This window comes from Syngnathus typhle, linkage group LG5 (genome assembly GCF_033458585.1).
Source record: "Syngnathus typhle isolate RoL2023-S1 ecotype Sweden linkage group LG5, RoL_Styp_1.0, whole genome shotgun sequence".
NCBI lineage: Eukaryota > Metazoa > Chordata > Actinopteri > Syngnathiformes > Syngnathidae > Syngnathus > Syngnathus typhle.
In genome coordinates, this window is record NC_083742.1 from 12,662,677 (window position 1) to 12,937,930 (window position 275,254).

The window sequence follows — 275,254 nt, forward strand, 5'->3', positions numbered from 1 at the left end:
GGCTGGTCCATGAACAGTAAGCTCTTTGCAAAGAGTGCATGTGTGTGTGCAGGTGTGTGCAAAGTAAGGACGTAGCACAGGGACGGCAGTGTTTATGCTTACGCAATGCTCCTGCGATGTGACCCACTTGGAGAGGATGCTGCCTTGTTCTCTTCTGTTATCTCTGACTCACCCAAACTACACTTTGCCCCCTTCTTTATCACTACGCCCCTCTCGCCCCATTCGCACTTCCCAGAACCAAATTAACCCTCTTTCCCCCAGAGACCGTTCTATTTCTGACAATCAGAACTTTTGGTTTTGGGATGAGTCCCTCTGGGTTGATCACCATGACAACCACTCACATGCAACAGCCACGTGTTTGAGAGGAAGACAAAGCTTGGAGAATAAGGATGGTGTGGGCGAAGAGAGGTGAAAGTATGATAGGGGGGGTTGTATACCATGGGATAAATTATGATCACATGATCAAATATTATACTCTGGATGTCCGAGTGAGCAACTTGAGTTTTTAACACAGTTTTCGAATAACTGCATGGTTGGATGGAGATATAAAAACCCAAAGCACATTGACAATAGCATCACAGAATTAAAACAATAACATTTAAAAACGTATACAAAAAAACAATAAATCTCTATATTTTATGATGGGCAAAAAAATGAATGTTGGACATTTCAATGATGGAAAATCCAATTTAACATGCTCAAACGTTTCACTGTGTAATTTGTTGCTCTAATAGGATCTCATCTACCCACATGAAAATAAACTGTCTTCTCCTTAAGCTACATCACAATTTTTCAGTTACTGATTAGGAGTGATATATGATTAGACTTTGGCAAAAGTTTGCGCCCTTCAATTTTGTTTGCTATTTTCTAATTTCTCTCGCCTTTCTTTCTGTCTGAGTCCACCCACGAGTTTTACAGCAGCGGCCCATCTGCCTGAGGTCATCAATGGCAAGTTGCATGTGTGTGTGGAATAGGGGATTACAAAATGCAAATTGTCATTTATTCTTTTCCTTCTCCTTAGTGTCTGTCTACCATCTGCCTGTCATACAGTCCCACCAACACTCATATAATCCTACACAAAGAACACTTTCCCACTCTCTTAATACTATGCAAGTGTTTAGGCATGTTGGGAACAGCCTTTGTTTACAGAGCCTGGTAAAGCTCTGTAATCGTCTATTTCCACTGAGAGTGTCTTTTTGCAAAGACACTCGTTGGCAACCGATTAAAGTTGCCACACAACGAGATTAATTGGCATTGAAGTTGACTAAATCGAGCGCCTCTGTGAATTATTGTACGAATAATATACACCTTGTCATATTGTTTCCAAACAATTCAGCAACGGTTGTGATTCATTTGAGAGAGCGTTATTCTGCGTCCGTTATTCCTATGGTTTCTTATGGTTATGGGCACACAACCTTGAATTGAAAAAGTCTCATAAAAAAAAGTCATGAAAAAATATACACAATACATATACTGAATCAATCATCTCGTCTCAATTTCCTGCACTCACCAATTTGACTTCTGAAATAACTAATTTTCATACCAAGTTAAATTTCCTGCAGCCCACCTGATAATATCTTGTGGCACATTAGTGATTGGCAATGACTCATATTGAGATCCAATAAAGTACTTTTTAAAAATATTTTTATATTCACAGTATAACTTTCGGGGCCAAGTAGGAAGAACTTTTTTAAATGTATTTTCTTATTTGGGATGCTCACATGAGTCAAGTCACCTAAGAAGCCTTGCAAGAGAAAAAAGCAAAGCATGACAAGTTAAACACTACAAACCGTGGATTTTCTTAATGGTGGAAAAAGTGATCGACCCTCCAAAGATGATTAGCGAAAAAAATCTGGAAGTCCTGAAAATATTGACACGTTTCACAGGAGACAATTTACTCGCAACGTTGACAAAAATATTTATGGAATGGCTCTAATCTTTTAAGATCCTTCCGAACGCTGGTAAATGCTTATAATTTTTTAATTTTAGGACATTCTTGTAAGATGTTGTGCCCTTGTCGTAATAACAGCTCATACAGTATCACATTATTTTTAATGGTCCACAAATAACTCTCTCAATACCGATATAAGAAGTATCTCGTAGACCTTTTTTATAGGCAGTGATGTTGATTTCAACAGCAATTTGGCAGCCGGTAAATGATTTGTTATGAAAGTGTTTGTCCTCACCAGATGTTTGATAATTATGTAGGTGAGATCATTGTACTTTTGAAGGTATATGCAGCGATAGGATAAACATACAAATCATGTTTATGATGCAAATTTGAATAGAAACTACTAAAACTCATTTCGGAATTAAAACAATTATTCTGTGAGAAGAGGATTTTTTTTATTAGCATGTTTTGGCTAATGATTTTCTATAATGATGAATATTGTTTGCATTGGGGTGTTACTATCAATTTATTTTTAAAATATACTTTGTCATGTGAAAAGTGCTTGATAAGGCTTGATGAGCAGCAGCTCTTGAGCTCTGTGTCAACTATCATGGCTAAAAAAAACATTTCTCAGCCTTATTTCTTTCTCGTCCTAAAACACAAGACAGTGTGTGAGGCAGAACAGAAAACCCTCTAACAACTGGAGGTACATGCTGCCTTTCTCTTTTCTTTTTGTTTAATTCTAAGCAGGTTTCCCCATTTGTGAAATTCCCAATGATCTGTGCTGGGAGGCACGTAAACGGACTGCAGAGTGCTGATGTGTATATAAAAAGATAGCAACAGTCTATCTACCTAAACCAGAGGTACTCCACTGTCCCATAACAAATTGCCTGTTTTAAAAGCTGACTTTTTTTTTTGTCAAATAGCCAAAACAAAATGAAACAACTGCAGCTTCTGTTGTGCTTTCATCCGACTCGATACGAGCTTGGACACAAGGGCTTTTTAAGAGCCTTTCATTTGGAAACACCTTTCACCCTGATTGCATCTATAAGCCTAAATGATAGATGATCCAGCATCAAGGTCAGGACAGAGGTTCCGTGCCCGTATTAACTGCCCTCGATAGACTCTTGGGTCTGGAGGGCTCCCATTGGCTCAGATGTAAACTCAAGCTGACTGTGACTACATGGTTGTGACGGATGAAAGGCGAGTCTCATTCCAAGCAGATGTCAAGTGGATGCATTGCGCAGTATGTACGACCCACTGAATTGCCCAATGCTCAACTATATCCATTTCAGGGAACGCAATATGCACACACTATAAGTGCATTTATAAGCACTGGGACATCAGGATAGTGATCCGCAAAAAAACAACAACGCAAATGTGTGCGCGTGTGTTGACTTTTTTATCTCAGTTCGATTCAATGCAACATTTAATTGATGCGTATTTAACAACACACAATATTGCCTTCAAACAAATGCTTGCATGATGCATTTAGGACTTCTAGATTCAGCTGGTTTGGAGTGTTTGTCCCTGGTCAGGTTTTAGGAAAAAATGAAATTGGGTCAACTCAAAAGCATTTTCGTCAGGGGAATTCCAGGACGCTGTTTGAAATAAACTTTAATGATAAACAACAAAGTCATAGTGTGAAGGAGTCAGGTTGCACTCGTGTCGCAAGAATCTCCCTTAAAATTCTTAAATGTCAAGTGTAAAAAAAAAAAAAGGTCAACCACTGTTCAAGAAGGGTAAGTTACCTAGTCAAATGGCTAAGTAGCACCAATGTAATGTCTTAATGGACGAAATGGATTTTTAATAGAAAAGGATACAAAAAAATGCTGTTTTCATTTAAACAGCTCAAATTGATTAATTTTCATAACATGGGTTTAGTGACATTTGAGGCTGTTTCTGAATGTCAACCCATATCATGTAACTGTTGTCTGTATATTATTATTATTATGTTCCTCTTCAGTTCATGATGAGCTTGCTTCTTTTAGAGCAAGTACTGTACTGAAAATACCACAAAAAAGAAAAAATGTCAATATTTGACGCTCGCTGAACTAAAACGCTTTATTACGTTGACTAGTCAACACGTCATGCGTTTTGTGCAACTTAAAGGTGCAACTTAAAGGTGCATTTTCTTTTATGAGGGTCAAATGACAAAATGTACTACATCCTTTAGGGCTGATCGACTTTAGAGAGTCCATTTTCCAGGTTGTCTTGGAGAAATAAAACTGCAGTGCACACAAAGAGGATAGGGTAGTTTGAGTGACAGAGTTCTTAGATGGGAGATCAAGTGGATTTGATGACTGGCAGATTTGTTTTTATAAAAGCTAAACAGCTCAAGGCAAATATTTGACCTACCTTTGCAGCGGGAATGTGATTTCAGGCTGTGATGCTTATTTTTCCACACAAATGATTTGCAAAAACGTGCACAAGATTTATGGAACGGAGCTTAGCTGCCAAAACGTCTCGATGCACGTCTGTAAGAAAATGCTAAGCATGAGGAAAATCGTTTTTTTTCTTGCATGTGAGAATCTTTATTGTGTCTTTAATACTACAAAGTAATTTGATCTTATTTAATGGGGAACAATTAACCTTCCAAAAATAACATTGGTGAAACATAGTTGAATATGCCCTTTTACATGCATTTCATCAGGACAAAAAAAACCTGAAAAATCACACCCGTATTCTCCAATTTTAGTCAGCTAATAAAAGACTGTTCATTCTCTTTGCCTGTAGAGCTATGCAGTCATGTTTTTACGCTTCACTGCCTGCTTTAAAAGAAGCGGAGTTGCTCTGTTCCAAACCGAGGTCTTTGGAAGGTGAACGGTAATTGCTGAGGGAGGATTTAGCCTGACGTTGGAACAAAGCAGCTCTTTTGTTTTAATGAGACGGAACTCCATTCTTTGAGAACCACACCATAGAAATTAATCTGACAGATGAATGTAACATGTAGTTTGTGTTCAGGTGTTTTTATTGAGAGACAACTGATGCAGGTATGTTCCACATTCTTCAAGTAGTTACCGCTATTCTAATAGATGCCATGTCCCAATTATTTTGCACCTTGACTTTGAGTAAAAGCCACACCTCAAACGGACTTTTTCTCTATTCCGCACGAGGATCATCTTGGCAAGACACAGGCGGTGTGGATGGTGAGAGCTGATTGGGCTCATTCAAAAATATTTCAGACTTGAAATGAAAAGAAGCAAACCTGAAATTTAATTTTTGGCAAATGCCGTTGTCACTTAAATCATGAAACTCACAAGTAAAACTCTTTTGGCTTTTTAGTTGCATAGCAGACTAACTGATCTTCTGCAAAGGATCTTTTTCTTCTTTCTCTGACTTTACTTTGTGTTGAATTTTCAGGAAATCCCATAAAGTTTTTTTGTTCTTGTTTCAGTCATTATGGTTGGGGATGGATGCTCACTGTTTTTGGCATGCTCCCAACACACACAAATTTGGAGGATTTTTTTTTTCTCCTTTGGAGACACAGAGAGGACACTGATTGGATGCGGGTGCACATGGTAAAACATCAGAAATATAAAATCTACGTTGCTTTGCTTTGGAATACGCACTATGTAATTGTGTGTGCACGGCTGATCATACTCATCACATGACCACAAAGTGAGAATTAATCAGTCCTGAGCTGACAAAGAGCTCATGTGTTGGTTGTCAAGTCTTTCAGCACTATTCTGAACCACCTCGGCCCTGACACGCATTGTTTGTGGTGGAGAAAACTATCAGAGGATCTACACAAGATTAGGGCTGGCAACTGTTCCCTTCGCGGCTTCCTGTTTTGCCACAAGAATTCCTTTTGGTGGGTGCAAAAAAGCGGCAAAACAGCACAATTGGGAATGTTAACTCTTTCCTCACTATTTTGCTTCTCAACTTGGCCAAGCGTAAAGATTGCCTGGGCAAATTGACGACTTCATAAGCAGACAACCATAACAAGTTGATTTTGATCTTGGGTTTCTGTTTAACACAAAACACGTTTCTTGTTTCCCTTCTACTTGACTTTCCCTCCACATTTTCTCCCTCATAGGCGACACAGCCTTCGTTCCCTGCATCTAAATTGCAAATGGCAGCGAAGCCGACTGGCGGCGGAGCCTCTCAATGTCATTAGAACTGACCCTGTGGATTAACTGCAGGAGAGAGACGGTGTGTAGAAACTACAGATCAATAACAGAGCTTATTCGCCTGGTTATTTTACTTCAATTTGGATTTAGATCTGCCTCGCTAAAATATCCACTCAACTGCTGTGCAGAAAAAATCATTTGAAAAAGAGCAGAATGATTCTCCTACACAAAACTTTTCAATGCATGATCCCTCTGCTTTTCAAGGTCAGAGGTGAGTTGGAGCATTTCACAGCCCACTTTGGATGAGAAGCGGGCGACACGATGGGGTGGTTGCCACTGCCAGTCAAAGACATAAAAACAGACAACCACATTCAGACCTTAGACACATTGAAGTCTCAAAATAACCTGAGCCAAAAAAAAAAGCAATTATTGGAAGAACATGTTAACTCCACAAAGAAAAGCTTAAATTGAGATTCAAACCCAGAATTTTACACTGTGAGACAGCTACACTAACTACACAGGTCTTGGAACTAATCCCAACTTCTTTTCACTGTAAACACTCCAAATAAGGTCAGTTGCATTTAAGCTTACAAGGCACCAAAGAAATGTTAAACAGATGGAGATTTGGCAAACTTTGCATTTGGAAATACTTGAACCACATGTCTTCATTCTTGCATGGATTTGTAATTCTGCCAGCGTGCTTTTTGACTGACCACCATAACGCAAGCAGGGGTCTTCATGGATCAGTGAACTAGAACCAAAAACAGAAAAACATTTCTTTACTACTCCAGTGCCAAAGGCATCACATCTGGTGATTGTTACTTTCAAATGACAAGGAAAAGTGTTCAAGGTATATCTCCTGGGTTGTCAAATTCAATGGGCTGCAAATAAGCATTTTATCTCCCAGTTGTGTAACATAACCCCATAAAAGTGTAATTTATTTGTTATAAATTCCACTGTGATGTATTTTAAAAAGGAACCTGGTAGAGTGCACCTCATACCTCAACACACACACGCGCACGCACACACATTGGTTTCATACTAAAAAGTCAACTTCATACTTTGTCAAAGATGTGTTTTAATAAAGTATATAGTGCCATCTAGTGTCTAAAGATGCCACAATTGGAGGACTCTTGCTTTCTTCTCGTGGTTTCCTAACCGAGATTTTTCCGTGGCACCAGCGGCAGGTCCCTTGTTGCCTGACTTGAAATTTGGAAAGATATATATTCAACTTATTCACAAATCAATCAAGCATCTAATATATTCTATACAGAGAAAGAAGTGCATAGAAGGTGAAGTTCAACACCCTCCTTCTCTCTCTTGGGAGATTTTTATGAACTCACTCTGGTAAAACTCAGCCAGGCTGTTGTGATGATAAAATATTGCATGTTTGTTTTTGTTTCAACTTTATTGTGAGACCTACCTGAGATTCTACTGTACAATTTATGCTCATGTGTGTGGCCTTCAAGTTTTTTCTTTGGAGTTTCATATAAGAAGAAATACTTTTTTTTCATGAAATAACACTTACCGAGTTGTATAATTTGTTGAACAGCATAAATTATGTCTATCTGTCTGTCTGCCTGCCTGTCTATACATTTTCTCTCTTTCTTGATTAAACGTGACAATTGCTCACCAAGATTCATCAGTTTGACTGAAAATGCACAGATTTTAGGTCACCAGTCGTTAAGTTTAGTTGGTGTGCCGTGAGATTTTGCACCAAATTGTTTTGTTATGGAATAAATAAATAAATAAATAAATAAATAAATAAATAAATAAATAAATAAATAAATAAATAAATAAATAAATAAATAAATAAATAAATAAATAAATAAATAAATAAATAAATAAATAAATAAATAAATAAATAGCCGGACGGTTTTGAAGTCCTGGCGAGTACAAGTGGTTTCGCCAGAAGGGGTCAGGATGCAAGGGTCCCAATCTCGTTCGTGTGCTCCGCCCACTTCATTCTGCATCTGCGCAGTAGGCGCAATTTCCGAGCGGGGTGTGGTTGAGTCCGACACCGCTCCGATTGTTTCCTTTTGTGTTTTGACAGATGCGTCCAGTCGCTATCAACAAATGACACGGATTACGCAAAATCGACACGAAGCGGTTCATTTCTTGTACAGTTGCAATTTTTGTACTGGGGTTCAACGATGTTCGAGAAAACCTTTAAGGACTTTAACATTAATTTTAACGTTCTGAATGAGAACAACACTTTTTCCAGTGGAGAGTTGGTGACGGGACAGGTTTCCTTCGAGCTCTCCAAGCCGACAAAGATCAGAGCAATCACAATATGTTTGACAGGAAAGGCAGACGTCCACTGGTCTTCCGGAAGTGGAAAAAACAAAAGGACATACTATGCAAAGATTGACTTGCTTAATCTAAAAAGCGTGATTTTGCAAGAAGGAGGTACGTACATGACTTTTCTACTCTGCACCACATTGCAAGCTACTCCACTTACGCGAAGCTAACCGCATAATGCGATCAAATACAACTGCTAGAAACAAATCTGCATTTACTCAGGCTATAATACTCTATTAACTACAGGTAATGAATGCATAAACTATGGCAAACTGCTCTGCATCAATACAGGAAATGTTTCTTATGTGCAACACCAAAATGTATGTTATGATCAAGCATCTCATTCTATGAAAACAAAAGTAGTTTCACTCATTTTGGAGCATTTCTGCTCAGTCCACTCTCAGCACCAGCCCCTCCCGCTCAAAGAAAACAACCAGGTCTTCACATTGTGACATCACAATGTGAGGACCCATTCCGTACCGCCCAGGCACGGCCAGTTTCTCAGGGCAGCTGTCCCTGCAAGTAGAGTCGACATGCGGCTGCTCTGATTTTGGTGCTTTGAATCAATTTTAAAAGGTCCTCAATACGAAGAAAGTGCCAGTGTGCCTACGATAATATCTAATCATATGCATGCCTATAATTTGCTCTGGAAAGCTTAAAATAGAGATAATGCGTTCAATGAGTGTAACGCTCCTTCCCTTTGCAGCTGTTGGGAGAGAGACCATTGTTCCTCCTGGCAGGCATGTGTATCCATTTTCATGTCAGCTGCCACACGGGTAAGAGCTTTTAAAATATGTTGTCATCATTTATGTTGTACCTACTCCTGTGACCCACTAAAATAGACCAAAGTTTTGAATTAATGATATATCGGTATATAGATATTGTAGAGGTGGCATAGAATTAGGCATACATCAATTCCACAGATTTGTGTCCTGCACACCCACAATGTAAAGAATAGCCATCTGATTAAATAATAATACCTGATAAGATGGCAGTTCAGCGGACCTGAAAATTAGGTCAAATCTAGAAAATCGGATGTCTTATGTCATGTAACATGTATTGGTCATCATTGCAGAAACTTTCCATCCAGCTTCCGTGGGCCACATGGACAAGTGCTCTACAACCTGACAGTGGGTATTGACAGACCATGGCATGTAACAAAGGATTATGTGACACAGATGAACTTTGTGCACCATGTCGATTCCAATCAGCCAGAGCTAATGGTAAGTTATTGTTTACATGGTTACCATCTGATGTTAGCAGATCGGTGTGATGACAGCCTTTGCGATTTGCTGACGTTTCTCATGTTTTTGGTGCAAACTTATTTTTCACCCAAATTTGAGCTTCTTTCTCTACTGTTGTTTTTCTCCAGGCGTCACTCTCAGGCTCGAACAGCATGAGCGTGTGCTCCCTTAGTTGTACCTCCGGTCAAATCACAATGACTGCCAGCATTGAGAAAAAAGGCTTTTTGCGAGGTAATCATCAAACCGTCCCACCGTTCATGTGTCTGAAATTTCCACTCGTTAATTTGTGTTTCCACACTTTTTGCAGGTGAAACCATCCGAATCTTTTGCGACTTTGGCAACGCTTCATCTCGTACGGTGACTCCTAAAGCCAAGCTGAAGCAAAAGCAGAAATACTTCTCGCGCGAAGGGATCCAAAGACGATTATTTGTGAAAAACTTGGACTCTGTGACTGGGCTGCCCATCAGTGCTCACTCTTCAGAAACAAACGCTGAGATGCTGCTCAACATTCCGGCCGATTCGACTCTCACCATCTCCAACTGCAGCCTCCTGCAGGTTCACTACGAAATTGAGGTAAGAACTTCCAACTGGCACAACTTCATCTCCTCTCGAATAGTCTTTTGACTATTTTGTGTCTTGCAGCTGAGCCTTTGTCTAAGAGCTTCCCCGAACCTCATCATGCTGTTTCCCATCGTCCTTTGTGACCTCCCTTTACATCCACATTATTTAGGCTAACCTTTGGAAGTGCTTTTGAGTTCATCGTAGAGTGATTTTGCGGTATAGTCACACAAAGTCTGCCTCAACGCTCTCTCTCACGAATCGATACTTCTTCTTCTTGGTTATAAACTATGCAGTTTTATTGAACGAAGGGTGCTTTGTTTTTCAATATTTTGTTTACATATATACTGTAACACTTTTCACATTTTTATTTGTACAGCCAAAATGTGAGGTATGTATCTCATAGAATGAGTCAAAGAAAGAAAAAAAAATTGTGCTTCATCTTATGTTCTTTTATTTCAATAACAATGTTAACGTGTCAAACCTTTGTATGCAATTTCGGCTGTTTGATATATAAGGCAGACCCTGCATGATTCGATTATTTAGCATAAATGAAGAAATACTATCCATCCTCAGCCTTAATATGGAGCTTATTCATGAACATGGTGCATTTAACTGTCACTTTTACAGATTTGTATCTTTATTGATTTGCATACTATTAATATGCAAATCCATACGAAGTTTTATCTTAATACTTTTGCACTCGTTACTCTCACTCGTATCGCTGCGGCAGGGATTTTTTATGTAAATGTTATATCGTTTTACCCAGGGATAACCCACAATACATGCCTTCAACTATTTATGTTTGGTTTATTTCCTAAATATCTCACAAACAATGAGGAGAGAAGATACTTCTAGTTACTTGCAAGAAGAATTAGGAGAGCTGTATGCTGGTCTCTCAACTACTCCAATCAGCTCTCCCATCAACCTCACTTTTATTTGGTTTGAGGTCCCTAAGTTACATAACTGTCTCTTTGCAAGCAGACATTAGCAGATAAGCTATTTTGCATGTAATTTCATCATATCATCTAACAGCAGAAAGGTCTTCTCCGGTGGTTTCCTCTTATCGCCGGCTTGAGATCAGCTGGGGCAACAAGTTTCGGCCATCGCAAATGTATAATACATAATTAATCGTAATAAAATATTACTCCGACAATACTGTACTGTAGGAATCTTGTACTTTGCAGTATTAAAACCATTTTATTACATCAAGTCTTGGTGTTTGTGTGTTAAATATGTGTGTTGCTAATTCTGTGATGCTTTGCAAGCCTCTCATCTGTCCACCTTTCACTTTCTGTTTGCCCAGATGAGGGATGCATCTTTAATTTTCTGAGGTGGACCTTCAACCATATTTTAAGCAAACCTCCAGAAGCCACACAAGTCAATGTGTGGCCTCTATGATTGGTTGTTTTCCCTCTGGCATGGTGGTTTTTTAAAACTCAAATAATACTCTCAAAGATCATTTCATTCCAGGATTACTGTCACACTACTATACTGACAGGCAAGAAGTGTTTTTTTTAAAGCAAACTTTCTCTTCCACATTGCCGTTCCCATCTGTGGATAGTTAGACTTTTTGGAATGTTTGGGGAAGTCAGAGTGGCTGGTGTAAACTTATTAATGGGGGGGGGGGGTGTAAATATCCAGAAGACACGCCCTCCCATTGCGGAAGAGTTCTCCATTGCTGTAGTTTGGGAGTGGGAGATAAGCGAGAGAACTTTTTTAAAATCATGCCGAGCACAGTGCAGAGCCTGATGGTGACTTATAACAACGACAGCGAAAAAAATGCGTTTACAAATGGGGACACCGTGACCGGACAAGTCACTTTGGAAGTGACCAAAGATTTCAAAGCCGAGTCGCTTTACGTAAAGTTTAAGGGAAAGGCTGAGGTGTTGTGGACCGAGAGGCACGGCCAAACTACTGTTACTTACCACTCCAAGGACAAGTATTTCAGCATCACACATTACTTTATTCGAGATGAATATGCCACCGGTAAGTATGATTTGCTATTTGTGGAGGCCAAAGTTGCATTGCTGTGCAGGTCCAAGCTTGTATCATTTGAGCAACAATTTGTACTGCACTAGCGGAAATTCTTGTTTGTTTGGTATGGAGGACCAATTCACCGTTATTTGCTTCGTTCTCATCGGAAAACAAATATGTCAGCAAAGGTCACAAAATCTGAAAATAATTTGTACTTTTATTTGTCCACATTAGTTCATATCTTGCAAAACGACATTCGAGTACGCCTTCTTTCTGCACATACGTTTTCCTTGTAGCGGTTTTGCGTACCCGAATGGGATACTTGGTTTAAGTACGTAAGTTGTGTATGTTTTAAACGTAAGCATATTAGGCACAAAAAAAAAGCTAGTATAAGTAAAGTCACATTATGATAGTGAAAAATAGATTCTATATGCAAACTACTTTTTCAGAATGTATTATATTGCATTGCAATATCCATTTTGTTTTAAACCATAAAGGCTTTTTATGTTGAAAATTTCAAATTGTGTTTTTCTTATCAGCTGACGATCAATCACTACTGACCAATCAGTATGGACAAACCTGTATGTAGCCAACACATTACTTCAGCCTTTCAGGTAGCTAGATGTTTTAATCATTTTCTGCATTGTTTTTCAGACGGTAATTTACTTGCAACAGGAACTCATGTTTTCCCATTCACCTTTCAGTTCCCTTTACAGTAAGTCATCCTTTGACCGTGTTTGATGTTTATAACCAAAATAATTGAACATGCCAAAAAATAAATACAATTCTCACAGATAAATGTAATATTACGAGACTACGCTTTAAGAGAAATTATTGGTGTCTGATATTCTGCAAAAGGGAAATGCCATCCTCCTTCACTGGTTCTGTTGGTAAAATTGTGTACCTACTGGAAACCAAGCTGAATAGGTCCATGAGGATACGTACAAAAGATACCATCAAGATTCCCTTCGTGACACAAGTAGTCCCCACCATGATGCAGGAAATCATGGTAAGTGCACCCTTGGATCACACGTCTGTGCTAATGTTTGAAGTTTTACATGCTTTGTACAAGTTGCTAAGGTTACTGACAATCCTAGGAAAAGAAAATGACTTTGCTGTTGCTTCTTTGTCATGCGCTAACAAAATTCTGATGTGTTACATCTGGTTTAAATAACCAGTTACACTCCTGCATTTTATGCAGATAGTCTTGACACTCAATTTACGTTTTCATTTAGGAAGCAAAAGACACACTTTAGTCTTTCTTGTTTATGTGCAAAATACAATTGTAGTACTTCTCGGGATTTAACAGCGTAAATATTTCAAAATTCTCAACAATGCTCTCGAAAGTTATGTATCAGACCACGCCAGTGTCCCCTAAAAATTGAGTGAACTGTCTGAGGTTTGAAACACTGCCCTCTACTGTCAACTTGAAAACCATACAGCAGGGCGCTCTGTAAGCAACGTTAAAAACAAAAGATTCCCTCGGGATGTGGGAAAAGCTCTGCCCAAGGGAGAGTGTTGAAGTTTTTTCTGACAGGGAATTCTGCTAGATGTTCCCAGCATACCCACCACCGGGTGGTGATCAGTTTCTCCCTTGTATGCGTTTTTTCCCTCAGACTCCTCAACATGATTCGAAGGATAAAAAATTGCATTTGCTTAACTCGGGAACTGTAGCGATGGATGTCAAGATTGAAAAATCAGGTTTCATCCAAGGTAAGTGTCCTCAGTGGCATGGATTAGTGTTAACCTCTGCATAAAGGCTGAATCTATGCTGCTTTGTGTTTCAGGAGAAGGCTTAAAGGTTGTAGCCACCATTCAGAACAACTCCACTCGTGAGATCAAACCCAAGTATTGCATCTACAGAAAGCACAGCTTCTTTGCAAGGGGAAAGAGGAGGCTTGATACTAAAGACCTCTTAAAGGACGTGGGAGACCCCATTCCTCCATCAGCCAGCCAAACAGTCGAAAGGGTCATCACAATCCCCCATGATTTGGAACCTTCCATCCTCAACTGTAGCATCCTCAAAGCAGAATACAGAGTTAGGGTAAGTGATTTATATAAATAAGAAATAAAGAATTAAAATATTTAACAAAACAAGGCAGCAACAACAACATGTCCAAAACCAGACTGATGGAAAAGCTAGCTAGTCCAAAGAGGCTATGTTCACATTTCTCACAGTAACTCTCTTTTCCACAGGTTTATTTGGATGTAAAGTACGCTTCAGACCCAGAGATCAAATTTCCCATTCTCATCCTTGGAGCCTTAACAGCACCCACTGTGGCAGCAAGTTTGCCTTCTACTGAATCTGACTTTGGACCATTTGGATACCAAAACCCAACAGCCTGGGGCACGTTTTCACAACCACAATCTTATGATCCCCCTCCTCCTTATGAAGCCTATGGAATGTACCCTTCCTTGATGGATAATGGTGGCAAACCCTGATAAGTAATGACATTCTCAAAATGAGTGTGCTGCACAGACCACAATACGCACTACAGCTCCTCATTGTTTACCTCAAAGGTTAACCTTCTACATTTTCTGAAAGTGATCGTCCAGTAAAAAAATTTAAAAAAAGTTTGGTCATCAATGTTTGGCAATGCGTAGGAAAAAAAAAAAAGAATTGAAATCTATTTGATTCAAACATGTACGTACATTGTTGCACAAGATTACAATGTGTTATTTTCAAGATGGGGCAGGTGGCCTCAATATACCACATTTTAATCATGTGCCACCAGTGTGCAAAATCAAATTAAATACTATAATATCATGTTTTAAATTTTTAGTACTAATCTCAAATCTTGTATTTTACTTTTAGTGTAGCTCTTTTAATCCTCTATACCCTTGAAAGCACTTATGTTCTTTCTCCCTCAAACCTAATACGTACATTTTGGTAACGGTATAATCATTTCTCCTACTATACGGGTTTATATCATGATACTAAACATTGTCAGTAAAGATTCATAAGTGAAATGCAGTTGTTAATACTGAAAGCTATTTGTCATCAAACTGATACGCTTTGACATTTTCTTTAAATTATTTGTGTTGTACGTGTATTATAAATGCATGTTTCTTCTTATACAGTAGAGTCTATATGAGAGCTGAGTCTATATACAGTCTACATTAAAGAGTATTATTATTACTATTATTGTTCTATTAATATACAATTGTGTTGGTGTTTTTTTTTTTTAACTTTTGTTTCAACCTGACCAAGCCCACATTTAGTTTAAAATGTGAAAAAACCTGACCAACCACAGCATGCCATACACCTCAGCTGATGAAGTGATAAGAAAAAAAAAACGAAACACATATATAGAGGGTGCGGTTGGCAGATGAGGCAAAGCCACAGCTTTCTTTGTAAATGCCGACATTTTGTATCTTTCTGAAAAATGCCAATTACTAATTTCGTAATTGAATATGATGCTGTCAATCAACAAAACATCTTCACCAACGGCGATACTGTCAGAGGAAGAATCATTGTGGAGGTGTTAAAAGAGACTCGAATCAAATCACTGACTTTGATAGCAAAAGGAAAAGGACAGGCCCATTCATCTAACGAAGACAGCACTTTTAGTGTTTATGACAAATACTACACCATCAAACGTCAAATCTTGGCAGAAGCAAGGCAAGACGGTAATGTATAGTTTTAATTGTTTTCCTCCGAGAGACAATGACTTCACTCCGGTATATAAACCTTAATGAAATTGACTGAATGTTATACAGGTGAAACTTTTGAGAGTACCAAAGTTATTTCTCAAGGAAGACATGTATTTCCTTTTTCCTTCAAGATTCCTGACAGGTATTTGATTATTCGTGTTTTGCCATGTCATGACGCAACTATTTTTTCAGGCACTTTTTGTGTTCTTTTATTTTCCTTCACAGAGAAATCCCCTCGTCGTTCAAATGCGCTTTATGTGAAATTGTTCATAAAATCAAGGCAGAGCTCAAACAACCAATGAAGTTACCAAGAAAGGCTGAAACCTACTTCAAATTTGTCTCCAAACCAACTATGGATATAACTGGACTGATGGTAAGGAAAAAAAAAAATGTTCATGTATGCAATAAAAGTTAACTATTTGTGATAAACACTGAAATGACCTAACAGGAAGTTGTTTTGTCAGGTACCTTGGCATGGTAGCAATAATACATGTGTCAAATTCTTTGGTTCCGGAGCAGTTACAATGGACGTTTATAGTGACAGAATAGGATGCAAGCAAGGTAGTCATTGTTACATTATCTATATAAACTCGTTTGATGCAACAGGCAATGAAAATATGCACATGGGATTGCTCTCTCTCTCTAACACACACACACACACACCAAGGAACAACTGAGATGTCACACAGAAGTTTCATTTATTACACGAGGCAATAATATGATGTAATCTTTAATAGCGTCTCCATGAAATGAAGACATCCAAAAGCCTCACCTCATTCCCACAAATATTTCTACTGAATGCAGCGGTTCCTTAAATAGATTATAATTGGGTTTGACTAAACAAACCTTGCACGCATGTAACTGTATTAACTTTGTAGCTTCCTTATAAAAGTACAACTTGTTGTGTATTTTAGCCACGTAGAATCAGATATGAAAGCTGAAGTTGTTATAGCTATGTCCCTCCCTGTAAAGCGCCGGTGGATTCAAAGGAAGCCGTCTTTTTAACCGACTAAACCTTTGCTTGGTCTCATCATAGGCGAAACTCTCCAAATCCGAGTTGAAATCCTAAACCATTCAACTCGTTCAGTGACACCAATATTAAAGTTCTACCTGAAGGAAAATTCCAATGGAAATGGCCTGCAAAGTATAGTTGTAAAAAAGGTCGTTCAGATGGAGGGCAAGGCTGTCGCGTCCAGTAGCAAAGGCACGGTGATGAAAGCAATTGCCATCCCCAGACGACTGCCACCCTCCATCTTGAACTGCAGCATCTTCAGGCTGGAGTACGAGCTGAAGGTAAATCACACAAATTCAACGACTTGCAACGGCCTTATTTCCTTCCATTGCCTTTGATATATAAGATAACATTAAAATTTTGACAGGTTTATCTGGATATCAAGTACACAGTCGATGAGGGTGTCACGATTCCAATTGTTGTCCTTCCTGACATGCGACAACACCCAAGCCCAGTAGCGTTTGACGTCACACCCCAACAACAGGCAACACTCCAACCTTTGGACTCTCCTCCTGCCTATGAAACCTTGTTCCCTTCTTAGTGTGGTTGACATACTACTATGAGGAAGTTGACACCAATTAGAACACCAATTAACAACAAACGTGTCGTGTACTTGCCGAAATGAACAATTCAAACCAAACCGAAGATGGCAGCAAATACGTGTGAGCAAAACCAAAGTAGGTTTTTTTTTTTCTATAATTTTGAGATTGTCTGCATTTATTTTGGTTTTTGCTAAGAAATAGAGCCACAGATTTATTCTTACTATTATTTATTAGTATCCTGCTTTATTGCAACTAAAATACAGACTTAGAAAATTTGTTCATTTGATTTTTTTCTTTTATTAAATACATCACACCGTTGTCAAAATGCATACATCCATACAACTGCACAAGTAAGAAACCAATCCTAGCATCTACTGGCTCCTTTCTAGTAATTGCCAGATTAAGTCTTGTTAACACTTGAAGCTTTCTGTCCAACTGGCTGACAAAGCGTTTCAGCTCAAGGCTGGTGGCTAAAACTTTGATTTAATCATTTGAGCTTTGTGATTGTAGTTTTCATCTTGTTTTCATCAACACTAAATGTGTTAATTCATATAATCTGATTATCAGAGATGGGACCAAAGTGCATGTCTCAAGTGAGTCGCAAGTCTTAACCCTCAAGTCTCAAGTAAGTCCCAAGTCATTTTTTTCTTGGGCAAGTCAAGTTCTTAAATAGGTCAAGTCAAGTCCAAGTCAAGTCCTTAAATAAGTCAAGTTAAGTCCAAGTCAAGTCACCTTATTATTGCAATTTTACCCGCAGAATCTGATTTTAGTAATGTGAAAAGACAAGATATAAGTAACTTTACGTCACCATCATTGTCCAATGTGTCTAACCTGTTTAAAAAAAATATGACAATTACTAAATTTGGATTTGCACTGTAATTATTGATATTCAGTAAACTACACCATGGAATCAAACAAAAAAGAAATTACCTCATATAATGATTGACAGCTCAATCTAAACAAATGAACGTCTGCCGACAGTGTCTGACACAAGGAATAGCCAGTCAGACACGTCAGCAGAGGCGCGGCCAGGAATTTTTCCAGTAGGGTCGCACGCCCACAGGAAAACAAATCGAACTGAAAGTGCAAAAAACAAAAAACACACGTCGACAGGTTGTGCATTTTTCCATCCCTAAGCCAGGTGGACGGGTGGATCCTCGGGTACACACCTTGTTGGCAGTGACACGCATGCCGACTGCTTTGGTATTTTAATGAATTGGCAACAATTAAGCCACGCAGCATTAGTTGCCACTCCTTTGATGGCATTTTAAGATTCTTTAAAGTGTAGTTTTGACTTTTTGTTTCGTTTATTACTTTTGGTAACTTAATAAGTTTGACATGAAAAAATAACAGGTTGGTTTTCTAGTTTTCTCGGTCTCTGTTTATTTATGAGAAGATTAGATATTTATAAACATCAGTACGGGGCGTGGATCTTTCGACCTGGAGTAGCTAGACTTAGCACAGAATTCATGGATGTTATCTATCAAGGAGATGTTACTTGAGGATAAAAGTTGTTCAATTCTATGGGCGTTCAACTCTGCATGAAGAAAAAGGTTGTGAATTGGGGTTGATAGCAGTTGACGGCCATGTTGAGGCCATGCCCGTTTATTGCCAAATCACTGGAAGAAACTTTGTGTCCACAAGGGATGGTGGTTTACTGACTCAACTGTTTATTTCAAATATATGTACATGGGGAAACTTGCAAGAAATTTCTTTTTAACCTTTTTATACCAGGAGGTTTAATCAGAGTATAAGCACGTATGAAATTATATGTTGCTGTCTGAAAACAACTTAGCACCATTTTGACAGGCCTTGTTCCCTTATTAGTGTGGTTATGACATACTACTATAAGGAAGTTGACCATTAAAACACCAATTAACAGCTGCACGTGAACTGTAACTGTAACAAATGTGTCGTGTACTTGCCGAAATAAACAATTCAAACCAAATTTTTCATGGGAAACTGTCCAAATTCCAACAGGACAAATCACCATATTTCTACAAATGAGCAGACAATAATCAGTTCCTTAGTGGTACTAACATGTGAACCACTTCTAGACACAGCCAGGCTTTATTGATGACATACATCAATGACCTCAATTCCCTATGACAAATCACACTTTGATAAGCGCTTCAAAAATTCCGTCCTGAATGACATGAATCAAATACAATCCCACACCAAAATGCTTTATTCCAGAACTGATTTGTTATCCCACTTTGCCATATATACTTGACTGACAGCAATTAATAAATGAGAAGAAGTCAATTTGAGTTGAAAAAGTAAAGAATAGTGGAATCCAAAGAAGGCATTGTTGTAGATAATATGTGACTGCTTGTAGGGTGAGTCAGTGTTGGTCGCATTTGGCAACATCTTTGGAACAAACAAATCTGTTTTCGTTCATGCAAGAGTCGTTGTCCCAGAGGTTATCTAGAAGTGAACACAAAACAGTGACAACTAAGAAAATCGAGTCAATGTTCATGATTTCACTCAATTATTCGATCAATCCAGGCAACAAGCAGTAGTAAATTTGAATCAAACATGCAGCTATTAATAAAAATTGCAAGTGGTAATACGGAATTCACCATCATCTTCGATCTCAATGCAGTCTCCGCTATCGGTGTTAGTGTTGAAGGCAGTGAAACCCACTTTTGTGCCGTCGGTCCAGACAAAACTGCCATCCTGAAAGACAAAAGGAACCCGTTTCAGCATAAGACATCATCATGTATGATTCTTAAAGTTTGACATTTTGATTATGGCCCAAAAAAAAAACGTATCTCCTGTGCTCTTGTGAGCAGGTTTATTTATATTTATTTTGTTGTATGATTCATCTGTTCTATTTGTTTAGCTTTTTAAATATACGCATCATTGCACGTATTGTATACTAAAGTAAAGGAAACGGTGTGCGTGCGTGTGTTCTTTTAAGAATCAAGATGTTTCACCCCCAATCCTTCGTGAAGTCCAATCCAGATGTCGTCATCAGGGTCAGAAGTGCTTTCCGCAATCACTTGTAGAACTACGGCATATTCCAAACTACTACGGATTGAGGCCAAATTCCCACCAAGAATGTTGCAGACACTCTGCAAGATGAAACAACTCGTCAATGGAAGTGAGAAAACGTTCCATTCAGCACAAAAAAGCTAAAGGTTTCATACTGGTCATGATAGCACAAACTGCATTCAGACGCATCCATGACATTTCATAGACAAATCGATAAATCACTGCTTTGTGATACCGTACTGCTGATTTAGTAAACCGACCCTGTGAAAGACTTTGTTATACCTCTGCGTCTGGAAACGATCTTTGGTCATCTTGGAAGAGGAAACAGCGTTTGTCCAATTGAGTCCAGCCTTTAGGGCAGTAATTGTCTGAAACACAATTGGTGTTGGGAAGAAAACGAGATATGATGTTGAATCTGGTAGCAAATGCCCAAATCAAGTAAAAAATGGTTGTTTTTAAGTATCATTGACAAGCAGCTACCAACCTTTGTCTTTTTCTTCACAATGACTTTTAGTCCACTGTGAGGAAGGAAAGCTTGTTGTTAAAGTCACACTCCAGAATATGAATACAGCTCGAAATCAAAACATCATTGTAAACATGCGTTCTGTTTTACTCACACTGACAGACACCAGTCCGCTGATGGCACAAAAGAGGAAAACTGAGCGAAGAGTAAATGCCATCTGCAATGACAGAAAAGTACCGTCGCTATTAGTTACTGTACAGTTTGCACTCCTAGTCAAATGAAAACCGCAAAAAAGGCACAAAAGTTGTCGTTGGTTTTGAAAAGCAGGACGGCGAGGTGTGCCGTGTTACCTTTGCTGCCGAGACGTTTGATGCTGAGCCTAAGACACGAAGCGCGGTGGGTGCTTTTATGTCAGCTCCAAATTGTACAGTGGTGACCAGAATAGTCACATTAACCAATCAAATAAGCAACCATGCAGTTTCAGAAAAGAGAGGTGTGACAGGGACATATCTTCGTTTTATCCTTCACTTACAGGTTTTTCTTTTGACGTCAACACACACCCAACCATACCAAGATGATCCAGACACTGCAATTACGTTTTTGGCAAGCATTACCGCAAAGGAAGATTGTTTTACCTTTAGTTTCTATTATTTTACCATCCATCCATTCTCTGAAGTGTATCATTGTCACCTAGTCTTTGGAGACTTTTTGCAGGAACCTCACAATATAAGTGAGAGTGCTCATCAACTTTTCTCGTCGAGAGCACCAGCTAGTCCTTTGGGGTTGACTCGTGTTAGAAGTTCACTAGTGATAAGTGGGGTTGCATGATTACGGCCAAAATAAAAACCACAAAAACAGTGTGATCATGATTTTTGACAGTTATTCCTCATGATGGGGAAAACATGTATTTCTATTACACTACTACTACTATACTACTACTACTGCAAACAGTTGTCAGTCCCACATGAGACTTAAAAAGAAAAACAGGAATTCTCATGTTTAAATAAATGCTATATACATATGAAAATAACCAAGAATTAAAATTTCACCAAGGGAGAACGGCATAAATATCTAATTACCGTATTTTCCTGACTATAAATCGCTCCGGAGTATAAGTCGCACCATCCATGAAATGCATAACAAAGAAGAAAGACGCATTAGAGTAGCCGTCACATTTTTGGGGGAAAATGTATTTGATCAATTCCAACACTAAGAACAGACATGTTATCTTAAAAGGCGTTTAACCAAAAAATACAAATGGGCCGCCAGTCATGATCCTGTGGACTGCTGCCAACAAGTTGTGTATTTTCAAGTCAAGTTTATTTATATAGCCCTAAATCACGGGCAAGTCTCAAAGGGCTTCACATGTACAAAAAAGTAAAGTAAATACAAGATGGAAATTGTTTTTGTCAGAAAGGCGTCCGGGATCGTGTACCCAGAATGGTTTTTTTTGGGTTTTTTTGAAGGAACAAATAAATGTGATGTGAGTCACCCCGCTCACTCTTTGTTTGATCTTCTGCCCTCTGGGAAGAGGTACAGGAGCCTGCGCTCCCGCACCACCAGACTCACCAACAGCTTCATACTCCAGGCTGTTAGGATTCTGAACTCTCTCCCCCCTTCTGCGTAGCGTCCTGTACTTTTGCGCTATATTCTGACTGTCTGCTGTATGCACACTTGCTCCGTTTTGCTCCTCTTATTTCTTGTGTTATTTGTTTATTTATTATTTATTCATCACTCTTATTATTCGTTGTTTGTGCCTTCTTGTTTTTATTTTGTGTTGTTTGCTTGTATGTATATCGTGTACTATGTCTTGTCACCGTGGTATTGTGGAAACGTAATTTCGATTATATTTGTGTGTCTTGGCATGTGAAAAGATTGACAATAAAGCAGACTTTGACTTTGATAAAGAAACAATGGGTGGATCCTTGGGACACACCTTGTTGGCAGTGACACGCATGCCGACTGCTTCGTTATTTTAATGAATTGGCAACAACCAAGCCCAGGCAGCATTAGTTGCCACTCCTTTGATGGCACTTTCAGATTCTTTCAAGTGTAGTTTTGAATTTTAGTGACTTATTAAGTTTGAAAATAATAATAATAAAGTAACAGAGGATTGCTTATCAAATTAATTCACAACTATTTAATAATCACGTAATCATTGAGCTCAATCTTTTGACAGTTTCATTAGTGGTGACATAATGAGCCCTAGCTGGGCACTGAATTATCTTAGCCAGCTTAGCACAGAATTCATGGATGTTATCTATTCAGGAGATGTTACTCGAGGATAAAACTTGTTCAATTCTACGGGAGTTCAATTATCCATGAAGAAAAAGGTTGCAAATTGGGGATGATAACAGCTGACGGCCATGTTGAGACGCTGTCCGTTTATTGGAGAATCACTGTGCAGGAAGAAACTTAGTGTCCACAAAAGTTTAATGCCTCAACTGTTTATTTAAAACGTAACATACATGGGGAAACTCGCAAGAAATGTCTTTTTAACCTTTTTATACCAGAAAGGAAGTTTAATCAGAGTAAAAGCATGCAAATGTAGCTACATAAAATAGTCACATCATGCATCAATATGAAAATCATGTGGTTTCAACGGGCGATTAAAAGCGAACAGTGAATCATAATTTTCCTGTTCGGATCAGAATGAATATTAGAGTATTGTTGTGTGCGTGTTTCACTTTAACGGAGAGCTCAATATGTGTGACAAATTGAAACACAAAAGCAAGATTTGAAGTAAAAAAAACAAATTTCTATCATTTCTCTGACAATAGAAATCTAATAATAGCATTCAGAAGACATTATGAAACTAATCGAAGTAAGATTTGAAGATGTTACAGCTGCAAGAAAAATTCCTTTGAAAGTTCTTTTGTTTAAAACATCCGAGTCACGGCCAAACTTCATTCAGTACTGCTGCTGATGTACCCTTTCAAGAAGAACGTCACCACACCCATGACTAATCCTGCCAAGATTGTGACAAAATGTTCTCAGTTGTTACTTGTACAGGTATAGGAGGAGAAATGCTGCCCCCGCGAGTAAGATCTAAGTAAATCCAAAAGCACATGGTGCAATGGCAGAGGCATATTGTCAGGGGTCAACAACGACAGGGTCAATCGTCATCAGCCATCATGTTTAGAGATTGGGTAAATCAAATCCTCCCTCGCCTCTAGAAAAAAAACTGAAGGTTGGATTTCAAAGCAAGGTATAGTTTTCTTGAAAATATTATTGAGAAGTAAAAATTGTGTCGAATTTACCTTTATCCATTAGCAAATCATTTGGACAAGCTCAAACGCTTTAATAAGGCCGTGAATAAGGAAATTGTTGTTTCTTCTAATCCACTGTGCCATTATTAATTACACGCCATTTCCTCCATGTGCCTGCTGCATTTTTCCTTGAGTCATTGTGTATCCTAAAACCGGTTGTGCCAAACAAGAAAAACAAGTTTTCTATGACCTGTATCCTCCGCCACCACCTGTCAACTCAACCACAAACTTTGTCTCTGGATTTACTTGACGCTCTCGATAATTCATGCTTGGTGTTATTTTGTCATTTGTATTTATTTCTAGAAAATGACGATTAAACATTTCTCAATTGAATATGACTCCATCAATAGTCAAAACATCTTCACAAACGGAGATACAATCAATGGAAGGATTATCGTGGAGGTCTCAAAAGAAACGCCAATCCAATCGCTAACCTTTATTGGAAAAGGAAACGCAAGGGTGTGCTGGCATGAGTACTACGGGCAATATAGCAGCTACTACTACTGGTCTGATGAAAAATACTACGAAATCAAACAACGTATCTTGCAACCTGGTAAAGCACCACTTTGTCTGTAACAACCTTATCATAAAGAACTAATTACTTACCAGACAGTTTGTGTGTCACTCCTCCAGATATTGGTTTTATTAGCAAAGGAAGACATGTGTTCCCCTTTTCCTTCAAGGTCCCTAACAGGTACCATTTATAATATATTGTTCTGTGGTTATTTCTGTTTCGATTCATATCTAGCTCATTTTCTTTCAAGCCAATTAAGTTGCCTGTAATTGTACTTTGTAGGACCATGCCATCCTCGTTCAACTCGTCTGTTGGTAAAATTGTTCATAAGCTTAAAGCTGAACTTAAACAATCAATGAAGTTGACCAAAACAGTAAAAGCCCACTTCACATTTGTCTCCAAAGCAGACATGGGTATACCTGGACTTATGGTGAGAAGTTTGGAACAGGAATTGATCACAGTTTAAAGGACTGGATTTCAAGATAATTATCCTTTTTTTTTTTTCAGGAACCTCAGTTTGGTTCCATGGATAAAAAAATAACGGTCTTTGGTTCTGGAACCATTGCAATGGATGTTTACACAAAAAGGATGGGATATCAACCTGGTAAACATTTGTGTGTGTGGTATTGTCGTTTTTGTCCAGGCCTATTTAATCTTTTTTATTTTGGGGGGGACCACAATTCAAAAGCAATATTTGATTCTCATTGGTTAATTTTCTATTTCATTTTTACTTATTTTTACAATTACTTTTTTTTTTTTAGTATTAATTTTTCTTCCATTAACAAAGGTGCTCACGTTCTATAAATAAGGGGAGGGGTGACTCGTGCTACTGGATGTTCTTAGCATTGCCCAGAAAACATCAAGTAAACGGAAATGGAGACAAACAGTTAAGAGTTTTATCTCCACAATTCATGACTACAAAATTCTCCGATTTTGCATGTTTTCATCAATTTTCTCGTCAAGCTCACATTTTCTCACCAGTGCAATTACAAACATGATTTTGTGTTCCCCTGCAGGTGAAGATCTCCAAGTCAAAGTTGAAATTCAAAACCAATCATCCCGTGACTTGAAACCGAAATTTGTATTGTACGAAAAGCTGAGTTTCTTTGCTCAAGGAAAGAGGAAACTTTGCATGCAGAACATCCTCAAGGAGAAACTCGAGCGTATCGATGCCCATAGCAAAATGGTCGTGAAGAAGGTGATCACAATCCCCAGGAACATATCTCCATCCATTTTGAATTCCTCCATCATCAAGCTGGAATACAGGCTGAAGGTAAGACGAAGGTTCAATCATACTTTTAACTTGAAATTGAAGACTGATAGCGGAAAATAACACTGTACAATTGTCACAGATCTTTCTGGATGTCAAATATGCAATAAACCCAGAAATCAAACTTCCAATAGTTGTCCTACCTGCTCTTGAAGGTCCTGCAGGACAACAACCTCCAGGTCCCGCTACATATACATTTGAGGATTTTGGGAAATCAAAAAAACAGAGCTCACGCAAAGCATCGCAGTCTTCGGATCTCCCTCCACCATATGAAGCACATGCCGACTATCCCACCTTGAGTTCTCAGAATTATCGACTATAAATTAGAACCAAAACGATAACGTTCTACTTTTCTAATTCATCATAAGCAGTTGCTAGATGGTGACTTAGTGCTCACAACATCATCAAAGACAACACACATCCCACCTCCCAGCTGTTTGAACTGCTTCCTTCTGGGAGGCGCTACAGAGCCATTTGAACAAGGGCTACCAGACTGAAAAACAGTTTCTTCCCAAGAGCCATCACCGCTCTGAACTCTGAGAGAAAACAACACCAGCTATAATACAACACCGACACTCCTTTAAAAACTACGTGCAATAACTATTTACTATTTATTATTTACTTTCTGTACAAACCTCATTCATGTTAATACATATACCCATATTGAACATACTGTAAATAAGATTGTTTAACCTTCATTCTTAGACTAATATGAACTCTAAATAAGATCTTTCACTTTTATTCTCAGACTTCCTTTTATACTTTTTTAAATTTTGTACATTTGCACTAGGAAGGGAGCAGCTATCCGAATTTCGTTGTACAACTGTAAGTTGTAAAATGACAATAAAGGGCATTATATTCTATTCTTTTTAACTACCTTCAGTTTTACATTTGGCTTTGCCTCTTCCCACCTCTTTTCACAAACATTGCACATGACAGACTGAAACATCCCAGCGATGTGGTAGACATTGGCAAATGCACAGATTCTTATCCGAGTTGCTTTTACGATTGTATGCTCTAAATCGTGAAAAAAATAACAATAAGTTCAATGAATGTCTTCATCAAAAAATTTAGACAATATGTCAAAATGTTGGTACTTATGGGGTTTTTTGGGGGGGGGGGTAATCAAGGATTTAATTAATCGTAGATCAAGAAGATAAACTCATTCACTGTCATTGACTGCTATCGATGTGAAAGACTCATTTTAATATTTAAAGACAGTTATTGACCGTCACACCGCCACAAAACCCTTTTGATACAGATAACACTGCATATATATATTTTTTTATCTTGTATGTATAGAAAAAAAAAGTGTCGATTATGAAATCAACAAGCTGCTACACAAAATGTGAAATTTTCTTTCTATATGTGAAAATATTTTGAATTCTGTAAAAAGACACTTGATTGAATCGTACTCTCGAATAAAACAGTCAATGTCCATTTGAGTCCTCCTCATATTAGTGAAACTTAATTGACCCACCTGCAGCAACTCCAAAATGCCATTCACTTGTTTTGTCATCATTTTTAATGGCGTGCAAGGGTGTGTTGATGCCCTATGCCAGCGGTGTCAAATAGGGCCTTCCTCTTGGACAAAAACGATCGTCTTCATTTGCGTACTTGGTTTTAGCAGAAGGCCACAAAAGGAGAATGATTTGGTGTTTTAGGAACCTCAGCATGATCACACCCAAAAAATGGCAAATGCTTTGGTTCTAGGATTGTAACAATGGATACTACATTTTATATTATATTATATTATATTATATTATATTATATTATATTATATTATATTATATTATATTATATTATATTATATTATATTATATTATATTATATTATATTATATTATATTATATTATATTATATTATATTATATTATATTATATTATATTATATTATATTATATTATATTATATTATATTATATTTTTTATTATGGGGGGGATGATATAAACCAGCCACCCGTGTCATTGTTAAGCATGCGAATACAGCCCTGTTTGGGTTTTAGGTGTGCCAAGCAAGAAAAACAGGTTTTCTATGAGCTGCATCCTCCCCCACCACCTGTTCATAGTAGCTCTGTTAGCGCAAGCACACACTTTGTTTCTGCTTGGCTTTACCTGAGGCTCACATAATTTGTGCTTCTATTTCTTTGTGATTTTGTAATTTGTATTTATTTCTGTGAAATGACTATCAAAAATTTCTCAATTGAATATGACTCCATCAATAGTCAAAACATCTTCACAAACGGAGATAGAATCAATGGAAGGATCATCGTGGAGGTCTCGAAAGAAACGCCAATCCAATCACTAACCTTTATTGGAAAAGGAAGTGCAAGGGTTCGCTGGCAAGAACATCACGGCCAACACACTCGTCACTACTGGTCTGATGAGAAATATTATGAGATCAAACAACATATCTTGAGAGCTGGTAACGTATCGCTTTCACCGCTATCTTAACAGACAATGTTGGGGATGAGCCTTAAAATTAAAGCACAAATTATGCTTCACTGCTCCAGGTACTGAATTTATTGCCAAAGGAAGACATGTGTTCCCCTTTTCCTTCAATGTCCCTAACAAGTAAATTAGTGTTTATTCTTTAGCTTATTTGCTTCCAGGCCAACCAATTAAGTGACCCGGAATTGTACTTTGCAGTAAAATGCCATCAACGTTCAAGTCCTCACTTGGTAGAATTGTTCATAAGCTTAAAGCGGAGCTTAAACAATCAATGAAGTTGACCAAAAAAGCAAAAGCCCACTTCACATTTGTCTCCAAAGCAGATATGGATATACCTGGACTTATGGTGAGAAGTTTGGAACAAATTCATTACAACTGTTTTTTTTGAGGGGTTTGCACATTAATCGAAGAGATGGCTCTGCTTTATCTTTTAGGAACCTCAGCATGATTGCACTGATAAAAAACTCACAGTCTTTGGTTCTGGAACCATTGCAATGGATGTTTACACCCCCAAAATGGGATACCAACCAGGTAATCAATAGAGTTACATTATTCCATTATTTGCTACCAAAAAAAGTAGATCTCAGTTTCAAAAAGGTTGGTGAGTCATGGTGTTAACTATGGACAGACAAAAGAGATTATATATCTGATGTTGGACTTCATGGGGACATGCTGGTAATTCCAGGAAGTCTACGACTGACAAAGTCTACCTACAACGGAAATGAACATCTGTACAACTAAACACGTGATTTTGTGTTTCTTTGCAGGCGAAGATGTTCACGTCAAGGTTGAAATTCACAACCAATCATCCCGGGACTTGAAGCCCAAATTTGAATTGTACAGAAAGCAGAGTTTCTTTGCTCAAGGTCACAGAAGACTTCACACACAGGAGATTGTTAAGGACAAACTTGAGAGTGTTAATGGCCGTAGCAAAGAGGTCTTGAAGAAGGTCATCACCATCCCCAGGAACATACCTCCCTCCATTTTGAATTCCTCCATCATCAAGCTGGAATACAGGCTGAAGGTAGGCTGAAGGTTCTGTTGTACTTTATTTCATTTGATACTCTAACTGGCAATGAAAATAGTCACAGAAATTTTCAAAGAATCGAGCCGGAAACACATTTCAGAAACTTACCAAGTAGTGTTTTCACAGATCTATTTGGATGTCAAGTATGCAACAGACCCGGAAATCAAACTTCCAATAGTTGTCCTACCAACATTTGAGGTTCCTTCAGCAAAACAACCTCCAGGTCCCGCTGCTTATGGATTTGAGGAATTTGGGAACTCAAACCAACAAAGCTGGAGCGTAACACCCCAATTTTCTGATGTCCCTCCGCCATATGGAGCACACACTTTGTATCCCACCATGAGTAATTCTCACGAATATGGGAATTGACTTTGTTGCCTTCATTGCTTCTTTTTTAACCATTTCTCAAAACTTTGTCCGGAACAAAAGGATAATTTTGAGGACATAGTTTTTTCAACAACTGAAAACATATTTTTGAGTTTAGTAGCATACTAATAATTGACATGAAGAAACTCCTGTTTTTTCTTAGCATGTTAGCCATTGTGTTATCCCTCTGCTAGTTCGCTGACAATTTGCTGATTCTATGATCGATTATGCCGATTAAATGCTAAATGTATGTTTTGAGTTAGTTTGTTTCCCTTGTATTATGATGTGTGAAGGTTTGTTCAATCCTAGGATTATCACTAGTGGTCAAAAGCTTTCTTTAAAAAAATAAAATAAAAAAAAGAGAAAAAGGCGGGCAGGTTCTCCCGGAGCCCAGTTGGTGAAGGTCACCTTCTGGCGGTGCGACCACACGAATCTGCCGCGATTGACCAGGTCGTTCAGTCCAGTCCGCGTGTGTCCAGGGGCTGCAGAGGACAAACGGGAACAGAGCTCTCATTTGCCTTCCAGATATGGCAGATATCGAGCAGATGCGACGCTTGGTGCGCGCGCACCAGACTTCAAGAGGTCCTGCAGCCAATCCCACTCAACCTCCCATTAAGGTCCCAAGCATCTCGGCTCTGCGCGCAAGATGGTGTCACGTGAAGAAATGCTTTCTGTTCTGGACATTCTACTCACCCATGTCAGCAAAAGTGAAAGACGGAAACGGATCCAGATTATATCTGCAGACAGTAAAGTGAGAATGAGCCGGGCATCTTTAAGTGGACTCGCCAGTGAAAGCGGAGCACGCACACTGTCGAGGTGATTCCGTTACAGGTGGAGCCTTTGTAGGCTTTCTGTGGCAGTCTCTTCAGCAAAGTCACATCTCCTCCGATCTCGTTCTCAATGACGCCCGAGTGAATAGCGGCCACGCAGATGTTTGAGTCCTGCACTCAGAGAACGTCTCAGACATAGAACAAGGACTCCGCTTGCAGGTCGTGCGGTAATTAGCATACCTGTTTGTAGAGCCGTGTTCCGTAGACCTTGTGGCCGGCTTGGGCGCAGCCCGGTGGGCACCGCATCCTGCGCAAGATGTTTGTTGAGTTAATAGGAAGCTTTTCGGCAAGAAACGTCATGTCAAGTCTGACTCACTTCATTGAACCGTCGGTGCCGAGGTCGATGGCTGTGATGCTGCATAAGATGTCTGTGGGTCAGAAGGGAAAATCATAGCCGGTTTCTTGCTAGTTTTTTACTGCACTCCAAACGTCGTACTCACTGAGAGTGGTGTCGTCAGACATGCACCCTAAGACGTCAAAGCGAAGGCCGAAAAACAACTTGCTGTCTACTGGCAGGAGGCGGACGTACTGGGCGAATACGGGCCTGGGCCTGGTTAGAATATCCGTCCCCAAGGCAGGCTGGAAACAAAACACGCGCGTTTGCAATGAATGACAACAGCCTGGACGACATATTTACTAATTGTTATTAATAATATAATTACAATATGATTGTTAATATAACATAATTATTATTATCTATATTTAGATCATAATAACCATATTGTTTTTATAACAGAGGTGCTAAGAAATATCTATTGTATAAAGAACTTTAAGAAATTATTAATAATACTGTATTAAGGACTGTAAGAAACTATTAATAATAATTCTTAATAATGATTGATTATTATTCATTATAATTAGCTCATATAAATCATGAAAAATATTCTTATAATATAATTATATATTATAATATAAAAAAAAAATCATCTCAGGCACCGTAATGTTAGGATATAAGCAGATGCAGTCATGCTAACTCACAGTACAGTACATTCCATCGTTCCTCCAGCGGTATTGTTTGAGCAATGAACTCTTTACTGTTTTTTTAATTGACTAAAGATACAAATTGCTTACCTGAAGCACATGTCCGACATATGCCAATCAGGAGAAGCATACACTCTAGTTCTTTCCACATGTTGGAGGAAAATCCCCCCTCTCACTGAGGGTCGCAACGATTGCAGTCGGGAGAAAAGAAATGATAAGTCGCCTCACTGAGAAAAGCCAGTGGATTCTAGTCAAGAGAGAAATGGACGTTTGGTGCGCCTGCTCCGAGCCAGAGGCAAACCATGCCCTACGTCAAACACATCACATTCAAAGGTAGTCATAAATCAATTGTTACTCTTCAAACTCTCGTTGCTGGACTTTTTCTTCAATGTTGTATTTCATTGTAATTAGCCGAACTAAGGCTCCAGCTAGGGTTACCTTTATGAACGTGACACCTCCAAGCTTGATCACATGACCATTTGACACAGACGGATACTGTACAGTTTTAATGGAGGTATGCTGCTTGACTGAATGCAGCATCCAAAGCTGTGACAAATGTGACTTTATCATGCCTATCAAGATTTTCTCTGTGGAATACGACCAGGTGAATGAAAGAGGAACTTTCTCTCCTGGCGATGTCCTCGCTGGAAAAGTGACTGTGGTGGCCAGCAAGGAGACCAAAGTGCAGTCTTTGACGGTCACTGCGAAAGGAAAGGCTGAGGTCAAATGGTGCGATCAAGATGGACAGACCAAAGCGCTCCACCAAGATGAGGAGAAATATTTCTTTTTGGAACACGTTATTCTTCAGGATAAAAATAAAAGAGATGGTTAGTAGTTTTAATTTCCAAATATAATTTGTAGGTAATGGCATGGTACTTATTTTTTTTATTCTATTCAACTTGCACTTTTTTCCCACAAGGAACAGAAATCATTCATCAAGGGAGGAGTGTGTATCCTTTCACCTTTGTGATTCCAAATATGTGAGTACTCCTCGTATCCACTCCCTGATTTTGGATTACATTGCTTAATACCTCCTGAAATTATAATTTTAATAAAAACAAACATCAATGATTAAAAAAACAATTCTGGGGGACTGAGATATGTGGCCAGGTGTCCCAATATTTTTGTACTTTTCCACACCAAATAAAGATCATGCCACTTATGTAGTGAACATTTCTTTGCAGAGACATGCCTTCCTCATACGAAGGAAAATGGGGCAGAATCACGTACAGTTTACAAGCTCAACTGACTAAGTCAATCTGGAGCATCCACAAAACTCGGATTGAGTTCCCATTTCTTACCAAGTCGGAGTTTCCCTTCGCCTCCAAATCAGAAATGTTGATCGTCGGATTTCAAGTATGCATTGATTGAACGAATCACCAGAATATTCCTCTTTGAGATTTGCTTTCTGACTTTGCATTGTTTTTGCATAGGAGCGGCAAAGCGCAACCAAAATTTCATTTTACGGCGCTGGAAAAGTTACCTTGAATGTGACTTCGGAGAAATTGGGACTGACACAAGGTAAATATTTTGTTAGTCATGTCTGATGTGAACATATGACGATTACAGGACATACGTTTGTTTCTTCTCACAGGTGAAACGATGGAAGTGTCTGTTGACGTAAGTAACAGCTCAAATCGTGCAGTAACGCCCAAATTCTTCCTGTGCGAGAAGCAAATGTTTGTCGCCCAATTGGAGACAATTGTACACACAAATGAGATCCTCTTTGGCACTGGAGAATCAGTTTCAGCTCGGAGCAGTCTTACCATAAAAAATGTTCTAAGTATCCCTCCACAGCTCTACCCCACATTCTTCAACTGCTCCATAATCAAGCTCGAATACACGCTCAAGGTAATCAAGTCTTTCTAAACTACATTTCATTTTTTCTAATTATTTTGGAGATTGAAAGACAAAATTTATCTTAGTTTTTAATTTCACCTCAAAACCCAAAGAAGGTTGGCGCACATTTGCAATTTCCACAATGCAATGACCAAAATTTCCCATTGCATGCTATCAACCAAAGAAAATCTAGGTCATTGGAAATTTGAGCTACTCTTCAACTAATCAGTCAGTCTCTTTCACTGTGTAAACTGATCCGGTGGCCTCAGACAAGTGTGCGGAGTGAAAAACTGCCATTTAACCAAGGAAATCGCATTGATCTGGTGTTAATCCATGCCAATATTATTGTCTTTTTAATTGAAAAAGAAATTATTATATAATTGCATAAGTGAGGCAAGAACAGAACTAACTAAAGGTATATTTTGTTGCAGGTCACCCTTGGTGACCCATTGGCAAGAGATCCAGATATCAGACTTCCTCTGGTTATTCTACGGGGTTCAACCCAACCATAGCATCGAAAATCTAAAAGATCCCGTGTAATGTAGTGCTGAAAATGCCAAAGTAGTTTCAAAGTAGTTTTGTAAAGGGAATGTGAACACGGTTTGGCCCTCCCTCTTTGTCAGGGCACCGATTTTGTGCAAAAAAATAGAAAATAGAAAAATTGTTAAGGCGCACAATGACTGACACGTTTTGGTGCAAATCTAAATAAACGTGTATTGCAGAATTAAATTTTTCTTGTTGGTTTTTAATCTCTATAAAGGAATAAAGACCATTATTTTGCCATTCCTGAGTGAGGAAAGTTACTGGCATGAAAAACATGAGGAAATTTCAGTCAAGCATTGGTAAATGCCAAACATCATTATATTTATATATTATTATATTATTATTATATATATATATATATTTTTTTTTTTTTTTTTTTTTTTTTTACGTACGTATAGGATTTTGTGAAAACATACTTATTACGTAATTAAATAAATTTTAAATATTTTTGACAGTTTTTTCCCTTCACTATAATGGATAATGTGTTCTTACTTCTGGTGCGTGCACATTGGCCACCAGAGGGCAGTATATCACAGACATGGATATGAAGTGTACATGATACCAAGTACAGCTCCTCAGCAAGCTCCAGTAATATTAGGTATTTTCCGCAGAGGATAAAGAATACATGCCAGTGAGTATTATTATATTGTATGTATTACGTGTTGCCTCACCATTTGTGTTCAGAATTGTAACACAGGAACACAGCCTATGTTAGCTCATGCATGGCTTTTTGCATTGTGTGTTAGCATTTAGCTAAGCTCCCTCCTTTCCTTGGGTTGAATTCTTAAAAAAGAATAGAAACATGTTGCACTAGTGAGAAAAAAGTTGATGCTGATGTGAATTGATGCTCATTGAGTGTGTGTGTGTGCGTGCGTGCGTGCGTGTGCGTGCGTGCGTGCATGTGTGTAGAGTAGATTATTTTACCTTTTTGTTAAAAAAAACCCACATCAAGTCCAGCAAAGAGAGTTTGAAGAGTATCAATTTATTTCAGTTTCAATTTATACAGCTGTATGTTGTACGACTCCTTTACAGTGGCCTCAACAATAAGTATACTAGTTAACAAAATCATAACATAGAGTTCAATTTTGAAAATACATTAAAAAATAAAAATACCTGAATAAAAATGTATTGAATATATACACATATAGATACACTCACACACACGAAAATGAATATAAAATATAAATATAATGTACAAAAATACATATAGCCATTAGGTTGCAATTTGTTTGCTTACACTTAATTAAATCACCTACACTTACGAGCAATTGCCATCTATGAGCATTTATCATATTACATCCTTGGATTAAATTCCCATCCAATATATGAATTTCATGCAAAAGATAAATATTGTAGAGAGCAAGTCCGCCTCACAGTTAGGAGGGTGGGGGTTCTATTCCACCGTGTGGAGTTTGCATGTTCTCCCCATGACCGTGTGGGTTTTCGTCGGGCACTCCGGTTTCCTCCCACATCCCAAAAACATGCTTGGTAGGCCGATTGAGCTCTCCAAATTGCTCCTAGGTGTGGTTGCGAGTACAGATGGTTGTTCATCTCTGTGTGCCCTGCGATTGGCTGGCAACCGGTTCAGGGTGCTCCAGCACGCCCGCAACCCCCGTGGGGAAAAGCGGTACAGAAAATGGATGGATGGATAGTTTCCCACCTTCATTAGTTTTGTAGTTAAAAATTTCAAAATCGAGGAGGCGAGTCTATAGAGTTGGCTTTTCGTGGTGGTTTTCCAGGTCTCGGCTTTTGCTGGTTTGGGATTGGATGAAGAACATCTCCCAGAGTTAAAGCATTGAGTGACTGTTGATGTCGTTTGGCGGAATGTAGACTGCTGGGGTGCACAACTATTGGCCAGCTGAGGTAAGCGGAGTTTGAGCCAGTCATATCCACACAGACCTGTAGAACATTTTTCACAATTTACTACAATGACATTGACAAAAGTGTATTCTGACATTGTCCGGTCTGGTTTACCTTCAACTCGTAGTGTAGTTCAATGGGTGAACCCATGGAGATGGTGGGAGGGCTCCCTCTCGGGATGGTGATCACATCGAGCATCATCCTTCTGCTGTAGGCCCGAACACGCTTGGCAACTTTCTCAGCGATTGGACACACGCCAGTTATCCTTTTACCCGGGGAAATCCGACTTTGCTTCCGTTGCAATATGTACTTGAGCATCAACGAGCAAGTCGACCGGTTGATGGCTTCAACAATGACTTGGATGCCTTCGCCTGCAGGATGAGAAAATGATTTGCTTAAGAGTAGAGAATGGGCCGTGGTGTCATTGAAGAACGAAAATATGCTGTGGTGACAGTTGAGGACATGGACACGACAGACAGGACAGTGTACAAGTTCACAGTGTCTACATGTATAAATACTGCACGTCACCTGGTTTGTAGGCCTTCTTTTCGGTGTAAATAACAATTGTTACTGTTCCAGAGGCGAGGCGTTTGACAAATGTCTTCATGCAAGCATGCCGGGGTTCCTGAAAGTAACAAATTCTTCTTTGAAACCACTTTTCATGGACACTTTTGTATTTGTCATTTGTCAAAGTAAAAGTAAAAAAAAAAATCACCATAACTAGAGCCACATCTATGTCACCGTCTGGATGGAATGACAATCCATTTTCAATATTTCCTTCTATATTCATTGCGTGTTTAATGTCCAAACCTATAAAAAAAAGATATCTTTATTAGTTATGCATGTAGGTGTGACCTAAAAAATCACAAGTAGGAACAATGTTAGAAAACTTTCAAATCTTAGAATAGAAAGAAATGCATTATATTTATGCAGAATATCTTCATTGGTCATCTAAAAGGTGTTCTTGGTATTTTCTCTCAAAAATGCACCATTGAGCATGTTTCCAATTGTGAGGCAAAAGCACAACGTGTCTGAAGACAGCCTGAGCAGAACCTAAACCTGTCAAACGGGAAATGACTGAAGCTTACTTTTCATGAGAGTCTATTTGGAGTTTTAGCACTCTTGTACAATTCCATGAATGTGTTTTAAAAATAGCAGCACCTATGCAAAGGATTTTGTCCCATTAAAGCTTAGAGAACATGTCCCCGAATTCTCAGGTGCATTTCCATGAACTTTGTTTATTCAAAGTAGAAACATCCAGGAATGTCATTTTGGAAATTTGGAAAACTCAACAAAACACTCATCTAAAGACTAAGGAAAAGTAAAATTGTCCAAGAATCATCAATGTAATTATCAGGATGTGATATGGGTTTCATCTGAAAAATTCCTCTGACTGTGTTTGCATCTGCAGTCATTTTTTCAATAATATCTATGATTTAAGAGAGTCTTATTAGAGCCAATGCAAATTTGTTCTTGAGGTAGTCACTGGACTGGATGCATGATCAAGTCAAATGCGAGCAATGCTCCATGTTCCCATTTGATGCAAGCAGTGTCTTCCATTTTCCTTTTAAATGCACTTGTGCCAGATGAAAATGTTCAGAACCTATTCGTAACAATTCTTTTACACACGTCACGAGGTGAGAAGGTATTATTTAAAAATGACGTTCACCTACAAGGACTTGGTTGTTTCGAAGTTATTTAAACAAGCTGTTCTGCATTTCACTCATTCTATGAGGTCAAGCAAATTACTTTGGAACCACACCCTCACAGCTAAATAAATGGGCTGGGCTGTTTTGGCTAACTTAAAGTGAAAGAAAGGCACTGGACAAACATCTAACGTCGAAGTAGACTTGCGATCATAACACAACACAAAGCCGATCTGTATTTTTTTTTTTTTTTTATTCACAGTGCCTCACATAACATGACAGACGGCTGATATTTCACAGCTAACAATTCACATTGCACTTCCATTTTATAAAGCCCACACTGCTTTGCGGCTTCAGCATCTTACGGTAACACAAAAGAAAAACTTTGGAATTTTGATTGACTCTGAGATGTTTTGTTAATTATAGCATTCAGTCCAGATGCAGTTTTTGGAAAAAATCTTAGAATAGATGAAAATGCATCACCTTTTTTTTTTTTAGTCATGTATGTCTGTGTGCCCTAAAAATCACAAGAAGAAATAATGTTGGAAAACTTTCAAATCTTAGAGTAGATGAAGATGCATTACCTTTTCTTTGCAAAATATCTTCGTTGGTCATCAAAAAACAACTCCTTAATATTTTTTCTCAAAAATGCACCGCTGAGCGTGCTTCCAATTGTGAGGCAAAAGCACAATGTGTCCCTACAGAGCTGGAGCAGAACCTAAACCTGTCGAACGGGAAATGACTGAAGCTTACTTTTCATGAGAGTCTATTTGCAGTGGAAAATTTTGTAGAGGGTGGAGTCTCCAATTCAAGTTCATAGAACAAGTCCCACAAGTCTCAGGTACATTTCCATGAACTTTTTTTTGTTCAAAGTAATAACCTCAAGGAATGTCATTTTGGCAATTTGGGAGAGTCAACAAAATACTCATTTATAAACGAAAGAAAAGTAAAACTGTTAGCGAATGAACTCTGTAATTATTTAGGATGTGATATAGGTCTTATCGGACGAATTCCACTGACCTTTCCATCATGTGTGCCATTCGCATCCAAAGTATTTCTCTACTCGGTAAACATTTTAGGAAGTTGGAAATGTCAAAATCTCCCTGGTTAGGCTTATACGTACAATACAAAAAAGAAAGAACAAATCCATACGTCAATTATCTGAATCGCTTGACCTCACGAGCGTCACGGGCATGTGGGAACCGATTGATAGAGGTTTCCTCACTCTACCTTTTCAGCAAGAACCACACGTGAGACAATTTGCCTATTTTAGGCTTGCAAGCGGAGAAAGCCATCACACAAGAGCAACTGTGCAGAGCAGTGTGACTTTTGCCTCTTGCAAGAGACTATTTATTGAGAAAAAAATAGGGTAGTGGTGAGGGTGAACAGGTTTTGGGCTCACAAACTAGTTTAGTCAATGCAGTCAATGTTTTATCTCTTTGTGTAAACAGATAATTGGTGGCGCATCTTTAGACAACGAGGCAAGCAAGAACGTTTGCACAAAGTTTTGACGACTCAAGGGAATGTGGAAAGTTTCAACGAGTCAGGGGATGGTGGAAAGTTAAATGATTCTAATATTAATAATACATTTTATTTATAAGGCGCCTTTCAAGGCACCCAAGGTCGCCGTACAAACATAAAATAGCATACACAATTATAAGAAAAACAAAAACGTGAAAAAAATGACCGGAGATTCTGATTAACATTTCAAGATAATCATGATCAAAATAAATTGTCAACCCGAACACATATCCCAACTGACTCCCTGCAGTAGGCGGGAAACCCTGAAGGAATCACCAGCCAGTTGCAGAGCACACAGACCTACAATCGTTCGCCCTCACACTCACATCTACGGACAAACACCGCCATTAATACGTATTTGCATACCTACGGATTACATTTATCATTTGTAATTGCATCTGTGTGACAGAAAGTGAATTTTTACGTTTTTACAAGTTTTACGTTGTTATATGAGTTGGTGTCCCCCCAAATAACAAATGTCGGCATAACGATTTTTTTTCCCCAACCTTTTATTGAAACACAAACACATTCGGTATAATAACACCATCAACTACAGACCAAAATCTACATAATTAAAGAACCAACATCCGTACATTCCGACCAAAACTGGGATTGAACCAAATTCCCTCCGATCAAGAGCCAGTGTCACTAACCCAGTGCTTCTCAATTATTTTCTGTTACGCCCCCCCCTAGCAAGAAGAAAACTATTCGCGCCCCCCCTCCCCACCGTGACTATCCTAACTTGTCTTGTAAGTCGTAAAATGTTGCGCTGTCGCAAACGTGACAGAAGTAACAATGAGAGCGCCACTGCCCCCTGCTGTAGTAAACGCGCAATTACACTTTATTCTGGTACTGCCAAAAAAAAAGCCTGTTCCCCAGGGTCACACGCGCCCCCCCAGGAATAGCACCGCGCCCCCCAAGGGGGGCGTGCCCCACTATTTGAGAAGCACTGGCCTAGGTGACTGATTCACAATTTGGTTTTGTCTGATATCAGAGATTAAATAAAGAAAACCAACTGGCTGATTGATTTGTTTTAATTGAGAGGGAAAAAAAACAGCAAAAGCATTTCACTAGCTGACCAGGAGATGGCGACAGCGTGGCATCTGAAGACCATGGATTGTTTGTTCTGCTATAGCCTAGGTGACTGATTCACAATTTGGTTTTGTCTGATATCAGATATTAAATATAGAAAACCAACTGGCTGATTGATTTGTTTTAATTGAGAGGGGAAAAAAACAGCAAAAGCATTTCACTAGCTGACCAGGAGATGGCGACAGCGTGGCATCTGAAGACCATGGATTGTTTGTTCTGCTATAGCCTAGGTGACTGATTCACAATTTGGTTTTGTCTGATATCAGATATTAAATAAAGAAAGCCAACTGGCTGATTGATTTGTTTTAATTGAGAGGGAAAAAAAACAGCAAAAGCATTTCACTAGCTGACCAGGAGATGGCGACAGCGTGGCATCTGAAGACCATGGATTGTTTGTTCTGCTATAGCCTAGGTGACTGATTCACAATTTGGTTTTGTCTGATAATAGATATTAAATAAAGAAAACCAACTGGCTAATTGATTTGTTTTAATTGAGAGAAAAAAAAACATCAGCAAAAGCATTTCACTAACTGACCAGGAGATGGCGAGAGCGCGGCATCTGAAGACCATGGATGTTCTGCTATGCCGGTTTAAAAAAAAAAAAAACAACTAATTAGCTAGGGGTCAAAGGTCAAAGTTTACGGTTCAAAGTTCACCCAGGGGTCAAAGGTCGGTTCAAAGTTCACGGGGTCATGTGCACATTTTCGATTTTTAACTAGAGTTGAAAGTTCAGGGTTCAAAGGTCACCCAGGGGTCACCACGGGGTCACCACGGGGTCACCGCGGGGTCACCGCGGGTTCAAAGTTCAGGGTTCACTTTTTTTTTTTTTTTTTTTTTTTTTTTTAGGTTAACCTTTATTTAACCCAGTGCTTCTCAATTATTTTCTGTTACGCCCCCCCCCTAGCAAGAAGAAAACTATTCGCGCCCCCCCTCCCCACCGTGACTATCCTAACTTGTCTTGTAAGTCGTAAAATGTTGCACTGTCGCAAACGTGACAGAAGTAACAATGAGAGCGCCACTGCCCCCTGCTGTAGTAAACGCGCAATTACACTTTATTCTAGTACTGCCAAAAAAAAAGCCTGTTCCCCAGGGTCACACGCGCCCCCCCAGGAATAGCACCGCGCCCCCCAAGGGGGGCGCGCCCCACTATTTGAGAAGCACTGCACTAACCAGTCAACTATTTCAACCTGTGATTCTCTGGCCCGTCTGCACTTATTTGTACTAGTGATGTGCATTCCAGTTTACTGAATCCTTAGAATCGGTTCACTCAAAAGATTTGTTCAAAAGAATCGTTCACCGAATTATTTATTCTTTTTTTTTTTTTTACCACGTGTAGTGTACCTATTGAAGTGTCCATGAGGTGAACCTAATCACAGGCCACTTCATTAAGGAAAAAGCTTAAGTGAAAGTGAAAAGTGCCACACCCGCCCTCACGGGATATGTGGCATCTTACTAATACTAAATCCCTAAATTCTACAAATGCATGATAACGTCTTTGGAAGTACGATGGGAAGGAGTATTGCGTGGGCAGCAGTATGTAGAGCCTGCCCGGTAACTCTGGTTCCTTCGCTCTCTTTTGCACACACGCAGGGACGCACACAGTGGCTACTTTGGGAAAATATGGAAGGCGGTGCAGCTTCTGGCACCTCCCACATCCAGAGTTAGTACCATGACAACCATGTGGGCCTGCTGGCGTCTCCCTGTCTTCACCAGCCGCCGTTGCCATGGTAACTCCCCATGGGGCTCCCGCAGATCAGCGGGATGGGCGTCCAGTTGACTAACGCGCTCCCGGCCTTATAATAGCCAAGGGAGGAAGGAGAGGGCGTCGCGTAGTCGAGGTTGTGTGCAACCTGTTGAATGCATTTCTCACAGTTAAAATTTATATTTCTGGCAACGTGGCTCAGATGCAGTAATACAAATTCTGGTCTGTTGAATGGGTATGTTTAGTTGGAAGAAAAAAAACAATGATGGAAAGAAATTGCAAAACATTGTATTAACATTGTGATATTAACATGAAATATTAGACATCTTGCTGCTTTAATTATAATTTTTTGACGAATATACCATTCACCAGGTGCAATAAATCTAACTTCTCAAAGTCTTGCACTACCAGCTACATCATCACCTCTTTAATGACATCGAGTGGCGTAAAACTGCATTACATCATCTGTTTGATTTGAATGACACTTACAATATACACATGACCCTTGTGGAATAAAACATCAAACAGCTTTCAGTATGGTGCATAGCTGTTTGAAACCAATGCAAACTACAAGCACAATAAAAATGTGTCACTCAAAAGAATCTCAACTAAATGTAAATGCTAATCTCATTCATGCCCTATTTCACACACAAACTCTCGACTTAAACTCTATTTTGTATTTGCTGTTCTCAACTTCTTACAGTCATTGCCACTAAGAAACACTTTTGGACCTTGTGTGTCAGAAATGGCCTTACTCGATCCTCTGGCAGGAGATGCTTGAGGCTTTTCTTTTCAGTCACTAATTGCTCCAAGATGTGAGTGCGACAACACATCAGCTCCATTCTGGAAAGAGCAAGGATTCATTGACTTTTTAAGCAGGCATTAAAAATGGTGGCACACAAAAGACACTAGTTCAATCAGGTGTACATCATAATGAGCATTTATTGTAAAACGAGAGTTAAGCGTTCCATGTTAACGCTCATTGAGCTAATGTAGGTGCAGAAAAAAAGTTCTACTTTTTCATATAAAATCCTTAAACATATAAAAAGGGTGACAAGGCAATTCAGTCAGTGTTACAAGAAGGCAATGCCCCCAAACATTCTACACTAATTCAAATACAGTACTTGGTTTCTTGTCTCTAGTTATGCGTGCAATAATACTTCTAACTACCTCAAAAGTGAATGACTTGTAGTGGTGGCCTTTGGAATTAAAAATGGGTTGATTATGAAAAAAATCCCTTGACATGAGATGATTATAGAGAAAAGATCTTTTCCAAAATAGTTCATTTATGAAACTCAGAGAAGCAGCCTCCTCTGCATAGATGGACATTGCATATCTTGCATCCAAACACGCTCTCGTGCCGTAGTCCCTTGTTGGTGCAGTTCCTGCAGCGCCGTGAACGTTCCGACATGCGCTCCAGGCGGTGTCCGTACTCGATGGGCGAGTCAGCGTGCCTCTTGCGGGCCGCCCGCTCCATGCCCCTCGCACCCTGGTAGTCTCCGATGAGCTGCTGGGCCAGGCGCACCCGGAAGTGGCGCTGGGTGTGCTGCTTCCCGTTGAGGCCGGCCGGCGACGCGGCCCCTCTGCTTTCTCTCAGGAGGACGTAGGCGTTGACGATGCACACGTTGACGTAGAACCACAGGAAGTAGCGCCACCACTTCCAGCACGGCCGGCCCACCTGGTAGCACTCCCTCAGCTGGTCGCACAAGTCCACTCCCCTCATGTTCTCCTGGTACAGCAACAAGGGGAGTGGCCTTGGGAGGCCGAAAGACAAACCTGAGCTCTCCATGCTGTCGCTGTCCCCCTCACCGTCCATCTCGCCGTCACGCTGCTCCCCTGGGCTGATACCCACAATCCCTGGCGAGGAGTTTGTGGACAAGCAGCTGACGACTTTGACGTCTCGTGTCACCGTCGCAACCAGGTTGCCACGCTGGCACTGATAGAACTCCCCCTGTGACAGCTTGCCCACATTTCGAGGGCGGAGGACCTCAGGGAATCCTTTGCGCTCCGAATGGGTGGGCCCGCAGGCGTACAGTCCGTCCTTCAGCAGTCTCTGGAGGAGGGGCACCGAGTTGAACAAGCTGTCCAAGAAGAGGTGGTGGTATTGACCCTCCAGACCACGCACGAGGGAGGTGACCACCCGGTAGCCCTGCAGCACCAGCGCACGGTCCTCACTGGGCCGGCCGACGTGAATCTTGGCCCGGTGGCAGTAGCCCGAGCGCGAGTCACACAGCATCCACACGCTCAAGCCTTTCCGCAAAGGCTTAGAGGGCATGGAGTGCGTGGGCGAAGAACGCCCCTTGGTGACAAGGGTGCTCTTGTCTATGGTCAGACAGCGGTTGGGCGTGTACGCATCCCACATGGTGTTGTCCAGCACATCCAGGAGAGGCCTGATTTTGAAAAGGCCGTCGTAGCCACGCTCGCCTCGCACGGGCTCGGCCTCCCTGTCGCAAAGCTGGAGGTACTGGGTGAGCTTCTCGAAGCGCCTCGCGGTCATGGTTTTTTTAAAGCCAGCGTTGCCTATGAAAATGTCACTGGCCCAGTACATGCTACTTTCTGGCAGCCAATTGATGCCCATGAGGATGTTGAGGCCCACGTAGGCTCTCATCTCCCTGGCGTGGGTCGGGTGCCAGTGTGGGTCTGTTTTGCCGCTCCTTCTTTGCCGATAGAGGGCGTAGTTGTTTGTTTGTTCCACCATGTGTTCAAAAAGCGAATCTGGGAAGAGTATCCGGAAATAGTCACGGGGCTCGGCGTCGTCCCCCAGCGAGTGCTGAGGGCCGCTGGAAGCACTGAAAGTCTCGATAGAAATCACCTGGTCCGGTTCGCCCCAGAAGTCTGGAGACGTGCACTCCTCGAACAAGTCTTCATCGTAGCCGAGAAAGCTCGCTCGCTCCTCCTCCTCTTCCTCCAAATCGGAGAAATCGAGGTCAGAGTCGTTCGAGGCGGCATCGGAGCAGTTAGTGGAGGTGGAATAGTAGCACTCCTCCGAGTTGTCCTCCTCGTCATGCTTGAGTCCATTGCTCCCAGTCACTAAAATGATGTTGCAGCCTGCCCCGGCCACAAGGCTGCTAGCCGCCGCCGCCGCATTCGCGAAGCCATTCTCCCCCACGCCGCCGCTGACACCGTCCTCCTCTTCCTCCTCGTCTTCGTCGACCTCCTCCTCCTCCTGCCGCGCTCCGTCTTCCTCGTCCGAGTCTGGCTTTTTGTACGGAATTTCAAACCACTTCACATCGGCAGAAAGATTTAGTGGGTACTCTTGCCCGTCGCTCGCCGCACTACTTTCTGTATCCGCGCTCGTTTCCAAAATGGTAAAAAGCTCCCTTCCGTTTCTTTCCGTCGCCATGTCGGGGTATTAAAGTGCCCCTGCATGAGTCCCTTTTCGGCGTGTTTTTTTCCACGCGGTAGGGAAATAGACGCACAAAGCAGTCATCCGAAGTGAGTCGATGTGCTGTGGAAAGCAGCGTCTCGGGCAAACGTTGAGCCTATGCGGCGTTTGTGGGCTCCATTCGCATTGTTTCCGCTCCCGGTTCTTTGTGGGCTTCGCAACGCAGTGTGGCCGCAGACGTCAGAAGCTGCATGCATGTCCTGCTTGCTAGGGCGTTTTGCGACTGCAGCTGGTGGGGTTGCGAGTTCGCAAGGCTGGCAGATGGCCGCTCGCTCTTCTAATGCCCGCTGGCATTCGGCGGAGCCGTCATCTCGGAGCAGTTTGCACCAAAACATTACATTCACACGGAGCAGTCTCACGGGACACACTTTTGTCATAGTCACAACAAGCGGGCTCGTCCGCAGACAGCACACAGAGATGAATAAATACTATTCAAAGATAAGGACACGTTTCCAGTTTGGGGAGATGCATCCACACACGTATGCATCCCGACAACAATGCAGTGATGCACATCAAACAGCAGCGTGGAGTGGTCGTCAATGGAGTGAGCAGAGAGGCAGCGTGTTCATTCATAAACATGTGTCTTCCCTCTGACAGGTTCCTACATGAACCTGAAGCCCTATAGGCTATTGTGGAATTAGGGACCTCCCTCGCATTTATGAATGTGGGCAGATACACTCGTGTTGAGGGTGAACAGCTCCCCCTGATGAGATTGATAGCTCCCCTCCAAGTTACTCACAAGGTACACGACACAAAATCGCACACTAGCATGTTTATACTCTGTGAAATTAGATAAGTAATAAAAGATCAATAATCACGTGACCTTTTTGCTCCGCGCCAAACATCTGGTTCTACACACACTGCAGCACTGGCTTAACAAATCTTGAAAATGTATTTTTCGGTTTTTGTCCATTGTTTACTTTAAACTCTCCACATTAGAGAATAATTGTCCCTACCTTCTAATGCATCAAAATAGAATGGATACTTTTTATAACATTTGTGGATGGCAACACTGTAAGAAAGGCAAATAAAGGTCAACCGCTTCAGATCTTTATCGATTGTGATCTTGTGGTCTCATCGGGCAGAAAAACAGGGACAATGCTGCCGCAACCTGGAGAATCATAAACCAGGGGCGCATTTACAACTATGGCGACAGATTAGGAGAAGTCAAATATTCCACATCCATGGCCTAATTTAAGAGAGTTGATTGTCAATGGTTTCATGAATGGTTCTTGGCATCCTTAATAGTACCAGTTCAAAAATGATCCATTTTCATCTGGAAAAACATTGACAGGTAGGGCGTATTTATTCACTTTTTTATTCCTTTTTTGTTTCTCACTACACCAAATTAACAAGGTTATTTATCTGCACGGCATTTACACTGGTCTGAAATGAGCAATAATATGTGAATAATACAAATATGTAATATTTATCTAGTGAACCTGAGGTGACTCTTAATCCTTGTATTGATTTAAACAAAGGGAACATCAACGTTTCTCAATCAGCACTTTATATTATAAGTTGAGCAGGGCATTTTGCTTTGAAATGACACGCCAAAAACATAACTAATAAGATATTTTAATTTGGCTTGACAACGTGCGCAAATTTGGATTCCGTCAACAATCATTGCAGGTCTTCAATCGCTTGATGTGAGAGTGTGTCACCAAATGTAGTTTATCACTTAAGTTTAACGCTGATGTACTATAAAGAATAAAAACATGCAGTGTAATGCCAAAGTGATTAAGAGTGTGTAATGTCATAGATGGGACTCACACAACTCTTCTTTTTTTTATATTAATCCTTGCCAATGTCATACAAGTGTAAGATACAGCAGCCATAACAAAAGCAAAACTAGATTATTTTCACAACAGTATTATGAGGAGCTTGAATGTCAAATGTTCCCTTCTAAGCTAATTTTGTCACGTCACTGTCTTTGGATTTGACCAAAAACAGCAAAACTCTGGATGTGGATTTCTTGCTCACTTGGGAGTTGACCAGTTAAATCATGTCTTCCTGTTTGGGGAGTGGGGGATGGGCTGCCGGAAGAGTCGGTCCAAATTCCTTTAGCCGTGGCCTGCGTCTACATGGCTGGCTAAGCACCGGGCCCAGCAGAGAAAGCAGGCAACCTTTCTGCATCCTTGCTCACTCGCTTATCACAAGATTCTTGTCGAGTATTAGGATCAAATTGCCCCTGTGACCTACAGGCCCTCATCTTCTTTGTATCTGCACACAGTGGACATGAGCGCTTCACTGCACTGTGATCCAGTGTGTTTGAAAACAGTGGGAAACGTGAGAGGCTAAAGTCCTCCAATGTTTGGGCCAAAAATAGAAATAAGGGGGAAAAGGCTCACTCCCAGCATTTCCAGGACCCTGGAGCAGAGTGCTGCAGTAGACCCCACAGAGAGTCCCACGGTGGGGTGGAGAGATGTTGACCAATTGGGGCTCAGACTTTCTCTTAGCGTGTTCATGTGTGTGTGTTGCTGCAACTAACTCTGCTCCCTCATGGATGAATTCAGTGCATGCGCGCGTGTGTGTGTGTGTGTGTGCATGCGTGTGTGTGTGTGTGTATGTGTGTGTACGGCCCACAAGATGGACCAGCCCTTCCTTCTGTCACTTCCATGAATATATTGTGTGTAGGACTTTCTTTTCTAGCTGGTCTTTTCTTCCAGCACTGATTTCCTCCCTCATGTGATTGGAACTATAGAAAGGTGAAGAAAAAACATTTATTGAATCATTTAACATTCAAGCCAAATCTTTGAATTTTCCCTTACAATAAAAGTCATCATTAAATTGAATAAATGTTACCTTAAAGGTGTGGAAAGGTCGTCTCAACGGCTGTCTATGCATTGCTATCGTTATATCCCAAAATTGCTGTCATTATATTATTTGGATTCATGCATAATTCATAAAACGGATGGATGGACGGACGGTTTGCACAATCTTTGCAGGCAGCGGCCTCTTGCGGTGCTATTGGAGAAGTGCAACATGGTCAACTTTTTGTGTCTTTGGGCACCACGATGTACTATGAATGGTTTGTTAAGGCTTTATGTGTGACGTATTTGTTGTAGATATGCCCCCAGGCAACGTTTTACGGCTATTAACATCTCCTGTTAAATTAATTGGTTCTCGGACTCATCGCAAATTTTTTGTGACTCATCGCAAATTTTTTGTCGTTGTGGTGGATTATCATTTTTCCTACATCACATGAAGGCACCGTGTGACACCTTCCTAGGTCACGGGGTTCGTTACGTCACACGCAAGACAAAAAAAATAAAAAAATCGGACCAACGTTTGACGTGAACATGTTCCGGGGTTCTCCGCACAAATCGCAGTGGTGCCGTCAGAGTGGACCTCGCTGAATTAACTAAACAGAACCGTCTTAACTAGGGGAACTCAGTGGAACTTTCGGTGGAAATTATATTTTATATTTTTCTTATTTGAGTGTTTACGCGCTAATGCTAACCACCCTAGCTAGCATAGCAGGTGAACTTGTCCCATTCGGCTTTAACCAAATTAATTCTCGCCATCTTTTGATAACAAACTACATTCGAACTCTTTTAGTGGCTATTCGCTCGACCTCGGCTAGTTATCGCCGTGTCGGGACTTCGTCTGGACTTGTACCTGGCTCGTGGCGTTCGAGGTCATCCGCGCAGTCCAGCTCTTTATCAAACCCCACGCAAGGAATGAAGAGCCTGCCGTACTTCTGCCGCGGAGAGGTCGTTCGAGGCTTCGGGAGAGGAAGCAAAGAACTGGGGATTCCGACTGGTACGCCTCCTTATCTTTTGGTTTTGACTGGCCACACTCGATTGTTATGTTTTTGTTTTGGGCTTGTATGGTTTCGCTGTCACGACTTCTGTGGCAGGGGTCAACAACCTTTATGAAACTGGCAGATACTTCTTGGGTACTGATTGATTCAAAAGTGCTGCCAGTTTGAAACACACTTCGGAAATAAGCAAATTGCTCAAATGACTATTAATCACGTTATTAATCATCAGTGTGATACTAAATAATAAACAAGCAGTCAAAGGTTTAAATAGTTTGTCTTGTTTGTGTGTCCGTACTTCCGACTGATAGTGTTGGTGAGGACACTGAACATGATCATGATTTACACAATCAGTGTGATTGATGGAAAAAAAAAAAACATGTTTATCAATGTTGGGAGGGGTTTCCATTTTCAAATCACTTTTGCAGCCTTCCTCGGAAATCACAATGTCATTATCGGTGAGCTGTTTTTGACAGGCCAGCAAGCCTTCCTGGCGACCTTTAGCCCACGAGCACCACTTTGACTGTTTGTCTGGCTTGTGTAGATATGGCTTTCATGGTTGGGCACGCTAAACGGTACTGTACGTCTTGGCTTAGATAGGTGCAGTACATCTTTGGTTTGGCTGTAGGCACTATTCCTACTGGATGCTTATCACGACTACAACTACCCACAACGTTTTCTGAGCAAAGTGGACATTTGTATGTGTTTGTCTGGCTTAGCTATCTTTATATCCATTCTGTCCTTTAATCTTTTCTGTAACGTTTTGACAGACACGTAACTCGGAGGGAACACGACAGGAATGCATTTTACAGGGCTTTTGGTACCTCATTATTCATTTATTTGAGCAATTTCTTACATTCCTATTCCATTAGGTGTGTTGCTCATATCGTTCTCAGCACATTCGATTTGTTCAATTTCCGGTTTTCTCATCGGTCTTTCTCCAATGTTAATTTTAGCTAACTTCCCCGACTGTGTGGTGGAGCATCTGCCCGCTGACATCGGCACGGGCATCTACTACGGCTGGGCCTGCGTGGGCAACGGCGACGTGCACAAGATGGTGATGAGCATCGGCTGGAACCCGTATTACAAGAACACCAAAAAGTCCATGGTGGGTACTAAATGAATGGACACTAGCTGCCCATATCGCTAGCCGAATGACCACCGTTTGTCTAATGAAGCTTAAGGACCAAGACCTGCCATGATTAGCATACATTTGCCAATAGCGGATGTCACTCCCTAAAAAAATTACCAATTGAAAAAAACAAATGCAGCAGAAGTGCCGGGACGCTAGTCTGCTTGTTGCAACTTCGCATCCGATAAAAACAATCACTGCTCTATTTTATTTTCATCCAAAATTGCACAAAAAAATACAAAATTAAGGTGTCTTATCTTAAAATTACAACCTGTTCAACTGCTTTGTGAAAATGTTTGCTTATTTTCTATTTAAGACATTCTGGGTGTAGAATAGAGCATCAACGTTAGCTGTAATTAATTTTAACGTAACGCTTGGGCTGGAGCTAAGATAGCCGATTAGCACGGCGATAGAGTGGAATGTGTTGAGAGCTGTGTGTGTGTGTGCTTCTTTTACCCCCAGGAAACTCATGTGATCCACCAGTTCAAAGAGGATTTCTACGGCGAGACTCTCAGTGTCGTCATGGTGGGTTACATCCGTCCGGAGAGAAGCTTCGACTCACTCGGTAAAGCCAGCACACACACAAAGAGCATAAACAAAAAAAGTTTTTAAAATGGTAGCTGTACAACCCATGCCTACTTGCAGATGTATGTAAACATGTCAATGTGTGCGTGTTGTCAGAGGCGCTCATCGCTGCCATTAACGGCGACATCTTGGAGGCCAAGGTCCAGCTAGAGAGGCCAGAGCACGTCAAGCTGCGGGAGGACAATTTCTTCACCAGCCATTCCACTTCCACTTCAGCAGCCTCCTCTTCCTCTTCACAGACTTTCATCAACGGACACTGACAGAGTTGGTACGACTGTTGCCGTGGTGAAACCTCATAATTTGAATTGTTTCGTATTGACTCTTGTTACTTTCTCTCTTTCTGTCTCTGACAGACAGACGGACAAACAGACACACACATGCATAAATACTGTACGTACGTACGTACGTACGTACGTACGTACGTACGTACGTACGTACGTACATACATACATGGGCACATGCTCACACACATTCAGTGAGCCAGGGTAGGGGCATTAGTGTGTGTGTCAGGTGATGCTATGCAGAATAATGAACTTAAGCCCTTGTCCCGCTGAAAGACAAACGTTTTCGAGTGCTTGCGAAGGTAACAAATGTTGATTTTTCGTCAAGAGTTTGCTTACTGTCGCAAATGTTCACCAAACATTTGAATATTTTTCTTGACAAGGAAAGCTGTTGCTTACCAATTAAAATGTCTGGTGAACATCTTTGCAAACTTGAACAAACATTGACCAAAAAAAAACAATGTCCAGTAACCTCACACACACACACACACACACACACACTACACTCCCTTACATTTGCCTCTCAGTGGGATACAGCTTAATGCAAAGACAAATGTAATTATTTTCTTTGCGTTTTTTAAAATCAGCATAAAATTATGATTATTATATATAATTATTCATTTCAACCATTTGGGGCAAAAATAAGCCCGCTCTTACCAAGATCACGATTACATAAGTTGAAGTAAAAGTGCAGAGTTCAAGGTTAGCCTATCTTTCTTTGCACATAATTGTGAAACATTGCTGGAAACTCAAAAGTTCACTTACTCAGCATTGGCACTCAACTCATTCTTGTCTCAATACTGCTCTGAAGTCAAATATATATGAAAGATCTATATGTGTAAATGACCTGTGAATGTAACGTTATTCATCTTGTGATCAGCCGCTAAAATTATCAGGTTCTGTGCTTTTGCTGTCCTGTGTTTCTGTTTTTGATTCATTTTGTATATAAAAGACAACTGAAAGGAAAAGCTGACTCTTATCCTTATGACATCCGCATTAAATGTTCAACTTAAAATGCTGTCCATTTTCTGTCAGATCATTTCATCCAATAAATCCACAGCTATACTATACTTGTGTAAAAGTGTATTCTTTGTGTTAAACTTTCTTTAGAAAGTTGAGATAAAAATCTATGTTAAAGAAAATATTTTTATCTGGCCTGTAAAGTGTAAATTCATTAAAATTATGTATATGGAATTTTAATGTCAATGACATTAAACTTTTTGTAACATTTATAAAATATATTCAAGTAACTATTCCTTTTGGGGGAAGAATATTTTCCACAAACCTTTTCTCCTTTTTTTTTGGTGAAGGCAATTTTTTTTCACAAGAAATAAATGTTCACAAAACTTATTTTTTAGAGGGGGGGGGTCAAAGGTTTTCTTCATAAACATTGCCAGTGAGTATAATAACCCCCAGTACAGTGCACATTGTTTCAAAGCTTCGAGAATACATACATGATGATTAGACATTTGCACATTGGTACCCAGTAATAAAACTGATGGTGAGATCAATTACATTTTTGATGATTGTGCCTTAAAGGTAATTGTGAGCCCAATTACATTTTTGATGATTGTGCCTTAAAGGTAATTTCATTTAGTCATAAAGATGTAACCAATTAATCATATTGATTTACATTTTCAAAAATAAATGGTAACTTCACATAAATTACTACAACAATTTATACAATACTTTCTCGTAAAATTTCATCCCCCCACACGCAGCTAAAATTTCCTTTGTGTAAGATCCGATGTGTGGTATGTCCACTGGCGTTTGCATGCTCACGTGTAGGTGTAGCTCTCATCATCATACTCCAGCTCAACGTCTTCATCTTGCTCGCCCAAAAAGCCGTACTTGAACTTCTTGTAGACGGTACCATCTTTTCCCATGTACACGATGTCGTCTTCATCATCTTCATCATCTTCCGCACTGACAATTCTGTCACTGTAATCCCCAAAGGCGGATGCAACAACTTGCGTCGTGTCTTTAGCGTCTTCGTTGGTGTCCAGCGTCTGGTAGCCGCCACTCTTAGTTTTGGGTTTGCTGGCGGCAGCCTTGGCGAGCGACTTGGAGCGAGTGCTGAGGAAGACGAAAACCCCAGCGCCGACCGACAGGATCAGGAGGGCGCAAATAGTCGTAACCAGTTTGGCCCTACCTCCGCCTTCTCTGTCCAAGTCGCCAGCATCTCTCTGCACAAAGTTGACGTCGAGGATGCACTCGACTGGAAAGAAAAGTTGCTTTACCCCGCAATGCTTAGTACAGTCATGGCGCTTCACCCTAAACAAATTCTTCCATTTTCACATGTGCACTTAATAAAAAGTCCGCTTGTCTTACCCAGTGAGGCGTGGCAGTTGCAGCACTGCCAGTCTATGGGCCGATCGGCAGGCAGCATCCGGTCGTGGCAGCAGCTCAGGCAGCGTCCGTCGTCGCTCAGGATCTGAGAGGCGGGACACTCGGTGCAGTTCCAAGCACCCGCGCCGCGACAGCCCAGGCAGGACCGGTCGCAAGGCCGGCAGTCGAGCCCATTGACGTCCGATGACCGCTCCTGGAACAGAGAATAGAGCTCAGATGAAGATGCGGGTCGCATTATATGAAGAAGACATATACCTGGGAGCCTAAATAGGAGCCAATCAGACACTGGGATTCACAAATGCTGGAGCCAATTAGCTGGTACCCATGGTAACAAGACTGGCAGGAGGTAGCGCCAGCACCTGGACACACACGCATGCACACACACACACACACACACGCACACACACATGGACTTATTACAGTATATCCCAAATATATACGTACCTCTATGATAAATGATTTACAATATCACCCAAAGTTATAAGTATGAATTATTTTGTCGTAATATACAGAACTATTAATGACTAGCTCTCTGGCAATGTCAATGAAAAGAGAGCATTATTATCTTTACAAGAGCTAAATCTAGGACAGCTTTTGCATGGAAAAGATCAAATTTGATTTTTTTGTGACGAATCAATGAGATTCATTTAATGATGGCTGTCACACTCATTTGTTGAGGTCTTTCAATCCCTATTGATAAGCATAACCGCACTGAGCTCTGGAAATACCCGCTGGGAAGGAGGGGGAAAACAACTTTTGCGATGAGTCATCGTCACAAGAGCAGATCGCAAACCTGTACACGTCTTGCACGTGGGGTGGCACTTGAGGCAGGTGTGGGTCCAGCGGTGATGATAGTAGCCCGGCGGGCAATTCTTCAGGCAGCGGCTTTGCTGCCTCATGTAGACGTAGCCGTCCCGACAGCTCAGGCAGTCGGTGTCGGCGGGCCCCCGACACCGACTGCAGGCGGGGTCACAGCGCTCGCACGCCATGCTGCTGCTGTTCCCAAAATGACTGGAAAAGGGGAAATGACATTCGTAAGTCTCAACTTTTAACTTTCAAGGTAAATCCAAAATGACTCTGGCAAGAATCAAGTGAGTTGGAGTCATCACTTGGATTAAGCAAGTAAGAAATCAAGTCATACAATCTACAGTTACATAAACATTGATAATTAGTAAGTCGACTATTCAACAGGGTCATTCAACACTATTCAAACAGACCACTCTCACATTATAACAATTACTATTAGCTAATAGCGCATTCCGACATTTAATAAGCGACAGCACCCTTTCTACATGAGAAGATTTACACGGCACGTGACCAAACCAAAATGCCAGAGAATTAATGAAAACTGAAATAATGATGATCTTGTCTATTAGTAGCTGCATTGGGAAAGAAGTAAAAACATCCTTACACTTTCACCACTCAAGGTGTTCAAGAAGTGATAACAACAACAACAACAACAGCAACAACAACAACAACAACAACAGCAACAACAACAACAACGACAGCAACAACGACGACAGCAACAACGACAACAGCAACAACGACAACAGCAACAACAACAACAACAAATAAAACACAAAAGGAAAACGCCAATGAAGTAAACCCAATCAAGATGGCACCAGTCTTTTATGCTTTGGCCTAAGTAGAAGAAGGCAACTTCCGCAAAAACAAAAAAGCGCAAAAAAGGAACGTTGATATCACAAGGGAACATTTTACTGACCTCTCCGAGCAAGTTTGCACACAGCTGCTGCCCTGCCTGAAGAAAGTCGCCCGACAAGCAAAGCACTGCACGCTGTGGCGTCCGGCACACGAGGCGCAACTCAAGTGGCAGCGCTCGCAAGTACGCTCTTCCTTGTCATCGCCATAGTAACCGGCTGGACACTCATGCACGCAGGTAGAATCTGACAAACAAAAAGAAAAAAAATCTACTCAAAAATTCTTACGAGGAGGGAGGGCGCCCGGTGCGCTCACTGAGCAGGAAATGTGGAGGCTCGCAGCCCAGGCAGCGGTCCGGGCCGGGGCCACCGGAGCAGCTGCGGCATGAGGCGTGGCACGGCCGGCACTGCCCCTTGTCGTCCTTGTAGGTGTGCGGGGAGCACTGGCTGTACCACACGCAGTGGCCTTTTGCGTCCAGGCGGTGCTCCGACCCGCAGCTGAGGCACGCCGATGGCTTGTTGCCCGAACACGTCAGACAGGAGCGGTCGCAGTCTGGACGCACACGGCAAACATAATCAACATTAAGCAGGCTTGCTCAAATGATCATTTGTGGCTCTCTAAGTACAAGATAAAAAAACAAATGCATTGTACTGATACCTCTGCACTCGCCATCAGTCGTCTCGTAGTAGGTGTCGCTGGGACATTGGGGCAGACACTCTCCATTGTAGCGGCGCGCTTTGGCGTTGCGGCACGTGTTGCAGTCGTCGTGGTCCGGCCCGTCGCACGAGGCGCAGTCAGCGTGGCAACGAACACACTCACGTTGCTGTTCGCTCGGGAAATAGCCAGAAGGACAATCGGCCGCACAGTTGTCGGCGTGGAGGAAGAAGGAATCTGCACATTCTGGGAAAGAAAACACAAATAAACACGTAAGAAGCTGAATTATCTTGGAAAATGGTTGCGACACTGTTATCACCATTGATTCATGTTGGAGTGTTGAAAAGCACTAAATGTTATTGTTTTGATGTTTGTGTGTTTTTTCATTTTTTAGTTTTCCCGCCAGATTTTATTTGTTGTGTCAAGTACAAAAAACTGATTTGGTGGGCCTCCTTTCGTCAATATTTGTATCCATTTATTGCTCTTATTTTACAAATGTCCCGGTGTGGGACAAATAAAGGCTAACTAATTTCCCTTCTTCTAAATGTTACCTCCCGCCACCAGTGTACTTACTGTGACAGAGTCCGTCCTGGTTGCAGTGTTTACAGTTGGGAGGACAGCGGAGACACTGCGCATCTTTACTGTAGTAGCCAGATGGACAGCTACGCACGCACATGTGCTCCAGCAGGAGGTGGTCGGCCTTGCAGCCAAGACAAAAGGACGTGTTGGTGTGGCAGGACGTGCACTCGGGCGCACAAGGGCGGCATGTACCACCCTCGGGGAAACCTCTGCAAATGAAAATAAGTACGAGGGGAAACGACACATACTCAAATCAGTTTTCCACAATGAAATGAATTGGAAGAAAAGTCCATTTTTATTGCATGTCACTTGAGCTCAGCTCAACTATTGGCTTGTAACACAAAGTTAAAAAGTAAAACAATATGAACTGCAGTTGATGAGCGAGCTGACCTGTCACACTGTTGCACACAGGTTCCCTGTTGCAGATAGAGTCCGGTCTGACACCGCTGGCACGCGCCGGCATCGCGACATGCGACGCAACCCTCCGCACAGGCGTCGCAGCGCCCGGACGTGACGTTGACAAATGTGGACACGGGGCAGCGAATAACACACGTCTGATCGGACGTCAGGAAGGCTCCTACAAAAAAAGAATAACAAGAACTACTTAAATGGACACCTTGGTGTTAATGCTAATCATGGAATTTTAATGACAACCATGACATGTAATGTCCTCAGTAGGATGTGTGAGAACATTTCAGCAGTATGAGAGAAATGCCATAATTGGTTTGTGTGTGCTTGGCCACACAAAAATCCACATCACACGGTACGCATCGAGTCATGCAAAACATATAGCCAGACCTTTGTGACAAGTGATGCAGTCATCTTTACGTGCACCAAAGCAGGTCTCACAAGAACGATGACAAAGCTCACACTCTCCTTGTTCTGAAACAGACACAACAAAACAAGACAATCTAAGCACCGGGTTGAAAAACCTGTTGGAGCGCACAGAAGTCAAGGTGCCAGATAACAGCGTATGTTTGTCCTACCGTTCCTAAAGCGTCCGCTAGGGCAGACGCCCAGCTGAGTTCCCTGCATACACTCGCCGTCTTTCAGTACCAGCTCATCCTGGCACGAGTCGCAGTCGTCAAACTTCGGCCCGCCGCACGTCTTGCACGCTCTGTGACACGCCTCGCACTCCTGATTCTCCACATCCACAAAGAAGCCCCCCTGGCACTTTTCCACACAGCTACCATCTATACGGACAAACATTTGTCAAACTTTTCTTTAAAAGTGGCCTCTGAAATGGTGGGGAGTGCTACCAAATAAGTAGAATCCTCGCTGGCACCAGTAGCACTGTGATTCATCGCAAATGGAACAGCGCCGGTCTTCACACGGGATGCATGTCATATTTTCGGGGACACCAATGGTGCCATCAGGGCAAGACTTGTAGCAGTCTGAAACAAGCCTGCCACACACACACGCACACAATTAAAACATATTACACCGTAACATAATCAAATGTACACAAAGCAAGTTCCTTAACTTACTGATAGAAATCGTCTTCACATTTGAGGCAGATTGTTCCCTGGACCGGGTGTCCGGAGTCCTCTGTGAGTAATGCCATGGTTAGCATGTTTGTATACAGTGGCTAGAAATAAAGTCCACCCCCTCCCTTCAGTTTTTTTGTTCCGTGAAAAAATGAGACCAAGATAAACCTTATCCAATATTGCGACCTATAAACTCTACGGAAAAAGAACTGCTAATGCTAAGTAGAAACAAACTAATTAGATAATGTGGTTGCTCATTGTGTGCACGCCACTTATGTTGGGGCTGTCATCAAGTCATATTGTCAAAAAAAAGACAATTGTTTGTCATTATATTAAAAAATGGATGGAATAAAAAAAATGCAAAACAGAAAATTGAATAAAAACATTTAAAATGAATACAAATATAAATGTAACTAATTTTAAACTAAAAGAGATCCAACAAGCCTAAAAAAAATAAATAAAATGTTCAGCATGAATTAAAAAAATAACCAAATTTAACTGGAAAATTTTGCATGCCGCAAATTTGTCACAGCAAACAGCATGTATTTTATTTTTATTTTTCCCATGCTAGATTTCTAAGCCCGGCTCACAGATTGTTATGCTGTTTGTCACCAGGTGGGGGTAGTGTAAGACAACATAAAACGGCAGTTCAAGTGACCAAAACAAAAACAACATTTCCCAAGAGACAATTTTTAAACGAATTTAAATTCATCAAATGGCGTGTCTTTAAAGGTGGTTTGGGCAATATGCAGCCCGTATAGAACGATTGTTCGATCCTACCCCCTTACACACAAAGTGAAAAATGAATGCAAAGACATGTTGCTACGTGTGCAAGCCAAACAGTCATTCACACACGTGGACGAAAAAGGAAGAGGGGCACTCACAAGCCGTAAATCCTGCCTTCAGGTTTTGTCTTGGTTCGTGTGTGTTTGCATGTGTGTGTTGTTTTTTGATGAACTCACTGTGCTCACACTGCTTGCAGCCGTCGTCGCAGGATAGACAGGCTACGCCCTCTGCAAGCTCACCTAAAGAGCACAAGATGAAAAACACTTGATACATGAAAGGATGTTTGTTGCACAGTGACTGATTTACTCATTTGATTTACATGACAACACATATAAGGCTCTAAAAATATAATCGCAGACACCATCCTTCATGAGGGGCCTAAATGTGAGATTTTAGAGTCGGACCATTCACCTGTGCTGCACTCCAGTGGAAAACATTGTCCCTGTTTTAGTTTGTGTCCTGGGCTGCAGCCGAGGCAGCGGCTGGCCGACGTGCACACAAGACAGTCGGATGCACACGGCTCGCAGCGTTTGCGCTCGGAATGGAAGAAGCCCTCGGGGCAGACGTCTCGACATTCCTTCTCAAACAGGTAGCGGGACACATCGAACATATCTGGAGGGGGTGAGACAAGGAAGCAACTAAGTTGAGGCTGCACAAATTTGTGGAAAAGCTAAGAGTGGAGCATAAAACTGCAGCATTGAACAGACAAGTGTTTCTGTGTGTTGCAAGTAAATGAGCCGGCAGGTAAACAAATTAACTAGTTTACGGTAGCTCTTTACCTGCCGGTTGAGTAGAAGCACCGCTGGTTAAAGGATTTTTACTTTCTGGACCTGGATTTGACAACTCCGGTCCAAGATGTCGTTTAGGGGCAACACGCCCACCCAAAAAATGCTTAATGAAAAGGTTTTCTACTGGCGTCACGACATGTTAAACTGAGCAGGTGTTTGAGGAATTTTCACCTCTTTGTGTGTGTTTTAAGGATTTTGTTGCAAAATGTTGACCTGAGATGTTATCAGTGTTAAGGAAGTGTGACATCTTCATTGTTTGAAGATCTCTGCGATCTTGCACAGCTAGGACTGCGACTGCCTGTCCCTAATGACCCCCGCCCCCCATTCTTATTCAAGGTCAGACAACACTTCAAAAAAAAAAAAAAAAGTGGTTTAGCACTAAATGAATGAAGGACTTTATCATACAGCTGATAAGTCATCAAACAATGTCTAAATAAGGTAATAACAGTCTTTTTGAGGGCTGAGTTTGTACCTGTGTCACAGCTGGTGCAGTTGTGAGGGCCCCCGCCAGTGCACTCGTGGCAGGTGTAGTGGCACCTGTGACACTCTCTGCCCGTAGCGTAGCGCCCCCTTTGGCAGCGGATCACACAAGCGCCCTCATCGAAAAGCCTGCGTGGAACAATGCAAATTGAAACTCAACAATGACAAGAGCATTTATTTCAATGAAGACGGACTCTAACATGGCTATGAATTAACCAATCACATTCAAACTCAAGTTCAGCTGTTCTATTGGGCTTTTTCTGACATCTCTGGTTTCCATAGTATATATAAAATCCTTTTGGAGTTCTTTTATAGGCTTCTCCTGACACCTTTGAACAATGATGCTGTGGAAGTTCTCTGCAGACTATGGCTTGGGCTGTAAGATGTGATTCCGAAAATATTGGAAAGATCCTTCAAGAAAAGCTCAAACAAATTCTTGTATTGCTTGTATCGGGGTGGTCTCTCACCGCGTGGAGGGGCAGCTGGTGCAGTCCTCCCTCTCAGGCCCCGTGCACTCCTGACAAGTGGCATCACACAGGTGACACTTGCCATGTCCGCCCATGTACTGACCTGCAACGTGAACACCACAGCGCATAAAAAGAGCCTCACAGAGATGTCATCACTCACACAGGTTTACGCCTCATTGTCCACCATAGTCAGGTCCCTCGATGCTGCGCTGTTGACATTCCTCACTAAGTCCACGGCATTATTCTCAATGACAACTGTTTCCTCCTTTTTTGCCTACCCAAAGACCTTTGCTTGAGCATTCCAAAGTACCAAAACCACACACATACACGTGAATAAAGTAATTTTTGAAATTTGGAGACAAAAAAAATTACACGCTAAAACAATTTGAGACAAAAAAAAAACGCATTTAAATGTGAGTTTAGCTCTATTAAGTAAATAAACATTTCCTCCTCGTTACATCTTATATTACAGTTGACCTATAAATGTCGTATACTTCTACAACACATTTGGTTCACTTGTGTGTTGTATATGCATGGAGTAATGTGTGCGTGCATGTGTGTGTGTGTATATATATATATATATACGTACAGACATTTTGGACCTACAGCCAGGCAGACGGAGGAAGTAAAATAAGCACAAAATAAAAAAGAGGAAACCAATTTAGGGAAGAGAAACTTTGACTGTCTTTGTCCACTTTTTTTTTTTTTTTTTAAGTCAACCCACCCAACCCTTTCCTCAAAAAACTCACATTGTTTGTGATGTGAAATGTGTACCATAAATCGGCCCACAAAAAATTCTCAAGAACTCATGGCTGGGGAAAAAGACAACAGGAAGTCTGCCATTTTAAATGTCCTTCAAAGACCTCTCATTTAGATTTGGCCAGTTTTGATGACTTATCCATGATTGACAACAAGCAAACAAAAACCGAGATAGTGAGTGGCTGTTTTTAGGAAGACCCGTACATTTGTCCTCTACTCTAGCCTTTTTAAAGCATGCAGATGTCAACTGAGTGGCTGTTTTTAGGAAGACCCGTACATTTGTCCTCTACTCTAGCCTTTTTAAAGCATGCAGATGTCAACAGTGTCTATTTACCACCAAACACAAACTAAATCAGCATAAAAATGATCAGAAAACAAAAAAATGAAGTCGAGTAAACATTTTAATAAGAACGTTTATGTATAAAAAAAAAAAAAAAAAATTCTAGGACTCTGAATACCAATAATGTATTGTTGCAGATGTCACAGGTACACAAAAGAAACAGCTTTCATACCAGGGTTGTGTGTGCGTGCATGTTTTGTGTGCCTAAAGTCATCATAAACGATGACAACTTGATGTGAAGCAGAACCAAAGGGGAATTTATCAGTCTTTATTACAAATCAACAAGTACCAGGACAACAATCTAATACTGTAAACAGACACACGCACACACACTCATACACACACACTGTTCTTTGTTAGACGCCAGCACCACAATCAGGAACGTCCGCCGGCCATTGCGCAGCAAGAAGATGGAATCTTGTGACCACTAATACAAATTGTGTGCTCATATAAAATGGGACTCTCATCTGCATTTGTGTCACTGGAGGGACACAGGTGGAAGAATCTACCACTACTTGGCAGCAGACAGAAATATTTTTCACAAACATTTTGGGGAATTGTAACAGATTCCACATCCTTTGCTGAACAGGGAAAGCAATCAATCCGCAAGACGATTGGACGAGGACTTGAATACTGCCTGGCTTGACAAAGAATATATCGCCTTTAGATCAAGTTAGGGATGGGCCTAATCAATTTGGACTGATTGTTGTGGGGGTTGTCAAATTTTCGAAGTTGTAAACTTTACATGGAAATTAACAAAAATGTATGAGGAACACAGGGAAAAAAGAAATACGAGAAATATAAATATTTTTAGGGTAAATATACGTTGGAATATGCCGTCACTTGGTGGATTTGTTTTGCATTGTGTTTTTTGGAATGTTACATAAATTTCCTAATTATTGTCTTGGAAACGACGGAGGCAAAATAGAGCACAAGTGCGTTCGGGATTAAGCTACTTTGCTCTTTGCTGTCCAAAGGACAAATGTGACAACAGACGTTGGAAGTTGAGCAACTTCCACACGCTGGCTTGGAGCCTGGACATTTTAGATTGCTTTTTTTCATTGAATGCAGTTTAATGCCCAGCCCTAGTGAAAGCAGAGCTTTGAAGTTGATTTTGCTGAAAGTAAAAAATATAATAATAATAATCACCATGTCCACTTCATTTCTTTAAGTGTGCGTGTATGTTGCTTGTATATGTTCCCTTGTGGGCCCAGACGGACAAGGTTTTCACTTTGTTATGTTATGTTTATCATTTGTTTTCTTTGATGTATTACACTGTATTTACAGAAGCTCTCCTAGTTCCATCTGTTCATTATCATTATTATTATTATTATTAACACTGGAAAAAAGGAGAGGAAACAATGCACACAGACGCATTCAGAGATTCACAGGTTTTAGCGATGTACGGTACACTGGCAACAAAAAAACTACTCCAACAAAAAAAAATGTTCAATTATTTTGGCATTGATGCTTTGGTCACAAAATACTGACACTTTTTGTTTTGTTTGCACTTTTTTGTTGTTGAGGAAATTCCCAGTCATTGTACACCCCGACCATCTGAGTACAGAGCAACAAAAAAAAAAAAGGTAGGTGTGTTGTAGTCCCGTCTTTGCACCTCCTCCCATGCAATCCCTTTAAGAGGCACAGACTCCTTTATAAATTATGTGACTGTGAATGAGTTGGGGGGGCATGAGCGAGGGGGTGTTGGCTGGTGGGCCCGTCAGCCCTTCTGAGAACATGTTCTGCAGCACAGTTGCTGCAGAACTTTCCTCTGACAGAGATTGTTCTTTTTAACCAGCACGCAGAAACTGCCTTCCGCCCAAGATTCTTCATTTGCTTTCCACAGACCAGGAAGGAAAGAGAAGAAGAAAAAATAGAAAGGACACATTTGCACACACACGCACACGTGCACAAATACACATAAATAAAACACACGCCAAGTGTGATTGGTCAGGAGATGGGAAGTTGAGGTCCAGTGGGGTGATTGGATCCATGCCAGGAGGAGGAAGAGAGAAAAAGATTTGAGAGAGGGAGAGAACAAACAAACATGACAAACAAACAAGAAAGAAAGTCACACAATTAGAAAATTGACAACTTTGGGCATCAAATACTTTAAAGATCATCAAAAGAGAAGTCACACAAAACCAGAGGCTGGATTGACACATCTTACGTTTCCATTTAAGGCTCCCGTTCAGTCAGCTTTTCACTTGTTTTATATTGAGGGCGCCAACAAGCTAAACATTTCAACAATTTTGCAGCCGAGTGTACTGTATGTAAATATACAGTAACTATTTTCCACCATAAAGTCACCCATCATCATTTATGTGACAAACCATAAGGGTGCAAATTTAGCATCCTTTAAATGAGTGTTGTGTAAAACCAGCCTTAGATTGATTTGAACTGAAAAAGAAAGAAAAAAGCAAGGGGAGAGTGTTAACACCATGCAAGAGAAAGTGAAGACATGCTTCCACCAAACGGTACAGTACAAAGTACTTTGCCTCTATTTTGTAAAGCTAACCTAGTTTTGCTTTGTGTTTCCATCCCAAAAGTGTCTTTTGATAATGACAATTTACAGAAAAACTGAACTACTTGGTGGAACTGTGAATACTAAGGAAGTCCGAAGCAGAAATAAATAGATGAAGAATATTTGAGGGATGCAAAATGAGTCTTGACACCATCACAGAGCACACCATGATGTGTTTGAAATAATAAATACACAACACGTGTCAGTGACGCAGGCTACATTGGTCAGGACGCAAGCACTGTAGGAGATGCTAGATAGCCAGCCACCGGAACTCAAGATGTTAGTATACCCCTGGCCACAGAAAATGGCTGTTAGCACTTCAACTAAATGTTAGCGTTTTGTGAGTTGAAGACCCTCGGAACTACAACTACAAAAAAGGGGGAAAAAACTCAACCTCGGCTGCTAGCAAACTGAAAAGGGAATCGCAACGATAAGATGTGCAAATTTTATCGTTTGAAATGTTTCTGTTCGCTTCATTCTAACCAAGTAAAAAGTCTCATTCATAGATTATCACTATAGCACTTACAAACCAAAGACCCTGGTCAATTAAAATATGGACACAATTTACTGAGTAAATCTGTATATTAATTATTAATAGACTTTACAAAAAGAAAAGAAAAGAATATTCATTAGTTAATCAAATAACCAATATTTTGATATGTAAAAGTGACTTTTTGTCCACTAACAATTGACAAATTTACGAAAACCGTTTGCAAACGGTCAATTTTCCAAAACGTGTCTCCAAACACCATTCAGAATTTCACCCGATAATGATCGGAACTCTGGGGGCCTAATTTACATGATGTTTGCTCCAAATGAAAAACGTAGAAACTATTTGAATTGTACAAAAAAAAATCTTAGAAATGAGTCTGGGAGTTTCAAGGGTCCACTGTTTACTGTTAGAAGCATGCACTTGAGCGACTTTGTTAAGCACCGTTGGACGGCGCAAGCAGAGGCTTTGCATAGGAAAAAGAGCTGAAAACTCACCATCTTTGCAAATGGTGCTGACCACGCAGGCTCCCACCTCCAGATTGTAACCGCTGACGCAGCTGCTGCAGTTCCTCTCACCAGGCCCCAGGCACTCGTAGCAGCTATGGTCACACCTGTCCACAGCCAACACGTGCTCATTTGACACCATAGCATCGCTCCAGGACTCCAACTCTAATTGACTTCAAAGAGTGTCATACTGCAGCATCCAGGGCAAAGTCCTATTATAGATTCCAACTCACTTCTTACAGGACCGCTGCACCTGGTTTCCGTCGGCCGTCTGCTCGGACAGGTAATAGCCGCTGCTGCACGTGGATACACAGCGCCATTCCTCCAGCAGGTAGTCGTCAGCACACTTTGTGCATGCCTCGATACCCGTGCCTGCAAAAACAAATGTTGTTGCTGTTTTTTTTTTTTACAACTTCCACTGAGGTGCACCTCTTGGAGCCTTACCTGCGCAGGTGGCACAAGCACGGTGGCAAGGCTCACAAGTCCTACGGTGGCCATTGTAGTAGGAACCCGCCTCACACGTCATCTGACATTTGTTGCCTTGTAAACTGGACAAAAAACAGAAGGAGATGCTCATTCATAATTGGGTGCGACTCTGAACTTTTTCGTTAACTGCAGTTTTTTTGGACAAAATGCATTTTAGTTAGCATTCTAACTCATGTTACGGGTATTTGCGAGGTATGAGAAAAGTTCCAGGACAGAGCCTGCTGCAAAGTGCAGAGCACCAAAAAGATCATTTTTGCTACCAAAATAAAATAAGTGCTTTTAAAAACGATACCTAACCTAAATTACATTTTATTTTTACAGAACTAACGAAAACTATAATTGTCTGTTTTTGTCTTTCTTTTCTTTTGTACATGAACTTGTGGGGATGATTTCAAATGTACTTATTTCGATACTAGCGCACAGCTGTTCCCCACAGGACGGAAGGTCGAACAATCTGGGAGCTGTGGTCCTTGAACGCGGGTGTGTCGCCTAATGTGTGTGTGTTTAGTTGTATTCAAGAGGAGACTTAGGGACACTGCAGCTATACAATATCATGAAATAGGACTCTTAACAAGTGAGTCATGAATTCTGGCCTACCCTGGATGTACTGTCTTGATATATTAATGAGAGTAATTTCATGTGGTCAATGTTATTTATCTATTTATTTTTTTGAACAAGCAGGTCATGTTGACCCACGAACATTTGCAGTGTACCAAAAAAAAAAAAAAAAAAAACCCCGGAAGGTTAAGAGAACTTGTAAAACAGCTTGTGGATCATCACGTGGGTCTGCCTTTGGAGGCAGGTCCAGCAAACGTTGCCCTGTGTGAGTTTACAGTGAGGACATCTTTCAGCGCAGTGCTGAGCTGAAAAACAGCTGCTCTGCATTAGCCGGGAATTCCAAGAAATCGTCTGGACCCCTCTTCGCCCCCTTCACCGCTACTTTCCGTCAGTGTGCATGCATGTGGACTGAACAAATGACGGATCCTGAGTCTGCGTAGTTTAACCGCTTAGATGAGAGCTTTTTCAAAAGAAGTGAGCAAAACACAAAATGCTTCAGTTTTATGTGTGGGTCCGGCCGGGGTTGTTGTGACTTTTAATACGCCCTGGGTCATAGGGTAAAAGACACCCCAGCTGCTGTTTTCTTTTTCCCAATTTTAAACAGCTCCCTGGTGTCCTAATAACACGAGGCTGGGCGACATGGCCTTCAAATGAATAAGAATACCTTTGAACAGTTTTCACAAGCATTGACCTCCACAGAGATAAGAGGAATTTTAGTTTCTTTCTTGCAAACAAAATGAAAACAAAACGCTGCTTGTCAAAACAATCGTAAAGATGATTCTTGCTAAATGAATGTCTGTTGCCAGCTTTCTCTCTTTTCGGAACGTGCAAGTTTATAATTGTATTCTCTTTATATTTATGTATTACACAATGTCCCAACTTTGCTGGAATTGTAATTTGTCGGATTGATTCCTTTATAGTTAAGCTCGTGTACTCACCTGGTTCCCTGTTTACACTCTGTGCAGAAATTGGAGGTGGTGCATTTCTTGCAGTTCTCTGGACATCTCCTGCAAATGTTGGAATCTGCAAGACACCAGATAAGAAGGTCACACAGATACACACAGACACACACACACACTCACAAATAAATAATATGACATGAGCAGAGTGAAGGAAGCAGCAAATGAGCAAAACAGCAGGAAGGGTCGGGATTTGGGGGGTGGAAACCGAAGAGACTCAACAGCTGGGGAACAAAGACGACGACTGAAGGATTGGGGAGATGGGAACGCAGCCGAGGAAAGAATAAAACGGCATGGACGTACTTTGTCATACTACACATGGACTCCCGCTCACTCTCCTCCAAGACACCTTCAGAAAACATTACAGCTGCTCTGCTAACCCAACAGTGGGGGCAAGAATATTAAACTGCCCTGAAAGTTCAGCCAAACTTTTTGAGTTATAAAATATGGCAAAAACAATTCATAGAAATGATGGAACAAGCACTTCAAATGCCTCTGAAATGCACCATAATACTATATTCAGGGATAAACAATAGATAAACTCAAGTACACTATCTATTCTACAGCCCACACTGCTCTTTTCACTAATAATGTACCATCTGTGCAATTTCCTTCAAGGTTTTAGGGCAAGTGGCACAGCCTGAACAATCATCATCATTTTAAGGAGTCCACTTGGAGGACACCGCGGAGTTTCTGCCGTATGACTTCATTGTAGATATGCTGAGCAGAAAATGATTGGCTGGCATAAGTGTCCACAAAGAAAATACAAAATAACGATTAATTTCAGCAGTGGACATTTGAAATGAAGGCCACATCTGTTTGAACAGCCTTCGTCAAGCAAGGTCTTGTCTAACTATGTGGGTCCAGTAAGATTTCTTTCAGCTTGTAGTCAGCTTGACAAAGCAACTCATTTACCGCAACACAACATAAGGCATTGCCAGCGTTTCAAAAGGAAAAATGGGGGAAAGTATTGACAACATCTTTGGCCCAAGGAAATGTTATGATTGAAGTTGGATGAGGAAATTGGCCCATCTGTTGCCAGGATGCTGGATCGGCAGCAGACCAAAAAATGGATCAAATGATTACGTGATCCTCTTTGGATCTCTATGCCCCACATTTATCTCGGCATCTCGTTTTGTCTCGATATGGGCAAATCCGGCCAATTTATACACGACAAAATTAAACCGAAGGTTACCTTGGTCGAGGTAGAAGGCGTCGCCGCAGGTAGCCACGCACGTGTGGGAGCCCTCATTGAGGTGGAATCCGGGTCTACAGGTGGTGCACTGGTCGCTGCGGCTGCCCATGCAGCTTTCACACAATGACGAACACTTCTTGCAACGCTTCCTATCATCACGAAAGAAGCCGCTAGGACACTCCGACACGCACATCCTGAAAAAAAGTCACATTACAGAAACATTTGTTCATACTAGAAGTAGTATGACAGCAGCCTTTTTCACACATTCTTCTTTTTTAAATTGTAGTTTTTCCCTAAAATGGACCACCGCTTATCTAGTCCATTATAGCGAGTAGAGATGAATTTTCCATTCAGGCGGAGAAAAAAAATACATTATACAAACTCACTCTCTGACATACACCTCGACTAATCAGCGCTCATCAAGCGCTCCCTGTGGCGGTGCAAAAGGGCAGCGCCCCCCTAGAGCAGGCTGACGACGGGGCGGCGCGCCATCCTCCTCATTCCCGCTTGGCTGTCTTTTATGAGAGCAGAGCCCAGCTGACACAATGGCAATTAGTTCACATTTTCGTCTAGACGAGATGCTTGAAAAAGCAGAAATGTGCACACTGGACAAAAGTGACACGAATGTACCCATACACTTGTAGTGGTGCCCTGACTTGACTTTGTTCTGTGACCTAGGTCGTACCTCAATTACTTTTATCAAATCAATGTTCCCATTGAAATCAACCGGAATGCCATTAATACATTCTGCCCACCAAAATGGTTTCCTAACATGATTTTAATCATGGTAAATACAATTATTATAAAAACCTAAAACAATAAAAGACAATGTAAAGAAATAAAGTTTGACTGCATCTGAAAGTGGCATTGGGTTGGCCAGTTAGTCTGATTTGCAGCCTACAGCTGCTCCTTCTGAGTGTTTTGCATTTGGGGTTGGACTCTTTGTGCAATGCAATAAACAGTTAAAAGTGCATCATCAACTGTGGCTCTCCAAACTAACTTAATTGCTCATTTTTACATAGTTTCCTGAATTATCAGGCATTCGTTGCATAGTGCCACAACATGACAGTATGCTGTTGCAGGTTGCTCTGTTATTTCCATCTTAACAAGGCAACCATTTTTGGGGGGGTAATAGTGAGGCGAGTACGTTTTCAGACCTGGTGTTGTTCTTGAATTTGAGGAAGTAGTGCAGGCAGTTGATGCAGTGATGTGGGCCAGGCCCTTCGCAGCCATGCTCATTGCATTCGGAATCACAAGGACCTGCCGAGAAACACAGCCAAGTGTAACGCGATGCAAGATGATGAATATTCACAGTTAACCTACCGCTGTACTCCTCGGTGAACTCTTCATCGGTGGGGGCCACGGCGTCGGTGGATCTGGTCTCGACAGACATGCTGCGCAGGGAGGAGTACGGGTGCACCGAGGTCCCGTACAGAACCAGGGACCACTCCTTTAGCTTGCCTGACAACACAAAAAAAATCTTCTTAATGTACACAAGTAGCTGATAAGAAAGCTAGAAAAGTCTAAAAGAATTTGGAACATGTGAGCAAGATCCACAAGCATATGCATTAAAAATATACAGTAAAATATTCTCCTGTCTCCTCTACAACGGTGTTTCCATACCAGGCACTTTTTGGCTGCGCAGCTGGGACGGCGAATCATAAATCTCCAGCACCCAGTCGCCCGCTGCCTTCTCTCCCCAGCAGTGGGTGGTCATGAACTCCCAGTTTTTAAAGCCCTCCATTGAGTGATCAAACAACCTGAATGTCAACAACACACAAAGGTAGTAAATTACTTACTTCAGTTTTGTGATTGGCTAAATTGTCCCCTATTTCATCGTGCCACATGTTGTTTTCACATGCATATGATGCGAAAAGAGCGGGGGGCATACAAATGAAAAGATTTAATTTATATAAAATGTGTTATTTGTCATTTATATACTGATACAAATAATTCTCATTTTCTTCAAAACATCCTTCTGTACCTGTTGGCCAGCAACTGAGATTTGGTCCCTGATGGTGATGTCAAGTTGATTGACAGATCTCCCCGGCGAGGGTGAGTGATGGTGATGCGTACCACCACATGCTCGAGGTAGATCACGTGATGGTTGGAGTTGTCAGTGCAGCCTGTCGCCTTGTACACCGAACGCACCACATGCTCCGGGCGGATTGTCCTGGAAGACAAGGATCATTAGCTTGTTAGATTATACTGATGTACAAAGGAAATAAATGTGGCACAGACTTCAGAAACCATAGAAATGTCATAATGAAGAATGTCAGCGCACCTCGGTAGACTCATTTCAGTCTGCAATAAAGCATTACCTCTGCTTGTGCAGAGCGACCGACTAATTTTGATCAGCATTGAGTGGGGCCTTGACATATTTATAACTAAACTTGCTTTGTTGTCATCGTTTAACACAATTTCAACACTTTAGCTCACTGTATGAAATTAATTTCATAGTTAGAATGACTAAAATTTAAATGGGGAAAAAATGGTTGAACTCAAAATTTCAAGGTGGCAACCCGATAAAATTTTAAGTTGGGCAATTCATATGCCTATCAATTTTTGCAAGTGTGTCTTGGAAGCGTGCGCGCATTTTAATTGCAACATGTGACGTTGGGCAGGCGCGCAGTTCCATCGCACGTCAAACAGCGTCAGAGGCGAAGCTGTCAGAGAAGAGGCCATGAAGCCAACGTCTGTTTGGCGGGCGTCCACGCGCTCATGGAAGGCTGCGATAATCAAGACCATCTTGTCGGCGTCGGAGTAACAGCTGAGCCAATTTAGCATATCTTCACAGAAAAGCCGCTGAGTTACACTTGCTGGAAAATACTTGGGGTGTGTGTGTGTGCGTGTGTGTGCGCGTGCGTGCGTCAGGGCTATTGGAAAAAAGAAACTTATGGTCTGATGTGCTTTATCGTAACCCATTTTTCCCCGCCTCCATGAAAGCACCAGCTCCTTTTGAGGAACTCGAGCCAATGCAGATGTTTACCATTGAGGGGAAAAATGCTAAGGGCGATTCCAAGGAAGATTTTAGCTGAGTAGAAGACCAAATGATTCTTTTGCATCGGAAGAGTCTGGGAGAAAAAAGGGGTGAACCTGCTCTGTTTTGCTTGTCACATAGATATTGCATTACAATACCAGATGTTCATATGATTGTTGCGATTAATGACTTTAACACATGTACTGGTAGTCCTCGATTGCCGGATTCTCAGCCTCCAGATTGGCTCGCAAGACTCAATTTCCAATGTGATTTCCTGCTTCCTTCAAAGTTTCTGTCGTGAGAGGACATGCCTGGTTCAAACGAATGCCCAACATTATGTTTTCATTTAAACAATCATAACTGTTGTTTGTCGTAGCAATCAGACAAAATCATTTTAACAACTCAAGTATGTTTTTGAAAAAAATAAAATCAAGAAGAATTACCCGAAAATGGCTGACTTTGGTTCTTGAGCCCTTATTAGGGTTATATACATAATAGGAGTAGCCTACCACATTTCTTGTTACTAAGTGAAATTACCTTTGGGGCCTGAAGTGTAAAGCAGCCAGAGGAGTGAAATTTCATTCTAAAGCTCCTCCAGTCTCATCAATCACTACTAATCAGTCCTTTTCATTCATTTCTTGCATATTGCCTATGCCGTATTGACAGGTTGTGAAGAAAAAGAGGTGGTGTTAAAAGGTGGATTAAGTCAGGTAAATCGCCGGGTACAAAATACATTCATTGCCTGCCACTAAAATTGAGACAAGAATTGTCTGTACAGTTAATGGCGACAGCAGGCTGGGCTGCTTCCAGAGAAGGGGATAAACAAGTTAATAGAGGTAATCAACGAAGCAGCAAGAGGAGAGCCAGTTAAAAAAATAAAAAGTGTTGATGTGAGTAAAAAAAAAAAAAAAAATAAGTGTGTGGAAAACAATGAGGGTTGCGTAAGCGTCGGCTAGCCGGTGGAGTCTCGTGCTGATATCGCAATGCTGCTGGCTGGCTGGCTGGCTGGGCCGTGACGGAACACAGACAACAGAACCCCCAGCGGACACACAGCTGATTACTGGCAGCCTGACTGGACAAAAACGTTAAGTGCGTTTGTGTATACAAACGTGTACATAAGCTCCATTTTGCTAGTATGGCGGCAGACAGACGTTAGCAAATGCAGTCCAAGAGGCCAGCCAAAGGCTATGAGCGAACATGGTGCTGACAAAAACACAGTACCACCTTATCCTCGTTAACTTTGAACTTTGACTTTAGTATCGTAATACAACAGTCATGGAAACATGTTATTTCCATAAATTAATGACTTTTTATGCCAAAATCCATCTTTGCTTTTCATTTCATATAAAAAAAATTCAACTTTATTCTAATAATATTACAAATGTAGTTTTCCTCAAAAATTTGAAAATTAAAATAGACTGTTGTTGAATTCATATAGCATTCAGGGATACACAGGTTTAGGTTTTATTGGGGTTATAGGGCACATTATAATTTGATCCCAGGAATTGAGGCGGAGGAGGAGGAGGGAGCTGACCAGCAAGCCTCTCACAATCTAGCGCTTGGCTCGAGTTGAGCCTTGCACCGAACAGTGCTCGGGCTTCCAGCTGCATAAAGGATAACAAGCTTTGAAGCCCTGCCCTGCCTTGCATTGTGTGCGTGCGTGTGCCCGTGTGAGTGTACATGTGCCCGCGTGTGTGTGTGTGTGTTCTTATGTGAGAACCACCCTGCCATAACTAATGCTTGGCCCCTATCAATGTACTAGCTTGCACAATCGTATTGAGAGAGAGAAAGAGAGAGAGAGAATGAAAAAGAGAGAGAAGAAAGGAACTCCGAAAGAAAAGAAAAGGACTCAAATTACAACAGAAGCAGCATTTGAACGTTGTAAATCGGAGATTTTCCAAATTCAGATTCTTGGGTATGACACGGCATGTACAGTCGACACGTAAAATACAAGTTAAAGTAGAGGAAGTGGAACAGCGTCGCCAGGCTCCAATCACACATTTACTCAATTCAACGGCATTTATTGAGCACTTTAAAGGAGCCACCGCTGCATACAAAGTGCAGTACAACCTTTGTACTCTTACTTTGTAAACCACTGCAGTACAGGTCATCTGGAGCGATGACAAGTCATACGGTTATGATTGTCTGTGCCCTTCACTTTCCCCAAAAGAAGACACATTTTTAATGTTGTACTTTTCTGAAAGCTGTTGTATACAATAATATGTTCTGTGGTCAATTTCGTAACTCACTTTACATGACTAATAGATCAATTAAAATGGCATTAATCTGTTCCAGACCAAATGGCAAAATGTCTTATGTGTTTTTAATAGAGAAAAATAGCACCGTGTTGTACATTAACGCAATAAAATACAGCAAGAGAAAATGTAAAGAAATAAAAACGTGTTTTCACTCAAGAGACAGCATAACTGAAGCTCGGCCGTAGCTCAGTTTGTTTCACAACAAAAAAAAAGACCAGATGGCAGCTAATAATCAGAAGCACTTGCAAGAAGAAGCACTCCTAAGTCAAAGTACCACTAGACTAGACTAGAAGTGCACCCAAAAAAAATCCTCAAAACAAGTAAATCCATTCCTACACTTCCAAAATAGCAAGCTTTTGTCCATCTTTGACCATGTACCTGATTTGTCGGTCGGCGCTTTCCACACAGATGTGTTGAGGTGGAACATGCTGCGAGGGGAGCTGCTTCCATCGCTCTGCCTCCTTCACCATGGCCTCTGCATCCATCAGGCCAAAGCCGTACAGGTGGCTGACTGCAATCGAGAAACACACACAAGCACACAAACACACGCAAGCACCATTTGTGTGTCATTAAAGTTGCATTCAAAAGGGACTCATTATAGAAAAAGTCCTTTTTATGGTTTGTATATAGTAAATACATAGCTGTTTCTCCAGGGACACAGCCCAACCCATCAAGTGTAAAATTATACAACTAGGTAGTAATCCCCACAGGTTTGCGGTTAACTACTTACATATACACTTACTTTTTTTGTGGTTAAATAATTAAATGTAGAGCAGAGCAGAGCAGAGCAGATTTGTCGGTGGAAACGAGGCTTTATTGAGTAACTTGTGTAGTGACAAAACCGTTGAAGCAGAATCTGTTCCATGAACCCTTGTTTAATTCCTATCAAATGCATTATGTGGCCTGCTTAGATTAATGACCACTTTTCCATGCAGACTTGCTGATGCACACTTGATCCAGAAACAAGTTGGAACGAGGGCTGAGTGCCAAGAAATGTTCATAAAAGACAAAATGTTCAAAGTTCGGATCATACTGAGGATATGAGCGCCAGCGCAATATGAAAAACACTTCAGGCATGTAACGTCTCAAATATGAATTCTTTCCATAGTTCGCCCAGTCACTTGGCCCACTTAGACTGACCCTGGCGTCTCTCACACAAGGTACTGTATATAAATACCATACGGCATATCCTAACATTGTGTACTTCTTTTCAAATGAAATATACTTGCGTCTATTTTTCACAGACATAAAGCAGACATAAGTGTCAGCAGGTTATAAGAAGTTTATTCCACGATCGTATGATCGTTTTGTTGCGTTGCTAGAAGCGCGGTGGACGACTCCATGTGTCAAGGTTAACGCAGATGTTAATGCGAAAGGTGTAACAGAAAAAACAAATTGAGCCATTCCATTATGTCTGCACTCTATGGAGACCAATTTTATTCAAAGATGAGGTTGTGCTCCAGTGCAGCAAAGTGGAGACTACATACGTCCCCATATTGTTATATGAGGGGAGAGTAAGGGACGGGGCAACAAAAAGTGGACATTGAAGTGTATAATAGACTTTGAACATACCGTTATAACCAGCTGCATTGGTCTTCCAGTCGGGAGCGCTGAGGTGTCCAGCTCGGGACGTCTTCACGATGATGTGCTGAACATCTCGCCAAGTTAGAAGAGGACTAGAAGAAAGTAAACACAGACACATGAACTGTGAACATAAAATGGAAACAGACCCAACATTGTGGAGCGACCGGTGGCCAGGTCTGATTTCATTTCTTTGTATAAGTTACCATCTCCACATGACACGATTGAAATTTAGGTGGTGAATATCTGCTAGTTAATGAAACGCCGTAAAATACACTACATCACAAGTCTTTTTGGAGTCAATTTCCAAATATTTAGCAGCTTTTATTTCAGAATGTTTTCTCTCTTTTCAAACTTCAGCATACATTCAGCCTTACGGGTGCCGGAAAAACCAGACTCGCAAAGCACTGGAAAGAAAGATGGCTGATAAGAATGAGAAAAGAGGATGAAATGGAAACGTTGTAACCGCAAAATGGAGGTGGAAATTACAGGCAGAGTTGGCTGGAGCTTGTTGAGGCTCATTCATCTGCGCCACCCCCACCCACCCGCCAGCCTCTCTGTTCTCACGTGAGATCCATTACAGGACAGGCAACCATGTGTCACAGCTCCTTTCATGTCCCCAACGCTACATTAAAGAGTGAGGGGGGCCGGGAAGTGGGTCACCGTGTTTCCTGGGATTCCCTTCCATGTCCGTATGTCAGCCAGATGCTTCCACGCCATCCGAGAGTGTGCAATTATCTGCCAACCATTGTGTTTCATGAGGATGAAGCGTAATTGCGTGACAGTCGAGACAAAAGGGCTGACACCTGAGGACATTGGACCTCATAATACAGCACTTGGACAGGATTACAAAGTAGACCATTTACAAATGGTGGGGACGGGGGGACTGGGATCAGAAGGTCCAAATCAACTCCTTTGTTCACAAGTCCTATCAAGTCAACTGGAACAGGAATGGAAAAAAAGGAGTAGAAAAAGAAACCTGGCAAAATAAAAGATGCGATAGTGTTCAGACATCAAATCCCCAACTATCATGACTACACCAATGGAGTCTTGTAGTACATACATAAATAGGAAAAATCCTCATTTAAAAAAAATAATAATAATAAACACGACTGTCACTCAAATAACTTGAAAGTCTATCCATTTTCTGAACCGATTTTCCTTTCGAGTGTTGAGTAAATAGATTTATGATATGTCATTCATGGAACAGTTCCAAATAGTTCTGAATGTACTTTTCATAAATTTGATTTTAAATACTCCAACTAAATACCTAAACACAAATACATGTCATGAAAGCCAAATAAATTTGGGCGCAAAAGATCAATGTTAATGGGGTAATGGGGGCGGAGTATCTGGCAATGAGAAATCATGGCCCCATAAATGTTTTATGGTCATTAATTAAGAGTGGAATGGCATCGCTATCTAGGTCACAACAGCCTTCCTCTCATAAACAACCCAATACTAATTAACGAAGCAAGCGCATCAACTTGCACAAAACCACTGGCGGCGTGTGGCAGCTGCAGCAAATCTGAAGGTCTTAAAGCAGCTTCCTCAAAGCTCCAGCGACGAGTAATTAAGCTTGGAAAAAAAAAAGACTTCTTCTTCATCATCATCATAGTTGCCTACTTGTATTCTAGTTGTAGCAAAAAAAAAAAGGAATCTCCTTCTGATGCTACCTGAAGTTAGGTCTCATCGGTATGGCAATGTGGATACATTTGGAGAAAACTCAAGTTTGTCAGCTTGCGGTACGTTGCATAACTTGGTGTCGTCGGTTTCTTCGTCTTCCTCCATTGTTGTCGTTTTTTCTTACTACCTTCCTCTGAAGCTACCTCAATTAAAGTCTTGACACTGTAGGTCATTATGTAGACGTTGCACCGCACCACTGTTCTCTTTACAAAAACCAGACTTTCAAACCTACGTATACCAGGGGTGTCAAACTCATTTTTATCGCGAGCCACTTTGTTGTTACAGTATCCCTCAGAGGGCCGTATTTTATGTTAAATATTTTCTTCAATTATTGTTCAAATTACTGTAAAAAGGTTTTAAAAAATGAATACAAAATCTTAACATTAAAATAACAAATTATGGTACAGATTTTAGCTAGAATCATGGAGTTGACATGATTTGATCTCGTGGGCCATACAGAATGACATGGCGGGCCGGATTTGGCCCCCGAGCCTGGAGTTTGACACCTATGACGTATACCATTAACGTTCAAAGTCACATTTTTTGTGAGGTCACTTCCACCTTGTAATCAGCTCATCTCTTTGCCCGAGGCCGTTTCCTGTTACCTAAAACTTTGCAAAGGTCTTTCACACTACAACAAAAGAAAACCACACAACAGTTGGTTCACCTCACTGCCATTGATTCAGACTGATAGCATCAGAGAAACTGTCAAAAGCGATTGAGGCTTCCTTGTCTGCATGTGCACGCAAGTTTATCCACGTGGATAATGAGAAAAGAAGAGGAAGCAGAAAGGCAGGCGAGCATAGAGTTGGCGTGTAAACAATCTTATTGAGGAAACAAGCTTACGTGCCCCGCTGGCCATGCTAGGAAAAGCCGGAGTATTTTCTACCGTTGGAGATTTAAACTGGATTATCCGTGTTAAAACGAAATGACCTCAAGCTAATTGTGCAAATAGGCACGTGACAACGGGCGAAAGTTGCATTCTATGATCGGTTTCTATCAACTATTAATATGTGAAACACATAAATCGGAACAGGAAACACAAACAAACAGCAACAATGGAGGCGAATTTCTTGAGGAACATAGCCTGCTAAGAAAAACTCGCTACCCTTAGTTGAATTGTGCGATCTTGAGCGATCAGGTTAGCCAAGACTTTAGGTGTCAATTGGACCAAGCATGGTTGGAATACCTTGTTGCCGTTAACAAACGTATGCGTGTGACCTCCCTAGCTCCATCGCATAAGCCTTGAGCGAAATGAATGAAGGGGAAGGGATGCAGTTTAGTGGATCTTACTTTGCCTCCAAAGCCAGAGCGATAATGGCGGCAGCCATGGGAGCTGAGGCCGATGTCCCGGTATGACTGTCCGTGCAGCGGTGCCTCAAGTCTGTTGTAATCTGTGTGGTGAGGGACAAACAAAAGTGATGCATCTGAACTGGCTCATTTCTATTTATTCTATTTATTTTTTATCTCATGCTCGGATCGGTTGGCACTTTTTAAATTTCGTTGTACATGTGACAATGACAAATAAAGATCTATTCTATTCTATTCTATTTCATCCTTGATACAGCGAGTCAGAATCAGAGACAGACTCAGAGTAAAGCAAAATCCTCCAAAGAATTCAAACATTCATTGTCTCGGGCGCCAAGTTGTACATTTGGAGCATACTTTGGAAAAGCAATCAAATCTAGATTAAATCAAATGAATTGGTTCAACAAATAAAGCAATTTCATCATCAGGTGTAGAAATATATGTCGGTTGCAATCATTTTGGGTCACCCTGTATACCAAGCAGGCAAGTCTTCATTTTGTCGGGTTTTTTTCTTGGCTGCACAGTGCTGTGTGGGGATGTTACAATTCATGTCAGGTCTTGCTCCCTAACGCCTGCAAAAAGTGAGGGTGCATTGTAGTCGGCTCATGCCGTGCTTTGGCTAAATCATATGGGCTTCTAGAGTATGGCAGTCTGCGAGCCAAGAGATAGTTTGGCTAGCTCCTCGTCTGAGCCCCCATCAAAAGACCTTTGCTGGACTGAAAAGTTGGAGGGATTATCCAACACAAACACACAAGCAGTCAAAAATGTGCTGCAGCACAGAATGTGTTCAAGTAGATTAGAGTGACACGTAAAAATGGCTCATTTGTACAAAGCAACCGGGTTACTATGCGTGTCCGCTGCTAACGTCGGTCTGAGGAATGTAGCGAGATGGTGCCAGACAAGGTAGCTAACATTGGCTAACGGGTACTTTTCATCCCAGTGGACCGTGGTTACGATGCGGTGGAAGTGGGTCAAACTAAGACGGTTACAAAAGAAAGATTTGGTCCAAAGCTTTTCTGTCCAAAGCTTTTAGCTGCAATTCAGGGAATTTCAACATGCACTCATTTTGAAACAAAATAAATTCACTTCATCCATCCATCCATCCATCCATCCATCCATCCATCCATCCATCCATCCATCCATCCATCCATCTTCTTCCGCTTATCCGGGGTCGGGTCGCAGGGGCAGCAGCTTTAGGAGGGACTCCCAGACTTCCCTCTCCCCAGCCACTTCATCCAGCTCATCCCGGGGATCCCAAGGCGTTCCCAGGCCAGCTGAGACAGTCTCTTCAGCGCGTCTTGGGTTGTCCCCTGGGCCTCCTACTGGTGGGACATGCCAGAAACACCTCCCCAGGGAGGCATCCAGGAGGCATCCTGATGAGATGCCGAGCCACCTCATCTGGTTCCTCTCAACGTGGAGGAGTAGCGACTCTACTCCGAGTCTCTCCCAGATGACCGAGCTTCTCACCCTATCTCTAAGGGAGAGCCCGGACATCCTGCGGAGAAAACTCATTTCGGCCGCTTGTATCCGGGATCTCGTTCTTTCGGTCACGACCCGTAGCTCGTGACCATAGGTGAGGTAAATCGACCGGTAAATTGAGAGCTTTGCCTATTGGCTCAGCTCTCTCTTTACCACGATGGACCGGTACATTTAACCAAAATTTGCGGGTCCGCCCACCATTCCATTTTATACATAAAAGCTCTCAGCTCCGACTTACAATTTTCCGGTCGTAGTTCTCGCCGCTGCTGTAGGTGGTAGTGAGCGTGGATGAGCACTCCTCCAGGTACCAGGGTTTGCGCCCGCTCTCGGCCGTGCTAGAGATGGAGATGGTGTAGATGGAGTTGGTGTAGCCATCGCAGGAACAGTGGTCGCGGCTTCTGCCGCCGTTGCCCGAAGCCCACACAAAGATAGAGCCCCGGCCCTTTCTCCCCTGTGAAGGGGGAGGAGAAAAAAAACACACGAGAATTGCTTCCTTAGTCATCATTTGCTTTCAAGGGTTCTTTTGAGTTGCATTTTTCATGTGGTCCACAACTGCCACTGGCAAGACGTATCGTAGCTTTAACAAATAGAAACTTAAGACTCAACAAATCATTTCATTGAGTCACTCTGGAACAACAGCTGCTCAGATTAAGTTTTTACATGACAAAATGAGTGTGCAGTGGTGTGAAGTAACAAATCAATACCCGGTTACAGTGCCTGTGTAAAATCTTCAGGAATCTTACTTGAGTGTTTGATTTTCTGACAACTTTATTTTTACATCCTCCATTTGAAAACGGGTACTGTATCTTTGCACTCCTTACTTTTTTGAAACTTGGCTCTTTTCGACATGACGCAATCAAAAAAACGTACATTGCGATGATAAAGTCAACCATGGTGGATATCTTGATTGAATGAGATTTTTAGGTTCTATAAAGAAGAAAAACAGACAGGGAAGTAGCATCAAGAGATGAAATTCCAGAGTGTGTACCTTTTTGCTTACATATACTAAATGAGTGCCTCTACTTTTACCAGTCATTCTGTGCACAAGTATCTATTCTGTGCCATCTGTGCTGCTTGGATTATTTCTTGGATAACATCACTTGTCTGTCAAAACAGAGAATTGTTTTATGATAAGGATTTTTTTTATCGTGTGAAAACGATAGTAAACGCAAGGATTTACTTTGACATGTGGAGGAAGCACCTTCTATAACCAATGTGCTGATTTGTAAATCTGTACAAAACCCACGAAAGCATGGGGAGAACATGCCAACTCCATGCGGAAAAGCCAGATCCAGGCTCCAACTCTCAACCACAGAGCTGATATCTCCCCTTTAAGGATTGTTTGTAGAATTTGGCAAGAAATACTTGACTAACGACACCCCACGCACACTTTTGTTAACACTGCGGGCCATTTTCAACATTCTCCTTAATTTCCCTGTGAATAATACATGAATCCTAACGACAATCTTTTGCATTATTTATAATGCAAACAATATTCAAGATCGTCTCCATGATTCATTGGAAATTCTCTTTTCAACTTTTACTCAAGGGATTTACCAAAGAGCCTCAGAGCCATGGAAGAAGATCTGGCATTTGTAAATACTTTTTGTTTTGTTTTGCACAACGAGTGTTGAAAATGGCCACGACTGTGCATGTTTTTACACAGTGAATCCTTCAATCGGATAACTGGACACACGGCTCTAGTATTATCAACAAAGCTGCAAAATTGCCACAGAAAATCTTAATGAAAGTATGAAATGTAGTCCTTTTACATTGCTGGCATTTTTCTTCCATTTTCTTTTTTCAGGTCGCTGTTTTGTTGTAGAGTGACCATTTTGCATGAGTTTTTTTTTTTTTTGCATCCAACATTTGAGACATTTTCAACTTTTTTGTTTTTGTCAACATCTTAGCTGTACTGGCGCAAGATAAAGGTGAAGAGTTGCTGCCTTTTATGGCTTTGACAATCAGACAACTGAAACTTCTGTTTGAGTCACACGTGCAGCTGCAAAGTCCAAAGGCCGTGGCCCTTGTCAGGCACGTCTCAAATGACACGACAGCTTTGTCCAGTAAAGTGTCACACTAGGCTCAAAAAGCCATGTCCGCTTAGAGTCAAGTTAACAGCAAGACATAAAGGTCTAAGACATCCAACAATGACCTTTGACACATTCTTCCAATCTCAAACTTCCACTAGCCAGCAACTTTGTCACTCGCTCACCAAATTCTCCACTAGAAGACTGTCTACAGAAAAGCGCTGTATAAAACTGATGCATTAACATTACTACATGGAAGCTTTTTTTCTCATTCCAATTTAAATCATTCCAACTGATCACTTGCTTACATGTGACGTGATCTATTTCATTCTGCCATTTACATACGCCACTTTGGTCATTTTACAGTTAGCTATTTGACACGCAGAGATCAATATAATTTCATTTGTCGATTTAACACAGTAGTTGTAATTATTTTAGCACTTTTATTAAAGCAACAGCTTGACAAAAACAACTTACATGTGGTTAAAAAATTGTTTTAATATCGGTCCACCTTTTGTCTTTTTCTATAATATTTTTTCTGTTTGGAAAAAAAGCTCCTCACCATGCGAATGCCGTTCTCAAAGGCCTGCCTGGCCAGAGCCGCTGGTCCATCCACCGTCTTGCCATCATCGTCGGGTCCCCAGCTGGCGCTGTAGATGTCAATATGTTGAGGCTGCAAGCTCAGAGACTTGGCCTCCACCATGTCCGTCACATCCCCGTCCAGCATGCGCACGCCTGAGGCACAAAAGAACACATTGCAATGGATGAAACGAGTTATCGATAAACCAGAACATTTTAGACCGTTTGTATTACGTTTTACAATTTTTGATTTTCCTTTTACCTTCTCCTACTTGGTGTAAATTATTTGATTTTATATTATATATTTTTCTTGATTGTCCATTTTACATCAAATTTGTGTGTGTGCATGCGTGCGTGTAAATATTCTGTTCATTTTTTACATTTACGTAATTTCCTCATATTTCTGAATACTATTTTTCTTTATAGCAATATTTTGTGTGTGTATCCTTATCTTTTATTTCTAGATTTGTTTGACATTTTTTTGCAAAACCTTTTCATGTTTGCACATTGCATGCTGCCAAAGCAACCTGCGACTTGCTTGAAACTTGAAAGTTAAGATTTGAGACTTACGCATGCCTGTACTACATACGACGGACTGACGCAACCTTCTAATGATAACAAAATCCTCATTTTGCTCACTCAAACCGTGATATGAAACATTCATCCTATCTCAAATTAAACTGCTGACATACTTCTGCTGAATAAACAAAATATGAGATATAAATAGACAAAAACCTGATAAGCCCACCTCCTATTCTGGCGTTGTAGGCAATTCCCACAATGCAGTGTGAGTTGTTTGCGGACGCAGCCACTTCTCCTGCACACCGCGTTCCGTGTCTGAGGAAGAGACCACATACAAGTTATTACACCATCTAACACAGCAAGTCACACGAGGGCAACTGTGTGTACGCAAATACACTACTAGAGACACTTACACACTAACATGTCAACACACACGCAGACACAAGTGCACGCACACACGCACACGCCTCCTGCAGAGAACATCTGCATCCCCCCCTGTCTATTCCCCACAGGCTTTAGGGAATAATAGACCAGGGTGCTTCAAGGGTCGGGGAAATATTGCGGAACTGTGTGTTTTTACACTACCACCTCAAAGGTCATTAAATGGAAGTTCCTTTCAGCAAAGGTCTCTTAAAGCAAAGTTCCTTAATGTGTAAATCTATGACTATGACAAACATTTTGGCAAAATGACTGTAAAGTCCATGGAACAGCAACACGGCTCAACACCACTCAATTGGTTTGCAGTGTGCTGCAACTAGTTTTCACGATTGGCTGACCATCAGCTACTAGATTTGCAGTTTGGGCATACAGTGTATCACAGTGCAAAGTATATCACAAGATCCTTAACAAAAATTACATTTCCAGCCCAGGTACCAATTGAGATCCAGTCGGCTGCCGTCAAGTAGTACCAGTCTAGTACACAAATTATGTATATTGTATTTTACAATGATACTTAACTACCTTTTTATTTTCTTACCTGTATCACGGCTCCAGATTTATTTATTTTTGACCCCAAAGTTAAAATGTTTTGGGCGCAAGCACAACCTTCAGGGGTGCACACTGAAAATCGCCTTGTAAAGTAAATGTTCAGTCACATATCCACACACACACTGACCGGAGTTACCATACTTGTTTTTAAGAAAGAAACCACTGACCCTGAAAAACACTGTCCTCCATCTTTGTGGTATTTTCTGCATGTGTGGCCTCAATATTTAAGGCTTTCCCCATGTCTGCACTGATTTTTTCCCATCTGAGCATCTGGGATGGACGACGTGACGCTGCACCCAAGCGAGGATGACGCTCGCCGAGCAGACGTCGCTTTGATCGCGCTGGGAAGCCTCGCGTTGACTCACTCGTGTCCGTGTAGGGAAAAATGAACACAAGGCCTATTCTGAATGAAGGTTTAGCAGATTTGTAACAAATTTAAATCACTCGCAGTCCCCTTGGCGGTTCTTAATGAGCCAAACTGGCTTCAGTCGTCTTCCCTCACTTCGTTTCACTTTACTAATCCATAAAATCTTCAGTCTGGCCGTCGTTCCGCTCTTTGTACTTTGCTCGTATTTTCCATTTTCCACACATCTGCGTCTCACTTGTTTCGAGGGATGAGGCTAGAGTTGAGTTGGGGCTGCAATATATTTGCAGTCAGTGGAACAACAGGCACGCTCCCTTTGCACCAGGCTACCACCACACTTTGCTGTTTCATCTTACAGTGTCTTGAGCCCATAAAAGAGATGGCGTGCGTGTGAGTGTGTGAGTGTGTGTCTGTGTGTGTGTGGGGGGGGGGGGGTCGGCACATTCGACGACCACAGTAAAAAAGGTTTTTTTTCTTGTCCATGCACATTTATCACTACAGATACATGATGCATGTCTCTAAAAACAAGTTTATGCACAGTAGAGCTTTAGACTGCTGGGTTAACTTCTCATGTTGGCCAACAAATGGCTTGCTATATACTACAGTTTTTTTGTTTTTGTTTTTTACCCACCTATGAAATTTGGAAGCGTCGGCCTAATTGCTGGCCGCATCCAATTTTAAAACCTCTGGCATCATTAAAAACATTATTTGACTGGTCTTGCACTAGGTTGGATGAAACCTGCCTTGTTATTAGCAGGAACATATAAAAGACACAGATGGACACACGTATACACACACGCATATACACACATTTACAGTAAATAGTATACACACACACTATACAGTTGTATTGCTCCACCTTGTAATCAGAGGTCAGTTATTTATTTAAAACTCAATGATCGGTGATCAATGATTGGCCCAAAAAAATCCTGATCTAGTTTTCATTACGGTAATTACTCGAGAATAACACAATCGCACTATTATACGTCCACCCAATATCGCCATTCCAAGGCTGTTTTTCCATGTCGTAATTTGTTAAATTGGGATTTCTTGTGTTCATGTATTTTTTTGTGTAAAGAGAAGTTCTCTTACCTTGCTAACAGTATCGACTGTCAACACTCGAGTCTTCCTCGGAGCTGTCACCTTTTCTTGGTGTGGGACGAAGCCCTCTGGCATGACGTCACAAAAACGAAGAAGAAAAAAAAAAAAAAACGGATATGTGCCGAGTGTCTCTGAAGATGAGTGTTGTGATGTGGCCAAAAAGACTTTCTTTTTTGGGGGGAGAAAAACTTTTTGCTGTGTGGGGAACTAACTTACACTTAACATGACATCAAGTAAAGACATTAACTGCCATTTTCTTGCTCTTCGTCCCAACCAGTTATGGGTGAAAATCAAATCCACCCACGAGCCGTCATGATTCTTAGTGAGCAGTGACAATTATGTTATAATATATGGATTTGATAATTGAAACAGTTCATATCATATTGAAATGAAAATACGCCTCTCTCAAAACCCCTGGATACCGCTAAACGTCTTCAATGCTGCAGCTTTTTGTAATTTTGCGTGTACTCGAAAAATACTCCTTTTTGATTTTGGATGTTTTTTTTGCAAAACAATGTATGTTATTCTCGAGAAATTATGGTATTTATCTAGGCACCACTAGATTAGTAATACACAAGTGGAATTATGTGAGTAGAATATAGAATACATATTGATTTCAAATTGGGATAGATTTTTTTTTTTCCCTTTTCTTACTTGTTCTCGTTGGTTGCGTCATAGCGTGGCATAGGATCCAGGTCATTGCCGTTCACGTCAAAGCTGGCTTGGTGGTCCTGGAGAAGGACATACAGTGGTAAGAATGAGCAGGAGGAAAAGAAAAACAGGAATGAGAAGGAATAGGAGAAGAAGGAGAGCAGGAATGAAAATAAAAAAGAAGAGATGAGATATAACTGTGCCTCCCTTTGACAATCATTTGCATGTGTGCTGTCGGAAAAAAAAGATGTGCTTACGTCAGCATCAAACCAAAGCTCAACCTTTTGCATCAACAGATGAAGCAAAGAGAGAGTGTGAGTCATTTTAGCCTCACCTCCAGCCTCAGGCTTACAACTTCCAATCCATTGTTAGGATGTGAGTGTACTAGACAAACCTCAACATGCACGTACAACTTAATTGCAGACGCACACGAGGAGGCACATGCCACATAGTACCTGCACACCCACAAGTATGAGGAATGCAATGTAAACTGGCACTCACTGTAATTCATTCATTCATTCATTCATCTTACGAACCGCTCATCCTCACGAGGGTCGGAGGGGTTCCTATACCAGTAGGCGGGGGACACCCTGAACTGCTCGCCAGGCAATCACAGGGCACACAGACCATTCACACTCATGCCTGTGGAAAATTTGGAGTGTTCAATCGGCCCACCATGCCTGTTTTTGGAATGTGAGAGGAAACCGGAGTACCAGGAGGAAACCTGCGCAGGTATGGAGAGAACATGGCCGGAGCCGGAATCAAACCCTGCACCTCTGAACTGTGAGGCGGGCGTGCTCACAAAATAAAGGAAACTTCAAACTGAGAGGCAGAGTATAAAAAAAATTGACAACTCATAACTTGGAAACTCATATGTTTGCATATCAGTATATTTATTCTTCTGAAATGGATGACGCAAAAGGAGTGAAGCACACTTGCTCACTTTCTGTAAGCACTTACACACACAAAAAGACACACACTCACACGCACACAATGGCACACATACACACTCACGTAGTTCTGAGCGAGGTCCGGGTGGTTGCGCTCGATGCCGTCGTCCAGGATGGTCACAACCACGCCTTTCCCCGTATAACCCCGCTTCCACGCTCCCATGATGTTCATGTCCGACTGACAGTTGTGAACATCATCACTGCAGTGCTGTCGCGGCCAAAAACACATCAAAGATTATTCCCTGCTCATGTCTGTAATCCAAGAGAAACGATTAATGTGCTGAACCGGGCAGTGTATTTGCAAGACCCCGCCGTTGTGAAAGCACCCTGAATGTACCAGGTTGTGTGTGAAGCAAGCCCGTGATTCAAAGATAAAACAATTATAGTGAAGCGATATGTATTTTTGTTTTAAATGTATGCACAGACGCAATGCAATGAAGGTATGGATTTAAAAGAAAGATAAATGCAAGAAATTCCACAAGGTCATTGAATTTTAAATTTGTGTATTTTGTAGTTTTTTAGTGACACATAGTGAAAGAAAACATCATTTTGAATGACCCTCAAACATAAACCACCCCCTTCAAAATCAGCATCAAAATGTGTATGAAACTTTTCCTACCGCCGCACAACTCAATTCAGAGAGTTCCGTTCGAAAGCCAGAAAATATTACAACTGGTGGTCAAAGTATTCGCACTTATCTACACGACATTAACCATTGACAGAGCTGACACTACGACCAGCAGAGAAAGAGTAATGATCAGAAGGGGTGCGCAAACAACTTGCGATAAGCCGCTCTAATATCTGTTTAAAGAAGAAAAAACTACAGCATAGTGCTTTCATGTATTCTGAATAATTGTCTGCTTTTTATCTATTTTATTCAATTTTTTCTTCTAATATTTTTGCATGTTTATTTATTTTTTTCTGTTTTAGTGGGGCCTAGGAGGAGGTCCACCACCACCATCCTGGAACGGATGGTGTTCCACTGTCGTCATACTTTGGCTTTACTTGTCTTTCATTCACAAAAAAAAACAAATAAATCCCTCAGCTCCTCCGACCCGGCACTAATCAGAGACAGAGAAATGACCTCGGATGAACTTTGACCTACAAACTAGCTTGACGGCTGACAAAGGGAAAAAAGACATTTGGTTGGCGTGGCGTACTCACAATGTACCACATACTGCTCCATTTGGCATCATTGTAGAAGATGTTGCTGAGGAAGGCTGGGATGCTGTGGGTGTGGCTCGACAGAGAAAGGGGCGGAGCCTGCTTGTAATCCCTCTTGATCCTCCTCTTCACCACCTGCTGCTGGATCCACTCCACCTGAAACATTCCATTTGGACAACATCATTGAATAGAACTCAGTTGGAGAAATTAATCTGTTTGGGTCTCTAAAATATCACTCAAGGCTAGTTTCACTGACGGCAACAGACATTCATTATTTCCGATGGGAAAACTTGATCAAAAATAGAAACCCGTCATAACAACAGACACGGAAAGAAACCTTGGTCTTTCTTTCTTTCTTTCTTTCTTTCTTTCTTTCTTTCTTTCTTTCTTTCTTTCTTTCTTTCTTTCTTTCTTTCTTTCTTTCTTTCTTTCTTTCTTTCCTTCTTAATTTTTTCTACATCTCTATTCTCACTCTGGAACAATGCCACATCTAACGATGAAGCTGACAAAACTTTAGACAACAAAGAGAATAATTTCCAGGCAGCACAAGCAATTTTCTTCTTGCCAAGCAATGTCCACGTGCGGGAACGTTTTTCAACGCGTCAATATGACTTGAGAGCGAGACTGACATAATTACTGCGGCGTGATTATCCGCTTTCATGCGCAGAAACAATTTGCCGGCTCCTCTGGAGGGTTGGGAGGTGGCGAGATGAGATAAAGCTGGGAAAAGAGGAGGGTTGAGGAGGATGACTCCCTGGAGAGTCCAAGGGAAGAAGTGAAAAGTCTCCATTGGAGTGAAAACAAAATAGCTGGAGAAAGAGAATTGATTTCATAAATAATGGCGACTGAACAATAACTCGATTGGGTATCTCTTTAGAGTGTTCAGGTTTCCTCTATGTGGGGTAAAGATGGAGACGAAGCCACCTGGGAGACAACACGAGTTAAATAACGACTCATTTTAGCCTAATGCTGCTTCACTACATCACTGCATCGGCTTGAAAACCACAATGGTGTTCATTGAAATCCGCTTGTCTATTAAAACCACTGGTGTATGATTGCAATTTGCATACATTAGCATTTCAATTCCATGCGTGCCATAAATCTGCTTTTTAGCGCAGTGAAGTCAGCTGCGACTTCCACAAAGTGACTCGACAGCCCCTCAAGTCGATAGCCAGTAGTTTTCATTTGAGCGAATACTGTCGTGTTTGTTTACTTTGCAGTGCCTCCTGAGACTTGGCAAAGACACGTTAACTTGTATACACACACAACAACAATTTGTTTTGGGCTAGAAGTCCTTTGAAGCCAGAGATCAGCTACCCAGTGCCGTTACAAAGGGTGGCAAGATAACGCATGATTGACTGACATCCCTCGGTCATACTTTCCCTCTCTACAATCTCTGTTATGTTTTGGTACAAGGTAGGGTCAGAAATCCGCCATCAACTGGTCAGAAACTGGTCACGTGTTGCTCTCATCATAGATAAACAGATTTATAGTGGACAAGACTAGAGCAGACAACCCCTTCCTCTAATTAGTTAAATCGAGGTTCCACCGTATTTTGCTGTCAGGTCATAAAAACAAGCACGGCAAAAAGTGTGTTCTTGAAAACTGCAGATTCCCTAATTTAGAATGATCAATCCCTATCAATAAGACTTACTCGGGTTGCTCACTTGCATTGCTGCTCTCTGAGCACTTTTAGATCCAAGCAAAGTTGAATCCATTTTCGGGGTGACCTGTCGCAGACAAAAAAAAATCTTCTGCTGTTTCCCTAAAGTATAGGGATGGCGATGACACGCTTCGTTCCCCCCCGATAAGAGTCGGCACGTCCAGCACTTTGGATACGCCGCGTTACCCAATCCATACTCAAAGGCAAAGAAAATAGCATGCTTCGCTTCTACCCGGGTATCAGCACCTCTTTGATGGCTCGCCAGAATGCGAGCCACGGGCTTTGGACACACTCCATTTTGTTTTAGTTTTAGTCCAGCTATGACTTTGTGCTGGGCCAGCTCACATTCCCTCCAATTTTCTCATCTTTAATTTGTTTGGAAGCTTGTCTGTGTAGTCTCAAAGGACCCTCTCACAAACACACACACACACAGTACCACAATCTACCGCTCTGACTATACAATTGCAGGTGGTTCGCCTGGGTCAATAACCAGGGGGGAAAGTGGGGAAGAGTTCACTTGAGTAGAGCAAATAAGGATAAAATGGAGTTTTGATTATTTTAGCCACTACAATCTTTCGGTTGCCTGTCATTCGTCTGCTCATGATTCCTAAGGAGTAATCTTTTCGCATTTGATCATTGCATTTAGTTTGATTAAAAATGTATTCAAAGTAGTTTGCATTCGGTGCTTGCGTTAAAACGGAAGGGGGCGGTGGGGATTCAAGTGCAGACCACGTAGTGCGGTGAGACATGGCTTTCTGTCTCATCGAGTCAAACCCTGTGAGACGCATTTGTCCTCCAGCAACAAACAAACACCGAATGGATTTTTATTTTACCCTCCACAAACCTGAATGTGCATTGGAGGCTAAAATGGGGGTAGTGCCACCAAGATGTAATGACCCCAACAAAAATTCATCTAATGATACATTGTAACTTCAAGAAATGTGATTAAACAAACCAAAATGTAATGTATGTAATATATGTATGGATCCAGAACTGTTTATTGTAATGAATGTGAATTGCTCCTGCTTGTTGAAAAAAAAATGCATTCACAAAAAACAAAATCTAGATTGGAATTTGATCATCTTTTGTAGCTCTTGAATACATGCTGTGTAAAACAAAAGGCAGTGCAGACATTTCAAATTCCTATGGGTTCTTTGTCCCAGTTCTCCTCTATAGGGTGCTGCTATTTACACTTGCCGGAAGGAAGGGCTTTAACTTGTTTTGTCAAATGCACAAGTTAGTTTCGCTTGCGCATTGGACAGTCGACCTGTAGCCACGACAAGGAAAACAAATGGAGTGTGCGAGGTCAACTTCAGTTTACGTATTTTGTATTGGGACCATTTCAAATAACATGGGGGGGGGGGGGGTTAATAGCCTACTGCATGTCATATTGTGTTATTTATCCCAACCATAAATTCCTCAGTGTCAATAAACAAAGGTAACAATCTCCACAAATCGCATAAAAAAATGCTCTTTGACCCGACAGCGGCAGGTAACGTCGGCAGTAGGCCCGTGTCATAAAGTGTCACGTTGTCAAAGTAACCGGGGAACACCGCTTTATATGTGCTGAAACAAGTTGATGGCGGCGCTACGCCCCATCTGACTCATTCACACACACCGAGTGACAGCGCGGCAGACTAGCCCTCGCCCTGATCCTGCAGATTAGCCAGACATCACCCGGCTAACCCCTCGGCACGCCACCTTCCCTTTATTTGGATTACTCCAGCCCTCGCAGCCACCACCTTGCCCCAATGAAAATGAACAGAATGGCTGGAAACGCATGCGCTTTTGATCACTAAGCTGTTATTCGTCTCGCCAATTACGGCAACCACTTTCTTCAACAACTTGAAATCAGCCATTATCTCAAGAAATTCATGGTAATGTGTCGTTGTGAAATGCTGAACATGGGCACGATTAAGACATTCAAGGTAATACTTGGAAATCCTAGGTAATACTTTGAGCATTTCCCATGCCAATTATTAAAGATTATTTGGTGTAGTGGAAATAAATAGAACTATTTGAGATAGGGAAGTCAGAAAAGTGCAAATAAATGAAGAATTGTTTCTACATATCTATTCTCCAATAAATAATCCACAGAAGCTAAATAAAATAATAGCCACACTCATGACGATAGCATTTCTGGATACAGAGGACGTTGGGACGAAAATAAAAAGTTGAGCGGTCTCCTGAAACACTTTTAGGTGGTCACTGTGCATTTCAATGAAGTCAATAGTGGACTCTCTGGTTAATCAGCCTTGTAGAATGCATTGTCGTTGACAAAGGCGCTGGGCACGGCAGCAGTACGCCATTCGGGCTCCGCCAATAATGAAGTCATGGCCTGCCGCATGACCCGCTGCAGCACACTCTGAGGGTTTATCTCAATTGAAACTTTTAAAGGATTCATGGAGGTGGTGATGAACTCAAGTCACATGGCTTCTCTTGAGTCACTCTTAAACTCACCAACTTTAGGACTTGGGACTTGCTTTGTTGAGATGTTTAAAAGACCTGAACATCTTTTTTCCCCCAAATAGTTTTATTTATAATTGCTTTTTTTTTTTTTAATAATATTTGGGGGGTGTTGGTAGTTCTGTATTTTTTCCAAAACCATCTATTTTCCAACTATTGTATTTTTGTCTACATTTTGTTATTAAAATGTCAACCCTACATAACTCACTTTCGAGGTCAATATTATTGATACAGCTAACTTACAAATGTGTGTGCAATCTTTGCAAGAGACAGACATTGTAATAGATTAATTGATTGGCAATTATTCAACTCTTCAGACCGAATGGAAGCCATCACTTGACAGTCCCCAAGTCGAAAGTAGCCATGGAAAGATCAAGTAAGCTACAGCAAACGCGCCACGGCAAAACCCTCATCTGCATCAACACCACACAGATGTGGAAAAGGCCAGTGAGCGCCTTCGGAGAGAGACGACGTGCTTACCTTGGGCTCCATTGAGATGAAACTGTGGCGACCGCGACTTGACAAAGTGGACCTCTTAATGGTCCGACTGTGGAAGAAGTGGTAGTGGTCTTTCAAGTCCCCAATCTGTAAAAGCAGAAAATAACGCTTAAAATAAAAAAAATACTGTTTTAGAGAAATGCTGAGATCAGCACGAACAAGTCCTGCAATACCAACATGGACACGTGTGCGCACAGATGCACACTGTTGTGTACTTTTGGTAACACACACACACACTATGATATTTACTGTGCAACCAATCCGTACCTTCAACCCTGTACCTATTTAAAATATCATCTTGAGCCTTTTACTAAACAGACTCTTGCTTAGACAATGTTTTAGCTCATCACTAATAATACTCAGTGAGAGCAAGTAGGAGGTCATGAAGAGAAGGCCAGCTGCTCCAAAGGCGATTAGTTTTAATAATTGATAAAGACCATACAATCCCTCACATGATCAGAACGTCATGGCTGCCAAGTGTCCCCTGGTGTGTCACTAATCTATGGCCAACCCCACACAGTCCATTTGAGCAGCTTTCGGGTCATGCTACACATGAGTTTTTCAATCAAATAGGCGCCGAAACAAACCTTGGAATTACTAATGTTGTCGTAATTTGCGTTCAAGGAACTCGTGGATCCCAAACTAAAAAAGTCTTATTCAAATTCTCTAAGAATAGTTTCAAGTTGAAGCTGTTTGGGGCAGTATATCTCTCCAGTGTTTTTGCACTGAGCCAACGAGGCAAAGCCTGACTTTTTGCTTACTTGGAACCGTGTCGCAACTATCACCGCTGTGAAGTCAATCACGTGTTGTCGTGCTGATACTGGATTATGCGCCACTCTGATCATCATCCCATAATTGCAAAAAAGAAAAAAAAAAGATCCCTCGTTTTTGTCTTACCTCCTGCTGGGTGTATTTAGATGAGCAACAAGTTGGGGATTTGCCTGAACTGGTGCACTGATGCTTTGAACACGCTGCCTTTACATGCCACTGCGTGTGGATTTTAAAAAAAAAACTCACCGCTACATTGTCTATATCGCGTGCATACGACATGGGCGTGAAAAACAGTCATTTGAGTGAATAATGGATGGTAAATCTTATTTTAAAACGTTGACTCTCACTGATAGTTACCGACTCCTATGCCCTCACTCACTGGATGGATGATTGATCGGGGCTGCCCCCCGAGCAAAGCATGTTCTGAAGGAACTTTCAGAGGTCCTTTCATCTGGAATGCTCGCAATATTATCCTAACAGTAACAAAGTAATGGAAAACAGGCATGACAAAACACCAAATCGAATCGTTAAAAAGGTTTGGAACAACAGCTAGCGTGGTTTAGTTGTCTGTGAACCCTCAATCCACCATTCTCCAAAAAACCCCAACCTACCCTCCAGGCACTTTAAGAGACATTTGTGCCTGTGACCTTGTCAGCTGATTCAGACTGAGCCACTGTCTTAGTCTGGGAAGGGGGTTCCACGCTTAAGAGGATTACCCAGAATTCCCCAACAAGGTGCTCACTCTCTAGATGCCAACTCCTTTCATCCATCATCCATCCGTCCATGCATCTAGCCGTCATCCCTTATTCTTTAGCCGCCAGATTGTTGTGTGCTGCCTCCCTTACAGTCCTGTCATGGAGGCCATATTGTCCTTCTGTCACCATTTCCCATCCAGACCATACGAGCAAGCACCACCTTGCTTCCCGACACAACTTCAAGGACTATTCATCGAGACTTCAGTTAACTGTAGTGACTACCGAGTGATAAATCTTACAGCCCAATGAGCAATTCCCGCATCTACTGCAGCTTTTTCATACTGCCTCCAAAGGCAGAATATTTGCAAGATGACTACTTCCCCCGTTCTGTGTTAGGGCTGTTTCTACAGAACAGTGACATGGACAATGGGTGGAGGATTACAGTTTTCACAGATTACGTTTGACTCAATTTTTTTTTTTTTAGAACAATTTTGGGCTTTTTTCTGGACAAAACAAAACTTTTTAATGCACTATAACATTATAGAGATTGGTAGATACATGGCTGATACACATCTCTCCCAAAACTACTTGTAGGACAATATGACGTACTATGATCCTCATTAGATGATTCTTTATTACACTTGAAAAAATATGATTATTTTGAAAAACTTCTTAAATACTTGTACATTTTTATTGTAAAAAAAAAAAAGAGTTGTGTTTAAACATAAAAAAAATTAATTCATGTAAGATTACAGATTATCCTTTCAAAAAATCTTTAAAAAACTTTATAGAAAACATTACAAATGTGTTTATCTTGAAATTAAAAAAAAATTACCTTGGGAAAACTGTAAATGTAGTCTTGTATGTAAAAAAAACCCTAACAATTGTCATGGGATATTTCTTTTCTTGACAGCATTTACTGTCGTTCCTCTGTAACCTGTCAATTCTTTTTTACACTTTTTGTGGCAGGGCCTCTTAATGCTACATTCCAAACTGCTGGCAAGAAGAAAGTTCCCCACTTGAACGTCACCCCCCCCACAGAAAGCATGGCTGACAACCTTGATTGATTCGTCTAAAGTTGTTATCCATTAGTAGCGCCCCCAACAGTGGAGGATTCCATGCGGATGGGAGTCAACTTAGAGTTAGAGCCCTTAGAGCACCCCCACCCCCACAGAGTCCCACACCAGGAAGTGAAGTAAAATGCTCATCTAAGAGGCGTCAACGTCCTATGAACACACCTTATTGACATGGAAATGAGGGTGAATGGATTGGGGGGGTGGCGCTACACTCCACAGGGGAATTTCTATGGTGTGTTGGTATAGAAAAGGAACGAGGGTATGGGTGAGTAAGTGGCGGTGGGGGCTCCACACGTTTTAGTTCCCATCAAAGAGAGAGGATAAACGAGGCCATTAAGGCTCTTCTCTCTGGGGAGTGGAGTGGCTGGGCGGGGATTGAGGAAGAGCGGAGGGAGGCAATGAGTGGGGGTTCAATAGCTGTTGACTAGGCTACCCCACAACAACCTGTCAGAATGCCCCGCACCCCCGTGCCGGCAAGTGCGGGCTTGAACTATATTTTGGTGTGAGGAGTACGTGTGAGGTCCACGCTGGAGGGGCATGTATCCTTTTCCCCACCCCCAACGAAAGGCTCTTTAACTGTGTCCAAACACGTCCCCCCACCCCACCCCAACTCAACACCGCCTCCACTGTCGATGCCAGGCTCTTGTTTATGGATGTATGCCTCATTGTGGTCTTTACTTACAATAGTCGACATAGAGGAGGGAGTCCACTGCAGGACTCTTTCTAAATTAACCTTGAAAAGTGTGAACGTGACCATCTCTTTGGTAATGATGACCCACTTGGGAATGAGAGCAAACTCTGCATTTGAGGCCAGCTCAAACAGGGTGAAAGAATTCACATTTGAGACTTTTTAGCCCACATTTTAAAGCCAATTGAAGAAACTAACAGTCTGCATGTCGCAAAAGCTCACAAAATTGAGGCTGGGAAACAAATTCACCGAAGCTATCATTTGTTATCGGTCGGTTGCATCACTTGGATGTTGAAGAGATTGAAGCGAAATGAAAAGCACTGCACAGCTGTAAACATCCAATATAAAATAGTTTCCTGTATAAAGAAGAAAATTGAGATGTCATCTGTGGGAAAAACAGATGTGCAGTCAACACCCGGTTTGTCCTTGTCTAAAACCAAACTATGAAGGAGGCTCAAACTTTGGATTATTTCCTTTTCCGTGACGGAACTCAATTTTACTCTCATTTTATTTTATTCATCATTTGATTATCCACCGTGCATGTACTCATCATACATCAAATATGGCAGCGCCCTGTCAGTGCATTTCAGAGGTTCTCTTGGAGGAGAAATTAGTTCATCTTTGGCAAGATTACGCCTGCCTGTAACAATGTCAAGTCTCCAGAATGTAATGACAAGCACAAAATGTGCTCTGAACATGCATTGCATCACTCCAACTTTTTCGGGAACTCGGAGTGTTGCTCAAATTTACCGCTTGATTACTCAGAGTGCACCAAAAATGGAATGCACCAAAAACACCCACACTTAGACTAATGCACAGGTGTCAGAGTGAATAACCAAATGCGTCCGGGGTTAGTTTATGACGCCCATTGCTCAATTGCCTTATGTTGTTCTTCTTTTTCATCATCTGTTGTGAGTGACTCAGCAGCGCCTCTGCAGGTCACAGCCAGCTAGTGGACCCATAAAGCCTCAAATTGGCAACTGAAATGGAATATTCTGCTCTCTGTTTCAAACACTGATACGTGTGCGATATCCAACGTTTAGGAATATAATGTTTGTTTTAAATGTATTTGTTTTCCTTTGATGTGATTCGTGAAGTTTTGGCCAATATGAGCATCTGTCTTCACTAGTTTGTGAAAAGGGCCAAGCACTTGAGAATTCTGCCGGCCCGAGGCTGAAGCACCTGTTGTGCGGTCCGGCTCAGTCCTGCCGTGGCTTTCCTTGTCGAAACGCGGACTTTCAATAACATTGGAAATAGTTTCGGCTCGGCTTAATGTCGGCGACACTTGCACAACTTGCTACGACAGAAGAAATGAAGAGGAATGTCGCCTACCTGTCCCATGTTCCTGTAACCATACTTCTCCGCTATCCGCTCCGCCACCGCGGCCCCGCCGGCTATCCTGACCGCCCAGTGGTTGGTGTAAATCCGAGCGTGGCACGGCGGCGGCGGCGTGAAGAAGCCGAGGCTGACCGCCAGGACGCACAGCAGGCGGACCATCTTCCCCCCGCTAACTTTTCTTTTCTTCTCCTCCTCAGCCTCCTCTTCTTTTTCACCCCCCCCCCGCCCCCCCAAAATCAGCTAACTTCGGTCGAGCACGGATCTCATGGACGCCCGAAGCTGGAGAACGAGTGAGGAGGACCGAGGAAGGGACGGAGGGTAGTGATGGTAGTGGGAAGTTCCCCTTTCACCTCAAAGCTCTAATAATGTCCACATGGGAGAGTTGGAAGTTCACGGAGGCTCCTCCGAAGCGGTTGGCCAAGCGAGCACTCCAAGGAGAAAAGTGTCCACACTACGACTCCTCACTCACGTAACGACTCACTAGCTGGAGCAGCCTGGTCGGCGGAACACCAGACTGGAGAGGACAGTCCAAGCCAACTGGGGGGGGTGGAGATGCGTGTGTATGTGGGGAGGGGGGTATCCCTACCATGGCGACGCTGGGTCTTAAAGAGAGTTGGGTTAAAGAAAGAAAGACGCTTGCGGGATTGGGAGTCATCCGTCACCCTGGACACTTGTATTGGAAGGTCTTTAGCATTAATAATAATAATTTTAAAAAGTCACCTAAGTACTCTGTACTTGAGAAGCATATGCCAGGGTAAATTCATAGGGATTATGCATAACTGCCCCCATTAGTTTAAAAAAAAGGGCTTATCCCGGACATGCCCATTTGGAATGACTACCTATCAATATAATGGTACAGTGCACATGGAGGAGGAAGTCAAAACAGTGAGTTACTGATCCGTACTGACTGACTGCCACAGTCTGCGCGAAAGGTAGCAGGGTGAACCACTACACCACCAGTGCGTAATGTAGTACTGCTGGGATTGTCAACAGGTGGTCCGCGGCCCTCTAGTGGTCCGTGGCGGTATTGCATATAGCCAGTGAAATTAGAAATGGAAAATTGTAACATTTTTAAAAAATGAAATTTATTTATTATTTAGACTTGATTTATTTTCCAGCTAATTTTGTGAATCCCGTTCGAATTATGTCAAATGTAGCAGAGATTCCCATAGACATACATATGCAAATAAGTAGCCTGTATAAGTATATCCTCCTTCAATGCAAAATAAAATAATATGCCACCAAAGCAGTGGTCCCCGAGTTGCTTCTTGGTTATAATGGTGGTCCCTTGGACAAAACCAGTTGAAAATCTCTGCAGAACTGCATTGAAAAGAAAGAAACAGGGCCACCTGCTGGATAAGGTTGGGTACTACAGGTCAAAAAGCCAATCCGTGCAGTCAGCCAGTTTTAGCCAGCAATTCACCCACCAGCCGTTAGAATGTTGGTTTAGTAGTTAGTATGACACTGAGTCCAAAAGGACAGTCAGTCGGTTAGGAGGTCGAGTCGTGAGAGCATCTCTAGTGATTGGGCATGACTCCTTCTTGTGACTGACGTCTAATTATCAGCCCTAAGATAAATTACTTAAGTCATTTTTTTCCCCATAAGCATCTTTAATTTTTCCTGTGCCACAGTGGCATTGAATTTTTTTCCACTTCACTTCCAGGCATGGTATGTCAGCGCACAAAATTGGCATTCATTAAATGTTTGACAAAACACATTTTAGTTTATAAATTACTCTTATTTGAATTTACTTTTCGTAGAACTTGCAAAATGAAGACACACGCACACACAAAATATCTTGAGATGTGCTTCTGAATGCGAGCCTTGTCAGTGTGTTACTTCATATTGACACACACATACCTGAGCCGAGTTAGCTCAACTATGACCTTTTTCACAACACTACTAAACTGCACACATTCTCTAGTCTTTTTTTTTTTTAGGTCACTATCTTCAGCAAAGTATCACAAAAAAGCCAGAGACCAAGAAAATGCCCCTGCAGAGAGAAGAGTTTTAATAGGAAAGTATAAAGAAATAAAAGTTTACTCAAATCATAATATACGCAAGTACATAATTTTTTTGGAATGCTCTACAAGACCTTAATCATAGATATGGGGGGGGGGCATACTTTTTCTCCTTTTTGCTCCAACACAGAATATCAGGTTGCACTTTGTACGTTCTTTACTGCATATTTACCCTCTATGTCATATTCAAACCCCCTTTGCAAACCCCCCACCCCACATTGACCATGTAGTCCAGGTCGCAGCTGACTAAACGCTGTCATTCTGGAATGTGCTGGCAATTATCCACCCCATTCACTGTTAACATTTTTGTCACCTCCCCATGCCCCCCCCCCTTCCCAAAAAGATGGGCTCGTCCTAATCGCATGCTAATTGCAGCTCAGTTCCGCCAATGAATACGACAAGCGTGTCAGGCGCCGTGGCTCCATTCCAGGATGGGGATGAAAGAGAAGAAAGGAAGTAACATATGGGTATTTTTTCCAGCCATTCAGACTTTCCAAAGTAGACTAAACAAACCCCACCCCCAAAATCCTCCAAGCAAGTGGACCCACTGAACCCCAAGAAAATGTCAATAAACTCCAAGGGACATTCATGTGCCGTTTGGGGGCAATAACAGGGTGCATCATATTTCCCTGTTTGTGTTAGACAATCTAAAAAAAATGAAAGAACAGAAGTCAGGTTAAACTTTTGTCTCACAACCTTTATTTGGAGGGCAATGAGGATTAAAATTAAATTAAAATATAAAATTTGGGCGGGCGGTGTTTTGCGTCTTTGACACGAGAAGGGGAGGTTACAAAATGAAGATTCAGGGAGTTGTGTGTGTGTAATGTATATATATATAAAAAAAAAAAAAAGAAAGCAAAACAGTAGTTGTGGTGAAGCCCCTCACCCCCACCAGAACAGTCCTCATGTATCAATCAGTGCTGTCGTTCTGTTCCTTTTTCCTGTAACTTTGTTCTCTTCGTGCAGTGTGAAAACTTAACCCAAAAAGTCCTTCAAAAATATGCAGCAACCCATTTATCAAGTTCTAGTATTACATATACAGTATATATATCTATATATTTATATAAATAGATAAATATTTTACACGAGCAACCAATTTGGAGGCAGGGAGAGGAAGAGAACCATTATGAGGACTTGTGGAGGTGAGGGGCGAGGCCAGGGCACGAATGGTTGCTTGTGTGTCTTTCCTTTTTGTTCCTTTTAGTACACAGGAGGGATGGGTAGGGGTCATTGGAGGTGTGGGGTTTTTGAAGCAATCCTTAGTTGCCCCAGTAGGGAGAGCTGCCGTAACTGGACTTGCTGCCTTGGCTCTTCTGCTGCATGCTGTTTGACTGACTGCGCTGACCGGGACCACCCTTTAGAGCGAGAGAGACAAAGCAGACCATATCAGACTCCTACATCTGAGCAGTCAAGTTAGCAAGCAATGCAAGTAACACTTGTGGTACGGTTTGATTGCACGTGAATCGATGCTCGGTATTACCGACCCATATAAGCCACAAAAAAATATAGTGTCTTTGGTACCTAATAGTTTGTACATGGCAATACCTGTGTGTCCTGTGTGAGGTGGTGATGTAAAAGCTGCGAATGGGGCTGCTGATGGGGGGGCAAAATGTGCAGGAAGGGAGCTGGTGGGTAGCCTGGCGCACCCCCGTGATTCATAGGGCCCGCTCCACCAAGGGCCGACGGAAGGCTGAAGGGCGGCGGCGTCCCCGTGTGGAAGCCCTGCTTGTCAAACGACTGGTTTAAAAAGAAAAGACAAGGCTCATTTAGCAAAGTGCTCCTGTGCTCCATTGTTACGATACTGCGCAAAGGCAGACGTCGCCCATCTTCCCATTCTCGCCTGAGCAAAATAGTGTGTACTTGTAAACGCTAAAGGTGAAAGCGAAATTACCTGCGTTTTGCTGTAAATGGACGCACTGATGTCAGGCACTCCTCCATTGCTGCCGGATCCAGACATTCCAGGTGCTGGTAGCAGAAGGAAAAGGGACACAAGTGTTACAAATGGGCACACCATAGTGCTGTGCCTATGCAGTCCGTTAAGAAATGAATAAACCCAGGTGGTGGGGAAAGGTCAGCCAGTTGGAAGATGCTGATAAATGAAGTTGGAAGCACAGTACAAGCAGGAAGCGCGCTAATTTTCCAGCGTGAATGACGTGCAATCACAGACACACACGCTCAGCGTCCTCGTTTGGTTTTTAAATCCCCACTGAATTGATATGCTGTGTGTACATGCGTGTGTGTGCGCGCACGTGCATAGTTGGCGCATGTACCTTTCCCTGGGCCGCTGCCCGCCGACTTGGCGACTTGAGATTGGGCAGAGCCTCCGTACCCTCCCTTATTGTACTCCCCAGCGTGGGCTTGAGACAGGTCATCAAAGGCTGAAGGAGGAGGAGGAGGAGGAAGAAGAGCAAGTAAAGAAAAAAGAGCAGATAGGATAGATGAGGTGAAGAGGAAACGAAGAGGAGGGAGGGGAGAAAGGCAGTAAGGTAACCTGTCTACAATGACAGCGGTGTCTATATCGAGGGGCAATGACGGTAGTAATGGTGGGTTTGACGATGATCGTGGTGGAGGTGGTGGGCTTTGCGCTATGCATGCAGCACAAGCCTAACACACACGCGCGCGCACACAAAAAGGCTGACTCCCAACAACCCACACACATGCAGTGTAGAAAGTTAACCTTGCACAAACCACGAAATGGAAGGCCAACCGAAAAGCATCAAGTTGCCTTCCATTTACCTTTGCCAATTGTTGTCTCACTAAAACACATCAAAATTCTTCACATTTCACCTACCTGCAGTTACATACACAAGCTGTATATTGCTTATAAAATAATAATCCCCCCGCCAAAAAAAGCAGAAAGCTGAGCATTTTGCTCCAATACCGATTTGTTCAAATCTGCATCAGTCACCATCAGTGATCAGATTATGTTTTAGAGGTTGGTTCACAGACCGCTGACTTCCATTATTCTTGTGTCACCTTCATAAAACCAAAATTTGTGACATTCTTCGTTTACAACTATTGCTTTGATGTGGCTCTGTCCTACTTACTAAAATTAGGCATAAGAACGCTTTAAAAAAAATACAGATTGTGACAAACAAAAAATTATTTTGTCTAAGATCACAATTTCAATCCCTAAGTGAAAAATAATTCTGCCCTACTGGAAATTACAGTGTTGTTGGTCTTACCTGTGCCATATGCATGTTGTCCATAGGTGGGTTGATGCTGTTGGTGGTACTGACTGGAAGGGTTGGCCAGGCCTATTGTGGGCTGTTTGGCTGAAGTCGGAGGCACAAAAACGGGGGGGCCGTACTGGAAGGCTGAGGGGATACCAGGCATGCCTGGATAATACGGCAGACCTGACAAACACACACACGGACGTTTGAAAATTTGTCTAGCTCATGTGTGAAGCATGCATCTGTACCAGCGTATCCATAGCCAGGTGGTAGCGGGGGGTTGAGGAAGGCCTGGTTCTGGTTCTGCTGGCCTTGGCTCTGGCCTTGAGCCTGCCCCTGTGTACCGGCTTGTGGCGCCTGCTGGGCCTGTGACTGCACACCCCCTGTGGATAGGCTGGTGGGTGGTGCCGGGGACGACGAGTCATTCCTGCCAAACTTTGTCGCCTCACCTGGACAATGAGCGCAAAATAAGATTTTGCAAACTGGGGGTGCATTTAACACCGAATTTAGGTAACAAGAGTGTCGATTTTAGGGCAGCAAAAATTAATAGCTGTCTCGGAAACCACTAATATGAGCTTGCAGTTGGTACACAAAATTAATGTTATGCTTTTTAAAGCTGCCAACACCACACACACACACACACCTGAGTAAGGATTGTTGGCCAGGCCATCTCTTCCAGGGATGGTTGCTGTAGAACCAGGGAATGGTACACCATAGTAGTCCTGCATAGACAGAGTTACTTAGTGCAATACTACAGCTGCCATGCAATAGAACCTTTAACTAACACATGCACTCACTGATAAATACAAAATGAGACTCACAAAAGGAAGGCGAGATTGCAGCATCTGCAGGTCCTCATAACCATAGATCTGCTATTGGGATTCACATAAATGGCATGATAAATATATCTCACATTATTATACATCAGAATTTGACATTTGAAGTTACCGGGTAAGCAGGGAGCAAGCCACCAGGGCCCATGATGTACTGGCTGGCCAGGAGAGGGGGTACTCCTTGGGCCAAGTTGGGGGGAGTTTTACCTGGTGGGTATAAAGCAAGTTGACAAATTAATATCACTAAAATTCAAACTTTTGACATAGTTACTATAATCAAGGCTAAAACACAACACTGAAAATAAAAATGTATGCACCAGAAAAAATTACTCAATTACTATCAGTTCCTCACCATCCGTGACAGTGCTCAGTCCCTACTCTACTGTACCAAGAAAACCAGTACAACAACATTTCTCGAGAGCGTACCAGCGGTGGTGGCGAGTAGGGGCGCAGTGCGACTGTTTCCAGCCGAAAGAGCACCGTTCTGACTCAGTCCCGGTGCTCCGGCCGGGTGCGGGGCGCTGATGGCACTTGAAGTGCTGACAGACAGCGAGGCAGATGAAGTGGCATTGTGGGGCTGGCTGGAAGGAGCCGAGAAGGCGTGGAGATTGCCGCCAACGTTCTCCTCGTTACTTGTCTGGGGAAGATAAGGTTTGAGAGAGAATGAGGCCAATTCTTGTACACCCAACTGTTTCAAAATAGTTCACACTTACTGGGAGAGATGAGCTTGTGGCATGGGTCAGTCCAGAAGAATGAGAACTGCTCACGTGGCTAGAAAGCAAAATACACGTATTTATATTTGTCAGCTTTCACATAGATACTTTTCATTTGACTGTTTTATATTTTATTCTATCGTAAACTGTATTTCCCACTTGAAAAACAGCTAGCCTCTGTACCTGTTGAGGGAAGGAATCTGCGCTGAGTGGGCAGTGGTGGCTACAGGGGCAGGCGTGTGGTGGGCAGCGCCGCTGTCACTCATTATCGGAGACTCCGTTTTCACAGTTCTCTGTGACTGTGCAGCTAAAAAAAAAAAAAAAACAGAAATAAAAATAAATAAAAATTGATATTTGGATCATGTCAATTTGACAGGAGCTCTGAGTCGCAAATTTACCGTCCTGTGTGCTTTGCGCCTTCATGCCACAGTAACCATTCTATAACAAATGAAAAAGAAAGCACTTAATTTCTGTAACATAATGCACGTTTACATGGACAAAATTTCTTTAATCCAATCAGTTTGGATTTAAATGATCAATGATCGCATGATTTTTAATGGACCCTAAAAATATTGATCTGATTAGGACTGTTCAGGCATCACATTTCTACTTCAAACATGAGCATTATTTGGCGTATTTTTCCCCGTTTGCGCTGTTACGTCGAGTTAACACTTCCTAATGGAGCTGCTATGTATCCTCCAAACCGCTAGTTTAGGTTAATTGCACCTGCTGCAATGCATGTAGTACAAGACCATTTGATTGTTCTTCCGTCACTAGACCCATCTGGCATAGAATAAAGACAAATGAATAAAAAGATGACTTGTAGTAATTTTGAGACTAATGAAGTGAAATTGGGTACCTCCAGCACATGTTTGGTATCACTGCTCTATCCTTACCGTGAGGGGGGCGGCAACAGATGGTGCACTCTCTTTGCTCTGAGAGAAAGCCAGGTGGTGAGGGAGGGATCTGGGCCCCCCACTCTCCACGCGTTTTCCAGGAGCCGGCGCCGTGGAGGATGGTGGGCCAGCCGCAACGGGGAGGCCCATGGAGGCGGAGGGTGTGGCACTAGGTAAGCCCAAGGACGGCGAGGGGAAGCTGGCATCTGGGAGGGTGGGTATGTTGCTCATGTGTTCGCTGTTTGGACAGCATGGAGATAAGATTTGCAAATAAGGTATATATTTAAAAAGATCTTATACATTCAGTAAAGTCTCTCTCTCACACACACCTCACAGTTGCAGGCTTGGAAAATAAACTCTGCGGCTGCTGTGCGGTCATGGCAGCAGCGGGGACAGCCATCGCCGCCACTGCTGGAGGTGGTGCCAACGGTGCTTGCTCCAGAGTTGAGTCCTTCTGGGCCAGATCAATGGCACCTGCGTCAGAACCAAAGTCCAGCGCGCCGAACTGAACATTAAAGCCTGAGACGTCCGATGAGCCTGGCATCTCCACTGCCGATGAGGGAATCTGTGTACACAGACCAAGTTGATGATTAATATGATGCATATTTAGGTTATGTTAAGTTAAAATGAACAAATGCAATTGCAAGATGTCAATAGATGTCAAAAAAAAAAAAAACAGCCACCAATAAATAACGACGGTAACTAGACGATTACAACCATCTTAGGAGTTACGGGATAGTGAGGCACCTTGGAGGGAGGTGGTACTCTCCGCTTCTGTGTCTTGAGCTGTCGCATGGGAGGTGGTTCTGTAATAGGAGGGTCCACCCCAGGCATCTTTATTCCTGGAGAGGCTCCATCTCTTATAGGCAGAAGTGATGACTCGTGACCTAAAGCATACAGCATATAGAAATTTATAGTATGAAAAAAATAATCAATTGTTTGACTCATGGGTAGTGTGGAAGAGTGTGTAGCGCACAGTCATACCTGGTGGTGTGGGCACTTGCGGGGCATGTGAATGGGACAGAACCAGAGTCTCTGTGGTGGTGGGAAGGATGGAAGATTGTTGGTGCCTGTGTGCTAGCTGGCTGAGCACAGCAGAGGGTTCTGGCTGAAGCTTTGTCTCCACTAGAACAAAATTGGAAAAATGAAAGTCACTTGAAACGTGCAAAGTGGTTCAGATCCTTGGGATTAACCTGCAAAAAAATTGCTCCCCAAAATGTGCAAACTGCTCCTCAAATGAAGTTATCGTTTAGCAAACCTGCTCATTCAAGAAAATTGCTATTTTAAGTATTCATTGTACTGTATCAATTTGCAACACTGTTACACCCAAATGTATAAAAAATTCAAAATGGCTTGCTTAAACATTTTGGAAAACCAGCAGTGATGTGATGGGTGGGAAGGCACTGTAGAGAACTACTGGCATACAAATTTAATCATTTTACATAATGTCAACTTTAAAGATAAAAGCATCAACTTTGTTCACTAACTTACTGTGCAGGCCTGTTAAAGGTCCGTTGTCCAATCTCTGAGGTTTGATTTCGACCAAAGGCGAGGGGGCAGGTGCAGGGCTCGATGATGCGGGTGGCAGCGCATCTTTGGAAACATTAGCTGTGATGGTCGCAGGAGTGGGCGGAATCTGACTCGCTCTTTGACCGAGCAGAGGCCCATTGATCTGATCTGCTGTCATGGTGTCCGAGACTGGTGCCGGCTTGGGTGTGTTCAGGGACCCAAAACCAGGGCCTGGGATTGAAGACTGGCAAGATAAGAAAATATACAATATAACTACAGGCATCCACATTGGTCGATAAATCGACAAATCCATAATCAAATCACCTCGTATTGCAATGATAGAGTAATTGTTTACAGCCATTTTAACCAAAGATTGTCTAGATCTTCTGATTTCAGGCTCCCAAAAGAAATAATCCTGATTTCTCCAGTCCTTCATGAATGCAGACTGACTCGTCTTTTGTGTTTAACCAAAATAAGACATTTGCAAACATTTATATGCATTCGTTAAACAATAACCATCAACCCTTCTTGTCTGACAGCGCTTAGCTGTTGTTGGTTAAACAGTTTTTTTGTCAATACAGTAGATATAAACAATGGGCGTCCATACATACCAGTGCGGCGTGCGCGTAGGTAGTGCTGGCAGAGGCAGCGTGGGCGTAGCTGTGTGTGGCTGTGCGCCCATTATGGTGGGAGTTGGTGAAAACCAGGCTTTGGCCAAGATCCTCTGCAGAAGGTCCATCGACCAGGTCCGACTCCAAAGACACTCCCGTCTTTGGCAGGAGGCCTGTCAGGTCCACACTGGAGGGAAAGAAATGATGTTAATGTGAATCCCGCAAAAAAAAAAAAAAAAGTGCGGCACATTTCATATTCAGTCTGAATGTAGCATAAATCGATTTGAGGGCTCACTTGTGGTTTGCCGGGGTGGAAGAGGAAGTGAATACTTTGGTTTCAGATAACTGAAAGAAAAAAAAAAAAAACATTAAAACTATTAGCCAAAAGCCTCTAAATCTAGTCCTCATCGTTATCATAGCTCTCTCTACTCACGTCTTCATTCCAGTCTTCTGTAGTCCAGTCTTCTGGGTTGCCTCCCCATGTTGCTTAAAAACAACAGCAGCCATCCATGTAAATGACGGAGCGATTGAGTAATTTCACTTAATAGTAAAGCCGCAGGCCACATGGACAGTTTCAGTTCTTTCACCTTCCTTAGCAGGTTGCTCAGCAGTTTCGTTCCCATCGCCTTCCCAATTCCCGTGGCGACCGGCAGTGTAATCGTCAGGATTGAAGGTGCTGACAGAGAGAAAGAGAAAGCGAAAGAGCGAGAACAATTTGATATGACCAATTGCATGAACATACATTTGATAAGCTAAATTTCCAAATGAGGTTCAGAAAGTTTTTTTCTTATCCACATAGTCATGATTGAGATGTGTGCTTGGAAGAAACATCACTACCTCGGTCTCCCTTCATAAGTGGTGAGCAACGAATTGTTCTTACCCCATAACCTGGGTGAACCTGGTGCCGGCAGCTGCTCTTCCTCGACCGCGAACGCCTGCCCCTGAAAGTACCGCGAGAGGATCTTAAGCAGGTTTCACACAGCTGTCATTAGGGGATGGTGACACAGCAGCAAAACATTTACAATTTCAAATGGTATTGATCGATCCCCTATCGCCGCTGCCGTTGTGCGAAAAGCATACTAGGCACCACCACGTGTGCATTTTAATGTATTCAGACAGAAACCCTCAACATGCATTTTATCCGATGGCAGTATTAGAAAGTTGGTTACCTCTGCCTCGTCCTCTGCGTCCACGATCTCCCCCCCTCTCTCCGGGCACAACGTCAAATCCATTCTCCTCAGCACGACCTGGAACCAAAGCGTTAAGAAAAGGAGCGGGATGAGCAAGATGCCCACACTAACCAAAACGTCAGGACAAGACAAGTCACAAAACAAGTGCAACAATACAACATTGACACTGATCACATTTCCGTAGGTGCCATTTTGTTCAGAACTGTTTTCCCAATCACACCCTCAAATTATACTCACTGCTCAATTAATATCAGAGTACCACTGTATTTATGTGGCGCTCTGTACAACAAAACTCTAAACAAACCCAATCCTGTGGACAAAGTGGCCACCGATCATTAAAAACAGGGCAAGTGTTTAATTCCACCGCTAGCATTTACCTTCGCGTCCTCTGCTAATCCCGCGGACTCCCCTCCTGATGGAACCCCCACGTCCGCGACTAGCCTCTCGCTCGCTTCCCTTCTTCTCGCGGTTGTACTTCAACTCGAGGGTGGCTCCCTCTTTCCCAAGGCTACGCTTCTTCCCGACCGTCTCCCAGGAGTTCTGATCGCAGAAAAAAAAAAAAAAAAAAGAAATTAGCCAGCAACTTGTTAGCATTCAAGTAGGGACAACAACGAAGGCGATGCAGGCTCTCACAGTGTCAGAGGTGCTCTCCAGCAGGAAATTGATGGCTCTATTGACATCGTCGTTGCAGTCATGAAGGGCAACCATACACTCGTCTTGAGTCTTGCCAGTGACCTCAATCAGCTGTGTGTGTCAAGCATGGCATCATCAATAAAACTACACGCAACAAAGCAGACAACCAAAGCGAAACATTACCTGTTTGACTTTGTCTTCAAAGAAGGGATCATTTTTGTCATAGATCATCTGGGCCAAACGGATCTGTTCTTCTGTTGCCTGGTAGACACAAAGACTTCAGTGAGAAGCAGCAACATGCACAACTGCACAATATCAACAACAGACAACCACTCAAGTCAAATCTATTTATTGCTTAATTACGGAAAAGACTAAAAGTGCCCCACAAGCGACAAATATTGACAACAATTGCTGATCAGATATAGGTCCAGATTAATTCAATAATTCAGTAATTAATTACTGATAAGTCAAATAATTATAGTAAAGTAATACCACTTCACATTTATTTTTTATACAATACAGCGCTAGTTTTCTTAAAAATAAGCAAAACAGTTTGTATTTTGTTTGTGGGGGGCACAACAGATTAATGGCATTTGACACACAAGCAATTGGAGTTACATGCTTTTCTGTCCAACCACAATGTGTACGGCAACCACCCACCTGTATGTGTTTCTGTGGCTGTGTGGTTTGTGTGTTGGTGGGCAGCGTTCTGTCCCGAGTCCCCCGGGTTTGATTGCTGACCAAAGAAGTCATCACATACAGTATATACAAAACAATGTATGTACAAAATAGAAAAAATCTGGAAAGAAGAAGAGAAATGAGAATTATCAGCCTCCTGGAAAAGAGCAATAATTTTCAAAATTTCAAAACAGGTTTAAAGCATGTGGGAAAGGAATAACTCTTTCTGAAAGCTTTATACAATGTGTCACATTTTCACCAACTGCAGGGTGGGGCTTGAGACACCCATGATAAACAAAGGTTCAGAGTCTTTGCATACCAACTTAAAAGTAAACTTTACATAACTTGTCCCTTTAAAGTAAATATGCAAGTGGGCTGGTGCATCGAAGTATACCATGTAAGAGTATAACTCCATCTGTCACCCACCTACTTCTTAGGGTTAAATATAGAAGTCCAGAAGGGACAGGCGAGGTGTCATCTTACAAACACCCCTTTGACACAGTCACCCACACAAAAGCACTGAGCTGCGACTAAGCACTTTATGCCATCATTCCATTATTATTCCAACAATTCAATTTTAAATTTGACGTGTCTCGACGTGTCTCAATGGAGTTCACAGAAAGTTGATCAAATGGCCGCCCGTCTGGCCACGTTCAACATAAACACTAATTAAGTCAAGGGACATAGTTTAATGTGGTATCAAGTAAACCTTTACTTATAGTGGCATTGGGCTGATGTATAGGAAGCGCGATTATTAACAAACAGGAGCCGCAGTGGGCGAATGCCCACGTTAGCTTAGCTTTTAGCAGCCACTCCGTCTTTGTTTCGTGTGCGACTCTCACACGATATCCCACTCGAGATTAAAGTACACTATCAATAAAACCATAAATTCGTCGATAAGAAAAGACTTTCGCTATACGTAATCATCTTGGGGATGGAATTAACAACAAAACAACCTTTTTGAGACAAGTGCGTCAAGAACTCGCTTTATTGTCAACGCCGCGGACGGGAGTCCGTGGAAGCTAACGCTAGCGGCGAGCTAAAAAGCGTGCCCCAAGACAGCGCTATCTATTTGGAATATATGGTTTAAATGCTTCAGTGAAGGAAATGTGAAGCGTGCACATTCGAAATACATTGAGGCCACGAATATATGACAATTTTATGAAGGACGCTTTAAACTAGCCTGGCTTGTCAAGGGCCTAGTCATAGTCAGGATTCAACACATGCGAAGCGCTGCGTTTTAACCAGGGGTTGGCCACAGATAACAAAACCTCTTGAGTCGGACGTTTCCTCCAATCTAATACTTTCAGCATTAAGCGCCATGATTAAACATTACCTTTTCTCACTGTGTTTTTCCTACCTGCTACCAGGCTTCGCTCAGACTAGCAGCAGCAGATGTCACGTGACCCACCGCGCCGTTGTGAAACGCTTTTCCGGTTTTTCTTCTAAGTGCTTTATTGATCAACTCAACAGTGCAACCGCCAATCAGACGGCAGAGATGTGTATCACGTGTTTCAACGCACGCTTCTCTCAAAAATACATGACGTTCAGCAATACGCGCCCCAAATTGCACGGAAGCGCGCATGGTTTTCGTCTCACGTTTTTTAATGGGGAAAAATATAAACAAATATAGTGCCGTTGAAAAATTATGCTAATTTACGTGTTGTTTTGTTGCTATTTTTTTTATTTAACCCCTCAAGAAGCAAAATAATAAAATGTTTAAGTCATGGGTGACACTCATTTTTGTCACCCTGAACTGGTCGCCAGACACACAAACAGCCATACACTCCTACAATCATACCTACGGACAATCGGGAGTGGTCTATCGACCTCCCGTGCATGCCTGGAATGTGGGAGGAAACACACGAAGGGAGGCATGCAAACTCCACACAAGAAGGCCAGAACCAGAATCAAACCCTCCACCTCTGAACTGTGAGGCGGATGTGCAAACCATAGCTCCACCGTGCTGCCTTCCGTGATAACATTTTTATTATTAGTGTACTTATTTACTTACATATTACTACTTTTCCCTCATGCGGCAAAAATACATTGAAATTATTCAATTGTGAATATACTGGTTACTTTTTACAGTTTAAGGTCACAAAAACTCACATGCATATAATATGAAGATTTATTAATTTAATTAAAAACTAGTCATAAAATCAAACAACAATGAATTTTAGTCATTAAACAAATGTGGAAGAGGTTTTCCATCTGACAAGTGATGTTAACATCTTAAATTGAAATTAAGCCATCCGTCTAATGACTGAGTGAAAAATGTAAACACTCGCTTCTGACCGTGCTTTATTCAAGCCACTGCTTAACTAATGGGTGCTGCTTGCGTGTATTCGAGCTCAGAAAAAGAGCTGGTCATACGATACAAGCGAAGCTTGGTCCTCATGCTACGCAGACACTGAGCATTGCGATCCAGAATCTCCTCCAGCCTGTCCACATAGTCCACAAATGCCTAATAATCAAAGCAGGAAGTCCATCAGAGTAAAATCAAAACCTTACAATGCAGTAAACAGTTGAATTTTATTTTTCCTGACCATATGAGGTTGCTTGGAAAGAAGTGTCTGCTCTTCCTGCAGTAAAGGCTCCATTTTCCTTAGTTTCTCCCAGTGGGCCTGGATGAGACGCCATCTTGAGTTGAGAGAAAAGAACGTTGGGATTTTAGCATTACTGAAGAGCAACCAACCCATTTTCTTTGCACAAAGCAACATCCTCCAACTTCTGATTTTCAACACAATTCCAGCTATGTTACTTACTTGGCATGATCCACTGTTCCAGAAAAGTCCGAGTCGCAGGGTCGTTCTTTGCAGCGCAACTCTGTAGGATCATCCATTTGGACTTGAAGAGATTTCCAGAGGAGTCCTGGTTCTGGTGCGGTGGTCCGAAGATATGGCATGGTGTAGGTTCCACACATATTCTTTGAGGGTGAGACGGCTTTCTTTGGTGCACATGAGGGGGTCCCACGTGTCAGCTTTGCTGCGTCAGAAGTGGGAGACAAGAGGCAGTCCTCACCTTTTGCATGTGTGAAATGCTCTAAATTGTAGTTATTGGCCAATTTAGTGTTCAAAAATGAAAAACAAATGTCTTTTGGGACACAGACGTCCGCATCTTCATCTTTGGCATGCATGAAATGCTCCTTCATTATGTACTCATGGGACGACTTGGCGTCAGAGGTGGGAGGTCGGAAGTAGAATTCTTGGTGTTTATTCTTTGCATGTGTAAAATGGTCCTTTGTTGTGAACTTATTGTCAGAAGTGGGAGAGCGGTGATCCACTGGGAGGCAGATCTTTACGTCATCCTTCGTGTGTGTGAGATGGTCCCGTTTGCATTTACTAATCAGTTTGGTGTCACAAGTAGGTGGTCTGATGTAAATTTTGTCATCTTTATTTTTTGCATGTGTGGCATGCTCCTTTGTGTTCTTTTTGGCCAACTTCCTGACACAAGTAGGCGACTTTGGGTGGCATATATCGGCATCCTCATCCTTTGCATGGATGAGCTCCTTGTGTTTTTTTGCCAATTTGGTGTCAAAAGTGGATGACCGCAAGTTGAATTGTCTGTCTTTATTTTTTGCATGTGTGAGTGGCTCCTTTTCTCTCCCAAGTGGACAGACATGGCTATTGCTCTGATCTACTTGAAACAGTAAGGGTGTGAAGGAGGCCTCACGTTGGGAGAAGCTTGAGGCATTATTATCCTGAGACGTTTTTGTTTCATCCTCCGGATATTTCTGTAACTGAGTATTTTTTAACTGTTGAGGTTGCTTTTTCTTTTCCTGGAAGGTTCCGACTCCATTCTTAAGTTCACAGGCTGAGGAGATGGGATGGCCAGATTGCGCTTCCCGATGCGGCGGTTCAACAGCAGGAGGGCTGCTGAGGGTCTTGCTGACTGACATTAAACAGCCCGTCCACAGCCCGTCGAGCGAGGGGTCCATTTCCAGCAAGTCCTCTCCGTTTTCTCTGGTGTTGAAGGACACAACAGCCGCGGGGTTAGCCGACCACCTCATCTCCCCCTTTTGTGGCGTATCTTTTCCAAATGACTCACAACTTCCGACCCCACTGTCGTACACGGTCGGAGTGTCGTTCGAACCGGGACGACAGGCAGAAAGGGCGAGATGTCCATTGGAGGATGTGGAGGAGCAGAGTGATTGGCGGCTGGTGGAAGGCGGCGAGACAGAGAGGGGCATACACATCTGCAGCTGCTGGTGATAATGTCGCAGGTGCTGCTGCTGCAACTCTTCATCCATCGTCTCGACGTCTCTTTCTTTGGTTGACTCCTTCCCATTTTGGCGTCTCTCACTCCTCTTACAAGAAATGTTGGTGCTCCAGTTTTCTTTGTTACAATCGAGGCTGCCGTCACCTTTTTCCTGGCAGTTTCTCGCTTCTTCGGGCCTGACCCCATGTTTGGCTCTTGCCGCTCTTTCCTCCCCATGTCTGCTGTTCCTAGGTGTGGAACAGTCGACAGGACACCCCACGATATTCCTTGGGGTGGGTGACACGGAGGCAAAAGTTGCTCTGGGTGTCGGTGTCTTTCCAACGCTACATTTTGAAGATGATGTGGTTTTGGATTCAGGTTCTCCGCCGCGACCTCTCAACTCCTTCACACTGTGGAAAATAAAACAAATGTCCTGAACGAGGCTGCTCACCAATTAAGCTTTTATTTTCCCCCTCTTCTCTGTCATGCTAGGCACCAAAGTCCTATCTGATAGAAAAGTTAACTTTGGCGCCGTCTTGTGACATCTATTGACAATTCCAAGTTATTTTAGTGGAAACATCACATAGCCTTCCAGTCTATCAAAACACGAGAAAAAAAATCACTGCGTTTTGCTTCTTCTTTGACAAATTGCACCACACAAATAAACTCACTTGCCATTATGAACACTTACCGGTCAGCATATCTTAGTGTGTTCAGAGTGTGCTCTGTGGCAACGATAGAGGGTGAAATGTTGGCAATCATGCAAGTCATGGAGTTGCCAACAAAAGAATCTTTCAGGACCTAAGAAGAAAAAACAACAACAACACAGGAGTTTCATAAACTGGAAAATGACATTACAGAAAGACTGCAATGAGGTCTTAGTACCTGAGTGAGTTTGCTTTGTCTGAAAGGTGTGTGCCGCTGCTCTTGATCAAGGGAGCGAATACATTCTTTAAGCTGCAGCAGGGAAAGTTACAAATTATTTCAAGTCTTCCACTTCTGATGCTAAAATTGTCTAAAAAGCACACAAAGGAACACCTCATGCCTGCAGCGATTGAGGACGGAGAATTTCACCTTCCGTCTCTTACTTTTGATACAAGTAGCTACGTAAGAGTGTGTTGTTGCAGCTTACAGCCAACAGACTCTGGTTGATCTCAGCTCCCTCCATACGAGTCTGCCAGTCTTTTGTTGTGGTGTCCGACGCCCGCTCACTTCCCGCCAAGTCGATGAACCACATTCTTTAAATAAATTTAAAAAAAAGGTTTTGTAGTTTATGAGTGTAACACGTATGCAGTATGCCGCTAACATGCTCACGGGACAATGTAGGTCACCTGCCAACGATCTGCTGGTTGGGGGATCTGAGCTGGATCTTAAGCAAGGCGTGGGACCGAGATGAGAGCGGATTGACGCTACTGACCCTCTTTGTGCGAGCCGCTAAACCCTGCGAGATCACCTTTTAACGCGATAAAAAGAGACAAAGATGGCAGTATTTTATGCGCTAGATAACGAAAGACCTTCATTTGTTTTAAAAGTCTGAGGGACTTGTTTACCCACCTTCAGCAGCGAGTTGACAGAGTCCACTCTGACGTCACAAAGTCCTGCAATGTGCACCACGCTGTGACTGTCCTCCCTCACGTACAACCTAAAAAGAATCAAAGCGGGGGTTTGAAACATTGGGAGATAAAAAAGATGAGGACTGAGTATTTTCTCCTCCTCTGGTTTCCCACCTCTCTGTGACCAATATGTCATTTTAAGCTGAACCCCTGCAAAATCAAAGAGCACCTTTTCCTTTTGTTGAGCAGGTCATAGAGCTGACGACAGTAGATCTCACAGAAGCTGACGTACACCAGCATTGGGCTGCGCATTGCCGACAAGTGGGCAAAGATGTCCTGAATTGCCAGTACATATATGCCGGCTTCCCCGGGAGAAGAACCCATCATGGTGTGTGTCTTGCCTGCGCCCGTCTGGCCAAATGCAAAGCAAGTGGCTTTCCCCCTACACATACACATACAAATACGATTTGTCTCATTAGTACCAATATATACTGCTCATAAGGTCTGTTAAGGCTGGGGAGATCTTCTAAATCAGGTGTCACACTCTAGGCCCAGGGGCCGGTTACGGTCCGCCACACACATTTATGTGGCCCGCAAAGACAAATTGTGCACCGACTTCATGGGTCAAGACTAAAATTACAAATTGTCTTCGCTTTTTAAAAAAATATATATTGCTAGCATTTTTTATTGCCATTCATTTTTTAAAGAAATATTCAAACGTCATTTAAGAAAAATATATTTGAATGGTTTTTACTAGTCTCTGATTTCAAAACTAGTTATTCATCAGTTTGTTGTGTAGCCTATGCTGTATATAAGGCATTGACAGTCATAAAGGCATAATGTCATAATAAATATGACTATGTTGCAGCCTGCAACAAAAACGAGTTTGACACCCCTGAGAGTTGAAATAAAACATGACAATTTGTCTAATTCATTGAATACTGAGAGAAGAAGTTCAGACTAGCTGGAAACAACCTTTTAAAAAAAAAAAACATACAACTGTCCAGTCTAGTAACTCGTGCTCAGAATTTCAATCTAAATAAACTGAAATAAAAAGTGATTCATAAATTGAAGTTGACACCTTACCCATCGAGCATGTGCTGCACCAGAGGGTATGCCGTTTTCTTATACACTTCCTCATTGGAATGACTCTCTCCAAAAACTTGGTCAAAGTAGAACGGGTGCTACAAAACAAATCAGATAATGTCACATCATTGCTTTGTCGGGGTATTCTTGTTTGTAAATGAAAAAAATTGGAATTGTCTTACTTGTAGAATGTACTGGGTCAGATCCAAAGCTTCTTTGCCTTCTTCCACAACCACGCATTCTGTGCTGGGTGTTATCACCACATCGGCTTCGCCCTTTTTTCTCTCACCGTGCGTCAAGGGTCGTTTCCTCACGCAGACGATGATCCTCGGCCCGTGGGTTTGCCTACAAAATCCAAATGCGAGAAAATGAAGCAACCACGATCAGATTTGGCCATCACTTATCACTCACTTTTTCACAGAAACGGGCTGAAGAGGAAGCCCGTAGTTGTACCCCGGTTTTCTCTTGGCTTCATAAACAGGCATTGGATTGCTTTCTTTATCGGTGCATCTCTTGGCTGCAGCTCTGGGTCTCGATTGCTGTTGGTGTTGTGAGTGGGGCGGGACATTCTTCTGGGGTGGTAGTGCGGAGGACGTATTGCACATGCCTAATCGTTTAGGGATGTCTGGCCTGCCGCTTCTCACCGGCGCCCTGTGGCTGTTGATCTGTGCAGAATGGTTGGAGGATGCACCCTGGCCAGCTGCCGCTTCACCAAGTCTCAGCCCGCCCTGCTCCAGCGTTTGGACCAGGTGGACCAGCTTGTGGAGGCGGCTTTTCTCTTCGGCCGTGTGGATCTCAAGGTAAGATAGGTCTTCCGAAGTGAGAGCTACGAGATGGCCTGCTTGGCGGATCCCCATGGAGGTGAAGCTGAGAAGTGCACGGCAGAATAAGCGATGGCTTGGCCAATTGAGTTTGAATTGAAGCTCTTATTACCGGTCGTGAAGACGGTCCAGGCCCACCACCTTGAGGCACTCAAATAGACTCAGTGTCATGATTGGATGTTATTCCACTTGCCTCCACAGACCCTGGTGGGAGCCAATCGCTCACTTTCTTGATCAATTATGCTTGAAATCAAAACAGTAATTCCCCAGTTAATTTGCGGTTCACTGAACCGGTCGCCAGCCAATCGCAGGGCATACAGACAACCATTCATTCACACTCAGAATCACACATACGTGCAATTTGGAGGGCTCAATCATGCATGTTTTAGAAAGGGAGGAAACAGGAACTGGTAACCGTTTGCAGTAATCAGTACCAAAGGCTTTCAGTTTCCAACACTTTGGTAAGCCCTGCTGTATAGCTATATTGTGCTAGAATTGGGGAATTACTTTACCCATCCATATGAGATGATGAATCCAAATAATACAAGGTCTCTTACCAATGCCATGGCAATTTGTCCCTGCTGCTTCCCCTTCCTTTGTGCCTTATTTCAATCAATGACATTGACCACAATGTCATCAGAATACTAATGAGGAACAAAGCACAGAACAAAAATGTGAAGAATGCATTTCCTGTGATAGTGGCCTTCACACAAATTGACACTGCACCCCTCAATAAAATCAACCAGTGTCATCATAACCCCATTGACGTGACACCTCAAGACACCACACTTCAATATGAAGTAGAATTTGCGTAGCAGAGAAAAACTTGTGATCTATATGTTTATTGTGGTTTTGTACAGTACTGACAAGTTTTGTGTCGTGACAGTGGCGGTATTAAGAGGTGGATTAAGTCAGGTTGCCATGCACAATCCGCCATTTAGTGTTCAAGCGCATAAATAAATAGACGTACATTTATAATAACAAAACATCAATGCAATTGAATGAGCATGTTTTAAATTATTTACGGAACAACATTTTTCCTGAGTTGACCCTTAAAAAAAATACTTGAGAGCCTATTATTTTGGAAATTTTACGCATGACATATATAAAACAGTTTACCTGTGTGAGTGTCGCGCAAAAATAAAATGGACATTGAAAAAGGCCGAAGAAAACGTGTGAGCACGTTTCCATGGTGCAATGATGTTTGAAAACTACTCTGGACGCCACAGAGGCGTCGTAATATGCGAGCCTATTTGACCAAAAAACAAAGTGACGGCGATAGTTTACCGCTGTTGCAGGTTCAAAAGGTGCGATAAATCGCTCCCTTATTAGTTTCCGTTGACAAGTATCGCTAATCCCGCACACTCGGGTCTCTATGGCGACGGCTCTCGCGGACGAGCACAAAAAGAGGATAATCCAATAAAGATTTGAACACTCAGTCACGAATTATTAAAACATGTCACTCGGGTCAAGTGAACAAACAAATAGAGCTCCTCCCAGATTTACTTGTGTCAGAAAATAACGGAAAACGTTGTGAACAACTCATACTTATGGTCCCTGAAGAAAGTGGCAATGTAAGATGGCCGCCAGTGACTTCACTCACGACTACTACAGCAAGGAGGAAGCAGAATTTCAGGTTTAGCTTATTCTATTCGTCCGTGGCAGGGAGTACACAACTTGCCCAACCTTCAAACTCTCCGGCCGTTGCAGTTGAGTTGTCTTTTTTGTAAAATATTATTATTGTTATGGAGTAGACACGCGGTGTGACATTTAATGCACGAACCGAAAGTTGACACGGAGTTACATGTAACGTTAGCCTAAACTCAGCCTAGTTGAGCATGTGAAGGATGTCTCAAAAATAGTTACGTTGACGCTAACATTGGCCCTTGAACATTTCTTACAACTGTTGTGACGTCAGCCAAGATGAAAGAGAAAAGGGACGCAGCGGCTTCACCAGTATAACATCTTTTTGCAGCCACTTTCGGTGGCATAGTTCTTGCATCACAAACAGTCCTCTTCATCTTTATGTACCCTCTTTCACCAGCATAAGTTGTTTTACCAAAGTATCTTTCCCTCGCCCAAGCCTCATCTCCCTGTCTTGCCTCATCTTCCTGTTGTGTTGACCTCTTATGGAGGAATAATTTGCCCTACTAATTTCAATTCAACTTCCTCCCCATGCAGAACTTGCTCTTTTACTGCTGTGACTTCATGAGCTCACAGCTGGCTTCTTTCCTGGCATAGCTTCCGCTCCATCATTTTTTCAGCTTTTTTTTTTTTAAATTAACCTTGATCGATCAATGGCCAATACACACTATGATTACTCTTCTAGCACCTTCTGCAGCATAGATAGCACATCATGCATCACCAGCATATTGCCTTTATTTGTTAGTATATTTTCCCTTTTTTTCCTGAAAATTCATTAAATTAAAAAAAATTAAAAAAACACCAGCAAGGATGAACTTGATTGATCCTTTTCCTGAGCAGGAATGCCTCTGTAGCAAGAAACCAACATGTCCTGTGAGGAGAAGACTTGTCAGATTTCGTCTTCTCCTTTCCTTCCTCCTCCACTTCCTCCCCCACCTGCCTCTCACTTCATCGGGAAACGTGATGAAGTCATCAGACGGGGCCGTGTGACCAAGCTGGTGAATGGATGCCGCGATGTGCTAGTTGTGTACCACCAGGGAGAGTTCCATGCCATGGATATGCGCTGTTATCGTAAGAGTCTTTCATTTGAATACAATACCTTTTTTTTTTTAGCCAGCAGTACTTGCTCTTCATCTTCAGGCAGCTTCTTCCATCAGTATAGCTTCCTCTTTTCACCGAGGTATTTGCCTCTCTTGCGCTGGCATGTCTCCATGCCGCGCATCGCTTATGTGTTGACAGATGCAGGTGGTGCTTTAGAACAAGGAGACATCGAGGTGAGCTCTCATGCATCTGAATATCGTAGTTATCACTATTTTACATCTCAGCTTTGTATCTATTTTACTTACCCATCAGGAGTTCAATGGGCGCACGTGCATCGTCTGTCCATGGCACAAGTACAAGATCACTCTGGCGGAAGGCGAGGGGCTGTACCAAGCTGTGGATAACCCCACTGTCAAACCTCTGAGAACTCACTGGCGCTCCAAGGGTGTCAAACAGAGGGTCCACAAAGTCACCGAAGTGAACGAGGACATATACGTCACACTGAATGACTCCAAAGAGGCCATTGAGTCTGATTACTACCAAACTGACACATACAGGACCAATTTACGCATCCAAAAAGTCCACTGACAAGAGACTGGGGCATGTTTTGTATGTACTGCACATCTTTTTGCAATATTATATAACACATTTGGTTTTGTTCTAGTGGTCAAATTGTTATTTAATGAGTACAGTGGAGACATACATACATACAGTGGGTCCCCGCTATTCAGGGGGGATAAGAACTGAGCTGCCCTGCAAATCGTGAAATTCCGTGGTGCCCATTGAAATCCATCAAGGGGATAAAAATCTGTATAAAAAGTGATGATGAACATCAATATGCATTTTCAATGGAAAAAGTTGGAATCCCTTCCAAGCAAAAACATGGGAAATGAATTATCAACTATATTGTGGGTAATAATTCTCCAGTCAGATATTAAATGGATGAACAAGTCATGAAATAATAAAATATTTTTAAGATCCATCCTTTCTCTTCTCTACACCACTTATGGTGTTTAGGGTTGCCTGGTGCAGTAGTCTATCCCAGCTGACTTGGGGCAAAGAGTTGCCCTACATTCGATGCACATGTAAGGCAACACAATAGTTGTCAAGCAGTCGCAGGGTACACAAAATACAGAGACAACCGTTCAGACTCACATAGACCAGCATTATTATCTGCACCGGAGTCAGGTGAATGTGCTACAACAGCATCATATGTGGAGAAGGACTAATAAAAATTAATCATCTATATATATGTTTTAATTCTAGCACAAACATCCCCATAAATCAATATATGAATTACATGCCATGATTTTTTTTTTAAAGTTCATCATAATGAGTATACATCACAACGTAATGGACACCCTTATGAATCATTTCACATTTGAATGAATTTGACATTTTAATGAATGATGAATGAGCTTTAATGATCTATTAACCTAGCTTCATATTTCGTTTAATGTTGACACAAACAACTATTCATACAGATGAATATATATTGCAATGAATTAAAATAGCCATTAAATCACAAAAGAATTATATTTATACTAAAAAAACACAGTCAAAGACTAGTATTTAGCGGTTTATTTAATTACTACTTCTCAAAAATATATTGTAATGGGAACGTACGAGTTGTCTCAAAACATTAAAACCACTCCATGCCGTAGGTGGCAGCAGTGCACAATTTAAATCTAAAAGAACAAGAAAAAGAAGAAGAAGAAGCGTCATAATCTGCGCCAAGAGTTAATAATACGTATTACGATAAATGTAAACATTTCTTAGATTTTATCAAGTTTATTTTAGCGTAGCATATTCCGACCAACATTTTTTTCACATTTGTCGTTTTCTGTAGTTTTAGATGAAATATGAACAATACAAGGGGATAAAACTTACCATTGCGCCGTCGTGATGGCATCAGGTACGTTTTGTTGGCTTTCAGGAAACATCGACTTTCCAATCTATTGTGCTTATTTATTTGTGTATTTTTCCAAATTTGTTTCTGCAGAAGAGGAAATCAGCTTGTTGGTCATTGTCGTGGACGTTAACCCGATTTGGTGGGGCCAGCAAATCCAGCGTGAGCCGCAGGTACAGGTCGGAATGAGGACATCAAACTTGACAATAATGATATTCCTAATGAATCAAATGTTTTCATGTGGCCCTAGTTCACGCTGTCCAAATGTATGGATGCCGTTATGGCGATGGCTAACTCTCACGTGGCCATGAGCAGGAATAACAAGCTGGCCGTCATCGCCAGCCACTGTCAAGACAGGTCACGCACCGTCCGTCTTTATACGTAGTCTCAGTTTGCGTACATGTTGCTCTTTTGTCCCTCCATTTGTCTTGTCTATCTGGGTTTAAGTCTATTGACGTCTGTCTATGCATGTATCTATTAGGGTTGCATAGGTGAACATTACTAAGCCGGAATAACTTGTGTTTTGAATGTACTCATTGTCAATGCTTTTTTGGTTTCAGCCACTTTCTGTATCCCAGTAAGAGTCAGTCAGATGGAGATGGCACCCAAGATGACACGTGCTCCAGCGGTGACGGCAAGTACGAACTGCTGTCTATCGCCAACGGCATCATTGCTGACCGGATCAGAAACTTGATGTCCAACAGTAGGTCAACTCCACTACTAAATGATGAATCAATTCAAATGTATTGTACATGAATTTGATGGAAAAACAAAAAACTTCTGTTTAAATAAATGATGGACAACAAACAGTTCATAAAGATTAAACGTAAATGCAATTGAATTGTACTTAGCAAATGTACAGTACTGCATTTGAAAAACAAAAGGTCAAGACGCAGCGTTTGAACACTTATTCTTTGTGACACCTAGATGATTGATATGATATTTTATACTGTACGTTTTCATTTTGCAGTTGAAGTGACGGGCGGTTCCACTGACACTTTGCTGGCTGGATCTCTCGCCAAAGCTCTCTGCTGTATCCTTCCCCTAAAATCTGCACAAGTGCTGTTTTTTATATTGCTAAATATATACTGCAAAACTGACATTTGAAAATTTGTACATCGTTTTGACAAAATACAAGAAAATATAAATACAATAATACAATATAAAGACGGAAAAAAACATCTTGCCAAATGATTATCTCTTTAAAATATAAAAACACCTTTTGGAAAAATTCTAATCTCAATTTTTTCTCAGTAATTAATCTCTTAATTATTTCAACTCAGATATTAACAGAGTTTCAAAGGAACTGGAAGGTACTTTTACCATGACTAGTCGTAATTGTCTTGCATGTTTAATATTTCTTGTGGTTTTTTTTCAGTGGGACAGGAAGTCAAGTCTCGAATTTTGGTAAGCAAAACCAATTTGTCTATGTATTGATATATTACGTCAGAAGGAATCTTGCTATATTTACTCCCTGAAGTACGAATCAAGTAAATCTGCTTGATTAGGTGATAAAGGCAGCGGACGATTGCGCTCTGCAGTACATGAACTTCATGAATGTGATCTTCGCTGCCCAAAAGCAGGTCATGACATGATTCATTTCTTGCTATTATTTGAACAATTATTGCTCATCTTACAATATTTTTACCAACACTTCAAATTATTATTTTTTTCAAAACAGAGCATCCTGATAGATGCGTGCGTGTTGGAGTCAGACTCGGGGCTCCTACAGCAAGTACTGTTTTATGCTTTTATTACGCACACACTGTACTTGTAGTCATATATGTTCACGCACACACACACACACACCATACCCTGATCTCTTATTATCACCATAAATTGATTCCACAATCAGTATTATGAAATCACTAATAATAGTGACGAAAGTTAGAACTACAACACAAAAATGCAAATATGAGACTAAACCAAACAGCCATCCATCCATTATCTGTACCGCTTGTCCCCACATTGATGAAAAATGTGTCCAAATAAATACAAGTTGTTCTTCTGTGTCCTTTCTGAACCGACAGGCCTGCGATATAACAGGTGGCTTGTACCTAAAAATCCCCCAGAAGGCGGCCCTGGCTCAATACCTGCTGGTGACCACCGCCACTCCATGCATTTCTTCACCCACTTACTGGTAATTGACGTCAAGGTGTTATAAACTTCTTTTTTTTTTTTACTTTACGGCACAGTGGGTGTTCCTGCCTGATGGCGAGCAACGTTCACAGCTGGTGCTGCCACCGCCAGCTCATGTGGACTACAGGGCAGCGTGCTTCTGCCACCGCAACCTCATTGAGATCGGTTACGTCTGCTCTGTCTGTCTGTCCAGTAAGTGCTCGGGTCTTTCTCTTATAATGACAATAAATGCCCATAAAAGTCCTAATAGTACCACTAGAAAGCTCTCAGCTATTCACTTTTTCCTATCCAGTTAATACTCCAATAATCCACTAGAGGGCGTCAAAGTAGCTTGAAACAAACAGAAACGTTCATGGTTGGTGAGGCACTGACTCCCCAAGGGTCAGATTTACAAATATATAAACCCAAAAGGGTCTCTTATTCAATGGGCTACTGTTTATTTTGTATCTCATCAGCATTCTACGCGCGTGCACACCCACACAGTTTGTGGTCTTACCTTTATTTGTTGAAGTCCATGCACCTATCCTTTGCCACAAAAATCTCCATTACTTTGTTGTAAAAGTCCTCTTCATTTTCAATTACTTGAGGCACCTTTTCTTTAATTTTGGCCTGCACCCCATCAAGCTCTGATGTCATCACAGCAACTCAGTCATATGTTTGAGCTACTAGCTTTTCACAACAGCTATATGTCTTCAACACTCCCAAGACATACGTACGTAGCTACAGAAGGGTCTCGTTTATCATCACTCACGCCATCAAATACCCAGAATGCCTCCTTCACTTCAGTCCACTTCACTTTTAGTTACATCGAGCAAAATAAGAGTTCTGTGCTTGTCTGTTGTCTCTTCTACCTATGGGGCAGCATTAATCACCCATTGAATCACGTACGCCCCCCTTCGGTGAGGCATAGTAGTATCTGCCGCAACCTGTGCCTTTTCACTACGGTTTTGTCCTATCAGCAACCTTAGTATTTGAACAGGAAATATGCAATTATAGCGATTTTGACGATAAAAATGTTCAAAATTAGTCGTACATAAAGACCACTGATGTGCCATGCACGTGGTCCATTGAAGTTTCATTGAAGATCAAAAGAAGTCATTAATAATAATTTCTGCTAATTTCTTCACCACAGTATTCTGCAACTTCAGCCCCATCTGTACAACCTGCGAGTGAGTTTAAAAAATATTTTTTTAATCACATTAATATTTACATATTTTGATATTGAATATTTGTGTTTTGTAGGACGGCTTTCAAAATCCAGCTCCCACAAATGGTCAAAGGCAAAAAGAAGAAATTCAAAGCATCATGACCAATAAACAAAACATGCTTTGTCTTAATTTGAGTCTTTATTTATATGAAAGTAATTGAGGCTTATGGTGGCGGCATGGGGACAATCTTACAGCTGATAACAAAACAAAGAGAATGATGAGTGACCAGTCAGATTTTATAGCTGCATGTGCGCTGTAATGGACTCACCCCATCAGACCCTGGCCGGACCACCGCTGCGGAGTCAAGCTCACATGGGCTCTCTGCCCCCCGCGGACCACCGTCACTCGTAGTGGCTTCTACACCAACCCCCCACCCAAAAAAAACAATTAGCACAGAACTATTCAGAATTTAACTTACACCTTTCAAGCAGCTTGAGATTGACCAAAGTTTCTGTGAACCTTGAAATAATCAGAGCCAGATTGTTCCAAATTGACAGGCACTTAAGAAGTTATCTCTTTTTTAATGGCTGGAACTGAAAGAGGTGGAGGCTATATAAGTTGAGGTGGCCATGTTTTGGGTGGATTTGTCACATTAATGCGACCATCTTAGGACTTTGACACGCTAAGATATGTTCATGTCCAACTGGAATCTTACCCCTTCACTGTGCTGCACGACAGAAGCAATGTTATTGAGGCACTGGAAGTTGCCAGTGTTCACTGAACCAAACTCAACAACTTCATCTCCTATTCTCAGGCCCTTTTGAAAAATGGAGAGCAAAAAGTCAAGAAAGGCTCAAACATCAGAGCCAAAGGGTCGCTCTATCGCCACTCACAGCTATGGCGGCAGGCGAACCCTGCGTGATGGCATCCACCCGCGCAAAGGCGGGTGGGAGCACGTCCTGCTGCTCCATGGGCTCCTCCAGAGTTTCTGTCTGATCGTGCAGGCGCTTGGCTTTTTCATGAGCGTGCAACCTGTGCAAGGCGTCCTCAATATCTGCCATGATGGCCTTGTGATCGTTCTGCAAGCCTGCAACAGCCAACGGTTCGAGATGTAATGTAGAGCTTGCGACGCAGATGAAAATGACCGTTTCAGCTCTTTTTAAAAGATGAGTACTTCTACTTTCTTCCAGCATTATATACACCGGATTTGCATATTATTATTATAGGTTACTGTAATTCTCTCACACGACTTTCTGAGTGGGTAAGTGGATGTAAAAGGACAAAATGTGTAGAAAGAGCACACCACAATTTAGCCTACAACTATGACGTTACATTTTTCTTAAGTACATCAAGGTAGAGATATTTGTTGTAACAGGTTACTTACACGAAATATTGTGTCTGGCGGTCCTTATCTGGTACAAGTTGATGTCGGCCCTCGGGTAACCTTCTGCGTCCACCAAGGTACCATGAAGTCCGACGCCTTGCTGTAAAAACAAAAACCTAAGATATAATCATACAACACTGCACAACTTCAGCGACTGGGTGTTATATTCCATGAACTTACATCTTCCAGAACATCGTGGTATGCTTTAATCTGTTCTTCGATTTCATCTTTCTTCTTAATAAGGTTTTTAACATCATCCATGGAGGTTTCTGGATTGTTTTTGTTTGTCGTCTTCATAGTAACTTCCTGGTTGTGTTACAACACGTTTGTGTCCGGGCGGATTTAGTACTTGGGGCGGAACCTTCAAGACATACACATTTGATCGCTGGCGTAATTGAGATGAAAATATTTGAATAGCACTCAAAAATCACTTAAAAACGCTAAATATCAAAAATATATATTTAAAATGATAAATAATTTCTCTGGCTTTCAGTGTGGCTCCTAAAGGGCGGGCTTAGTGATCGTTGGTTGTGCTGTCATCAAAGATGAACGCTATGGAAGGAGAATGAAATACAGACGCAACACGGGCTGAAGAAAGTTGTACAACTTAATTTCACTGTTGGCAAGTTGTTGTTTTGGGGGGGGGGATACAAATGTTAATCATGAAACAAATACACTTTCCATTTGCTTAAAAAGGTAAACAAAATATTTTGCAAAATAAAGTCTTAATTTTCTTTATTATGGAAACACTTCAAAAACGAAAAAAAAAGCATGTAAACAGTGCAATTACAAGTATAAGAGTTAGTTCTTAATTCTTTCACAACCCCATTGGCAATATTATAGACCATCTTAAATTTTTACAAATGTATTTTATACATATATCTTATATTATATTTTTTAGGAAAACAAATATTTTAGGAAAACAAATAAGCCTGAGGTCTACATTATCACAGTTGCTGGTAATCACGGAATGTATTTAAAACTTCCTTCATTTTGCCCACACCCTTAGCAAACAAGTGCAAACGATTCACATATACAAAGTGGAAGTACAACGTGTGCTTTTGTGATCAAGTAATGAAGTTATTGCAGAGCAATTAAAAATACAACAAGTACCTTTTGAGATTGGGATTAACAGTCTGTATCAGGAGAGCCTGCATGTTCATCTGTAAGAATCAAATGCTCTATTTCCGCTGAATCAGATGAGGTGGATGATGACGCTGATAAAGAGATATCGGTCACTTCCTCTTGTACCAAAGCCAGCTGGGATGTTGCCTGGTCTATCTGCGCATGAACTGCCTGCACCCAGGTCTGCAGCTGCACATTGAGGGCGTCCACTCCATGGTCCAGTCGCTCCTGTCGTGACATCAGCTCGTCCAACAAGTGGCGCGTCTCACAGGCCGCGTCCTGCAGCCCGCTGGCTGCCGCTGGGGCCCGTCCCCGACGCATGTAGCCCTCAAACTCCTCCGGGCTGAGGTTGAGCGAGCGTCCATCCAGTTTTTCAATGAAAGCCACTGCACAGGACTAGAAAGCAAATGGTAAGCAATGGGTTCATTTTGCAAATGGTAAAAGCACTCAGTCTGTGCTTGGGTGTAAGAACAAATGATTCAGTTATTTCTCAGAGGCTTCAAATATTTGTAAGGTGTGAGAAACTTACCAGATTGGTAAAGTAGTAGCCGCTCTCTCCAGCCATGAGACTCTGCGGGAGGCCAAAACGGATAACGTATTGCATGTTGGAGTGCAGGCGAGGCGGGTTGGCCTTGAGCACCACGTAGACCAGAGCGGACAGGAAGTCATCGGCGTTGGCTGGCTCGCTGTTGGAGGACGAGAGCGCCTCGAACACGTGCTGGCTGCACTTGGACACACACAATAGCTTGTCCTGAGGTGCCCGCTTGGCGTCCATCTCGATAATTGCCGTTATGGCCGGAAGAAAGGGGTCCCCCGTGATGGTGCTCTGCATTTCTGGGAAAGGTACACTGAGCATCTGCGGGGTGACCCAGTTTAAAGAACTGCCGAAAAAGCAACAAAATAGGAAATGAGTCAGTGTCCAACCGTCAATTTGGAAGCTGTCAAGAACCAAAAAGTAAAGATTTGAGTTGTAGACAAGGATGATTTATATTGTATTATTCTTTTCTGGAATGATTTTTTATTTTTTTAAAGAATCCATTGTAACTTGAAAAAGAAAATTATCATTGCAATTGCCTATTTTTAACTTAAATTTAAATTTGAGCCAATTACACTCTCAAGGGATTTTTGGAGGGAATTCATATTTTTGAAGTATACCTGAGGCGATTGTCATTCATTTATGTCATTGCGTTCTCAGGGCATTGAATCAATAGCAGTTCTGGATGTCTTAGAAGACAATTTACCTATGAGTGGTTGTTTTAAAGTGCTCTATGACTATAGTAGAGCTCAGCTGAGAATTAAAAACCATCAACATGCGAGACAAAAACTAACCGTATCCTCCTCTGCAAAGTCAGGTCCTTCTGTTCATCGTCACAGCTGTCATGGCAGAAGACCCACTTGTGCAAGCGCGTCATAATGAGCTTCTCCACATGCTCCATCGTCCCAGTGAGCTCGGCTTCTGAAAAACCTGAAACGGAGGGTGGGGGATAATTCGCTGTTTGGAGGTTGGGTGAAATGGATGACTAGAATGGCAGTGAAGCGATGGGCATTGGGTACTCACTTCTGAAATATTCAGCAAACGACTGGTAGAAGTCCTGCACGAGGTCGGACTGCTTCTGCACCTGCAGAGCCTGCAGAACAACATCCAGTTAGAACACCCCCATGGCATCTTCTCATAATATAATGACGGTATTTACATGATAGGCCTCCATTGTGTTGAGGAAGGCTGTGCAACGAGACTGCAGACGCTGGCAGGACGGGCTGCGGAGTGTTTTTAAGAAACCGGTGAAGTCTCCGGGTTCCAGCTTCTGGAAGGCTTTCAACGCATTCATCTGGCTGTCGGAAGGTTCTAACAGCAGAGGTTGGAGCAACATATACAACACACAAACATTATTACATTACATGTTCTGAAATTAAATATTGTCAAAATACAGTACATCTTTATGAGCAACCAGTACGTGGTGCACAAAAAGTTGGGGTCCAGTGCTATGCTATGATGCCTACGTTGTTTGGGAGGGGATGGGCCACCCCAGAACAATCTTCTCATGGTGTTGATACGACGACCCTTCTCCATATTCTTCTTTTCTTCAAATTTGGAGAAGGTGGGTGTCGTGACTTCACCACTCTCTCTGCAAGAAGTCAAAAAAAGGAAGTCAGCGAGACAACCAACTGGAATCCTGCCAACATTTTGGGAGGCAAATGAGCCTTTTAACAAATTCTTTTTAAACTCATGTGATACTTTCATTACATTTGTTGAATTGGTTTTACACTTGAATGACTATGTTACTTTAATTAATGCCTGCACAGTTTACCTGGTGTCTAGTCGGCGGGCTTCAGCAGGCCGGACCCGCTCCCTCCAGCACTTGGAGCAGAAGCCCTGCCATGCGGGGTTCCCATAGTAACCACAGGAGTTCTTGCACAGGAGTTCCTGCTGAGACAGTCGGATCCCTCGTTGCTTGTCCGTCCACATTGCCCTGCGTTGTTTAATACTATATATATTAGGGGAAAATGGACGACAAAAAAAGAAATAAAATCATTCATATATATATATTTCATACGTCCATTTCTAATGTCAACTTTTCAATATTTTTCAAAAATGTTTATTTGTTCCAGGCATTGAGAATAACACTAAAGTCCAAACAGAGAGGGACACACATAAAAAAAAAAGTTCACCACCTCTTCCGGAATTCCTCAAAACCTCCTTGTACAACTAAACGACCCAGGTTAAATCCGTTTGAAGACTTTGACAAACTACAGACTCGATTGCGTCACCTTTCAAGCCTGGTTCGATTGAATAAAAGGACATCCAAATGTTGAGAAAGTCTGTTCGGCGTCCGCTTCTTGTTAGCATTGCTACTCGTTAGCATCTAAACACCAGCTGACTGTCATCTGATCAGGAGTGAGATAAGCGACGGCGAAAGCTCTAAACCAGAACCATTTAGGTTAAAAGATTTTAACCGATTTTGATACTAAAACAGAGTTCCAAAAAGTTCCCAATGTCACATAAAGCCATATCTGTACGAGTAGAATTACTTACTTGTCAAACAAGAGACGGATTTAGTGTAAGCAAGCGTTAGTTTAATCGGAGTGGACTACTCGTGACTAGAGAATGACGTCATAAGACGTCGACAGTGTTGAGAATGAGAGAAAAACGAGTCAGTAAATCTGCCAAAAGCAATACTTTTCTGAGTTTTGGTCAGCAAAAAGAAAAAAGAAAAAAAAGACGTATACAATTGTGACATGATAGGGATAGTGTTATGATATGTCTTTTAATTTTATCTCTTAAATTTTATAATATCAAACAAAACGTAAAAATAAACTCTATTGCCGTGATGAATTAAGATGGAAAGATGCTTTTTCATTTATTCCTGCAGGAGACGTGGAAAACAACGCGGCAGTACAACATGAAAAGAAAATGTGCTTTATGAAATAGCATCATGCCTATTGTGCAAACAGGTGTTTTGTTGCAAAATAATAAACAAACAAAATCATAAATGACTTGTATCAAATGACTGGAACAAAAAACAACGGAATCAAAAAGTAATACTCGTAATATATATATATATATTTTTTTTAAATTAGGCTTGCAAAGTGAGCAATACTGTGGAACAAGTCATTTTTCCCAAAGTGGACTCAGCTAATAAATAAGATATCTATCTCTTATTTTGTTACATTGAATGAACATCTTTGACTGTCTGATTTTTTGTTGATTGATTGAATTGATGTAACATACTTTACATTTTACAAAAAAAAAAAAAAGCCATGATATAAAAATGTGCATATTTACTGACTATACAAGGACAATAATTCTGAGTTCTTACACTGCATTCACACAATGGGCTCAAAATAGGGTGACAACATAAATTGTTATACCCACAGTTAATTTGCATCAAAAGTATATTATATACTATATATAATTGTCTCTTCCAAAAGGTCATTTTTATGAAAAGGAGGGCTTACAAGACAGTGGCAAATTACTTTATTGTCATCCGATGACATAAAATTAACTATGTATCCTGATGTAAAAAAACAAAAAACATCTTAAGACCCTATGCTGTTAATCACACAGGAAGTCAGCCATTATATGTTGAATCATGGCTTTTGTTTGTTTCTAATGGTCAGTCTGCAGCTTTTATTACCTTTTTTTGTTCATGTGTGGTGTAGTGTTCCACATATTTGACTTTCTACAATTTCTGCTTAGTGATCTGGTTACTAAGATGAGAATTTCAAGGGCCATACATTCACTCCTGGCACTAACCCCTAGCCTAACCTTAACTTGGTGGAGAAGAGGGGAAATAGTTCTTGAACAAATCAGGATAGCAACTGTACCGCTTCCAACACCTCAGATGAGAAGTTCAGACTGACCAAAACATTGTTTGCCATCACCTCCTCCAAACAGAGGCTGTCCTGGTGGACCAGTCTGCTCTCGGACGTGGGACTGATGACAACAATGCGAGGGACGCCCTGCTGTTCCGAAGTCGGCAACTCGACGGTCGCGGCTCGACCGACGCACAGAGAGTCGGCCGAGATGCTCTTGCAGCCTTGCAGCCTGTCAGGAATGATTTTGTCCCTCTTTGAGTCTTTGTGGGTCAGACTGCGACTACGCCTCCTGGTAAGAACTAGCAGGGGGAGAGTGGCGCTGGTGAGAGTGCTGGAAACCAGTTCATGGTCGCAGTTGTTGGATGACTCAGTCATGGTATATGGATGCTGGTGGTGGAAACAAATTTAAAAAAAAAAATAGACAGAAATAGACATGCATGAGCAAAAAAAAATGAGAGACTACATGCAATGAAAGAAACAATATTTCCTCAAAGCCACCTTCTCGACTTTACGGGTGGTCTTCCGCTCTGATGACCTCCTGCAGGAACTACCTCTGCTGGACTGACGGTAGGATGACATGCTCCTGAAGGAATCCCCCAACTTCCCCCCTATAGGCTCCATCTCCACGTCTCTCGGAACCTGCAGTAGGTAATGCAAGCCATGTGGTCGCACACATGTAGTACATGCATTGTTAAAAATGTTTTATTAAAGTTGAGTTGAAATTTGAGTATGTTCTAATTTAGTGATTTGTTTATTTCCAGGGGTACACATGCCACACGCATTAGATCATCCAAATGGATGGGTACAGTACTTTGTTTCTTTAAAAAATGAAAGGATTAATTTTTATTTGTGGCCACGTTGTACTGTATGTTGTTTGCCAGATATCTGTCATTTTTTTTCTTACAGTATAACCACGCAAAAACATGTTTTTGTTGGTTTGTTTACCTAATTTTGGATGGATTCTTATTTTGTCTGTGTGGCAGAACAGTTAATTTGTATTCATGTTCATCTACCATGTCAGTGGTTTTGGAGGATGTGCTGATGAAGTGAGTCCTGGACACGCTGGACTGGCGACTGATGATGGAGTCTCTGAAGGAGGACTCGCTGATGGATGAAGAGGAGATGCGCTCCTTTCGAGGGATGGGAGACAAAAACCACAAGCAGGGAAACTTCTCTGCCAGAGTCATCCTGAATATACAGCAAAATAAATAAACAAATAAATAAATCAAGGAAGAAAAATGCATGCAGACAATGGGAAAATTTACAGTATGTAATATGACCTACATTTCCTGTACAAAGGCGGGAGAGGGACACTTACTAGCTCGTCAGTTTTGCACTTGCTTCTAGTAGATGCGTTGTGCTTCTTGTCTTTTGATAATTTAACAATACTGATTTGTACTTTGTTGAGTTAACTATATGTTTCTCTTTGGGTTTGCGCTCTCAATCGGTTTTACATGGTGAGCTAAGCCCCCCCCCCCAAGGATGTGCACATTTACAGTAGCAGGCTGTGGTTGCACTAATTACCTGTATTTATTATGAATGATGGCATAGATGAAAGGGTTGTAGATTGTGGAGGCTTTTGCTATAATAGCTGGAACAGCCTTGGAGTATGGTGACAAGATGTTGGCATGCCTGCAAAAGACACAGTGAAAAAAAAAAAATCAGATTTTATCACACATTTTTTATTGTAAATACAGCCAAATGTTATTTTGTAGAGCATGAAAATATTGGAGTCCCAACAGTTCAGTTACCCTGATCTCTTGATGTTTTGTTACATAATCCAAAGGTCATGTTCGTTCAGAGATTATCTGAAAATGTGTCTTAAATCCATCAGCCTGTGTGTTTGTGATTTCCCTTTTGAACGACGGAAAACAGATTTTAAGTAATATATTTATGTATTGTTCGCAATTTCATCAAATGTGTTTATATGGGCAAAGGTTGTTTGAGCGGATAAAAACACTTGAACAATTTTGCCATCTGCTCTCGTTTATAAATTGGCCCTGATATTACATAACATTTTCTGTGTTATTTTGGAGAGTCCACTAAAAATTCAGTTAAATTGCTGCAAACTCATGGTAGGCTACCATGAAACCATAATACGGTAGCCTTCATCCAAGTTGGTGACAAATGTTCCCACAGTGGGCACAATTGGGTGAGTTTTGCTGGCTGTCTCAAACCTCTAACATACAGCAACGTCAATTTATTGCGTGAATCATATAACTAGTTTAAAGTCGTCTTACCCAGCCCATGAAATGAGTGTAACGCAGGCGTACGGTGACCAGGAAAGGACATAAACAACGATGACCACAAAGGCAATCTTGGCCAGCTTCCATTCGCTCCTGATGGATTTCTGATGGAGCAAGGTGGATTTCCTCACCTGGGTGCCCAGTCTCTCCACCTCCCTGAAGACAAGAAGATTTGCTCATTGTTTAATCAACATGAAGCATGTAGTGGTAGAACGCCTGACTCTCACTCGCAGGTTAAATATTTGCTCACAAGACGCCAACTTGACTTACAAATCAACCGCTTTAGGCCTCCTGCTCACCTGCTGGTATTCCTGACTGCCAGAAACATAAAGAGGTAGCAGTAGAAGATGATGAGAAGCGGGATGAAGAAGACAAAGCAGCACAGCATCATGGTGTAGCTCCTGTTGGCTGCTGTATATGTGACGTAATCCCAAGTGCATGATGTCATCAGACCTTCTGGGATGTAAGAGCCTACGCCAAGTAAAATTCAAATGAAGGATGGATCTGTAATAACTAATAAATTGCATTAATAAGTTCAATATCAAACAATAATGTCATTTTACTTCAAATTGTAGTTTGTTTGCCAAATTGTGATCCACAGCTGTTTGCAAAACATAAACAGTAGTTTTTGTTTGCCGGAAAGAAAGTACACAAGTCACTAATAGGTAAGGTCATATTATTTGACTTATTCTAAAAAGTAGTGTTTCGTACCAAATGGTGGAGCCACAACTATTTACATTTTGCTTACCAAATCGTGAGCCCAAAAGTCACTCCTGAATTCCAATACATTGTTCAACTTCACATGGTGTATCTAGTAGGCGGCGGCAGCAAGAGACTCACTCCATCCAACGAGAGGAGCCAGACTCCAGGCCAGCGAGTACAGCCAGACGGAGAAGATGGCCAGAGTGGTCCTTCTCTTGGAGCTCCAGTGGATGGTCTTCAGCGGTTTGGTAATCACCAAGTAGCGGTCGATAGAGATGGCCAGCAGGTTTATCATGGAGGCGATGCCAAACAAGGCACCGCAGAATGCATACGTCTTACAACCTGTGTTGCCAATCCAGATGTTAATTTTTTTTGTCTGTTCCATGGAAGTACATACTATATAGGAATTACCCATCTCTCCAAACACCCATTCCTTGTAGAGGCTGTTGATGAAGAAGACTGGTGACTGTGTGAAGGCCATGAGAAAATCGCTTACTGCCAGGTTCACAATAAAGTAGTTGGGCAAGCTGCGAAGCTTTTTGTTGCTGCAAACAAACACAAGAGAAGTTTTTGAAGTACAGTTATTAAAACTGAACTTGAACAAAAATGCATCATGGTGAGTAGCTGGAGTGTGCAAAGAAGAAAACAAGGCAGTCAATGGCAGAATTTTGGCCACATACAAATAGTGAGCACTCAGCATTTGTGTATTCTAAAGATCAGCTGTAATAATGAGCCACCACCAATGTTACATCATTTTGTGCAATGTCACAGTTTGTTTTGTCAAACAGTAACAGCACAACAAACGTTCGGTAATATTGTCCATCGCAGCTTGTGGTTGCCAAATAGTGAGACGGAAGCCCACAGGGTGACAGATAGCAACATATCAGTAAAGACTAGAGGGGGAATGCGAGCGTTCAGATCAAAATTGGATTAGTGTCATCCCGGGTTAGGGGTTGCTCGTTCTGATGGCCAGCGCTACAATTTGGATTATAATCTAAAGCCTGAGTGAGCCAGAACTGGTTGGTACCACTTTTGAGTGATGGTGACCCAAATGTCAGCATTAGTCAGATCTCTGATAAAGTGCTTGTCAAATAGTGAGCCCACCACTAATGTTTCATATGTTTGTGATAAATAATGACGCCACAACTAATGTTTTAAATGGCCATTATAAACTGTATTTTGTGCTTGCAAAACATACAAATAGAACAATTATTATGACTGCTTATTATTAAACGTAACAGTTGATTCAATAAGGTCCTGCAATATGCCTCAAACGTTAAAAGAAAAAATAAATAAATGTGCCATGTAATCTAATACGATAAACTGAGATCGAATACAGTGTGGTGTGTTGCAATGTGATACGACGAGATTCAATGAAATAAGTGTTGATAAAATAAGATGATAGATGCTTTGATACAATTTGATCGGATCCAAAATGGTGCAATGCAATGTGATAAGCGTGAATGAAATGGGATGAGGTCTGATCTGATGCAATGTGATATGATGTAAGATGTGGAACACAATATGATAACTACATTATAGTTTCATTACAATACAGTGCAAGACAATGTAATACAATACAGTACGATATGATACCATTTTGCAATTGACTTTTTAGGTCCACTGAGTAACATAGCGGAATAAGACTGAGAACAAATTAGGTTCGGTGTATCACACCCGTACCCCAGACGACGGATCCTTGCATAGATAATCAAACCTAACCCAAAAGCCTTTACTACTGTTGCTACATTCTAATAACACAAAGACAAAAAAAATGGAGATAATTGGAGAGGCTATTGGCAATGATTGGTCCACACATTGATTACATGTGCATTTCTGCAACAGAGACTCTACACGCTTCGCTTTTTAAGGTACAAATGAAATTACAAATACTCCGAAACCTATTGACTGATATCTTTCACAGCTTTTAAAGCACCAAAGAATAGAGTTGCGTGTTTGGCATGCCATTGGTGTTGATTTATGTTGAGTTTTAGTGACGGTTGCTGCCTCATTAGTGTCAGAACGTACAACACCTATTGCATTCGAAATGCCTCGATGACATTCTCCACTTTATTTACCTGTAGAACGCAAACATGACCAACGCGTTGCCTGCAACGCCCAGCGTGCCGATGACCAGGACAAACGAGGCCACCACATAATGCGCGTGGTCGGGCACATCCACCTTGTTGAAGAAGTTGCTCTGGGTGTGCGCTCTCTCGGGATCCATGGTCTCAGTGGACCGTGTCATGCTGAGCAAGAGGAACTCCCACTGTTTGTGCTCTGGGCTTCATGATCAGACGGTCCTCTCTAGCCGCTGCTTGAGAGTAAGAGATAAGAAAATGTCCTCAGTTTGGAAGCGTCTTTACATTACAACAGCTGATGACCTCCTCCGGCGTCCCTTCACACCAGCTGTGCACCGCTCTCTCCTCTCTCATCATCTCTCGCCCTCCCATCTCTCTCTCTCTCGCTCTTGCACACTCGCTTTCAGCTCCCAGCTTTTACGTCACCAGGCCCAGAAGCCCTGAGCCTTAACCTCTCTCCTCTTTCCCTAGCAGATGCTTACGTAACGGGCATCATGATTACTATCAACAAGACGCTGAGCATCAAGTTGTCATCGCGAGCAGTGCGGCTCGCGGCTGGAACCGACAAGCATGCAAAGAACACCCGTGGAACTAGGCAACTAATTGAGGCAGCCCAATTATTCAGCTTCACACACACTCTTGCTTTGGCTTGTTGTGCACTTGCAAATAGGCTGCGCATGGACTTTTCAACCCACGTGCAGCTGTTTTTGACTCATTGGACTGATGCTTTTGTAACCTTTGCTACAGACACTACAGCAGAATAGCTGAAATATGTCAACTAACCAGTAGTTTTCTTAAAATAATTGCTGAATTATGGGTGAAATAATTTTCAAATTTATTTGTGTCGCCCTCACAAGAGAGGGTCAAAGGGCTTCACCACCCAATAGTTGAAGGTTAGCAAATGCCCCTTTTCCCTCCTATTTTCTACATATTTTTTCCAAGTAACATAAAAATATTTGGCTCCCAAGATACCAACATAATGATCAATATTAAAACAGTACTGTGGTAGTCTTAAGAGTTTATCCCTATAAAGTTGCTTTTTAAGAGACTGTAACATTATGCACAGTGTGAACATTATTCTTATACTTAAATACATATAAAAAAAATCTATTACATATGGAGTCAATTGAATCAGTCAAATCTAAAAACTTTGTGTGTGTAAAATTGTTTTGATTTCCATGCAATTTATTTACATTCACCAGCCCTGTTCTAAAAGGTGCTTTGGAGTTTACAAGAGGGGAGATGCGATTATTTGAAGAATAGGCCATGTTGGCAGCTCATTGCTTTTTATGGTGCTGGAAACGCAGATAAAGAGTAACGGCGAAGGGGAGGGGTGACAGAGGAAGGTGAAGAATGCAGAGCTTAGCCATAAAGTAAGTCAGCGTGGGCAAGGAGAGCCTTAATCTGCACACTGTGCATGCATGTGGACGGACCACTGCAATAAAACCATGACATCACTCTTCACATGGTTATGTCATGTGGATGTGCATACATATATGCATATGTTATGTACAAATCTATCTAAAGGTTAGTGAGCATGGAGAATATTTGCCAAATGTTGCAAGATGATAACAAGCATCAGCAGACTATTAATCGGGCAATTGACCATATTTGGTAAGTGGACCCCGAGCGCTTCGCCGAAAACTACTACTAATAAAAATACTAACAAAAGTGACAATTGAGGTTAAAGTGTTATGGCATTGTATTCTTTATGATCATAGATTAAATAAGATATTAAATATGACAATCATTTTTAAAATATAATAATCTGAAAATAAAATTGATAACATCCAAAATAACATCTTGAAAACTCACAAGCATTCAAAAATATTCATAATCAGACAAGAAAACAAATGTCACATGACAACATATGAAGACATAGTGTCATGTCTTCATGTATATTTTTGCAATGCAATTCCTCACATGCCTGTGCATTAAGGTTGCTGAAGACATCATGTCGTCTAACATAACCTGCGACTGGATCCATCTTGTGTGGCGCTAATATGGCTGCCAATGACCTTTTGTCGTCGGAAAAAAGTGGCAGATGGTGTCAACTTGACGGCGTGGACAATGGAGGCCAGTGCCTCACACGTCAATGAGTCAATTAACATGCTGCTGATCTGTGCTGGTGTGAATGTCCACTTGGGGCATTACAGTACGCAGCGCTGGCCTTTTGTGCCGCGGTGTCAGGAGACTAATTAGTATCGAGCGCTGGGAGCGGGACAACCAGCATGCAGGCAATCGATACAGTGACCTCTCAGAGATGTGAACCACTGTTGCACAATGGCGAAAAACTTCAGTGAGCCCTTTCGAACTTCCATGTCCACAAACTTGGGCAGACTCATTTTATAATGACTTAAGGAATTAATACATGATCAATACATAGTGTAAAGCAAGAATTGTGTAGAACCTGTTTCTTAGCATTGCACTTTGCCCCTTTGCAGTTAATGGCAGTACCAGTAGGGTTCTGGAGTGGTATCGCACCAGAAAAAAAGTGGAAGGAAAGCTAAAGAAAACGCTAAACACTTTTCATTCCTCTTAAGGCGAAATCTCATGACACATTGTGACTATGCGGTCAAGTAAATCAGGAAATGGTATGTGTAATATATAGTATGGAGCTTTAGGGCTCAACCAGTATGTAAAGAGTCGTAAACCTCTTTCAGACTGTGTGTGTGTGTGTGTGTGTGCGTGTGTGTGTGTTGCATTATCCAAGCCAGTGGGAATGTAGGTTAGACATGAAACGTTTTGGAAAATGCAGGTCAAAGCAAACACCTCCATAAATGGAATGAATTTCAGTCAATATCAGAGGCATGGCCTTTCATAATCCCATCAAATCTCACTGTGACAGTATTTTCCAGCCTTTACTGGGACAAGGCACCTATTTGACATTACAAACCTTATCCTGTGTCCTAAATCCCGTTTTCAAGCGAGGAAATATTTTCTTGGAAATTCACTGTGATCTCTAATCTTTTGTGCAAAGGATTACAGGATTAGAGTCAGATTTTTTTTTTCTTCTCTGCGTTTTTAGATTGTGTTGTGTGTCATAATGCAAGCAAAGCTCTTGTTGATGAGGGGTTACCCAATGAGACAAAAGGAAAGTATGAATTAATATTCATATTGTAAATTTATATCTATAAATGTATATTTATATATATTTGTATGTAGCTGTTTGTAAAACTACTGAATTATGTTTTAAAGTATGTGGCCCATCAGAGCCACAGCCTAGGTTAGATATTTGGAGAAAAGTTAAAGAGATCAGACTTTGATGAATTGAACCTGTCCATAGGTGAGATAGTGAATAGGATAGTGATGAGGATGGAGCTGCTAGGAAAGAGATTGAGAGCAAGAGCTCAAAGAAGACTGATGGATGTAGTGAGGACAGCCAATGTGTGCCTGTGTGATGTAATGTAATCAAACAAAACTCGATGGAATATTCCACCGGGCGGCACGGACTGTGTGCAAAGTCAAGCGAAGCGATGCCGGGGCATGTAAACCCGGTGTAAGACAGATCAGAGATGTGGGTTCGTTAGCTGCTAATTAGCATCTTATGTCACAAGGAGGTCTAAATTGGACATGCTGTTACATGAACACGCTCTGAGAGGGACAGACCATGTCTTGAATTCATTTGAAAATCACCCCTGAGCATGAATGTTCATGGCTTCACCAAAAATAACTTCAGTTAGCTAATGTCAATTTGATCTTCCATCAAAGTTTTTACAGTGGTTAACTATATTTTCATCTTCTTTAACTTGTGTACCTTGGTGTTACATCTTCATCGCTGGACATTGTAGCCACATCACTCTGAAGTCACTTATCTGCCGCAACCTGCATCTGATATAAAAGAAATAGAAGCGGAACAATGAAGACAGGGATTTCAAAAAACTGTAAATGAATGATTGTGCAGACCTTTAAGTGTATATTTGAAGGACCAATTGGTGTTTTCCAGACCACCTCGACGACAGAAGGGGTCCAGTTTTGGAGCCGGTGCAAATTCGGCACACAGTCGAATCTGAGAGTGACTAAGTTTTACCAAGCAGGACACTTTTTTTTTTGCAAATTGCAAACTCCCCACTTTAATTTAAAAATGAAAATAACAATTACAGTTCAAACAATAAGCTGTCTACATATCTGCTAACATCACTGGAAAAAAAAAAACTTGTGAAAAACAAAATGATAAAAAATACTAGGATTGTCATCCACATATCTACTGATATTATTTAATTATAAAATAATAGAAAACAACAAAAAAATGTTGCCAGCAAATCTACGGTACTAGCCTCATTTTCTTTGTTTTAGTTAAAATTCAAATAAAAATAAATATTCAAAAGGTCTTGTTTAAGTCATTCAGTTTCAATGTGACATACTTATTAAAAACTAATAAAATGACTAGAGGTGATCGCCGACATTTGCTTTATTTTGCTGAAAAAAACTGAAGCTTCTGCATATTATTCACGGCTGACTCATGACTGTCAATTTGTTGAGCTTCACCTCGCATGGCCCAACTCTTTTGGTGCCACAGGAAGAAGGCCTGGCATACAAACAGTGACACAACAGAACCAAGAGATCTAGTCTGTTCCTGTTCCTGCTAGCAGTCTGTTGCAGGGGCAAGGACGTTGTCATTCAAGCAGCTTTCTGGCAGTGACCGATTAATGACATTCTTTTTTTTTAATTCGCCTTTGGGACAGTTAGGACAAATTCCGAACACAACTCAACCAGCAAGTGACTCGGAACAGGAGCTTGAGTCATTCTGTGGATCTATGGTACCAAATCTGCTCATTGCATCCAATTTAACTTCCGTTGTTAAGTTTTAGAATAAATGCAAGGCTGTCAGACTGATGTTTCATGTGCTAGCTTGATACGATTAGATTTCTGTTAATAAAATTGGGTTGTTTGTCTGGTCTGACTTCCTGTTCCTGTCAGCTTTATGTCTACTAGCACAGCACATATTTTTCCCTTTGCAATTTCTCTGTTGGCCTGTGGGTCAGTTATAATGGCGCCCTTTGAACTTTGAGCCATTTTCTTACTTCCTGTTCCAAGCATTTGTGATCAGGAATAGGAACTGGCAAGCATTTCTTTGTACAAAACATCACGGCTAACACTAGAAAAACACAAATGCTGCTACGCACTTGACTTTACCCAACTATCTCTTTGTCTACATGAGCACAAGAAGACAAAAGAGCGGCATGAAAAGTGAGGGAATTAAGGTTCCTAAGGGCCCAAGCAAATCCCCTACACCGACTTGATGACCGCTAGGTGCTCTAGATCAGGATGCTGAAAAACAAACAAACAAACAAACAAACAAACAAACACATAATGCTGGATCCCGCGGATCAGTCGCTCCTTCCAGCTATCAAATAAGGATTTGCAGTAGAAAAAATAGACGCGTGGCTGCAACCATCCCAGATCAAAAGTTCTCGCAAAGACCCCAATTAGCCATGTGGCATTAAACTTTTTTTTTTCCACGGCTAACCACCGTCGTTCCAATTTTTGGAGACAGAAAAAGTTCTGAAAAGGTGGCTGCAGTGGTCCTAAGTAGAGCACGTATTGATGTTCTTGCCGTCGGCGGCGTCTTCCACCAGCGCCACGTGGTAATCGGTGGACAGCGTGAAGTGCGACACACAGCCTAGCAAGCCGCCTACGTACTGCCGGTTGGTGTGTAGAGCAATCTCCTTCATGCCTCCTGAAACACACAAACGGGCACACAAGCGCACACAAACGACGTTATTCTGATCATTCACCTAAGGATGGCAATCTGAGCAGCAACTGACCAACATATAAGGGTCCGTTTATGTTGAGTTGTCTCATCTTGCCTGGCGACCGGCCTGTTTTGGCACCATAATCGTCCACGGTCAGCTTACCGGACTGACCATCCCTGCACAAACAAAACTGCCGATCAATTAAGTCAGCATTTTCTGAGAATTCAATCCTAATAACGAAACAAAAAAAAAAATTGGGGAGCCTCTGAGTCGTAATCTTATGAAAATCAAGTTAAATTATTTTATATTTTAATATGTTGCATCAGAATCTGTACTAGAACCAAGTTAGGATTTTACAATTGGCAAGAAGGTCGTTGCAATATATATGAGAATAGATTGGTATACTAAAAGTAAAACTTATCAAGTAAAAGTTTATATGACAATAAAAAGAAAAAAAGGCTTAGTTTGTATGACAATACTTTGTTTAAATGCGTATAGTACTTGTAATTTTAAGATTAAATAGTAATGTGGAAAAAAAAAAAAAACGTAACAGAATACTCATTCATCATGAAACTAAAAATAAACTATAATGTTCAAGTTACATATTAATACTGAGAGAAAAAGATTTCTATTAAGATTATTATAAATTGTAATATCATAATAATTATTATTATTACGGTGATCAAAGTTAACAATTTTACCATCATTGTGATTCTACGAGAATAAATTCTAAATCCAAAGAGAGCCGTGTTGTAAAATTGAAAATTCTTCTTCACTTGTCTTCCTTCGTGTTGATATTTCACCTGACAGCTTTGAGCCTGTGCCATTTCCCATCAGTGAAGGTTCCGTTGACCACGATGCTTGCCGCACCACTGCCCAGGTTGTAACTACACCACACAATAATAACATGTTGACAGGCACGCCGAGTAGGAAATGTGTCAAACTAAATGACTGGTGGGGGTCCCATTACCTGAAGATGAGTGTGCCATCCCGCAGGCCGACAGACAGGAAGTCACTATTGGCTCTCATGGGGGTGTCTCCTCTCCACAGCAGCAGGCCGTCACTGGCGCTGCTCTTGAAGCGCATGAACACGTTGTTCCGCAAACCTGACACCCTTCGACACAAGCAACACTTATTCACTTGGACACAACATTGGGTACACCTATGATTTTGGTATTTTTACAAAACAAATGAATGAAACAATGAAAAAAATGTGGAAAATTGTAAGTAAGATCTAATGAAATAAAACCAAAAATGTAATTGAAAGTTGAAAATAAAATGGAAAAGATAAAAACAAATAAAACCAAAAATAAAACATATAATGTAAAAATAAAAGTGATTCTAAATTTAAAAAACAAAGATCTGATGAATTGTATAGAGGTGAAAAAATAAATTGGAAAAAATTAGTTTTGAAATAAAAAATTCAATGACATTATCAAATAAAACATTTAACTGATATAAAGTGAGGTCTTTCAAAAAAAAGGAAAATAAAATGAAAATGTGCCAAGAATTAAATGAATGAAATAAACTGAATAACACACAAACACTCAAATTAAATGAGTTTATTTTATTCTGACCTTTTGACAATGTCCCTGTTGTCATACGTGAGGTAACTGCGACCCATGAACTGGGGGATCTCAATGGCTTCCGTCACAGCTGGGATGGACAAGGAAGGAAAACAAATGCTTACTTGCCATGACCGTGAGCACACAAACATGAGACACCATGTTACGTGTTGAAGGAAATTAGACATGATTATTCAAGAAGAGGAGCATGACAGATGCAGCATGACTTACTGTTCAAGCAGTAGTTTCCACACTCTGCATTAAAAAAGATAGAAGGCATATTAAGGTTTAAATGATTAATATATGGCAGTGCATGATGTCATGTTGACTTTACTATAATAGTGGGGAAAAAACATTTACTAAGGAACAGGAGGAGAATGTTCAAGGCCAGTGAGACCAGTGATGCATTCATGAGCTTGCAAAAGTGGGCAGGGAGGGAAGGGGTGCGTCAGAGGACAGGACCTTGGACAGATAAAGCCCATCAGAGAGCGGATGTGGAAATGTCTCAAAAATGAAATTAAATACAAATTGAATTTAAAAAAAAAAAAACGAAACAATAGAACTGGGGAAAACTTCACTATTATGAACATTTGATTTAAACATTCCATTTGGAAGAAGACCAAAACAAAGCCAATTCGATTCCTCCTTGTCATTTAATGATGGAAAAGAAAGCGGGTGAAAAAACAAACCTTTCTGGCAATGTCTGCCGTCGTATCCGAGGGGGCAATCACACTCGTAGGCGTCCCACTTAGGCCTGCAGGTGCCGCCGTTGGCGCAAGGGCTTTGAACACACAGGTGCTCCGAGTTGGCCACATTGACGCCACTCGCTGAGCCGCTCGTCAAGTCAATGGTCCGATCGTTCAGAACCAACTAGGTCGACACAAACGGTTGCCATTAAAGTTCAAGTTGAGTTATGTCATTTCGAATTACTTGATTCATTTGTTTGATTTATAAATGAATTGCAATACGGCCAATTCAAGACGATCGTTTCATTACTTTCCAGTGACTTTAACTTTAACTTTTTACTTTAATGGCTAACTTGTTTTCACATGATCAAATTAAAAATAACATTGAATGCAAACTGTTTTTGCCCGTTAAGATAAGATGGCATCTTTATTGTCCTAACATTGAGAGTGTTCTTTTTAGTATTTTATTATAGCTTATTTTTCATTATTAAAAATATTAAAAAGGAGCAACAACAGGACTGCCGTAAAAGTTGCAACACAGTGTTTTATGAACTTATTTGTAGCGGTTGATTTCGTTTTACGCTTTCATGGCAATGTTAGAAATGTTAAAAATGTCATGCAATGCAATCTATGGCTAAGAAGGAGTATTTCATTAGTTTTGTAGGTCAAGCAGTATCCGCAATATATGTGGGGTTTATACACTGGGAATTTAGTATGATACCTTTTGAATCATTCCAGTGAAGGCCTTCCTGACGCCCGCCGTTTTCTTGGTTTTCTCATACAGTGCTACCCCACCGATGTAAAGTCCAGAGCTGCAGTTGATTTGCGTGAAAGCTCCCTGCATACACAACCAAAGCACCCAAGTTTAGTGCTCAGCCGTTGCAGGAATCACACAGTAGAGCTTCTCTGCTCCCTTGTGGTCAAAATTGCAAGCACCTCAGCAAAGCCTTCCACTGCCTTCTGACTGTCCACTTGCAGGATTCCACTTTTCGCCGTGCGGGACACCCTCAGCTCATGCCATGCGTCCATATCAATCTGCTCCTCGCTCCTGAAGCACCACCATGAAAGCAGCGAAATGTCAATGAATTGAAAAATAGCATCAGTCACTCCAGTGTACACTTGTGTGTGTAGTTGGCACGATGAAAGACAGGATTGACCACTGGGTGGCAGTATATGAAATGACACACTGTAGTGACTGATACCCAGCTTTGACACCAAGACTCATTCATATAGATCACGGAATTAAAACATCAGTTAAATAGCTGTCCGTTGAATTGTAGTGACTGATTTTTAAAACGGACATCAAGACCGGTACATATGAAGAAAACAGCTTTTGAGTAGCTCTCCACTGTATTGACCAGTGCACATGAAAAATTGACCACTAGGTAGCAGTGTATGGAATGACAAATATCTTACGCTGATGCTTCTTTGACGTCAAGACTTCGGATCTAGAGGACAACAGAGAACAGGATCTATGGGTACCTTAAAACAGCCCCTCCCGAACCACAGTCGAATCTGAACTCCACGTATCCATCCAGCAGGTTGATTGCCAAGAAGTCACCACTGCTGTCATCGTCGCTGTAGAGCAGGGTGCCATCGGGCGCTGACGGTCGGAATGTCATCTCGAACTCCATGAAGGACAAGTAGCTCTGGGAGGGCTGAGGCCATGGCACCACAGCGTAAGACAACATTGTCTCGTTGAAGAGCGGTGAGGACAGAGAGAAGCCTGGGGAATGAAGTTTTGTGGGAGCGTTGTTTTGAAATGTTTTTTTAACGCATATGACAAAAACAAAGACTAAACTAAGTCAATCAAACAAAATAAAATGTTTGTTAAATATTTAAATGAAATCTTACACAGTTCAGTTATTTTGTTACATCACAAAAGCAAAATACAGTACTTTACGCCCCCCAACTCTCCACCGCGACTATAAAAAGTATAATGTGTCTAATATTGTTATAACCAAAAACAAGAAAAAGAAATTAAAAAGAAATATAGCTAACCTAAAACCAAAGGATAACTTTGTCAGTTTTGTTCCATCTCTCTCTGCATTGTTAACTATTTTTCCAAAGTGTCTCTGAAGGGTTTGTCCACTCCATTTCATTTCATGTGACAATATTTAAGTGACTGTGTGTGACAACAGACAAAAAAGGGGTCTCACTATCTTGGCACAGTTCTCCCCTGAAGCCAAGCGGACAGAGGCAGATGAAGCCGTCGGCACGGTTGGCAAGGCACTTGCCGCCGTTTCCGCAGCTCACTACGTCGCACACGCTCTCGCTGCACTCGCCTGCAAGCACAACGGCGGCATTGTCGGAAGACTTCGAACACCGAGTCGCTTGCGTCCGCTTTGCATACCACTACGCGCTCCGCCCACCTACGTCAGCGCCGCTCAGCGCTCTGCCCAGCGGCCACGGTCTGACGTCGGTAGCCATGCCGTTGAGGCTCAAGCTTTGGATGCAGCCCATAAAGCCTCCAGTGGCGCCCGTCGCTCTCGCCAGCCCGTAAGCGTTCGGAGCTCCGCCGACATAGAGCGGTGAGCGGAACGTGATCTTGCTGAACTGGCCCTGAATGGCAAAACATGCTTTGTAATCACTTCTTTTCCACAGGGCATAATGCCCAAAGTTCCATTTGTTTAGGTGCTGCTGTTTTGAGTAGCAACATAGTTCAAATGGGCTGGGCAGTTAACTCTATTGTCATTTACTTCCACTCTTATAATCTTAAGGGAGAAAACGGAGACAGCTATTCTATTTGAGGGAATTTATTCATCTGAAGTGGATGACACAACATTAGGGTTAGGGACCTCGAGAGCCACTTTTTTAGCGTAAAATTGCCAAGCGGCCATCGGTTACGTCATTAGGTACACTAGCAGTCTTTGAACATGATCAAACTTGGCATTGTTACCGGTGATCGACCAGATATGGGCGTGTCATTGTCCAGCCGCAACCAGCCACTTGTACCATCCCTGAAGATGGTGACCGTATGCCACTGACCGATGACCACGCGGCTCTCACTGGCGATCTGAGCGGCGCCTTTTCCGCAGTTAAACCTGCAATTACAAAATTGTTGCTTTTGTTAAATCTTCAAATGAATTCTGTATTGGAGTGATGTGCTGGTTTGTTTTTGTTAGAATTCTGCCAGCGGTGTTTTGAACAAATTGGTTTTGAACGCACACAGCCACATTCAAAGTCGCCATGTTGCTAGAACACTAAAATCATCCTGGCTGGTCCACCGCTGCAAGCGACCACACTTGATGCGTCGTACCTGTAATGTAGCTTGCCTTGCAGCAGGGCCAAAGAGGCGAAGTCGCCGCGGCCGTGTTCGTTCTCACCACAGTACAACAGTAAGCCATCCTCTGCATCCGCCTGTACCGCACACAAACACAATTCGTATGAACGCAGTTATGATCATGCTAGCATGGGGATAAGAAGAAATGATTTTGATCCTGAATGGTTTCAGCTTCACCTTGAACTCCACCGAGATCTGAAAGGTCTGGTAGGAGTTCTTCAGGGGTTCAAAGGTCATGTGGGAGTAGCCATGGAACCTGGGAAACTTGACGGACACCTCTGAAGGGGAACAACACAACAAAATACTATTTAAGTTCCCTCGACTGAAGACAAAGAGCACGCAGTGCTATTATGTTGTTCATTAAGTTTCGATTGAACATCACTATATTTCGCATTTGTGTCGCTTGAAGTGGCCATGTGCACTGAATGAATTATGCAGAATCAGATTGTCCAAATAAACTACAACTATTACACAACCTGGCATCGATGTTACGGGCATTACAGCAGTAATTGAGGATTTGGGTTGAGTTTAAATTTTTCATTTTGTATTTTTTAACTTTTAATTTAAACTCGTTCTGGTTTAATATTATCTTTATTATTTAAAAATATATACGTATGTTTCTATTTGTATTAATTCGTTTGATTTGTTTCTAATAAAAAAACAAAAAATAATAAAAAATAGCTCTCTACTGGATTGTACTTTATGAAAAAAAAATCCATCACAACATAATGAAATAGAAAGGAAACAGTCATAGATCAATGGGCCTTTTGCTGCCTATTGTTGTGTGTGCGTATTAACCATCAGGTGGCAGTATAATTCACATAGATAATACCGCATGTAGATTTAACGATGTTCAAATGTTTATAATTATTTTTATTATTATTATTAATTTCACTAGCAGTCATTCACTACGGCATTTTTCATTGTGTGCTAAAATTAAGATAATGGCCCAAATTGAGACAATGTCTTTTTTTTAAACACGTTGCGTCTTTGTTTAGGTACAAAGCATTTTAAAAATAAACGTTTTACATGTTTTATTTTACGTTTTAAATATTTGAATGGATTTGAAAAAAAAATTGTTCCCTGTGTTTGCCTATGCATTTTTTAATTCTTTTATAATTTAATTGCATTATTGTTTCTGTATTTTCCCTTTTTTGCATATTTATTTTTTAAATTTTGCAGTAATCCATCAGGTTTTTTTTCCATTTGGAATGTTGTTTAAAAAAATGTTGACCTTATTTACTATTATTCATGACTTTTTTATACCTTGAGCACAAGTGTCACCGGCACGTCCGAGGTTGCAGTGGCATCTCGAGCCTCCCCTTTCCAAGTCTGCAAGGCAAAAGCTGTCAGGGGGGCACACGGTGTCATCACAAGTCAGTTGGTACACTCGAGGGACGCCGCCCTTCCACTGGGACATGGTGACAGCGGTGGTGGGTGCAGCCGTAGCCGTGCTGGAGAGGATCAGTGAAGGACATTTTGACGTTTAAATCCTTGATGTTGTTAAATTCAACTTTTTATGCAGGTACCTTGAAGTGGTGGTGGTAGTGGTTATGACCTCGCGCTCTGCGCTGGTAGGAAAAATCAGATCTGAGAAATCCGGGAAGATGGCTGACGTAGTGGTGGAAGTGGTGGTGGAGGGAGAAGCTGAAGGTAACGTTGTGGAATTGGGGGATGCCACGGTGTTCATGCGGTACACAATGTTCTGACCCGACGGACCAGAACGAGAGCGAAGCTGCGACTTGCCGCTGTCTTGGCCGATACCGGGGAACGGCTTCAGCTGAGAACCATGTGCAAGTTTAAAAAGATCAATAAAATCAACACAAAAAGTTTTTCTTATAAAAAAATAACGGTGACTTACTTCCTCAATAAATATATCATAGTCTGAGTCGTCCATGTCAAAACCGTCATCGTCCTTGATCTGCGTATCCGTGAAGTAACGTCCGTAATCACCGCTGCCCACGTCTGAGGCTCCTGTCAGGGGAGTCAGGAGGTTGATGTACTTACTGGGGAAGCACCAGTGACGTACCCAATGTGATGGATGCATTGATGTACCAAACTACTAATGCATAATTAGTGACTGTATTGCATCAGCAGTGTCCCAATGATGTTCCAATGTTTTCCCCAGTGATACACTCACAATATAGCAAAGGTGTGCCATGATTGGTAAATTCTGGACCAAAGATTTACCGACACATCACATACTGTAAGAACATCTTCTAGTCTTTGTGCTCAACTATTGTAATCAAACAGTTAATAATTACATGCAACAGTGTTCAATTGTGATCATGCAAGAGTCAGCCATGTCAAAGCATAGAAGAGGCAGAGAAAATGCTTCGAATCAGAAGTAAACATGCTACAAGTTGTTTGAATCAGCACAGATTGCTTCTTCAAAAATGCTAATTAGCACAGCCAAGTAACATTAAATCCTGCATACTGAGCACTGGAACACGGGGAGGGGTCCCCAGAAAACTAATCTGCTGTTGTGTAATTCCAACACACACACACGCACACACACACACACATCAGAATCGCGGGGTTGTGTGAAGGGGAGCCCAAAGAAAAGTATGTCAGTGCGTCAGGCCCACCCTTGTTGTCCATTCAAGATGCAACGCATTGTGCATGTGTGAGTGCGTGTGACAGGCAGAGAAGAGGGTCTGGCATGCCGTCCTTAATCCCATTTGATGAGACTTGAACGTAACCCGCTTTGGTCCCCTGCTGAGAGACCACGCTTGTCCACCGCGCAGCTTTTGGCTGTTTGTCTGGCCGTCCTTCCCTAACTGGCATTTTCTGGGTTTCTTTTCAGGAACTTTTCTGTTATTGGCGATATTCTATTACAAGTGGTAACATGGCGTAATTAGAAAAAACGGATTTATTTGCATTATGTTTGTTTAAAAATATATTTGAATACATTTGCACCTTTTATTCATTATAAAATAACAGATACCAACATACTCTTCGTGTTCCTGATACGAGGACAGGTCAATGCTTTAGTCCCGATCATTTTCATCAAATTGTAAGTGTCTACCTCAGCTAGGTAATTAAGTACGGTCGAGAGGTGGGGTGAAGAGGTATCTTACCCAGGGTGCGCACCGGATTGTTGACGTGGCTTGGCGGGCTCGCCCCGTGCACGTTGACGGCTCGGACGACAAACTGGTATTCGGTCTCGGGTATGAGGCCCTTCATAACCATGGAGTTGCTCTCGATGGGCTCACGGATGTATGTCCACTCCGTGTCCATTTCCGGCCTGCATAAAACAAGATGACAAAGTCAAACAAAAATGTTCCAAAAAGTCCTCTCAATCCATCTTTTTTTAAGTTTTTGTGTCTGCTTGTTGAGTTGCGGACTTCAGGAGATGCTGCGACAGTACGGCATCCACGTGGAGGCCGGAAATGCGGCGAACCCAGATCTCTCTCATATTCGAGGCACACCGGGATAGATCCCTTCCTCTCATTTACTCAAAGTGATCTTATGTGATAGACTCCCATTTTCTGGGAGCAGTAAAAGTATATGTCATGTCTAAATCACAGATATTGCAGGTGGGTTCGGAGCTCTGATAAATAGGGGCTCACGGAATGATGGATATTTTTGGTGTGTTAGGCACATGTTTTGAATTCTGCTATTTTATTCCTGTCAGCCTGTCAGGTCCAAACCTCTGCAACGATGTGGATGTCTTCGGCTTGCAGTCAGTAGTCAGTTCTTGTGTTTGTGTCTCGTTTGTGAAGAAACAATAGTGATTCACATCAGTTGTCTGTCTGTGTCTGTCTTTGTCACGTAAAGAGCAACAGCTGCCTTTATGCTTTTTATATCCAGCGCCACATCTTGGCGCGATGGAATCACAGCGGGGTGGTAAGAGAGGTGTGCTTCAAACAGAAGCTGCCTTTTTGCCATCATTGTCAACCATCAAGGGATTTGGGTGGGAAATGACGTCTGAATGTAACTTGTCTAGACATAAGAGGTTTCTTTGTTTCATGCTCTAAAAAGCTTCTCTGTCACACAATGAATGAGCTTTGTCTCACTGTCACAGCAAAAGCTATGCACGTAACTCCAAATATGGAGTATTGTGCAAAAAAATCTGACTGTACTTAAAACGCTACTGTAAGAAACATCAATTTGTATTTGAAGGAGGAGAAATTGCACAGAACAGATGGACGGAATGCAGTAACACAGATGCCGCTGTCACCATTTTAAAAAGCAGTCAACAACATCTATCCTCTGTAATGCCAATCCAGATGTGCGAAAGCGTTTTATGATACCGTGTTTAAAATAACGTTGATTGTAAAAGATCACCTGATGTAAGCAACCAGGAAGTGGCGGATGGGCGCGCTGCCCTCGCTCTCCCCTTGCTGCCACGACAACGCCAACTCCGTGTCGGATATCGCCACAACGATGGGCTCGGTCGGGGGAGAAGGTGGCATGCACGTATCTGATGGTAGATGATGGATTCAGTAAATCATTACAGCGTCAGAGGAAAAAAAACGCTGTCATCTTGTTTCTATTTTGTTGGTTTCTTTTCACCATGTGAGGCCGTGCCGACGTCTCGGGGCATACTGGGTCGACCCTCGCCGGCCCAACCGTAGGCACCGACGCTCACTCGGTACTTGGTGTTCACCTTTAGGTTACCTATATCCACATCCTGCAAGGTGTACAAAATGAAGTGTCAAATAAGATGGGCGATTGACAACTAGAGTGCGTGAACTCCATTTTGGGCACTTTTAACCAAGATTTTATTGCAGCTATAAAACTTTAAATGATTATTGTGTGAAATGATCAAAATGGAGTTACCCTTCCAATGCACTGAAATATGTGCCACTTACACCAAAGTAACAAATACTTACAAAATTTGCCTGTCCATCAAATTGGCCCTGTGGGTAAGAAAAACAACAACATACATATGATATTGCTTTGGTCAACAGTACAGTTCAAAGTAGTCGCTTTTGGAGGTTGGCCTGGACTCTTCACCCTGGCCCCTCTACTGCTTATGCTTCTTTTTGTAGGCAGACTGTAGGAAATGCTCATTAGCTGCTACCATGCAACATTATATAGTAATACATGTAGGATGTTTGTTTATGTGGAGCTATCAGATCAGTGGTGGATGGATCAGTCCAAATGTTGACAATAACATAATTTCGATGTTATTCATAGGGTGTGTGGGTGGTGTGTATGTGTGTCGTAGTGCAGATGTTACCCATTTACACGTTATTGTGTTTTCACAAATTTGCTTTAAAAAAAAAAAAAAAAAATTAAAAATCCTGAGTGATCATTTTATGCACTTGTTTATCAATGAAAATAAATTAACGACAATGCTATGGATTTTTTTTTTTTTTAGCATTTTTAACTATTTCATATTCACCTCTTTATTTTCCCCACATTCCGTCCTGGTTTTCAAATACAATAATCAGCTAAATTAGTAATTCTAAGAAAAAAGGCAAAAATACAAATGACAATAAAATATTTTTACGATAACATTTACATTAGTAATCATCCATTTTTTAAACTGATCTCAGAATTAAAATTGTGCTTAAAATAGATTTTTAATTAAAAAGGTAAAAATATAAGTTCATTGTCATCATCATTGGCAATAGTGGCCTTATATTTTCCTGGTAACCGCTTGATCCTGATTTCGTGCCGTATTGCACAACCATTGTAAAAGCTAACGCCACTAACACTGGCATCAAGCGTCAAGCATTCAACAACACTGCAGCTCTGCTTGCAATTAATTGTAATAACAACTCACCGTAGTCAGCATATCCACACTAAGAGGGACATCCTTTACAGAGGCTGTACCTAGGGGACGGCCATTTTTCAACTCAGTGTAGAATATCTGAAATGCACACAGGAACACTGTCTAAAAAAATAGAGCAAAAACCTCTGCCTTGGCTCAAACCAATGCAGGAACAGTCTAAGAGCTAAAATGAGGTTTTATTTGAGTAACCAGCAATAAGATTGTACGTAAGCATGAAAAGAGACAATGATTTGAATTTAAAGCGATAGAAGCCTCTAATCTAAATTTAAATCGGATTTCCTAGATTGCTGCCAAATGAGCAATCAGGATCAGATCCAGGTTAAACTCCACAGTTAATGTTTTCCCCACATATTCTGAAATACATTTGAATCATTACTTTGAATGATATGACAATATGTGGATGCTGAGAAACCCCAATAAATGCATGCATATTCTGAATAATCACTTTAAGTAAAGAGACGATACAAATGAAATCATAACTTTCTTGGCAAAGGTAACACAGACACACTAAGTTTGGAGTCTCGCTGACTAATCCTCTTAGTGCGGACATATGGTCAGAGCACACACTGATTCACACACTGTTGATGGGCGACGGCAATTAGGAAGGACGCAAGGAAGGTCAAAAGGGTGACTACAATTAGTGTACACAAACAAATACTCCGTGACACAGACATAATACGCAAAAATTGACCGTTGAGTATCGTGTTGAGTGTGTGGAACTGATTGTGGATTACAGTAATCGCATTTTAAGTATTTGTTCTGCTCAATACACTGGGGAGGAAAGAGGAGGAATTCATTTTAATTCAATACATTTTAACCGTGGTGATGAAGCGGGTCAAATGGCCATCCCTGTTTTAACATTGAGTTGTCAGAGGGACACAAAGCAGTTAACATGCACTAAAGGCATTTATAGAGTATTTAGCATAATGCACTGTATTTTTCCACCCAAATAGTATAGATGAAAAACAAGAACCCACATCCCTCAAGGCCAACATGGCGACCAGACAGAGCTTGCGAGAAGCACACGTTAATATCTTGTGGAGGAAAAATGGACATCTATGCAGCAAAATGTCAATTTGATTTGTTGCTTTTTCCATTACTTTCGCTCATGACAAGTTTCTACGGGTAGAAACCAGAAAGGCTAGCTGATTGATAAATGGAGTGACATTAACCGCACACTTCGCTACCTTGGCATCAAAAATATGGCAGTGTGAGAAGCGAATGGAACCATCTATGTCCCTGCACAAATGCATGGATTCAAATTCCAGTCAAAAAAATGAAAAGCTAAACAGTGGGCACCAGAAGCGAGCATAGTAGTCTCTGAATACTTGACTATTTGTCAAACAAAACAAACGGATGCCATGCTAACGCTAACCCGCAGCGTTTAATCCTTTGATGCTGGCTGAATTGAGGTCTCGTGAGGCAACACTTGACGTCTCCTGGCACAGAGCCCAGCCATCACAGGTCAATTTTATAAAAGCATGGCACTTAAAGGGGGTTCCATCCAATTTGTAAACGCAATTGGATGCCTCAAGGCCATGTTGTCGCCGTGGCGTCTGTTTGACAGGTACTTTGGAAGCCACCCTCCCCAGTGGCTTGCAATAGATGCAACACACAGGGGAAAAGAGTGTTTTGCAATTATGTGAATGGCATTGCTGAAATGATTGCAAAAAAATACACTTGGGTGTTTTTTTGTTTTTTTTTATCTTGACTTTTAAAGATAATCTTCTGCAAAATTAAAGTACTATAGAGGTAGTTTTTTTTAAATAGTGAAATATGATAGAGGACTTAAAAATGATGTCGAAATGATTCAAGTTTTAATCATTTGATTCATTTTTATTTAACGGGATTTCAGGTACCGGTATCTAAAAATATACATTATGATTACAGTAAAATTGCATTTAAACGAAGACAAAAGCTATTCAATTGGTAAAAAGGTGTTAAAATAAGTTACTATTAAATACTGTAGGTTCAGTATAATTAATAAATATTGCGTTTTATATTTCATTTACATATTTTATTATTTATATATTTTATAATTGATTTATTACAGTAATAATGGACATTTTAATCCATTATTGAACATGTAAAAAAGATTTTATTAATCTAGTTTCTATATTTCATCTTAGTAAACAATTGAAGGCTGAACTCCAGAAGTGTTTTTAGGTAACGCCAACAAGGGCACGAAGTGATGTTGACCAGAAATGGAACTCAGCAATGTCCCTGTAATAGAAAGTGTCGAGACCAGTGACAACCTTGTATCCGGTGATGGTGCTGACATGTCTCCGTGGCATCTTCCATCGCACGCTGAAGGCACTGCAGTTGACGCTCTCCAACTGGATGTCCAACGGAGGACTCAGACGATCTGAAATGAGGCAAAGACATCAGAATGGGAACATGATCAGGAAGTAGAAACCTAACCAAAATAAACCACTCAAAAGTTTATTCACAAACAAACTGACGACAGTGGAGAAGCCATAGGAGTAGGTATTCAGACAGCGTTGCTTTCTTGGTCTGACCTCCGGTTTCTACTACCTCTCCCTGACCTTTGTCTGCAATGTGAGGCAAGTTGCTAAGGAAGTTGCTTTGTGAGTGTGGCATTTTTTACTTGACAAATAATGACAATATGCCGCATTGATATCTACATGGAAACAAGAACATGCAAAAAACTGTTTTGGTTTGGGCCGATATTTTCTCACAAAACACACATCATACATTCAGCAATGCAGCACTCCATCCAACATTTCATTCGTTTATTTAGCATCCCTCACTCATCTTTCCTCCAACCATCCATTAATCCACCATTCATCAATCATCATTATCTATCCATATCCCACCCTTCCATAAACTCCCTCCCTCCCTCTGTCCGTCCATCTGTCCGTCCGTCCGTCCGTCCGTCCGTCCGTCCATCCATCCATCCATCCATCCATCCATCCATCCATCCATCCATCCATCCATCCATCCATCCATCCATCCATCCTGTCGTACAGAGTGACTCATACTGGTGGCTCCGGTGTTACTGAGGACATCAATGGTAGGCTGGTGAGGCCTTAAAAGCACCAGGATGCCATTTTAATGAGCGTTTAAGTGTTGCGGCGCTGCCTTGATATCTCAAAGAGGGAAATGTCAGCATCAGGACTTCAGTTGCAAATCAATAAAAAGGTCGAAAATGGTTTCAGCCCAAACACTGTAAACACTGCAAAATGATGCCATCACATTTTTTTTTACACTTGTCACAACAAAAGTGGTTGACCAGCACATCACAATGTACGACCCCAGAAATTCCGTTCTAGTGTCCAAAGGTAAGAGCCCATGCTAATGCTAACATTGACGTAATTGATGTGGACTGACACACCAACCCCCTCTCGTCAAAGACCACACAAGTCCAAATGTCAGCAAGCGTGGACTGTGTGGTGAGAAACAGCAGTGACAGTGTGTTGTATGCGGGTGTGCGGCTCGCATGCAGCCCGAGGGATCGAACGAGTGAGATGTGATGAGAGGGGAAGGAGACAAGGATAAAGTGGGCGGGCCTACAACATGAGGAAGATGTTCTGATGATGAGAAAACAAAGAAAGCAGCTAGTGTGTGCCTTGGGGGATACATTGTCGATGAGATTTACTATACAAGATTTAGCCACATGTAGGACAAAACATTAGGTGCATTTGGTGTAACAAAGTGTTTGTTCACACTAATGCAGGGTGTGAAGCCATCTACTGGGGTTGGAAAACCTTTTGTGTGTGTTTAACAATGGTAGGGGGAAATAGCAATAAATTATTTCCAGTCCCAATTGATAGCGGAGTTTAAAACTAAACTACGACCATTACAGTTTCTGTGGACCAATGTAAGATGCAAGATCATCTCAAATCAGGAGTGTCCAGATCTGGGCCTCGAGGAGCACTGTCCTACATGTTTTTGATGTTTCCAAACACCTCCATTGAAACGATCAATATACACCTGATTCAAATGATTAATTCATCTGCAAGCTCTGAAGCCTCATAACAATCTTGATCATTTCTTTGGCGCATCATTGGAAGAGGGAAACATCGAAAACATGCAGCACAGCGGCCCTGGAGAACTGGAGATAGATCCCTGTCTTAAACTTGCATACATGTGCTAAGACGCCATGAGAGCTCCAATAGGTGCTGCTGTTTAGGTTAGCGTTTTGGTTTGGTTAGAGTTTAAATGGACTCGGCAGGCAGGCAGGCAGGCAGGCAACTTCTAATCAATATTTGCGAACAAACATACACACACACACCTCCAATACAATAGCCAGATTTAGAGACAAAATGTCTTAATGACAAAAAAAAATCTTCCTGGCACTCCCATGGACATACGCTTCAATGGTATTTTTTTTTTCCCCAATCAGATGCAAGTCAAGTTTTCTAGATCTTTTTTGCACTGCTTACTTATCTGCCCTTGTTTTTGTCTCGGACATTAGGCTTTAATGGTATTAATGATAATTATAATAATAATACTATGTATTACAGCAATACATTTAGTATTTCTGAATCAGGTTTTTCAGCAAAAGGGGGAAGAAATTAGAACAAAATGTAAAATGTATTGCGCAACCTTTAATGGGTTAAAAAGAAGAAGAAAGAAAATAGGCAGGAGCGATGGCGAAATCAGTTTCCGAAAAGATCAGTCCGAAAAGGGTCCGAAAGATCAGTTTTCTACTCAATTGCAGAAAACTGATGTGCTAGAAAAAGAAAATGCATTTTTGAATCAGCATCAAAAATACATTTAGGGAGCCAACCATCTCAGATTAAAATTGGCAGATGACCAGAACACAATATAAATGAATTACGCGATAACATCAATAAAAATTACCACAAGACAATTTTTAGGCCTGCAACCCCTAGTTTGGGAACCCTGGTTAAAGTCATAGTTGGGTGTCCAGTTAAATGATGGAAGAGATTTTAGGTCAGGAACCCGAAGAACATAAGCATTCCGTCCTGTCCGTTTGACTGACCAGCTCTCCTGGCACTGGACCTCCTGGCGGCGGTGCTGCGGGTGGCCAAGCAGCAAATCGCAAAGAGGACAAAGTGCAGTAAGAAAGAGGTCCGCGTCCGTGTGCAGTTGCGACTCGCCATCGCTCCAGTGCTCTCAAATGCTCATCGTACACGCAGTCCAAAGGGCCACCGCTTCACACGGGACAAATACTAAGAATACCACAAAAGTTACGGATGATGCAGCGTCCCAATGGAGAGCTGATGAGATTAGGGTCCGAAAGATCAGGTCGGGCTGGGAACGTCACTGCGCGCGCGCAAAGAGACAGACGTGTGTGTGTGCTTACACCTTCGTGCGTAAGAAGCGCGCGATCGACGCGAGATGGGTGGGCACGCCAGGCGCGCGCGTGCGTTGAATTTTTTTTTTTTTTTTTAAGTGTTAGTAGTTTCAGCGTGTGCGTCCACAACATTTGGCAACCCAAGAGCGCATGCAGAAACGCGGAGCCATTTAGGGGCTAAGAGGATAACGAGCGTCTAATCCGCGCACCGCAGGCCACGCACGCAGATGGAAGCCACACGCGTCAACCACAATAACCAAAGAAGAATTCAATTTGTAAGGATTCGTAATGCACCCTTTGGCTTGACACTGGAAGTCAGTCAGCCCCCCCACAAGTAAACCAAAACATTAACTAAACAAAAATAAACACAATTACATAACCAGTGTAAAGGTTCTAGGAATAATACGTCATTGCGTATAAGAATAAAACAAAACATACATGTTCTCAAAGAACTAAAGAAATTGTTTTAGCAATGGATAAATATCAAAGGACTGATAAAAAAGTATTGGATTACATTCATAATATTTTATAGCTATAATTACATTTAATAACAATTCAATACAAATGTGAAATAGAAAAAGAGCTAGTGCAACTCTACTTTCAAATATGAGAATTTAAAGTTGGGCTAGGCATAAAAAGACAGTAAACAGCGTCCACTAGTGGCATTATTTGCTCCTGCAATGAGTTGAATTCAGACGTTTGTTCAAATTAAAATCCTATGAATTGTTGAAATTTTCTAACATCGACCCCTATTTTTCTAGTTAAAAAAACAATACAGCAAGTAACAACATAAAATAGCACATGAATGCACTTAAATGCATACTTTTATATTCTTATTATTGGGCTACGTGAGGAAACTTTCAGCCTGATTTGTTTTCATTCAAGTGCCAAGTGCAGAACTCTACTCTCTTGCTAATTGAGACTGTGACGTGACATCGTCGCTGTAAATGAGGCGCGTAATTATTCCTTATTAAGGCAACTTTGGGCTGCGGGCTGATGAGACACGCTACATTTAGCACCAGTTGGCTTCTATAAAGCACACTACATTGACACCGATTTGCATCACGCTGGACTTTATAGGTTTCCCCATGCTTGCTTCTGTGTATTGAATGTTTATCAGCCTTTTGGGCAGTATTTTTATGATGTAGTAATTGTTTTTTCCTCAATGCATTTCAGTCAGCATCAATTATACGCAAATTTGCTATTTGTAGGCTAGGCAGGTCCCAATACCTCGCGATCAGCTAACTGGACAGTAAATAGACAAGCTTAAACAGGTCAAAAAGTTCAACCTTAGTTACATCGCACAATAACACATTTCCCCACGTGGGTTTGGGAGATTGTTTTTGCAAAATGTAGCTGGGCTTGGATGTTTTCCTTAGTAAGAAACGGCTTCCTTCTTGCTACCTTTCCCACAGCCCAAACAGAAAGACGGGAGATTGCTGTCACATGTACTAAACACTTACCTGAAATTCCTGCAGCTCCTGATATCAGGCTGCTTGGACACTCTGGGTTTTCTTCTTGTTATTTCATCCATTTTGGAGGGACATCCATTTCTTGGTAGCATCACTGTTGTATAGTTTCTCTATTACATAGAGTACACAAAAATGCACACGTACACACAGAAGTTAAGAAGTTGGCCCATGCCAAGTGAGCATTTTAAGGATGATGTTGCATTTGTCTTTTTTTTTTTTTTGCAATACCATTACAGAAGACAATATATAACAAAAAGTCCTATCTATGCTCAGGCGTATGATTACTCCTTTTCTGAAAATGTTTTTTTTGTTTTGTTAGATGACCCTGTACAATACTGAGTCATAATATGTTGTATCACATATCGGATTTATGTGAAGCTGTATATTTCTGATGAGGATGTATCAAATGTCATGAAAAAACAGCGTGGAGTAGCAGCACATGTTATGTTCCACTGATTAGAACCACATTTTTGTCTGACCTGTGGAGTCTCCACCCACTGGGAATGGATGGCCAGACGTCACCAACACACCCCATCCCTCCTCCTGTTCTTCTTCAGTGTGGATTTAAGCTCTGCGGGAATGCACGTCTGACGGACTTCTGCAAAACAGGGATTTTTTACCCCCCCCCCCTTTTATTGGAGGAATTTTCTTTTGGGAGCGCCTCTCTCTGCCGGATGAGAGCAGCTGGTTCCGAGGCACGCCATGTCCCTCTGCCGGACCCAAGCGGACCATGACGCTATGGCATAGCCTGACCACTTGTTTGATTGTGCTGGGAGCCGTGCACGCCGGCCTGTGGCCCCCGGGGGTGCTGCTTGTAGTAGAGGAGAGGCCCCTGGAGAGCCCTCCGCTCCGAATTCGCCTGCCAGCCACCTCTCAGGGCATCAGCAACAGTCAGAAGGACGTGGACGACCAGAGAGACGCTTGTAAGGATGGGCTTGAGAGTCAAACATTTACTGGGAGAATGTTGAGAGTAAAGGGATTGTCACACTCATGTTACTACGGAAAAAAAAAAGTGGGAACGCTGGGAGAAACGTCGGCACAGTGGCACGATCAAACTATTTCAGCCAGAATGCTGCGAGACCAGCATTCACGATATACTATTGCATGTCTAAAATCTTGGGAACGAGAATGCTGAGAGTCGCAAATTCAGATAACCATGGTAGAAATATGGTTGGTAATGTTGAGATAGAAAGGGGAGATGCTGAAAGAAAATTACTCACATGTTCTTGTTCTCTTCAAGATATGATTCCGCCAACAATCTGTTTTTTCTTTAGACATCATGGAGGAGCCTGTCCCAGCGGACTTTGGCAAAGTAGTGGATTTGATCAAGGTGACCGTGAGCAGAATACGAAGCTCACCTACAGGGTCATCCCAGAGTGCGAGGAGCATCAGGTCTCGGCCCAAACGGGAGAGAACGACCGGGTCGAGCCGGAAAAGAAACCCCGGTCTGAAGGGACGGAAAACTCCGGGCTGCGCGCTCCGGCAGGTCCACCTCAACGTGACCGACCTGGGTCTAGGCTACCGCTCGGGCGAGGAGATGATCTTCAGGTACTGCGCGGGACCCTGCAGGAAGTCAGAAACTAATTATGACAAGATTCTCCGCCACCTGGCCCGCCGCGGGAGGTTGCCCACCAAGGACGCGCCCCCGCAGGCCTGCTGTCGCCCGGTGGCGTTTGACGACAACCTGTCCTTTCTGGACGATAACCTGGTCTACCACACGCTCAAGAAGCACTCGGCCAGAAAGTGCGCTTGTGTCTGAACAACTCTAATTTCACAAGGCACATCCTGAACCATGTGTTGGATAACAGTCAACACACTCTCTTGTGTGTCTACAATACAATTCTTTTGACCAAAAGTATCTCCAAATTTTATGTAGTTTTGAAATACAACATTTTTTCCTTTAATGAAAAGCATGTATGCATCTCGATTTGATTTGATTTTTTTCTTGACACATGAAAACCATGCGTCTCCAGATGTCATGTGTAGTCCAGAAAATCCAGAAAAACAAAGACAATATATTTGCACGGAAGTCGTTTACATTTAAGTTTGATTGATTTGTATTGCTCCAAGAACAACATATTTTATTTATCGCTCTAGGCCCTTTTTTTATTGTCATTTTTGATTTAGTCAGAAAGATGAAATTTAGAGATACACTTTTTACTAGACAGCAAGCGTACAGTGTGTATTTATAAAACAATGGATGTATTAACTTATTCATATTTATTTATGTTTTTATAAAACATGTTAATTGGCATTGTTGCATCTTTCTTTGTCCCTAAGGCCTGCTTCCTGACAAAACATCTTTTCGTTCTTTCCAATTAAAGACAGGTAACTCATCCAAAAATCAACAAACTAAAACAAAACATCTCAGATCTGTTGTATTACATATATGGAGAAAAGCATCGTATTTCATTAATTCTCCTGAACTGAGCTATGAAGAAAAGTAAATTCGCTCCTCAACTGGCCTTTGTTAGTGTTCATAGCTGGAACGAACGCATCTTGTTTTCCATAAACAACAACTTCACAATAAACACTCCCACCTGTGGGAACCCTTTGTATAAAACCAAGCTGTGGCTTCATCTCCCCAGAACATGAGTATAATATAAAGCCATTGCTTGATTAAAAAATAAAATCTATCATTTGTTTATGATACAGTATGCTGTAGATGTCACCACTTCAAGAAAATGAAACAAAAACAGCACATTTTTAACCCACGTTGAGGTCTCTGCTATGGGTTCAAACATGAAGAATTTGAACACCATCAGAATTAGAGTGTGACCTCTATTCTGAGAACAAAAAACATCTGAATCCGGCGAGTGACGACTAATGAGTGCGGTATACATTGCTAGAACATTGGCAAGTCATATTTTTTAGGACAAAGAAATTGTCAGATTTTGTCAGTAATGTGCACAAATGTTAATCATGCTTACATACATACATCTTATGACCAAAGGAAAATAATTTTTCACGAGAAAGCATAAAAACTCATTTTGTAAAATAATGATCTGACGTTGCCAAGTTCTATAAATGAAAGGGGGGGGAAAAATTACAAATCAGATTCTTGTGAGAAAAAAAATCTGAAATTTATTTTAAGGACACATCACCCAACCCAAATTTTCATCTAGTGTCAAGACTATTACTACAGGATAGGAACAAGCTCTATTACGCTTCAGTGTGTAAAAGGAGAAGGCAATTAGAGAGAGGATCGTGTCATTAGCGCAATGACTCGCTTGTTCTTTGGTTCAGGGTGTCAAACGAGCTTGTAATGAAGGATCGTATTTCCGTTAGAGAATCACTTGGCCGACAGGTGCTAAAACATATATTTTTTGCCTGGACAGTAAGCCCCCACCCCGCCCGACAAGACAATGTCTTTGTTGTATACTGAAGACATTTGGGTTTCAGATCAAAAGATGAAGATCAGACAAAGCCCAAGCAACGTCATTCCCTCCAGCATGCTTCACAGATGAGCTTGTGTGTTTTGGAACATAAGCAGATCTTTTCTTTTTTTTCTCCATACTTTGGCCTTTCCATCACTTTGGTGGAGGTTTATCTTGGTCTCATCAGTCCATTAAGTTTTGTTCCAAAACCTATGTGGCTTATTTGTGTACTTCTCTGCAAAACCCAATTTGGCTTTCTGATTCTGAGTGGTTTGCGTCTTATGGTATGGCTTGTTTAGTTCTTATTTCTTCTTCAGACAGAAATAAGAACAGAAAGAGGCTGCAGTAAAAGCCTGAGAAAGCATTTCAAATTAAGGATGCATCAGTCTAGTGGAGTCAATGGGACCCAGGCTTGCAGGAAAGGTTATTGCATGCCATCAAATATTGTTACGTCCGTTCCAATACTTTTGCTCTCTGGAAAAGCCGGAAGCTTCGAAAGAATATGTGTGTTCACAGATGTAGTGAGTCACAGTTGCGGTCAAAAAATGCAACCAGATCATCTATGAGGTGTTAGACCGCAATATTAAATATTTAGACGAAACCTAAGAATGGGTTGGACTGGGTGTCGTCCTCACACCTGTGATGCATCATTTGTTTTTCGCTTTTTTTTTTTTTTTTTACATATACTGGTACTTAACTGTTGTTCAAGTGTAAAGGGAAATTAAGTAAAACAATTAAATTAAATTCATTATATAAAACAAAAATCTAATAAATCTAAGAGTAATGTTAAAATATTTTGGGAAAAAAATAGAAAACTAAAATCATTTTTCTTCAAGAGATAAGTATAAATAAGAAAAGGTGTATAATATTCAAAGAATACTAAGATTATTTTTAGTTTAGAAGAAAAAGCTATGACAATAAAGTCATGTTTTTATTATTATTTAATTGTATTGTTTGGCTTGTGAGCTGCTGAACCCTTTCCTGTTAGCTTTTGTTTCTGGTTCTATAGTACTTTTCCTGTGTGCCATCACTTATAAAACTCACTTCTCTAGTTTTCCCAGAACATTCTGTGTTGAACACTTTATACCCAATGTTGTCACGCCGTCGTGTGGGAAAACACAAAATATTATTCAGGAAGATTCGGAACAGCGTCCCCGCAGGCCGGCCAATAAAAGGTGAGAAATGTAATGCACGTGGCATACGCTGTCAGTGCAATGCCGCTGCTGTCGTGCATTCCTCTCATGGTTTCCACATTTGGGAGGTGAGGTACATAGTGGAACTGCTCTAATCTCCTCTGTAAACACTATGTACAATGCACTGTTGTGTGTGTGTGTGTGTGTGTGCGCGTGTGCGTGCGTGTCCCAAGAGGCAAGGCAGACCTCGACTTCCCATTCATCTGCCGTCTGAAGGGAAAAATGGATGTAATCTTCAGAGGCGCTCATCTCCCCCGATGCAAATGTTATTAAGCCAAGGTTGTTTTCTATGAGTATAGTCTTTCACATCTCTTGACCAGCACTTACTATATCTAGATCTGTGGCAAAAGGTTCACATGTTCTGCCTTCCCTAAACACACACTCATACACGTACATACAGATGACATTCACATCGAGGACACTATGTAATGCAACACATAGCGGAGTGACGGTCCATGAGCCAAATGGCAGTAGGAGTGAGAGAACATGCCAAAAGAGCACATACCGCTGATCCACGGGCTCATAAATCTAGTGATGGTCTGCAAACGCTGGAGGCAACGGGTCCTCGGACGACGTCGCCCAAATGTTTTCTCATTTTCATCTGTGGGGAAAACCCACGGTGAGAAATGAAAAAGAGAAGGATGGTCTAAAGTGGGCGGCCAACAAAGACTGTTTTAATGCAATGGGAAGAGAACCTACCCATCATAAACTATCTGGAATCATATTGAGTAAAACAAAAGATACACAGAGATACACCCAAACACACAAGTTTTTGTTGATTGATTTAACTGATTAATAGGATTTATTTTTTGGGGGGGGGGGGAATTTCCATCTTTGTTCTAAAACATGACATTTTTTCAAATTAACTGTGCATAAATGCACAAGCTGGTCTGTAGCAAGTCAGAAAATGATGATCATTGTTTTCCAAAGTAAAAGCAGATGTTTGCAAGTATGTTATTTTGAAAAAGTACGAAGAACTGCTTTCACAGAGGGCAGTGGGAATCTGAGAATATTTACTGTTGAGAGGCTGAAATTCTGAGAAAACAGACAACTTTGAATTAAATAACCATGTAGAGTAGAACCTCATATTTATACTTGTTGAGAATGAGTCAGGAATGTTAAAAAGAAAATTTGCTGTTAATATGTTTTGGCTTCCTTCTTTACTTACACTGCAAATGGCTGGCGACCAGTCCAAGGTGTACCTCGAAGTCAGTTTGGGTGACCTGCAGCACACGTGACCCTAATCACAAAAAGATTGATATAAAAGGATCAATAGATAGATGCATTTAGTATTTACAACTTAGACAGTTTCAAAACATTAAAAACATAACAGAGCATTCTAATCTATTCATACTGAGCACTGGAACACGGGGAGGGGTCCCCAGAAAACTAATCTGCTGTTGTGTAATTCCAACACACACACACGCACACACACACACACATCAGAATCGCGGGGTTGTGTGAAGGGGAGCCCAAAGAAAAGTATGTCAGTGCGTCAGGCCCACCCTTGTTGTCCATTCAAGATGCAACGCATTGTGCATGTGTGAGTGCGTGTGACAGGCAGAGAAGAGGGTCTGGCATGCCGTCCTTAATCCCATTTGATGAGACTTGAACGTAACCCGCTTTGGTCCCCTGCTGAGAGACCACGCTTGTCCACCGCGCAGCTTTTGGCTGTTTGTCTGGCCGTCCTTCCCTAACTGGCATTTTCTGGGTTTCTTTTCAGGAACTTTTCTGTTATTGGCGATATTCTATTACAAGTGGTAACATGGCGTAATTAGAAAAAACGGATTTATTTGCATTATGTTTGTTTAAAAATATATTTGAATACATTTGCACCTTTTATTCATTATAAAATAACAGATACCAACATACTCTTCGTGTTCCTGATACGAGGACAGGTCAATGCTTTAGTCCCGATCATTTTCATCAAATTGTAAGTGTCTACCTCAGCTAGGTAATTAAGTACGGTCGAGAGGTGGGGTGAAGAGGTATCTTACCCAGGGTGCGCACCGGATTGTTGACGTGGCTTGGCGGGCTCGCCCCGTGCACGTTGACGGCTCGGACGACAAACTGGTATTCGGTCTCGGGTATGAGGCCCTTCATAACCATGGAGTTGCTCTCGATGGGCTCACGGATGTATGTCCACTCCGTGTCCATTTCCGGCCTGCATAAAACAAGATGACAAAGTCAAACAAAAATGTTCCAAAAAGTCCTCTCAATCCATCTTTTTTTAAGTTTTTGTGTCTGCTTGTTGAGTTGCGGACTTCAGGAGATGCTGCGACAGTACGGCATCCACGTGGAGGCCGGAAATGCGGCGAACCCAGATCTCTCTCATATTCGAGGCACACCGGGATAGATCCCTTCCTCTCATTTACTCAAAGTGATCTTATGTGATAGACTCCCATTTTCTGGGAGCAGTAAAAGTATATGTCATGTCTAAATCACAGATATTGCAGGTGGGTTCGGAGCTCTGATAAATAGGGGCTCACGGAATGATGGATATTTTTGGTGTGTTAGGCACATGTTTTGAATTCTGCTATTTTATTCCTGTCAGCCTGTCAGGTCCAAACCTCTGCAACGATGTGGATGTCTTCGGCTTGCAGTCAGTAGTCAGTTCTTGTGTTTGTGTCTCGTTTGTGAAGAAACAATAGTGATTCACATCAGTTGTCTGTCTGTGTCTGTCTTTGTCACGTAAAGAGCAACAGCTGCCTTTATGCTTTTTATATCCAGCGCCACATCTTGGCGCGATGGAATCACAGCGGGGTGGTAAGAGAGGTGTGCTTCAAACAGAAGCTGCCTTTTTGCCATCATTGTCAACCATCAAGGGATTTGGGTGGGAAATGACGTCTGAATGTAACTTGTCTAGACATAAGAGGTTTCTTTGTTTCATGCTCTAAAAAGCTTCTCTGTCACACAATGAATGAGCTTTGTCTCACTGTCACAGCAAAAGCTATGCACGTAACTCCAAATATGGAGTATTGTGCAAAAAAATCTGACTGTACTTAAAACGCTACTGTAAGAAACATCAATTTGTATTTGAAGGAGGAGAAATTGCACAGAACAGATGGACGGAATGCAGTAACACAGATGCCGCTGTCACCATTTTAAAAAGCAGTCAACAACATCTATCCTCTGTAATGCCAATCCAGATGTGCGAAAGCGTTTTATGATACCGTGTTTAAAATAACGTTGATTGTAAAAGATCACCTGATGTAAGCAACCAGGAAGTGGCGGATGGGCGCGCTGCCCTCGCTCTCCCCTTGCTGCCACGACAACGCCAACTCCGTGTCGGATATCGCCACAACGATGGGCTCGGTCGGGGGAGAAGGTGGCATGCACGTATCTGATGGTAGATGATGGATTCAGTAAATCATTACAGCGTCAGAGGAAAAAAAACGCTGTCATCTTGTTTCTATTTTGTTGGTTTCTTTTCACCATGTGAGGCCGTGCCGACGTCTCGGGGCATACTGGGTCGACCCTCGCCGGCCCAACCGTAGGCACCGACGCTCACTCGGTACTTGGTGTTCACCTTTAGGTTACCTATATCCACATCCTGCAAGGTGTACAAAATGAAGTGTCAAATAAGATGGGCGATTGACAACTAGAGTGCGTGAACTCCATTTTGGGCACTTTTAACCAAGATTTTATTGCAGCTATAAAACTTTAAATGATTATTGTGTGAAATGATCAAAATGGAGTTACCCTTCCAATGCACTGAAATATGTGCCACTTACACCAAAGTAACAAATACTTACAAAATTTGCCTGTCCATCAAATTGGCCCTGTGGGTAAGAAAAACAACAACATACATATGATATTGCTTTGGTCAACAGTACAGTTCAAAGTAGTCGCTTTTGGAGGTTGGCCTGGACTCTTCACCCTGGCCCCTCTACTGCTTATGCTTCTTTTTGTAGGCAGACTGTAGGAAATGCTCATTAGCTGCTACCATGCAACATTATATAGTAATACATGTAGGATGTTTGTTTATGTGGAGCTATCAGATCAGTGGTGGATGGATCAGTCCAAATGTTGACAATAACATAATTTCGATGTTATTCATAGGGTGTGTGGGTGGTGTGTATGTGTGTCGTAGTGCAGATGTTACCCATTTACACGTTATTGTGTTTTCACAAATTTGCTTTAAAAAAAAAAAAAAAAAATTAAAAATCCTGAGTGATCATTTTATGCACTTGTTTATCAATGAAAATAAATTAACGACAATGCTATGGATTTTTTTTTTTTTTAGCATTTTTAACTATTTCATATTCACCTCTTTATTTTCCCCACATTCCGTCCTGGTTTTCAAATACAATAATCAGCTAAATTAGTAATTCTAAGAAAAAAGGCAAAAATACAAATGACAATAAAATATTTTTACGATAACATTTACATTAGTAATCATCCATTTTTTAAACTGATCTCAGAATTAAAATTGTGCTTAAAATAGATTTTTAATTAAAAAGGTAAAAATATAAGTTCATTGTCATCATCATTGGCAATAGTGGCCTTATATTTTCCTGGTAACCGCTTGATCCTGATTTCGTGCCGTATTGCACAACCATTGTAAAAGCTAACGCCACTAACACTGGCATCAAGCGTCAAGCATTCAACAACACTGCAGCTCTGCTTGCAATTAATTGTAATAACAACTCACCGTAGTCAGCATATCCACACTAAGAGGGACATCCTTTACAGAGGCTGTACCTAGGGGACGGCCATTTTTCAACTCAGTGTAGAATATCTGAAATGCACACAGGAACACTGTCTAAAAAAATAGAGCAAAAACCTCTGCCTTGGCTCAAACCAATGCAGGAACAGTCTAAGAGCTAAAATGAGGTTTTATTTGAGTAACCAGCAATAAGATTGTACGTAAGCATGAAAAGAGACAATGATTTGAATTTAAAGCGATAGAAGCCTCTAATCTAAATTTAAATCGGATTTCCTAGATTGCTGCCAAATGAGCAATCAGGATCAGATCCAGGTTAAACTCCACAGTTAATGTTTTCCCCACATATTCTGAAATACATTTGAATCATTACTTTGAATGATATGACAATATGTGGATGCTGAGAAACCCCAATAAATGCATGCATATTCTGAATAATCACTTTAAGTAAAGAGACGATACAAATGAAATCATAACTTTCTTGGCAAAGGTAACACAGACACACTAAGTTTGGAGTCTCGCTGACTAATCCTCTTAGTGCGGACATATGGTCAGAGCACACACTGATTCACACACTGTTGATGGGCGACGGCAATTAGGAAGGACGCAAGGAAGGTCAAAAGGGTGACTACAATTAGTGTACACAAACAAATACTCCGTGACACAGACATAATACGCAAAAATTGACCGTTGAGTATCGTGTTGAGTGTGTGGAACTGATTGTGGATTACAGTAATCGCATTTTAAGTATTTGTTCTGCTCAATACACTGGGGAGGAAAGAGGAGGAATTCATTTTAATTCAATACATTTTAACCGTGGTGATGAAGCGGGTCAAATGGCCATCCCTGTTTTAACATTGAGTTGTCAGAGGGACACAAAGCAGTTAACATGCACTAAAGGCATTTATAGAGTATTTAGCATAATGCACTGTATTTTTCCACCCAAATAGTATAGATGAAAAACAAGAACCCACATCCCTCAAGGCCAACATGGCGACCAGACAGAGCTTGCGAGAAGCACACGTTAATATCTTGTGGAGGAAAAATGGACATCTATGCAGCAAAATGTCAATTTGATTTGTTGCTTTTTCCATTACTTTCGCTCATGACAAGTTTCTACGGGTAGAAACCAGAAAGGCTAGCTGATTGATAAATGGAGTGACATTAACCGCACACTTCGCTACCTTGGCATCAAAAATATGGCAGTGTGAGAAGCGAATGGAACCATCTATGTCCCTGCACAAATGCATGGATTCAAATTCCAGTCAAAAAAATGAAAAGCTAAACAGTGGGCACCAGAAGCGAGCATAGTAGTCTCTGAATACTTGACTATTTGTCAAACAAAACAAACGGATGCCATGCTAACGCTAACCCGCAGCGTTTAATCCTTTGATGCTGGCTGAATTGAGGTCTCGTGAGGCAACACTTGACGTCTCCTGGCACAGAGCCCAGCCATCACAGGTCAATTTTATAAAAGCATGGCACTTAAAGGGGGTTCCATCCAATTTGTAAACGCAATTGGATGCCTCAAGGCCATGTTGTCGCCGTGGCGTCTGTTTGACAGGTACTTTGGAAGCCACCCTCCCCAGTGGCTTGCAATAGATGCAACACACAGGGGAAAAGAGTGTTTTGCAATTATGTGAATGGCATTGCTGAAATGATTGCAAAAAAATACACTTGGGTGTTTTTTTGTTTTTTTTTATCTTGACTTTTAAAGATAATCTTCTGCAAAATTAAAGTACTATAGAGGTAGTTTTTTTTAAATAGTGAAATATGATAGAGGACTTAAAAATGATGTCGAAATGATTCAAGTTTTAATCATTTGATTCATTTTTATTTAACGGGATTTCAGGTACCGGTATCTAAAAATATACATTATGATTACAGTAAAATTGCATTTAAACGAAGACAAAAGCTATTCAATTGGTAAAAAGGTGTTAAAATAAGTTACTATTAAATACTGTAGGTTCAGTATAATTAATAAATATTGCGTTTTATATTTCATTTACATATTTTATTATTTATATATTTTATAATTGATTTATTACAGTAATAATGGACATTTTAATCCATTATTGAACATGTAAAAAAGATTTTATTAATCTAGTTTCTATATTTCATCTTAGTAAACAATTGAAGGCTGAACTCCAGAAGTGTTTTTAGGTAACGCCAACAAGGGCACGAAGTGATGTTGACCAGAAATGGAACTCAGCAATGTCCCTGTAATAGAAAGTGTCGAGACCAGTGACAACCTTGTATCCGGTGATGGTGCTGACATGTCTCCGTGGCATCTTCCATCGCACGCTGAAGGCACTGCAGTTGACGCTCTCCAACTGGATGTCCAACGGAGGACTCAGACGATCTGAAATGAGGCAAAGACATCAGAATGGGAACATGATCAGGAAGTAGAAACCTAACCAAAATAAACCACTCAAAAGTTTATTCACAAACAAACTGACGACAGTGGAGAAGCCATAGGAGTAGGTATTCAGACAGCGTTGCTTTCTTGGTCTGACCTCCGGTTTCTACTACCTCTCCCTGACCTTTGTCTGCAATGTGAGGCAAGTTGCTAAGGAAGTTGCTTTGTGAGTGTGGCATTTTTTACTTGACAAATAATGACAATATGCCGCATTGATATCTACATGGAAACAAGAACATGCAAAAAACTGTTTTGGTTTGGGCCGATATTTTCTCACAAAACACACATCATACATTCAGCAATGCAGCACTCCATCCAACATTTCATTCGTTTATTTAGCATCCCTCACTCATCTTTCCTCCAACCATCCATTAATCCACCATTCATCAATCATCATTATCTATCCATATCCCACCCTTCCATAAACTCCCTCCCTCCCTCTGTCCGTCCATCTGTCCGTCCGTCCGTCCGTCCGTCCGTCCGTCCATCCATCCATCCATCCATCCATCCATCCATCCATCCATCCATCCATCCATCCATCCATCCATCCATCCTGTCGTACAGAGTGACTCATACTGGTGGCTCCGGTGTTACTGAGGACATCAATGGTAGGCTGGTGAGGCCTTAAAAGCACCAGGATGCCATTTTAATGAGCGTTTAAGTGTTGCGGCGCTGCCTTGATATCTCAAAGAGGGAAATGTCAGCATCAGGACTTCAGTTGCAAATCAATAAAAAGGTCGAAAATGGTTTCAGCCCAAACACTGTAAACACTGCAAAATGATGCCATCACATTTTTTTTTACACTTGTCACAACAAAAGTGGTTGACCAGCACATCACAATGTACGACCCCAGAAATTCCGTTCTAGTGTCCAAAGGTAAGAGCCCATGCTAATGCTAACATTGACGTAATTGATGTGGACTGACACACCAACCCCCTCTCGTCAAAGACCACACAAGTCCAAATGTCAGCAAGCGTGGACTGTGTGGTGAGAAACAGCAGTGACAGTGTGTTGTATGCGGGTGTGCGGCTCGCATGCAGCCCGAGGGATCGAACGAGTGAGATGTGATGAGAGGGGAAGGAGACAAGGATAAAGTGGGCGGGCCTACAACATGAGGAAGATGTTCTGATGATGAGAAAACAAAGAAAGCAGCTAGTGTGTGCCTTGGGGGATACATTGTCGATGAGATTTACTATACAAGATTTAGCCACATGTAGGACAAAACATTAGGTGCATTTGGTGTAACAAAGTGTTTGTTCACACTAATGCAGGGTGTGAAGCCATCTACTGGGGTTGGAAAACCTTTTGTGTGTGTTTAACAATGGTAGGGGGAAATAGCAATAAATTATTTCCAGTCCCAATTGATAGCGGAGTTTAAAACTAAACTACGACCATTACAGTTTCTGTGGACCAATGTAAGATGCAAGATCATCTCAAATCAGGAGTGTCCAGATCTGGGCCTCGAGGAGCACTGTCCTACATGTTTTTGATGTTTCCAAACACCTCCATTGAAACGATCAATATACACCTGATTCAAATGATTAATTCATCTGCAAGCTCTGAAGCCTCATAACAATCTTGATCATTTCTTTGGCGCATCATTGGAAGAGGGAAACATCGAAAACATGCAGCACAGCGGCCCTGGAGAACTGGAGATAGATCCCTGTCTTAAACTTGCATACATGTGCTAAGACGCCATGAGAGCTCCAATAGGTGCTGCTGTTTAGGTTAGCGTTTTGGTTTGGTTAGAGTTTAAATGGACTCGGCAGGCAGGCAGGCAGGCAGGCAACTTCTAATCAATATTTGCGAACAAACATACACACACACACCTCCAATACAATAGCCAGATTTAGAGACAAAATGTCTTAATGACAAAAAAAAATCTTCCTGGCACTCCCATGGACATACGCTTCAATGGTATTTTTTTTTTCCCCAATCAGATGCAAGTCAAGTTTTCTAGATCTTTTTTGCACTGCTTACTTATCTGCCCTTGTTTTTGTCTCGGACATTAGGCTTTAATGGTATTAATGATAATTATAATAATAATACTATGTATTACAGCAATACATTTAGTATTTCTGAATCAGGTTTTTCAGCAAAAGGGGGAAGAAATTAGAACAAAATGTAAAATGTATTGCGCAACCTTTAATGGGTTAAAAAGAAGAAGAAAGAAAATAGGCAGGAGCGATGGCGAAATCAGTTTCCGAAAAGATCAGTCCGAAAAGGGTCCGAAAGATCAGTTTTCTACTCAATTGCAGAAAACTGATGTGCTAGAAAAAGAAAATGCATTTTTGAATCAGCATCAAAAATACATTTAGGGAGCCAACCATCTCAGATTAAAATTGGCAGATGACCAGAACACAATATAAATGAATTACGCGATAACATCAATAAAAATTACCACAAGACAATTTTTAGGCCTGCAACCCCTAGTTTGGGAACCCTGGTTAAAGTCATAGTTGGGTGTCCAGTTAAATGATGGAAGAGATTTTAGGTCAGGAACCCGAAGAACATAAGCATTCCGTCCTGTCCGTTTGACTGACCAGCTCTCCTGGCACTGGACCTCCTGGCGGCGGTGCTGCGGGTGGCCAAGCAGCAAATCGCAAAGAGGACAAAGTGCAGTAAGAAAGAGGTCCGCGTCCGTGTGCAGTTGCGACTCGCCATCGCTCCAGTGCTCTCAAATGCTCATCGTACACGCAGTCCAAAGGGCCACCGCTTCACACGGGACAAATACTAAGAATACCACAAAAGTTACGGATGATGCAGCGTCCCAATGGAGAGCTGATGAGATTAGGGTCCGAAAGATCAGGTCGGGCTGGGAACGTCACTGCGCGCGCGCAAAGAGACAGACGTGTGTGTGTGCTTACACCTTCGTGCGTAAGAAGCGCGCGATCGACGCGAGATGGGTGGGCACGCCAGGCGCGCGCGTGCGTTGAATTTTTTTTTTTTTTTTTAAGTGTTAGTAGTTTCAGCGTGTGCGTCCACAACATTTGGCAACCCAAGAGCGCATGCAGAAACGCGGAGCCATTTAGGGGCTAAGAGGATAACGAGCGTCTAATCCGCGCACCGCAGGCCACGCACGCAGATGGAAGCCACACGCGTCAACCACAATAACCAAAGAAGAATTCAATTTGTAAGGATTCGTAATGCACCCTTTGGCTTGACACTGGAAGTCAGTCAGCCCCCCCACAAGTAAACCAAAACATTAACTAAACAAAAATAAACACAATTACATAACCAGTGTAAAGGTTCTAGGAATAATACGTCATTGCGTATAAGAATAAAACAAAACATACATGTTCTCAAAGAACTAAAGAAATTGTTTTAGCAATGGATAAATATCAAAGGACTGATAAAAAAGTATTGGATTACATTCATAATATTTTATAGCTATAATTACATTTAATAACAATTCAATACAAATGTGAAATAGAAAAAGAGCTAGTGCAACTCTACTTTCAAATATGAGAATTTAAAGTTGGGCTAGGCATAAAAAGACAGTAAACAGCGTCCACTAGTGGCATTATTTGCTCCTGCAATGAGTTGAATTCAGACGTTTGTTCAAATTAAAATCCTATGAATTGTTGAAATTTTCTAACATCGACCCCTATTTTTCTAGTTAAAAAAACAATACAGCAAGTAACAACATAAAATAGCACATGAATGCACTTAAATGCATACTTTTATATTCTTATTATTGGGCTACGTGAGGAAACTTTCAGCCTGATTTGTTTTCATTCAAGTGCCAAGTGCAGAACTCTACTCTCTTGCTAATTGAGACTGTGACGTGACATCGTCGCTGTAAATGAGGCGCGTAATTATTCCTTATTAAGGCAACTTTGGGCTGCGGGCTGATGAGACACGCTACATTTAGCACCAGTTGGCTTCTATAAAGCACACTACATTGACACCGATTTGCATCACGCTGGACTTTATAGGTTTCCCCATGCTTGCTTCTGTGTATTGAATGTTTATCAGCCTTTTGGGCAGTATTTTTATGATGTAGTAATTGTTTTTTCCTCAATGCATTTCAGTCAGCATCAATTATACGCAAATTTGCTATTTGTAGGCTAGGCAGGTCCCAATACCTCGCGATCAGCTAACTGGACAGTAAATAGACAAGCTTAAACAGGTCAAAAAGTTCAACCTTAGTTACATCGCACAATAACACATTTCCCCACGTGGGTTTGGGAGATTGTTTTTGCAAAATGTAGCTGGGCTTGGATGTTTTCCTTAGTAAGAAACGGCTTCCTTCTTGCTACCTTTCCCACAGCCCAAACAGAAAGACGGGAGATTGCTGTCACATGTACTAAACACTTACCTGAAATTCCTGCAGCTCCTGATATCAGGCTGCTTGGACACTCTGGGTTTTCTTCTTGTTATTTCATCCATTTTGGAGGGACATCCATTTCTTGGTAGCATCACTGTTGTATAGTTTCTCTATTACATAGAGTACACAAAAATGCACACGTACACACAGAAGTTAAGAAGTTGGCCCATGCCAAGTGAGCATTTTAAGGATGATGTTGCATTTGTCTTTTTTTTTTTTTTGCAATACCATTACAGAAGACAATATATAACAAAAAGTCCTATCTATGCTCAGGCGTATGATTACTCCTTTTCTGAAAATGTTTTTTTTGTTTTGTTAGATGACCCTGTACAATACTGAGTCATAATATGTTGTATCACATATCGGATTTATGTGAAGCTGTATATTTCTGATGAGGATGTATCAAATGTCATGAAAAAACAGCGTGGAGTAGCAGCACATGTTATGTTCCACTGATTAGAACCACATTTTTGTCTGACCTGTGGAGTCTCCACCCACTGGGAATGGATGGCCAGACGTCACCAACACACCCCATCCCTCCTCCTGTTCTTCTTCAGTGTGGATTTAAGCTCTGCGGGAATGCACGTCTGACGGACTTCTGCAAAACAGGGATTTTTTACCCCCCCCCCCTTTTATTGGAGGAATTTTCTTTTGGGAGCGCCTCTCTCTGCCGGATGAGAGCAGCTGGTTCCGAGGCACGCCATGTCCCTCTGCCGGACCCAAGCGGACCATGACGCTATGGCATAGCCTGACCACTTGTTTGATTGTGCTGGGAGCCGTGCACGCCGGCCTGTGGCCCCCGGGGGTGCTGCTTGTAGTAGAGGAGAGGCCCCTGGAGAGCCCTCCGCTCCGAATTCGCCTGCCAGCCACCTCTCAGGGCATCAGCAACAGTCAGAAGGACGTGGACGACCAGAGAGACGCTTGTAAGGATGGGCTTGAGAGTCAAACATTTACTGGGAGAATGTTGAGAGTAAAGGGATTGTCACACTCATGTTACTACGGAAAAAAAAAAGTGGGAACGCTGGGAGAAACGTCGGCACAGTGGCACGATCAAACTATTTCAGCCAGAATGCTGCGAGACCAGCATTCACGATATACTATTGCATGTCTAAAATCTTGGGAACGAGAATGCTGAGAGTCGCAAATTCAGATAACCATGGTAGAAATATGGTTGGTAATGTTGAGATAGAAAGGGGAGATGCTGAAAGAAAATTACTCACATGTTCTTGTTCTCTTCAAGATATGATTCCGCCAACAATCTGTTTTTTCTTTAGACATCATGGAGGAGCCTGTCCCAGCGGACTTTGGCAAAGTAGTGGATTTGATCAAGGTGACCGTGAGCAGAATACGAAGCTCACCTACAGGGTCATCCCAGAGTGCGAGGAGCATCAGGTCTCGGCCCAAACGGGAGAGAACGACCGGGTCGAGCCGGAAAAGAAACCCCGGTCTGAAGGGACGGAAAACTCCGGGCTGCGCGCTCCGGCAGGTCCACCTCAACGTGACCGACCTGGGTCTAGGCTACCGCTCGGGCGAGGAGATGATCTTCAGGTACTGCGCGGGACCCTGCAGGAAGTCAGAAACTAATTATGACAAGATTCTCCGCCACCTGGCCCGCCGCGGGAGGTTGCCCACCAAGGACGCGCCCCCGCAGGCCTGCTGTCGCCCGGTGGCGTTTGACGACAACCTGTCCTTTCTGGACGATAACCTGGTCTACCACACGCTCAAGAAGCACTCGGCCAGAAAGTGCGCTTGTGTCTGAACAACTCTAATTTCACAAGGCACATCCTGAACCATGTGTTGGATAACAGTCAACACACTCTCTTGTGTGTCTACAATACAATTCTTTTGACCAAAAGTATCTCCAAATTTTATGTAGTTTTGAAATACAACATTTTTTCCTTTAATGAAAAGCATGTATGCATCTCGATTTGATTTGATTTTTTTCTTGACACATGAAAACCATGCGTCTCCAGATGTCATGTGTAGTCCAGAAAATCCAGAAAAACAAAGACAATATATTTGCACGGAAGTCGTTTACATTTAAGTTTGATTGATTTGTATTGCTCCAAGAACAACATATTTTATTTATCGCTCTAGGCCCTTTTTTTATTGTCATTTTTGATTTAGTCAGAAAGATGAAATTTAGAGATACACTTTTTACTAGACAGCAAGCGTACAGTGTGTATTTATAAAACAATGGATGTATTAACTTATTCATATTTATTTATGTTTTTATAAAACATGTTAATTGGCATTGTTGCATCTTTCTTTGTCCCTAAGGCCTGCTTCCTGACAAAACATCTTTTCGTTCTTTCCAATTAAAGACAGGTAACTCATCCAAAAATCAACAAACTAAAACAAAACATCTCAGATCTGTTGTATTACATATATGGAGAAAAGCATCGTATTTCATTAATTCTCCTGAACTGAGCTATGAAGAAAAGTAAATTCGCTCCTCAACTGGCCTTTGTTAGTGTTCATAGCTGGAACGAACGCATCTTGTTTTCCATAAACAACAACTTCACAATAAACACTCCCACCTGTGGGAACCCTTTGTATAAAACCAAGCTGTGGCTTCATCTCCCCAGAACATGAGTATAATATAAAGCCATTGCTTGATTAAAAAATAAAATCTATCATTTGTTTATGATACAGTATGCTGTAGATGTCACCACTTCAAGAAAATGAAACAAAAACAGCACATTTTTAACCCACGTTGAGGTCTCTGCTATGGGTTCAAACATGAAGAATTTGAACACCATCAGAATTAGAGTGTGACCTCTATTCTGAGAACAAAAAACATCTGAATCCGGCGAGTGACGACTAATGAGTGCGGTATACATTGCTAGAACATTGGCAAGTCATATTTTTTAGGACAAAGAAATTGTCAGATTTTGTCAGTAATGTGCACAAATGTTAATCATGCTTACATACATACATCTTATGACCAAAGGAAAATAATTTTTCACGAGAAAGCATAAAAACTCATTTTGTAAAATAATGATCTGACGTTGCCAAGTTCTATAAATGAAAGGGGGGGGAAAAATTACAAATCAGATTCTTGTGAGAAAAAAAATCTGAAATTTATTTTAAGGACACATCACCCAACCCAAATTTTCATCTAGTGTCAAGACTATTACTACAGGATAGGAACAAGCTCTATTACGCTTCAGTGTGTAAAAGGAGAAGGCAATTAGAGAGAGGATCGTGTCATTAGCGCAATGACTCGCTTGTTCTTTGGTTCAGGGTGTCAAACGAGCTTGTAATGAAGGATCGTATTTCCGTTAGAGAATCACTTGGCCGACAGGTGCTAAAACATATATTTTTTGCCTGGACAGTAAGCCCCCACCCCGCCCGACAAGACAATGTCTTTGTTGTATACTGAAGACATTTGGGTTTCAGATCAAAAGATGAAGATCAGACAAAGCCCAAGCAACGTCATTCCCTCCAGCATGCTTCACAGATGAGCTTGTGTGTTTTGGAACATAAGCAGATCTTTTCTTTTTTTTCTCCATACTTTGGCCTTTCCATCACTTTGGTGGAGGTTTATCTTGGTCTCATCAGTCCATTAAGTTTTGTTCCAAAACCTATGTGGCTTATTTGTGTACTTCTCTGCAAAACCCAATTTGGCTTTCTGATTCTGAGTGGTTTGCGTCTTATGGTATGGCTTGTTTAGTTCTTATTTCTTCTTCAGACAGAAATAAGAACAGAAAGAGGCTGCAGTAAAAGCCTGAGAAAGCATTTCAAATTAAGGATGCATCAGTCTAGTGGAGTCAATGGGACCCAGGCTTGCAGGAAAGGTTATTGCATGCCATCAAATATTGTTACGTCCGTTCCAATACTTTTGCTCTCTGGAAAAGCCGGAAGCTTCGAAAGAATATGTGTGTTCACAGATGTAGTGAGTCACAGTTGCGGTCAAAAAATGCAACCAGATCATCTATGAGGTGTTAGACCGCAATATTAAATATTTAGACGAAACCTAAGAATGGGTTGGACTGGGTGTCGTCCTCACACCTGTGATGCATCATTTGTTTTTCGCTTTTTTTTTTTTTTTTTACATATACTGGTACTTAACTGTTGTTCAAGTGTAAAGGGAAATTAAGTAAAACAATTAAATTAAATTCATTATATAAAACAAAAATCTAATAAATCTAAGAGTAATGTTAAAATATTTTGGGAAAAAAATAGAAAACTAAAATCATTTTTCTTCAAGAGATAAGTATAAATAAGAAAAGGTGTATAATATTCAAAGAATACTAAGATTATTTTTAGTTTAGAAGAAAAAGCTATGACAATAAAGTCATGTTTTTATTATTATTTAATTGTATTGTTTGGCTTGTGAGCTGCTGAACCCTTTCCTGTTAGCTTTTGTTTCTGGTTCTATAGTACTTTTCCTGTGTGCCATCACTTATAAAACTCACTTCTCTAGTTTTCCCAGAACATTCTGTGTTGAACACTTTATACCCAATGTTGTCACGCCGTCGTGTGGGAAAACACAAAATATTATTCAGGAAGATTCGGAACAGCGTCCCCGCAGGCCGGCCAATAAAAGGTGAGAAATGTAATGCACGTGGCATACGCTGTCAGTGCAATGCCGCTGCTGTCGTGCATTCCTCTCATGGTTTCCACATTTGGGAGGTGAGGTACATAGTGGAACTGCTCTAATCTCCTCTGTAAACACTATGTACAATGCACTGTTGTGTGTGTGTGTGTGTGTGTGCGCGTGTGCGTGCGTGTCCCAAGAGGCAAGGCAGACCTCGACTTCCCATTCATCTGCCGTCTGAAGGGAAAAATGGATGTAATCTTCAGAGGCGCTCATCTCCCCCGATGCAAATGTTATTAAGCCAAGGTTGTTTTCTATGAGTATAGTCTTTCACATCTCTTGACCAGCACTTACTATATCTAGATCTGTGGCAAAAGGTTCACATGTTCTGCCTTCCCTAAACACACACTCATACACGTACATACAGATGACATTCACATCGAGGACACTATGTAATGCAACACATAGCGGAGTGACGGTCCATGAGCCAAATGGCAGTAGGAGTGAGAGAACATGCCAAAAGAGCACATACCGCTGATCCACGGGCTCATAAATCTAGTGATGGTCTGCAAACGCTGGAGGCAACGGGTCCTCGGACGACGTCGCCCAAATGTTTTCTCATTTTCATCTGTGGGGAAAACCCACGGTGAGAAATGAAAAAGAGAAGGATGGTCTAAAGTGGGCGGCCAACAAAGACTGTTTTAATGCAATGGGAAGAGAACCTACCCATCATAAACTATCTGGAATCATATTGAGTAAAACAAAAGATACACAGAGATACACCCAAACACACAAGTTTTTGTTGATTGATTTAACTGATTAATAGGATTTATTTTTTGGGGGGGGGGGGAATTTCCATCTTTGTTCTAAAACATGACATTTTTTCAAATTAACTGTGCATAAATGCACAAGCTGGTCTGTAGCAAGTCAGAAAATGATGATCATTGTTTTCCAAAGTAAAAGCAGATGTTTGCAAGTATGTTATTTTGAAAAAGTACGAAGAACTGCTTTCACAGAGGGCAGTGGGAATCTGAGAATATTTACTGTTGAGAGGCTGAAATTCTGAGAAAACAGACAACTTTGAATTAAATAACCATGTAGAGTAGAACCTCATATTTATACTTGTTGAGAATGAGTCAGGAATGTTAAAAAGAAAATTTGCTGTTAATATGTTTTGGCTTCCTTCTTTACTTACACTGCAAATGGCTGGCGACCAGTCCAAGGTGTACCTCGAAGTCAGTTTGGGTGACCTGCAGCACACGTGACCCTAATCACAAAAAGATTGATATAAAAGGATCAATAGATAGATGCATTTAGTATTTACAACTTAGACAGTTTCAAAACATTAAAAACATAACAGAGCATTCTAATCTAGAATTTCATTAGATTGCAGTGTTCCTAATGTTGTGGCCAATGGGTGTGCAAAGTTAGGAACTCTACACACACACACACACACACACACACACTCCAATTCAAAAATGGATAACCATCGAAATTGTCAACCAAATAAAAGAGAAAATTGTGTAAGATTGTAACAATATCTCCTCCTCGGGTATTTATGGGCTGCCAGTTCGTTGTCAGACATCTGTTTCAGCTTCAGGTGGGTGAAGACAGGCTCAAACGAAGCCTACGACTAAAACATAGAATGACTCACGGAGCAAAAACAGAGAGCAAACAGTTCAAACATAACACACTCATAATCTTGCCGCGACCTTTCTTCGTCGACAACCACCTTCGGGTGACCCCTTGCATGACCTTCGTGACCCCCAGCCAGGCAGAGACGGCACGGACAGAAACATGATATATACCAGGACGGATGGTGTCGAGCGCACGCACATACACGCAGACACACACCAGTAGAACTTGTTTCATATTTATTGGTGTATGATAGTAGGAGATGGCGTTAGCTTCTGTGCTCGTAGTAGTAATTGTTGTACAATATACATACAGTAAGTTAAAGGCGAAGTAGTTCAAAAACAGTAGTCTTTTGTTTTTGTAGTGGTAGTAGCAGTAGTTCTGGTTATATTAGAGTATCAATTATGGTTTTAATATGAGTCTACGTCTTATTGGTAAGATATTGTTGGTGTTGTCATATTAGTATGCGTAATAGATGTAAAATTCTCAGTAGATGTTTTAGTCATGGTTGTAAGTAATTGTTGTTCTTGTAGTGCATTGTAAGGATAAAAAAAAAAAAAAAGACCGATAATTTTCTCCCCTCCCCTCCAAGGTATCAGTGAAAGTCTTTACCCAAGGGAAAAAAAAATAAAGATAATAATCCAAGAATAGTCCTGGATGCTTCATGTGCGCTGGGATGCGGCCGGCAGGCGCTCCACAATAGCAGCACATGCTTGCTTTGGCCTTGCATTCATTCACATAAGTGATGCCATATGCTGAGAAGTGAATGCTTTCTCACACAGATTAGCACATCATTGACCTTCATGCCACACCTCAACCTTTTCCAACTTGACAAAGTTAATTTATAAATACAAATCTAGAAGTCATCTGTTCCAGGGTTACACTGAGGCTCTAAACTGTGCAGCTGATATCGTTTCTCGGAAATTGTTGTGGGCATTGTAAGGATGGGCCTGTCAATATGAGACCCCAATGAATGGCTTCAGCAGCCAAAGTATTTGTTTTATTGTGTTATATTCTGACTGCTCGTACATCGATTGTGTTGCACTATAGTTTTAATGTGTTCTATGTGTGCACTGTACAGCTGTGCATTGTAACATTTTACTCAGGGGAGATAGTAAAGTTGGATCATATAAAAAAAAAAAAGCTGCCCCATGCTGAGGCTACATCTAATCTGGAACATATTGACAGACACACACACACAAGTTTTTTGTTTTTTTTAACATCTGGATGGATCTCCTACACTGAGAACACAAACCAGAATAAATAAATAAATATATAATAATCTGCATGCTGTCCCGATAAGCAAAGCAGCACAAGACAGGACGCTGCTGTGATATCATCAAGGCAACACTTGTCACCAAAGACATGAAATGCAAAGTGCAGTCCCAACTAATCCAAGCATTCTATTTGATATTTTAAATAGATTTGTTTATGTAAAATGTTCTCAGCCACCCCCCAATGTAGCAGTCAAGCCTTAAATCCCATGAGACTTTTTTTTTGCTCAGTGTTTAACTTTTTGTATGAATGGTATTAAATTACCAATTTCCCAAACATGACAGAACTCTTATTTTCATTTGTGGTAACATTAATCATGATTATATTTTAATATTTTAAAGTATATTTTTATTTTCAGGATCACAATTATTTCAACACTGTTATAGTTGACTTGGTTTTACTTTAAGGGTGGATTTTTCTTTTTACATTTTAGAACAATTGTGAGAATGTATTCTCTTCATTAATTGATGATGAACACTCAAATTAATTTGAAAAGTTTTGTGAGTCCTCCCCAGTCCTTCTGAAATACTAACGGATGGTGTTTCACAAAACAGCAACTTAGTCTGCTACTGCGGTTTGTGGCCACAAATACTTACTGAATGTGAACTGCAGTTTGAAGAAGTTGGTAATAGACATTCTTCCTTGTGCTTTTCATGAGTGCACCACTGTGTTTTGCATGCAGTGAAAAATCTCATCTCTGCCTCTGATTAGCAGTTGCATCATAACGTTGACGTGGAGACTCAGTGGCTGGAACGCAAATGCCATCGCAAAGTGACTGCTAAACCATTTTTGGTTTTGTCACATCTGCAGAAGTTATTACATGCTAGGAGTGACATGAAGCAGCACTTGCATTAACAATTGTGTAGTTCTGACCACCCCCCCCCCCCCCCAAAACCAAAAACATTCTTTATTGGGTTGAGATCAGACGACATTTTATGTTAAGTACTTGGACAAGACATATAATCGTGTATATGTACCTTAGCTTTCACTTCAGTTGCTGCTTGTTTTTGTTGGGACTCAGTTTAGACTCTTGATGGGCTTGCCAACAGATGATCTTGCGGTTCCTTTTTTTCCCCCAGCTGTTCAAAGGTATAGGAACAATATGGCATAACTGTAAATATAACTTACCATTCACCGTTATTTGCCAGTCTCGCTGGTTTGGTCTTCTTTTACCAAATAAGGTACTTGGTCAGGTTGGGAATGAACGGATGGCATTTTTTTGCAGAGTATCTCCATTTCCAGAAAATCAAAAGTATTAGCGCACAGCTGCAGAATTAAACCTTAGCCTTCACTTCATGGTCCAGGTGGTTTGTTGGTCTTGCTGCCTTCATTTCACCTTTCACTAAAAAAAGAACAATAATCTAGAGGGGCTCAATGAAAAAGGTTTAGAAAGCAACCCAAGACATTTTGAAGGCAAATAATTCCTCTTCTACGGCCACACTATTAGGCAACACAAGCGACACAAGAGTACTCAGCTTTCCGCACCTTACGTAAGTGCCATTGGATTTGGGTTCAAGCAACACGACGGGGCTACAATAACTTTTTATTTCAAATACGTGTTAATACTCACAACAGGTTAACAGAACACAACAAAACAATTCCTTTATAAACAAACCTCAAACAGGTTAACGGAACACAACAAAACAATTATTCTATAAACAATCCCCAAACCGGTACGTTTTTTAATCTTCAAGGGAGTTTTGCACCTTCAACTTGAAGTCATCCACCATCTTCTTAAGCCCCTGCACGGTCTTCTCATCATCTTCCAGCACCTTGGAGTAGCAATGCTGCCCCTGGCTGAGCAGGTCCTTCAGGCAATTCTGTGACACAGCAGCAACATGAAACAGCACATATGACACTTGCGTCTGCTTCCTGGAGTGTGCTGGAAGGACAAAACGTGAGTAGGAATGCGAGAGCGTTACCTCTGTGGCAGACAGGTGGTCTGTTGCTACGGTGAACACACTCATGAGGTTGTTGCAGACCGTTTTTTTCTCCTCATTGGTCTCCAGCAGCACCATTTGGTACCTCAATGACACAAGTGAGCATTTAAAGGGGACGTTATGGAAAATTCACTTTTTGACTTCTTGTATAAAAAACACAGAAGTTGGGTCTCGTCTATATACCGCCGTTAGTGTTCCAAAATGAAGGGGAACTAATTGACACAGTTTTTGTCTTGATCTCACGAGCGTCCCTAATCATGTGCCCACCGTCCGAGCCACTCACTGTTGCTTCAGTGCCTTATTCTCCTGCATGGCTTCCTCGTAACCACTGTTGACCTTCTCCTTCAGAAGATTGCGATTGCGTTCCACTGTCTCCACCTCCTTTGCCCACTCTTTCTCCTCCCGCTCTTCCTCCTAATCACACATGCACGCAGTGTGTCATATACATCAGAGGCACTTATACGGCTGCTCCAGGTGGGAGGTGTACGTATTTCAAACCTTCCGGCTGGCGTCCCAGCGGTCATCCACCTTGCGGATCTGCTCTCTCAACTGCTTCCGGTCATTTTCCTTGTCAAAGATGTTGGAGATCACCTAAAGCAGAAACAAAGTAGTTACCACCTCAATTTGAACCCTCAACAGTGTTACAGGTATTGTGAAGTAGTGTTTGTTGCAGTTCCATTGACAGAAGACTAACATTTTACTAAACGATAACATTTGTTGAGATAAAAAATAAAGCTAAAATTGACATCAACAGACACAAACAGTTGCCTTGTCCATGTTTTGTGTATTAGCATAATCTGGATGATTTACGAGCTACACAGACAATCGACATTTAAAGGCAACAGACTGTAAGAGTGGAATGGAATTACAATAGTTACACAATCGCATAACAATACTACCAGAGCATCTGTGAATATTTTCTTAATTATTCTTTAAACACATTCTCTGGCTGCCTTTGAAGTTACATATAGCTGTCAAAGTGAGTGAATGTCTTAAAACAAAACAAAACCACATTTTCTTTATGTATTTAGAAGGCATGTTGTGTAGTGTTACTCATCTCAAGAGCACCAAACACAGAATGCACAAGCATTTTTCCTTGTGTGCGCGCATGTATCCAGACAAAAGGCATAAGGAGCACCTGTTCATAAGACTCCTCCAGGCTGAATTTGCTATTGGACAGTAGATTGCGATCCTCCTCCACATCGTTGGTCAGCTTTCTCAAAAGAACCTACAACGTGACATACAAAGCGGTTAAGAGCAAAACTATCAAATCCATTGAGTACCTTACCTGTGTCTGTGAGTTGAGGTGGACATTCCCAGGTCCGCGTTCAAAAGGCCTAAGTTCAAAGTCATGGCCACAGGCGTTTTCCGCAGACGTTGGTATCAGCTTCAGTTTGCGGGCGATATTGTGGTACTCGTTTAGCTTCAACTCAACCTGGAATGTTTATGGGAACGGACAGTCGCAATAATAGCAAAGTTACAGCTCCACCGGTAAAACATCCTACCCAGTGCCTATGAGCAGAGGTAATTACAGTTATGGTCCGTCATCACTGAATGGGAATACCTTCTCTTTGCTTTTGGCTAGTGTGATCTCTTCATTCTGCTTGTACTGCAGGGCTTGTTCCAGAGTTTTGCTTTGACTAGCGATGACTTGCAGAAGCTCACGCTTCTCCTGGTTGATCCGCTCCACGTCAGCCGGGGTATACTTTTGGTTTTGCAGGACCTTTTGCAGCTCTGCCTTCTCGAGTTTCAGAGACTCCAGAGTACTGACTGCAGAGAAGAAGCAAATGAAAAGCGGTCAATTAAAAAGGCGGTTAGGCTCTGTGGGCAATGACGTAAGGAAAAAACATATTTTGCTGGGTTTTTTTTCTGTTTACCAGCGAGGTTCAGCTCATCCCCCAGCTCGGAGTACTTTTTCTCTTTATTTGCTTGGAAGGCCTCCAGTTGGGCGTGATAATCACGCAGCTTCTGGAGGTCTGACTGCAGCTTCATCTGCTCCATCCTCTTGACCTGTAGGCGGTCCTATTAGGGAAGAGAGATGCGTTTGCTGGTCATAAAATGAATGGCAAATGAGCTTACTATAACTAGTATTGCACCTGATCATACACTTGATGACGCGCGCCGTATGTGAAATGCAAACTTAATGCAAATTCACAATAAAATAGTCTTATTTCCGGGTGATAATGACCTTTGGGTTTTCCTTCTCCAGTTGTTCAATCTCTTCCATCAGTATCTTGTGCTTCTGCTCCATGGAAACCAGCAGCTCTTCATCATAACCCCACAGTTTCTCTGTGAAAGCACGCATCAACACACACATAAACAAATGCAGATACAGTACATATTATATGCGAAAGAATGCAAATATAAAGAGACATGAACAAAGACAGCATCCCATTACACAAGAGTACACCCAAAATACACTGGCAGTAAAATATAAATGTTATTATGTTCTATTTCTCTAAATGAATATAACTCGCTGTTTCAAATAGATCTTACTCAATTCAGAAATGAAGGCATCGTCGTCTTCCTCATAGGTGTCCTCTTCCTGCATGAATTTTCTGTATGTGGTTGCTGTGTAGTTGAGGAAAAGCTGCAGACAGGAGAATGTTTTGAATAAAATGAGCACCCCAATGGAATCTAAATGAATAAAAGTTCATCTTCTGGCACCTACTAAATCAGTTCAAGGCTCTGTAAACATACGAGCTCTTAAAAACATACATTAGACTCGGGAGTGGGCAAAGTATGACCAGCTCCTTTTTTTTTTAATCCGACCCACCAATCATTTACGTTTCCATGAGTCCCGTATACTGTATTCCAAATGATTACGCAAATAATTCTATAATTTTCCAAAACAGTCGATGAAACTAAGCATAATTTCAGAGTCAACAACAATTCGAGTAGAAATTTGAATGCTTTGGAACAAACCTCCCAATGATAATATTTAAATAAAAAAACTTACGGTAGTATATTGTTCGGGCTATGCTTAAAGGTGGCATTGTTCTGGAAGAATATGTGTAGTGTTATGAAGGGGACTTTGGACTGCAATGCAATTTTGTCATGTGAAGTATTGCATCGAGGCTATTTACCAAGTGACTGTGTAAAGGGAAAAATTGGACCATTCTTAAGACCATGCTAGCAGCATGTAAAAAAAAAAAAAGAAAAAAAAAAAAGAAAAAAAAAAAAGTCTCAAAACAGGACTTTAGAAAATGGTTGACCAGATGAATTGTCCAGTCAATGTAAATCAAAATACCTTGTTGTAGTCTGCGCTGTCATCAGTGTTGTCGCTGTCTTCACAGAAGTCGCTGAAGAGCAGATTCTGCTGGTTCAGGTTTCTATGGATCTGGCGACGGAGAACAGAAATATTTCGGATATCAATTACTAAACCAACCTTTTTTTTTTTTTTTAATATAATGTAACTGGGGCTGTTGCTCACCTTGACACAGTCAATTAACCACATAAGGGCACCCAGTGCCTGAGGCCACGTGTGGGGAGCACCCACAGAATACAAGGAGGACTTGGACAGAACAAACGGATATCTGCATCGCAAATAGAGAGAAAGAGAAATATTTAGCAAGATCTAAAATTCCTAAACTTGAACATGCCACAAGTGTCAAATTATCAAAATACCTAAGAGCATACTTAACATCCTGTACTATCATTACATTTATAAATAAATAAAAAACCTCAGAGAGTGGCAACTAGGGTATTTTGTGACCTGAGTGACTTGAGGAGAGCTGGAACCTCCTCCTCCACTTTGGAGGTTGGCATTTGAAAAGTAGGGTCCAGCTGACGATAGATAAACTCAAAGATCTTGACAAACTCCTTGGTGGACGGTGACTGGAGGATCTTGGGTGCCACATGGTAGGCATGCTCTGTCAGGAACTAAACCCAAAAGAAAACAAATAAATTGGAGGTCCTGTGCCACATTTGAAATAATCTTTGATTTTAGGTGTACAGTTTGGGTTAGTAGTGTCCAGGATGCCTTTTCCAAGCTATTCTCTTTGGAAAAAAGCCTTGGAGATGAGAAGGCTGTATTTTTTATTAATAGTGAAGATACAAATTGATTTTGCTCAGATTGGATGACTGTGAAATTGAGTATGTAAAACAATTTTCCTCTGATTAGTAGTTTCCAGATTTTATGGTGGCCAAGCGTTTGTAATGGTCATAACATGTTGGATGCCTCCGAAGCAAAATCTATCACCATTTGGATTTTTTGCCTGCAAACAGGGAATGTCAGTCGGATTTACACCATCATGAGACCGATTTACTCTTAACCTACTAGATATAAGCAGTTTCCAGGTGTCTTAACATTTTCGTGACATGAAAGGTTGTACAATTAGGAATTTGATAAAAATGCTGGTGAAGATATGCCCCACCATTCAGGGGCAGATCCGTGTATGTGGCGCATACAGCAGACACATTGCCACAAACAAACCTACCTCATGCAGCTGTTTGATGCACTGCTGAACATAGGCTTTGTCATGCAGAGGCCGTGTATCTTTGAGTTTCTCGGGTCCTCCAAAGCCATAAACGGAGCTGCTGCGTGGCATACTGGCTCCACTTACGCTGCACTCAACAACAACAAAATAAGTTATACAATACTGTATGGACTCTATGCAGGGTGTCCTAAAAGTCAGTACATACTAAGGCTGCATAATATTGGGGAATAAAAATGACGCTGATCGCTAACAGCATTTCTGTTGTTCACATACCGTTGACCAAAGAATCTGGACTGCCTCTCAGATGTCTGCAGCAGTGATTTGGACATGCTGAGCTTTCCCATTGAAGGCTTTTCGCTGTCAATAAAAACAAGGCTGGTAAATTGTGATCATTGTTTGTTTTTTTCAAGATAAATATTTAAACATTGAAAATGTTGATTTATCATGGGCCATGTGGTCCCATGTGTTGTATCATGTTTTGAAGGCACACATTTTCACATTTTTTAAAATAATTTCTGTGGAAGTTGATGCAAGTTAACACTGGGGGAAATACCGGTTTGAAGCTCGAGTGAAAGAAATTCCAAAGATTTTATTCTAAGGCTATATTGCCCAGCCCTATAACTAAGGAGTTTTTTTTTTTTTTTTTTTTTTATAAATAAAAAGAACCAACCTTCGGGGAGTTGTGTATGCGGTGCTCATTCTGTTGGAGTCTTGCATTCGCATGGGCATCTCAGACATCCTGCTCTTGATTTTACTCTTCCTTCCACTGGCCCCAGTCACAAATATAAAGAAATGTGGAGTATGTTAAAATGCATACACAATAAATACAAAATATGTTGAAATGCCTACGGCTTCTTATGAATTTAATATTTGTAAAGTACTTGCATCTGTTGGACTCAAGTGAATCAAAAGCATACTTCAGCAATGAAGAACTTGAGATAATTTTATTCTCAGAACAATTTAATAGATTGCAACTGGACTGGTCTAGTTGTCGAACAAACCGCTTTGCCTCTCATCCTTGTGAAGGTTAATAGATGATTAGAAAATGATATGTTAGTTTCCATGGAAAACACACAATTGTGTGGGTGACCACAAACGTTTGAACGGTTGTGTACTTGACAGTATTTTGTTGCTTATGTACATATATCGACTCCAAGACTCCTTAGTCTACTTTGAAGTAAAACTTTAGTCCTGACTATTAAATTACTTTCCCAAGTCCTTCGTAAGAAAAGTATCTGCGGTGCTACATTACACTACTCAAAAGTTCCAGTACGTCAACGAGAGCCACAACGGACAAGATACGCCACTACTTATCGACGACTTCTCTTCGACTAGCATTATCGAAAACATAGGCTTTGTTGTAAAAAAAATAAAAATTCGTTTGGCAAATGGATGGTAACATGTTTCAGTAGGTATAGAAAGTACAATCTAATACATACCGCTCCATTTTGTCTCTTCTTTACCAAAGGCACGAAATAAACAGAAACTAAAAAGCAAACTGACAAACCCGCCAAAGAATTAAAAATGGCTAAATCGTGACATCATCGTACTACGGCAAGTCACTTGGGTCAAAAGGATACAAAAACGTATGTAAAGGAAACCATCCGTAGTGGACACTGAATATAATCATACACGTTAAACTTCTTATTTAAATGGAATTCTGATTTGCTTGGGTTTTTTAAAATCGGTTTACAAAATTGTTTTCAAAACACACAACAGAAATACACTTTTACTGCAATTGTCCCACACACAAAACATAACTTACCCACACTACTGAATTTCTATCAATTGGAACTAAAAGGTGCCTAACTAGTACAATTCCCACACATCATACTAATTATACTCCTACCAAAAACTAATGATTCAGGAGTTAGTGAACATCTCCGTTGCGTGAGGCAATCTGGTCTGCATCATGCTCAGGTTTGTGTAAGAACTCAACATCATACATTGAGGACCTTCTGCAGCATTTAATTGGTGTCTGTGTATCTGCTATAGTACAGTAGTTTGAAAAAATGAAAAGATCATGGTGACACTTTGAGACAAATGACAAAGAGAAGTAGAAAATTTATTGCAGTATTTGTTCCACCCCAAAAAGGTTATGAATCCCCTTTTAGTTTTATTACTAAGGTGACCTAAAACAACAAAAATCTATATTTACAAAATATCCTTCTGCAATAGGCCACATATATACTGCATGCGTAGTTCGAAATAGAATAAATTATATTCAGAGGACTCTGCCATTGTACAGCATGGACAAACAAGTGAACAAAAATAAAAAATATTTATTTTCTCTGTTTTTTTTTCTTTCAAATATCTAAAAGCTGGAAGGGAGAGGAAAAAAAAAAAAAAACAGGTGCTAGTAGTATAATAAATTCCAAAAACACTTTAATAAGAACATCAAAAAGACTAATTTCCAACATTCACTTAAGGTTTTATTATTTTTTTTACAGTTTTGTCTTCAGAGATATAAACATTGTTTAGCTTTTCTGTTTGTGTTAAACTATGATACATTGGGAGTAGAAACGAGCGACTAGAATTGGCTGCACAACAGCGAAGGAGCTCCCATGACAATGTTGACCAAACATTCCCCGCCCCCCCCGACCCCCTTCCAGGTCTCTCATTGTAAAAGCGTTCCAAGAGTATGAACTGGAGCCTATTATTTCCTCTCAATATGCCTTCTGGATTCTATATCCTCTCTGTACGTGTACACATACTCACAAAGATGAGCAGTCTCTCTCATATAATAATAATAATAACAATAATAATAATAAGTCCTTTTCAAAGAATAACTCATGTAAAAGTATGTAGTGTCTTGCGGTTTTCTTAGAAAAACGAGGAAGGGGAAGAGAAAAGGTGAGAATCCAGTGAAGTTTGGCTGTGTTGGTGGAGGCGGCAGGGGAGTGGATAGGAGAGGGAAATGGATTTAAAAAACACAAAAACAAAAAACAAAAGCACAGGAGCCATTAGCTCGCTCCTCCTTCTCGTGCTGCGTACAGCGATCGTAAAGTCTGCACTACTTTGTTGCTAAGTTTGTGGTTGCTGGTCAAGGAAATCTTCTTGTAAATGACGTCCGACTCCTTGATAGTGTCCACCCAAGGCACCAGTTTGCGGCCGTCGCGCTTTTTGGCCTCGGCCCATGGCCCCGAGTAGGAGCCAGCCATCCAATGGATGGCGTACCCATTGGGAGTCTTGTGGACCACGCGGGCAATCTGCGGCCGGTCCTTGTACTTGGGGCAGCACAGAGCGATCACGTCCATCACGTCTACCGTCTCGCTCATTCGGCCCGGATCCGACGGGTCGCCCGATCGTCTCGACTTCCGGGAAGACTATAGGGGAGAGGGGTCAAGAGGACAGTGATTGCACAATTAAGCAACTTTATGATTGCGGGAGAGAGAATATAAAATGGGAAAAAAAAGTGCTTAAATTGCAGACTTTCTGTGGACTCTGCTATTAACACCGGTTAAGCCATGACACTATTAGCCACAACTGCGTATGAGTCACAAGGCAGGCAGACAACCACCACCAGCCGAGGGGAAACAAGGCAGTTTTGCGAGGTAAATGAAACACCAATCAATCAATCAACCAACCAATAAATAATTAACCCCGCAGCTAGTAAAGTCGTTGTCCACGATAGTTGTAACTAGATGACTAAATTTGCCAGTCCTACCGAATGGGATGAATCCAACTTCCAACTGGAATGCAGCATTAGACCTTTAACATTAAGTTTGGGAAAACGACTTGCCCACATTTGCATTTGTTAAATATTACAATCATTTAGCAAGATAAGGTATAATACTAAGATGAATGATGTGGTGTTGAATAACTCAAGAAATGCTGTTTTTTTTTAAAATATATATATATTTCTTGAAATGGAGTGGTTTTGGACAAACGAGGAATCAGCCAGACAGTGTATTTCTCCATCAGTCTCACCCCTGGAATCCGCTCGTCACTGTCGCTGTAGTCGTCATCTGTCTCTGGCCCTGCCTGATTGCGCGGACTGGGTCCCAACAAGGGTCCCGAGCCTCCCAGCAGGGCATTTATGGCTTTGTTTCGGATGTTGGCGCTTGCCGACGCTTCTCCTTCTTCGTCTTCCTCGTCTGGGTCCAGATGTTCCATCAGAACCTTAAACTACATCCGGAGCAAATGTCAAAAGCCCTTTCAAGACAACGTGGAAGCAATTATTTTTATACGAGCTAACATTTGGACGTAATCTTTTTAATATAAGGGTCACTTCTTCTCTAGGAAAATATTCCTCAATTCACAGCCTAATTAAAAAAAAATAAAAAATTACCCTTTTGTCCAGTTCAAAGAAAAAAGTTTTACCTACCATTTTTACCCAGTTTTGAAATTCTCGTATTGATTTTTAGTGACTTCTCACATCACAAACTTGTAAAACCAATTTTAGACTTTGTCGTGCAGACTTGACCCAACATTAAGGGTTTTCCCCTAGTTAATCATCGCATGATAAACTTTTTATCCAATTTATTACATTGAAAACACAGCTTTACTCCATATAGTACAGCTAGCTGCATCTATAGAATATCTACGTATATAGTGGAGAATTTATTTATTTAATATTGTGATCAATCAATTTATGGGATATCAAAGAAGAGGTGCATTGTGCAGGTATTACTTTTGTCAACTTAGGATCACGATCCTCATGTTGTACTGCAATATCTTTAAATTGGAGTGCCTATAGCTTTGAAGGCAAAAGCTGGTACAAAATTGTACAACCTGTTATGTAAGATGCTACAGAGTAACACTTTTAAGTTACTGTCAATTACTTCCATCATCACTTACGTCGAGGTACTGTTTGACAATACGCCGTTTGACATCTTCTGTTAGCGTGGCGCGCGCCATGTTGTTGGCGATGAAGTCAAGGGTTTGTCGTGGGTGGAAGTAAATGCTGACTTTTCGGTTCACTGCCTTGTCGTACACTTTAGCTGACTCCGTTGGGGAGTACTTTTGGATTTTACTGTGGGAAGAGCAAGCACACAGGAAGCATTACAAACAACACCACGTGTTTAATACCAGAACTGGCAGAAGTCTCGTAGTGCATACCCGTCTGAGAATCCATACTGATTCTTCAGATGCTGTTTGAGCACCAGCAGCAATAGGATGCCTTGAACAGAGTTGGCAAAGTCCAAGAGGCTAGCGGGATTGTCGGGGAGACGTCTCATGACTCGTTCTGTATCGTCCACGTTCAAATCGTCCAGGTCTGATTCGGACTCAGAGTTGTCTGAGTCAGCGACTGGTTTTCTGGGCTTTTTTGGCATCTGCACCACGTTGTCGTCTTCGCTGTTGTGCCCCTTGTCGCTCCCAGGGGAGATGCAGTTCATTCTTTCCTCATCATCCTCCCCGTCTGATGTGCTCTTCCACTCTTTCACCTTCACCTTTTCTTTCCGCCTTGGCTCTTTTAACAGAAGCTGAACAGAGGGGGGGAGAAAAAAAAAAAACCCACATGAGCACAATGTGACCATTCATCACCAGTTGTGCTCATCCAGTGGAACCTTCAAAGTTTAACACAATTCTTCCGAATATTCTTTTCCCGCCCAAAATTGCTATCGGCCTCAAGGAAACCATATCGGTCGAGCCCTAGTTTCAATTTTGCCATCACTGGTACCAAAGCAAAAGCAAAGACTCACCAAGTTTTGTTGGCCAGTTGTGGCAGATAATTTTGGATGGACTAAAATTGTATCACTTTTAGAGGTTCCACTGTTTGTTTTTGTCCACCATATTTGGCCTAGCTTGATTACCTCTGTAAAGGTCTGAAGAAGATTGCTACCAGAAACTGACAGGCAGATGTCTATGTGGTGCATGATAAAGAGAGGTTCCTCCTGGCTCTGGTACGGGAAGTAGGCTAGGTTGTCCGCTATGAACAGCAACATGTTGACCTCAGTCTTCTGCGCAATGAAAAGGAGATGAGCTGACTTAAAACAAAAATCACAATGCTTGGCTTTAAGCTCCCAGGTTGCCAATACTCACGGCGCTGTCATCAAAAAGATTCAGCAGCGAGATGAGGAAGGCCCTCCGGTGTTGCCGGTTGGTGCGGATCATGGTGAAAAGATGGGAGCAGAGCGCCGAGTGGGTCTCGTCCTGCCTGAAACCTCGAATGATGGTCTTCCGAGACATCTCGATGGACTGCTGCAGGTTGAACGACATCTTCATCCCAGCCACAGCCTTCATCTGTACAGGAGAGAGTCAGGAGAAATGAAAAGAATCAATGAAAAAGTATGACAATGTTGAATCAGAACGAGTGAATTTAAATGAATGACTAATGCCAACTCACATGGATAAAACCTGTGTACTTCTTGTCGATTTCTACCAGTTGCTGATCGGCTTTGTTCCTCATGGTGGGCTCCGGGTCGGTTCCCATTGCAATCAAGTAAGGCACACACTGACGCACAAATGGGATGACATGTGTTTTTCACTTCTGTCTTTCAATATTAGGTTGACGATGGGGACCAAATCATTATAAGTGGCTTACCTGCACCGGATGGATGAGTCCCTGGTTCAGTGTGAGTGCGATGACGTTGAGCGCAAAGTGTCGTACACTGGACTGCGAGTGGAAGAAAGCCTCCAAAACCTGCTTCAGGTACAGTTGCATAATGGAGCTGCTCATCCCTGACGAGATATCTCCCATCTCCTTCAGATCCTCCTGTTTAGAAAGCTTTTTCCCTGTAAAGACACATTTCTCCCATGAGACAATCGAGCACCGAGATAGCGCATGAAGCTTTTCATTGGGTTGTGAAACGTACATTCTCGATCAGCTTCCTGCATCCTTGTGTCTTCCTCCTGGAGGTATGTTTGGAGGTTTTTGAGGATGTTGATTTTGAGGTTGATGGATGAGGAACTGTCAGCTAGGATGCCGTTGTACAAGGCCTTCACTTCAGGCACAAACATTTGGCTGGGATGCATGATCATGAGGAAGCCTGAAAGATGCGAGCAACAACATTTTGATATGGCAGGGTCAAAGCTCCTTGAACTTGAATACCACAGGAAAGGTCTTTGATTGCAATTGGCTAAGTAAAAATGTGAATATGTTAAACACTTCCCAAAAGTACAAGTTGAACTGACTGGCAAAAAAGATTTGGAGTTTTCTTCCGTGTAACATTTTAGACTTCAGTCCGGAATGTGGCGCAGTCTATCACTCAGCTAAACTAATGCAGTCGTGAAATCAGAATTCCAGAAAATATTATATAATCTAAGGCATGAATGTAAAACAATCTGCAGTAAATGAGTATGCCTGCTTGCTGTTTACAACCTCAAAAGATGGGTTTTGCACTTACCTAAGCCATTGATAGCTTTGGTCTTGACTTTCTCATCTTCATGCTTAGTGAAGTATAGAAGAAGCTCCAGAACCTTATCCTTGATAATGATCTGTACCCCACAAAAAGGTACATTTTTATGTCACCACGTTGTGTAATCCAATTAGGTGAAACAATGGCGGGGCAAATTCAGACTGATACTATATGGACAAATGTATTTAGAGATGTGACCATTACACCGTCTGGAGGTAGAAATAGACGGCGATATAAACATTTGGGCTACTTTCTGACAAGTTACAGTCCGAATCAATACCTGATTTACAATCATAATAAGTTTGTGCATTTTCTGTGCTGTCAATGTGAAATGATGTCCTGTTTCTGAACAATGGTAATTAAAAAATGTTTATTTAAAAAGAAATTGGATTTCTCGAGGAACTGGGGGAAAAAAAGGAGATGAAGACATGATTAAAATAATGCTTAATTACAGCACTGAAATGAACCCTTGACATATTTGGGGCTGTGGGAAAAGCCAGAAAAAAAGAGCAAGCATGGGCAGAACACAAAAAAGGGCTGATTTCATCAACACAATATATACAGTGTGTTGGCGCTATTTTTATCATCCACGGAGCGACAGTGTGTGGGTTGGTGGAAGCGTCACTCAGGTCCATGGTGAAAATAGCTCCACTAGGGTGTGCGATCAGGCTCTTTCTACAGTTCTTCGTCTTTGGGGTATTTTGACAAAACTACATGACAGAGGAATCAAGATCGCTGGGAACGGTTTAAAAGCAGTATAAATACCTTTGATGGGCCCTTGAACTCCTCCAGGTCAAAATCAAAGTGTCGACTCAGAGCACCCACAGTGAACAACGCTCGGAGTATTACAGGCTTGTTTGCTGCCAACGTTGTGCTGTTCGGATCTTCTTGATGCTGGCTTTTCAGCCTATTGAGTGTACCTGGAGGTAAAAGGGAGAACGCAGCCATGGTGAGCCAAGAAGTGCAATAAAAGAGACATTTTACACATGGAGAAATGTGTAGCTCACTATAGAATTTGTTGAAGCAGGCCCAGGCAAACTTGTAGTTGTGTGTCACTTTGTTGACGACAGCGCCCAAACAGCTTACACAGTTCTGCACCACCTACAGCAAAGTGGAACATAGTTATAGACCAGTGACTCCAAATATTTCCCGATGGGTAATGACACTATACAAAATAACAGTTTCGATTTCTCAAATGAAAGATAAAAAGTATTGATTGAACTTTTCACAATACTCAAACATGTGAATGCAAACTTTGCAACTGGGCTCAGCAAAGGTTTGAAAGTACTGAGCATTCATGTGGAGCCTCCTTAACGTACAGTCATGCCATATTTGAAGATGAGCTTCATGAGGTCCTCTTCTATGGTGGCAAGGAACGTCTCGCTGGGGTGCTCCATCAGAGGCACAACCAGCTCCAACATCTTTGCCACATTGCAAATGACCATGAAGTCATTGGCAGTCTAAATAAAACAACAGCACAAGAAGGTTTAGGTTTAAGAGCAATTCAAAGCAAGCGAATACGCAGAGAACTTATTGAGACAATTGGATACTTACATTACACTTGGTGGTTAGGTAAGGCTGCATGGTCATGGCGTGTTTGACCATAAGTTGGGCCCTGATCTTACTGAACAGGTACAAGGTAGTGATGCAGGCCACTAAGCGGGTGGAGTTCACACCCCTGCTCTCTGCATAAGAAAGACGAAACATTGACATTCATTCCGTGCAAACATATCGAGGTTAAACGCCTTAAAGTTAGTCAAAGTTCAAATTTGACCGACACTTCAGGTGAGACTTAGATGAGTGTTGGCTTTGGTAGCTGTTTTAGGCTTTGCCTTTTTTGACAGAGCTGCTTTACGTTTATATTTTAATCATCTCTCTATGTTTTAGTTTCAGTCAAAGAAAAGGCATTTAAGTCTAGTTCAGTGGTGACCAATCAAATTGAAACTGAGAGCTATTTCATAGGAATTGATTCATGTGAAGGGCTACAGTTTGATTCTGAAATAAATAGCAATAGTTCTACTACAAAGTTGCATGTTTTAGACACTCACCAGCTAAAAACCTGGGAATGTTCACAATCCAACAGTGGCTGACACACAAACTCATGAATTGATGTTAAGCGCAAAAAGCTTGCTTGCAGCTCGTTTTCCACAGTAGTTTTGTGGAAAAACGTGTCTAAGATATTGAATGAATTGATGTGTGTTGCGTTAAGTCAATATCCTCTGGAATAAGTAACGGTTGAATAAAGAACATTAATCAATGTACAAGCATAATTAGCTTTCTTACCTGCGAGAGACTCTTCGTATTTTAAGATGTGCTCCACCAGATTGTCCACCAGCTGAACGCAGGCCTTTTTGGCAGGTTTATACGCCGCATCTTCCTCGGATTTGAGAAGCTAACCCCCAAAGGGAAAGCACGGCGTCATGCTTAAAATTAAAAATGGCTTTGTAACCTGCCAGGGTCTTACCACAACACTTACATTGGAAAGAAGCTGCTCAAACCAGTCATAGCCGGTGTCACGACAGGCCGCAACCACATCAGTGATGTTGAGAATTTTTCTGGTCATGGTCTCCTTGTCGTGAGCCGGCGTAGGAGTGAACCATAACTTCTGGAATGTCTCATTCACCAATTTCTATAAAGAAAAGACATCAAATGTGATTTATGTAAATCTTTCAAAGCATGTTCGCAACCCAATGCAATGAAGTAAGCATACCTTGATCCCTTCCTCATCATTGACTCTGCGAATCATTCTGACGCACATCTCTGTGATTTTACTGAAGGTGGGCTGCTCTAAACAGATGTCTCTCAGGATTTTAATCACGCGCTTCCTTACACTGATACCTGTGTCCTGTAGAAATAAATGAAATTATAAAACACTACCTGAAGTATTTTTTAAACAGGAAGGGAACTCAATCAGATGCTGTTATAACAAAGTGGTGTGTTGGAGCATGTTTCAAACACTAGGAGGCAGTGTAGGACTGCAATGGAGAGTGAACTCCACGTGAACCCGATTGACTTCCATGACAACAGGCATAACAATATCGGTGTCATGCTTCCAGATCCTGGAAAGAGATCTTAAGAGCGTGCATTTGAAAAAAAGAAAATTCATTCCACTAATGATTGTTTAGTTTTTTTCTATAGGTGCCACATATTTCTGCATTTCAAAAAAGGGTGTAGGGTGGTAGTAATGCGACTGCACCACACTAGCTATTGAAGTGTAAAGGGGATTCTTATTTTATGACGATCCTGACAACGTTATGAACAATGCACAGCTTATCATGCTGTCAGTTAGCCAGCTCCAATTATATGATATAATATACAATTAGCAATTTATTGTTTTGAAATGGTTAATAATTAATTTCAAATAGAATAAATATATAATAATGAAACAAATTATTATTTTACATATTAATTGTTATCATTTTAATTTTAACCTCATCTATGAATGAAATGAATGAAGATCAAACGTGGCCCACAGTAACCTGGTAAACATGGATCGAGTGAAATCTTACCAGGATCCTCTCTATGAGCATGTCATAGTACTGCTCGGTGAGCTGCGGTCTGCTAAGCACAAACTTTCCCAGCAGCTCCACGGCTGCCTCTCTCACACTTGTGGAATTGTCCATCAAGCGGCCGTGAACTCCGCGCTGCATGTCGGACTGTACATGCAGAGAAAGTTGTGTCAGTTTACGACATGACAAGGGAAGGAAATTCAAATGGGGTGGTAGTCTTCAACAGGAACATCGACAAGTACCCTCGCCAGGATGCTGGGGTCTACAGCCACCACCTCTGACAGACACTTCATGGCTTTAGTCCTCACAGCTATGGCACTTTCTCCAAGGACTCGCAATATCTTAATTCAAACAAAACAAACAATAAGATTCAATAATGATAATTCAATGTTTTATTTTATTCCACTAAGCATGGGTTACGAGTCAAAAATTGTCAAGACACTTCAGCTCAGTAAGCACATTTTTGTGAAGTATAAGACGGATAAGAGAAAATCTGATGATGAGAACTGAGTCGAAAAATAACATTTATAGCAAAACCTGAATGCCACTATGTGATAAACATAGAGACAGGGTAGGAGTTTTCAATAATTACCTGTGTTAAATAAATATCAAAGCTTTGTGCAAACGGCCTCATGGAGGCCAAATAACGCACAATCAGACAGGAGTCCTCGTAGTCCACAGTGTCAGAGTTCATCCTGAGAGAGAGAGAGAGAGAGAGAGAGAGAGAGAGAGAGAGAGAGACAGAGAGCGAGAGAGAGAGAGAGAGAGACAGAGAGCGAGAGCGAGAGAGAGAGGAGCAGAAGATGTTGAAAGACTAACATGCAGCAAAAAAAACAACAACAACAGCAATCACATCACACAAGTGCGAAGAAATGTAGGCTTACTTTAGTATGGCGAAATGAGCTGGCGTGGTTTTGATGATGTTGCGTAGGAACTTCTTGCGCTTCTCAGCACGCTGCATGATCTCACCCGTGGTCTCCATCTCCTTGGCGTGTTGTGGCCCATCTGAGGAGTCATCCTCCTTTGGGTTCTGATTTCGCATGGACTTCTCCGCCTCTGTTGTGGCGTCCCGGAACCACTGGGCGATGTAGAACTTTCTGGCAAACTAGAAAGCAGTTTTCCTTCATTTCTTATCCTTTTAGATACTACAGTGCATCCAGAAAGTATCCGCTCATACATTAAGCTTCACTGAGGCCATCTTTGGTTCTGCTTAAAACTCACCACAAGCGAGGCATCTGTATCGGCATTGTCTTCCAAATAGTCCAGTAGAGCCTTTTGCAGTTGCTGGGTTTCATCACTACCCTGAGACTGTAGAAACATCACAGGGATAAATATTCAGCACATTTCAGTACATTTAACAACTATAGAGTTGTTGAACCTGTTGTAGAATACGATCAATCGACCGCTGGTCCATCTTGCTAGTGACTGCGTCCTTCCTCAGGCGAGCGGCCACTGTACCGAGGTAGTCAAGAGACGCCACTCGGAGTGCCATCTCTGTCTGCTTGTTGCTGAACTGGTGTACCTGGTGAGAATCAAACAGTTTGTTGGCTTGTGCAGCATACAGAATGTAAAGTACCAACAAACACAGGCCAAAATCATTTAACAAACAAATGAGCCGGATCGCACTAACCAGGAGTCTGCCGAGCAGACTGAGTAGCAGCTCGGCGGCGGGCCACTCTGGTTTGTTAACCGTCGAGAGGAGGTCCTGGACAAAGTTCTCAAACAGTGGCCGGTAATCTTCCTCTCCTTGCTTACTGCCACATCTGAGGAAGAAAACGGGAAATATACGGTGAGGCTAGAAACGGAACGTGAGGGAAAGTCTAATCACAATTTAGAAAATGGAACCTTCAAAGGTTAATGGCCCAGTTCAGTTCATTCAGCCGTCCAACCATTTTTTGTGTTGGAAGTGTGTGAGGGAGACATCCTAGCCACTGTGCCCAACCTATTTTAACCAACCTCCAGCGATTGACCAGTTGCGTGTTAACATCTTTATTGTAGCTCCTGTGTACCTCTTAAAAATGCCGCTCTGTGTTCCCTTTCTTTGATAAGGCCATGGTTGAATTGCAGATCAAACAAGCAGGCTTAAAATGACAGCTCTGATCGCTGGCTACTGCTGACCGCCATTTACTTTCCATTTTTCTCTTAAGAAAATGAATCTCTACCTGTCTTTTGCTTTGTGTTACTTGCCATTTTGACAAAGGTTTCATGAACGGGATGAATAGGAACAAAATTAGGATAATCGTTTATTTATTTTACTTTCAATTATATTCTTTTTTTTTTTTTTTTAAATTTGCATCCAGCATTACAGAAAGGACGGTGTTTTACTTTGGATGATTGAATAGTAAAATCTGTATTCTGACCAAAAATATGGAAATGGAGTTGCTTACTTTTTGAGGAAAACAGAAAGGAAGTTCTGCGCTGTTCGCATTGCCGTCTCATACGAGTTGGTAATCAACACATCTTGATCCACCTGAAAATAAATACGATGAAATAAAGTAAACAGCAAGAGCAACTGCGTTTCTGCAGCTGCCATCCGTTTTGCTACGTATACGACGTATACAACCTGCAGGCGCATGTGTAATTTCTCCTACCATGCTGTCATGCTCCTCAAAAATGTCTTTGTCGTTGGGTAGGTGGACCACACACTGAATGAGCTGCAACACCAAGGCAGTCACCATTTGGATGTACATGGGTTCTCCATCCTTGTCCGAGCTGTTCAACCTTGAGAAAGTATATACAAAGTATAGGATGAGTGTCGCAGCCTCACATTAAAAGCAGGGCCTGCTCTCATTGTATCTTTTCATACCGGAAATTCCTGAGGGAGCGTTTGCTGGTGGGCAGCCTGGCCAGTGACGTGAAGATCTCCTCTAGAATGAGCTGCCGGTGCTTCTCGTAACGCGAGAACACCTGAATGAGGAAATGTTTTAAGTGCGGTGTTTTGACACTTCTGGTTGGAAATTTGAAGTGTTGGTTTAGCGTAAACCGCAGAGCACTCACCGCAGTAACCAGTTTAATGGCGCACAGCTGCAGCTCACTGACATTTTCAACAAAGAATGGCGTGATTCCCATTGAAGAAACCTGGAGAGGGGGGTAACAAAAATGCAGAAAAAATTGCTTTTAGTGCGAGGAACCAGCAGGAACTGAATGAAAACAGTTGCAAAATTGGTAGATCACCAACAGGGATGAAATCGAACATCTCTTTAGGCCGGAATTGAAAAGTAATTGATTGCAATCAAGTATTAAAAAGTGAAAGTGGGATTTGTGATTGCTGAATTGCATCAAGTTATTGTAAGCATTTTTGTCTCTTAAGAGGTTACTTTCATTGCTTGTAAAATACAGAAAAGTTGTATGAAGCGTCAGTATGAACTCCGGAACAAACTACTCCAAATACAATGGGGAATTTAGTTTTGGGTGTCCTTTTAACCCTTGGGATATCACTGCATGTACTTAGGCACACACACACAAATTGATCTCAATATTTTTACCTGGAGGATGGTGGTGTCAGTGAGCAGCTGGATCTCGAGGAGCTCAGAGATGTTGCTTACGACATCACACACTTTGTTGTAGAGCATGATGATGACACGCTGTTTGTGTGTGGAGCATTTGGCACGCTTCGCCTTGGAGCTTAACAAGATACCTAGATGAATGATTAGATGGATGGATGGATGGATGGATGGATGGATGGATGGATGGATGGATGGATGGATGGATGGATGGATGGATGGATGGATGGAGAGCGATAGATAGATGGACAGATATAACAAATTGATTAGATAAATAGATAAGCTAGATATGATTACTTTCCCCAGACAGCAACTTTAAATGGCATAATGATCAGACAGTACAATCCTCACCCCCATGCGGGTCCACCCTGTAGACCGGGTCGTACTGTGGATAGAGCGTGTTCTGGAGATGGTACTTTGTATACTGCAGCACCCGCTCGATGACGTCCTCGATATACACGGCCTTCGGCATGTGCGCTGATGTCATGATGTTCAGGGCCGTGAGGCAGGCGTCAGCTGACTTGGTCACTCGCTCCATGATGAGGTCCCTCCAGAGCCTCTCCTCATCCTCTGCATCGTGGTCCTGACATTACAAAGAGAAATTCTTTTTTTTTCTTACCTCAAGAACATAAGTGAAAGGTCTAAGCTGTCTGTCTTCAAGCAGTTATTTATTTGAAGGCAATGTCTAATTGAAAGGAAGTCCTGTTGTCAGGGCAATAAATGTCATACTCTAATTGGCTCAGAGGGGGCTGTGCCTCATTTGCATGAGACAAGACCACTCTGTCAAAACAAGCTTGAAGAAAGGCTTGAAACAATACGTATAAACTTTGCCTAGGGCTGCACAATTAATCAAACATAAGTCGTGATGATTTTGGTGGCTACGAACTTAAATGCATTAAATTGTTTAATTAAATCGTTTGATCGTCTGCAATATTTACATTTGGAATGCATTGATAAAAAATGGTTATTCAATGGTTGATCATTTTGGCCATAATTGTGCAGCCTTAACCTAACCACCTGTTAATGATCTTACTTGTCTATTCATCTATTTGTGTGATGCCCAGTTTGAGACAATGCGGGAAGTGGGGACTCACATGGTTGATCATGGTAGAGAGCTTGGCTCCATCCTGGATATTCTTTTCTAGTATGTTGAGCAACTTCACCAGCTTGTCTGATGGGATCTAAAAAGAAACACAAGGAATATAATAATCTGATTTACCAAAGAAAGTAGCTGAAATGAACTAAGGATATGACTACCCTGCCGGTGATGCCCATGGCTTTGATTTTGGCAGATTCGCTGCCCAGCTCGTTTAATTGGTGTTTCCCAAGGAGCAGTTCCTGAGGTATCTCATCATCGTCTGCTGCTGGACACAACCCACATAGTGAGTGCACATCAAAAAAGAGATTCAACAGATAGCGCTTTGACGTTTTACCCATGGTGGTGAAATCAACATCCTCCAGGTTCTCCAGGATGTTGTCTATGCTGTTTGAGAACCTTTTGAACGTGGACGAGTCCATCAGTTCCTCTTGCGTGAGCTTAGGTTCGTACGCTTTCCGCTTCTTCTGCTTCTCCTTCATCTTCAATTTCCTGGCAACTGGTCAAGGAGAATTGTTATTCGGTTGCATTAGCCAAGACAAAACATGCCAAGCCAAAAGAGCGTGAAAAACGGGACACTTGTAAAAACAGACCATCGCTCATGCTGGGAGGAGGCGAATCATCTTCGGACGAGTCCCGGTAACGGCTGCCTGAGCCTCGCCGGCCCTCTTTGACACTACTTCTCCGGTGTTCGCCCGAGAACCGTCGTTCTCTTTCCTCAAAGTCCCATGACCTGTCTTTGTCCCGACGATGACGCTTCCTAGGGGCTGTGAAAATTTAAGAACATGTACCTTAAGACACATGGGTGAGTTACACTACAGAACTGAAGCTGGCGGGACGCATGTATTATCGGGGAGGCGTTTGTAAAACGCCATCACATCTACTTGAATCGTAATCGCCACAAAACATGACATCATCTTCTTTTAATTCAGCTAGACTGCTTCATTTGTCTCAGCAGGTAATCTAATGTCTGTGTGTAAACAACAGCAAGCAGTTACTGTTTTTTTACTTTGGAAAAGGAATGAGTCTTTGACGGTGGTGTTGATTTTAAAGGGGTCATATTTAAATTTGACTAATGGATGTAAACAAATATTTGGGTCTCTAGAATGTTGCTAAGTGTCAAGTTCAACAGCCAAGTCAATCTTTTGTGAGCTGCTTATTTCCTAAAATGTATGCGCAAGCTGTTCAGATTTTGCCAGACTGTGATTTCGCAATTCTGCTCATTTGCATCATACTGCCCCACACAAAGAATTTCCAGATTTCACGAATGACTTGGCAGCTACTGACTGGCTAAAGAATTTCCATTTTCAAGCAGCGGGAAGAGTGGTCAGTGTAGGGGCAGGGCGGGGCGGTGTTTGACCACATTTATGTGCTGCAAATGGGACTTGCGCGGATGCGCGCCACTAGTCAAGTGTAATTCAGTGGCTTGCCGATCAAGTGAGCGAAAATACAATAGATGTTTGAATGGGTACTTGTTTTTTTTTCCTTGACACTTTGGGTGAGTAATTGCCGCCTTGTTCCAACCCCTAGCTTCTCCCTGTGTCCTCAAGGCAACAAGAGCACACTCACCTTTGGTCTCCCTTTGGAGGAGACAGAACCGCCCACAGTGTGACAAGTGAATGTTAAGTGGGTAGTCTTCTTTATCCCTTTTTTAATCATTTAGACTGAAGAATATCAGAGACACTTGGTAAGTGTCGGCAAAAAATGCACAATTTTCTCATTTGACAAAGGGAATAGCCTGCCCGTAAGGTACAGTGCCGATAAGAGGGCCAGCCATTGTTTGAGCAAACAGAGTAAACCTCTAAAAGACAAATAGCTACAATGTTTTCACTGAACAGGAATCCAAATAGTTGACTCACATTCTCCATTTGCATCGTCATCCGAGCTGACCTCAGCGTATTTGGGCTTCTCGTTGGTCGTACTCCTTTTCCTCTTGTTCATTTTGACTCGTTCGCAAAGGGGCATGGTCGACTCAATCTCCGCGAGCAACTCGGGCGGCAGTTCCTTCAAAATGGCCGGATCCATGCCGCCTGGACAGAGGATAAGATCTCATTCGAGGCGGTACAGGATGACGACATCAAATCAGTTGACAGATTAGCAGTCGTTGGCGCTTTTCTTACTTTTGCCATATTTTCCCGGGGAGAAGCGGTTCTTCCCGGTCCTACTGTGACGAATGATTCTTTGGATCTGGTCCACCGAAAGCTTTTTCAAAACCACCACAGGCCTCGGCCTTTTTTCAAAGTCCTGCACCAGACCCAGCCGCTCCAGTTTCACCTTTGGCTGGCCCCACATGGGACTTTCAGGTGGAGCGCCACAATGCATGTCACGTTTAATCTGAAAGAAGAGAAAGCAGTTAGGGATGCTCTACATGCCGATCATTCTTAAAAACAAAAGCTCAGTTTGGATTTGGAATACAAACATATGAAATGATACAGTGTCAATTAGAGCTGTGCAATATAAAGACGTATATCGATCTATTGTACGATGTAATCATCTGTCGTATGTATTGTTAGATGCATCTTGTCTCTTCCTGTACCTAGTAAACATAATGGAATGCTATTTGAAGGACTGTTGAACTTATTTCAAATTGCTTGCACTGTACGGCATTCTTTGAAAAGTCGTACCGCAAAACAATTAATTGGTAATTGGATAGTTGTTTCATTTTACTTTTAGCACTCTACAATGCCATTAAAAAATATATTTCTATATTTATTCTCTAAGAATTGTGTCCATATTGCACAGCTGTAACATCAATGGTGCACACTGATGAACTAAGCAACTCATGTTAGTTTTCACTATAGCCTAGTGACAAATACTTCGATGACTACTTCAAATGAGAAAAAGTAGAGATTTAGGGCCCACGGGCCACAGGTTCTCCACCGGTGCGTTGATAACTGGGAAACTGCAGTGGAGTATTTTTATTTTTTTTTAGATTTGTGCCTTTTTGCTCACAACCATATAGACTGGATGCTCAATTTCCTTAAGAACACAAAACATCTACTTTGGAAATGGTTCAAGGCGGATTAATGTGTTAAAATAACCCCCAATACAAACCAAACGATCATACATGAGAAGACTAATGCGAAAACAAGGGAGAGCGGTGGCATGATTTCGTGAGATTGCAGGCAGTGACAACTGAATGATTGGTAGCTACTGCTGTTTGGGTCGATCCAGATCACCTTAGGGATCTGGAAGTTCTTCAGTGCGTCACTTTGTCCTCCCAGGAGGTGAGCGGGGAAAGAATCTGGAAGCTTAGCGCCAGATGGCGCGGCAGCCGGCTTGAGACCGTCTTGCCTATGGCTGCTACGACCAGGCTCTCCGACAGAGGACGCCCGAAAGCCGAATCTATCTCGGTCACTTCTCGAACGGGTATCGCCGGTTTCGCTCCGATGCCTCCTATCTTTGTCAGATTCCCTGTCTCTGTCCCGTCCATGTTCCCCTCGGCCCGACGACTTGGGCATCTCCGCCCGCCTGTCTGAAGACTTGTCATCGTGTCTGTGTTTGGACGACTCCCGAATGTCTCTTCTGCCATCATGTTTATCAACCCTGTTCTTGATGACCTCTGGTCGTCCGTCCGGTTTCAAACGCAAGGCAGTGTCAGAACCTTCTACGGCAGCGGGCCCGCAAGCAGGTTCTTCGGGCCAGCGTTGGGCCTCTAGGGCCGGGACAGGGGCAGCCAGACAGGGGTCAAGCTGGCCGTCAGCTCTCCCTGCCTGCTGGAGGTCGATGCTCACCATGAGGGGAGGACGACTGGCACCGTTGCCTGCTGCCGTGGCCTCTTGCGGGGTCAGTTTGCCAGCATTGCCCCCTCCTGCAGGTCCGCTTCCTGGGGCCCCAGTGGGACCACCGGGTCCCCCGGCACCTGGCTCCAAGGGAAAAGAGTCTTGTCTCCTCTTTTTCAGTGGCTTGTCTGTTTAAAAAGACAAACAAACAAATCCAACAAACAATATAGATTTCATGTTTCTATTTAACAAACCAAAAAAACTTCCCGACGGCCTGTGTACCTTTATCTTGGACTTCCTTAGAACACTTCTCGCTTGCCGCCTCTCGCTCTATCCGCTCGATTTCAGCCAGGGCGTCGAGCTCCACCTCATCATAAGGGGAACTAGGAGGCTGGAAACCAGCGGCACCCCCGGCCTGCTGGTGACGGGCTCCCAGGTTCTGCTGGAGAACAGGCACCTGTTGGAAGCCCAGTTCCGCCTCCATATTGTCTGAGTTGTGGTCCATGCCTGGCACAGTATCACCTGAAAGATCGGGCATTGATTACTCTGCTCATTTCTTGAATATTGTCGATACTCAGCGTGCGTTTGCCTACCTGATGGATCGGACTCATTCGACTTGACCCGGGACAACTTGAGCGTGAGTTTGGTGGAGTCTTTGTTTGGCGAGCTGACAATGTCATACATGTCTTTCTCTTCTTTCACAGCGGGAATCTTCCTGCGTTGCTGAAGATGCTGTTTCTGGTCGAGTCCCCCCTCCCTCGGCGACGGCGCATACGGAGGTGGCGACTGCAGAATCAGCGGAGGACGGGAACCCGCTGTGAGGCAGTACAACAAAAGAAAAAACAAAGTGAAGCCCACGCCAACTAAATAAACACATGAATCCCATGTGAAAGCAATGTTGGTCCCCAATTCATTACGTTTGGGTGTCCCTTCACCCGCTGCTGGGGAGCAGCCGGACTGCGGCGACCTCAGAGGGAACGACGGATTTCTCAAGGCGGAGTCCCCCTCCTGAATAAAACACACAGGGCAGATTTAAAGGGTTTGTGTACAGATAGTTGCATGTCTGGAGTGCCTTCCCACTTACCAAGTCAATCTTTTATTTTTTTATTTTTTATCTACCAATTTCTGTGAGTAAGCCCTTCTGCACTTGCGACCCACTCTAACATAACGGTGGGACAAGTTAACATTAAAAACAGAGTTTCTCCGCCTATAACAGCTTCTTAGACCCTAGTAATGCCCGCGTATTGATTTTTCAATCCCCTTTAGCAACTTTTTCTCTAAGACTTTTTCTGTCAGGTTTATTCAGAAAAATCCATTGGGACTGAAACGTTTATCGTACCTCACTGCCGAGCCGGTGCACGATGTTCAAGTAGTCGTCAGTGCCATGCCTGTCTGGGTGATGGTTGGCAGCATTGATACCTGATACCTTGCCTTCGTGGATGTTTCGTATACTTCCCGGAACCATTGGACTGGCCACGGACACTTTGAGAAAGCAAACACATCACATTATAGTGTTGTAAAATCCTCAAAAGCTAGTTTATGCTTCAGCCTAAAATAATTTGAATGGGTCGAATGGAATTGATTTTATTTGAGCACAGTATCAGAGTAGCGACTGCCATTTAATTTTGAAGTAGGCAGCCTGTGATCATGTTGTCTCTCGCTTAACTTCCCGTTGCTTGTGTGAAGCAACAACGAACATTGAACGAAATTGTAATTTTTTCTCATGGTGATATTTGTTACCTTTTACAACAGTAAAAATGTTATATTTTTGTTATAATGAATTTGAAAATATGGTCAATTTGCATCGATTGATCACACTAAGCTACGGTAACAGTCTTAACAGTGCACTGAGCGCCAACTTTAAAATAAAAGCCTAACCAATCACGACATAGACAATGTCTTGTTAGGCTTTTATTTTGGTGCTTGCGTTGCGTAGCACGTTACCCAACCTTTGTTTATAGACATTTTTGCTATTACAAAAAGGCGATTTCTTAAATCACAAAACAAATGGAGGAACTTGTGGTTGATGATGACTCACCTTGCTGTATCTGTTGATGTTGGTTGTAGCTGGGTGGTTGTTGGTGGGGGTACTGCTGGATGTAACCAGGGGCGGGGCTCTGGGGTGTGTATGGACTGGGAACTGGACTGTTTTGCTGGCCCAAGTATCTACTACTAGAGCCAGTCTGGGGGGGCACAAAACGACTAAAAGGGGAAAAGGAAAACAGGGCAAATATGAGCAAGAGCACAAATGGCACATTACAGAGAAATTGTATTTTTTACAGATTATTGATCACCACGGTTTAATTATTGATTTGTATACAGATATTTGGAAGTGCCTGCCTACCAATCGAGTAAACATAAAAAGTACAAAAAAAACATGGCCAGTGCTTGATGCTGATGACAGTCGTGACTCTGACAGTATAGGTTCCGAATTTAAAATCAAAACAAAGCTGTGTTTCATTTTGATTTGGATTCCATTTCAACTGGATGGTGATCACCTACCTTGAAGGATTGGGAGAAATTGCCGCCGGCTGGAAATTTGCCGACTGGGCCGGACTATGCATGGAATTTTGGGTGATCTTGTACTGTTGTACCATCGGCTGCTGCATAACATCTGTTCAAGGAAAGATGAGGAATCATTGAGACGCTAAACTTGGAGTTTACAACTCCACTGAAGAGTGATGCGGTTCGAGCAGCGTACTTTTTTCCCTGAAGATGCCAGGGTTTCTGGCCAGCATGGTCTGCAGCAGCAGTGGCGCGTCTCCCTCGGGCTCATCGCTTCCCAGGTTGTCCTTTAGCTCTCTGCAATAACACATAACAAAAGGTGCAGCTACTTTGAAGACTTGAATGCTTATGGGCTTATCAAATACACCAAACAGATATAGGACACGTTAAATGAGGTAAATGATATTATGCGCTCTGCCAATTTTGCACCAGCTAATGCTAACGTCAGCGCTCAATCATCCGTAACAGCAAGAATAATTTATAAATGAACACTATGCATTAAATGGCAATACCACTCACGACCCTCTCATGGACCACACTGGAAAACCAACATCAACACTTCTACGGGTTGGAAACCACTTCCAGCGCCCCACTTTTTAATTGCTTACATTTTCTCAAAAGATTTACACTCATCTCGAGAATGGTCATTTTGGTCGGAAAAAGTCATAAATCCACTGATTGGTGGAAAATTCTCATCCCTGCCAAAACCAGCTGATAGCGACTTCAGCTCATTGATGACCCTAATAAGGCGCTCAAAGGATGGCAACTAAGATTATTTAGGGGGCCTACATAATGGACAGATTTTTTGTCGTGGCCACTTACATGTGCTCTGTGGAAACCTGGTTGAGGCCATGGGCAAGCTGGGAAGCTAGGTTTTCGTCCCGGCAACCCAGTAGACAGGTGACCTCCTCTGCGATCCTCCCATTGTACAGGAGGCTCTTAGTGGTGGTGGCGGGGAGTGGGGACGGAAGGGGAAGCTGGTTCAACACTGGAACAAGAGACGAAGGAATAAGATGACAAGTGCTCATCAAGAAGGACATTCATCAACTGTGTGCTAAGGCAGGGAATGTTGGGCGTCACTCACAGTCTGTCAGGCTAGCGATCCCAGCAAGAGTGGTGATGGGAACATGAGGCATATCCCCATTCATGCTTGAGGTGAGGGTGGGGGGGGAGTGTGTTGATACACAGGTAGATCGGGGGGGCCGATGGATGACACCTGTCCTCACATCTCCTGACACCTGAGGGAGGGAAATCAAGATTTAAGAGTTGATTTGCAGCGAGTCGCCAAAGTCCTGTACAGCAGAACAACTAGTTGTATCTAATTGATCAAAGGATTCCGTTTGTACTTTTTCTTTGGCTTTTTGTGACACTTACTTGTTAAGCAAAGGCAACTTGAGCAAGGTATCAAGAAAAGAACGCAAGACTAGAATGTACACTAGGGGTCACTGACGTGGTGCCCACGGGGAGCTTGGGTCACCAGTGCCAAGAAGTCGCTCTCACTTTCAAAAAGGTTGGCAAACCCAAATCCTGTATTCACAAATTATGTGACATACTAAATGGACACCATTATGCGTCATTCACGTCTGTAAATGAGTTCTACTCCCGTTCAGAATGATTTCCACCGCCATATCGCTCCCATTTTGGAGGTCAGGTACATTAAATAAAGTTGCATTTTACCATTACTGAACAGTTTGCCTTCTCCTTTCACCTTCCAACTGAATAATCCCACTCCCGTCTGCTCCTGTGAACTTTTTATCCTTATCCTGCAATTTTACTGCTCTTTTGGAGTAATGCAATGATGAAACATACAGTACTTACAGAAACAGTTTGCAAAAAAATGACTGCGCTCATAAATAATCACAAGGATCAATTAGCATTAACTATTGCCACCATACCTTGTCGAAGAATGCTGTGCCGTCGCAGGTAGACACAGTGACATTTCAGATGAAAACAAATCTTCCTATGATCTGTTAAAATAAAATAAACATTGCATTTAAAGGGGTTTGAGTTTATGACAGAGTTCTGACAGCATCAACATAAACCAAATTTGCGCACAGGTCCGAAACCGAATTAAACTTGAGATAGGGAAAAATCAAAAAGTTATCTATTTCAGTTGATCTTTTTGGATACAGTATATTTCTTTGGTTTGTTTATGTTATCTAGTTCAGTTTCTGGCTGAAGCAGCGCAGTCCATTTTTTTTTAAATATATTTAACGCTGAATGTTTGTGGAAACATGAAAGGTTGACGCGATAAAGCCACAGATTTGTCGGCATTATTCTTATCTGACTTAGGACTTACTGACTGTATGCATGTATGTATAACAAATCTGTAAATGTTTATTGTAAAACAGATTAATTTATTGTTTGTTTAAAATGGATAGGTAGAGGACCTCGGAAAAAAATATTGCATAATAAATCGCTATTACATTATCGAAGAGGGGAAAAAAAAAATCTGAATTATATTATATTTCAAAATCATTCAAGCCTATCACTAACCTGGGCTCATGCAGTGAAGAAATAATCACATTAAACATTTGTATGAAAAACACTTCTCGGCTATTTACAATAATGGAACCTTGAAAAGCCATGTCAGGGCCATTGTAAACTGAAGACCCTCACACCACGTAATCTTACTTGAGGATTCCACCTATGCATAATTAACAGGATTACTCTTTAGTTGTAAAAACAGAATTTTTTTTTCGACACATATAAGGTGTTACTTTTTTAAACACTTGACGATGTAAAATAGTGCAATAAATGAAGTTGACGTCCTTTAACAGTTAACATTGGCCGAACCAAAGGGTAAATAATCTCACTTGGTCATTATACAGAGTTCATTTTATTTCTAGACTTGGGTGACAGATAAATTAAAAAGCCCTAAATCGACTTCCTTAAACATGTCACTTAATCTGGGGTGATTTAGTTTGCTTTCACTCCCTTTTTTTGTTACACCTGCATACCACTTAAACAGTACCAACTTCGTTTAGAGGGGTGCATAACGGGGTGATACATTGTACTTTAGTTGTACTCAACAGAATGACGCAAAACACGCCCGCGAGCCACTCTTAAGGTTTTGACTAAAATGCAATTTCCTGTTAAAAAAGAAGAAATCAAACAGTGTTTCGAGAGGAAGAAATCGAAGCTTCTGCTATATTGGTATACGTACCCCGCAAACGCAATGTAAATGACGCAAATAGCCCAACGACTTGCAATAAAATGCAACAAGTACGACAAACAACAGTGTGATTCCAATTGTTATGTGACCGAGGTGACGCTCACAAATCGGCAAGAGTTAGAAAAGCGAGCAACGGACGAAGAATGAGGGGAAGGGGAGCTGTTGTAAACACGAACTCGTAGTAGCACGTCTGTGGGGTTCTCCCACACGGAGCTCGACGTGTGGGCCAAAGATGACAGCTGGGAGACTGACAGGCGAGGAGGCGGCACAAAAGGAGAGCAGATGCACAGTGAATGGTGGCTGTCGTCAACATCACCGCTCCACAAGCGTAATATTACTAATAATAATTCGATGAGATTTAATCGGCACACGTTAATGATAACGCCAAATTAGACAGTCATTGTCAGCTATATGTAAGCTTCAAGTTAGTACTTAGACCAAGTTGTTGACTAAAGCCAGAAGTCCGAGCTCGCCGCGATCACTTAAGCGGTGGAAAAGAGCTCACTCCGCGGGTCGGCTGGGTGGTTTGTCCGGTAAGGCTAACGCTGACTAGCTTTGGATGTTATGAAGTTGGCATAATAATAAAACGCTGGAGTCGAGAGCGGGGTATGGGAGCAAAACGACGAGGGTAAAATGTGAAGGGCTGTGTCGTGTTTCGGGGGGAAACGGCGAGGTTGTTTGCGTACGCTGCGGGAACAGGTCCGCGGGCTTCGACGAGTGACATCCAGCTTCGAGGCCGTGCGCCTGGGCAAGAGCGAAAACACACCTAGCTAGTTAGCCCCGCTAGCATCCATCTCCTTCCCGGTCGGCGATTAACGACGCCGTGGGTGGCCCCCCTCTCGAACACAACTGTTTTGGTTAATAAATGCGGAATTAGTAAAAAAACTGGACTGCACATAGGTGCGTGTATTTACCTTCGGATGAGGCGCCCTAAGGGAGGGGAATGTTTTAGCCTGGATTTGTGTCCGTATCTCTAGCTCCCCCTTTCTTCTCCTCCAGAAGAAAACTCGGATTGGCTCTGCCGAGCTAGCCCCGTTCGAGCTAGGTGGCTAGCTCGCTAGCTATCAACAATAATCCGGGGTCGGGCTCGGTTCGCTCCTTCTTCCGTCACACAACTCGCGACCGAATTATTTGCACGTTTATCAGGAAGACGAACGTCCTTTCTTCGGCGTCGCGGTTGACCTGTGCAATGAGCGCGAGCCACTTGTTTTTTTTTCCGAGCGTAAAAAGGAGAAATGTTGCGATTTGTTGCGATCGGCCGAAAGAGGCTCTCCTCCTCTCGTAGAACAAAATGCCGACCGGAAGTGCCGCCGTCTGACTTGAGCAAAGCTCTCACGAGTGACTCCCTCCATCGGCGCCAAAATGAAATACCACGCAACGGGACTCCTCGATACGCTAGAGGGCGATGCAGGACAATATTATAAACCCACAGTCATGTTTATAAAGTCACACTTTAAATCCACTTCATTTTTTTTTTAATTGGATACAATTCTATGCAGATTCTATTCGTTCAAATGATATCGGCTTTTGGTCTCTTATCTACAAGCATAGTTTTTCAATTTTATTTGATAAAGCAAAAACGTTCTATGCAAGCACAAATCTCGATGGAATATTGGTTTCAAAATAAAGCACTTTAACCTTTTCTTTTATTCATGATAAACAAGTTTCTTAAAAAATGTGTTATATATATATATGTCCGTCACTTTCGAATTGATACAAAGGTGTTCGGGGCACTCTTGTGTTTGTATGCTTGTCAAAAAATTAAATAAATTCAATCTCCAAAAGTCACATCAGCAGATCAATCCAGAGCACGTATGTGGGATCTCACTGTACATATTTGGTTTTTTATTTCCTTTATTTTAACAAAACATTATGCAATCTACAGTTACAAACACTGTACGTTCTGTGGACGCAAAGAAACAAACTATCCAATTAATTTGTCTCTGTACAAGATTTGTTGACTGATTTGTGACAGAATCATCAAGTAACCTTTATCTATGTAAAAAAATCCTCTACAACAAGCTTTCTCAAACATTCCTGTCAACTAAACCTAGTAAAATATTTCATGGACATACTATACACGAATTATAAAGTTTTTTTAAAAGCCCTTTTGTAGTTTGGCATCAATAAAATCAATTTACAGCACTTTTTTTCACTCTTAAAATATATGACCCAGGACCCATTTAGGACCTCTGACCCACAGTTTGGGAAACACAGGTCTGTCAACTGTCATTTGGCTAAACAAGATTAAATTACTTACAAAATCTATTAATTTCAGTTAACCAAAATATTCATAGTGATAAAACAAGTTACGTAATTTTATCAGTATTTTAGATATACTACAATAGAAATTTCTTATTGAAAAATCAGAAACAAAGTAGTCTACATTCGTAATTGCTTAAAAAATATATTTTAAATATTGGGATTTGGTAATGACAATTTTGTGGATTCAACATTTGGCTTAGAATATTTGGTTATTATTTTGGATTTTCTGACTTGTTTTTTAATGTAAAAAAAGTAAAAAGATTCAATTTGTTATGGTTGTCATATCTAAATGTATCATCATTTTACAGCTGTTGAAATAATCTACAAATTAAGAAAATAACTCATGGGATTTCATGCATTCTAATCCTACTATGCAATTGCTGACAATATAAATGAGAGATAAAAGAAAAAAGTACATTATTCTCTCAGATTTTAAGAAAAATTGAATCAAAATTATGATGAGAAATTTTGGGTTCTATCCCTTGTACAGTACATGTTAGCCATGTGAATTCGGATTGCAATTATTTTTTTTTTAAACCCCCAGTGCGTCACACAGGCCTATGCGCACTTTCAGGAGAGGGGTAATAAGGATTTGGGGTTACAAAATGAATTAAAAGCATAGTACAAAACATTTGTTCAGCATACCCGCTTTGTAACATCTCACAAGGACTCTCATGCGTGACTAAAGTAAGATCTTTCTGGTCTCCCAAAGAAGCCAGCCTGTTCACAGTGTACTATGTGCATTGTTTCCAACATTAACAGTCTCTGAGCAGCACCACTGTCGTGGGTGAGGGGGGTGAGAAACTGTGTAGGTTCTCTGGATTCAGAGGAGGACTGGACTCTAGTGGGAGAACTTGTCATCATCACAGTTGAGGATTTAGTGGTATGTTTCACCATGCAGTACACTTGGAAACCTTATAGTTATTCCAGAGCCACGCCGTTAGTCCTATTAGCTCAGGAGCTAAACAAACCACATAGTGTACAATAATGCATCACTGGGAAAATGATAGCATCGTTTTATCAAGCGCTAAACTTCAACCTCCAACTTTGAAAAAAAAAAAACTCAATCGGAGAATGGTTACGCTGACAATTTCTTAAGATTATCCAAAACCTTGCATTTAACTGGTTTACGTCTTGGAACAGGACAAAAAAAAAAAAGACTTTAAAATTTAAAACAGATGCCTGGAAAATAACCATGTAGATGACCGCATTGCTTAACCAAGATAGAGGATTTATTCAGGGTAATTTAGGGGGGTAGGGTGGTGGCTTTCAATTTAGCAGAATATGCTATGCAACCTGAATTGTGGTCTCACAAAAAATTAAATAAATCGCTTTTGAATTTATAGAATGGTGTGGCACCAATAAAATGACTAACTTCGTAAATTTCTCTTTACTAAGAGTTTATGTATATAAAAGCACAAATTGACCTCCCATCCCCAAAAAATAGACAGACCTATATGAACCTTTTCAACTGCACTGTACCTGGCTACCAATATTAATATTAGAAATACATTCAACTACTTCAGATAACAAATGACAAAAGTAATCAAACATGCTAATGTGAGTTTAGCGTAGCTCTGGAGGCTTTAGTGTCTCCACTTTGCTGTAGCTGCCCACAAGTAAAATTTCTGTCTGACCTGTTAACACAGGAGACCCTTGTTATTCTTCTTTGTTGTTTCCAAGGTTATCCACTTGAATCAGTACTGTGCAGTGGAAACATGACATTTGGTACGGTACCACAGAGGCTGGTACACCAACCAAGTGTGGGAAAAAAATGTTTGGTACGAATAAGTTATTTTGACAATGGAAATGCAAAAAAAAAAAAAAAAAAGATCCTATGGAAGTGTATTGCTTGGTAAAATCGGGGCCCACGGCAACCATGCCCGTTGAGCTTGAGTCAACAGTTGCCAAGCAACAGCATATAGGGAACCCCCAACAATTTGTGATTCATTCACAAATTTCCATTGTTTTCTGTGGAACCTGTCTTCAAATATTGGCTGAATCAAGCTGCAAGATGATGCCAAAGCCCTTGCAAACACCTTTTGATCATTTTGAAGAAGTGTCAAGTTCTGTAGTGGAAGATTTTGACTTTGTAAAAAAGAAAAGAGGCAACAAACAAAACCTGCTACATTTTGGTCTCGCTGACAGTGGTAGGCCTCTCATTCTCGTAATCGTTCTCCTGGTGGATGAGCCGGTAGGGTTTCATGTCCGCTTCCTCAGCTGCTACCGAGTGGACCTCCTCTGGGTCTTTGGCCAACTCGTGACGAGATAGATGCTCCACGACACCAGCCCCGATGGAGTCCCCCAGGACATTAGTAACGGTGCGCAGTCGGTCCCTGTAGCAAATAGGACACCGCAGAAAGCATTTATGTAAGCAAACTTACAGACCAGTCATTGTTTCCTAACATATTGTTCTCATCATCAATTTGCTGAGATCATCTGTATTGCTTGCCCCCAAACCGCTAAGCTGCGATCCAAAACCGATAACATGTGAAGTCAAAATTATGTGGAGGAAATCCAGCAATTTTCAACTTCAGATGTACAATGTTATCAAAAGGGCCTTTACCCTGCCTGTAAAACAGGATGTTTGCCTCCCTTTTTTCCTTGTCTGTTTTTTAATAACAGGAAGATGGAATAGTTGATGACTTAGCAATTTTCCATCGTTGAAAATAGTGTGACAAGCTTGTCGATACAATCTGTAATATCAAAAAAATTTGAGCATCTTTGTATAAACAGAGCTGACACTGAAGAAGGGACTAAGTTAACCCATCAGTTTTGCGCTTTTGGACTTTAAGAAGGCTCATTTTTCTTGCCAGAAATGCAGGATCTCTATGTGTAAGTAAAAATGTTGACAACGAGGCACAGGAAGTACTCACAGGAACCAATCAACGGCGATGATGAGTGTGATGTCATCAGTGGGCAGGCCCACAGAGGTGAGCACTATCACCATGGTAACCAGGCCCGCCTGCGGGATACCGGCCGCTCCGATGCTGGCTGCTGTGGCTGTGATGCTGCAGGGAAATAGAAGGAGGCATTTTAATGGTCCTTAATTTGACCCGCATGAACTCAAATTGACCTCCCAGCATGCATGCATGCACAACGAGTGTGTGCGTGCGTGTGAGAGAGCGCTTACCTAATGGTGAGAATCTGCCCAAAGTTGAGGTCATAGTTGTTCACCTGAGCGATAAAGATGGCCGCCAGCGCTTCATACAAAGCGGTGCCGTCCATGTTGATGGTGGCGCCCACGGGGAGTACAAAGCGAGTTATGCGCTTGTCTACTTTGTTGTTTTCCTCAAGGCACTTGAACGTGATTGGCAAGGTGGCGGAACTAAGGTCAAAAGAACCACATTAGCGAATACAGCAGGTGCGTCTCAGTGACAGAATGGTTACCAAACCTGGAAGATGTTCCCAATGCCGTGATGAGAGCCTGGAGCAGCCCCAAGATGAAGATGAAAGGGTTCTTTCGAGTGACCACAAAGTAGATTGTGGGCAGGACCACAATGGCGTGGATGAGCAGGCCACTAATGACAGTGATTGTGTACATTCCCAGCTGGCCGCCCATTGACGAGATGTCATCCATCTCCACGATTTTACCCGCGATCAGAAACAGGATACCGATGGGCGCATACCTAATCCGAGAAAAGCTCCGATTGAGTTTCTATCTTTCCTCAGCTTCACAGTTACTTGTTTTTTTTGTCTTTCAACAACTCTCTGGTTTTATGTTGATAACACCAAATTAGATATGAGATATGATTATATAATAAAACAAAAATAGAAAAAAAAAGATCTGGTATGAAAAAAGTCTATGTTAATGAATGATTTATAAACTTTATTTTACATGAAGTTGAAAGCAAAGTGGTGAAATGAAAATTTCATTTACAAGAAAACAAATTGAAAAAGAAATTTGAAAACAAGTATGTGTCATTGGATAATTTAGTTTGGACGCACCACATGATGATGGCCACCAGCCTCATGATGGCCTCGTTGAGACAGTCGAAGAAGTCCCTCAAGGGCTGTCCTTGGTCCCCCATTTTCCCGATGATCAGCCCGAAGCACATGGAAAAGACCACCAGGCCAAGCGCGTTGACCCCGTTGACTGCACCCGGCACGGGGATCATCTCCTCCCTCGTTATCATCTGGCTCCCGTTAAGCACTGAGTCGTTGACCGTCACATTGATTTGGATCACCCTCTTGGCATAGTGTGTCTTGAACTGAAAGAAAAGTGAGAGCCTCAAGATTAGCCGCTGAAGCTTTTAGCCACACTGGCAGCAGTGCAGTGGCAATTTAATAGCTTGCCATATATTCACAGTGCCTTGATGATCCTCGGGATATGACTCTAGTGAAATGACTACATCTGTAAAGAAAAGCATATGGAACAAACATTTCCAGACATAGAGGTAACAACACGCGTCTCCATTCATGATATGGTGGAACTTAGGACACAAAACATTTGCACAAGTCTACACGAGTCCTCCAGCTACTTATCTAGTCTACCCATGCAATCACACTTGAAGATGCAGCATCATTTCAATTCTTGTTCACGAGCCACAACATGAGTGAAAACGCTTTTCTCAAAAATAGGCTATTTTCTTCCTTAACAAATATATATATGTAGTACATACGTACATATATATTTGGGAAGTCAGGTAAGACAAATCTTTACAGTAGTACGTTCTATGTGCTCTGACTAGTCTGAACAGCGCATTCTGATCAATATTGTATTTGCGTCATATTAATTCAGCCATAAAATCCACCATCCATCTCAGTGGTGGCCATTTTGCCACTTGCTGTCAACCCAATATGACATCACAGTTGTTCAGGGTTCAGGTAACGACAAATCAAGGCTCACTTTTTTTCAGAAATTGGTCATGTGATGTTCCCAAGTTAACCTGTGACTGGTTGTTACTTGAGCCCTGAGCAACTGTGATGTCATTTTCAGTCAAGCGGAAGCGGCAAAATGGATAAAACGGGTTGCTTAATTTATATTCTGCAAACGCAATAGTGACTACTGGCGCATCATAAAACATTATTGTAAATATAAACGTTGCCTTGACTTCCCCTTGTAATGCATCACCACTACATTCAGATTTGTGTTGTTTTTAATTCACATAATGGATCAACTGTAGTTATAAACTGGTAATTTGGCAATCAATTAACACAAATATTAAATTATTATTGAATTTGATTAATAAGTAACAGATAAAAGGGAAATGCAAATGTGAGTATATATTACACATTACCTGTTTGGTGCAGGCTTCCACAAGGTTCGGAGGGAACATATTCCTACAAAACATCACATTATCCTCAGTCAACCAGGAAGTGTTTTTTTCAGTTTTCTTAGGTGAATCTTTACCCCCCATTTGCTATTGGAACTGTTGGAACTGGAATTTACCATTTTTTTTTTATACTAGGGTAAGGATCACATTCACATTATCCTCAGTCAACCAGGAAGTTGTTTTTTCAGTTTTGTTAGGTGAATTTCTACCCCCCCTTTGCCATTGGAACTGTTGGAACTGGAATTTACCTTTTTTTTTATATACTATACTGCTTGTATAAAAAAGAAGGTAAATTCCAGTCGTCGTTTGTCATCTATAAAAAATATTTTGTGGTCTATGCCGTGATACAAGACTTTTTTTGTCATAGTTTTCAATTCAAGACATTTGTTTTCTGACACCAGTTAGTCAGTCCCGTGCAGTATACGGTTTAAAAAACATTCTTATTATCTTTACCTGATAAGGTCCAGAAAGGCGTCAGCGGGACTAACACGCTCGATTTGCTGTTGATTGGTGAACTCGTCCTTGGAGCCTTTGCCAGGGTGGATGACGAGCACCATGACGATGCCAATGAACACGGCAATAACCGTGGTGGTGGTGTAGTACACAACCGCCCTCAAGCCCATTTTACCTGATGCGCGACTGTCTAGTGCAGCCATACCTGAAAAAAAACCACACATTTCCAATTAAAATTCCACCACTAAATGAACAAATGATAAAATAAAAATAAATATAACATTTATTTTCTCATAAAAATGTTTATATCTATCATTTTACTTGAACATACAGAAGCCTTTGGGTGTTTTTTTTTTTTCTACAAAATGCAAATATTTTATGCTTGACATCCTGATTGTGGGTATTTTTGCACGAGGAGAAACGATGCACATCCTTAAGGGGGCGGTATTCTCTCTTTAACTCTATTTTTTTTGTTTCCAGAAGAGTTTTGGGGAAAGTGTGGGCCTGTGCTGTTAATAATTACGAGAGTTGAGTTTGTATTTGGAACATGGGGGAAAAAAAACGTGTCATGGCGAGCGTACATAAAGTGAGCCTGGGAAAAAGCCGCTGTAATTATAGATGGAATACACCCATGCCCATAATCTGTCCAACTATCTAAGAAGGAACAAAGCACAATAAGAAATCTAATCCCGCTCTGATCTACATGGCGGGTAAATAACACCTACTGGACGGCACCCAGGGAACGATTATATCCGCTTTTGCTTTTTGTATATTTTAAATGGTGCTCGCAGTTTGAAAGCATATCGGAAGAGCCTCCTTGAATGCTGCATAATTCCCAAGCGATTTATTCAAATTTTTAGGGCCAAAAGAAAGCTAAGTGTGACTGCTCAGTTGATAATTAACACATTGACCTTGATCGACTTGGCTTGACCAAAGATAAAGCATGTTTGGCTTTTGATGGACACAACATTGTGAAGCAAAGTCTGCATAATGTAGAATCATCTTAACTGCCACTGCCAGAATCCACACTTTGATTCATCCTTTTCTTTTTTCTTTTAAAACTCTATTAACTCCCTCACCCCCCCCCCCCCAAAAAAAACAGCCTCTTTTTTAATTTTAAAAAACGTCACGTAATTTGTGGACTTCTTGTAACAATTCATTTGTGGCTTTTATTTGTTTTGACGCAATGCTATTCAGGTAAGAATCTTTCCCTGAGAAGACAATGTTTAAACGGGGTTTTATGACTGCTGCAGTCAATAGAACACTAAACCTGTCTCCCATAGTTGTGGCCGCATTCAATTGACTACTATAGAAATAGCATGGGTGTGGATCTCGGGAGAAAAAGGAACAACTGTGACGTCATTTGTGTCGCTTCCCGTGATGCCCTTTATGTTCATTCAAAGCATAAACAAGCAAAGCATTCCCCTTTGTGAGAATCGAGATTAATGTCGACCTTTCATAGGCCCAACATATGGCATGAATGAAGCAGCTACGAAAACACCTACTTTTATTTCTGAAGAAAATATAGCCTTTAAAGTGCTGCATTCCAGCCATGTTTGTGGAAATAGTTTCTCGGTGGCTATAAATATATGGTTTTAAAATGAAGGTTTGAAAGATAGAAGGCCTGAACGCTTCCAAATCTACATACTTAGAAAATAAACTGGAGGGTGAATGTAAAAGTGGCATTTTTGTGGCAACATTTTGCAATTTTGGAGCAGCCTCCCAGCCATGGTTGTTGTTGTTTTTTTTAATCCCTTTTCATGTCAAAATATAGCTTATTCACAGCAACATGTCTGCTACTTTTGTGGTACTGTATATGTTATGGTCACCATTGTTTAATACATTAATGACTATCCCCAATTTTTGTTTTCGCTTTTTTCTGTCATCACTCAAGGGGAGGTGAGGACCCTTCGCTGTGCCCCTTTATTCTGCCTCTCCTTATCCTTTTGTTGGCAAGCCTGGGAACACTTGTTGACACAGCCGCACACACACACCCAACACACACACACACACAATGATCCCTGACCAGTCGTCTGGGCAACAACATACGCGGCCTCACTAATTTCTTCCACTCAAAAGATTGAAAGAGGCAAAGTTGAAGGAGCCCAAGTAGATGTAGTTTTGGAAAGGTGGTGGGAGGTACAAATACAAATCCGAGTCCCTCTTCAGAGAGGGAAAAGTTGAAGTTGGGGGCACAAGAAGAAGTACAGACTTTCTGGAACCCGACCTATAATTTTTCATGTGACCTAAAGTATTTGGATGTGTGACTGACAGGTGTGTTTTGTTGCCCTACATTGAATCTTCAAACAAACATAGTACTGAACGCAATGCATGTGAAGATTTGTTTTTAATTTTTAAATAGTATACACACTTGAAGCCTGCGATGGCTGGAATATAACCCATCAGGCAATCATATTTATCCTGTATCCTCACTGTTCGAATTACTAGGGGTCTAGTTGAAGTTACTAAATATAGTTCCTGTGTCCTCACTTTTGAGAACTCTGCACATACTAAAACAAGCAGCTTTCACATGTCACTGTGACCGGGTAGGACTCGTAGTCTGCACAGATCTGAAAAGCGATAACATCAAACTGATTCCTTTGAGATGCTATCACTGAATTCTGTGTTCAAACATCACTTTTATTTTAAGTGGACATCATTGAAAATAAACTTTTCCATTGCCTACTGTTTTTTCCCCCCTTTAATTCTTCAACCAAAAAGTTCACATTGATTTACACATAATGGCCACACAATACTAGTTAAGTACTTTTGTGAATTAGTTGTGTTGAACTAGCCTCGTCCGGCAATGCTGAAGCCGAGAGTGTGTCAAGGGATGTCGTGGTTGAATTTTGCTGAGTTTTTCAGTTTTACTCTGATCGATAATTGCATCTTTTGTCCTTTCGAGGAAGCCTGCGTCTATTTTAACACAAACACAGTCATTCAGTATAATTAGCCACTCGACTTTCCGACACCGTTAAACTCATCCAGCCTCGTTGCGGGCTAGTTTGACTCTGCGTGAGAAAAATCTGAAATACGCACATTGTGTTCATCTGTAACTTTTGCTTTGTAGCTATTTTTTGCAGGAGCCTAATTTTGGTTCCAGAAATTGTAAGGAGACTCCTATTCAAAGCAGTAAGATTCTTGGGATGGTTACATTCTTTTTACATTTGTATCATGGTTAAGTTATTGGTTGCCGCAGTTTTACCTTTGAATTTGATGATTGGATGATTTCCAATGAGCAAAAACAGACCTGTTTTGACTCTCATGTTGTTGTTCCCCTTGTGTTTTACCAGTTATCACATGACCTGATGTCACCGAATGCTAATGCTACGCTCTGATCCATGCAAAGCACAAAGGCGCCTGTCTTATCTATGCTGTGTCACTGCAGGAGGCAATGATGTCTCTCTCTCTCTCTCGCTCTCTCTCTCAATGACCCGGTCACACATTGTATACTCGCTGCATGTCAAAACAAACGACAAGACCATTGTCAACACTATGACTGGGCAAAATAGCTTCATCATGTGTTTGCTCATTCGATCGATAGAGAGTTCACCTCATCTCTTTGGGCCTTTCGGCAAACTAAAAGCCCTTGCATGTAGTGGAAAAGACGGACGGACACATTCTGGTCCGACTAACAACCTGCAACCCGCCATTGCTCGTTATGCTTGTACAGTTTGCGTAAAAGTTTACACTATGATGAAAAATTAAGATTCAAGACTCCATGATTGATTAACACAACGTGCAATGAATAGTGTCCCAAGACTTTTGATGCCCAATAAATCGTCTTTTGACTTTTGATTATGTACACTAGTCTTTTGTGGTGACCCAGTTTGAAGGCGTAAAATAGTGCAGACATCAAGTCATTTGATTCATAAATAGAACAAAAGCCACTGAGCAAATGTGTCTTCTTTGCTGTTTCTTTTTTAAGTACTTTGCCAGCAAAATTGAAATTAAAAATAGAATATGATTCATTTAGTCTATTAAGGTACATTACTCTCTGATGCAAGCAGGCAAGTGGTTGCAGTACAGTATTTCAAGTGTATTTCTTACAATTTAAAATAATAATAATGTTTAGTTTTGATTCTAGCCTAATGTTTAAAAACAAAACAAATAGTGTGTTAAGCAGATATACCAAAGCAATGAATAATATATATATTTTTTAATTTGACATTATTTTAACAAAACAAATACTGACTTTAAAGTAACTGCTAGGTGGGCTGGATTTTAAAAAAAAAACATGCCCACTGCTGGTCTTTAAGTTGCGGTGACTAACCTGTAATGAGGCTGGACACCAGCAGGGGCATCACCAGCATCTGTAGCATCCTCATCAGCAGCTCTCCGGGAAAAGAGAAGAACTTGATGTCACGGTAGGACATTTTGTAAGGTCGCAGGGCAAACCCCAGAATGATACCTACAGAGAGTCACGTTGAACATCAGTAATTAATTGAACACAATGAAACATGAGTTTACTTTTAGTTTTGAAGAGTCTTTCGTTTTTAGTACCGTATGAGCACACATCATTTAGTTTTAGTACGCTTATTACACAGCAATGTACACAAGACATTGTCGAATGTTGTCACATGATTTAGGGGAAAAAAAAAAAAGTTCTGCGTAATTTGCTTAAAGATCCAGATCACGTCGTGAGGTTCTTTCATTGAAAATGAGTGCACATGCTCTTCTTGTGATGTACGTCACTGTAATGCACTCTCACTGAAATGGAACCCACAGATTCTTTGCACTGGTTGCGCTGTACAAATGTGGCGCGCACGTGGGTGGGCCCCCGCCTAACTTCCTGCCACACCATGGTTCAAAGGTTAATTCCAAAACGTTCAGATGTCAGCCACAAGGGTCGGTGAGGTCCTTGCTTGCGGGAGTTTCTATTTATTTCTAAGACAGCTGCTCTCGATCATGCTACAGACTCACTGACACAAAATGCATTGCGAATGTTCCAGCATTTCACCATGCATGAAAATCAATCAAGAACATATCTTGTGAAATGCTCTGTCTGCTATTTTGTTCTGAACGTCACGTTTTTTGGGTCATTTCCAGGACTGCAACTCCTCCTCAGGAATTGATCTACAGACCAGCAAATTTGACAGATGGATGACTCATTACTGCCATCACAAAGTGTGGGCGGAGCTTGGCGCTCAAGTTGGCCAAGTTACCTTTAAACAATCTGTGCACCATGCAGGATGTACACCATTCTTCTTTTTTCTATCTCAAAGGAAGATTTCAGAGGTACCTCTTCTTCATGTATGTTGTCTTTTCTTACACGGTGAACCACGCAAAGGTTGAACAATTTCCCCTGAACGTTGAATGAAAACAATAATTAAAAGCAAGTTTCTTTGAATGAATCCACAACCTGTTCTCCCTTCCCTCCTAGCCCTCCAGTTTGTATTTTCAAAGTTGTATGCGTGTGCGCGTGTGTCTGTCTTTTCCCAGTCATTGATGTAATGCCAAGGGTCATCCACAGCAAAATGTTAAAAATGTTTTTAACTGTGTATTATTTACGTTTGAATGGTGCAAAATTTAAATTCTCAACATTCTCGTCACCGTGGGATAGAGGAAACGGAATTTCGGTTTCTTTGTGTGTCTTGACATATGAAGGGATTGACAATAAAGCAGACTTTGACTTTGATTTCTGAGACGTGTATTTAGAAATGTTGGAATTAGTTAACTTTTATTCTTAAAGTACAAAACCTAAACTCCCTTGCTTCCATGCCTTCCAGTCTGGATTTTTATGAGATTTTTTTTTTTTTTGCACATGCATTTTACACTTCTCACGTGTGTATTAAAAATAAAATTGAAAAATAAAATAAACAATAGCTTTACTTTTAACACTTTAAATGACCACCAACTGTACCTTGCAGTATTTCAATATTTAGTTTTTTCAAGGCAAGGTTTACTTTTGGGGGATTTTGTTTTCCATATTCAAACACCATTAATTCAAATATTTCCACTCACCAAAGACGACAGCCGCCACAGTGAATATGACAAAGGCGTTCCTTATGAAGAAGCTCTTCACGTCATTCTTGGTAATGTTTGACATTCTCTTTCTGGCCAGCAGCGAACGGGACTGGATGTTGGCCCGGATCTGCCGGAGGCTTCGTTGCGCTTTCTGCGGATCCTCCCCGTTGGCCTGCATCATTGCGGAACTCTCTAGAATCGAAACATAGTAAACAGTCTCTCATTTGGATTACCCGTAAGTTGTAAACAAGTTCCCTGTGCAGTATGAAAGAAAACATACTTATTGTCATGGTCCATTTTTTTCAGTTTGGATTTATACTGGGTTGTGTTTCATGCTATGTCCTGGTTTTTATGATTCAGGTCTTGTGGTCTAGGTCTTCCTCGCTGTCTGTGTGTTTGTATTTAGATCCCAGCTGCCTCTTTTCAGTCTGTTTGATTTTGCTTGTAGTCCCTCCCGTCCGTCCGTCCCTGTGACGTGGTGAATTTTGTGTGTTTGTTGCTATGTGTGCTTGTTTTCTTTTGGAATTTGGCTTATTTGGAAGGCAAAGAAACTTATAGTAGATCAAGACACAAAGTCATTTCAGCAGTAAAGCAACGAGACTGATTGATATATTATTCTCAAAATTTACGTTCTCTCGACGAGGAGGTACAGACTGGATGCACGTGGCTCAAGGACAGTTGACAATTAGGCATGCACCGATTCGATTATTCATTTGAGATTGCCCCTGGTTTTTATAAATCAAGGTTTAAGGACTTCTTTGATTGGCTGCTTCCAGAGTCCAGTAAGGTTATTGCCTTTAATTAGGTTAGACGAAAAGACACTTTAGTTATGTGATACTTCTGGCTTGTTCTTTCAATTATTTGGTGCTACTAACTAATTTGCTCCTGTATGCCTTCAAGTATGGCCTGGTATAGAGCATTCTCTCCATTTGAAAAATGAATACATGAATTATTACAGGACGTCTTTGAAAAATGTTGCATCATGTTTTCCTCAGAACTTTATGAAAGCAGAAGGAAAAAGCCCCTCCCACGCACACGCACACACACACGCTGCTTGACTGTCGGCGGACCATTCCGCCTTTATCAAATCAATCAAAAGTCTTAAATTTATAAAGAAATATTTCTTATAATTTTGAAATCTCTTTAGAACTCATTGAATGTGGCATGCGGATAAACTGTGATGAACACTTCCTCCAACTACAACACATCCACACGTCAAATGACAGAATAGAATGCTTACCTTAATATAACTTTCTTTAGGTGGTGGGATGAAATGTCTGTCAGTACTCTGATGGGCTGGTGGTGCTCACAACGCTGCTCTGTGCTGGTCAGTGTGGAGAAATGAGGAAAGGGAGGAGACAGAACACAGAAAAGTCAACGACGGGGGAAGTTGGGGCACCCTGTGAATCAAAGAGCCAGTGAGGGAGAAAGAAGGAGGTGCTATAAGAGACGCACAGTTGTGGGGCTGACAGAGGGGGAGGGATAGGATAGGTAGGTGGGCATCAAGGTAGAGAGAGGGGGCTGATTAGAGCAGGGGGCTTGAGGAACAATGAGCTTTTCCTAGCATGAAAGAAGAGAAAGAAACTTCTTGTTTGCCTCTTTCAAAGGTTTTGTCACGCCTGATAAGTTGAGAGTGATTCCAGAATCCTGCAAAGAAGGAAAGGAGGTTTCTGAACAGATGCCATTTCATTTATTCCAATCAAAGTGAGTTGAATTTACCAAAGCATGGAAACGCCAATGTGGAGGAAACTTTTTTACAGTACAGTACAGTACAGTATTCAATTCTTGAGTAGTCATCGATACCAAGTGTCCACTGACTACGGGCTGATATTAGATTCTGACGATCTTCATTTTCCTTTTATTGGGATTACAAGAGTATATGGGGTGGAAATGAGCAAGTACATCATTGTTAAATTATTCCCATTGCTCAAAAATGTCTGTTATTTTTAACAAGTCATTTTGCCATTATTATTCAATACAAGCTTTGCTCCAATTGGGTCCCTGTTTTGCTTAATTGGTTTTCCTCTCATTGGTTAATTGGCCCAAAACATAATGTGGGCATTGTAGGGCTACTATGATTTATAGGCTGTCGAGCCGAATTTATCAATGCACCTCGACTGCTCAGCAATGTCCAAATTTATGCGGCCTTCAAATTGTTTGAAAACTATTGTTTCTTGGGAGACAAGCTCTGAGCGAAGGCCGCTCAGACTATGCACCGCTCTTCGGATATTGTTCTGGTCAACTAGCTTAAATTTGTGATTTAGAAGCAACATTTAGAGGGCAAATCTCCATGTCCCCAATTCTATTTTTTCCTCCCTGTGTTTCTGCCATTCCTTTGCAGGCCTAGGAAATTCTGAGCATTTCAGGCATGCAACCATTCCTCGGTCAGCTGCAGAGTTTTGGTTCCACTCTAATGTGCCAGTGAAAATTGGAAACCACAAAAAGTCGATAATATCTCCAACAATTCTATTGAAGAAAAATTCCAAATAACTTTGACATTCGCTCATTTTCATTTTAGTAACCAATTAGCCTCACAAATTCAATAGGAAATCACAAAAAAATTCCAATGAAAACAGTAAGTACTAGAAGAACAGTCCCATAGTAAACTCGTACATACTCAACCACAAAGCAAAATATCCACATTTCTGTGGTTTTAATTCTGAAATATGAACATACACTTAAGGCCAACTGAGACATTAGTGGAACAGTACATGCTAGCTAATATGCCCAAAGTCTGTGCCAGTTCTTTTTATTTTTATTTGATCAAAGCCTTGATCTGTGTATTAAGAGGCAAAGCCATCATTTGTATAAATTCATTTTCAAAATAATACTATGTCACATTATATATGTGGTCATCTTTATGAAGGCCTAAATGTGTTATAGAAGGACAACAAATAATATTATTTTTCATCTACTTGTGCCACATGGTCACTGTGGAGCTTCGTAAGCAAGGACACAAGATTACAGATACAAGCATCCCTGCTATTTAAAGAGGAAAAATGCTAACAAAAGTCCTCAGTTATCATTTTCAAAACAAAGTGTGTACAAACACTGCATGACTTGCGATATGAGTGACAATTCTTCTGCTAGCTCAACAAAAGAGACGTTCTGGCTGGACCAAGTTAAAAAATAAATCAAACCAACGCCACAAAAAGTGTTTATCGTTTCGCAAGTGTTAATTCATTCATCATCCGTACCGCTTGAGCTCAGAAGGGTCACGGGATATTTTTCGATTGTCTCATCAAAATAATTGTGAAGTGGTGGCATTATTACTCCTGCTTTAGTTCTGCTTTGTGGGTAAGAATAGTGAATGAGTCCAGACAGCTGAATGCATCGTTCATGACTCATGTGGAGGGAGTCCATGTTTGGCAGCCATGTTGAGTTGCATCAGCTCTTTCTCTCTCTCTGCAAAGTTTGCAGCTGAAATATAAGAATCACAACAACTACAAAAACTGGGAAGTGACGTTAACATCCCAATTTTAATTTTAATCACAGAAAGCTGGTCAAACATTAGCTGAGATTCATGTTAGTTATCTGTTGAACTGAAAAGGCAAAGTAATGAACAATGCGAAGAAGAGGCTGAGGCAGGTTTTTGAACATGAAAAATGATCTTGTCAATGTGTTAGTGGAGGTTTCAAAGAATGATGTTCTATCGCTAGTATCAAGTAACACTATAAAAATGGGTGAAATCAAATAAAAAAAACCTTAGAAAAACAAATTAGGTACCGTAAATTCCGGACTATAAGCCGCATTGGACTATAAGCCGCACCAGCTAAAATTGGGGGATATTTTAGTTTTTTTCTTTTATAAACCGCACCGGACTATAAGCCGCACGTGCACACGCATTTTTTTTACAAAGAAAGACCGTTCACATATGCCTTTTTAAAGTTTTAATAACATACTTTAACATGTCTTTCTAAACATTGCCTGTGACGAAGGGTTTAGAGCCCTTTGACGCAGGTCACCTAGCGTGCATTCCTACTAAAGCTCATAATAGTCACACGCAACACAGCCAGAATAAGCAGCAGCCATAGTAGTGTTTCAAAATAGTATTTTTGTTGTTGTTTTTTTCTTCAAGATACCGCAGTGTATAAAAGTGATCAAGTCATCACAAAAATCACGGGAAAAAAAATCCTTATATAAGCCGCACCTGACTATAAGCCGCAGGGTTCAAAATTTTGGAAAAAAAACGCGGCTTATAGTCCGGAATTTACGGTAACTGTATATAGCTTATATGGCTACGGTGTAGATGGCATTAGGAGAATGAGTGCAGTGTAGCACAAATAAATGTGCAAATATTTTACAAATTTAGACAGCAGCTAAGGTAAAAACGGCACATACTATAATCACGCTCAGTCACAGGTGTCGAAAGTAAAGTGTTCGGCATCCTGACATGCTGATGAATCAAAGCTCTGATAGCGATCATCCCTGAAGGCAAGAAACTGAAGAATGAGAATGAATGGAGGGCGAGGCTACTAACGATGCCAATACAAGTACAATGACCTGAAACAAAACAGTTCAGAGATTGCCGGTCAACAAGCCTTCCTAACACCCCCATAAACCTGTGGGTCGGTCAATGGCTCAGCACCTTGCTTGTATCGGACCACATGACAGACACACTTCAGGGAAAGTGAACTGTTTGTTGAACACACCGACAACATGTTATTCAGCCTGTGGCTTACGCTACACACGCATAGGTTTTGTTTGTACTCTTTGCCTATTAAAGCAATTGGGGTGTATTGGGTGGACACGTCCACAGTGTACTGACAGGTGAGGTCTTTATTCTTAGTATTATTTGGTGCTGTGTCAATTTTATGAGAAACTTTTCTCTCTACTGTGCATGGAATTTCAGACTTGAGACCAACTTAACTTAACTAGAAATATGAAGCCCCCTCCAGGCAAAAATGCCATTACATGCAGTGACAAGTTATGTCTAAATCTGTTGACTGCGAAGAATGTATTGCATTAATGTAATGCTATGCACTTAACACAAGTGAGAAATGAGCTACTCAGACTTTTGTAATGTAAACCCTTGACCCATTACACACATATGAAGAATCACAAATTTGCAAAAAACTAACTTTTTTTACACTTCTCCTAGTTATTAACGGAGGAAGGTCCATTTGAAGGTCTATCACTGGATCACTAAAGCCAAGGTCAGGCTGTGCGTGTGTTTGTGTGTGGACGCCCACGTGCAGTGTGTGTGTGCAGCACGTGTGTTTTGGGGACATCTGTTCTGATAATCATAGAGAGTAAAGCTGCATAAAAATGACATGAACAAATTAGCAAAATGTTCGAGAGCAGTTTTGGATGTAATGATTGCCTCATTAGTTCTTCCTCTATATTCCCAGTTTTTCTTGTAATTGGACTTTTTCAAAGTGCAAGAAAACATTTTTATTTTTTTTAATCAAAATCAGGTCTTTGTACAGTTGTTAAGCATATTAAAGCATTGTCGGGTAGTAATTATCTTGTGCTAAATACTGAAAGTTTAATAAACCACTGATGAATTCATCAATTAAACATTTATTTCAAACATGTAAAAAAAAAAAAGAGCCAAAAAAATGCAATTTAATTATTTTCCCCTACTGAACAAATGAGGCCGTTTTCCATTGAGTGAAAGTGAAGCTGTTCACTTTGTTATTACGTAATGCCTCAACTTTCCAAACGGACAGTTACCGTTACATAATCTCCAAAAGTTGTGTGAAATCCAAACACTTACGACCATCTTGGACAATCCACTCACAAGGTGTGTTCCAAAATACATAAACAGATATATTTAATGTATATACTATGTGCTTTAAAGCTAATATGAAGACCTACAAAGCAAAACAAATAACACCCATCTCCCTTACATTCCCATCACTGAGCCTAAAGCTTTAAAGCGGGAACCCCTACTATTCTTGACCCTGGCCTCTGTGATCCACATGGCATCCACACACGTACACACGCATGCACGCACACATTCACGCACTACTTAAATGTTCTCTCTTTCTCACAACTGCACGCAGTTAGCGTAACTCTACCAAGGCCACGCCGCTCCCAAGGGCCTGATGTATCCAGGACAGGTTATAAGATCTGCTGTCCGAAGTGGCCCCCCAGGGATGCAGCAGAACTGGGGCCGCATTGTTTCATCATCATTGTGCACAAGGGTTTCCCATGGATCAGGTGTTGTGAGCCGAGAGAGGGAGAGTCTCAGCGCGCTCATTTCTGTCGTTCAGTGACTCACATTGTCACGTTCTGTTTTGACACTGAGGCCAGCTCACCAAAACAGCAGCACCTACTAAGGCATGTAAACGTCTCAGATGGATTGAAGCATGAAGCGCCACCTTGCCCTACCCACACACACACTACCCACTGACAGGCCAGGACTTGCTTATGGCATTACTGCTCTTATTTCTTTGGCCGAAGCAGAAAACCAGCGCGTGTGAGTCAGTAACGATTATGAGTGACAAAGGGCCCCTATCAAATGAATAAATGAATGAGTGACTGAAAAAGTAAACAATAAATAAGTAAACAACAAATAAGAATGCCGAACTACAAATAGTATGGCTTCACTGTGTTTAGGAAAATATTGAATACAGTTGGAGGCTTCAACAAATGAAATTTGTCTTCAAAAACAAACAATAATGATTTATATTCCATACATTCGCTAGTCTGTACTTCTTCTATTCATTGGTTATTCAATTATAAAGATCGGCCTTCGAGGGCTATTTTTTGATTTTGGTACCATCTAGTGGTGAGAGTGCAGTGTGACACCAGTATTTGGATGTCAAGAGTTTATATGAAAAATACAGTATAAAACCATGAGTAAAAATACAATTATCAGATGAAAAAAACTACCAGGAAAATTACAAAAATACCAAAATAAGGAAAAACAAAATACCAGATGGAAATATACAGCACAAACACTTCAAAGCTTAAATGATCAAAATTTTAAAAAAATAAAAACACACTATTTTTACCAGTGATTATAGTTTAGTCTACTTTAGTAGCTACTTAGGGTAATCCCAGAAAGGGTTGAAGTGCACCTATAGACTGACAGATGGGCTCACTAATGAGTACCGGTACTTGCAACTGCTGCTAGTCCTTCGCCGAACATATTCAACGACTTTTTCAACAAAATGGACAATTTTCTAGATGAAGGAAGCGAATATTGGGATTTTTTAGGCCCCGGCTGGATAGATGGCCCTGATGGAGGGTGGTCCACTTGTTTGATTTTGGTGGAGCACATGTGCCTGGACCTGCTGGGTCAAATGGACTTTCTGCTGGAGCAAAGAGAAGCATGCTTCAGAATGTCAGGCCCGCTTTATTCGGACGACCTTTACGTGTGGCTGTTCCATCACATCTGATCATAATATGCGTAACACAATGGATACATAAGTAACAAAGATTGTGGTATAAAATGCAGTTTCTCAAATGTTGGAACAATTTGGGGTTTTACTTATTTGCACTAATGCTGACTAAAATGCTGTGAAGAATGTTCTCTAGCTGCATTGTTCTAATGTATTAACTGTCAATGGGACAAAATTGTGTTGTTTTGTTGGCGCAAACAAAAAAATACAACAGGATTTAGTACAAAATTGTAGAAAAAATATTCTGAAACACTGAAAAATAAGATAAAACAATTAATAATAAACAGCAAAATAGATACAAATACAAAATATTACATAAAAATACACAGATGTCATACAAATAGACTACTACTGACTAATAATATAATAATAATAATATCTTTGCACTCATGGTTTCCAGCAGTCTTCCCTAAAACTCTCAATTAAAATAACAACTTAGATTGAAAATATAAATCTAACTTGTTTTCCTGTAGTGTATTTATTAAAATCAGTTTTGAAATATCTGTTCATTATTCTGAAATTTTATTTTTAGATCCGGTTACATGGTTTCCGGTCAGGTCGTATAACTACAAAACCCAACATTCTCTGCGGCGCTAGTCAACGATCAAATCATCGAATGTTGTCTTTTTATTTTTAAAGTTGTTATGCAATGTAATTTCAAAGGTTGTATGGGAGTCCACGTCACAAGAACAAAGTGTCAGCATCTTGATCCTAGAGGTAAGAAGTCACTTTTGAACGTCTAAAATGGGCTAAAAGGGGCTAAATGTCAAAGTAAACGATGGTCAACAAATCTGTTTGGATGAGCCGAAACATAACGGGGCTAGAAGGTGATAACACTTTGAACAAAGCTTTTCATAAATGTCTTTTAATACATTTTTATCAATAGAGTTGTGGAGAGCGTTCTATTAATAGTGAAACAACCACACTATGCTAGCAAGCAGACATTTACAGCCCACTATCAGGAAAACACTGCAATTAAGTAAAATACAAACATTTTAATCTATATGAGACATACAAGATAAGATCAAAATACAAATATAGGAATTTAATACAATATTTAAAATCAAATATCTGATGAAAAATACAGAGACAATAAAGAAAAAAGATATACAAATGTGAAATGAACAATACATACATAAATCGACCAAGAAAACGGACAAACTATCATCTGGGGTGAACACAGGTTACACAGCTTATTAGTTCTTACACTTTACCACAATCTTGACAAACACAGACCTTGACAATTATAAAATAAACTGAATGCCTCTACTAATGTGCAGTTGAAGTTCCATCATGACGTCCTGACAGTGGCCCCTGCTTGCGTCTGCCCGTCATAATGAGCGCCTTGGCGCTGGGCCTGGTCCTCGTAGCTGTGTTCTTTCTGGCGCTCGCCCTCCTACATCGTTATGGTGACTTGAGGAAGCAGCAGCGCATGGTCCTGCTGGGGACGCTGACGTCCTGGTACCTCTGCTTCCTTATCGTTTTTGTCCTGCCGCTGGACGTCAGTACGGTATGTACACATGTACATTGTTTCGGGTATGCTTCAATAAGGATTTTTAAGTGTGCTTCTCTTTCAGACCATCTACAATCAGTGTCTGTTGGATCATGCTCCTCATCCTCCCCCTGTTACCCCAACAAGAATTTCTTACAAGACAGAAAATACCTCAACCCTTCCAACCAAGAGGTAACTAAGTTACATACAGCAGGGTTACACACAAAAAAACAGTCTTCATAATGTAAACATTTGTTGAAAAATATGCACTTTTGACAAAATTAGAAATATTAGACAACAAAAATCAAACACAAATATTACAGACATTAAAAAAACAACAGAATACATTTGCAAATATTGGTGATTGTGTATGTTGACAGCACACCAAGCGTGTGTGAAAAGCCATGGAGTTATATACCGGATGGTGTTCTACCTGTCTTCTGGAGAGTTGTCTATTGGACCTCTCAGTTTCTCACCTGGTAAGACCCCAGTCACACACGCATGCTCTTTCTAAGGTGCCTAATAAAGTGGGTGTATACTGTGTAACCCATCCTCTGTGATTGTATGCATGCAGGTTGCTGCTGCCCTTCATGCAGTCTTACGCGCGGTCGGGAGCATTTTCCCTGGTTGGAAAGGTGAAAGCGGCCCTTGTTGAGAATGCCATCTACTACGGCAGCTACCTTCTCATCTTCATCTGTCTGTTCATCTACGTCGCTGTGCATCCGCAATGGCGACTATCGTGGTCAGTTCTCATTGACGCTGTCAGACAGATGTTTATTTGTCTCACTGTGTTCTACGAATGAAACGGTATTAACATTTCTCGCAATTAAGATGACAAAAAGGGCCCGGATTGTCAGTATTATCACTACAATGCTAAAATAAAAGCATAAAAAATTCATTTGAATACAAGGATATCAGAGAACCAATACATATTTTTATCTAATAGTAAAAAATATGAGGAAAAAAAATCATAAAAAAATACTAGACACACTTATACACACACACTTAAAAATAAAAATAAAAAGCAAATTTTCTAGAACAAATGTAAGAGGGAAAAAAAAAAGCAAAAATATGAGGTGAAAAGTACATGAAGCAAAATCCCCAAACAAAAAATTAGAAACAAATATATAGGACAAAGATAGCACACAAAGGTAAAAACACACAAAAAGTACTAAAATACTTGGGGAAAAATACATTAAAAGAGAAAAATACAAATATATTAGAAGGACAAAACATTACACAGACCTCAGATAAAGAAATACTAGACAATAAATACAATTTCAAAAGTATCTTGGCCACCTTTGTTCAGGACTGAGTTTGAGACCATTGGCATCACAGCCGCCAACACGTGGGGCCTTTTTCTCCTTGTGCTGTTGCTGGGCTACGGCTTGGTGGAAATACCACGTTCCTATTGGCTGTCGTCTTCCCATGACTACCTACTGGCCAAGACCTACTTCAAGGTGGCAAAAATGGCCAGCGAGAAGGCGGCGGCTGAGGAGAACTTGGCCGATGTCATGGAGGTGAGTGCTCTTCTATTAAATAATACGAGGATTATTTTCAAACTAAATAAACGAACTGAAAGAAGTTTGGGTTACAAGTGTTTGTTCTGATGTTATCAGGAAGTGTCAGCCATCAATGCTTCAGTCAAGTCCAACCACCCGCTCAGGAAGTGTGTGGATACTGTTTTGACAAAGGTAAATTGTCAAGTAGCCTATTTGCTCATTTTGTCTTCTAAATATACTAAAATCAAGTCACTTCAGTGTCCTATAGAGTACCAGGAGATGAGCAGCGATGTGGAACATCCATGTGAAGATCTGCCCGTCCTTACAACCAAAAGAGGCCTTGCTCAGCTGCACAAAAAAGTACATGAAGTGACCTTGTTGCAATGCACATGATAATACACAATCAAAAAAAAAAGTATACACTGAAATTTCTATCCAAAAATACAAGAATTGTATACTGAAATATACAAATTTGAAAATATCGTAATTTATTTATTCTTCCAAAATACTAGATAAAAACTAAATGTTATTGAGCCATTGCATCGTCAAAAGAGTAATCCATTAGCAACACTCAACATTAGTCAATAATTTGTAATAAATAACACCCCCCAATCACTGACCACTTTTATAGATTTGTGAAAATCATGAACTCAATCAAATTTGGACACCGGAAATAATGTGTTTTTCAGGTGATCTCAGCTGTGCAGTGGTGTCGTCAAACTCGTGTTCAGTGGTCCGAGTTAGTGAAGCACATTGTCCATCTGGAAGATGTCGCGAAGAGCCGCAGCAGCCCGTCATGCCACTTTATGCGCAGCTTTGCAACAACAGAGCATGATGGCTACATCCGGAGGTTTATTTACACTCCCAAAGTTGGTGAGTGTGGACATTGTTCTATTTTGTTTGATTATTTTGTATCTTTTGACTGTTTGTGGGCAAGGAGTGCTACAATTCTCATCGCGCACCTCATTTTACTTAAGCCACTGGCATTTTACTTACCCCACCCCAAAACGGAAAATATTTAAAAAATATATTCGTTTTCATTTCTCCCCCAATTTGGACTTGTCTTAGTATTGTGTATGTGTTTATGCGTGCATGCATGTGTGTTGTCCAGAGTGGTATTGGGAGTGTGTGTTCCGTCAGGTCTTCTATAAGCTGCTGGCGCTGCTGCTCTTCTTCCTCTCAGTGGCAGTGGTGTGGTCCGAGTGCACTTTCTTCAGCGTGCATCCGGTCCTTTCCCTCCTCGCCATTATCGTCCGCATAACTGAACAGCAACGCTACTACATTTGCACCGAGGTGGGCACAGAGTTGGGCGGCTTTGAAAACGCATCACACATTTTGTGCATGTTTTTCATTGTTTGGGATTAGAGTCGACTAATTTATGAGAAGGCTGCTCTTCCAACTGGCTAATTTCAGTAATACCACATAGGTTGTATAATTCTTTTTTATGTGAATTGGAAAAAGAAAAAAGCATAATGTGTCCACCAGGTGGTCTGCTTCGTCACGGTCCTCTTCCTGTGCGTTTGCGTCTACACCACCGTGTTCCAGATTCGTATATTCAACTACTACTACCTGGCGCCTCATCACCAGACGGACGCCTACAGCCTACAGTTTAGCGGCATGTATGCACAGCACACTCATGGTCAAACTACTATGTATCCCCCACACGCATGTAAGGTGACATGTGTTATCACTCAAGGTTGTTTTGTCGTCTGACTCCACCCCTGTGCCTCAACTTCCTGGGTCTGATCCACATGGATCCCGCCGTGTCCCAACAAGACAGAATACGGACATCCTACACATCTGTGGGTGAATTTGCTATCATAACATATTGAGATGAAGTACAATACCTTAGGAGGAGTCCCTCTGTGACAATATTTTTTTTCTCAAATCACTTCATTTCACCTTCATTTAACTTAAATCAGAATCCCTGCCACCATTCAGTAGCAGGATAACTGTCAATCACTTAAGTACAAAAATCATCCTAGTGACTGCTTGTAACTGGAAAACTTGTTTGTTGCATTTGCAAGTCAAAGTACCTCTACGATGACTGACACTTATTTTTATGTGCCGACTAGATAATGGGCTCAATGCATCTGCTGTCCTTCATATCCAAAGGGTTCTACATTTACTACCCTGTGTTGATATTGCTGCTCTGCTTTGGCACCATCTACAAGTAGGCTATTAAATACTATTGCTGTCTTGCATTTGGGTCGGGAATCGAGAATTAAGTGGAACCAAACAGGAATGGAAAAACTAGCAGAAAATGCATGCAAGGATCAAACTTTCAAGTTGCAGTGATTGACATGACTCAGCAGACTAGAGAAACAAAACATTCTTCTGCTCAATACTCCCCAGGTGTTGTAAAATAATATTGTGGAAAGAGGTTTCAATTTAAATATGATAAAACATCTCTGGATACACAGAATAGTTGATAGTGTCCTGTCCAAAGTCAGGATTGGGCAATTAAATTTAAACCAATAAAATCAATTTTATTGAACCAACATGTTTAATCTGAACCAACATAAAAATGCAAAACCTCTTCTGAAAAAATGTAATTCATAGGTTTGATATTAGTGTGGTGGTTAAAAATAGCGCTTGGGGAAATTCATAGTCAAGTTCATGAAAAAAATAAGTTTAAACTATTTCATCCCATCCCAAAAAAATCATTCAAGCAACCGGAGTCAGAACTGGAATTCAAAAAGTCATCCTAATTTTTCTCAATCAAGATAACCTTTAGTTAATCATCGGCACAAAAATGAAGGCATTTCTCAGGGTTATACGTATGTCAGTGTCATTTCATGGAAAAATTAAATACTCGGGACTCTCTAAACATTTGAAGAGTATTGTACTTACAATGCTCATTAATTGGGAATTTCATGTGTGCATGTTTTTCTAGCCTGGGTTCTCGATGTTTGAACCTCCTGGGCGTCCATCAGTATGTTGCTGATGACCACTTGAGCTCCGACCTGGTGGATGAGGGCAAGGAGCTTGTCAGGAGAGGTCGTCTTCATGTTGGCACTACAAATTATTACCCAATTATATCTTCCTTTTTTAAAAGAAATAAATATTAATAATTCCTTCTAGGCGATATCAATTGTGTTGACTCTTTGTTTTGCAGAAAGAAGAAAAAGACAGAAACGTGAGGATGCTCAAAGTGGAAGATTTGTTAGTATTTTGCATTGTGCTGAATACACTTCATTAATTATTCTTCACCCAAACCCCAAAATTCAATTGAGGAACACCTCTAAAATGAGGAGAAACACATGTTTTCTGTTAGTGGCTGGGCTCAGAACACCATAAAGCATTTTGGTTTAACTTACTTTTACACTCACTCGTATGACAGGAATGTTAGCAAAAACATCTTTTTTTTAATATATAGATTACATTTACAGTGGTTATCTATTCAAAGTGTTGACTTAAGAAGCTTAATGACCGTTAAGAATGTTTAATGTGAGTTGAACATCTCACCTCTAAAGTTTACGATGGTCAGCTCAAGGGCCCGTGTTCAACTTTATAAATTCCAGTGTTTTAAGACTTTATTCACCATTTATTACACCCCCCTCCGCCCTTTTTGGTGTTGTTGTGATAATGTATTGCTTTGTGTTGACAGGTATGGAGAGAGAGATATGGAGGAGTCCAAAGTGCCTCCGGGGGAAGCAGAACTGGTTACACTGAAATTAAAGACAACCGGGAAACACAAACTCAGAGAAGCAGTGGTAACTCGATCCTCAAATATGTAATTTGGTACTTAATTGCTACTTTGACTAGAAGTTTTACACAATATTATTTTGTCTTTGCAGTTGTCTCTTTCGATTGGGGTGAGGTGGATGAGCAGCAGAGTTTACTGCACAGCAATGACAACGATGCATGATGACCGAACAAAACGTTTGCTCCAACACTGTCCGTTGTCCAACATTATCGTTGAACGGTTCGACTGTAGTACTAATATTTTGTTATATTTGATATCCAGAAGGCTAAAAGGGAAGAAAGTATGCCAACATTGTTTAAAATAGCCTTTCCTTAAGAAGGTCTTGATGAAATTACTCAGGAAAAATCTGAAAACTGCATGTGTGAGTTTGGGAAATGGGAAATTTGCCAAGAGCATTAATGTCATCTTTTCTGATGCTTTTTCCCCCACTTCATGCACTTCTAGAAACTGTGAACATTCATTAATGATGTGCGTTGGGTTTTGTATTTCTACAAATGTTTTTTTTTTTTATGTTGGATTTATTTGATAAGTTATTAAAGAATACAAGTATAACATTTTGTAGTTTTCTTTTTTGAGATTTACAAGATAAACAATTTGTGACATCTTGATTTTTTACGTCGTAAAAAATGCAACTTGCTTCCGTAGGATTACCAAGGAAGCAACAGGTTGACAATAAATGCTGCTGCCAATGTTAGGTGTAAATGGGAACGTCTAGTAAATGAATACCAACGAGTTATTCTGCCTTTAGTATCCTTTATTATTATAAAATATAAATTGGCTATCATCATTTATTTATTTATTTACAATTTGACAATGTTTGCTCTGTTTCGTCTTGGTGACAAATACACTTGTATTTGGCGTCCAAAAAAGGCCACCACCAGTGACAAGTGAGTAGTTTGGTGCAATATTCCAAATATTTTAACCGTTAAATATTTATATTTTCCTCGTTAAAATACGTCATCGCCACGCTTTATTTTTTACGACAACACTGGAACGCACCATCTGCGGTCCCAGTCAACTCAGGGCAGTGGCACACACCGTCAAAAGAAGTATGCTGCCATTCGTGTTTGGCCATTAGCTCAAACGTCAATTACAACACTGCGTAATGTGCCTTTGCTGTAAGTCGGGGCAACGCCGCGACACTATAAGATCATAAGGCGTCGAATCATTTGGGCGACGCATCCATCTCCTGTCTTTGACTTTACCAGGGTAAGATGATGCTAACCTCTTAGCAAGCTAACGTGTCAAGAGGGAAGAACTGAAGAAGGAACGATAGCTGAATACGCGTTAGCTTAGAGTCTAAGCTGCCTTTATAGCAGGTTAGTTTATTTAATTTCAAGGAAACATTTTATTGACTTTAATTTTAAAGTCACTAGCTAACGATCAGTGGGATGTGTTATCAGGCAAGGCTAACGACGTGATAAAGATTCTGCCATTGTCTGCATCATACGGCGCTTTAGCTTGATGTATGTGAGCTTTGTTTATTCAAAGCTATGATTTAGGTCGACTCATCTGTCCTGCTATCCAGTGCTGGCGTGTCATTACATCGTCAACGCCCATTTCCATCGCGAACTACAACCGTAGTTGATTGTCGTTAGCAGCATGAAAACGTAACATTAAACCTTTTAAAGTTCAAATGTAGCAATATATTTAAAAAAAATAACTCTAAATCAATGCCATTAATTTACATGCGTTCCAACATTATTCATTGACTTCATTGAGAGGTAGAAAGCAGAGGGAAGAATCCCTTGTCAGCTCCTTCACTTCCCGGACGTTGAAGGGATGCTACCAAGCATCACCTTTCAGACTTTAAACACTGCGTCAATACTTCGCTTGAAACTTTCCTCTGACTGGGCTGTGATACATGATTCGGGTAGGCGGTTCCAGCTATTAACTACACGGGTAGAGAGAGTGGCGTCACCATGGATGCGTAACCTCCTCGGTTTGTATAGCTTCAAACTGTGACCACGTGTCGATGTATCATTATTTAAGATGAAATACTCCCTCAGGTCTTCACCAAGTTCGCCTCGGAGAATGCGCCGGGTATATATCAGATCTCCTCGGTGACGACGGTAGGCCAGAGAGAAGAGATTCAGCTGTTCCAGTCGATCTTACATTATAGTGCCGCTCTGCTTACGGTTTCGCTTTGACATGATTTTCCAGACTTGTCTGGTCGTCGCTTGAAAGTTCTTTTCTAGTCTAGTCTCCAGGTTGTGTGAATATTATTATCGATTCGTTGTGTTGCTTGATTATTGTCAATCACCCACTTGTGTGTGTTAGTAGACAAGTCATGGGTGGTCTGGTCAACGGGCGGCGAGGAGGAAGGGCTCCGCCTTTGATGATTGGTGCCCTGGTTGCCTGCATCCTGCTTCTGGGCTTCAACTACTGGGTGTCCAGCTCACGTAACCTTGAGCTACAGGTAGCATCTTTCCGTTATATCGTCCACGTAGCATGTATAGGTTTGTTTGATCGTAATTTTCTGTCTAATCTTAACCGACATTTAGTTAGTAGCTAGTAGCAATAATAAACAATCACGTGAGAAGGAGTGATGTTAAAGCACATCTCTCCCTCTTGTGTGATATTGCTTAATCAAATTACATGCAAGTTTATACAAAATGTACAGTTAAATTTGCTTTGAGTTCGGAGCAACGATTTCCATCATCCTGATTTAAATGTTCAAAGCCTCGGTGGAGGTTTGTGTGACACCATCATCTGAATGCCTCCCCGTGTGTCTTGGCGACAGACAAAGCTATACGAACTGGAGAGTAAAGTGCGTCGCGGGGCGGTAGAGCGCGGCGCTGACGAAGTGAAGAAATACGAGTTCCAGAAGGAGATCGACAGGCAGAAGGATCAGATTGACCTCATTGAGAATCGCTATAAGAAACAGCTGGAGGGTCTCCAGAATACCTGCAGCCAGGAGAAGGTCCAACATAAATTTACTCACCAAGTTCATTACCATGCTAAACTCACTTTGTGTTACTTTTTTCTGCAGGTAACACTGCAGCAGAACATTTCCACCAGTACCAAAATATTACAAGAACTTAAAGGTAGCCATTTTCTTCTATCTAATAGTGGTGTAAAAAAGGAAAAAAACAAATGTGCATGTGAAGCCCCTTGAGACATTTCTGTGATTAAGGGCTATTTAAATAGACTTGACATCAATTGTAATATACTGCTAACATCCATATTTGTTTTTGTACTAATAAAGGCCACCTACAGTTCCGTAAATAAACATACCATTACAGCATTGGTGGAACGACCGTCAATGTGTTGTGCCAGCCGCGAAGTGTTCATGTGCCTAATCCGAGATGACTGCTTAATTGTATTGAATACCGACTCAGAGTAGCGGGTTCATTAGCAAAATTAATGTGTACACGCGCGGCTGTCGCATAATCCTAGTTCTGCATTCAGCTTAATTTTGACTTCCTGTTCGTGGCAACTGCCCCTGTACTTTTATTTTTAACTTTACCTCCTTTGTGTCGGCAGGCCAGCTAATTCAAATGAACGATGACCTGGGGAAGCTTCAGAAGGAGCTGCAGGCTTGCCAGAGCAATGTCAAAACCCTCAACGACAAACTCACGTATGACATGTAAGAAACGCCTTTAAGCCAGTCTTGTTTGAACGGTGACATCCACACCTTTGGACAATTGGAAGTGAGGAAAACTAACTTTGAGGTGGCACTACTGAATGAGTATTAAAGGGCTACAGCTTTTGTTTATTCAACAGTAAACACATACTTAGGAATAACATGCTATGGTCAATGTTAACGTGCTTATTTGTGTGTAGGACACACTGTAACTCCCAGATCCTCACCCAGAAGGAACTGTGCGACGAGCGAGTGGCCGCCGCCAAACTGGAAGCGGAGAAGAAGATGGCCAAGCTCGACCTCTCAGACGTCACCCAGGTAACTAACCAACGTTCGAAAGGCCCGCTGTTTGAGAGAAATCACGTCACATGACTGGTAAACCGTCAGCAGGATACGAAGGCGGAAAAGCATGGTGCCAAAGTGGAAGCCGCCGCGGCGAACGTGTCCCTGAAGGGCTCGTCTGACTTGAGCCACTCCTCCAACTTCACGATGACAAAAGCCAGCGTGCTTCTGTCTTCGTACGCTAACAAGATAGTTCAAGAACAAGGTAAAGCACATTCATAATATGGTACCTCTTATCAACAACTAATTGATTATCATACTAATCAACTATTTAGAGAATCAATTAGTTTGTCACACTGTCAATATGAGGTCTTGAATTTAAATAGAGATAAAATATAAAAAAAAGATCTTTGAAAATAAATTTTAAAAATGGATTATTAGGATTGTTAGTTGCAGCCCTTGCATCCATTTCTCATTTAACATAAATCACATTGTCTAATGTTTAATTGAAATAAAAATAAAGGACTTTTTTTTCCCAGATGCTGCAGTGGGCATGGAGGATGGAACTAAAGAGGCCATAAAAATACCTGACGTGGACCTGCTGGCACAGACCAGGAAATCCTCTTTGACACGTAACCAGACACGAGTAGACGGCGCTGCCGCCCAGACACAAGGTGAGAGACACCGAGTGGACTTTGTGTTTGTTAACAACTGCATACTGTAGTATATGTAGTGGACAATGGATTGTGGCACACGTCAATAATGAGACATCATCTCGACTTGCCATCCCCACAAAATGACGACATAGATAAAACAAACCTCTCAGTTCTACCATTTTTATCCTCCTCATTCATCGTTTTTTCTACTTGATTCCTCTTTGGCATCTATGGTGGGAGAAGCTGACTAGGAAAAAGGTGTAAGGGCAGAGAAAGTCGCAAATAAAGAAATGAGATTTAGCTGCTGCTGATTGTAATGTGTGCTTTTGACTTTGAAATAAGACCATTAAAAATAGGTGTCTGACCCAGCGCAATAGCGACATCTATTGGTCAACGTTGCGACCTACATCTAAACATGCGAGATGACCTTCATAATGATGTATAAGCTCCTGTGCTGGGAATCTCTGCCGTGACATGTCTTGATGTCTTAAAGCGGACATGATCGCCACGGAGGAGGAACTAAATGGGGAGAATTATGACCATGATAACAAGCAGGCGCTGGGAGGAAGACTGCAACTGGACAAACGGCAACCTAAACGGGATGCAGCTATAGGTATGTGTGTTTTCCGTGTTCAAACTTTAAATCATCGTGCCGTGGTGTTGAAGTTGTTTCTTTTTCTTGAGCTTGCTTTGTGTGTTTCTTGTCATTCTTTTTCTATGGCTTTTTTGTGCCCCCCAGATAAAGTGATGGAAGATGAGCTGGCTGACTACAATGGCGACGATGACAACGAGGGAGAGTTTGAGACAGACAAGCAAGCTGAACTGGCTCAGAATTAAGGGGAAAGCATACACACACAATTAGTAGATCTACAGTAAGTAAGTAGAAGACGTCCGTTTTCTTTGTTGGATAACACACCAAGTGGACATGTCACGAATTGCAGGCTTCTTGGCTGCCGTTTAATTGGTCCAAAACATTCCAACAAAAAGTTTGTTTTTAATAGCAATTTTTATGGATGATATCTGAGCTTGCAGGTCAGATGTGCTCACTCATCCACCAAATACTTCCACCGAATGAAGTTAGTTAGTTGTTCTGAACAATCTAATAGACCGGAACCATTGAAGAATGAACTCAAATCTTATCTGCACTAGCAGTCAGATCACTTTGATTTTAAGTATGTATTTGAGAGATTTTTTTTAATGTGTAAATGTATTTTTGACCTGCTGAACAAATTTCTTGCTGAACAAAATCATACAATAAAAGCGGTATTGATCAGAGGATTTATCGTTTACCGTTACTCCTTATGAGAATAAAATGAAAAGTAAAAGACGGTTACTGATAGTCGTTTTAGATTTTAGAGAACAGTAATTTATAAGCTTGTATGTATAAAACAAAAAGTATTTTGATTTTTTTAGATTGAACCCTCAACTAATCTTTTTTTTTTTAAATTAAATGTATGTTTATTATAACTAATATAAATTTGATAATGGCAGACTGATCATTCCCAATCACCACTGTAAATATAATTGACATAGTGAAAACTAAAAATGGTCATTTAAATACATTTGAGATCTCATCAAATCAGTTAAACTTCAAGAGCTAGACATAGTTATAACTGGTCAATTGATTTCTGAGTAAATGTGAAATGGAGATTACTCACCTTTGATAACAACACTTTTATTACAAGGTTTACCCAGTGGCGGCTGGTGGAATTTTTATTGGAGGGTTGAACAGGAAAGCTTTTTTATTTTCCATCCCTCTGATTGAGACTTAGATGGGTGGGCAGCAGACGTGATAGACAAAGCTGCCACAGGCTACACATTTCAACACAGACTGGCCATACAAACATACATGTACAATTTAGAGTTTCACACACACACATGCGCACACACACACACAGTTACAATGAGTAGATCAGAAGCACAGCAGCTGATTGGATCTGTTGCATCACATGATCTTTACCACAGGGAAGTACTTGTGAGACGTGAAGTCAAATTCAGGCAACACCTAGCGAGGAAAGTCAATAAAATTTAAGTGATTAGAGTTGTTATAATAAGAATTGAATTTATCCATACCATGGTCTCCTTCTTGTGTCCTCCAGCCAGGAGTTTGGTCACCACAAAGTTGGGTTTGGCCACTCTCAGGATACCATTCACCTGCAGTCAGACAACACAAATGACTATGCATATGTTTCATCATCAAATCTACATGTATTATAAGTATGTAGAAATGCACACAGCAGAAGAAGCACACCATCCATTGAATTACAGGAAAAAAACATTGCAAAAATTGTTTCATTCTTTATATTGTATTGAATGATGTTATTACTGTGTGTCTTGATACAGTACTGATTGATTAAGAACTTAAACTCGCAAATTAAAGTCAATGAAAGTAAAGACCTCTGCGTCTGGGCTGGGAACGTTTTCCAGGATTAACTTGGCCTGTTGGAAGTGTTTGCTGGCAGCCAGGTAGAGGTCGGCAGAGCCCGGGGCAGGGTTGTACTTCTTCAGGTCAGACATTTCCTGTTGGGTGGTGGGAGTTCCATCATTAAATGCTCATTGAACTTTTCCAAATCACATCATGAGAAAAGAAGGCCTGAAAGCAAAAACACACACCTTGAACTGTATGTAGTGTACAGGCGGGGGGGTGACGACGCTGTTGAAGGGTGCGAAGCGGTGCTCGTAGCGAACCTGCTCGCTGTCCAGCTCGAATTGAAGTTTGCGCACCTTGCCGTCCATGTCTAGTGCCACCATTGTCTGACCACACGGCGGACAAGGGTTACTTACTGACATACTTAGTGGAGTCTAGAGATGGCTGGCGCTGTTGTACCTTGTACATGCCGGCACACATGTTCTGGTAGGCTTGACTCATGGTGATCTCTTTGCTCAAGGGGCGGACTGCACAGAAACGGTGACACGTTTACTGAGGTCAGGACTTCTCATTTCAGGCACTTCGTTTTTTTTTTCCTTTTCAACCGCCGTTACAAATAACAGAACTCAAGTTTGAACCTCACGTGAAGGGTGTTTGTTAGTGTTGAATAACAAACACAAGGTTTGTGTAAGATGGATTCATGATTAGGCACATGCGTGGTGGTGTTGTCGTCTCACTGATTACATCCTGCGTACCTTTCTTTTTCTTCTTGCTCTTTTTGCTGCTGCGTCCCTTCACCTGCTCCTCCAGGATCCTCTCCTCTGCTATCTGCGACGCATCCGCTCTGCTCAACGTGGACATCAGCCACGCGTACAGGAATTCCGACAGATACCTGCACAGTGACTCGCTGTTAGTCGCTTAGCTTTATTTAGCACAGCTATCGTGGCTACGAGGCTGAGCGGCGTACCAGTAGATGTAGTAGTACTCGTGCATGCTGTAGAGCTCCAGCTCAAAGCCGCTGAGCAGGTACTGGATCATAATTCTCAGGTTGTGATAGAGTATCCAGGTACCCAGGAAGGCCAGGTGCTGCCGCTGGGGCTCGTACTTGACCAACAGGCTGTGCAGGGCCGCGTCAACCTTTTCTGCCTGCCACCAGGGGACGGAGACGTGACTACCGTGCTTCTTAGATTCTGTTTGTGTACTGTGTGCTATTGTGAATTAAATGTCACCTCATCCTGCAAGGTAGCAAACTCTTCCAAAATGTGACCCAGCTTGTCCCGCTGCCGAGCTCGGTTGTGTCCATGGATCTGGATCAGGCTGCAGAACGGCTGACAAAATCAACGAGAAGATAAAAGGATGAAAGTTACGTCAATGAAGGTCAGAAGCGCAAAAGACAGGTGAGATACCCTCGAACAGTGTGTGACGAAGGAGTCAATGTAGTCTTTGGCCTGGTGGTTGTTGAACAGACAGCACCTGCGCACACAAGATACACACACGGATTTTGACGATTTCTCCTGGTAGAACAGTGGATGCCTCACAGCCATAAGTTCTGGGTTTGAATATGTATGGCATTTAGTCCCTTGTGCTTTTGTGGGGAGTTTTTTGCTCCCACATTCTAAAATCATGCACGTCAATTTAACTCAGCATATCGAAAGAAAGAAGGAGCAGATGCAGTGCTGGATGTAGTGATGGCCCCGATTTATGACTTACTTGTATGAGAGGACAGGTGGACTGACAAAGTATCGAAGGGCATCTTTGATCATGTCCTGCATCAAATGTGTGCCAAACACTTTCTTGTTGTCAATCAAGAAAGTCGTCTAGATGGAGCACAATAAGGATATTTGTTGTCATCAGTGCGTGACCGAGCAGAACGGGCTTGAGCCTACCTGAAGTAGAGATCTGGACAGCACGCAAGGAGACTGCTCACTGAACTCACAGAAGAAGTCCTGTTCAGAGTAACAAACAGACCCACCATATAAAAAGACATTGTTTTCACTGTCTAACATGAACTCTTTTAGTCCTTTCTGCTTTTGTTACCAGAATGCCGTGCAGGTTTGTGGTGTTGATGACATCACAGACAGTCTTGATGCGCTCGATGAGCTTGCCGAAATAGGCTACCATATCCTCCCTCTTGATGATCTTGGCGTAGCGGGGGAAGGTGGGTGGCAGCAGGCGCTGGTTGACCAGTGGTTCAAAGCCCATCATGATGGGGTGATCTGTCATTTAAAATCAATCAATAAGTTGCTCTTTTCAGAAACACACGCATGAGCTTGTGCACATGTGTGTTTTTATTAACCTCCTTTGGTGGTGTCGTTCTGTGACTGGATGCCATGCTGCACACTGGAACGAATGGCTGACAGGAGGTCAGCTGCCTGAGCAACAAGCTTTTGGGCCTCCCCCACCGAGCTGGTCTGTTACACAACACAAAGAAGCCTCGCTCTCATGTCCGTGCCTGTCACTGAAGTGGAACTTGTTCAAGTTACCTCTTTCTTGGTGAAGGCAATGAGTGCAGTTAGGAGAAGGCGCGTGAACTTGATACGGTTGAACAGTGCCAAGTATTGCTGGTGCTGGAAATAACAAAGAGGAACGGCAATTTAGGGAACGGGAGCGGCGTGTCAGTATGAAGAATAGCCAGGAAGAAAAAGGATGGCGGAGGAATGCAAGTCAGCGACAGCAACTATACCCGAGCACATAACTGACAAATAAGAAACGGGAAGTTATTTTCATGAGTCACACCAAATATTTGCTGTCGGTGCAGGAAAGGGAAAAAGATTACCTTCTACGAGACGATAAAAGTAGGGATGAATTCCTCGTAACGTATCTGAAAGACAATCACTCACCTCCAGCTCCACCTCCGGGTTTCGTTGTTCGCCCTGACGACTGCGTGTGCTCTGAAAGAGGGACGGACGCGTGCACACACAAAAATATAAACCCCCGAGTCAAACATCAAACTTGATAAATTGATTACCTTGACTTTCCTCTGCAACTCATCCTCCACATCTTTCAGCATGCCTGGAAGACAATAAGGTGACATTCCTTATATTTGCTCTTATTTAACTTTTTTTTTTTTTTTTTTGGAGACAACATAGTACGAAAAATGTACCTGTGACCCGCAGGTCTGTGACATTGTTGGCCATCCTGAAGCCGTACGTCATGGCCTGGAAGTCCTCCTGCATAAAAACGTACAGCCTACGTCAGCCCCAGGTTTGAATACTCACACATCCATCAAAATGTTACCCCGGTGCCCACCTCCTCAAACACGGCCGCTTTGTTGACTTTCTCCCGTGCGATGTCACAAATTTTCAAGATGCCAAGCGCGAAGGCCTTGAGGGCGGGCTCCTCGATAAGGTCCGGGTTGTGGACGTACAAGCAGGTGAACACCGTCTGAGCCAGGGAGTGGCCCTCCAGCCATGTGATCTACACGCGGTTCGGAGTAAGCACATGACAAACCCACTCACGTTCGCGAGAAATCTGTGAATTTTCAGCGGGGAGACTCACCAAACAGCAGAAGCACGTGTCCATGATTCCGATAAGTTCTGGAAGGCTCAAATCTTTCACCTTGATGGTGTGTTCCTATTATTATGACATCAAGCTTCGGTTAGATTTTCAAAAGGCCTGTGTTAGGGTTTCAAGTCTGAGTTTAGGTTTTAAATAAGCCCATCGTAGGAAAAACTTTGCTTTATGTAGAGCCTAATAAAATGACTTGTGCATTGTGTCAGATGAGAGCAGCGACATACCTTAATGGCCTGCTCAAAGTTGAGCACTTTCCTGTTGACTTGGTTCCCGATCATCCCGGCATCCATTTTGGGATCCATCATCTCGATGGCCGACATGGCCTCAAACAAGCCGAACCTGCCACCGTTTTAGAATATATATTTTTTAGCTTTGAATTCATTTGCATATACGCTACTTGACTATTCCGGTTCTTTCCATACTCACAGCTTGTCATGAAGCAGCTCCCCAAGGCATAATTCTGCATATGTAAAATAAAAGTAAATGTAAAGAGTGGACAACACATTGCATGTTCATTACTACGTACCTTTACAGGAACTCTTGAAATCATGGGTGATGTCCACCCAGTTGGCATTGTTCTTCATCTTATCCGGGATGCCCAGACCCCAGCCGGCATCATCCTCCTCCACCGAAGACTTCATCACCATGGTGACAACTAAATATACACACAGAGTGGGCCAAACTAGACACATTTCATAATCACATCTATGTGCAACTCTAGCATCACACGGAGAGAGGCAGTTCATGCTAGGAGGGAGCCAAAAATGGTGTCAATTGCACGCTTGGCTGCACAAAGTACTTGCTTGTTAAATGAAAATGGGGAGAACATTCATCACACTTATTCGTTTAGATGACTAAACCCTGTCTCAGTGTATTGAGGTAACAATTACAGCTATAGCAAAACGACTAGAGCAGACTAAATTTAAAGAAATGTCTAACTGGAATCAAATAACAGAAACAGTCAATTATTATAAGTGAGATACAGAAGATCATTTTACTACTTTGCACACGTATTCTAATCTCGAACATTCGTGCATTGTATTCCATTTTCCAACTACATAAACAAATAGTGCCAGTTCACAATAACATGACATTCAGTAGATAATCTACAGCAACAACAAGCAACTAGGGGAAGGAAAGAGATGCGCACACACTCCACCTTTTCGTTAATGCAAACTAAATGACTCGAGGGACAATATAAAAACAGACAAGGTTTTATAATAACAACGATGCAGAGCTAGCAAGAGACTAATGCTAAAAAGCACTAGCCAAAGCTAACTTGACATATTTACTGTTTAAACTTTTCAGCGTCTAACGAATGATGATACTAATAAACCCGTGGTGCTTTGACTGAAAAGAAAAACATACCTTATTATATTGTAATAGCCATGCAGCTTTGGCTGAAAGGAGAAATATTTCAACTGCAGCCCGGGCGCAATAATATGACGTCATCAGCAAACGCAAACTGCAGGGATTTGTAGTACTTTTTTGCACATCGTCCAAAACAAGCCGCTTCCCGTTTGTATTTCACGCCCTAGTGCTAAATAGAACCCCGTTAGGTGACGACCATGGCGCACTGGCTGTATCAAAGGCGTTTGAGTACGTAAAACCGCAGTGAGGGTCGTACTCTAGCGTGGCTCGCTCGCTCGCTCACTTTGACAGCCCCTCTCTCTCTGACAGTCGGGGGCTGCCCCTCATCACAACATCACCAGGGCGTTTCAGACAGACAGCCTGGCCAGCCAGCCAGCCAAGCAACACGCACTCTTAGCGGATAAATACACACCCTTCGATCGTCACTGTTATCTCAAGAGGACAGCCGTTCCTTGCTGCGCAGGTAAAAACAATGCTCATCCCTTTAGGGCGCCGCCCGGGCAGACTTGCTCTATCGCAACGCGGGCGGGGCGTTCTTAAAATCGGCTTTATTTGGAGCGCAGTCCTGCGTTCGCTGACTCGTCCCCGGCGGCAGGTGCAACGGCCCCGGCCCGCTAACCTTTTTAGCCTCTTCATCTTATTATGTATTTGCAGACAACCATGGTGACTTAGTTCTTAGCAACGACTTGGTGTTTTCATCTGCGTTGTTATTTCACTTCGCTTCTGCGGTGCATTTATAAAAGGGTAGTCGGAATGCTGTCAGCCATCAGTCATATTACAATGGCTGTCAATGCTGAACTTATGGTAACAGCAATGTCAATTTCGAGAGGGTTGGCAAACCTGCACGTGTAAATAAGTCCAAAAGGAGAAGGACCCCAACACACAAGTGCTCATAACAATAAAAAGGAAATTCCCGATTCCAATTCTTTTTCTTTTGCAGATTACGATTAGCTTCTGTGCGCACTCCAATTTACTAAAATACATCATAAATGAATAATGAATTATATCAAATGCATGATACAATTGTGCCTTAAGATATCGCCTTAAAACGCTTTTTGAGATACAAGCCCTCGGCCAGGTTTTTTTTTTTTTTTTTCATAACAGCTGCAGCTGCAATAAAGTGCTTTCCAGAACACATGACACAAAACAACCACATATCTGCTAACAGTGCAGCAACACATGTAGACACATAATAATACCCACATCTATGTATTTATTAGCGCAAGCATGGATCCAAATGTCCTTTGCCACGAAATGATGTGCCTGAATAATTCAAATATATCAAAACAGTTGCCCTTGACAGTTTGCCCTTGACAGTTGTCAATAAAAATTGACTTGTGACCCGATTTGGTCTCCATTCCACAGCGCAAAACAGCTTCATGTTATCTTCCAATGTCACATATTGTATATTCAGAAGAAGCATAATATAGTTAAGACGCAATGTCCTTCTACAACTGTTTATGACCAACCTTATCTTGCCTTTCAAGTGCTCCCGTATTGACTTGCTCAGTTCACTCGAGTCACATAGTTTTGAAACTGCTTGCATTTAGTGCTTATTTCTTTCTTTCTCAGACGCCGTAACATGTTGATGTGACAAAAATGAACAAACCCAAGATGGCTTCAGAGAAGGGGTGAGTCTTTTTTTTTTTTACACTATAAAAACACTTCATTTAAAACAAAAAAAAAAACATTTTGCATAAATATGTAGTTTGTCCTGCATCACAAGGATTTGCTCTCTCTTAATCATACACCCTCAAGTGTTTTCTCATACTGCTTAAACGTCCAGTGTTGCATCAGTTGGGATTCTGTTGTTTGGTTTTTGTGTCCGAAAGCTTCACGTGAAGGTTAGCATGGGAAAATGTGCAGTTTTTTTTTTTTGTTCTTGTCAGTATTCTTCATTTTTAAATGTGTTATGGACATGTACTGTATGAATTAAGACAATATGACAGTAAAGAAATGTAATGAATGTCATGCTACAAAAACCTTGGGTTATTACAAGAATAAACAAGCAATATTATTGACAAAACTGAGACTATACAGGAAATAGATCATGAGGAAAATAGAAAAAAAGACATTTGTAATACTACAAGCATTACAAAAGTGTTGCATCAGTAAGGTATTATTTAAAAAGACAGTATAGGAGAGAGAAACAACATATTTATAAAATAATTATAATTTATTATATTTATAATTATATTTTAATAGTAAAGATTAAAGTAAATACCTACATTTAAAAGAGGAGTTGTTATATCGTGAAAAAAAAACTTTTGTACAATCACGTTTGAAATATCAGAAGAATTTCTGAGGACAAATAAAATCAAAAGTCAAAATAGCACGAAAACAACTGTTCAGTTTTTTATAAAGAAACTACAAGTTTTCTACAAATACATGTTTGGAATAATACAAAACACTAGACCAGGGGTCACCAAACTACGGCCCGCGGGCCGGATACGGCCCGCGGGACCGTTTAATCCGGCCCGCCAACCCTGAATAAATTGTATTATTAAACTGTTTTTTTTTTTTTTTTTGCTCATTTTGCCTGCAATGACTGCGTTTCCCCAGTAGAAGGGGGAGCGCTCGCTTGCGCATTTACTACCGGAAGCCGTGTCAGAAAGCTCGGTGCACACTCACAAGTGCGTGTACGGACATGGCGCACTCGCGCTCTATTTGTATCAGTCCCGAATTTAGAGCGTGGGCTGTGACGACAGCATTCTTGTAATTCGCGCGCTGAGCTTTCAGATGCAGTTTTGCGCTAAACCCACCCACAAACCTTCCCCTGGAATCCTTCCGTTAAAATGTCGCCCAAGTAAAGCAGGGTGAACACAGTGCCGAGCGTTTAAAAGAGTTGCCAATTTGGCTCGACGTACGCGACGTGACGTTCAGCCACATGAACGTCAACATCTACCCGTCACAGATCGAGGTAAACGGACCAACACCTCGGATCTCGCCTAAGAATTGCCACAACAAATTTTACTCCAGACTATGACGCACTATCAAACTTTAACAAAAAAGACAGCGGTGTCTACAAGCCTACTGGAACCTACAAAAGGATTATAAGGAAGGAACACAAGAACTTTAAGAGACTGCTCATATGTGTCAGAGAGGTTCTGCTCTGACAACTGAGCTGAACTTTTGTCTGTTAAGATTGTGCATGGCACAACAGAAAGTTAATGTTCCATGGTTTTTTTTCTATGAAGAACCCAGAGAGAGTTATTTAGTTATTATTTATTTCCTGTTTTTTCTGTGAAGAACTCAGAGAGGGTTTAGTTATTATTTATTTCATTAATAGTGTTATTATTTGTTTCCTGACCTTTTTTCTGTAAAGAACCTGGAAAGGGTTATTAAATAACCGTTATTTGGTTATGTGTGGCTTTCTGGAAAACAATAATTTTTTTAAGCTCCCCTACGATCGTCACACTTTTTCTGTTACAAACTGCCACCGGCCCGCCATCAGAGAAGGGAAAGGTTATGTGGCCCTCACAGGAAAAAGTTTGGGGACCCCTGCACTAGACAATGGCATCATTTCTTTTAACGAGAATGCATTAATGAATAGGGAGTGAAAGTTGCAATCCAATGAAAATCAAGGGATAATAAAGAGTAATATTATGAGGAAATTGTTTTGTATTTCTTTTTAGCATGACTCTCATAGCCTTTGATGTGTACTGTAAGTGATGCAATGTGTTTATTTAGGTATGTATTGAACCCTTGGGCTGCCTTGCTATTTCTTCCCGCGCTGTCCCCACTGTGCACTCTTGTCTGCTGTGTCTTTATAAGGACATGGGGAACATTGAGCTGCACTGGGTACGGCTTTGACTCTCTTCTCACATGTACCAACCCGTTGGGCAACCTTTCACCCCGCTCGTCCAGTTGACCATAAGGGCTCGCCATGTACTTACTGAAACTGTGTCTACTGAAGAACGCTGGTGTTTTTGTTAGTCCTATAAATACCACTTGCATTTTTAAGATCTGTCAAAACATGGCCACTTTACATGCACCCTCACTATGATTCATTCCCTCGAGGATTATAATTCAATTTCGCTTTGAATCTGGGTAAAAGCCGATGATTTATTTCCTGTATTAAGTGTTATTTTGGAGGCTTTGAACAGAACAGGGTTAAACTAATACAGCACAAAAGTCTAAAATGGCTGACCTCAGATGACCTTGATGTATCCCAAAGGACAACTGTTTTCTCCCAAACATACCAATGTGCAAATGAGTGGCTGAAACACAGTTGTGTCCATTTTCCGCTCTACAGAGTTAAGACAAAACTTAAAATAGTACAAAGGGATCCTTCAGAGCTCAAAGCACATTGAACACATCAGTTGGGAGGAGACGCACTTAGTATCAACGATGGAATGTGAGAATCTTCTGTATGATTCGGAAAGCGTCGAAAGGCTGTCTCAGCAAAGTGCGTAGTCGTGCAATTCTTCAAAGAAGTATCTAAAGTAAAAAACCAACAACCCAGCAACACAACATTAACACGTATTTTCATTTCTGGCTTCAAATGTAACAAATTGTTACTGTTGCCCATTCCCCACTATTCAATTCTCCAGTCTCCATGTGCCCCACTTTTGTGCATCCTGGTCAGAAACCTTTAAATTATCTCAATATATTTGAAAGTGTCTGGTTTGGCCAGAGGAAAAGTAACATGCATGACCAAATGTTTCACAAAAACAAATGAATATGAAATATAAAATGTCCACTGAAAACGGTAACACATTAGGAGTCTTGAGCAAAGTGCAAAAACACACTTTATTGCACGCATAAATTAGAACAGGTCATAATTAATAAAGAGCAGGATTACCCTCAAATTTGGATTGAGAGGACCCTAAGTCCAGCAAAGTAGATTTATTTCTTTGTCCACATTTCAAGAATGCAATCAAGAGTTGAGCAAATTCCATTCCATTACTGACGGAAGCGCTTGTTTCTCTCCCAGTGTCCCCAATAACTCGAGAGTGCAGATCCTGCTGGGCCAGCTGGAGAAGCTGTCCGGAGACTCCATGGTGAGGGATCCCGAATCAGCCCGTCAGATAACCTCCAAGCTGCTACATCTCATACAGACACAGGGTGAGCACTAACAAATAATACATCTCGAAACCTTATCATCATGTCTGTAAACCTCCAGGAGGCAATTTTCTGGAGCATCAATATAGTGAATCATGAATAATTGTACAGAGCAGAGAATATCAAAATACTGTCTCTTTAAATAAATCTATTTTTTAAGTGGTGGATACATTCTAAAATAGTCCGCAAATTGTGCACTCATGCTTAAAAATAGCGAACGTACCACTTTCTGCACTACCACTGCAATTTACTGACCTCTAGTGGCGCCTACTATGCAGTACAATACATGGCTCTAAATACAGCAGGAGCAGGATTTCCTGTCAACTGTTGTGGATCTCTACTTACATACGGCATGACAGTTAAAATACAGACAAATAACCCTTTTAGTGATTCAATTATTACATTTTTAAATGATCAATTCATTTGTTTTATAGCATCTAAGTATTAATCAGTCATAAACATTAGTTTCAGCTACTTGAACAAAAAAAACATGCAAGAAAGGAAACAAAAAGTTGTTTGTATCTGTACAAACGGAAAAAGTTTTATGTTTTTGCCAAGGGATGCTTGCTAAGTTCTCAGATGTGTTCAAAGGTGGCATTTCGAGCCCTGCTGGCCACCACAACGCCTCTCACTTTTCTTGAAGCCTTGAACATCGTCATACCTCCCTTGCATGACGAATGGGTGCAGCGGAATGTCTTACTGCGTCTGTCACCCTCATCCATCCCCCTCCTGTCTGTCAGCTGTTCCTCTCATCTGCCACACACACAGCACAAGACCCCCAGGGTGTGTGAGACGCAGCTACCGATCAGTCTGGCGGTAATTGTAAACCTTGGGCTGGACTTTGGTGTCCTCAGGTTTCACATTTATAGCGTGTGAGGCTCAGAGGGCAAGAACAAGGGTGGCTGGGGCATTGGCTGAGGCATTGACATTTTTTTTTTTTTTTAGTGGACCGTCTCACGTGTCTTGAGAGACACATCACTCAAATCATTCCCCCGCCTCTTGCTCCTCAGTATTAATTGGGGAAAATGTGTGAGGTTATGCTTTCATTTCATTCTACAGCAACACATAGTGTATTTTGCGCAGGCTTGTTCTGTGCACAGTGTCAAGGACACGCAGCTTTGGGAATACAATTAGCAAAAAATAAAGTGTTTGAGAAACTATAAATGGAGCATGGCAACAGCAGGAAGCACTGCGACAATCGCCCTGACTCTCCAGGTAAAGCTTGATTTAATTCTTTAGATGATTTACTTTTTGGGAACACGAGTGACACTCACAAATGTTTCATTGTACTCAGGTATAGGTGACAAGAAAAATATGTGACCTAATATACAGACCTAGTATGTTTACACCTTTTGAATATCATCTCCACTTTTGACTGTAGTAGTTGCATTATATTGATTGCAGTGGAAAAATACTAGAAAAAGCTGTTAAACCGCTGCAAACCAAATCACAATAATAAACCTCATTTAAATCTGGCCTTGCACGCATTCCCAACCCAGTTTAAGCGTGTTCCCGCCTACATCAGAGGCAATAGGAAGTAAGTTGAATGCCCTGAAAAGGTTAAACATCATATGCCACTAGAAGTTTGGTATGGAAGCATTTACAACTTGTAATACATCACACATGCTAATAATAGTACACAATGGGCTGGCCGCCAGCTATCAAATATATTTAAACTACCACGTGTTATTTGTTTGCATTTAATTTCCAAATTAGTTATCGCTTACATTATTACTGTTATTAGGTTTGCCAGATGAGGTGGTTGTGAAATTAGGAATCCCCCCCCAAAAAAATCCACCTTTGTTATTCAAATTACTACTAAATCTTGTCAGGGTGGTTATCTAATTTTAGCACTTGGATGATAGATTTAAAACTGTACCATTAAGTTTTCATGAGTGTGACAGTTTGAGAGTTTTCATATTTTCATTAAAGGTTGTCATACACACAGTAGATATGGCTTATTTAAATTGAGCTTGGCCATAGCTCTATAAGAGCTCCTCAAATGTTCTGAATGAACAAATGACCAAATGTCTTACTACTTTTGTCCAAATAATGTGTATCGTGCGAATAGAGGGAGCCATCCAGACGCACTGGCACGTTGTGGTGACTCGGAAGAAACACACACCTTTGAGTTGCAGTAAATGTATGACCATCAGTCTCCTGTTTGTCATGCAGAGAAGACGTCGAAGGAGATGATGTCCAAAGGCACCAGCGGCATGGATGTCATCCTGAATTCACTGGAGGTCAGTAGGCACCACTTGATGGAGTCTGCCTGCCACTCTGTCAGTCTACCTACCTACTAATCCAACTAATCATTGAATTTCTAATAATCTGACAGATCACCCGAGACACCCAGACCATTTTGAACATCCTGTGCATACTCAGTGAGCTGCTGACCTTGGGTGAGTAGTTGTTGGTGTTTATCTTCTAGCCATTCATCATTTGTCCACTCTTGCATTTCCTATGGCGTTTGGAAAGAAAACCCGGAATTATTGAAAAAATGATAATAAAAAAAGTTATAAAAAAAAGTCATCTTAATGTTATTATAAATATGTTCCACAACTTCAAAATTGATGGTGTACAGATTATTTGGTTGAGAAAAAATATACACCGCAAATGAGCATGTACATGCACATGTGGTCTTAAGCTTCCACTCACCCACCATGCAGGCAAAACAGTTCCTCCCTAACATAACAGCTTGAGATGTATCACTGTCTTTTTATTGATGCAGGCAAAGGACGCAGAGTGGGGGTCTTTGTATCAAAGGGAGGAACAGCGGTGTTACTTCGCATTCTAATCAACGCCAACAAAGAGTTTCACCCCAGCGAGGAGCTCATGTTGCAGCTTCACTCCCTGCTGGCCAAGGTGGGCCCGAAAGGTAGGACACTTGACAAAGACCGTACGGAGGATATGTTCCAGACTAGGGATGAGCGAGTCCCGATACCACGTATCGGATTCGGGCCGATACCAGCCTTATTTCAAAGTATCGGTACTCTTTGCTATCAATTTTACACAATTGCTTTAGTGTGCATATGCATGTGTGTGCGTTTAGACAGGAAGTTGGGCATGAAGGCACGTCTGACTGGCGCTCTGAACATCACAATAAACCTGATCAAGAAGAACCTCCAAAATGTCAAGTTGCTCCTGCCCTGCTTGCAGGTTCTTCGGGTTTACTCAGCTAACAGTAAGTCAGCTACAATGTTGCTCAATCGTCATTCAAGAGAAACAATCATTCTGCTTGAATTTTTTGTTTTTTTACCTCTGTGAAGTTATTAACGCCATATCCCTCGGGAAAAGTGGAACTATTGAGTTGATGTTCAAGATTGTGGCACCGTACAGCAAGAAAAACACAACCCTGATCAAGTACGTATGAAATGATACCAAATACTCCACAAAATGGGAATGGCCTGGCTGCATTTGTAATTATCGTCTGTGTTTGTAGGGTGGCTGTGGATGCGCTCTGTGCTTTACTCAAATCCAGTGAGTATTGAGTTAACCGGGTGCACTGGTTTGATGCCTCTATAGTGTCACAGTCTGATGCCAAGCTGTTCTGGTATACGGGGGGTGGGCTTTCAAAATTATTTCCTTGATTGATAAAGCTGACTGGCAAAAAAAAATAAGCAGAAAGTGGACAAATGCTTTTTCACAATGTACTTCATCATATCTCCTGGTTCTCCATTCAGAGACAAATGCTCGGCGGGCAGTGGAGGGCGACTACGTTCCCACCCTGCTCTCCCTCTACCTGGACTGGCACCGCAAGGACACGTGGCATCGTCACACGGTGATCCGCAAGGGGCTGCTGGGCTGTCTGCGGAACGTCACCAACATCAAGCTGGGCAGGGAGGCGTTCACCAAAGCCGACGGCATGCGCATTCTCTACAACTCTTCAATAGTGAGTGAGAGAGAGTGTTTAATAAATGGCAACACACATCATGGCCTACAAGTTATATAATCACAAATCATTTACGATATTTGGCTTTTGGTTAAGATTCTAACCTTCGCAGGTGAACATAATTCCGTTTTTTGAAGGCAAATGAAGTTAAACTGCAAGGTTTGTTGTGATGTCATCTTATTTCCACTGCGGTCTTTTTCCAGGAGTGTCTCTTGGTGCGCACCTTGGATCCTCTTGTCAACGCTTCAAGTCTCATCATGAGGAAGTGCTTCCCCAAAAATCGCCTGCCTCTGCCTACCATCAAGTCGGCTTTCATTTACCAGTTGGAGCACGTTCTGCCTTCAGGGCCGGTCGCACAGCTCTACAGCCAACCCCCTGAAGGTGAGAAAACGTGTGCAAAAACATCACAGGGTAGCTCCGCGTTGATTTCAACACACGCACTCACACACACTCAAGTCATGTTTCTCACACACTGCTACACTTACAGGAAGAACACTTGCTCAGGTCTGCAGCGAGCCCTTAAAGAAGGGTAAGACTGTTCGAGACAATGCATGAGTCATCACTAAACTAGCGTGCGTCATACATGCTTCATATCATGCTTCTTTCATGCTCTTAAAGGTCATTTATTCACTTGTAAATACAGCATTGCACCGGAATAATGTAGGTAGACTGAAGAACCTATTGAGAGGACTCTACACGTTCCTCTGTATCAAGTTTTATGGTCCACATTCAGCAGTCAATAAAATATTCGGTCTCTATTTTTGAATTCCATTTAACACGCATCCTGTTTGTGTGTGCTTCATAATGGAGCAGTGGGCAACTTTGCAGCAGCTGCAAAGTACAAGGAAGTTGAATGCGCCGGTCAAGGGCAACGCTGCTTCACTTTTTACTTTGTGGCTACTAAAATAGCTCATCAGGAATCAAATTGCTATTGGTATTAATTAGGTCAGGAGGGCAGTGACATCATCATTTTCTACTATCACACAGTCATGGTGGTCATCAGCATTATCATGTACGTGAAGAAATGTTCCTTTTTCTTCCACAAGTACGTATTATCATTCGATCATGGCTGCATGATCTTTGTGTGGAGCCTTAATGATATACTATGTGCCGTGTGCATGTATGTCCAACCAGTGGACGACGTGGTGGATGACAGTGACGATAACGAGGACACAGAGGCAGACACGGAGAATGATACAGAGAACGAGGAAGATGAGAAGGATTGTGGCTCCCTGGTAATTCTTGCACTTTTTTTTTTCTTTTCTTTCTTCCCTCCGTGCCTGTAGAAAGGCATTTTTGCCCATGTAGTGTTTATCCTTTTTATCAGAACGACGACATTGAAAAGGATATAAACAAGCTGCACCCTGAGAAGATCCCGAGTCGACCTTACGAAGAGTTAAGAGTCTACGAGAAGTTTTTTGTGGAGTTGTCTCAAGACTTTCAGGTATGGCTGAATGGTTTTTGAAAAACAATGACTGACTATAAAGAAGAGGAAGAAAAACATTGTGGTGCATTCACGCAAGTGTAATATGTGTTGCTCCTATTTAGGGTTTCAACTTTGAATCTTCCACAACATCTTCATCGGCACAATCCGCTCTGCCCATCGTTGTTCCCACAGCTCAGCTGCCGTCCCCGAATCACATCAGTGCACGGACCGCTCACGATGTCAGCAACTCATTTGCTCCCAGGCCCACTCTTCATACTTCACAGGCTGACACCGGAGATTGTGTCAAGAACCTCGACCAAAAGGTGGCGGCACCTAAGCATCCAGCTGAGCAGAAACTATCGCAAGCATCTGAATGCGTCCCCTTAAATGCGGACGAGATGGAAAGCAAACAAAAACAACCGAAGCCCACGCAGTCCCCTCTGCATTTGGAGGGCATCGCCATTCGCTGTTTGGCAGCAGCGGGAGCAGGAGGAGGAGGATCAGACTGCGGCTCGGAGGGCGCAGAGGACGAATCCGGCGAAGGGGCCGTCCTGGAGGTCCCCGACACGGCTCAGCTTCTCCCACTTCACGACCTGGACCTTTATGTGAAGATGGTGAACCAGACAAAGTCTGTGCAGCACTACACTGAAGTGGCCTACCCAGACTACTTTGGTCATGTGGCCCCCACGTGTCGGGAGCCTCTTCTGGAGAGGTTGTACGGGGTACAGAGGTGGGCAAATATTGTTGGTGAAAATCATTTGACAATTTTGACACACTTCCCCCTTTAGGGCATTATAGTTCCTTGGCACAGCCTGAAATAATGTGCCCCAAAAATCAACCAATATGTCATTTTGTCAAAGTTAAACCATGCAACGAACAATAAATCTTCTAAATTTGTTCATGTAACCATGCAGGTCTAAGATATTCCAAGATATTGAGAGGTTGATTTACCCAAACCACATCATGGATAAAGTCGTTTATGACCTCGACATTCCCGGGTATGTTTTTTTTCATTATAAATGAATCATTTTTATTCTTTTTTTTTTTCCGTTCTGAATATAGTCTGTCGTTAATAGTCTTTATTTGCAGCTGTCCCGTGATTGAAAGCGACGGCGAGTCGCTGAAGTTCAACTCTCAGTTTGAGTCGGGCAACCTCCGGAAGGCCATTCAAATCAGGAAGTAAGCACGCCAATCTGTGATGACCAAGTGTTGAGTTCAGTCGCGCCACATGATAGACATTGTGCACAGGTACGAGTACGACTTGATTCTGAACTCGGACATCAACAGCAACCACCACCACCAGTGGTTCTACTTTGAGGTGAGCGGCATGCGCGTGGGAACCATGTACCGCTTCAACGTCATCAACTGTGAGAAGTCCAACAGCCAGTTCAACTATGGTGAGATTACTACTCCATCCCGCTCGTTATAAAATCAAGTTGCTGTAAGTGGTGCCTTGAAATATGGGTTTCATTTGTTCCATGACCACGCTCCCAACTCCACTCCAAATCATGTGCTCCCAGTAAAGTCAGTGAAAATGCCATGAATCTGTTCTAGCTCACTGAAAAAAAAAAAAAAACAATAAAACGTTTTGTGTCTATAATATAGCACTTTATAAAAAAACGAACAATAAATGGCATAATTAAATTGAAAGAATCTGACAGGATAAGAAATATACAACTGTCAGTTTTACTGTAATGTCTATCTACATGTGTTGCGCCTCCTTTTATACTCAAATGTCGATTGTAGGGTTACGTACAGTTAGTACGTCTATAGCATTTTTGTCGTTTGTTAGCTTTAAGCTAAACATACTTTACTAAGGCAAAAAAGTGGTGTGTGGTATGTGGTTGTTTCAAGGTGTGATTCTCTTTGTCACATATTTAGTTTGACAGTAAACCCCAACTGGTGTTGTCAGCTTTTTCTGCTAAACTGCCGCTTGTGAGTTGAGTTCACGGCCACAAACATAATCAAAGCAAACAAATTTGGCCTGGCAAAGTTTTATCTCTTGAAAGACTCCCAAGTTTCATCTTAAAGCACCACTCTATAACTATAAACAGAATGTGTATGTTAATATCTGTGTAAGTGCGTGTGTGTTTGTTTAGGCATGCAGGTGCTGATGTACTCGGTTCGGGAGGCCATCAGTGGCAGGCCTCGCTGGGTCAGAACAGGAACAGACATCTGTTACTATAAGTAGGTCGGATTCATGTCTCACCAGAATATGTGGAAATTAGTGTATCATTTGCGTCGGGTGGAATCTTTGTACCTCCAAAATTTTGTTGGAGACCCCAAAAACATGTTCCAGCATTAACAGTTATAACTTTCTTACATTGGAATTATTATTTTTTCAACTCTTTTCTTTTACAATACTTCACAAAAAAACGATATATTACAACTATCCTTTGATCACATAAATTACAAACTTGCAAAATTGCAAATGTTTTTTTCCACTCTGGATATTAGGAATTTATTTTTCCTCTTGCCGTGACAACAGAGGAAGTAATATGCACATTTTTTTTTATGGTTTTGTCATTTTATTTGCGCTAAAATTGCAACTTGTATAGCATTGATACATATCCAAATATTTAAAAGGAAATAATCGTGTTCACGGTACTTTCTTTCATGAATTTGAGAGGACCAATTGTGTTAAAAACATTGTTTTATTTTCTACAGTTTTTAAGGCATTTATTTAACTTTTTTTCTTTTTTTTTTCCCCACCGCAGAAATCATTTTGCCAGAAGTTCCATTGCAACTGGGGGTCAAAAAGGGAAATCCTACTACACGATGACCTTCAGCACCACCTTCAGCCACAAGGATGATGTCTGCTACTTTTCTTATCACTACCCGTACACATATTCCTCTCTTAAGGTATTGTTATTAAACACTGCCTGGTGTTGGCAGAATATTTGGGAATTGAAATGCCAATTTCTGTTACGTTGTATATTGGCAGATGCACTTGTCAAAGCTAGAGGCTATGAAGCCGCCTGGGATATACCTGCGACAAGATGTCCTGTGTGAGACATTAGGGGGAAACAGCTGCCTGCTCCTCACCGTCACCGCCATGCCAGAATCGAACTCCAGTGATCACATCTGCCAGTTTAGTGAGTCAATCTTGCATTTTACAACTTCATTTGTCCTAAAAATTACGGTTCCAGCGCCTATGTAATATTGTATTCTATTGTTATACTCACATTATATAATTTTACGTTATTTTTTTTATCTTGACATTTGTCAAACAAACAAACAAACAAACAAACAAACAAACAAACAAACAAACAAACAAACAAACAAACAAACGTACAAACAAACGTACAAACAAACGTACAAACAAAAACAAGCAAAACTGAGCTTCCCTTTGCAGGAAATCGGCCATTGATCTTCCTGTCAGCCAGAGTGCACCCCGGGGAAACCAACGCCAGCTGGGTGATGAAAGGCACGCTGGAGTTCCTGATGGGTACGAGCCTGCTGGCGGCCACCTTGAGAGAGTCCTTCATCTTCAAGATCGTGCCCATGCTCAACCCTGACGGCGTCATCAATGGAAAGTGAGTGCGGAGGTGTGCAAAATTGACCGGACCGGCAGCTTTGAAAAATGGTGCCTTTGTTTTGGTTTAGCCATCGATGTTCTCTGAGCGGGGAAGATTTGAATCGCCAGTGGCAAAATCCTAATCCTGACCTGCACCCGACCATCTACCACACAAAGAGCCTACTGCAGTACCTTGCGCACACGCAGCGAACACCACTGGTACACATCGGCGCCACATCCGTGATTCGGGGATGGGTGGCGTGAGCTGTTATGTTACTTGTCTTTTGTTTGTGCTCTCAGGTGTTCTGCGACTACCACGGTCATTCCAGAAAGAAAAACGTCTTCATGTACGGCTGCAGTTTGAAGGAAACGGTATGGCAGTCCAACATCAGCGCAACGCCCTGTGACTTGGAAGAAGATCTCGCGTATAGGGTGAGTGCACACACACGCACGCACACACACACACACACACACACGCATTGGTCTGCTTTTCACTATTGCCCGTGTTTTCAGGCGCTTCCAAAGATTCTCTCCCAGATTGCGCCAGCCTTCAGCATGGCCAGCTGTAGCTTTGTGGTGGAGCGCTCCAAGGAGTCGACGGCGCGCGTGGTGGTGTGGCGGGAGATCGGCGTGCAGCGCAGCTACACCATGGAGAGCACCGTCTGCGGATGTGACCAGGGCAAATATAAGGTGACTTCATTTTTGTCACACAACTATGAGACCATTTGTGTCTTTTGACAACAAATTTATATTTATCTTTTAAATGTACGTATTTATTAGTTGTAACTTTTTGTGAATAAACTAAGAAATCTTTTTTGGAAGTGAGAAAAAAAGTCACAATTTTATGTCCATATATTTATATAAACAACTGTAAAATAACTCGAAAAATACAATATTTTATGTGGATAAAACTATAATTTTACGCCTCTAACCAAGAAGGAAATTTCCACCAGATGGTGCTGTAGTCCTTTTTTTTATTTTTATTTTTTTCTGCTGACCCTGAACCAACACCCTGCCATGACAACAGAGAAACTATTGTGAAGGAAAGCTTTGGCCATTGAAAGGTGCTTTCTTGTTTTGTATTGCCAGATGGTACGACATGAAGCCTTTTTGGGTGGTGGTCCCAAGTTGTGGTGGTTCTGCCTGTTATGATGTGCTACATTAAGTAAAATTGCATAAATAAGTAAATCAATTTATAAATAAATAAGCGTCGTGGCCCGATACAGTGGCGTACTGCACAAAAAGCACTCTGTGAATGTGTGGTATACTGTATTGTATGTTTGTGACCACTGACCACTTCTTTATGGAGACTCCAGAGACTCCTACAACAATGGACATGAATCTGCACTTCCTGTAACAAAATTATAGTTATATGAACATGTATTGACAGCAAAACCTTTCCCCAGGTTGGTCGTTATATCACAGCGCCAAATTAAAGTCAATATATGTCCAAGTAATTGTATCACAAGTTATCTTTATGTGCAATTCAGCTTTTAATGAATTGATATGCGTGCAGGGTTTTCAAGTCGGCACCAAAGAGCTAGAAGAGATGGGAGCTCAGTTCTGTGTGGCCCTTCTAAGGCTCAAGAGAATGACGGGGCTCCACAGCCATCAGCACCTGCTGGACCTGGAGAGCGACCTCATTGTGACACAGCCTAAAGTAGTCAGGTTAGTAATGACACTCGACATAACAGTGAGTCAATCTTTTTTCAACAACTGAAGTCAATATTAATGTTTTAATTTTGTGTTAAAATAAAATAAAATAAATGTTGTAATATTTGGAGAAAATTAAGGTGTTAGTAATGACAGCGTTTTAGGACGAATAAAGTCGTGATATTAAAGGAAATTTCGTCTGAGTAAAATGTGAGTTTTTTTGAGAAATAAAACCATAATATTAAGAGAACAAAGTTTTAATTTTAGAATTATATTTGTAGCGTAAATGTATGACACACATCCAACTGACAATTTTAATTTTGTACAAAAAACCTAACTTACTAAGTAATGGTGTTCCAGAGATTGGCTGTCATCCCAACGTTTCCAAAGAACAGATGACAAAAACGTAACAACAAGCTATTTGTTTACGTAACCATTTGGATGTTTGCTGTCTCTGTTAAGACACTTGATGGCTTTATTCTCCAAACCACTTAACACTCACCCCCCCTGTACCACCCCTCCCATGAGCATCTTCCTCTGGCCTTCTCCCTCTCCTTTGCTTTCATATTGGGTAGGTATCATTCATCATTGATGCCTTTGATCATTAAGGGACTCGCAATGTTCTCTCCTCGGAGATTGGATGCTCTCAGGCAGGCAGGCAGGCAGGCAGAATGTTAGCACTTAGCATTTAATAGTTCGTCATCATTGCAATGATATTGTGGCCATTGGGAGCGTCTGCCAGTTTGTAAAAGGCAAGATACGGTCAGTGTGTGCGTGGATGTAAATGATGATGCATGCGCCGAGTGGAGAATGGAACCCAAAGAAAAGGACATTTCCTGTTCACTCGCAACTCTCATCACCATTACACGCACACATTTACAGTACACCATTTGTGTGTCTGTCTCCCCCTTGTACCGGCGTGACACTGGAGAGACGGCCCGTGATGGACTGCCTCCCCGGGATCGCATTTCAGACCATTAACACCATTAAAAAGCCACTAAAGCCACTAAAACCTCAAAAGATGCAGCAGGCGTTTAAGCATTAGGACCCACGGGGAAGGAAAGACAGGCGTCCTTGGCTAGCCATTTTAATTCCAAATGACCATGTATAATTGTTTTTATAATCATGGATAAACCCATTTTCAAGTCAAAATAACAGGTTCATATGGTAATATTATTATTTTTTTGCCTGCTAGGTCACCTTTTTTCGGATACTACGACGAATACTACCACTACTAATACGACTACTAACACTAATATATGATAATAATAATAATTGCTGTAGCTAATATATTGTTGTCCATTTATTCAACCCAATGACAGAGTGACAGGGAAAAATGAAATGCTCTTTCATTACATGGCAGAAAATGGTGTTTTGCATTTCACTTCATATTCATGGGGGCAATTGATTTGGTACACAGTAAACAGCATTGCATAAGCCAAGGTAGCTTTTATGACACTTTTGTTTGGTGGTGTGCTGTGAGATGTTCCTGATTTTAAAAATGTGCCTCGGCTCAGTCCCGGGTGGGAAACACGGCTTGATTAAACCAGTAGTTTCATGTATCTGCAGCTGCCCCACCACCTACGTGATGGATGAAGATGAGCCGTCCTTCCTGGAGGCGGTGGATTACAGCGCCGAGAGCAACGACGAGGACACCGAGGTGGACCTGGAGGCTGCCGCCGCCTCCGTCGCCATCAGCACGGACGCAGGCGAAGTCCGGGAGCGGCTGGCCGACTCTGAGAACAATCACGATGCTTGGAAATCTGAGCCAGTCACCAGTAGCCACTGATTTTATTTTAAAATTAATTAACTTATTTTATTTTATTATTATTATTATTATTTTTTAAAGCAGAATTTCAACTCCAAAACCAATGATGGTAACCACACTCACAGCTTCCATTATATACGACCGATTGTCGTCTCTCCGTCTTGCAGGCTGGATTTATGCTACAAGTCTCCAGTTCCCTATGTACTGCGTATAAAATAAAAAAAAGACGCATGTAAAGACATGTCAACACAGGGCAGCAACAACGATAAATATATAATATGCAAACATTTAACACTTTAGTTGGCTTAGGCTGACTAAATACAGGTAATGTTCTTGGTTTCTACCAAGTTTTCTTAATTGGTCTCACCCCACATTCACAACGAAATGATTTTCCTTAATGTCATTTTTTTAAATCACATAAACCTGGCATTTGAACAGGGGTAATGTAGACTTTTTACATATACTGTATTTTCCCCAAATCTCAATTTTTCTATATGTGTAATGTTATTCTTATTTATATATTTTTTAGTCACTTAAAATCGTTTCTTAAAATTTTATTTGTCCAAAAACAAGACATTTTCTCAAAACATTTGACCCTCTTTGTGCTAAAATTACAACTTTGTTCTAATATTGATACAATTTTACTTCTACTAAAATTAAGATCTTTTTTGCCATTTCCCCCCTCATTCATAGTCATTTTTGCAAAATTGATTTATTCTTATTAACTTTTGTCTTACAAAATTCCGACTTCATTTGTCCCAAAATTATGACATAAAATTATACTTTTTTTACTGATAATATTGAAACAAAATTTGTTCTAAAATCTTTATCCTTTGTAAACGTCATCTTTTATTATTTCTTTTTTAACATAGTTATATGCACAGTACTAAGTACCTTAATGCATTGATGTACTTAATGTAAGTTGAAATTCTAAATATCACAACATTAATAGTGACCCTAATTTGGAAATTCACTGAAAAACACTGTCGACATTGTCATTTGTTTTTGCAACAATCTGTAAAAAAGAAATAGTACATTGAATTTACCAGTTGATGCACCAGTTGCAAAACACTGCTAATTTACTTCGCTCTCTGCCCTCCATTTTGTGTATTTTGATGACCTCACATTGGCCTCACTTAACCCATGGAGTGTAAATCCAGCCTTAAAGCCGGTCACAGCATGAACCTCCGCAACTGCGATGTTCGGAGTTGGTGGGTCTATTTGGCCTGCTGTTTGGTGTAAAACTTAAGACAATCCCCCTGCAAATGGGCGCAGTCATGCAATTTCTTTCCACACTGACCCTGGGGTGGCATCAGAAGCTCACACGGGCTACCCAGACCCCTCTCTCCCTTGATCCCGCCCTCAAAAACCAAGACGCCTTCCTTCTCACATTCACACTGCACTTTAACTTGTTTACTCCCCACTTTCTGTCTTAACATGAGCTGTGGTAGAAACCTCACTACTGAACTCAAGTGTTTCCTGCGTAGGACACTTGACGACCCTTGACCTCACAAGCACCCCTCTACCCCCTTTCAGTGCAATGCACATACAGCGGAACCTTTAGTGGAATACGAAATTCCACAACTTGTATCACCTCATAAAATCTCAGATAGGTGAGCTTGACGAGGATTCCGTGTTAGTGCTAAGGGGCAGAATTGGAGCGCAATTTTAGGGGTACAACATTTCAAAAGAACAAACGCTGATTTCCGTAGAATTAATCATTTCTGTGAAGTAAAATTTCATCCGTGCATTTTCTCTTGTGCTCATTCTGTTTAGGGGAGGTGAAGCCTATCCCATGAAGGTCATGCTCTACTATGAGTTTAAAAAAAGATATATTTCAACACAATTTTTGAAATTATAATTGTCATAATTTTAGAACATGTTTAAACTCATGAAAACAATTTATGGATCCATTTGCTGTATTTTTTTTTCAAATTATAGTTGTAATATTTTTCCAAATAATTTTGTGAATTTTTTTTCGTGCCATTTTTCAAATCAAAAATTCAGAACTCAGAATTATCATTCATCATTTTTCAAATTGATTTTTAAAACTGTGTGTATCATTTTTCCCCAACATATTTTTTCATATTTCCTAATTACCAATTTATAGAATTAAAAAAATATTTTATTTGCATCACAACTTTACAAATTATAAATTGCTTCTATCCTTAAATTTGAGAACATAATTTTCTTACATTTAAGTCATATTATAGCTAATTTGAAAATATTTGTTTACAGTTTCAATAATATTCATATCTTTTAAAATAATTTTATTTTTCTTACTTGTTAACAGCAGAGATTCACTCCGCTTAACTCTTTCCCCCCCCCCCCCCTTCCTCTCCTTTGATGTCTTTTATTGTCATCGTGACCGTCGTCATTTGCTGCAAAAGTTTAGTGAGGCCTTTTCACTTTTACATTTGACTATTTAGCATAAAACACTGGCACACCATCCATGAATATTCAATGATGGACACAGCTTTACCCTGACATGGATAAAGTAACTTTCCCTTCTATTCTTTTGGGCAAAAAAAACCTGCTTTGAAACCAACAAACTTGAGGTTCCCCCTTCAACCCCCCCAAAACAAACATGTTTCTACGGCACAGTTGTTGAATGTTCACAAAGACACTGCAGTGCACACGCAATACGCAGCAGTAAATATTGAGCTTAGATGGACCAGAAGCCGCATAGAACACGCTCATGATGTTTGTATCTTTCTATTTATCCAGTATATCCGTATATAGTATATATATATATATGTATATGTGTGTTTAAGATGGTGCTTTTGTGTATTGAGAGTCCAGCTACAGCTGAATAGTCTGGTCCACTTGCTTGTGAACATGCATTTTCTTTCCACTTGTTGCTTTTTTACATAGATATTAATGGAGTATTGTTTCAGCGATGCAACCTGTGTGTATATTAGGCATCTGAGCATGGGAGTGCTTAAGTGTGCGTGTGTACAATTTTTAAGTTATTCCATTATTCAGCTGCACTAATGCTTTGCTACTGTGTTCCCTCTCTCAATTTGATTACGCTTCCCCTCACTCTGGCCATTTTCTCCCTCCATCAAAAACCTCTCCATCTTTTTTTTAAACTTGCATTTTGTTTCACTCACAAACGTCTTAACAGTTGCGTGTACTTGTGTGTGTCTGATGGTAAACCAAATGGAGATTTTTTTTTTGTGTGGGGGGGGGGCAAACAGAAGCAAAGAGTCAAGAATAGGTCAAAAATAAAATGTGAATGTGATCAACTTAATACATTTGTGTGAACTATAAATGCTGGATCCAAAAAGGTTTCGCGATGTGCCGCTGTTCGGGCGTCGTCTGGTTACGATGCAGTTTTGTGTTTTAGTTTGGCGAAACTAGCGTGACAACTAGCAGCCGACAGCTATGCCGGCCATCCTCTTTCAACGTCTGCTGTTTGATTTGTGATTTGATGAACACATCGGGATAGGCGTGGATTG

General features: G+C 41.4%; 28 protein-coding genes and 1 long non-coding RNA gene across 56 annotated transcripts in view; 13 read left to right on the plus strand and 16 right to left on the minus strand.

The window, feature by feature from the left end:
- The first annotated feature begins 7,953 nt into the window (after positions 1-7,953).
- LOC133154025 (uncharacterized) lies at positions 7,954-15,186 on the plus strand. Its single transcript, XM_061278409.1, has 14 exons — positions 7,954-8,373; positions 8,972-9,041; positions 9,341-9,488; positions 9,638-9,740; positions 9,817-10,082; positions 10,152-10,239; positions 11,541-11,568; positions 11,659-12,056; positions 12,584-12,625; positions 12,699-12,759; positions 12,903-13,053; positions 13,661-13,757; positions 13,832-14,088; positions 14,241-15,186. Exons 1-14 carry the CDS (start codon positions 8,118-8,120, stop codon positions 14,484-14,486), a joined length of 2,211 nt encoding a protein of 736 aa, XP_061134393.1. The 5' UTR covers positions 7,954-8,117; the 3' UTR covers positions 14,487-15,186.
- A 154-nt stretch (positions 15,187-15,340) lies between these two features.
- LOC133154850 (arrestin domain-containing protein 3-like) lies at positions 15,341-19,517 on the plus strand. Its single transcript, XM_061279882.1, has 6 exons — positions 15,341-15,674; positions 15,765-15,840; positions 15,924-16,071; positions 16,163-16,259; positions 16,735-16,991; positions 17,078-19,517. Exons 1-6 carry the CDS (start codon positions 15,431-15,433, stop codon positions 17,249-17,251), a joined length of 996 nt encoding a protein of 331 aa, XP_061135866.1. The 5' UTR covers positions 15,341-15,430; the 3' UTR covers positions 17,252-19,517.
- Positions 19,418-21,153, minus strand: LOC133154852 (struthiocalcin-2-like). Its single transcript, XM_061279884.1, has 7 exons — positions 21,063-21,153; positions 20,867-20,929; positions 20,734-20,767; positions 20,532-20,617; positions 20,192-20,329; positions 19,835-19,931; positions 19,418-19,679 (listed from the first exon to the last, which is right to left on the minus strand). The coding sequence occupies exons 2-7, from the start codon at positions 20,927-20,929 to the stop codon at positions 19,597-19,599; spliced, it is 501 nt and encodes a 166-aa protein (XP_061135868.1). The 5' UTR covers positions 21,063-21,153; the 3' UTR covers positions 19,418-19,596.
- Positions 21,154-24,159: 3,006 nt separating this feature from the next.
- LOC133154849 (arrestin domain-containing protein 3-like) lies at positions 24,160-27,205 on the plus strand. Of its 2 annotated transcripts, none has more exons than XM_061279880.1 (6): positions 24,160-24,534; positions 24,615-24,675; positions 24,778-24,925; positions 25,003-25,099; positions 25,512-25,768; positions 25,921-27,205. In XM_061279880.1, exons 1-6 carry the CDS (start codon positions 24,288-24,290, stop codon positions 26,062-26,064), a joined length of 954 nt encoding a protein of 317 aa, XP_061135864.1. In that variant the 5' UTR covers positions 24,160-24,287; the 3' UTR covers positions 26,065-27,205. The 2 variants fall into 2 exon arrangements, with proteins under 2 accessions (XP_061135864.1, XP_061135863.1); XM_061279879.1 differs by having other exon boundaries at positions 24,162-24,534; positions 25,848-27,205.
- Positions 27,206-27,724: 519 nt separating this feature from the next.
- LOC133154848 (arrestin domain-containing protein 3-like) lies at positions 27,725-29,857 on the plus strand. The gene is made up of 6 exons (XM_061279878.1): positions 27,725-28,188; positions 28,277-28,337; positions 28,413-28,560; positions 28,649-28,745; positions 28,982-29,238; positions 29,368-29,857. Exons 1-6 carry the CDS (start codon positions 27,945-27,947, stop codon positions 29,608-29,610), a joined length of 1,050 nt encoding a protein of 349 aa, XP_061135862.1. The 5' UTR covers positions 27,725-27,944; the 3' UTR covers positions 29,611-29,857.
- Positions 29,858-29,909: 52 nt separating this feature from the next.
- On the minus strand, positions 29,910-30,987 carry LOC133154853 (vitrin-like). The gene is made up of 6 exons (XM_061279885.1): positions 30,878-30,987; positions 30,754-30,805; positions 30,618-30,684; positions 30,415-30,548; positions 30,301-30,344; positions 29,910-30,089 (listed from the first exon to the last, which is right to left on the minus strand). The coding sequence occupies exons 1-6, from the start codon at positions 30,897-30,899 to the stop codon at positions 29,932-29,934; spliced, it is 477 nt and encodes a 158-aa protein (XP_061135869.1). The 5' UTR covers positions 30,900-30,987; the 3' UTR covers positions 29,910-29,931.
- LOC133154851 (arrestin domain-containing protein 3-like) lies at positions 30,972-33,986 on the plus strand. Its single transcript, XM_061279883.1, has 6 exons — positions 30,972-32,245; positions 32,338-32,398; positions 32,603-32,774; positions 32,852-32,939; positions 33,013-33,269; positions 33,689-33,986. The coding sequence occupies exons 1-6, from the start codon at positions 31,927-31,929 to the stop codon at positions 33,767-33,769; spliced, it is 978 nt and encodes a 325-aa protein (XP_061135867.1). The 5' UTR covers positions 30,972-31,926; the 3' UTR covers positions 33,770-33,986.
- Positions 33,987-34,761: 775 nt separating this feature from the next.
- LOC133154342 (uncharacterized) lies at positions 34,762-38,055 on the minus strand. Of its 2 annotated transcripts, XM_061278971.1 has the most exons (6): positions 37,891-38,055; positions 37,790-37,823; positions 36,376-36,470; positions 36,189-36,285; positions 35,775-36,031; positions 34,762-35,699 (listed from the first exon to the last, which is right to left on the minus strand). In XM_061278971.1, the coding sequence occupies exons 2-6, from the start codon at positions 37,806-37,808 to the stop codon at positions 35,487-35,489; spliced, it is 681 nt and encodes a 226-aa protein (XP_061134955.1). In that variant the 5' UTR covers positions 37,809-37,823; positions 37,891-38,055; the 3' UTR covers positions 34,762-35,486. The 2 variants fall into 2 exon arrangements, with proteins under 2 accessions (XP_061134955.1, XP_061134954.1); XM_061278970.1 differs by lacking the exon at positions 37,790-37,823.
- A 10,199-nt stretch (positions 38,056-48,254) lies between these two features.
- On the plus strand, positions 48,255-51,835 carry rfk (riboflavin kinase). The gene is made up of 4 exons (XM_061277726.1): positions 48,255-48,771; positions 49,726-49,877; positions 50,364-50,466; positions 50,583-51,835. Exons 1-4 carry the CDS (start codon positions 48,462-48,464, stop codon positions 50,744-50,746), a joined length of 729 nt encoding a protein of 242 aa, XP_061133710.1. The 5' UTR covers positions 48,255-48,461; the 3' UTR covers positions 50,747-51,835.
- Positions 51,836-51,983: 148 nt separating this feature from the next.
- Positions 51,984-97,224, minus strand: pcsk5b (proprotein convertase subtilisin/kexin type 5b). Of its 3 annotated transcripts, XM_061277725.1 has the most exons (37): positions 96,663-97,224; positions 92,083-92,187; positions 87,474-87,629; positions 86,374-86,517; positions 85,363-85,439; positions 82,483-82,571; positions 81,718-81,890; positions 79,364-79,576; positions 77,632-77,732; positions 74,644-74,747; positions 73,450-73,582; positions 69,818-70,006; positions 69,457-69,593; positions 69,157-69,294; positions 68,991-69,093; positions 67,834-68,027; positions 66,618-66,702; positions 65,080-65,183; positions 64,869-65,007; positions 64,627-64,742; positions 60,017-60,119; positions 59,542-59,678; positions 58,693-58,893; positions 58,458-58,520; positions 57,496-57,556; positions 57,268-57,413; positions 56,995-57,201; positions 56,807-56,890; positions 56,399-56,585; positions 56,003-56,217; positions 55,433-55,675; positions 55,091-55,327; positions 54,840-55,020; positions 53,910-54,127; positions 53,372-53,475; positions 53,099-53,309; positions 51,984-52,985 (listed from the first exon to the last, which is right to left on the minus strand). In XM_061277725.1, the coding sequence occupies exons 1-37, from the start codon at positions 96,825-96,827 to the stop codon at positions 52,546-52,548; spliced, it is 5,703 nt and encodes a 1,900-aa protein (XP_061133709.1). In that variant the 5' UTR covers positions 96,828-97,224; the 3' UTR covers positions 51,984-52,545. The 3 variants fall into 3 exon arrangements, with proteins under 3 accessions (XP_061133709.1, XP_061133708.1, XP_061133707.1); XM_061277724.1 differs by lacking the exons at positions 51,984-52,985; positions 53,099-53,309; positions 53,372-53,475; ... (12 more) ...; positions 59,542-59,678; positions 60,017-60,119 and adding an exon at positions 61,369-62,942 and having other exon boundaries at positions 96,663-97,218; XM_061277723.1 differs by lacking the exons at positions 51,984-52,985; positions 53,099-53,309; positions 53,372-53,475; ... (12 more) ...; positions 59,542-59,678; positions 60,017-60,119 and adding an exon at positions 61,369-62,951 and having other exon boundaries at positions 96,663-97,218.
- Positions 97,225-99,365: 2,141 nt separating this feature from the next.
- LOC133154094 (ubiquitin-associated protein 2-like) lies at positions 99,366-110,416 on the minus strand. 4 transcript variants are annotated; one of them, XM_061278512.1, is made up of 29 exons: positions 110,286-110,416; positions 108,908-109,046; positions 108,431-108,508; positions 108,248-108,358; positions 107,992-108,154; positions 107,594-107,671; positions 107,305-107,365; positions 107,012-107,100; positions 106,858-106,910; positions 106,720-106,769; positions 106,425-106,611; positions 105,796-106,057; positions 105,289-105,429; positions 105,052-105,191; positions 104,634-104,869; positions 104,305-104,542; positions 103,807-103,846; positions 103,592-103,715; positions 103,409-103,466; positions 103,122-103,332; positions 102,811-102,902; positions 102,684-102,734; positions 102,506-102,584; positions 102,111-102,311; positions 101,875-102,045; positions 100,960-101,067; positions 100,581-100,654; positions 100,235-100,426; positions 99,366-100,044 (listed from the first exon to the last, which is right to left on the minus strand). In XM_061278512.1, exons 2-29 carry the CDS (start codon positions 108,998-109,000, stop codon positions 99,949-99,951), a joined length of 3,477 nt encoding a protein of 1,158 aa, XP_061134496.1. In that variant the 5' UTR covers positions 109,001-109,046; positions 110,286-110,416; the 3' UTR covers positions 99,366-99,948. The 4 variants fall into 4 exon arrangements, with proteins under 4 accessions (XP_061134496.1, XP_061134500.1, XP_061134495.1 ...); XM_061278516.1 differs by having other exon boundaries at positions 102,684-102,731; positions 110,262-110,386; XM_061278511.1 differs by having other exon boundaries at positions 110,262-110,386.
- A 407-nt stretch (positions 110,417-110,823) lies between these two features.
- Positions 110,824-118,197, minus strand: LOC133154634 (kinesin-like protein KIF24). The gene is made up of 15 exons (XM_061279488.1): positions 117,873-118,197; positions 117,143-117,229; positions 116,698-116,828; positions 116,176-116,631; positions 115,947-116,109; positions 115,765-115,862; positions 114,908-115,120; positions 114,680-114,767; positions 114,457-114,578; positions 114,258-114,363; positions 114,011-114,082; positions 113,817-113,926; positions 111,694-113,535; positions 111,475-111,568; positions 110,824-111,392 (listed from the first exon to the last, which is right to left on the minus strand). Exons 3-15 carry the CDS (start codon positions 116,754-116,756, stop codon positions 111,246-111,248), a joined length of 3,570 nt encoding a protein of 1,189 aa, XP_061135472.1. The 5' UTR covers positions 116,757-116,828; positions 117,143-117,229; positions 117,873-118,197; the 3' UTR covers positions 110,824-111,245.
- On the plus strand, positions 118,154-120,252 carry LOC133154635 (Rieske domain-containing protein). 2 transcript variants are annotated; one of them, XM_061279489.1, is made up of 4 exons: positions 118,154-118,294; positions 119,070-119,300; positions 119,469-119,503; positions 119,583-120,252. In XM_061279489.1, the coding sequence occupies exons 2-4, from the start codon at positions 119,096-119,098 to the stop codon at positions 119,856-119,858; spliced, it is 516 nt and encodes a 171-aa protein (XP_061135473.1). In that variant the 5' UTR covers positions 118,154-118,294; positions 119,070-119,095; the 3' UTR covers positions 119,859-120,252. The 2 variants fall into 2 exon arrangements, with proteins under 2 accessions (XP_061135473.1, XP_061135475.1); XM_061279491.1 differs by having other exon boundaries at positions 119,475-119,503.
- Positions 120,253-120,915: 663 nt separating this feature from the next.
- Positions 120,916-124,655, plus strand: gtf2h3 (general transcription factor IIH, polypeptide 3). Its single transcript, XM_061278777.1, has 14 exons — positions 120,916-121,034; positions 121,120-121,185; positions 121,273-121,352; positions 121,430-121,536; positions 121,740-121,882; positions 122,150-122,212; positions 122,463-122,492; positions 122,558-122,586; positions 122,688-122,762; positions 122,861-122,914; positions 123,210-123,278; positions 123,375-123,510; positions 124,451-124,487; positions 124,561-124,655. The coding sequence occupies exons 2-14, from the start codon at positions 121,176-121,178 to the stop codon at positions 124,625-124,627; spliced, it is 900 nt and encodes a 299-aa protein (XP_061134761.1). The 5' UTR covers positions 120,916-121,034; positions 121,120-121,175; the 3' UTR covers positions 124,628-124,655.
- Positions 124,646-126,192, minus strand: psmd9 (proteasome 26S subunit, non-ATPase 9). The gene is made up of 6 exons (XM_061278778.1): positions 126,031-126,192; positions 125,851-125,950; positions 125,360-125,553; positions 125,182-125,283; positions 124,795-124,883; positions 124,646-124,720 (listed from the first exon to the last, which is right to left on the minus strand). The coding sequence occupies exons 1-6, from the start codon at positions 126,145-126,147 to the stop codon at positions 124,690-124,692; spliced, it is 633 nt and encodes a 210-aa protein (XP_061134762.1). The 5' UTR covers positions 126,148-126,192; the 3' UTR covers positions 124,646-124,689.
- Positions 126,193-126,568: 376 nt separating this feature from the next.
- LOC133154225 (rab5 GDP/GTP exchange factor-like) lies at positions 126,569-130,136 on the minus strand. Of its 5 annotated transcripts, none has more exons than XM_061278774.1 (8): positions 130,010-130,136; positions 129,285-129,461; positions 128,977-129,101; positions 128,670-128,821; positions 128,534-128,603; positions 128,305-128,440; positions 127,505-127,856; positions 126,569-127,371 (listed from the first exon to the last, which is right to left on the minus strand). In XM_061278774.1, exons 2-8 carry the CDS (start codon positions 129,440-129,442, stop codon positions 126,979-126,981), a joined length of 1,386 nt encoding a protein of 461 aa, XP_061134758.1. In that variant the 5' UTR covers positions 129,443-129,461; positions 130,010-130,136; the 3' UTR covers positions 126,569-126,978. The 5 variants fall into 5 exon arrangements, with proteins under 5 accessions (XP_061134758.1, XP_061134760.1, XP_061134757.1 ...); XM_061278776.1 differs by having other exon boundaries at positions 129,285-129,446; positions 130,010-130,094; XM_061278773.1 differs by lacking the exon at positions 130,010-130,136 and adding an exon at positions 129,745-129,980 and having other exon boundaries at positions 129,285-129,446.
- A 429-nt stretch (positions 130,137-130,565) lies between these two features.
- On the minus strand, positions 130,566-136,595 carry LOC133154177 (melanopsin-A-like). The gene is made up of 9 exons (XM_061278678.1): positions 136,319-136,595; positions 134,652-134,785; positions 134,379-134,582; positions 133,838-134,009; positions 133,533-133,694; positions 132,817-132,924; positions 132,306-132,480; positions 131,791-131,931; positions 130,566-131,679 (listed from the first exon to the last, which is right to left on the minus strand). The coding sequence occupies exons 1-9, from the start codon at positions 136,486-136,488 to the stop codon at positions 131,284-131,286; spliced, it is 1,662 nt and encodes a 553-aa protein (XP_061134662.1). The 5' UTR covers positions 136,489-136,595; the 3' UTR covers positions 130,566-131,283.
- Positions 136,596-141,805: 5,210 nt separating this feature from the next.
- On the minus strand, positions 141,806-161,407 carry LOC133154651 (pikachurin). Of its 4 annotated transcripts, XM_061279522.1 has the most exons (27): positions 161,274-161,407; positions 160,533-160,651; positions 160,045-160,163; positions 155,553-155,662; positions 153,289-153,375; positions 152,390-152,416; positions 152,070-152,187; positions 151,842-151,977; positions 150,632-150,798; positions 149,413-149,525; positions 149,081-149,331; positions 148,818-149,005; positions 147,729-147,829; positions 147,528-147,628; positions 147,168-147,312; positions 146,641-146,830; positions 146,428-146,553; positions 145,751-145,994; positions 145,205-145,316; positions 144,990-145,106; positions 144,272-144,452; positions 143,814-143,837; positions 143,595-143,673; positions 142,988-143,131; positions 142,821-142,904; positions 142,090-142,193; positions 141,806-142,001 (listed from the first exon to the last, which is right to left on the minus strand). In XM_061279522.1, exons 4-27 carry the CDS (start codon positions 155,589-155,591, stop codon positions 141,850-141,852), a joined length of 3,030 nt encoding a protein of 1,009 aa, XP_061135506.1. In that variant the 5' UTR covers positions 155,592-155,662; positions 160,045-160,163; positions 160,533-160,651; positions 161,274-161,407; the 3' UTR covers positions 141,806-141,849. The 4 variants fall into 4 exon arrangements, with proteins under 4 accessions (XP_061135506.1, XP_061135505.1, XP_061135502.1 ...); XM_061279521.1 differs by lacking the exon at positions 161,274-161,407 and having other exon boundaries at positions 160,533-160,673; XM_061279518.1 differs by lacking the exons at positions 160,045-160,163; positions 160,533-160,651; positions 161,274-161,407 and adding an exon at positions 158,267-158,497.
- Positions 160,784-162,307, plus strand: LOC133154652 (glial cell line-derived neurotrophic factor-like). Its single transcript, XM_061279523.1, has 2 exons — positions 160,784-160,976; positions 161,328-162,307. Exons 1-2 carry the CDS (start codon positions 160,784-160,786, stop codon positions 161,810-161,812), a joined length of 678 nt encoding a protein of 225 aa, XP_061135507.1. The 3' UTR covers positions 161,813-162,307.
- A 3,476-nt stretch (positions 162,308-165,783) lies between these two features.
- On the minus strand, positions 165,784-174,503 carry LOC133154026 (pikachurin-like). The gene is made up of 8 exons (XM_061278410.1): positions 174,252-174,503; positions 171,542-171,651; positions 169,278-169,364; positions 168,379-168,405; positions 168,059-168,176; positions 167,831-167,966; positions 166,621-166,787; positions 165,784-165,863 (listed from the first exon to the last, which is right to left on the minus strand). Exons 1-8 carry the CDS (start codon positions 174,370-174,372, stop codon positions 165,784-165,786), a joined length of 846 nt encoding a protein of 281 aa, XP_061134394.1. The 5' UTR covers positions 174,373-174,503.
- A 2,056-nt stretch (positions 174,504-176,559) lies between these two features.
- Positions 176,560-178,292, plus strand: LOC133154859 (glial cell line-derived neurotrophic factor-like). Its single transcript, XM_061279896.1, has 2 exons — positions 176,560-176,961; positions 177,313-178,292. The coding sequence occupies exons 1-2, from the start codon at positions 176,769-176,771 to the stop codon at positions 177,795-177,797; spliced, it is 678 nt and encodes a 225-aa protein (XP_061135880.1). The 5' UTR covers positions 176,560-176,768; the 3' UTR covers positions 177,798-178,292.
- Positions 178,293-185,021: 6,729 nt separating this feature from the next.
- ndc80 (NDC80 kinetochore complex component) lies at positions 185,022-191,462 on the minus strand. Its single transcript, XM_061279894.1, has 17 exons — positions 191,310-191,462; positions 190,541-190,636; positions 190,144-190,227; positions 189,871-189,997; positions 189,147-189,313; positions 188,865-188,967; positions 188,682-188,771; positions 187,928-188,021; positions 187,620-187,720; positions 187,309-187,453; positions 186,996-187,201; positions 186,720-186,866; positions 186,570-186,659; positions 185,930-186,022; positions 185,715-185,845; positions 185,414-185,516; positions 185,022-185,311 (listed from the first exon to the last, which is right to left on the minus strand). The coding sequence occupies exons 1-17, from the start codon at positions 191,315-191,317 to the stop codon at positions 185,174-185,176; spliced, it is 1,923 nt and encodes a 640-aa protein (XP_061135878.1). The 5' UTR covers positions 191,318-191,462; the 3' UTR covers positions 185,022-185,173.
- Positions 191,463-191,914: 452 nt separating this feature from the next.
- Positions 191,915-215,985, minus strand: LOC133154856 (nipped-B-like protein A). Of its 4 annotated transcripts, XM_061279890.1 has the most exons (49): positions 215,596-215,985; positions 215,448-215,530; positions 213,402-213,473; positions 212,591-212,744; positions 212,329-212,494; positions 211,703-211,803; positions 211,504-211,615; positions 211,040-211,203; positions 210,341-210,483; positions 209,919-210,009; positions 209,595-209,816; positions 209,284-209,523; positions 208,459-209,189; positions 207,400-207,613; positions 207,139-207,309; positions 205,873-206,046; positions 205,617-205,778; positions 205,441-205,547; positions 205,278-205,364; positions 204,535-204,766; positions 204,166-204,317; positions 203,678-203,758; positions 203,487-203,587; positions 203,272-203,401; positions 203,068-203,150; positions 202,311-202,443; positions 202,059-202,202; positions 201,902-201,988; positions 201,565-201,785; positions 201,273-201,375; positions 200,923-201,021; positions 200,681-200,827; positions 199,882-200,016; positions 199,648-199,800; positions 199,455-199,563; positions 198,726-198,856; positions 198,491-198,631; positions 198,179-198,272; positions 197,937-198,091; positions 197,160-197,250; positions 196,629-196,802; positions 196,358-196,548; positions 196,160-196,267; positions 195,856-196,056; positions 195,627-195,773; positions 194,932-195,296; positions 194,671-194,845; positions 193,801-193,998; positions 191,915-193,196 (listed from the first exon to the last, which is right to left on the minus strand). In XM_061279890.1, the coding sequence occupies exons 4-49, from the start codon at positions 212,652-212,654 to the stop codon at positions 192,834-192,836; spliced, it is 7,593 nt and encodes a 2,530-aa protein (XP_061135874.1). In that variant the 5' UTR covers positions 212,655-212,744; positions 213,402-213,473; positions 215,448-215,530; positions 215,596-215,985; the 3' UTR covers positions 191,915-192,833. The 4 variants fall into 4 exon arrangements, with proteins under 4 accessions (XP_061135874.1, XP_061135876.1, XP_061135873.1 ...); XM_061279892.1 differs by lacking the exon at positions 215,448-215,530 and having other exon boundaries at positions 205,441-205,544; XM_061279889.1 differs by lacking the exon at positions 215,448-215,530.
- A 520-nt stretch (positions 215,986-216,505) lies between these two features.
- Positions 216,506-230,168, minus strand: LOC133154858 (excitatory amino acid transporter 1-like). Its single transcript, XM_061279895.1, has 10 exons — positions 229,883-230,168; positions 228,640-228,834; positions 226,949-227,086; positions 222,676-222,880; positions 222,187-222,229; positions 220,895-221,157; positions 220,342-220,575; positions 220,080-220,274; positions 219,823-219,957; positions 216,506-219,282 (listed from the first exon to the last, which is right to left on the minus strand). The coding sequence occupies exons 2-10, from the start codon at positions 228,821-228,823 to the stop codon at positions 219,072-219,074; spliced, it is 1,608 nt and encodes a 535-aa protein (XP_061135879.1). The 5' UTR covers positions 228,824-228,834; positions 229,883-230,168; the 3' UTR covers positions 216,506-219,071.
- Positions 230,169-236,561: 6,393 nt separating this feature from the next.
- On the plus strand, positions 236,562-243,249 carry LOC133154690 (G-protein coupled receptor-associated protein LMBRD2B-like). Of its 2 annotated transcripts, none has more exons than XM_061279586.1 (17): positions 236,562-236,711; positions 237,275-237,504; positions 237,572-237,678; positions 237,867-237,965; positions 238,061-238,228; positions 238,796-239,006; positions 239,106-239,180; positions 239,247-239,348; positions 239,678-239,861; positions 240,100-240,281; positions 240,474-240,607; positions 240,685-240,790; positions 241,064-241,161; positions 241,885-241,988; positions 242,107-242,153; positions 242,599-242,704; positions 242,789-243,249. In XM_061279586.1, exons 2-17 carry the CDS (start codon positions 237,331-237,333, stop codon positions 242,857-242,859), a joined length of 1,968 nt encoding a protein of 655 aa, XP_061135570.1. In that variant the 5' UTR covers positions 236,562-236,711; positions 237,275-237,330; the 3' UTR covers positions 242,860-243,249. The 2 variants fall into 2 exon arrangements, with proteins under 2 accessions (XP_061135570.1, XP_061135572.1); XM_061279588.1 differs by having other exon boundaries at positions 240,172-240,281.
- A 435-nt stretch (positions 243,250-243,684) lies between these two features.
- Positions 243,685-248,499, plus strand: golm1 (golgi membrane protein 1). Of its 5 annotated transcripts, none has more exons than XM_061279657.1 (10): positions 243,685-244,016; positions 244,978-245,116; positions 245,441-245,620; positions 245,690-245,744; positions 246,184-246,286; positions 246,484-246,601; positions 246,671-246,830; positions 247,105-247,239; positions 247,715-247,834; positions 247,961-248,499. In XM_061279657.1, exons 2-10 carry the CDS (start codon positions 244,988-244,990, stop codon positions 248,056-248,058), a joined length of 1,098 nt encoding a protein of 365 aa, XP_061135641.1. In that variant the 5' UTR covers positions 243,685-244,016; positions 244,978-244,987; the 3' UTR covers positions 248,059-248,499. The 5 variants fall into 5 exon arrangements, with proteins under 5 accessions (XP_061135641.1, XP_061135640.1, XP_061135639.1 ...); XM_061279656.1 differs by having other exon boundaries at positions 243,686-243,906; XM_061279655.1 differs by having other exon boundaries at positions 243,686-243,906; positions 244,981-245,116.
- A 376-nt stretch (positions 248,500-248,875) lies between these two features.
- On the minus strand, positions 248,876-255,009 carry naa35 (N-alpha-acetyltransferase 35, NatC auxiliary subunit). 2 transcript variants are annotated; one of them, XM_061279654.1, is made up of 23 exons: positions 254,886-255,009; positions 253,629-253,757; positions 253,529-253,562; positions 253,327-253,441; positions 253,088-253,162; positions 252,839-253,006; positions 252,693-252,759; positions 252,558-252,601; positions 252,430-252,480; positions 252,073-252,156; positions 251,886-252,000; positions 251,627-251,805; positions 251,476-251,535; positions 251,300-251,406; positions 250,996-251,062; positions 250,819-250,917; positions 250,557-250,735; positions 250,345-250,481; positions 250,049-250,116; positions 249,835-249,975; positions 249,619-249,741; positions 249,295-249,375; positions 248,876-249,226 (listed from the first exon to the last, which is right to left on the minus strand). In XM_061279654.1, the coding sequence occupies exons 2-23, from the start codon at positions 253,747-253,749 to the stop codon at positions 249,167-249,169; spliced, it is 2,175 nt and encodes a 724-aa protein (XP_061135638.1). In that variant the 5' UTR covers positions 253,750-253,757; positions 254,886-255,009; the 3' UTR covers positions 248,876-249,166. The 2 variants fall into 2 exon arrangements, with proteins under 2 accessions (XP_061135638.1, XP_061135637.1); XM_061279653.1 differs by lacking the exon at positions 254,886-255,009 and adding an exon at positions 254,471-254,652.
- The window catches only part of agtpbp1 (ATP/GTP binding carboxypeptidase 1), a 21,117-nt gene continuing 431 nt past the window's right edge, over positions 254,569-275,254 (plus strand). The window contains exons 1-28 of one of the 4 annotated variants that reach the window (XM_061279649.1): positions 254,569-254,701; positions 254,783-254,936; positions 256,046-256,104; positions 259,410-259,540; positions 261,713-261,780; positions 261,876-261,939; positions 262,269-262,415; positions 262,590-262,721; positions 262,807-262,900; positions 262,980-263,017; positions 263,221-263,429; positions 263,633-263,810; positions 263,917-263,958; positions 264,564-264,664; positions 264,757-264,873; positions 264,978-265,585; positions 265,770-265,853; positions 265,945-266,034; positions 266,104-266,252; positions 266,955-267,042; positions 267,573-267,717; positions 267,800-267,950; positions 268,211-268,391; positions 268,462-268,591; positions 268,673-268,804; positions 268,886-269,062; positions 269,889-270,040; positions 271,595-275,254. The exon at positions 271,595-275,254 is cut by the window's right edge and continues 431 nt beyond it. In XM_061279649.1, coding sequence (XP_061135633.1) covers positions 256,073-256,104; positions 259,410-259,540; positions 261,713-261,780; positions 261,876-261,939; positions 262,269-262,415; positions 262,590-262,721; positions 262,807-262,900; positions 262,980-263,017; positions 263,221-263,429; positions 263,633-263,810; positions 263,917-263,958; positions 264,564-264,664; positions 264,757-264,873; positions 264,978-265,585; positions 265,770-265,853; positions 265,945-266,034; positions 266,104-266,252; positions 266,955-267,042; positions 267,573-267,717; positions 267,800-267,950; positions 268,211-268,391; positions 268,462-268,591; positions 268,673-268,804; positions 268,886-269,062; positions 269,889-270,040; positions 271,595-271,814 — 3,660 coding nt within the window. In that variant the 5' untranslated portion in view covers positions 254,569-254,701; positions 254,783-254,936; positions 256,046-256,072 and the 3' untranslated portion in view covers positions 271,815-275,254. Of the gene's footprint in view, positions 254,937-256,045; positions 256,105-259,409; positions 259,541-261,712; positions 261,781-261,875; positions 261,940-262,268; positions 262,416-262,589; positions 262,722-262,806; positions 262,901-262,979; positions 263,018-263,220; positions 263,430-263,632; positions 263,811-263,916; positions 263,959-264,563; positions 264,665-264,756; positions 264,874-264,977; positions 265,586-265,769; positions 265,854-265,944; positions 266,035-266,103; positions 266,253-266,954; positions 267,043-267,572; positions 267,718-267,799; positions 267,951-268,210; positions 268,392-268,461; positions 268,592-268,672; positions 268,805-268,885; positions 269,063-269,888; positions 270,041-271,594 lie in introns of all 4 variants that reach the window. The other 3 variants (XM_061279650.1, XM_061279651.1, XM_061279652.1) reach the window with 3 other exon arrangements.
- LOC133154733 (uncharacterized) lies at positions 259,534-263,965 on the minus strand. Its single transcript, XR_009714511.1, has 4 exons — positions 263,915-263,965; positions 263,534-263,804; positions 263,280-263,421; positions 259,534-261,998 (listed from the first exon to the last, which is right to left on the minus strand). It is a non-coding gene; the product is annotated as an uncharacterized LOC133154733 (long non-coding RNA).

Coding starts and splice junctions, on each gene's coding strand:
- LOC133154853 (XM_061279885.1), bottom strand. CDS start 30,899: ATGTCTGACGACACCACTCTCA. Junction 30,806..30,877: donor GTCTGACGACACCACTCTCA/GTGAGTACGACG, acceptor TCTGACCCACAG/ACATCTTATGCAGCATCACA. Junction 30,685..30,753: donor GGCACCGACGGTTCAATGAA/GTGAGTCAGACT, acceptor CATCTTGCGCAG/GATGCGGTGCCCACCGGGCT.
- naa35 (XM_061279654.1), bottom strand. CDS start 253,749: ATGGTGATGAAGTCTTCGGTGGAGGAGGATGATGCCGGCTGGGGTCTG. Junction 252,481..252,557: donor AGTTGCAGAGGAAAGTCAAG/GTAATCAATTTA, acceptor TCCCTCTTTCAG/AGCACACGCAGTCGTCAGGG. Junction 249,227..249,294: donor GACACAAGAAGGAGACCATG/GTATGGATAAAT, acceptor TTTCCTCGCTAG/GTGTTGCCTGAATTTGACTT.
- LOC133154342 (XM_061278970.1), bottom strand. CDS start 37,921: ATGACCAACGAAGATATTTTGCAAAGAAAAG. Junction 36,286..36,375: donor TAGATGTGGCTCTAGTTATG/GTGATTTTTTTT, acceptor TGTTACTTTCAG/GAACCCCGGCATGCTTGCAT. Junction 36,032..36,188: donor AAAGAAGGCCTACAAACCAG/GTGACGTGCAGT, acceptor CTCATCCTGCAG/GCGAAGGCATCCAAGTCATT.
- LOC133154025 (XM_061278409.1), top strand. CDS start 8,118: ATGTTCGAGAAAACCTTTAAGGACTTTAACATTAATTTTAACGTTCTG. Junction 9,489..9,637: donor CCAATCAGCCAGAGCTAATG/GTAAGTTATTGT, acceptor GTTTTTCTCCAG/GCGTCACTCTCAGGCTCGAA. Junction 10,083..10,151: donor AGGTTCACTACGAAATTGAG/GTAAGAACTTCC, acceptor TGTGTCTTGCAG/CTGAGCCTTTGTCTAAGAGC.
- LOC133154634 (XM_061279488.1), bottom strand. CDS start 116,756: ATGACACTGAGTCTATTTGAGTGCCTCAAGGTGGTGGGCCTGGACCGT. Junction 111,569..111,693: donor GGAACAGTGGATCATGCCAA/GTAAGTAACATA, acceptor TCTCAACTCAAG/ATGGCGTCTCATCCAGGCCC. Junction 111,393..111,474: donor TTTCCAAGCAACCTCATATG/GTCAGGAAAAAT, acceptor TTTGATTATTAG/GCATTTGTGGACTATGTGGA.
- LOC133154635 (XM_061279489.1), top strand. CDS start 119,096: ATGTCCTGTGAGGAGAAGACTTGTCAGATTTCGTCTTCTCCTTTCCTT. Junction 119,301..119,468: donor CATGGATATGCGCTGTTATC/GTAAGAGTCTTT, acceptor ATGTGTTGACAG/ATGCAGGTGGTGCTTTAGAA. Junction 119,504..119,582: donor TAGAACAAGGAGACATCGAG/GTGAGCTCTCAT, acceptor CTTACCCATCAG/GAGTTCAATGGGCGCACGTG.
- LOC133154690 (XM_061279586.1), top strand. CDS start 237,331: ATGAGCGCCTTGGCGCTGGGCCTGGTCCTCGTAGCTGTGTTCTTTCTG. Junction 237,505..237,571: donor TGCCGCTGGACGTCAGTACG/GTATGTACACAT, acceptor CTTCTCTTTCAG/ACCATCTACAATCAGTGTCT. Junction 239,862..240,099: donor TATTTACACTCCCAAAGTTG/GTGAGTGTGGAC, acceptor TGTGTTGTCCAG/AGTGGTATTGGGAGTGTGTG.
- pcsk5b (XM_061277725.1), bottom strand. CDS start 96,827: ATGGTCCGCCTGCTGTGCGTCCTGGCGGTCAGCCTCGGCTTCTTCACG. Junction 65,184..66,617: donor GAGTGTAAACAGGGAACCAG/GTGAGTACACGA, acceptor TTTTTTGTCCAG/TTTACAAGGCAACAAATGTC. Junction 55,328..55,432: donor GACTGATGGCGAGTGCAGAG/GTATCAGTACAA, acceptor GTGTGCGTCCAG/ACTGCGACCGCTCCTGTCTG.
- psmd9 (XM_061278778.1), bottom strand. CDS start 126,147: ATGAAGACGACAAACAAAAACAATCCAGAAACCTCCATGGATGATGTT. Junction 125,284..125,359: donor GTTCGCCTGCCGCCATAGCT/GTGAGTGGCGAT, acceptor ATTTTTCAAAAG/GGCCTGAGAATAGGAGATGA. Junction 124,721..124,794: donor TCCGGCCAGGGTCTGATGGG/GTGAGTCCATTA, acceptor TTTTGTTATCAG/CTGTAAGATTGTCCCCATGC.
- LOC133154856 (XM_061279889.1), bottom strand. CDS start 212,654: ATGAATGGGGATATGCCTCATGTTCCCATCACCACTCTTGCTGGGATC. Junction 211,616..211,702: donor TGGCATCTTCAGGGAAAAAA/GTACGCTGCTCG, acceptor TTCCTTGAACAG/ATGTTATGCAGCAGCCGATG. Junction 198,273..198,490: donor TCTTCAAATATGGCATGACT/GTACGTTAAGGA, acceptor ACTTTGCTGTAG/GTGGTGCAGAACTGTGTAAG.
- LOC133154177 (XM_061278678.1), bottom strand. CDS start 136,488: ATGACACGGTCCACTGAGACCATGGATCCCGAGAGAGCGCACACCCAG. Junction 131,932..132,305: donor CCTCCAAAACCACTGACATG/GTAGATGAACAT, acceptor TACCTACTGCAG/GTTCCGAGAGACGTGGAGAT. Junction 131,680..131,790: donor CCACCCGTAAAGTCGAGAAG/GTGGCTTTGAGG, acceptor TTCCACCACCAG/CATCCATATACCATGACTGA.
- LOC133154094 (XM_061278512.1), bottom strand. CDS start 109,000: ATGACTTCTTTGGTCAGCAATCAAACCCGGGGGACTCGGGACAGAACG. Junction 102,903..103,121: donor CCTACTCGCCACCACCGCTG/GTACGCTCTCGA, acceptor TATACCCACCAG/GTAAAACTCCCCCCAACTTG. Junction 101,068..101,874: donor ACAACATGCATATGGCACAG/GTAAGACCAACA, acceptor CTCCTCCTTCAG/CCTTTGATGACCTGTCTCAA.
- LOC133154026 (XM_061278410.1), bottom strand. CDS start 174,372: ATGGCGAGTCGCAACTGCACACGGACGCGGACCTCTTTCTTACTGCAC. Junction 167,967..168,058: donor CGTCGGCACGGCCTCACATG/GTGAAAAGAAAC, acceptor ATCTACCATCAG/ATACGTGCATGCCACCTTCT. Junction 165,864..166,620: donor CAATCCGGTGCGCACCCTGG/GTAAGATACCTC, acceptor TTTTGTGATTAG/GGTCACGTGTGCTGCAGGTC.
- rfk (XM_061277726.1), top strand. CDS start 48,462: ATGCTAACCACCCTAGCTAGCATAGCAGGTGAACTTGTCCCATTCGGC. Junction 49,878..50,363: donor AGAACACCAAAAAGTCCATG/GTGGGTACTAAA, acceptor TTTTACCCCCAG/GAAACTCATGTGATCCACCA. Junction 50,467..50,582: donor GAGAAGCTTCGACTCACTCG/GTAAAGCCAGCA, acceptor GCGTGTTGTCAG/AGGCGCTCATCGCTGCCATT.
- LOC133154852 (XM_061279884.1), bottom strand. CDS start 20,929: ATGGCATTTACTCTTCGCTCAGTTTTCCTCTTTTGTGCCATCAGCGGA. Junction 20,618..20,733: donor TTGTGAAGAAAAAGACAAAG/GTTGGTAGCTGC, acceptor ATTGTGTTTCAG/ACAATTACTGCCCTAAAGGC. Junction 19,680..19,834: donor CATTGAGATCGAAGATGATG/GTGAATTCCGTA, acceptor GTTCACTTCTAG/ATAACCTCTGGGACAACGAC.
- golm1 (XM_061279657.1), top strand. CDS start 244,988: ATGGGTGGTCTGGTCAACGGGCGGCGAGGAGGAAGGGCTCCGCCTTTG. Junction 245,745..246,183: donor AATATTACAAGAACTTAAAG/GTAGCCATTTTC, acceptor TTGTGTCGGCAG/GCCAGCTAATTCAAATGAAC. Junction 246,831..247,104: donor CAAGATAGTTCAAGAACAAG/GTAAAGCACATT, acceptor TTTTTTTCCCAG/ATGCTGCAGTGGGCATGGAG.
- LOC133154651 (XM_061279518.1), bottom strand. CDS start 158,387: ATGGCGAGTCGCAACTGCACACGGACGCGGACCTCTTTCTTACTGCAC. Junction 147,313..147,527: donor CAAGGCAAGCTACATTACAG/GTACGACGCATC, acceptor TTGTAATTGCAG/GTTTAACTGCGGAAAAGGCG. Junction 146,831..147,167: donor CCATATCTGGTCGATCACCG/GTAACAATGCCA, acceptor TTTGCCATTCAG/GGCCAGTTCAGCAAGATCAC.
- LOC133154652 (XM_061279523.1), top strand. CDS start 160,784: ATGACGCTATGGCATAGCCTGACCACTTGTTTGATTGTGCTGGGAGCC. Junction 160,977..161,327: donor GGACGACCAGAGAGACGCTT/GTAAGGATGGGC, acceptor TTTTTTCTTTAG/ACATCATGGAGGAGCCTGTC.
- LOC133154851 (XM_061279883.1), top strand. CDS start 31,927: ATGGAGGTATGCTGCTTGACTGAATGCAGCATCCAAAGCTGTGACAAA. Junction 32,246..32,337: donor GGATAAAAATAAAAGAGATG/GTTAGTAGTTTT, acceptor TTTTCCCACAAG/GAACAGAAATCATTCATCAA. Junction 33,270..33,688: donor AGCTCGAATACACGCTCAAG/GTAATCAAGTCT, acceptor ATTTTGTTGCAG/GTCACCCTTGGTGACCCATT.
- gtf2h3 (XM_061278777.1), top strand. Junction 121,883..122,149: donor CAGAAACTTGATGTCCAACA/GTAGGTCAACTC, acceptor TTCATTTTGCAG/TTGAAGTGACGGGCGGTTCC. Junction 123,279..123,374: donor CCCTGGCTCAATACCTGCTG/GTGACCACCGCC, acceptor TTTACGGCACAG/TGGGTGTTCCTGCCTGATGG.
- LOC133154850 (XM_061279882.1), top strand. CDS start 15,431: ATGCCAATTACTAATTTCGTAATTGAATATGATGCTGTCAATCAACAA. Junction 15,675..15,764: donor GGCAGAAGCAAGGCAAGACG/GTAATGTATAGT, acceptor AATGTTATACAG/GTGAAACTTTTGAGAGTACC. Junction 16,260..16,734: donor CAGAATAGGATGCAAGCAAG/GTAGTCATTGTT, acceptor GTCTCATCATAG/GCGAAACTCTCCAAATCCGA.
- LOC133154859 (XM_061279896.1), top strand. CDS start 176,769: ATGACGCTATGGCATAGCCTGACCACTTGTTTGATTGTGCTGGGAGCC. Junction 176,962..177,312: donor GGACGACCAGAGAGACGCTT/GTAAGGATGGGC, acceptor TTTTTTCTTTAG/ACATCATGGAGGAGCCTGTC.
- LOC133154858 (XM_061279895.1), bottom strand. CDS start 228,823: ATGATGCAGGCCAACGGGGAGGATCCGCAGAAAGCGCAACGAAGCCTC. Junction 221,158..222,186: donor TGGAAGCCTGCACCAAACAG/GTAATGTGTAAT, acceptor CTTTTCTTTCAG/TTCAAGACACACTATGCCAA. Junction 220,576..220,894: donor CTGGTGGCCATCATCATGTG/GTGCGTCCAAAC, acceptor TTCTCGGATTAG/GTATGCGCCCATCGGTATCC.
- ndc80 (XM_061279894.1), bottom strand. Junction 186,867..186,995: donor TAGCCAAAAGCAAAGAGAAG/GTATTCCCATTC, acceptor TAAACATTCCAG/GTTGAGTTGAAGCTAAACGA. Junction 185,846..185,929: donor GCTGGGACGCCAGCCGGAAG/GTTTGAAATACG, acceptor ATGTGTGATTAG/GAGGAAGAGCGGGAGGAGAA.
- LOC133154849 (XM_061279879.1), top strand. CDS start 24,288: ATGACGATTAAACATTTCTCAATTGAATATGACTCCATCAATAGTCAA. Junction 24,535..24,614: donor ACAACGTATCTTGCAACCTG/GTAAAGCACCAC, acceptor TCACTCCTCCAG/ATATTGGTTTTATTAGCAAA. Junction 25,769..25,847: donor AGCTGGAATACAGGCTGAAG/GTAAGACGAAGG, acceptor CAATTGTCACAG/ATCTTTCTGGATGTCAAATA.
- LOC133154848 (XM_061279878.1), top strand. CDS start 27,945: ATGACTATCAAAAATTTCTCAATTGAATATGACTCCATCAATAGTCAA. Junction 28,561..28,648: donor TGGATATACCTGGACTTATG/GTGAGAAGTTTG, acceptor TTTATCTTTTAG/GAACCTCAGCATGATTGCAC. Junction 29,239..29,367: donor AGCTGGAATACAGGCTGAAG/GTAGGCTGAAGG, acceptor GTGTTTTCACAG/ATCTATTTGGATGTCAAGTA.
- LOC133154225 (XM_061278772.1), bottom strand. CDS start 129,839: ATGCTAACGAGTAGCAATGCTAACAAGAAGCGGACGCCGAACAGACTT. Junction 128,604..128,669: donor ACACAATGGAGGCCTATCAT/GTAAATACCGTC, acceptor GTTGTTCTGCAG/GCTCTGCAGGTGCAGAAGCA. Junction 128,441..128,533: donor GTTTGCTGAATATTTCAGAA/GTGAGTACCCAA, acceptor CCTCCGTTTCAG/GTTTTTCAGAAGCCGAGCTC.